This window comes from Pistacia vera, unplaced genomic scaffold (assembly GCF_008641045.1).
Source record: "Pistacia vera cultivar Batoury unplaced genomic scaffold, PisVer_v2 Contig341, whole genome shotgun sequence".
Lineage (NCBI taxonomy): Eukaryota > Viridiplantae > Streptophyta > Magnoliopsida > Sapindales > Anacardiaceae > Pistacia > Pistacia vera.
In genome coordinates, this window is record NW_022196159.1 from 114,560 (window position 1) to 402,917 (window position 288,358).

The 288,358-nt window shown below is 36.9% G+C and overlaps 19 protein-coding genes and 3 pseudogenes across 21 annotated transcripts; 2 read left to right on the forward strand and 20 right to left on the reverse strand.

Annotated features, from left to right (window-relative positions):
- Positions 1-6,966: 6,966 nt before the first annotated feature.
- LOC116138530 (G-type lectin S-receptor-like serine/threonine-protein kinase SD1-1) lies at positions 6,967-9,422 on the reverse strand. Its single transcript, XM_031424237.1, has 7 exons — positions 9,100-9,422; positions 8,793-8,909; positions 8,398-8,549; positions 8,091-8,301; positions 7,720-7,957; positions 7,500-7,650; positions 6,967-7,412 (listed from the first exon to the last, which is right to left on the reverse strand). The coding sequence occupies exons 1-7, from the start codon at positions 9,395-9,397 to the stop codon at positions 7,107-7,109; spliced, it is 1,473 nt and encodes a 490-aa protein (XP_031280097.1). The 5' UTR covers positions 9,398-9,422; the 3' UTR covers positions 6,967-7,106.
- A 75-nt stretch (positions 9,423-9,497) lies between these two features.
- LOC116138532 (G-type lectin S-receptor-like serine/threonine-protein kinase At4g27290) lies at positions 9,498-10,364 on the reverse strand. Its single transcript, XM_031424239.1, has one exon. It carries the CDS (start codon positions 10,319-10,321, stop codon positions 9,524-9,526), a length of 798 nt encoding a protein of 265 aa, XP_031280099.1. The 5' UTR covers positions 10,322-10,364; the 3' UTR covers positions 9,498-9,523.
- A 20,668-nt stretch (positions 10,365-31,032) lies between these two features.
- LOC116138531 (G-type lectin S-receptor-like serine/threonine-protein kinase SD1-1) lies at positions 31,033-47,633 on the reverse strand. The gene is made up of 7 exons (XM_031424238.1): positions 47,504-47,633; positions 47,199-47,315; positions 32,578-32,729; positions 32,271-32,481; positions 31,900-32,137; positions 31,680-31,830; positions 31,033-31,592 (listed from the first exon to the last, which is right to left on the reverse strand). The coding sequence occupies exons 1-7, from the start codon at positions 47,595-47,597 to the stop codon at positions 31,287-31,289; spliced, it is 1,269 nt and encodes a 422-aa protein (XP_031280098.1). The 5' UTR covers positions 47,598-47,633; the 3' UTR covers positions 31,033-31,286.
- Positions 47,634-51,258: 3,625 nt separating this feature from the next.
- Positions 51,259-54,801, reverse strand: LOC116138528 (G-type lectin S-receptor-like serine/threonine-protein kinase At4g27290). The gene is made up of 7 exons (XM_031424236.1): positions 53,439-54,801; positions 53,048-53,158; positions 52,804-52,928; positions 52,470-52,680; positions 52,090-52,327; positions 51,869-52,019; positions 51,259-51,781 (listed from the first exon to the last, which is right to left on the reverse strand). Exons 1-7 carry the CDS (start codon positions 54,712-54,714, stop codon positions 51,473-51,475), a joined length of 2,421 nt encoding a protein of 806 aa, XP_031280096.1. The 5' UTR covers positions 54,715-54,801; the 3' UTR covers positions 51,259-51,472.
- Positions 54,802-84,909: 30,108 nt separating this feature from the next.
- Positions 84,910-86,753, reverse strand: LOC116138446 (G-type lectin S-receptor-like serine/threonine-protein kinase At1g67520). Of its 3 annotated transcripts, none has more exons than XM_031424161.1 (6): positions 86,630-86,753; positions 86,341-86,413; positions 86,042-86,252; positions 85,705-85,942; positions 85,424-85,571; positions 84,910-85,332 (listed from the first exon to the last, which is right to left on the reverse strand). In XM_031424161.1, the coding sequence occupies exons 1-6, from the start codon at positions 86,716-86,718 to the stop codon at positions 85,027-85,029; spliced, it is 1,065 nt and encodes a 354-aa protein (XP_031280021.1). In that variant the 5' UTR covers positions 86,719-86,753; the 3' UTR covers positions 84,910-85,026. The 3 variants fall into 3 exon arrangements, with proteins under 3 accessions (XP_031280021.1, XP_031280020.1, XP_031280022.1); XM_031424160.1 differs by having other exon boundaries at positions 86,341-86,540; XM_031424162.1 differs by having other exon boundaries at positions 85,270-85,359; positions 86,341-86,540.
- Positions 86,754-86,990: 237 nt separating this feature from the next.
- On the reverse strand, positions 86,991-88,605 carry LOC116138463 (G-type lectin S-receptor-like serine/threonine-protein kinase At4g27290). The gene has a single exon (XM_031424177.1). It carries the CDS (start codon positions 88,284-88,286, stop codon positions 86,991-86,993), a length of 1,296 nt encoding a protein of 431 aa, XP_031280037.1. The 5' UTR covers positions 88,287-88,605.
- A 1,170-nt stretch (positions 88,606-89,775) lies between these two features.
- On the reverse strand, positions 89,776-91,084 carry LOC116138464 (cysteine-rich receptor-like protein kinase 27). Its single transcript, XM_031424178.1, has 3 exons — positions 90,987-91,084; positions 90,202-90,256; positions 89,776-90,021 (listed from the first exon to the last, which is right to left on the reverse strand). Exons 1-3 carry the CDS (start codon positions 91,082-91,084, stop codon positions 89,776-89,778), a joined length of 399 nt encoding a protein of 132 aa, XP_031280038.1.
- Positions 91,085-95,552: 4,468 nt separating this feature from the next.
- LOC116138465 (uncharacterized mitochondrial protein AtMg00810-like) lies at positions 95,553-96,446 on the forward strand. Its single transcript, XM_031424179.1, has 3 exons — positions 95,553-95,630; positions 95,745-96,285; positions 96,340-96,446. The coding sequence occupies exons 1-3, from the start codon at positions 95,553-95,555 to the stop codon at positions 96,444-96,446; spliced, it is 726 nt and encodes a 241-aa protein (XP_031280039.1).
- A 3,531-nt stretch (positions 96,447-99,977) lies between these two features.
- On the reverse strand, positions 99,978-100,605 carry LOC116138466 (G-type lectin S-receptor-like serine/threonine-protein kinase At4g27290). The gene is made up of 2 exons (XM_031424180.1): positions 100,437-100,605; positions 99,978-100,378 (listed from the first exon to the last, which is right to left on the reverse strand). The coding sequence occupies exons 1-2, from the start codon at positions 100,603-100,605 to the stop codon at positions 99,978-99,980; spliced, it is 570 nt and encodes a 189-aa protein (XP_031280040.1).
- Positions 100,606-106,618: 6,013 nt separating this feature from the next.
- LOC116138447 (G-type lectin S-receptor-like serine/threonine-protein kinase At1g67520) lies at positions 106,619-108,324 on the reverse strand. The gene is made up of 6 exons (XM_031424163.1): positions 108,293-108,324; positions 107,989-108,203; positions 107,690-107,900; positions 107,328-107,565; positions 107,064-107,211; positions 106,619-106,909 (listed from the first exon to the last, which is right to left on the reverse strand). Exons 2-6 carry the CDS (start codon positions 108,178-108,180, stop codon positions 106,619-106,621), a joined length of 1,080 nt encoding a protein of 359 aa, XP_031280023.1. The 5' UTR covers positions 108,181-108,203; positions 108,293-108,324.
- On the reverse strand, positions 108,282-110,611 carry LOC116138468 (G-type lectin S-receptor-like serine/threonine-protein kinase At4g27290). The gene is made up of 2 exons (XM_031424181.1): positions 109,483-110,611; positions 108,282-108,397 (listed from the first exon to the last, which is right to left on the reverse strand). Exons 1-2 carry the CDS (start codon positions 110,609-110,611, stop codon positions 108,282-108,284), a joined length of 1,245 nt encoding a protein of 414 aa, XP_031280041.1.
- A 4,997-nt stretch (positions 110,612-115,608) lies between these two features.
- LOC116138469 lies at positions 115,609-122,790 on the reverse strand. The gene is made up of 14 exons (XM_031424182.1): positions 121,388-122,790; positions 121,022-121,171; positions 120,739-120,941; positions 120,423-120,633; positions 120,076-120,313; positions 119,804-119,951; positions 119,397-119,710; positions 117,695-118,932; positions 117,329-117,478; positions 117,046-117,248; positions 116,730-116,940; positions 116,383-116,620; positions 116,111-116,258; positions 115,609-116,017 (listed from the first exon to the last, which is right to left on the reverse strand). Exons 1-14 carry the CDS (start codon positions 122,661-122,663, stop codon positions 115,703-115,705), a joined length of 5,043 nt encoding a protein of 1,680 aa, XP_031280042.1. The 5' UTR covers positions 122,664-122,790; the 3' UTR covers positions 115,609-115,702.
- A 7,152-nt stretch (positions 122,791-129,942) lies between these two features.
- On the reverse strand, positions 129,943-137,468 carry LOC116138470 (annotated as a pseudogene).
- LOC116138471 lies at positions 137,305-158,975 on the reverse strand. Its single transcript, XM_031424184.1, has 14 exons — positions 157,703-158,975; positions 157,181-157,339; positions 156,897-157,096; positions 156,590-156,800; positions 156,239-156,476; positions 155,963-156,110; positions 155,572-155,875; positions 151,967-153,256; positions 151,497-151,643; positions 151,215-151,414; positions 150,907-151,117; positions 138,325-138,562; positions 138,058-138,205; positions 137,305-137,959 (listed from the first exon to the last, which is right to left on the reverse strand). The coding sequence occupies exons 1-14, from the start codon at positions 158,973-158,975 to the stop codon at positions 137,660-137,662; spliced, it is 5,067 nt and encodes a 1,688-aa protein (XP_031280044.1). The 3' UTR covers positions 137,305-137,659.
- A 9,480-nt stretch (positions 158,976-168,455) lies between these two features.
- LOC116138472 (L-type lectin-domain containing receptor kinase IV.2-like) lies at positions 168,456-175,268 on the reverse strand. The gene is made up of 6 exons (XM_031424185.1): positions 174,787-175,268; positions 174,322-174,634; positions 172,257-172,341; positions 172,066-172,169; positions 171,716-171,971; positions 168,456-168,553 (listed from the first exon to the last, which is right to left on the reverse strand). The coding sequence occupies exons 1-6, from the start codon at positions 175,266-175,268 to the stop codon at positions 168,456-168,458; spliced, it is 1,338 nt and encodes a 445-aa protein (XP_031280045.1).
- Positions 175,269-189,571: 14,303 nt separating this feature from the next.
- On the forward strand, positions 189,572-189,943 carry LOC116138473 (secreted RxLR effector protein 161-like). Its single transcript, XM_031424186.1, has one exon. The coding sequence runs from the start codon at positions 189,572-189,574 to the stop codon at positions 189,941-189,943; it is 372 nt and encodes a 123-aa protein (XP_031280046.1).
- A 651-nt stretch (positions 189,944-190,594) lies between these two features.
- On the reverse strand, positions 190,595-191,423 carry LOC116138474 (G-type lectin S-receptor-like serine/threonine-protein kinase CES101). The gene is made up of 3 exons (XM_031424187.1): positions 191,258-191,423; positions 191,067-191,170; positions 190,595-190,972 (listed from the first exon to the last, which is right to left on the reverse strand). Exons 1-3 carry the CDS (start codon positions 191,421-191,423, stop codon positions 190,595-190,597), a joined length of 648 nt encoding a protein of 215 aa, XP_031280047.1.
- Positions 191,424-194,117: 2,694 nt separating this feature from the next.
- On the reverse strand, positions 194,118-197,852 carry LOC116138475 (G-type lectin S-receptor-like serine/threonine-protein kinase SD1-13). The gene is given in 9 exon segments (XM_031424188.1): positions 194,118-194,191; positions 194,631-194,813; positions 194,816-194,957; positions 195,055-195,202; positions 195,333-195,570; positions 195,678-195,888; positions 195,964-196,163; positions 196,248-196,394; positions 196,613-197,852. Coding segments are annotated over 8 exon segments (2,490 nt in total). The 3' UTR covers positions 194,118-194,191; positions 194,631-194,649.
- Positions 197,853-206,192: 8,340 nt separating this feature from the next.
- LOC116138477 lies at positions 206,193-223,157 on the reverse strand (annotated as a pseudogene).
- Positions 223,158-224,797: 1,640 nt separating this feature from the next.
- LOC116138478 (G-type lectin S-receptor-like serine/threonine-protein kinase At4g27290) lies at positions 224,798-228,094 on the reverse strand. Its single transcript, XM_031424189.1, has 7 exons — positions 226,807-228,094; positions 226,215-226,444; positions 225,916-226,126; positions 225,571-225,808; positions 225,324-225,474; positions 224,951-225,229; positions 224,798-224,869 (listed from the first exon to the last, which is right to left on the reverse strand). The coding sequence occupies exons 1-7, from the start codon at positions 228,092-228,094 to the stop codon at positions 224,798-224,800; spliced, it is 2,469 nt and encodes an 822-aa protein (XP_031280049.1).
- Positions 228,095-243,494: 15,400 nt separating this feature from the next.
- LOC116138479 lies at positions 243,495-249,689 on the reverse strand (annotated as a pseudogene).
- Positions 249,690-261,482: 11,793 nt separating this feature from the next.
- On the reverse strand, positions 261,483-278,238 carry LOC116138480 (G-type lectin S-receptor-like serine/threonine-protein kinase B120). Its single transcript, XM_031424190.1, has 10 exons — positions 276,951-278,238; positions 276,359-276,588; positions 271,566-271,650; positions 268,916-268,930; positions 265,860-265,884; positions 262,827-262,935; positions 262,520-262,730; positions 262,187-262,424; positions 261,951-262,098; positions 261,483-261,791 (listed from the first exon to the last, which is right to left on the reverse strand). The coding sequence occupies exons 1-10, from the start codon at positions 278,236-278,238 to the stop codon at positions 261,483-261,485; spliced, it is 2,658 nt and encodes an 885-aa protein (XP_031280050.1).
- Between the last annotated feature and the right edge of the window lie 10,120 nt (positions 278,239-288,358).

Below are 288,358 nucleotides of genomic sequence, written 5' to 3' on the forward strand. Positions count from 1 at the left end.
TTCATCTCCAAGCCCCCTGAGCACGACCTCCTTATCCTTTGGATGATCGTCTACCTTCGGATCGTTTGCCCGATCTTTGGGAAAACTAGGCTGATCATTTCTGAAAAGAGGTTCTTGTTCCTCCTACTACTTGACCTCTTAAGCTTGAAGCATGGAAGCAAGGATGGACTAGTCTTCATCCAGAAGGTTGAAGATGTCCATCTCCGGGTTTCCCGACCGTAAGCTATAAATGGCCTATATTGCCTAATGAGCAACCATCATCTCTAACTCAAGGTTTTGTTGATTCATCTGTTTGATTAATGAAACAACTTGCTTTCGAGACAACTCGAGGTCCGCCTCTATTGTCCTCTTCTGCTTCTCATAGTTCTCCCACAACTGAGCCCAACTCTCCTCCGCCACCTTAGCATGATATGTGCTCACCTTCAACTTTTTCTCTCTCCTACTCAACTCCTTGATGAGTCTTGCCACCATCTATTGGAGATTCTTGTTGTCCTCCTCCCTCTTCTCGAGCTCGACCTTCTAAAAGTTCGTAGCCTAAAGTGCAGAATCTCTCTCTACCAAGTACTAATCCGGTTGGATGCGAGCTGCTTTAGCCTCTACATCCATGGCCGTGAGGTCTTGCTTCAGCTTGACATTCTCCTCTTTTAGCTTATGGAGATTGTCGGCAGGGTCCATATCGAACTTCTGCTAGGCCACGGTGAGAGCGAGCAAGGACTACATAGGAAAAGAGACAAAAGTCAATTTCCTTTCCTCAAAATCATAAAGAGCAAAAAAAGTTCTCAAAGAGAACAGGTCGTTTTACCTGACTATGCAATTGGAGCACCATAGCCACTAGGTCGGTAGGTCGGGAAGCTACGAACTCCTCGAAGACCTTGACAAGCTGGCATTCTAATAGGGTGTACATTACCATTTGTAAGTGTTTTGGTAGTTGCCCTAAAGAATCCAACACAGACTAGTTTAGCCCCGATGGAACAGGTATATCCTCAACCCGTTGCTTGCTCGCTCTCTTCTGAGTAGTCGTGGTCGCTCCCGCTCCCTTGCGTGAGCTCTTAGGGGTTGCCGACTTGTCAAAGGGGTCCATTAGGGGCACTCTTGAGCGAGTGATAGGGTAAGGCTAAGTTCCTTCCAATTACACCCCAAAGCCTTCTAGCTTTGACTCTGTTTCCTCCTTGATGGTCAACTGTTTCCTTTTCTTAGTCTTGTGGCCATGGTTTTCTGCTTCGTGGCACAAGCAACCATAGGCCAAGAAACTTATGCATGTCTCTCCGTGGGTGGTTGCCTTGCCATGTCAATCCATACCCTTCTTGCAGGGGTGACGTTGGGGTTGCCTCGACTGGCTCAGTCAATTGACCCGAGGGAATACCAATCCCTTAGCCTTTGTAGGTGGCTTCGAAACCCTTAGTGGCATGGTCAATGCACGCCATGATAATGTGTTGGCAAAAACGTCATCTTTGGTGCAAAGCGAAAAGTTCTTCTAGATATGAAGATACTTATGGGCTGGAGCTTCTAGAGATGCCTCGAGGCTAAAGAATCAGTACTTTCGCAGGTTGGCAGTAGTCACAAGTAGTTTTGCATCCGACCAAACACCTCGATTCGGCTGAAATCTGCTAGAGCCAACAACCTGGTTGTCTTGTTCTCTATGAAAAAGAAAAGTTCTATTACTCTTAACTACCAAAAGAGAAAGGAAAAGAAAGTCAGTTTGGAAAAAAAAGGGAAGAACCTACTCGACTCCTTAAATTTACAAACACCATCATACTTGAAGAAGAAATATTTGGTGTCATAAGCCCCAACATTGTTCGGGTAACCAAATATCCCTCCCTCGATCGTAGATCGTTTCGAGAGATAGAAGAAATCCTTGTCCTTGCTTTTCTTTAAGTAGTAAGCACATGCAAGTTTCAACGCTGTTAACTCGCCGAGTTCGTGTTTGCGGCATGCGATGCACATAGCAATCGCTATCATATATGTGTTGGGTGTCAGTTGAAATGACACAACCTTGAAGTGATCGATGATCGATCTGATGAAGGGGTGAAAAGGTATTATCACCTCGCATTTGAAGATTGACTCTGAGATCGCAGCCATTCCCTCTGGAGGGTCCTAAGTGGTGTGTAGCCTATGCTGATAGACATTTACATTGATCGCAACTGGTCTACCGCATTTTGAATCTCATCCACAGTGGCTACTGATAGCACCGCCTATGCAGGACCTGCCTAGGTGCTCGAGGGCTGTGAGCTAGTTCCAGCACCTACTCTCATCTCTGAAGAGTCCATTACTCTTGAAGTCTGAAAAGGTGCGACACAAAGAGATGACTCAGTCTCCATACGCAGTGTTTCGTACAATGCCTCAAAAGTGTAAGAAAAACCCTAATTTTCCCTCCTTAGTCCCTAAAAACCCTAAACATCCTTGAGAATGAGTTCCCAATGATTTGTTCCCTAGGTTTTTGATTTTTAAGAGTGTTCCTTTTTTAACACTACCAAAGGATGTGCATCATGAAAAATTTACCAGTCGTTCAACCTACCATTGCTGTGAGAAAATCGAGTTTTTAACAAGAATGAAAAGAAGAAAGGGAAGAGTATTCCTTACCTCTTGGTTGTTGGGGATGAACATTCTGTCGTAGAGGCGAGTGCGCATCAACTACTTTTTTTAGTGCAAAAAACTCTATATTTTCTCTCTGAAGATTTGAATTCTGTGAAAAACATGAAGTGGGGTTAGGTTTTTTTTAATAGGGAAGAAGGCGATGCTTAGTTTCCTCTGCAAGCGACGTTTGGACGAGACGCGTTCCTAGCCATTAGATGCGACCACATGTCACCAATCCTCGTGAAGAGTAACCTTCATGCTTCGTGAAGATCAATCAATATTTCCCTCCGTTGGAGAAACCAAACGTCGGCATGGTTATCTTGACTATATTGAATACACCCTCATTCGCATTTAATACTTTAAAAGAGAATGTCGTTTCAACATGACTTGCATTTAATGCTCATGGCTAACACTTATTACGCAAAGGCACGTTTTTCAGATAAAGATTACTTTATTGAACAGGCCTGCTATCAAACGCAATGGATAACATCTGAAAAGGTCATTCGAATGAAACACTCTTCTCCATGTACTGAGCTCGAGAACAAAGTGACCTCCAATTTTCAGAGAGAATTTTCCTAGTGTTTTTAGGTCGAGAGCGATCGGCAAAGTTCGAAGCATGTTGGTATAGCACTGAGCAGGATCTAACCCCAGGTCGTCGAACCTTTGGGGGATGATCATCTTAGGTCGCTTGTGAAGTTCGCCAAGCCCATGTCGTGACCTCCACTCAATTCGCTAGTCGAGTAAAATCGTGAACTTCTTGTTATTTCAACCGTCCTCCACCTGCAGCTCGAGCAAGCGATCCTCGGGATGAGCCAAATCATAGCATAATCATGAAGTTCTCAAAGTTCAAGCCTTGAACCTTAAGAATCGGGGGGCTTCTGTTATGCCTAAAAAATCATGGCTAACGCAAGCTTACATCAGCAAAGACTAATCAGAATCAGGAAGGCATTGTGTCATCTAGGTGTAGCCATGTCACCCAAGGATAGAAGGAGTAAGACTATCATCAGCTTGGCAGGTAAAGGTCTGGCGAGTGAGTGGTTGGGAGTCACCTACTTGCCCAAGCCTTGCGCGATTTAAGAATATCTTTCATGCAACCGACCAATGGGAAGTAGGGTAGGAATTGCACAGCACCTGCCCATTGGTAGACCGATAATCATTACCTAAAAACCTCTTACGATAAATAGAGGATTCCTCTCTATTTTTTGGGATTCTAGTTCTGATAACAAAAAACACTTTCTCCCCCTCTCTGTATTTCTGTTCTCTTAGATCCCTACATGTGACCTGATTGTACTCTTTCATAAATAAAAAGACAATGGACGTAGGATTCGCTTTAAGCATCTGAACTACTTTAAAAATCATCTTCCTTTTATTTGTTCCATTTTTCAGTTTATGTATAATTTACAAGTCTGCTTAGCACTTTGTACTTGCGAATAGTGGGTGTCATAATCTAGCATCAATAATATACGTTCCTGACTGTACTTTTAAGTTTTTACTGTGTTAAGAAAGAGCTCATAATTTTGCAGAATCTTTTCAAGGAGATAACCCGGTTCGTTAATTTATGTCCCTATCACAAACGTTACCTCAAGCCATTAAATGCTTAAGACTTTCATTGTCTCTTTTCTATGGCCTGCATAAAAAAATCTATCAATTATTGGGGATTAAATTCTTAAGACTTTCACTGTCTCTTATCTATGGCCTGCATACAAAAATCTAATTATTGGGGGACTTTCAGCGTCACATTTGTCACAATCCCTTAAACTTTCCAAACCGCGTAAGTCTTTGAATTACCTGTAAACACTGTCAATTGTGGTCCCCAAAGCCCAAACCATAATCTCGCTAGTTAAGTCAAGAACTTGGTCATCGGGCGCTCATGTTTTGAGTCCTTAGTTAAGACAATCCATCATGTACTCAATTCGGATTTTTTCTGCTTCTAGCTTAGATGTATTTGTTGTATCAGGGTGGACCATATTATTTCTATGTATAGAATGAGAGATTTATTTGTGATTTGACTGTTGGAAATTTGATATATGCAAACAACCATTAACTTAAGGCCCAAGAATTAGTTTAGGTACAGGTAATTTGGCCTACACACCCCGGTCAACAAAAAAATAAATAAATAAAATAATAAAACTTGCAAAAGTTATGAAGTTGAAGTTGTTACTTTTCCAATGTCTCCCTGTCTAACTATTTGATATTTAAGTTCTACATAATCTATTACCCTTGTAAAAGGGTGTCATCCATAATCATAAGAATCCAACGCAATCACTTCCTTTTTAGGAAACTATTGGCCGATGTGGAATTTTGACGCCTCGAGGGTAGACCGTGGGGGGATTGTATTTGATATCATTATGACGCACTGAGGGTTGACTACAAGTCGAGTATGGTTATCCAGTGATGTTTATACCATCTCAAGGGTAGACTATGGATGGTACCATCCCAAGGGTAGATTGCAAGTGGTTTAGCTTTATGTCTATATTTGGGACTGATTTGGAGAGTCATGACCTAGGTCCCTAGGTGCTAGTATGGTCGTGATGATTGATTTATTTAATATGATAGTGGTATGTGATTTCATAGCATCTGTGAATAATATATGATGATCGTTGCTTTATCATGTGAGTGCATTGGTGTTGTGTGTCATGCAATTAGATTTTCCATGTACGTTTTCAAAGTTAAAAAGTTATTTTCGTATAAAATGTATTATCCGCTCACTGGGCTTCCCAACTCACTTTTTTATGTCCCCCCACCCAAGGTTGTAGATCGGGTTCGTGTGGAGCATACTCTATGCTTTAGGTGGCATTGACATGATAATCTGCATGTTTTTTCAAACTTGTGTGGAGCATACTCTATGCTTTAGGTGGCATTGACATGATAATCTGCATGTTTTTTCAAACTTGAGTGGACTCTGATACTATGTTTTCTGCAACTGGATTTTTCAGCTCTTGCTTTCAAAGCATTTATGTTGTGTATTTCCGCTTTCAAAACTTTAAATATGTAGATGTACTACTTTTCATTTACTCTATAAACAGATTTGTTTTTATGAAATGTTTTCAAAATATTCACCTGCTTCTCAGAATCCTGAGTCTCTTGAAGCGTCCGGATCCGGTGGGATAGAGATACTAGGGAGGGGGCGTGACAACTAAACAACAACATGAACTTCTATCTGCCTTCCTGAATGTTTATACTAGTGCACTTTCCGTATGAATTTTCTATGCTTGATGTTGTATCAGTTCTGAAACCTCTCTCTTTGAAGAAACCTGATTGTCTAGGCTGAGGTAGCATAACTTCTTCATTTGCCAACATGAAAACTACAGATGACATTTCTGGCCTGTTTTGTGGGAACTTTTAATTACAAAATAAACCCACTTGAATACATGTTTTGAACTTGACATTCGATGAAAGAACCTTCTGACACCTGTCCAGTAGTTACAGGGCCCTTCTATTATTCGACAACATTTGGATCAGAAGACTTCTATCCGATCCAGAAGAAAATTTTAGAACCTTGACAGTCCCCAAATTAAAGCGTACATGACACCTGTAAATCTTGATGTACTGACCAGTCACTGATTGATGATTTCTATCTTATTTAGAGGACAGATATTTAGAAATGTCGCTTTTTGTAGGAATAGCATTCTTTCCTGTTTCATGCCCTTGGCAATCTATGAGTTGACATAATCAGCCAAAAATTATTAGTTCAATTTTAGAAAGGCCTGGTTAAACTAGTAATTCAGTGATCCAAATGTTGGTGAAACCATTCATGCTAGGAGTGGAAGTAGCATCTTTCATCAAGAAACAGTGATTAACTGGGGGAACCTAGATAGTTTGTCAAACTGCACTATGATGTTCCGACCATTAAATTACTTCCCCTTATTCTGAAATGTTGGAATGTGAACACCTTTTGGTAGAAATTGAAATTTTTGTGGTTGAAGAAAAGAGATGCTGTAGCAAAAAAGATGATGAAAGGCTGGAAAAAATTCCAGAATGCTTAATGCCTAGGCACGTTTTAGACAATTTAAGGCTTAGATAAAATCAAATAGAAGTTATTTTCAGAACTTCTTTGTAATGGTTGTATTTCAGTTATTGTCAGTTATCCCTTTAAACATATAGAAGGGAATGTATGGTGTATGCTTGATTTAGTGAAGAGAGTTTTAAGATGTTGTCTCTTCCTTAGTGAAGAGAGATATGAGACTGTTTCTCTTCCCCAGAAATAAAGAAGAGATTGTTAGTGTTTATGATGAATAAACGTTTTATCTTCTTTTACACAAGTTCTTCTCAATGCAATTTTATTGTTCAATTTCTATTTGTTACACTCCTCTGATTTCTAAAATGAAATTAAAGAACATAGGTTCTTTAGCTGGTTTCCTATCAAGAAATTTTTTTTCTTTTTCCACTCAATATAGCAATTTCTGGCTATTTTACAAACACATAAACAACGGTAGAAAGACATTAAAGTTTATGGCATCGATAAAGAAAAAAGCATCTGCATAATGACTGCATTCCCCAGCCGAAAAACACTACTAAACTGGCGCATGAAATTATCTGCCTTCCTCTATGGTTACGCTCAAATAATTTCCTGTAAGAGATTTATCTTTACTTGATGATGTATCTGTGCTGAAACCTCTTTCTGTGAAGAAACCTGGCTCTCTAGGTCGAGGAAGCACCACGTCTTCATTTGCTAACATGAAAACTACAGAAGAGATGTCTGGCCTGCTTTCTGGGAATTTTTGAGCGCATAATAAACCCACTTGAATACATCTTTTAACTTGAGATTCGATAAAAGAATCTTCTAAATACCTATCCATTAGTTCCAGGGCCCTTCCATCATTCCAAAGAAGCCAGGCCTGAGAATATTTTAACACGTGTACTTAATGTTTTCACCAAAATAGGTAGTGTGAAAAAAGGCAGCAGCATATAAGTTTTCTACTTACATGTCCAATAAGGTTATGATGGTGATCGAGGTGATGGAATCCTCTATTCCTTCTTCCACTTATTATCTCTAGCAGAAGCACACCCAAGCTAAAAACATCGGATTTCAAAGAAATTGTGCCATCAGTGGCATACTCAGGAGACATGTAGCCGCTGCATCAAAGGATCATATATAAGTTCTTTAAAATTGAAAATACATTTAATTATAGTAGTAGAACTTACTATGTTCCGACAACTCTCTTTGTGTTCACCTCTTTTGCATCATTTTTGAAAATTCTTGCCAACCCAAAATCTGAAATTTTAGGATTCAATTCACTGTCTAACAAGATATTACTGGTCTTCAGATCCCTGTGAACTATTTGCAATTTAGAATCTTGGTGGAGGTAGAGAAGTCCTCTTGCAATCCCAATAATAATTTCAAAGCGCTTTTTCCAGGACAAGAGCTTCCTTCTTTCACGATCTGCACATCATTGCCAACTTCAGTAATTGAAATTAAACTTGTCCTAGAATTTTCTATTTTGAATGTAAGATCGAACTTGAGTAACTAATAAATGTGTGACTAATTATATGGATATAGGGTTCAGAAATGCTACCAAAAATAAAATAATCCAAGCTTTTATTGGGCATATACTCATAGATCAGTATCCTTTCATCTCCTTCAGCGCAGCTTCCAATAAGAGCAACAAGATTCCTGTGTTGAAGCTTGCCGATTATAGCGACCTCGTTCTTGAATTCTTCAAGACCCTGTCCTGACTGTTTTGAAAGCCTCTTCACTGCAATTTCCTGTCCATCTGAAAGATTTCCCTGTGTATTGTCAAACAGATAAGAAAGTTTATCATTTGCTATGAAGAGGTTTAAGGCAACTTCTGGTGAGTGTTTCATAACATATAACCTTTTTACCTTGTAAACAGGACCAAATCCACCCTCACCAATCATGTTGGCTTTAGAGAAATTGTTAGTGGCAGTAGCTACCGTTGCTAAAGGAAATAAAGGTACTTCCGTGTCTTCCTTCTTGCTCTGCAGGACAATTAAAGTTTGAACCTCTTCGTCACCTGTTCATTTTAAATAGAGTGAATGTTAGTGACCTCAACTGAGATTTCATTAGCATACAAATTAATCTAGTTCTAGTTTTCCCCTCAGAACGGTTACTAATAAATTTCAGAAGTGTATGAATTGTTTTAATATATTTTGGAAACTAATTGAGTGTCATTATATCATAAACTGAATTTAAGATATTGCCAAATGAACTTCATGAAATCTAACAAAAAATGAGCAAGATGAGATGAATGTAGTACCTTTGTTCTTTCTTTTCTTCCAAACTTTCCAGAACGCAAGTCCGAATATAAGGATGCCAGAAGTAGTCGAGACCGATGCAATGATTTTTATTCTTTTCTTCTTGCTCGAATCATTAACTGATTTTAGAGTAGGCAGCATGAAAATACTTAATCAATTTGTTGAAATTTAATTCTTTTTCAGAGTAATAAAATGTACAAACAGAACAGATTGGTTTTCCTAACGTAGGTGGACCAAAGCCACGCCATTAGGAATGCAGCAGTTCTTTTGCATTTCCTTGTTCAACTGTAAATAAAATAACACCCTTACCTAGTTCTGAAGCGGGTACTCGTATAAAGATATCCTGTCCCCAAGTGAATCGGTCTGAGCATTCTTTCATATCAATCAGGTTAGTAAACCACATCATGCAGCCACTAATTCCTCCACCTTCATTTAAGTCTGCATAAGCCCTGCACGAGCAGTTCTTCAAGCACTCTGCATAACATTCCTTAATATTCATACTTTGGTTTAACCAATTAATATCGGGCAATTTCATTCGTGCAAGCTTTTGAAACCCTTCTCCATTTCTGCAATCTGATTCTGTTGGTGATTTCTTTACACATTTCATAGTGTCTGGTGTGTCCCATTCATCTTCTGAATTAATTTCAAACCCCTTCAAACATATACAATTAGGTGTCTTGCTAATTCTGCAGTAAGCATTAGCACCACACTGTGCATAATTATCACAAATGTCTTATGGCCAAGAGTACACAATACGCCATCCCCTAAACTTCTCATTCCATACAAGACGCTGCATATGACCTGTTGGATCCACCATTAATCTTGTGATAACTGTCTTGTCAAAAGGCTCATATGCGTAATACAACTCATCTTCTTTGTGCACCAACATTGGTTTGAAGACCTTGTTGTGCATCATGGGAATGCCACCGAACTGAAGACCATTCCATGGTCCACTACGAACTGATTTCCTTGATGGCGTACCAATGACTAGTTGAGGCACCCCACTAATGTCAAGTCTGAGGCTAGATTCTCCTGGGGCTGGATCATCTTCACTTTTCCATGGGGTCAATTGTCGCTCAAAACTAGTTTTTAAGTTCCATCCCAACTTCATGCCTTCTAACAATGTGTCTGATGGATAATCAAAACTCTGCCACATGTAGCTTTCAGGATTCCTGTCATTACTGTCCCTAAGAACAAGGTTTCCAGAATCTAGGAGTTGTACCACTGGATTTTCTGGCACCCTGGATGAGTTGGAAGACAAGATAATGCTCTTATTTTGGTTGATAAGTACAAGACTTCCGTTGTTGCTGATAATTAAAGCTCCTTGATGATCTGGAATCGGATCTTTTCTGTTTGCAACCCACATAACTATCTCAGGACTAATCTTGTACCAGATCCCCACGTACCTGTAGTTTGATTTTCCTGGAGAAAAGAAGCCTAGCTCAAAGTTTTGGGAGGACGAAATTAATGTCTCCCCATCTCTGATAAATTGTCTGGGAGTTATCATATTAGCTGCAGATGACAACTCCATGCTCAATAGCAAGATCAAAGAACAAAGGGTAGTGAAGAATGGAAGGTCCGAAAAATTTCCATATTGTGATCCTAAAAAATTAGGCTGATGTAGGCTTACGTCAGCGAGGACCAATTAGAATTCGAAGGCATTGTGCCATCTAGACACTGCCATGTCGCCTAAGGATAGAAGGAGTAAGGCTGTCATCAGCTTTGATAAGGCCTGGCGAGTGAACGATTGGGAGTCACCCACTTGCCCAAGCCCTACATATTTAGGTTATCTTCCATGCAATCAGCCAATGGAAGCAGGGTAGGAACTGCATGGCATTGCCTGCTGGCAACCATAATCATTCCCTAAAAACGTCTTACTATAATAGAGGGCTCCTCTCTATTTTTCGGGATTGTAGTTTTGATAACAAAACACTCTCTCCCTCCTTTCTTGTGTTTCGGTTCTCTTAGATCACTGCATACGACCTGATTGTATTCTTTCATAATAAAAAGTAGTGGACTTAGGATTTTCTTTGAGGTTCTGAACCACTTTAAAAATCGTCTCCCTTTTATTTGTTTTATTTCCCAGTTCACGTGCAATTTCTAAGTTCCTTAGCACTTGCATGTGCAAGTATTGGTGTCAAAATCAGCATCACAATTTAGCACTAAAGGAGCCTGATTTAGTATATCTCTCATCAGGAATCTCTGATCAATCGATGTTCCTTAGCAAATGGCCCGTGGTTTCGAAACCAAGCAAGCTAGCCCCGCAACGAGGAGGTCCCTAGGGTACGGATAACACTTCTCCCAAAGTGCCCCTGATTCAGTATAGTACCACAACGGACATTCCTTCGAGCTCATAGCTCGACCCAGTGGTGATGGATTACTTAGAGAGGTTCAACAATACTCTCCAAACTGTTAACTGAAGGTAGACCATTTTGATCAAATTGTACCACCTGAGTCTAATAAGGCGATGCTACCACAAAAACGCCTATAGGTCACGCTAAAGCAGAAAACGGGCGATAGCCCATGTCACGCACACTGTGCACGTGAAAGGAAAGGGAAATAGGGGGCAGATAATTACCGAAGGGCTCCAAAGGACCAACGATTACCGCCATGAAACATGTAGAATACCTATGGCTTTACACTTGGCTACATGTTGCATCATGAACCGTCCTACGCCATATTGCATGGCACCCCTTACAAGTGCAAGGCAAGGAACCCCTAGCAACTTGGGTCGGTTCTGACCACTGAGGGGTTGGGTTAACTCCTCTAACCTTCATTGCCTTCACATGGCTTCACTCAACGTGTGTCAAGATATGTCAAGCCTCTGACCGAGGAGAGGAAGAGTCCGATATGTGGTCTTTTCTCAACCGTAATCATGAGGTCGAACCCATGTTGCAAAAATATCACTAGACATCGTGTTGCCTCAGATTAAAGAGTTACAATGAGCTCTAGATCAGCTTAGAGCTCAACAAAATAGCACGAGGAGTCCTAGGCGTCTCCCTTCTCTAGTATGTTTAGCTGCTCTTCTCCTATTGAGGTTTAGAATGCTTGACATGCAAGAATTCGATGGAATTCTAATCTGCAAGACCACCTCTATGATTTTACGACCTCATGGAGCTTCAACAAGTTTCCAACTTGGCTAATGGCACTGTTTCGCAGTGATCCTGACTGCCCATGCCAAGAGCTGGTTTAGATCACTTCCACCAAGATCTATTAACTCCTGGCACAGATGAGCTCATTATTCTTGAGACACTTCCAGGTGAACAGGAAGTTCTCAATGCCGTTGAGATATCTAAGCAACATATGGCAGGAAAAGAATGAATCCCTCCAATCCTACATTGACAGGTTCCACAGGGAGTTGCACAAGGTGGCTAACACATCTGAAGAATCTGTTCAGACTCTCATTATTGTAGAAGTCCACCCGTAGACCAACCTGTGAAAAAGCTGCAATCCAAGGATGACTTTCCCTCACCCCGCTTCCACGACCTTACAGAGAATTATCTCCGAATAGAGAATTCCATGGCCGCTCCATTGCCATGACCCCAATACTTTGACCAATGCTCCTAACCAGTGGAGGTAGTAGAAGAGCTGATTGCAAGTGGCCAATGACGATCAGCGAAGGGAGAAAACAGTTGTTTAAGCCCTAATAATCCTATGCCCATTTCCTTATCGCAATAGCGACAAGAATTAGTATACTTTTCTAAACATGTTAGTATCGGCTATTCTATACAAGTCAAAGAGGTCGGCCTGCTTGGTGAGCTAGCGCTGATGAATAATCCTTCTTTAGCAAAAACAGAAAGGAATATTGCTGTTATCATCGAGATATAGGCACCACACACGATGAGTGTCGGACTCTCAAGCTAGCAATGAAGACCTCATCAAGCAGAGGCACTTCAAGGAGTATGTTAACGGTCCGACTCCCATTCGGGAGAAGGATCAAGAGCGACCCATTCGGGAGAGATCAAAAACTGGGGAAGAATGTCGTGGTTGCAAGGGTCTTTACTTTGTGAGATTATTTTGAAGGACCGCATCTCGAGGGAATTCTCGAGTGCCGAGGAAAGGTACACTCGAAAGCTCGCCATGACCTCTGTGATTGTATGACATGACATATGTGGCCTGTTAAGGTTCACAGAGAAGAAAAGATTACCTTCTTAGAGAAAGATGTGATGCGACTGCATCTCCCCATGAGGATGCACTTGTCATCGTGCCTGAAGTCGTCGTATGAAGTTCACAGGTTGTGTACTGGTAGCGTTTTGAATATCTATTTCAGCGACTTTTAAGGAGATGCAGTTAGACGAGGTAGTATAAGCCTGCCTCTATTCCTCTCTATGGTTTTACGAGGTATCATCTAATTCCCCAAGGAACATCGCACTTCTCGTCACTTTGTGATGGACCAACGAAGTGATCAGATGATGGAGTTTTTAGTATTACTATGAAGTTTTAAGGCCATCACCTCTATTTATCATCTGAAGATGAAGTTTCCCACTCCGACGGGGTGTGGGGAAATGAAAGGGTCTTAGAGCGAATCTCGCGACTATTATGTAAAGGCAGTGCAGATGCACTGCAAAGGGAAAGGGATGCCGATGCATTCCCAGTAAGCAATGGCGATCAGTAGATCGAGCCATAACTCGTCTAGTGGAAATTGCATAGATCCTCAAGTTCAAGAGGAGTATTCCCATGTGGGGTCGTTGAGTCTCTTTCAGACGTATCTATTGACAGAATGAGTCAACGCGAGCATTGAGAATCAGGAGTATCTTAGCCCACAGCTACTATATAGATTTAACAAGCTTGCTCAGACAAAATATCGATGTTTTTGCATAGACTCATGCTGATATGGTCGGGATCAGTTCAAAAATAATATGTCATGTACTTAACATCAACAGCGCAGTCAAGCTAGTTCCCAGAAAGAAAAGCCATGGACTCGGAGCGCTAGGTTGCCTTAAAGTTGAGGGAAAAACTCCTCTCAAACGGGTTCATTCGGGATCTCATTACTTGAGTTAGTCGCCAATCTGGTTTTGGTGAAGAAACCCAAGACAAGTTGCGAACTGGCGTTGATTTCTCTAACCTCAACATACCTATCCGAAGGATAGTTTCCCTTTGCCCAGGATCGTAAGCTCATCAATGCCACCTCTGGGCACAATTGTTGAGCTTCTGTGACACTATTTGAGGTAAATCAGATCCCATGTATAGCATGATAAGGAGTATACCCGTTCATCACAATCAAAGACTGTACTATTATAAGGTCATGCCCTTCGTTCTAAAGAACGCTTGGGCAACCTACCACGTTTTTAACTATATGTTTTCCAAGTAGATTGGAAAATCATGGAGATCTATATCGATGACATGCGGTTTCGCATTTCGCTTCAAATCACATAACACATCTTGTTGAAATGTTCGTCCTACTTCGAAGTAAGTGTTCGTTCAAAGTATCCTTTGGAATTCTCAGGGTATATGGTCACCCATCGAGGGATTGAAATCAACCTCGAAAATATCGCGCTCTATTAGATATACAAGTCCCGTAAACAAAAGCAAGTTTAAGCTTGAATGGGAAGATAATGGCTCCCAGTCGCTTCATATGAGAGCAACACGATCATTGCTTGCCGTTCTTTAATATACTCAAGGCTAACAAGAAGTTCGAATGGACTCCGAATGTGAAGCCTTCCAGCATAAAGGAATATCTGGAAAGCTGCCTCTTCTATCCAAGCCTCTTCCCAAGGAGAACTTATTATATCTACCTGTCCGTCTCCTAGTATGCGTTCAGTACAACTCTCATCTGAGAAGAGGGCAAAGTTTAGTGGCCAATGTATATAGGGGGCAAGCGGCTGCTGGATGTCGAGACACGATATCCAGAGATGGAACTATTGCCTATGCCCTACTGATTACTTCTAGGAAGTTACAACTTTACTTTCATGCCAAACCATCCATATTCTGACTAACTACCCATTAGACAAGTTCTTCAAGAGCTGGAGGCTTGGGGTAAGTTGCTTAAATGGGCTATGAAATTAAGCCAATTCAATCTGTATTACAACCGAGATAGTAGTCAAAGGGCAGGCGTTGCTGATTTTATTTTCGAGTTCTGTTATTAGCCAGATCAAGAACCCGAACAGACAGCCAGCGAATTTGTCTAGGAAACTTTTAGAACTTACCAACTGGGATCCTCTATGTAATGGTCTTTGAATAAGAAGAGCCGGAGCTGTTCTTCTACTCCTTAGTCTGAAGGGACTCGGATCCATGGAATTCTTAGGTTCATATTCAAAGCTATGAATAATCAGGTCGAATATGAAGTGTTATTTACTAGTCTACTACTAACAGAGAAATGTGGTCGAAAATAATTGACATCTATAGTGACTCCCAACTGGTTGTTAATCAGATCCCGGGAGAAAGTCAAAGAGAGAATATGATTAACTATCTGAGGAAAGCTGGCCGCGTTTAAGCCTTTCAAGCATTATATGATCAGTCAATTTTGAAAGAGAGTAACTTTGTCACGAATGCTTTGGCTAAAAAAACCTCATTGCTAGACTCCGATGTCCCAACAACTTCTTGTTCGTACATTGAGTTCCCAGCATTAGCTCCTTTGAGCACCATACTAGCACCGAGTCTACTTCCTAGATGACTCCAATTATTTAATATCTCCAAGATAGGACTCTGCCTAACGATAAACTGAGACAAGAATCCTGTAGACACAGAGCTGCTCTTTTACACACTTATTAGGAATTAGCTGTCAAGCGAGGGTTTAGCACTCCCCTCATCCAATCTCGCCAATAAGATTATCCATTAGGGATATTATTGACCCCTACTTCACGAGGACACCTTCAACTTTGTAAAGGTATGATAAGTGTCAGAAGTTCGCGAATGTTCTACGACGCTCTTCCCACAGCTAATGACAATGACCAGTCCCTAGCCATTCTCTATGAGAATTGATCTCATTGAGCCCATCAAATCGGTAAAGGGACGTCAGTATGCAGTGGTCATAGTGGATTATTTCACTAAATGGGTCAAAGCTGAGCCTTTGGCCGCGATCACTACCAAAAGCTCAAAGACTTTGTTTTCAAAAATATAGTATGCCGCTATGGATTCCTCATACACTCATCCTGATATGGGAAACAGGTCGACAATGAGGGATTCAAGCAGTTTTGCGACGAGTTGAGATTCATAAAAGTTTGCCTTAATGCAAGACCACAAGCCAATGGTCAGGTTGAAGCTATCAACAAGACTATATAGCATACATTGTGGCAAACTTGGCGCACCAAGGAATAGGTTGACGACCTCCCAGAAGTCCTATGGGCATATAGGACACTTTGATAACCTCTACTTAGAAACATCCTTCTCGCTAGCGTATGGTTGAGACAATGTCCCAGGGAGTAGAAATGGTTCACTTTGGAAGAATTTTTTAACGAGGCAGATAATGAAGCACTCTTGCGTGCGAATCTGGACTTGGCTGAAGAATACGCACAAAGCTCGGTTAGGATAACTTCCTACTATTAGTGGGCAAAAAGATTCTTCAACTCCAAAGTCAAGAGAAGGCCTTTCAAGTTGGCGACTTGGTTCTGAAAGAGTCCTTCTTAGACAAGGGAACCGAGTTGGTGTATTGGGACCCATCTAGGAGATCCATACCGTATTGCAAGATAATACAACCTGGTATGTATCACCTTAAAAGAATCAACAGTTCCGAAGTGTCGCAGTTTAGAATGTTGAACATCTTCGCCCCTAGTATCAGTATTCTTAACTCACTTACAGCTTTGATTATTTCTTTACTTGTAAAATTTTCCTTCTTGTGTATTATGAATAAGTGTTCTTTTTCTTCTCAAAGAAAAACTTGTGTCATGATCTTAAGTCTTTTGTTATAATTTTGTTCTTTATAACATTTTGTAAGTTCAATGGTTAGAATCATATTTGTCTTGCGAAGTGTTTAAATTAAAAAGTGTTATCGTGTGACCAAGAGTTCCTTTTATATATTAAAAAGTATGTATAGAAATAAAAAAGGAGTTACAAAGCTAAAAATCTAGGAGAACTACAAAGATGAAAAAAAGGGCAATCATTGTGCTTCATCTCCAAGCCCCCTGAGCACGACCTCCTTATCCTTTGGATATCCTACCTTCGGATCGTTTGCCGATCTTTGGGAAACTAGGCTGATCATTTCTGAAAAGAGGTTCTTGTTCCTCCTACTACTTGACCTCTTAAGCTTGAAGCATGGAAGCAAGGATGACTAGTCTTCATCCGAAGTTGAAGATGTCCATCTCCGGTTTCCCGCCGTAACTATAAATGGCCTATATTGCCTAATGAGCAACCATCATCTCAACTCAAGGTTTGTGATTCATCGTTTTGATTAATGAACAACTGCTTTCGAGACAACTCAGGTCCGCCTCTATTGTCCTCTTCTGCTTCTCATAGTTCCCCACAACTGGCCCAACTCTCCTCCGCCACCTTAGCATGATATGTGCTCACCTTCAACTTTTTCTCTCTCCTACTCAACTCCTTGATGAGTCTTGCCACCATCTATGGAGATTCTTGTTGTCCTCCTCCCTCTTCTCGAGCTCGACCTTCTAAAAGTTCGTAGCCTAAAGTGCAGAATCTCTCTCTACCAATACTAATCCGTGTATGCGAGCTGCTTTAGCCTCTACATCCATGCCGTGAGTCTTGCTTCAGCTTGACATTCTCCTCTTTTAGCTTAGAGATGTCGGCAGGGTCCATATCGAACTTCTGTAGGCCCGGTGAGAGCGAGCAAAGACTGCATGGGAAAAGAGAACAAAAGTCAATTTCCTTTCCTCAAAATCATAAAACAAAAAAGTTTCAAAGAGAACAGGTCGTTTTACCTGACTATGCATTGGACACCATAGCCACTAGGTCGGTAGGTCGGGAAGCTACGAACTCCTCGAAGACTTTGACAACTGACATTCTAATAGGGTGTACATTACCATTTGTAAGTGTTTTGGTAGTTGCCCTAAATAACCAACACAGACTAGTTTAGCCCCGATGGAACAGGTAATCCTCAACCCGTTGCTTGCTCGCTCTCTTCTGAGTAGTCGTGGTCGCTCCCGCTCCCTTGCGTGAGCTCTTAGGGTTGCCGACTTGTCAAAGGGGTCCATTAGGGGCACTCTTGAGCGAGTGATAGGGTAAGGCTAAGTTCCTTCCAATTACACCCAAAGCCTTCTAGCTTTGACTCTGTTTCCTCCTTGTGTCAACTGTTTCCTTTTCTTAGTCTTGTGGCCATGGTTTTCTGCTTCGTGGCACAAGCAACCATAGGCCAAACTTATGCATGTCTCGCCGTGGGTGGTTGCCTTGCCATGTCAATCCATACCCTTCTTGAGGGGTGACGTTGGGGTTGCCTCGCTGGCTCAGTCAATTGACCCGGGGAATACCATCCCTTAGCCTTTGTAGGTGCTTCGAAACCCTTAGTGGCATGGTCAATGCACGCCATGATAATGTGTTGGCAAAAACTCATCTTTGGTCAAAGCGAAAAGTTCTTCTAGATATGAAGATACTTATGGGCTGGAGCTTCTAGAATGCCTCGAGGCTAAAAATCAGTACTTTCGCAGTTGGCAGTAGTCCAAGCAGTTTTGCATCCGACCAAACACCTCGATACGGCTGAAATCTGCTAGAGCCAACCCTGGTTGTCTTGTTCTCTATGAAAAAGAAAAGTTCTATTACTCTTAACTCCAAAAGAGAAAGGAAAAGAAAGTCAGTTTGGAAAAAAAAGGGAAGAACCTACTCGACTCCTTAATTTACAAACACCATCATACTTGAAGAAGAAATATTTGGTGTCATAAGCCCCAACATTGTTCGGGTAACCAAATATCCCTCCCTCATCGTAGATCGTTTCGAGAGATAAAAAATCCTTGTCCTTGCTTTTCTTTAAGTAGTAAGCACAGGCAATTTCAACGCTGTTAACTCGCCGAGTTCGTGTTTGCGGCATGCGATGCACATAGCAATCGTATCATTATGTGTTGGTGCAGTTGAAATGACACAACCTTGAAGTGATCGATGATCGACTGATGAAGGGTGAAAAGGTATTATCACCTCGCATTTGAAGATTGACTCTAGATCGCAGCATTCCCTCTGGAGGGTCCTAATTGGTGTGTAGCCTATGCTGATAGACATTTACATGTCGCACTGGTCTACCGCATTTTGAACTCATCCACAGTGGCTACTGATAGCACCGCCTATGCAGGACCTGCCTAGGTGCTCGGGGCTGTGAGCTAGTTCCAGCACCTACTCTCATCTCTGAAGATTCCATTACTCTTGAAGTCTGAAAAGGTGCGACACAAAGAGATACTCAGTCTCCATACGCGTGTTTCGTACAATGCCTCAAAAGTGTAAGAAAAACCAAATTTTCCCTCCTTAGTCCCTAAAAACCCTAAACATCCTTGAGAATGAGTTCCCAATGATTTGTTCCCTAGGTTTTTGATTTTTAAGAGTGTTCCTTTTTTAACACTACCAAAGGATGTGCATCATAAAAATTTACCATCGTTCAACCTACCATTGCTGTGAGAAAATCGAGTTTTTAACAAGAATGAAAAGAAGGAAGAGTATTCCTTACCCTTGGTTGTTGGGATAAACTCTGTCGTAGAGGCGAGTGCGCATCAACTACTTTTTTAGTCAAAAAACTCTATATTTTCTCTCTGAGATTTGAATTCTGTGACCATGAAGTGGGGTTAGGTTTTTTTAATAGGAAGAAGGCATGCTTATTTCCTCTGCAAGCGACGTTTGGACGAGACGCGTTCCTAGCCATTAATGCGACCACATGTCACCAATCCTCGTGAAGAGTAACCTTCATGCTTCGTGAAGATCAATCAATATTTCCCTCCGTTGAGAAACAAACGTCGCATTTTATCTTGACTATATTGAATACACCCTCATTCGCATTTATCCTTAAAAGAGAATGCGTTTCAACATGACTTGCATTTAATGCTCATGCTAACACTTATTACGCAAAGGCACGTTTTTCAGATAAAGATTACTTTATTGACAGGCCTGCATCAAACGCAATGGATAACATCTGAAAAGGTCATTCGAATGAAACACTCTTCTCCATGTACTGAGCTCGAGAACAAAGTGACCTCCAATTTTCAGAGAGAATTTTCCTAGTGTTTAGGTCGAGAGCGATCGCAAAGTTCGAAGCATGTTGGTATAGCACTGAGCAGGATCTACCCCAGGTCGTCGAACCTTTGGGGAATGATCATCTTAGGTCGCTTGTGAAGTTCCCAAGCCCATGTCGTGACCTCCACTCAATTCGCTAGTCGAGTAAAATCGTGAACTTCTTGTTATTTCAACCGTCCTCCACCTGCGCTCGAGCAAGCGATCCTCGGGATGAGCCAAATCATAGCATAATCATAAGTTCTCAAAGTTCAAGCCTTGAACCTTAAGAATCGGGGCTTCTGTTTAGCCTAAAAAATCATGGCTAACGCAAGCTTACATCAGCAAAGACTAATCAATCAGGAAGCATTGTGTCATCTAGTGTAGCCATGTCACCCAGGATAGAAGGAGTAAGACTATCATCAGCTTGGCGGTAAAGGTCTGGCGAGTGAGTGGTTGGGAGTCACCTACCTTGCCCAAGCCTTGCGCGATTTAAGAATATCTCATGCAACCGACCAATGGGAAGTAGGGTAGGAATTGCACAGCACCTGCCCATTGGTAGACCGATAATCATTACCTAAAACCTCTTACGATAAATAGAGGATTCCTCTCTATTTTTTGGGATTCTAGTTCTGATAACAAAAAACACTTTCTCCCCCTCTCTGTATTTCTGTTCTCTTAGATCCCTACATGTGACCTGATTTACTCTTTCATAATAAAAAGACAATGGACTTAGGATTCGCTTAAAAGCATCTGAACTACTTTAAACACTCTTCCTTTTATTTTTTTCCATTTTTCAGTTATGTATAATTTAAGTCTGCTTAGCACTTTGTACTTGCGAATAGTGGGTGTCATAATCTAGCATCAATATATACGTTCCTGACTGTACTTTTAGTTTTTACTGTGTTAAGAAAGAGCTCATAATTTTGCAGAATCTTTTCAAGGAGATAACCCGGTTCGTTAATTTATGTCCCTATCAAACGTACCTCAAGCCATTAAATGCTAGACTTTCTTGTCTCTTTTCTATGGCCTGCATAAAAAAATCTATCAATTATTGGGGATTAAATTCTTAAGACTTTCACTGTCTCTTATCTATGGCCTGCTAACAAAAATCTAATTATTGGGGGACTTTCAGCGTCACATTTGTCACAATCCCTTAACTTTCCAAACCGCGTAAGTCTTTGAATTACCTGTAAACACTGTCATTGTGGTCCCCAAAGCCCAAACCATAATCTCGCTAGTTAAGTCAAGAACTTGGTCATCGGCGCTCATGTTTTGAGTCCTTAGTTAAGACAATCCATCATGTACTCAATTCGGATTTTTTTCTGCTTCTAGCTTAGATGTATTTGTTTTATCAGGGTGACCATATTATTTCTATGTATAGAATAGAAGTTTATTTGTGATTTGACTGTTGGAAATTTGATATAGCAAACAACCATAACTTAAGGCCCAGATTAGTTTAGGTACAGGTAATTTGGCCTACACACCCCGGTCAACAAAAAATAAATAAATAAAATAATAAAACTTGCAAAAGTTATGAAGTTGAAGTTTTTACTTTTCCAATGTCTCCCTGTCTAACTATTTGAATTAAGTTCTACATAATCTATTACCCTTGTAAAAGGTGCATCCATAATCATAAGAATCCAACGCAATCCTTCCTTTTTAGGAAACTATTGGCCGATGTGGAATTTTGACGCCTCGAGGTAGACCGTGGGGGGATTGTATTTGATATCATTATGACGCACTGAGGTGTTACTACATCGAGTATGGTTATCCGTATGTTTATACCATCTCAAGGTAGACTAGGGATGGTACCATCCCAAGGTAGATTCAAGTGGTTTAGCTTTATGTCTATATTTGGACTGATTTGGAGAGTCATGACCTAGGTCCCTAGGTGCTAGTATGGCGTGGATGATTGATTTTATAATATGTAGTGGTATGTGATTTCATAGCATCTGTGAATAATATATGATATCGTTGCTTTATCTGTGAGTGCATTGTGTTGTTGTGTCATGCAATTAGATTTTCCATGTACGTTTTCAAAGTTAAAAAGTTATTTCGTATAAAATGTATTATCCGCTCACTGGGCTCCCAACTCACTTTTTTATGTCCCCCACCCAAGGTTGTAGATCGGGTTCGTGTGGAGCATACTCTATGCTTTGGTGGCATTGACATGATAATCTGCATGTTTTTTCAAACTTGTGTGGAGCTACTCTATGCTTTAGGTGGCATTGACATGATAATCTGCATGTTTTTCAAACTTGAGTGGACTCTGATACTATTTTTCTGCAACTGGATTTTTCAGCTCTTGCTTTCAAAGCATTTATTTTGTGTATTTCCGCTTTCAAAACTAAATATGTAGATGTACTACTTTCATTTACTCTATAAACAGATTTGTTTTTATGAAATGTTTTCAAAATATTCACCTGCTTCTCAGAATCCTGAGTCTCTTGAAGCGTCCGATCCGGTGGGATAGAGATACTAGGGAGGGCTTGACAACTAAACAACACATGAACTCTATCTGCCTTCCTGAATGGTTATACTAGTGCACTTTCCGTATGAATTTTCTATGCTTGTGTTGTTGTATCAGTGCTGAAACCTCTCTCTTTGAAGAAACCTGATTGTCTAGGCTGAGGTACATAACTTCTTCATTTGCCAACATGAAACTACAGATGACATTTCTGGCCTGTTTTGTGGGAACTTTTAATTACAAAATAAACCCACTTGAATACATGTTTTGAACTTGACATTCGATGAAAGAACCTCTGACACCTGTCCAGTAGTTACAGGGCCTTTCTATTATTCGACAACATTGGATCAAAGACTTCTATCCGATCCAGAAGAAAATTTTAGAACCTTGACAGTCCCCAAATTAAAGCGTACATGACACCTGTATCTTGATGTACTGACCAGTCACTGATTGATGTTTTCTATCTTATTTAGAGGACATATTAGAAATTCGCTTTTTGTAGGATAGCATTCTTTCCTGTTTCATGCCCTTGGCAATCTATGAGTTGACATAATCAGCCAAAAATTATTAGTTCAATTTTAGAAAGGCCTGGTTAAACTAGTAATTCAGTGACCCAAATGTTGGTGAAACCATTCATGCTAGGAGTGGAAGTACCATCTTTCATCAAGAAACAGTGATTAACTGGGGGAACCTGATAGTTTGTCAAACTGCACTATGATTGTCCGACCATTAAATTACTTCCCCTTATTCTGAAATGTTGGAATGTGAACACCTTTTGGTAGAAATTGAAATTTTTGTGGTTGAAGAAAGAGATGCTGTAGCAAAAAAGATGATGAAAGGCTGGAAAAAATTCCAGAATGCTTAATGCCTAGCACGTTTTAGACAATTTAAGGCTTGATAAAATCAAATAGAAGTTTTTCAGAACTTCTTTGTAATGGTTGTATTTCAGTTATTGTCAGTTATCCCTTTAACATATAGAAGGGAATGTATGGTTATGCTTGATTTAGTGAAGAGTTTTAAGATGTTGTCTCTTCCTTAGTGAAGAGAGTATGACTGTTTCTCTTCCCCAGAAATAAGAAGAGATTGTTATGTGTTATGATGAATAAACGTTTATCTCTTTTACACAAGTTCTTCTCAATGCAATTTTTTGTTCAATTTCTATTTGTTACACTCCTCTGATTTCTAAATGAAATTAAGAACATAGGTTCTTTAGCTGGTTTCCTATCAAGAAATTTTTTTTCTTTTCCCACTCAAAAGCAATTTCTGGCTATTTTACAAACACATAACAACGGTAGAAAGACATTAAAGTTTATGGCATCGATAGAAAAAAAGCATCTGCATAATACTGCATTCCCCAGCCGAAAAACACTACTAAACTGGCGCAGAAATATCTGCCTTCCTCTATGTTTACGCTCAAATAATTCCTGTAAGAGATTTATCTTTACTTGATGATGTATCTGTGCTGAAACCTCTTTCTGTGAAGAAACCTGGCTCTCTAGGCGAGGAAGCACCACGTCTTCATTTGCTAACATGAAAACTACAGAAGAGATGTCTGGCCTGCTTTCTGGGAATTTTTGAGCGCATAATAAACCCACTTGAATACATCTTTTAACTTGAGATTCGATAAAGAATCTTCTAAATACCTATCCATTAGTTCCAGGGCCCTTCCATCATTCAAAGAAGCCAGGCCTGAGAATATTTTAACACGTGTACTTAATGTTTTCACCAAAATAGGTAGTGTGAAAAAAAGGCAGCAGCATATAAGTTTTCTACTTACATGTCCATAAGGTTATGATGGTGATCGAGGTGATGGAATCCTCTATTCCTTCTTCCACTTATATCTCTAGCAGAAGCCACCCAAGCTAAAAACATCGGATTCAAAGAAATTGTGCCATCATGGCATACTCAGGAGACATGTAGCCGCTGCATCAAAGGATCATATATAAGTTCTTTAAAATTGAAAATACATGTACTATAGTAGTAGAACTTACTATGTTCCGACAACTCTCTTTGTGTTCACCTCTTTTGCATCATTTTTGAAATTCTTGCCAACCCAAAATCTGAAATTTTAGGATTCAATTCACTGTCTAACAAGATATACTGGTCTTCAGATCCCTGTGAACTATTTGCAATTTAGAATCCTGTGGAGGTAGAGAAGTCCCTCAACAATGTATCTGATGGATAATCGAAACTCTGCCACATGTAGCTTTCAGGACTCCTGTCATTACTGTCCTTGAGAACAAGGTTTCCAGAATCTAGGAGTTGTACTACTGGATTTTCAGGCTCCTTGGATGAGTTTGAAGACAAGATAATGCTCTTCTTTTGGTTGATAAGTACAAGACGTCCGTTGTTGCTGATGGTTAAAGCTCCTTGACGATCTGGAATTGGATCTTTTCTTTTTGCAACCCACACAACTATCTCAGGACTAATCTTGTACCAGATCCCCACATACCTGTAGTTTGAGTTTCCTGGAGAAAAGAAGCCTAGCTCAAAGCTTTGGGAAGAGGAAATTAATTTGTCACCATCCCTGATAAATTGTCTGGGAGTTATCATATCAGCTGCAGATGACAACTCCATGCTCAATAGCAAGATCAAAGAACAAAGGGTAGTGAAGAATGGAAGGTACTCCATTCTTCTTGCTGACAGAAAAAATAAAATAAGATAAAATTGTTGTTATGCTAAAATTAGAACTCAATCTGCCAGAACAAACATCAAACACATTCCAAAGAATCTAAATCACACACCAAAGAAGCAAGAACACACAATCAAGAACACCAAGGATTTTACCGTGGTTCACTTATTCCAAAATTGGGAATAAGCTACATCCACGTTAAGCTCCATGGACTTTTGGGGCTCACTGCACTAAGAGATTAGAAGTTTATAGATTACAAGAACAAATCAACTCCAAATCTTTACACAATCAATCCCCAAATCCTAACTGTAACCTTTAATCACAAAAGAAACCAGAACATAGATTCTCTACCATTGAAGGAAGCTCGACCTTCAACCCAAGATTTACATAAATCTAAGACTGATTACAAGAACTTTGGACTCAATTGGAAACCCTTGCAGAGCACTATGTTGATTGTAAAGAGAGAGCTGGAGAAAGATGCAAATCTAGAATTTTTGCCTCTTTTATGGCTTTGACTTTCTTGGACAAATGGTAGCCATTTGATCTCTTTAACAAGCAATGGCCAAGATTAAAACTCCCACTTCCTCAAACACCACCGTTTTGAGCTTCATTTAACAATTGCAAATTGCATTCATAGGACTAAAGAATCTGTACGGTTCGATCAGTGATTTCAGTTCTTTCTGGAAAATTCTACAGGTTGATTATGTCACCTAAACATGTTCATATGNGCTAAAAGTTCTTCTAGATATGAAGATACTTATGGGCTGGAGCTTCTAGAGATGCCTCGAGGCTAAAGAATCAGTACTTTCGCAGGTTGGCAGTAGTCACAAGTAGTTTTGCATCCGACCAAACACCTCGATTCGGCTGAAATCTGCTAGAGCCAACAACCTGGTTGTCTTGTTCTCTATGAAAAAGAAAAGTTCTATTACTCTTAACTACCAAAAGAGAAAGGAAAAGAAAGTCAGTTTGGAAAAAAAAAGGAAGAACCTACTCGACTCCTTAAATTTACAAACACCATCATACTTGAAGAAGAAATATTTGGTGTCATAAGCCCCAACATTGTTTGGGTAACCAAATATCCCTCCCTCGATCGTAGATCGTTTTGAGAGATAGAAGAAATCCTTGTCCTTGCTTTTCTTTAAGTAGTAAGCACATGCAAGTTTCAATGCTGTTAACTCACCGAGTTCGTGTTTGCGGCATGCGATGCACATAGCAATCGCTATCATATATGCGTTGGGTGTCAGTTGAAATGACACGACCTTGAAGTGATCGATGATCGATCTGATGAAGGGGTGAAAATGTATTATCACCTCGCATTTGAAGATTGACTCTGAGATCGCAGCCATTCCCTCTGGAGGGTCCTGAGTGGTGTGTAGCCTATGTTGATAGACATTTACGTTGATCGCAACTGGTCTACCGCATTTTGAATCTCATCCACAGTGGCTGCTGATAGCACTGCCTATGCGGGACCTGCCTAGGTGCTCAGGGGTTGTGAGCTGGTTCCAGGACCTACTCTCATCTCTGAAGCGTCCATTACTCTTGAAGTCTGAAAAGGTGCGACACAAAGAGATGACTCAGTCTCCATACGTAATGTTTCGTACAATGCCTCAAAAGTGTAAGAATAACCCTAATTTTCCCTCCTTAGTCCCTAAAAACCCTAAACATCCTTGAGAATGAGTTCCCAATCATTTGTGCCCTAGGTTTTTGATTTTTAAGAGTGTTCCTTTTTTAACACTACCAAGGATGTGCATCATGAAAAATTTACCAGTCGTTCAACCTACCATTGCTGTGAAAAAATCGAGTTTTTAACAAGAATGAAAAGAAGAAAGGGAAGAGTATTCCTTACCTCTTGGTTGTTAGGGATGAACATTCTGTCGTAGAGGCGAGTGCGCATCAACTGCTTTTTTTAGTGCAAAAAACTCTATTTTTTCTCTCTGAAGATTTGAATTCTGTGAAAATCATGAAGTGGGGTTGGGTTTTTTTATAGGGAAGAAGGCGATGCTTAGTTTCCTCTGCAAGCGACGTTTGGGCGAGACGCGTTCCTAGCCATTAGATGCGACCACATGTCACCAATCCTCATGAAGAGTAACCTTCATGCTTCATGAAGATCATTCAATATTTCCCTCCGTTGGAGAAACCAAACGTCGACATGGTTATCTTGACTATATTGAATGCACCCTCATTCGCATTTAATGCTTTAAAAGAGAATGTCGTTTCAACATGACTTGCATTTAATGCTCATGACTGACACTTATTACGCAAAGGCATGTCTGTTAGATAAATATTACTTTATTGAATAGGCCTGCTATCAAACGCAATGGATAACATCTGAAAAGGTTATTCGAATGAAACACTCTTCTCTATGTACTGAGCTCGAGAACAAAGTGACCTCCAATTTTCAGAGAGAATTTTCCTAGTGTTTTTAGGTCAAGAGCGATCGGCAAAGTTCGAAGCATGTTGGTATAGCACTGAGCAGGATCTAACCCCAGGTCGCCGAACCTTTGGGGGATGATCATCTCAGGTCGCTTGTGAAGTTCGCCAAGCCCATGTCGTGACCTCCACTCAATTCGCAGGTCGAGTAAAATCGTGAACTTCTTGTTATTTCAGCCGTCCTCCACCTGTAGCTCGAGCAAGCGATCCTCGGGATGAGCCAAATCATAGCATAATCATGAAGTTCTCAAAGTTCAAGCCTTAAACCTTAAGAATGGGGGGGCTTCTATTATGCCTAAAAAATCATGGCTAATGCAAGCTTACATCAGCAAAGACTAATCAGAATCAGGAAGGCATTGTGCCATCTAGGTGTAGCCATGTCGCCCAAGGATAGAAGGAGTAAGACTATCATCAGCTTGGCAAGTAAAGGCCTGGCGAGTGAGTGGCTGGGAGTCACCCACTTGCCCAAGCCTTGCGCGATTTAAGAATATCTTTCATGCAACTGACCAATGGGAAGTAGGGTAGGAATTGCACAGCACCTGCCCATTGGTAGACCGATAATCATTACCTAAAAACCTCTTACTATAAATAAAGGATTCCTCTCTATTTTTCGGGATTCTAGTTCTGATAACAAAAAACACTCTCTCCCCCCTCTCTGTATTTCTGTTCTCTTAGATCCATGCATGCGACCTGATTGTACTCTTTCATAAATAAAAAGACAGTGGACGTAGGATTCGCTTTAAGCATCTAAACTACTTTAAAAATCATCTTCCTTTTATTTGTTCCATTTTTCAGTTTATGTATAATTTATAAGTCTGCTTAGCACTTTGTACTTGCGAATAGTGGGTGTCATAATCTAGCATCAATAATATACGTTCCTGACTGTACTTTTAAGTCTTTACTGTGTTAAGAAAGAGCTCATAATTTTGCAGAATCTTTTCAAGAAGATAACCCGGTTCGTTAATTTATGTCCCTATCACAAACGTTACCTCAAGCCATTAAATGCTTAAGACTTTCATTGTCTCTTTTCTATGGCCTGCATAAAAAAATCTATCAATTATTGGGGATTAAATTCTTAAGACTTTCACTGTCTCTTATCTATGGCCTGCATACAAAAATCTAATTATGGGGGGACTTTTAGCGTCACATTTGTCACAATCCCTTAAACTTTCCAAACCGCGTAAGTCTTTGAATTACCTGTAAACACTGCCAATTGTGGTCCCCAAAGCCCAAACCATAATCTCGCTAGTTAAGTCAAGAACTTGGTCATCGGGTGCTCATGTTTTGAGTGCTTAGTTAAGACAATCCATCATATACTCAATTCGGATTTTTTTTGCTTCTAGCTTAGATGTATTTGTTGTATCAGGGTGGACCATATTATTTCTATGTATAGAATGAGAGATTTATTTGTGATTTGACTGTTGGAAATTTGATATATGCAAACAACCATTAACTTAAGGCCCCAAGAATTAGTTTAGGTACACGTAAGTTGGCCTACACACCCCGGTCAACAAAAAAAAAAAAAAAAAAAAAAAATAATAATAAAACTTGCAAAAGTTATGAAGTTGAAGTTGTTACTTTTCCAATGTCTCCCTCTCTAACTATTTGATATTTAAGTTCTACATAATCTATTACCCTTGTAAAAGGGTGTCATCCATAATCATAAGAATCCAACGCAGTCACTTCCTTTTTAGGAAACTATTGGCCGATGTGGAATTTTGACGCCTCGAGGGTAGACCATGGGGGGATTGTATTTGATATCATTATGACGCACTAAGGGTTGACTACAAGTCGAGTATGGTTATCTAGTGATGTTTATACCATCTCAAGGGTAGACTATGGATGGTACCATCCCAAGGGTAGATTGCAAGTGGTTTAGCTTTATGTCTATATTTGGGACTGATTTGGAGAGTCATGACCTAGGTCCTTAGGTGCTAGTATGGTCGTGATGATTGATTTATTTAATATGATAGTGGTATGTGATTTCATAGCATCTGTGAATAATATATGATGATTGCTGCTTTATCATGTGAGTGCATTGGTGTTGTGTGTCATGCAATTAGATTTTCCATGTACGTTTTCAAAGTTAAAAAGTTATTTTCGTATAAAATGTATTATCCGCTCACTGAGCTTCCCAACTCACTTTTTTATGTCCCCTCACCCAAGGTTGTAGATCGGGTTCATGTGGAGCATACTCTATGCTTTAGGTGGCATTGACATGATAATCTGCATGTTTTTTGAAACTTGAGTGGACTCTGATACTATGTTTTCTGCAACTGGATTTTTTAGCTCTTGCTTTCAAAGCATTTATGTTGTGTATTTCCGCTTTCAAAACTTTAAATATGTAGATGTACTACTTTTCATTTACGTCTATAAACAGATTTGTTTTTATGAAATGTTTTCAAAATATTCACCTGCATCTCAGAATCCTGAGTCTCTTGAAGCGTCCGGATCCGGTGGGATAGAGATACTTGGGAGGGGGCGTGACAACTAAACAACAACATGAACTTCTATCTGCCTTCCTGAATGATTATACTAGTGCACTTTCCGTATGAATTTTCTATGCTTGATGTTGTATCAGTACTGAAACCTCTCTCTTTGAAGAAACCTGATTGTCTAGGCTGAGGTAGCATAACTTCTTCATTTGCCAACATGAAAACTACAGATGACATTTCTGGCCTGTTTTGTGGGAACTTTTAATTACAAAATAAACCCACTTGAATACATGTTTTGAACTTGACATTCGATGAAAGAACCTTCTGACACCTGTCCAGTAGTTACAGGGCCCTTCTATTATTCGACAACATCTGGATCAGAAGACTTCTATCCGATCCAGAAGAAAATTTTAGAACCTTGACAGTGCCCAAATTAAAGCGGACATGACACCTGTAAATCTTGATGTACTGACCAGTCACTGATTGATGATTTCTATCTCATTTAGAGGACAGATATGTAGAAATGTCACTTTTTGTAGGAATAACATTCTTTCCTGTTTCATGCCCTTGGCAATCTATGAGTTGACATAATCAGCCAAAAATTATTAGTTCAATTTTAGAAAGGCCTGGTTAAACTAGTAATTCAGTGATCCAAATGTTGGTGAAACCATTCGTGCTAGGAGTGGAAGTAGCATCTTTCATCAAGAAACAGTGATTAACTGGGGGAACCTAGATAGTTTGTCAAACTGCACTATGATGTTCCGACCATTAAATTACTTCCCCTTATTCTGAAATGTTGGAATGTGAACACCTTTTGGTAGAAATTGAAATTTTTGTGGTTGAAGAAAAGAGATGCTGTAGCAAAGAAGATGACGAAAGGCTGGAAAAATTCCAGAATGCTTAATGCCTAGGTACGATTTAGACAGTTTAAGGTTTAGATAAAATCAAATAGAAGTTATTTTCAGTTGAATTATTTTGTAACTTCTTTGTAATGGTTGTATTTCAGTTACTGGCAGTTATCCCTTTAAACATATAAAAGGGAATGTATGGTGTATGCTTGATTTAGTGAAGAGAGTTTTAAGATGGTGTCTCTTCCTTAGTGAAGAGAGATATGAGACTGTTTCTCTTCCTCAGAAATAAAGAAGAGATTGTTAGTGTTTATGATGAATAAACGTTTTCTCTTCTTTTACACAAGTTCTTCTCAATGCAATTTTATTGTTCAATTTCTACTTGTTACACTCCTCTGATTTCTAACATGAAATTAAAGAACATAGGTTCTTTAGCTAGTTTCCTATCAAGATTTTTTTTTCACTCAATATAGTAATTTCTGGCTACTTTACAAACACATAAGCAACGGTAGAAAGACATTAAAGTTTATGGCATCGATAAAGAAAAAAGCATCTGCATAATGACTGCATTCCCCAACCGAAAAACACTACTAAACTGGCGCATGAAATTATCTGCCTTCCTCTATGGTTACGCTCAAATAATTTCCTGTAAGAGATTTATCTTTACTTGATGATGTATCTGTGCTGAAACCTCTTTCTGTGAAGAAACCTGGCTCTCTAGGTTGAGGAAGCACCACATCTTCATTTGCTAACATGAAAACTACAGAAGAGATGTCTGGCCTGCTTTCTGGGAATTTTTGAGCACATAATAAACCCACTTGAGTACATCTTTTAACTTGAGATTCGATAAAAGAATCTTCTAAAAAAGTATCCATTAGTTCCAGGGCCCTTCCATCATTCCAAAGAAGCCAGGCCTGAGAATATTTTAACACGTGTACTTAATGTTTTCACCAAAATAGATAGTGTGACAAAAGGCAGCAGCATATAAGTTTTCTACTTACATGTCCAATAAGGTTATGATGGTGATCGAGGTGATGGAATCCTCTATTCCTTCTTCCACTTATTATCTCTAGCAGAAGCACACCCAAGCTAAAAACATCGGATTTCAAAGAAATTGTGCCATCAGTGGCATACTCAGGAGACATGTAGCCGCTGCATCAAAGGATCATATATAAGTTCTTTAAAATTGAAAATACATTTAATTATAGTAGTAGAACTTACTATGTTCCGACAACTCTCTTTGTGTTCACCTCTTTTGCATCATTTTTGAAAATTCTTGCCAACCCAAAATCTGAAATTTTAGGATTCAATTCACTGTCTAACAAGATATTACTGGTCTTCAGATCCCTGTGAACTATTTGCAATTTAGAATCTTGGTGGAGGTAGAGAAGTCCTTTTGCAATCCCAATAATAATTTCAAAGCAATTTTTCCAGGACAAGAGTTTCCTTCTTTCACGATCTGCACATCATTGCCAACTTCAGTAATTGAAATTAAACTTGTCCTAGAATTTTCTATTTTGAATGTAAGATCAAACTTGAGTAACTAATAAATGTGTAACTAATTATATGGATATAGGGTTCAGAAATGCTACCAAAAATAAAATAATCCAAGCTTTTATTGGGCATATACTCATAGATCAGTATCCTTTCATCTCCTTCAGCGCAGCTTCCAATAAGAGCAACAAGATTCCTGTGTTGAAGCTTGCCGATTATAGCGACCTCGTTCTTGAATTCTTCAAGACCCTGTCCTGACTGTTTTGAAAGCCTCTTCACTGCAATTTCCTGTCCATCTGAAAGATTTCCCTGTGTATTGTCAAACAGATAAGAAAATTTATCATTTGCTATGAAGAGGTTTAAGGCAACTTCTGGTGAGTGTTTCATAACATATAACCTTTTTACCTTGTAAACAGGACCAAATCCACCCTCACCAATCATGTTGGCTTTAGAAAAATTGTTAGTTGCAGTAGCTACCGTTGCTAAAGGAAATAAAGGTACTTCCGTGTCTTCCTTCTTGCTCTGCAGGACAATTAAAGTTTGAACCTCTTCGTCACCTGTTCATTTTAAATAGAGTGAATGTTAGTGACCTCAACTGAGATTTCATTAGCATACAAATTAATCTAGTTCTAGTTTTCCCCTCAGAACGGTTACTAATAAATTTCAGAAGTGTATGAATTGTTTTAATATATTTTGGAAACTAATTGAGTGTCATTATATTCCCCATCCAACAACGTTACCTCAGTCCATTATTTCTTTGAATTTCATTGGCCCTACTGCGGTCCATATACAAGATACATCAGTTTTGTGGGACTTTCACATCAGCTGTCACAATCCCTTGAACTTTCTAAACCCATTAATGTTCCATTTCCCTGTAAACATGCACTTGTGGTCCACATATCATAATCGCTAATTAGGACTTGATCTCACGCGCTCATCTTGCAATTTTCTAAAATGTATGCTGTGGTTGTTTTGCAGTGTCCTTTTAGCATTAAACAATCACTATATCTGAATAATGAGATTTATTTCTGATTTTTCAGTTGGAAATTTGATATCAAGCAAATTGAGCAGCGATACTTGAGTGCCTCAACTACCTTTTTTCAACCTGAAGTTTCAAGTTGAATTATTACCTATCCAGAATCATCCTGCCAACACTGAAGTCAAGGTCCACAGAGATTTTAGCCATTCAAAGGTCTCATACTTATAAGAATCACATGCAGTGACTTTTTTAATGAAACCATTCCATTATGAAATATCAATTTTCACAGTTGGTTCCAGCTTCTAGTGGAGCATGCATAAGTTAAAAATGACTAAGGAATCACACGAAGTCAAAGTCACATTGAATCTAACTCTATAGTCCATACATCCCGGCTTCAAGTTAATGCCAATCCTGGAAATTAGTTCTAACAGATTTCTCCTGGCAACAAAATTTAATCTTTCTACAGATAGAAATTGTAAGTAGCTTCTCAACTATTGATCAATATACTATCATGCTTTCATTTTCCACGTAGTTGTGACATGAAGTCATGATTCCCTGTATTCCAATCTTTGAACTCTGCAGGATGTAGCTATAGCATTAAAAATCCTAGTGGTTTAGAAGTTTTGATCTGGTTCCTCAAAGAAGCAAAGTCAGAAAATTTATGCTCAGCGGTGTTCGTAAAGTTAAACCACAATCAACTATATAGACTTCAAAAGAAACAAGTTTAGAGCGAAAACCTGAAAGACAACAAATATCAGACTTTTAGAAGATAATTAAGCTCTAAAGATAGAGGCAAACGACTAAGGTAGAATCCTTCTATGGATTTGGTTTTTTGTGGCATGTAACGAATTGATAGTCTCCTTGGACAGTTAATTTTTGGGTCATGTAAAAAAAATTGTCTTGTGTGGCTTGACTGTCTACTTCTTTTACAGGGTCCACAAGATCCTCCAGTTTGAACGAATCTCCTATCGCCAGGCTTCTCACACAGCGGTCCTATGATCTCTTAGTTTGAGCAAATCTGTAATTCTTGCCACTTTCATCATGCAGCATGTTTGCCGAGTTATTGTGCAAAGCAAATCTCATATCGCAGACTTCTGACGCAGCTGGTTTGCCCAGGTTATTTTCACACAACATCGACTATTTTCTTAGGCATCCATGGAGTTTAAAAACTTGACCATGAATTAATCACACCTCCATTGTTTCTTAAGGATGACTAATGTAATGCCCCGTCTTTCCTGTGTATTTATTTAATTTTTTTAGTGTTCTGTGGGTAATACGTAAGAATTGAAACTTTTTGAGGATGTTTTAGTAAGAAAAAGACCTGTTAGGACTATTAAGTTTGCAGAGGACTTGAGTGCAATTAGAAGTGTAAAAATATTTAAGGGCATTTTAAATTGATTAAGGTGAGGGTCTTACTGATTTTATGACATGCAAGGGCACATGCAAAGTTTTCTAGGGTGAGACCTTATAAACTGAACTTTGATTAAAGGATTTTGGGGTGCAAGATGTAAGAATCAGACACCAGGGATGCATGTAATCAGCCATTGCAAGATGTTAAAAAGCTGAATTTTGTAGAATGCCCCTGGTTCGGCACCTAGTTTTGGCCGACATTGGTTGAAGGATTCTATTATTTGAATGGAAGAGAAGAATAGAGAGTGGAGAAAGTATGCAGAGAGAGTGGAGAAAAAATAAGGTAGAAAGAGCGAAGATTATTTATTTTTTTGGTTTTGTCTTAGCTCCCTTTCATTCTTTTGTGTAAATTGAACAGAGAAAAACATATTTGAGTTTAAATGGAGGGGGTCGAGAGAGCTTTGTAAGAAGAATTTTCGAAGAAATTTTGAGGTAAACGCAATAGTGTTAGACTGATTTTCAATCCTTTATTGTATTTAATCATCTTTCTTTTTCTTTTTGATTAGATCCTAATTCTTATAACAATTTCGAACGATGAAATAAACAGAGGGACCGAGCACTTAAGTTGAAAGCAAAGAGAAAGTTGTGAGTGGACTAGTATTTGCATAAACAATTCATGTTTTCAGATTCATGCTTGAATGGGTTAATTCATAGACTATGGTTACTGTACCATATTGGTTTTTATGTAAATTTACCTATGGAAAATTGATTATATATTGGAAATAGGAAACCAAAATACTTTTGGCTAAGTCATGAAGTACGAATGGCATGCATGTGGTATTATATATATATATGGATTTGTTGTTACATGTAGTCGACCATCGGATATATTACACTTACAATCCATTACACAAATTTTTCTCACAATCGTAACGTGACAGTTCGCAGTTGGTCGTTTGCAATAAGTCCTACTGTGCCAACAATAGGTTACATGTCCATTGTAGCTGTCAATCAGAATTATAAGAAAAATTTATAAATTGGATATGAGCTAATTTTATTGTGAGTCAATTTGCTAGAAATTTTGGGAGATTATTGTTTGGGCTGGTTTATTATTATGGTGGGCTGGCCTATTAACTTATTAATAACGCCCTAGTATTTTGTTGGGTATTGGATTATCATATGGTGGACTGGTCTATTAACTTATTAATAAGGCCCAGCTCTTTTTGGGTAGTGGATTTTACTACTATCAGTGGGCTAGCCTATTATAATAATTAATATGGCCCAGTCTTTTGTAAACCCCTTTAATTCTTTGGTTTGGGCCTTAGGAAAGTTCCCCTTCTTGAATTAGACTCCTTTATTCTAAGGGGAGAAACTATAATGTCCTAAGGGTTTTAGGGGGTTGATTTAATTTCTAAAGTTTAGGGATTGAATAGGATTTCGAAGTCCATGGGGTTGACAAAAATAAAAGTAGGTGATGCATATTTTGAGTGATTTGTGGATGCATGGATTGGATATATTTTGACTGCCAGATTGAAACCACCTTGTTTTAGTACCCATCCCCTTCTAGACCATCGTTATATTTTAATTTATCTCATGCGTGCATTGAAATGGTTTGTCCTACCAAAGATTGAGAATATCCGATGTTGAGATATCCTACTGCACAATACGTATGCCTAACGAGCTCCAGGCGGGATTACATCAGTGTTATTGCCGATGTGGAATTTTGACGCCTTGAAGGTAACCGTGGGGGAATGTATTTGATATCATTTTGACGCCTTTAGTACCCATCCCCTTCTAGACATCAGTTAGTATTTTATATTTATCCTCATGCGTACATTGAAATGGTTTGTCCTACCGCAACGATTGAGATCTCCTACTGGACAATACGTATGCCTAACAGCTCCCGCGAATTACATCAAGCAGGTATTGGCCGATGTGGAATTTTGATGCCTTGAAGGTAGACCTGGGGGGATTGTATTTGATAACATTATGATGCACCGGGGTTGATTAGGTCGAGTATGGTTATCCAGTGATGTTTATACCATCTTGAGTAGAGTTATGGATGATATCACCCCAAGGTAGTATTGCAGGTGGTGTAGCTTCATGTCTGTATTCGGGACTGTTTGGAGAGTTATGACCTAGGTCCCTAGGTGCTAGTATGGTTGTGATGATTGTTTATTTTATATGTATGGTATGTGATTCCTGGCATCGAATAATGTATGATGATTGTTGTTTTATCATGTGAGTGCATTAGTGTTTGTGTGTCATGCAATTAGATTTTTCCATGTACGTTTTCAAAGTTAAAAGTTATTTTCGTATAAAAGATATTATCCGCTCACTAGCTTCCCAAACTTTATCCCCCCCCCCCCCCCCCCCCCCAACGACATCCAGTTGTAGATCGGTTAATTGGAGCACTCTCTGCTTAGGTTGGCATTGACACATGATATCTGCATTTCTTTTTAAAACTTGGTGGATTTTGATACTATGTTTTCTGCAACTGGATTTTTCAGCTCTTGCTTTCAAAGCATTATGTTGTGCATTTCCGCTTTCAAACTTTAAATATGCATTATACTACTTTTCATTACAGTCTATAAACAGATTTGTTTTTATGAAATGTTTTCAAATTTACCTTCCTCTAGATCGATTCTCTTCCAGAGTATCGGATCCGGTGGATAGGAATACTGTGGAGGGGCGTGACAACTAAACACACACATGACTCTATTTCCTTCCTGAATGGATTAACAGTGCACTTTCAGTATGATTTCTTGCTTATGTTGTATCAGTTCGTGCTGAAAACCTCTCTCTTTGAAGAAACTTGTTCTAGCTGAGTAGCATCACTTCGTCATTTGCTAACTTGAAAACTACAGATGACATTTCTGGCCTGTTTTGTGGAACTTTTAACACAATAAACCCACTTGAATACATTTTTGAACTTGCATTCGATGAAAACTTCTAACACCTGTCCATAGTTCAGGCCCTTCTTATTCGACCAACATCCGGATCAAAAGACTTCTATCCCATCCAGAAGAAATTTTAGAACCTTGACGTCCCAAATTAAAGCGTACCGACACCTGTAAATCTTGATGTACTGACCAGTCACTGATTGATGATTTCTTCTCATTTAGAGGACATATTAGAAATGTCCTTTTTGTAGAATAGCATTCTTCCTGTTTCATGCCAATCTATGACTATAGTTTAGTTCATTTTAGAAGGTCTCTGTTAACTAGTAATCAGCTCAAATGTGGTGTGAACCATTCTGCTAGGAGTGAAGTGCTCTTTCATCAAGAACAGTAATTACCTGGGGACCCAGGTAGTTGTCAAACTGCACTATATGTGTCTCCACCATTAATATTACTTCCCTTATTCTGACTTCTCCAGCACAATTAAAGTTTGAACCTCTTCATCACCTGTTGATTTTAAAATTGGTAAATGTTAGTGACCTCCACTAAGATTTAATTAGTATACAAACTAATCTAGTTATGACTTTCCCTTTACGAAGGTTACTAATACATGTTAGAAGTTTAAGATTTGTTTTAAAATAATTTGGAACATCATGTTTCAACCGAAGTAAAGAGGTTGCCAAATGAACTTCATGGCATCCACAAAAAATGAGCAAGATGAGATGAATGTATTACCTTTGTTCTTTGTTTTCTTCCAAACTTTCCAGAACACAAATCCCAGTATAAGAATGCCACAAACAGTTGAGACTGACACAAAGATCTTGATTCTTTTCTTCTTATTCAATTCCTTAGCTGATTTGAGAATAGTCAACATGAAGAAACTTATTCAATTCGTTGAAACTTATTCTATTGCAGAGAGGAAAAAAACAACTAAAAAAAGGTACAAAGAGAAAAGATTAGTTTTCCTAACGTAGGTGGACCAAAGCCAAGCCATTAGGAATGCAGAAGTTCTTTTACATTTCATTGTTCAACTGTAAATAAAATGACACCCTTACCTAGTTCTGAAGCGGGAACTCGAATAAAGATATCCTGTCCCCAGGTGAATCGTTTTGAGCATTGTTTCATATCAACCAGGTCATTAAACCACATCATGCAGCCACTACTTCCTCCACCCTCAATTAAGGCTGCATAAGCCCTGCACGAACAGTTCTTCGAGCACTCTGCATAACATTTCTTAGTATTCATACTTTGGTTTGACCAATTAACATCCGGCAATTTCATTTGCGAAAGCTTCTGAAACCCTTCTCCATTTTGGCAGTCTGATTCTATTGGAGATTTCTTTACACATTTCACAGTGTCTGGTGTGTCCCATTCATCTTGTGATTTTGATTCAAACCCCTTCAAACAGATACACTCAAGTGTCTTGCTAGTTCTGCAGTAAGCATTAGCACCACACTGAGCATAATTATCACACTTGTCATATGGCCAAGAGAACACAATACTCCATTCCCTGATCCTCTCATCCCATACATGACGCTGCATATGACCTGATGAATTCAATGACAATCGTGTGATAACTGTATCGTCGAAAGGCTCCCACGCATAATACAACTCATCTTCTTTTTGCACCAACATTGGCTTGAAGATTTTGTTGTCCATCAGGGGAATGCCACCAAACTGGAGACCATTCCATGGTCCACTACGTACCGATTTCCTTGATGGCGTACCGATGACTAATTGAGGCACCCCACGAATGTCAAGTCTGAGGCTAGATTCTCCAGGGGATGGATCATCTTCACTTTTCCATGGGGTCAATTGTCGCTCAAAACCAGTTTTTAAGTTCCATCCCAACTTCATGCCTTCTAACAATGTGTCTGATGGGTAATCAAAACTCTGCCAAATATAGCTTTCAGGACTCATGTCATTACTGTCCCTAAGAACAAGGTTTCCAGAATCTAGGAGTTNATTGTCGCTCAAAACCAGTTTTTAAGTTCCATCCCAACTTCATGCCTTCTAACAATGTGTCTGATGGGTAATCAAAACTCTGCCAAATATAGCTTTCAGGACTCATGTCATTACTGTCCCTAAGAACAAGGTTTCCAGAATCTAGGAGTTGAACCACTGGATTTTCTGGCACCCTGGATGAGCTTGAAGACAAGATAATGCTCTTATTTTTGTTGATAATTACAAGACTTCCATTATCACTGATGGTTAAAGCTCCTAGCTTATCTGGAATAGGATCTTTTCTGTTTGCAACCCACACAACTGTCTCAGGACTAATCTTGTACCAGATCCCCAAGTATCTGCTGTTTGATTTTCCTAGAGAAAAGAAGCCTAGCTCAAAGCTTCGGGATGAGGAAACTAATTTGTCCCCTTCTCTGATAAATTGTTTACGAGTTATCATATCAGCCGCAAATGAAAACTCCGTGATCAACAACAAGATGAAAGAACAAAACAAAGTAAAGAGTGGAAGGTACTCCATTCTTATTCGTGGCAGAAAAGAAAAGCAAAATTGCATTTTGCATTCATCTTGGAAAAGAATCTTTTTATCAAACCTTTTGAGAAGATTCTTCATGGTTGACCTGCGGTCAAGTATTTTTTTGACGTGACAGATAGGCTTTGCTGAAAACTCAATAATCAGAAGGAAAAGGAAAGGAACGTATCATTTTGAGTAAAAAAACTTGGAATCACTTTTATTAACCTTAATTTGTTCTCCAAGGAGTTATCTAAGCATGAAAGAAATCCAGAGGCACGGAAAGAAGAGCTTCACAAGTATTTAGTAGGATTTCTGTACAGTTCGAGTGAGTTTATTCAGTTCTAGCTGAAAAATTCTGCAGATTGGTTATGGGTCACCTAAACATGTCTGTATGCATTGCCAGCTCTACTTTTATGTTTTTACTGTGGTCAGAAAGAGATTATAATTTTGAAGGATTTTTTCAAGAAGATAACCCAGTTCGTTAAAGAATGTCACCATCCAACACGTTACCTCAGTCCATTAATTTCTTTGAATTTCATTGGCCCTACTCTGCGGTCCATATACGAAGATACATCAGTTATTGGGGGACTTTCAGCATCAGCTTGTCACAATCCCTTGAACTTTCTAAACACATTAATGTTCCAGTTCCCTGTAAACAATGCCACTTGTGGTCCACACATCATAATCGCTAATTAATGACTTGATCCTCACGCGCTCATCTTGCAATTTTCTAAAATGTATGCTTTGGGTTGTTTTGCAAGTGTCCTTTTAGCATTAAACAATCCACTATATCTAGAATTAATGAGATGTTTATTTCTGATTTTTCAGTTGGAAATTTGATATATGCAAGCAAATTGAGCAGCGATACTTGAGTGCCTCAACTACCTTTTTTTCAACCTGAAAGTTTGCAAGTTGAAGTTATTACCTATCCAGAATCATCCTGCCTAAGTCAAGGTCCACAGAGATTTTTAGCCATTCAAAGGGTCTCATACTTATAAGAATCACATGCAGTGACTTTTTTTAATGAAACCATTCCCATTATGAAATATCAATTTCACAGTTGGTTCCAGCTTCTAGTGGAGCATGCATAAGTTAAAAAAATGACTAAGGAATCACACGAAGTCAAAGTCACATTGAATCTAACTCTATAGTCATACATCCCAGCTTCAAGTTAATGCCAATCCTGGAAATTAGTTCTAACAGATGTTCTCCTGGCAACAAAATTTAATCTTTCTACCAGGATAGAAATTGTAAGTAGCTTCTCAACTATTATGATCAATATACTATCATGCTTTCATTTTTCTCACGTAGTTGTGACATGAAGTCATGGATTCCCTGTATTCCAATCTTTGAACTCTGCAGGATGTAGCTATAGCATTTAAAAATCCTAGTGGTTTAGAAGTTTTGATCTGGTTCCTCAAAGAAGCAAAGTCAGAAATTTTATGCTCAGCGGTGTTCTTTGAAAGTAAGACCACAATCAACTATATAGACTTCTAAAGAAAACATTTAGAGCGAAAACCTGAAAGACACAAAAATTCAGACGTTTTAGAAGATTATTAAGCTCTAAAAGATAAGAGGCTAACCGACTAGGTAAGAATCCTTCTATGGATTGTTTTTTGTGGCATGTACGAAATTGATAGTCTCCTGGACAGTTAATTTTGGGTGATCATGTAAAAAAAAATTGTCTTGTGTGTGGCTTGACTGTCTACTTCTTTTACAGGGTCCACAAGTCTCCTAGTTTGAACGAATCTCCTATCGCCAGGCTTCTCACACAGCGGTCCGTATGATCTCTTAGTTTGAGCAATCTGTAATACTTGGCACTTCTCTTGCCAGCATGTTTGCCAGGTTATTGTCAAGCAAATCTCATATCGAGACTTCTGACGCAGCGGTTTGCCCAGGTTATTTTCACACAAACATCGACTATTTCTTAGGCAACCATGGAGTTTAAAACTGACCATGAATATTAATCACCTCCATTGTTTATTAAGGATGACTAATGTAATGCCCCGTATTTCTGTGGATTTTATTAATTTTATTATGTATTCTGTGGGTATACGTAAGAATTGAAACTTTTTGAGATGTTTTAGTAAGAAAAAGACCTGTTGGACTATTATAGTTTGGGCAGGACTTGAGTGCAATAGAGTGTAAAAATATTTAAGGACTTTTAAATTGATTAAGGGTGAGGGTCTTACTGATTTTATGACATGCAAGGGCACATGCAAATTTTCTAGGGTGAGACCTTAATAAACTAGAACTTTGATTAAGGATTTTGGGGTGCAAGATGTAAGAATCAGAACCCAGGGGATGCAGTAATCGGCCATTGCAAGATGGATTAAAAAGCTGAATTTTGGAGAAATGACCCCCTGGTTTCGGCACCTAGTTTTGCGACATTGGTTGAAGGATTCTATTATTTTGAAATGAGAAAGAAGAATGAGAGAGTGGAGAAAGTAGTGCAGAGATGTGGAGAAAAAATAAAGGTGAGAAAGGCGAAGATTATTATTATTTTTTGGTTTTGTCTTAGCTCCCTTTCATTCTTTTGTGTAATTGAGAGAGAAAAACAATATTGAGTTAAAATGGAGGGGGGTCGAGAAGAGCTTTGTAGAGAAGAATTTTCAAGAAATTTTGAGGTAAACGAAAGTGTTAGACATGCATTTTCAATCCTTTATTGTATTTAATCCATCTTCATTTTCTTTTTGATTAGATCCTAATTCTTATAACAATTTCGAAACGAAAAAAAAGAAACAAGAGACCGGAGCACTTAGAGTTGAAAGCAAAGGAGAAAGTTGTGAGTGGACTAGTATTTGCATAAACAATTCATGTTTTCAGATTCATGCTTGAATGGTTTAATTCATAGACTATGGTTACTGTACCATATGGTTTTTATGATAATTTAACCTATGGAAATTGATTATATATTGGAAATAGAAACCAAATAAATTCTTGGCTAATCATGAAGTCGCAATGGCATGCATGTGGTAGTATTTATATATATAATGGAGTTGTTGTTACATGTAGTCGACATCGGATATATTACACTTACAATCCTAAACAAATTTTTTCTCACACTCGAACGTACAGTTCGCAGTTGGTCAGTTCCATAACCTACCTTGCCACAATGGTTTACATGTCCAATTGTGAGCTGTCAATCAGAATTATAAAAAAAATTATAAAATTGGATTATGAGCTAATTTTATTGTGAGTCATTTGCTAGAAATTTTGGGATAGTTTGTTTGGGCATTGGATTTATTATATATGGTGGGCTGGCCTATTAACTTATTAATAGCCCTAGTATTTTGTTGGTATTGGATTTTCATATATGGTGGACTGGTCTATTAACTTATTAATAAGGCCCAGTCTTATGTGGGTGTATGTATTTTACTATTCATGGGCTAGCCTATTATTATAATTAATATGGCCCATTCTTTTGTAAACCCCTTTAATTCTTTTGGTTTGGGCCTTAGGGAAAGTTCCCCTTCTTGAATAGACTCCTTTATTCTTAAGGGGAGAAACTATAATGTCCTAAGGGTTTTAGGGGGTTGATTTAAGTTTCTAAAGTTTGGGGTTTGATAGGATTTTTCGAGTACAGGGGGTTGACAAAAAAAAGTAGAGGCATATTTTGAGTGATTGTGGATGCATGGATTTGGATATTATTTTGACTGCCGATTGGAAACCCCCTTGTTTAGTACCCATCCCCTTCTAGACATCGTTAGTATTTTATATTTATTCATTGCGTGCATTGAAATGGTTTTGTCCTACCAAAGATTGAGATATCCGATGTTGGATATCCTACTGCACAATACGTATGCCTACACGAGCTCCAGGCGGGATTACATCAGAGTAATTGGCCGATGTGGAATTTTTGACGCCTTGAAGGTAACCGTGGGGGGAATGTATTTGATATCATTTTGACGCCTTTAGTACCCATCCCCTTCTAGACATCAGTTTAGTATTTTATTTTCCTCATGCGTACATTGAATGTTTTGTCCTCCGAACGATTGAGATATCCTACTGGACAATACGTATGCCTAACGAGCTCCAGGCGGATTACATCAAGCAGGTATTGGCCGTGTGGAATTTTGATGCCTTGAAGGTAGACCGGGGGATGTTTGAACTATGATTGACGAGCCGAGGTTTGATTGGTGCGATATGGTTATCCAGTGTGTTTATACCATCTTGAGGGTAGATTATGGATATATCACCCCAGGGTAGATTGCAGGTGGTGTGCTTCATGTCTGTATTCGGGACTGATTGGAGAGTTATGACCTAGGTCCCTAGGTGCTAGTATGGTTGTGATGATTGATTTATTTATATGAATGGTATGTGATTCCATGGCATCCGAGATATAATGTAGAGATTGTTGTTTTAATCATGGAGTGCATTGGTGTGTGTCATGCAATTAGATTTTTCCATGTACGTTTCAAAGTTAAGAAGTTATTTTGTATAAAATATATTATCCGCTCACTATAGCTTCCCAAACCAACAACCCCCCCCCCCCCCCCCCCCCCCCCCCGACACACACACACAAGGTTGTAGATCGGTTTATGGAGCATACTCTTCTTTAGGTTGGCATGTGACACATGATGATCTGCATTCTTTTTTTCAAACTTTGGTGATTTTGATACTATGTTTTCTGCAACTGGATTTTTCAGCTCTTGCTTTCAAAGCATTTAGGTTGGCATTTCCGCTTTCAAAACTTAAATATGCAGATGTACTACTTTTCATTACATCTATAAACAGATTGTTTTTATGAATGTTTCGAAATTTTACCTCTCCTCTTAGAATCGATTCTGAGTCTCCTGAGTATTCGTATCCGGTGGGATTGGATACTGTGAGGGGGCGTGACAACTAAACGACACATGACTCTATCTTCCTCCTGAATGGTTGACTCAGTGCACTTTCAGTATAATTTTCTTGGCTTGTGTTGTATCAGTTCAGTGCTGAAACCTCTCTCTTTGAAGAAACTTATTGTCTAGCTGAGGTGCTCACTTCGTCATTTGCATAACTTGAAAACTACAGATGACATTCTGGCCGTTTTTGTAGGAACTTTTGAACACAGAATAAAACCCTTGAATACTTTTTTGAACTTCAGATTCGATGAAAGAATCTTCTAAACACCTTCCATAGTTCCAGGCCCTTCTATCATTCGACAACATCCGGATCAAAAGACTTCTTCCCATCCAAAGAAAAATTTTAGAACCTTGACAGTCCCAAATTAAAGCGTACCGACACCTGTATCTTGATGTACTGACCATCACTGATTGATGATTTCTGTACTCATTTAGAGACAATAATGTGTGGTCACTTTTTGTAGAACACTCTTTCCTGTTTCATGCCAAAATTATTAGTGCAATTTTAGAAGGTCTTGTTAAACTAGTAATACAGCACCCAAATGTCGGTGGAACCATTCAGCTAGGAGGTAGAAGTTTGTATCTTTCATCAAGAACATAATTCCCTGGGGGACCCAGGTAGCTTCAAAACTGCACTATAATGTTCCCACCATTAACTTACTTCCCCCCTTATTCTGAATTAAAGCCACATGGGTTCTTTAGCTAGTTTTCCATCAAGTTTTTTTGTTCACTCAATATAGTATTTCTGGCTACTTTTACAAACACTAAACATGCAGAAATACATAAGTTTAGCATCGATAAGAAAAAGCATCTGCATAATGACTGCATTCCCAACCGAAAACACTACAATAAACTGGCCATGAATATCTACCTACCTCTATGTTTACGCTCAATTTTCCTGTAAGGATTTATCTTACTTGATGATTATCTGTGCTGAAACCTCTTTCTGTGAAGAAACTCGTCTCTAGGTCGGAAGCACCCGTCTTCATTTGCTAACATGAAAACTACAGAAGAGTCTGGCCTGCTTTCTGGGAATTTTTGAGCACATATAAACCCACTTGAGTTACATCTGTTAACTTGAGATTCGATAAAGAATCTTCTGAAACGTATCCATTAGTTCCGGGCCTTCCATTTCCAGAGCACCAGGCCTGGGAATCTTTTAACACATGTATTTAATGTATTCACCAAATATAGTATGTATTGGAAAAAAGGCTGCAGCATATATTTTTATACTTACATGTCCAATAGGTTTAGGTGGTGGTGACGTGTGTCTATGATCCTCTCTTCTTCCACTTATATCTCTAAACATAGCACGCCAAGCTAAAATACATCGGATTCAAAGAAAATGTGCCATCTGTGAGCGTACTCGGAGGGACATGTAGCCACTGCATCAAAGTATCATATATAGTTCTTTAAAATGAAAATACAGTAATTACAGTAGTAGAACTTACTATGTTCCACAACTCCTTTGTGTCACCTCTTTGCATCATTTTTGAAAATTCTTGCACACCCAAATCTGAAATTTTAGAGCGGCACTGTCTACAAGATATTACTGGCTTCAAGCCCTGTGAACTATTTGCAGTTTAGAATCTTGGTGGAGGTAGAGAAGTCCTTTGCAATCCCAATATAATTCAAAGCCTTTTCCAGGACAAGAGTTTCCTTCTTTCACGATCTGCACATCATTGCCAACTTCAGTAATTGAAATTAAACTTGTCCTAGATTTTCTATTTTGAATGTAAGAATCAAACTTGAGTACTAATAATGTGTAAATTGATGGATATAGGGTTCAGAAATGCTACCGAAAATAAATAATCCAAGCTTTTTTGGGCATACTCCATAGATCAGTATCCTTTCATCTCTTCAGGCAGCCTCCCATAAGAGCACAAGATTCCTGTTTAAGCTGCCAATATAGCGACCTCGTTCTTGATTTTCAAGACCCTGTCCTGACTGTTCGAAAGCCTCTTCACTGCAATTTCCTGTCCATCTGAGATTTCCCTGTATTGTCAAACGATAAGAAAGTTTACCATTTCTAGAGGTGTAGCGACTTCTGGTGAGTGTTTCATAACATAGCGTTTTAATACCTTTGTAACAGCACAATCCACCCTCACCAATCATGTTGGCTTTAGAGAAATTGTTAGTTGCAGTAGCTACCGTTGCTAAAGGAAATAAAGGTACTTCCGTGTCTTCCGTCTTGCTCTGCAGGGCGATTAAAGTTTGAACCTCTTCGTCACCTGTTCATTTTAAATAGAGTGAATGTTAGTGACCTCCACTGAGATTTCATTAGCATACAAATTAATCTGGTTCTAGTTTTCCCCTCTGAACGGTTACTAATAAATTTCAGAGGTGTATGATTTGTTTTAATATATTTTGGAAACTGATTGAGTTTCATTATATTTTAAACTAAATTTAAGATATTGCCAAATGAACTTCATGAAATCCAACAAAAAATAAGCAAGATGAGATGAATGTATTACCTTTGTTCTTTCTTTTCTTCCAAACTTTCCAGAACACAAGTCCCAATATAAGGATGCCAGAAGCAGTCGAGACCGATGCAATGATTTTTATTCTTTTCTTCTTACTCGAATCATTAACTGATTTTAGAGTAGACAACATGAAAAACTTAATAGATTTGTTGAAACTTATTCTTTTTCAGATTAATAAAATGTACAAAGAGAACAGATTGTTTTTCCTAACGTAGGTGGACCAAAGCCGCGCCATTAGGAATGCAGCAGTTCTTTTGCATTGCCTTGTTCAACTGTAAATAAAATAACACCCTTACCTAGTTCTGAAGCGGGTACTCGTATAAAGATATCCTGTCCCCAAGTGAATCGTTCTGAGCATTCTTTCATATCAATCAGGTCAGTAAACCACATCAAGCAGCCACTACTTCCTCCACCCTCATTTAAGTCTGCATAAGCCCTACACGAGCAGTTCTTCAAGCACTCTGCAGAACATTCCTTAATATTCATACTTTGGTTTGACCACATAATATCGGGCAATTTCATTCGTGCAAGCTTTTGAAACCCTTCTCCATTTCTGCAATCTGATTCTGTTGGTGATTTCTTTACACATTTCATGGTGTTTGGTGTGTCCCATTCATCTTCTGATTGGGTTTCAAACCCCTTCAAACATATACAATTAGGTGTCTTGCTAATTCTGCAGTAAGCATTAGCACCACACTGTGCATAATTATCACACATGTCATATGGCCAAGAGTACACAATACGCCATTCCCTAAACTTTTCATTCCATTCAAGACGCTGCATATGACCTGTTGGGTCCACCATTAATCTTGTGATTACTGTATTGTCAAAAGGCTCATATGCGTAATACAACTCTTCTTCTTTGTGTACCAACATTGGTTTGAAGACCTTGTTGTGCATCATGGGAATGCCACCAAACTGGAGACCATTCCATGGTCCACTACGAACCGATTTCCTNTTGAGTTGAAAGCAAAGGAGAAAGTTGTGAGTGGACTAGTATTTGCATAAACAATTCATGTTTTCAGATTCATGCTTGAATGGGTTAATTCATAGACTATGGTATTGGTTACTGTACCATATTGGTTTTTATGATAAATTTAACCTATGGAAGAATTGATTATATATTGGAAATAGGAAACCAAATAAATTCTTGGCTAAGTCATGAAGTACGAATGGCATGCATGTGGTATTATATATATATATATATATGGAGTTGTTGTTACATGTAGTCGACCATCGGATAATATTACACTTACAATCCAATTACACAAATTTTTTCTCACAATCGTAACGTGACAGTTCGCAGTTGGTCAGTTTGCAATAAGTCCTACCTTGCCAACAATAGGTTTTACATGTCCAATTGTGAGCTGTCAAATCAGAATTATAAGAAAAAATTTATAAAATTGGATTATGAGCTAATTTTATTGTGAGTCAATTTGCTAGAAATTTTGGGGAGATATGTTGTTTGGGCATTGGATTTATTATATATGGTGGGCTGGCCTATTAACTTATTAATAACGCCCTAGTATTTTGTTGGGTATTGGATTTATCATATATGGTGGACTGGTCTATTAACTTATTAATAAGGCCCAGTTCTTATGTTGGGTGTTGGATTTTACTATTCAGTGGGCTAGCCTATTATTAATAATTAATATGGCCCAGTTCTTTTGTAAACCCCTTTAATTCTTTTGGTTTGGGCCTTAGGGAAAGTTCCCCTTCTTGAATTAGACTCCTTTATTCTTAAGGGGAGAAACTATAATGTCCTAAGGGTTTTAGGGGGTTGATTTAAGTTCTAAAAGTTTAGGGGGTTGATTTAAGTTCTAAAAGAGTTCGAAGTACATGGGGTTGACAAAAATAAAAGTAGGTGATGCATATTTTGAGTGGATTTGTGGATGCATGGATTTGGATATATTTTGACTGCCAGATTGGAAACCACCTTGTTTAGTACCCATCCCCTTCTAGACATCNATAATAATGATTTACGCGATATAGAATAAAATGCCTTTTATTATTGATTAATGAACATTATTACAAAGAGTCAATTCTACAATAATTGATTGGCTCTAGGGCATCTACTCTAACAGGGAGGGAGAGACAAAAAAGAAAAACCACTTGGATGTGAATGAGAGGCTGATGAAGAGGAATCCATGAAGAAGGTCAAGTGTCTTAAAGCTGACAAAAAAGCAGAAGCTTACGCTCGTCGGAAAAACAGAACGCTTGTCGGAAAAACAGATCAAAGCAGAAGCTGATGGAAATACCTTGAAGGGTTTTGCCGGCGAGGTGGAGAGGAACAAGATGCCGGTGGCGGTGAGAGCTCACGCTCGCGCGAAAAACAGATCGGAGGAGAGGCTGCCGGAAAAATGATCGACGCGTGAGGGCGCATGCAACGGCAGCCGACAACGAAACCACTTGGGTTATGACGACGAGGAGAAGACAATCAGTCTGGTGTGATTAGACCAGATCCTGATCGTTCCTAGAGAATAGTCATCGAAAAAAAAAAATTCTAAGAATAAGAGAAGAAAAAAAAATTTGGAATTTCAGAAACCAAGCTTTGATACCATGTGAAGAAAAACTTTGTATTTACTTATATATTCACAATGAAACGTACAATGAATTTATGGCAAAAACAAAAGACTAATCTAGGAAATAAATTGTTAATAGCTTTGATTCTAACCTATTATAGAAGATAGTCTTTAATGAGAATAATCTTATTTCCTATTTTACACTTCAACATAAACTAAGAGAATTATCAGGTAGTGTAATGTTACGTTTCATTCTTTGCACTAATATACATGAGTTCTTCACTTTAGCCATAACTTCCTACAACTTTTAACTCTTAAAACTTCCCATGCTTCAGGAGCAAATATACTACATCTCTGACTAGTATGGTATCCAAATGGCATCTTAGGAATCCTTTTCTGTTTCATGACTTGGCTGTTTGTTGATTCTGGTTGACTTTGATTTGTGGGCACTTTGTGGAATTTTTGTTTCCCTAGACTCTATATCAGGAGGACGAGTTGAAACTTTGCATCAATTATAACAAACTCTTGTTCCAACGGCTGGGGGATCAGCTAATTAATTTGGAACTTATTAGGTATGTTTACAAACTAACTGTAATATCCAACAAAGGAAAGGAATGCATGAGGCTTGGAAGAAAATGTGATGGGAAGATCTATATAAGACACAGAATTAAAATCAAGATAAAAAGGGAAGATAAGAGATGATTTTTTTGAAGGGGTATTTCAACTTGTTTTTACTTGAAAATTTTATGGAAATTATTCTATATGTATATTTACTGAGGTAAGAATACCCCATGCATTTGTTTACTGAGGTAAGAATCCTTTTATGCATTTGTTTTTGTAGCATGTAAAGAAATTGACAGTCTCTGTGGACAGTAATTTTTATAGATCATTTAAAGTTTCTTGCATTTTGTGCGCTTGATTTTGTACTTCTGTTTGTTTAGCATCATATTGTTTGTTTAATACTTGTTTTTCTTCAATNTACATAGCCAACTCCACCATGTAAAGTTCATAACTTGAATCCGATCAATATACAGAGTTTATATTTTCTCTATACTTCTCTCTCGTTTATAAGCTTTTAGCCTGTGAGTTTGTGTGAGCGTTAGGTTGCTCAACTCATTTCAGACGAGTTAAGGCCGCACGAACTTAGCAAAGAAGTTAAGTGCGTGACACTAAGCTCTAAAAGATAAGAAGGCTAGACGATTGAGGTAAGAATCCTTCGATGCATTTGTTTTTGTCGCATGTAAAGAAATTGACCGTCTCTGAGGAGAGTAATTTTTTTAGATCATGTAAAGTTTCTTGTGTTTTGTGCGCTTCATTTTGTGCTTCTGTTTGTTTAGCATCATATTGTTTGGTTAATACTTGTTTTTCTTCAATTTATTGGAGTGAGACATTGGAGTTCGCCTGAATGAATTTGGCCGACCACATAACCAAGTGTTTGATTAAATGCCACAAGGAACATAAAACACAGCATGATAATTGTCAGTTTTTAAGTTGTCAGGACAATATGAAATTTCAATTTCATTCGAGTTTACTAATTTTTTTGTTTGTTTATTTATTTTACAGCAGAACAAATTGATTGCACATAGCTAGGATTCTTGTAGTTAATTGAGATGTTGCAGTGCATTAGCAAATACGGTTAAGATGCAGGAATAAGTAAGCTTTGCATGGATTAAAACAGTAATCATCTTTTATATACAGTCATCCTCAAGTTACTTTTCCCTTAATTGACATTGCTTTATTTATCTATCTACCTTCCATCATAGTTATGGTTACTGCATTTTCAGTGTGTGGTTCACTCTTCTTTGATACTGGTTCTGTATCGTCAGTGCTTCTTTCACTGAAGAAACCAGGCTGTCTTGGTTGAGGTAAAGTTGCTCCCTTGTTTGCCAGCATGAAAACTACAGATGACATATCTGGTCTGTCCTCCGGGGATTTTTGAACACATAATAAACCTACCTGAAAACATCTTAGTACTTGACATTTGACAAATGAATCCTCCAAACATGAATCCATAAGTTCCAAGATCCTGGTTTGGTTCCACAGTAACCATGCCTGCACAAATGAAATACATATTCCATAATCCATTGACTATGAGCGACACTTAGGAATAGATTACATCAGATTATTGTTTCCACTTACATGTCCCAGAAGGTTATGGTGGTGGGCAGGGTGAGAGAACCCTCTATTCTTTTGGCCACTTACTATCTCCAGCAGCAACACACCGAAGCTAAAAACATCTGATTTCACAGAAAAAGTCCCTTCCATTGCGTACTCTGGACACATATAGCCACTGCAAGACAGTATCACATGTAAGTTTTTTAACTGATATAAAACATGCAATTGTAGTTGATAGAACTTACAATGTTCCCATGACTCTATTTGTTTTTGCTTCTTCATCATCACTCATAAAGATTCTTGCCAATCCAAAGTCTGAAATTTTTGGGTTCAGGTCATTGTCTAGCAAAATGTTGCTGGCTTTTAAATCCCTGTGAATGATTTGAAGCTTAGAATCTTGATGGAGATAAAGAAGTCCTCTTGCAATCCCCTTTATAATGTTGAAGCGCCTTTCCCATGTCAATAATTGTCTTTTCTTCAGATCTGCACATCATTTCCACCCATCATTCATGTTGCAACCACATCTGTTACAGTGTTCTTTCAGCCAAAGGAAAAATCTTAATAGCATTAAGTGAACAAAATCTATGTGACCAACTAGATGCTTAAAGGGTAAAGCGGTACAAACCATAGATAAAATAATCCAAGCTGTTATTGGGCATGTACTCATATATCAACAGCCTTTCTTCTCCTTGAATACAGCTTCCCAAAAGTGCTACAAGATTCTTGTGTTGAAGTTTGGCAATTAAAATGGCTTCATTCCTAAACTGTTCAGTTCCGTGCACAGAATTCTCTGACAACCTTTTCACTGCCACTTCCTCTCCAGTGGGAAGATTGCCCTGCATATCATTGTAGAATATGCTTACATTTTCCATTTTAAGTACCTTTAGTTTTTGATAATAAGAGCCTGAAAGGACAGAAAGCTTTCTGCTGACTGCAAGAAAAATTATAAACAGTGTTACCTTGTAAACAGGGCCAAAGCCACCAGCTCCAATTAAGTTTTCCTCAGAGAAATTGTTAGTAGCTGTCACAATGATAGACAGCTCTATTAGAGGTACTTCACTATCTACTTTACTGCTTTCCTCGTCTGCTAAATGGGAAAGAAACAGAGTCAATTTTATAGTACACTGATATATGTGTTCCATGTCTGGATAAAGAGTTACTATAGTAGACAATCAGTCAGTAAGACCGGATGATTGCTATTACCTTTTTTCTTTGCTTTCTTCAAAGTTATGATGATAATCAGGACCAGGATGAACAGGCCAGAAAAAATCGAGAGTACTATTATGGTTTCCTGTCTTTTCTTCTCATCTAAATCTGAATCAAGAACAGTGACATAAAAAAATAAATTTGTTAAAAAAACTACTTTATCTCTGGTTAATCAATAGGGCATCTATTTCATGCTTCCCAAATATGTGAATCCCAACATAAACGGCTTTTTCTGGTAGACTAATCCTAAATGCTTTTCCAACACAAATTATTGATAATACATGTATCAGTTGGTATTAATTTCACTGTGCTAGTGGAGGTGTTGTGGATGAAATACCAAATAGCCTTAAAATGAATGTCACAGCAATACATCCAAGAATAGACATACCTAGTTCAGATGCTGGAACTCGAATAAAAATATCCTGTCCCCAGTCGAACTGTTTTGAGCACTCTCTGATATCTGTCAAGTCCTTGAACCACATCAAACAGCCAATACCTCCTCCAGTTAGTTCGGAATTCGCATAAGCTCTGCATGAACAGTTCTTGGTGCATGCTGCTTTACATTCTTTGAGATTCATACTTTTGTTGGACCAATCTATGTCAGGCAATTTCATTCGCGGAAGCTTTAGAAACCCTTCCCCACTTTGGCAATCTGATGGCAATTTCTTTACACATTGTCTTGTCTGAGTTGACTCCCATTCATCTTGTGGTTTCGGTACAAACCCCTTCAAACACTCACAAATAGGTGTCTTACTAATTCTGCAGTTGCCATTAGCACCACACTCTGCATAATTGTCACATACATCAAATGGCCAAGAGTACATGACACTCCATTCAGAACCTTCTGCATTCCGTACAAGACGCTGTACTTTACCTGATTGATTCATTAGTAATCGTGTGATAACCGTATTGTTGAAAGTCTCATATGTGAAATACAACTCCTCTTCGTTTTGCACAAACCTTGGAATGAAGATTGAGTTCCCCTTCGTGGGAATGCCACCAAACTTGAAACCATTCCATGGTCCACTGCGGGTCTCTATTCTTGTCCCCATCATAATAGCCAGTTGAGGTAACCCAGAAATGTCAAGTCTGAAACTAAAGTCCCCTGAAGATGGATCATTAGCACTTGTCCATGATGTGAGATGACGCTCAAAACCCGTTTTTAAGTTCCGTCCCAACTTCACTCCTGGTAACAATGTGTCTGATGGGTAATCAAAGCTTTGCCACATATAACTGCTGGAACTCGTGTCAGTACTTTCCCTAAGAACAACGTTTCCAGAATCTAGGAGTTGTACCACTGGATGTTCTGGCACCCTTGATGAATTTGAAGACCAGATAATGCTCTTATCTCGGTTGAGAAGTACAAGGTTTCCTTTATTGCTCACAGTTAAATTTCCATACTTATCATCAAGTGGATTGTTTCTGTTGGCAACCCACACAACTGTGCTAGGACTAATCTTGTACCATATCCCTAGGTACCTTTTGTTGGAGTCACCTGGAGAAAAGAAGCCTAACTCAAAGCTTTGAAATGAAGAAATTAATGTCTCTCCATCGCTGATTGATTGTCCTGGATTTATGATATCAGCTGCCAATGACAATTCCATGACTGATAAAAACATCAAAGAGCAAAAGAAGGTGAAGAATGAAAAGCACTCCAATTTCATTTTCAAGATATAAAATTGCAGATTGTATGCATATTGATCTAAGTTCTTTCAAGCAATTGTATAAACCTCCCCATGGTTGACCTTTTCTTAGAGGCTAGTTGAGTTTGATTTTGATATCTATTATACTTTACTTTTGATTATAAATAGTTCTACATGTCAAGTAGTGCAATCACTGATTTTTTAAGTGTTTCTTTGGCTTCTTAATCTCTTAAGGATTTTCCTTCTCTCTTCTCATAAAAAAACACTTTATAGGTATCCTGATTCCTGCATAGTTGCATCTAAAGTATTCAGAGTCAACAAAAATGAAGGTTTCACACAGTTGACCTCGTGGAGTGATTCATTTTTGGTTCAGACTTCGATTAGGTAGGCTTTAATCAAAATTAAATAATTACAGGAAAAGGTGAATGTCATTTCCTTATAGTAGAAATTGGATCATTTTTTAAACAAATTAACTATGAAATAATCTACCAGGCCAATCTTCTGGCAAGTTTTACAGGTTTTTGATTGGTCCATTGACTTTCTTTGGTGTCAAAATGTCAATACCCTCTATTATAATCTGGATACACAAACAAACCATTTCCATCTGTTGGTCAACGAACCCCATAGTCATTCCCAACTCTGCTTTGGGTTCATAGCACAAAACATGGTGAATGGTCATTATGTATTTTATAAATTTCTCATGAAAGTGACAAGATCTCAGTATTTCCAGAGAATTTGATTAATAAAGTGAAGAAAAACTTTGTATTTACTTGTATATTCACAATGAAATGTACAATGAATTTATAGCAAAAACAAAAGACTAATCTAGGAAGTAAATTGTTACATTCCTATTATAACTGATCTAATTCTTAATAGCTTTGATTTTAACCTAATATAAAAGATAGTCTTAATGAGAATAATCATATTTCCTATTTTACACTTCAACGCTCCCCCTCAAGTTGGAGCATATAAGTCATATGCACCAAGCTTGTTACAAATAAAATCAACACGAGAACCCTTGAGAGACTTAGTGAGGATGTCTGTTAACTAGTCGTTGGAACTGACATAACTAGTTGCAATACCCCCTGATAGAACTTTCTCTCAAACAAAGTGACAATCTATTTCTATGTGTTTAGTCCTCTCATGAAACATTGGATTTGACGCAATATAAAGGGCATCCTGATTATCACAGAGTAACTTCATTTGTGATACTTCGACAAATCTCAACTCTTGAATTAGTTGTTTTAACCAAACAAGCTCACAGGTGGCTAAGGCCATTGCATGATACTCTGCTTCAGCACTTGACCTTGCAACAACCGCTTGTTTATTACTTTTCTAAGAAACTAGGTTTCCTCCAACAAGGACACAAAAACTTGAGGTAGAACGTCTATCAGATGGAGAACCTGCCCAATCAGCATCTAAATATTCGACAATATGTGAATGACCCTTATTTTCATACAGCAAGCCTCTACCTGGTGCTCCCTTGATATACCTTAAAATCTGGACAACTGCATCCCAATGACTATCACATGGAGTTTGAAGGAACTAACTTACAACACTGACAGAAAAGGAAATATCAGGTCAGGTGATAGTAAGATAGTTAAGTTTTCCAACAAATCTTTGATACCTTCCAGGATCAGCAAGAGGCTCCCCCTGTCCAGGTGAAAGTTTTAAATTAGGATCCATAGGAGAGTCTATTGGTCTACAATCTGACACCCTTGCTTCCTCTAGAATATCTAGTGCATACTTCCTCTGAGATATAACAATACCAGATTTGGACTGAGCGACTTCTATGCCAAGAAAGTATTTGAGGAGCCCTAAGTCTTTTGTCTGAAAGTGTTTGAACAAGTGTTGCTTCAACTGTTCAATGCCATCTTGATCACTCCCTGTAATAACAATATCATCGACATAGACAACCAGATAGATACATTGCCCTGGTGATGTATGTCTATAGAAAATAGAGTGATCAGACTCACATCGAATCATACCAAACTCTTGGATAACTGTACTAAATTGTCCAAACCAAGCACGAAGAGACTGTTTTAGGCCATATAGAGAGCGACGAAGTTTACATACCAAACCAAACTCCCCCTGAGCAATAAAACCAGGAGGTTGCTCCATATAAATATCTTCCTGAAGTTCACCATGAAGAAAAACATTCTTAATAACCAATTGATGCATAGGCCAGTGTCGAATGACAGCCATAGCAAAGAACAACCGGACGACGGAAGACATCTTAGCAACAGAAGAAAAAGTGTCAAAATAATATGTCCCATAGATCTGAGTGTATCCCTTGGCCACCAAATGAGCTTTCAGCCGATCAACCTTACCATCTAGACCAACCTTGACAGTATAAATCCACTGACAACCAACAGTCGAATGGCCCGGAGGTAAAGAAACTAACTCCCAAGTATGATTATGATGCAAAGCCGACATTTCGTCAACCATTGCCTGATGCCACCTGGGGTGAGAAAGTGCCTCATGAACAGTGCAAGGAATAGAAACAGAAGAAAGGGTGGATACAAAGGCATAATATGAAGGATATAAACGATGATAACTCAAAAAATTGTAGATGGGATGAGGGTTGCGTGTAGACCGCATACCTTTATGAATAGCAATGGGAAATTGATCAGCTGGAGACAAGACCGTGGCATTGGAGGAATAGAGCATAGGACCTGCAGTGACAGAGATCTCAAGAACCGCAGCAGGAACATTAGGATCACCTGTAAAAGGAACAAGACTATTGTCGACAAGAAGAGTTGTATTAGTAGTAGACTGAGGTACCGAAACAGACGAAGATGGGAAAGCAATGTATGAAATTGGTAGAACATCTACTATCGGATCAGACTCTAATGTAGGATGAGGAAAAAATGGAGAAGACTCAAAGAATGTAACATCAACAGAGATGAAGTAGGGACGTGTGGCAGGAGAATAACACTTGTAGCCCTTCTGAAGACGTGAATACTCTAAGAAAATACATTTCGTAGACTTGGCTGACAGTTTATCCTGACCAGTAGAGAAAATGTGAACAAAATAAGTGCTTCCAAAGACACGTGGGGGAAGAGAAAATAATGGATGATCAGGGAATAATATGGAGTGTGGGACCTGGCCTTGCAAGACAGAAGAAGGCATGCGATTTATTAAGTAACAAGCGATTAGAATAGTGTCAGCCCAAAAACGAAAAAGGACGTGGCTATGTAAAAAAAGAGTGCGAGTAGTTTCAATGAGGTGTCTATTTTTATGCTCAGTAATGCCATTCTGTTGGAGACTATAAGCACAAGAAGATTGATGAAGAATTCCCTGAGATGACATGAATTTAGTAAAGGAATCAGAGAAATATTCACGAGCATTATCACTCCTTAATATACGAATGGTAGTATTATGTTGAGTCTTAATTTCAGCACAAAATGATGAAAATATGGAAAATAATTCAGAATGAGATCGCATAAGAAATAACCAAGTGCAACGAGAATAGTCATCAATAAAGGTAACAAAATATTTAAATCCCAAATTAGAGTTAACACGACAAGGACCCCACACATCTGAATGCACTAACTCCAAGNTAGATAAAATAATCCAAGCTTTTATTGGGCATGTACTCATATATCAACAGCCTTTCTTCTCCTTGAATACAGCTTCCCAAAAGTGCTACAAGATTCTTGTGTTGAAGTTTGGCAATTAAAATGGCTTCATTCCTAAACTGTTCAGTTCCCTGCACAGAATTCTCTGACAACCTTTTCACTGCCACTTCCTCTCCAGTGGGAAGATTGCCCTGCATATCATAGTAGAATATGCTTACTTTTTCCATTTTAAGTACCTTTAGTTTTTGTTAATAAGAGCCTGAAAGGAAAGAAACCTTTCTGCTGACTGCAAGAAAAGATATAAACAGTGTTACCTTGTAAACAGGGCCAAAGCCGCCAGCTCCAATTAAGTTTTCCTCAGAGAAATTGTTAGTAGCTGTCACAATGATAGACAGCTCAAACAGAGGTACTTCACTATTTACTTTACTGTTTTCCTTGGCTGTTAAATGGGAAAGAAACAGAGTCAATTTTATAGTACACTGATATATGTGTTCCATGTCTGCATAAAGAGTTATTACAGTAGACAATCAGTCAGTAAGACCGGATGATTGCTATTACCTTTTTTCTTTGTTTTCTTCAAAGTTACCATGATAATCAGGACCAGGATGAACATGCCAGAAAAAATCGAAAGTACTAGGATGGTTTCCTGTCTTTTCTTCTCATCTAAACCTGAATCAAGAACAGCGACATAAAGAAAATAAATTTGTTGAAAACTACTTTTTCTCTGGTTAAAAGAAAGGCATCTATTTCATGCTTCTCAAATATGTGAATCGCAACATAAGTGGCTGTTTTTAGTGGCCTCATCCTAAGCTTTTTCAACACAAATTATTGATAATACATGTATCAGTTGGTATTGATTTCACTGTGCTAGTAGAGGCGTTGTGGATGAAATATCAAATATCCTCAAAATGAATGTCACAGCAATACATCCAAGAACACACATACCTAGTTCAGATGCTGGAACTCGAATAAAAATATCCTGTCCCCAGCTGTATTGTTTTGAGCACTCTCTCATATCTGTCAAGTCCTTGAACCACATCAAACAGCCAATACCTCCTCCAGTTAGTTCGGAATTCGCATAAGCTCTGCATGAACAGTTATTGGTGCATGCTGCTTTACATTCTTTGAGATTCATACTTTTGTTGGACCAATCTATGTCAGGCAATTTCATTCGCAGAAGCTTTAGAAACCCTTCCTCACTTTGGCAATNGACAAGGACCCCACACATCTGAATGCACTAACTCCAAGAGGGATGCAGCCCGTTTATTGACACGCTTTGGAAAAGAACCACGAAGATGCTTTCCAAGCTGACACGACTCACAACTCAAGGACGATAATTTAGATAGATCTGGGATCATTTTCTGAAGTTTGGAAAGACTAGGATGGCCCAAACGATTATGAAGGAGATCCGGAGACTCGAAGACAATGCATGCTGTAGATGGGATATGGAGATGATAGAGACCCTGTGACTCACGTCATGTGCCAATCATCCGTCCCGTGTCACGGTCCTGTATAACAACAGAGTTAGTATCAAAACGAATAGAGTAATTTAAGGAGCGGGTAAGTTTACTGACAGACACGAGATTAAAGAGACATTTGGGAATATAAAGTACATAGTCTAATTCTAAGGAGGGGAGGGGTTTTGCACAACCAATAGCTTGAATATCGGCTTTAGACCCATTAGCTAAAGTAACAAGGGGTAAAGATATAGAATTTGTAAACTGAGTAAGTAAACGAGGGTTACCAGAAATATGATCCGAGGCACCTGAATCTAGGACCCAAGGTCCTAGAGCGGAAGACTGAGAAAGGCAGGCAACTGAATTACCCGTTTGAGCAACGGAGGCAATGGATGAAGAAGACTGCTTACTAGCCTGATACTGTAAGTATTCATCATAATCAGTACCTGTGAGAGTTAAGGAGGGCTAAGCCTGCACTGTAGAAGACTCAGAATGAAGACCAGAGTGATCAGCCTGAGCAATATTAGCAGCTCGGGTAGGTCGACCATGTAACTTAAAACATTTCTCTCTGGTATGCCCCTGCCAATGACAGTAACTACACTTGGGTCGATGTCCTTTACTACTTCGATCGCCCTGTTCTCTTTTAGTAAAAGTGTGGGACTGAGAAACAAGAACCGAAGAGTCACCAGGGGAATGCACTGTAGTAAGGGAGGAAACACGAAGTAATCTGGCAAACACTTCATCAAGGGAAGGCATAGTGGATCCAGAAAGGATTTGATCTCGAACAGGTGTAAGATCTGGACCTAGAGCTGCAAGTGTCAAGACCATAAAGAACTTGTCCCGTTGAGCCAAATCTTCTGCTGCAGATTTACTAGCCGGTAACAGCAGATTGAATTCTGTCTTAAGGGAGGCCGTCTTACCAANATAGTTGCAACCAAAGTGTTCAAGGTCAACAAAACTGAAGGTTTCGCACAGTTGACCTCGTGGAGTGATTCTTTTTTGGTTCAGTCTTCGATGATTAGGTAGGCTTTATTCAAAATTAAATAAGTACAGGAAAATGACATTACTTATCGTAGAAATTGGATAATTTTTTAAACAAATCAACTATGAAATGAACTAAGGGTCTCTACCAGGCCAATCTTCTGGCAAGTTTCACAGGTTTTTAATTGGTCCATTGACTTTTCTTCGGTGTCAAACTGTCAATGCCCTCTATTATAATCTGGATAGACAAACCATTTCCATCTGTTGGTCAACTAACCTCATAGTCATTCCCAGCTGTTCTTTTGGTTCATAGCATAAGACATGGGCGGATGAATGGTCATTATGTATTTTATAAATTTCTCATGAAAGTGACGAGATCTCAGTATTTGCAGAGAATTTGATTAATAAATTAAGAGAGTGTTCTGGTAAATAACTAAAGTTACATTTCATGTTTTGGACTAATATACATGAGTTCCGGACTTTAGTCATAACTTCCTACAACTTATAGGTAATGCAAATCCTGGAAAGTTTGGAACTAATGTAACCATAATTTTGTGTAAAATTAGTTGTGTAAAATTAGTTCTAAGTGTTGTTCTCCAGGAAACAGAATTTAATCTTTCTACCAGTTCCAATTTTGTATAATAGAATTTAAGTTATAGATAGGTATAACAAAAATTGTTACGCAGAAGTAGTTGGTCGTTTTCTTTTCCTTCTCCATTACCATCAATATATAATTTATTACCATGCTTTGATTTTATTCACAAAGTTGTGACACGAAGTCATGGATTCCTTGTATTCCCATCTTTGGACTCAACCGATTGTAATTAATTATTAAAAATCTTGGAACAGAGGCTGTCCAGTGAAGAGTCTGGCATGTGCACAGTAGATTTTAATTGAGTTTCCTATGTTTAATCTTCAGGATTATGATTTAAAGTTTTCATGGACTGTTAGAGGGTGTTTCTAAGAGTATGATTTGATATATCTGCGTTAATTTATGATTGCTAGGGCAGCGTTAAGGATAGTTGTGTTTCCTTGGACGTACAAAGGGGTAGTTTTAAACTGAAAACTGTTTTATAAGAGCATGATGTGATATATTTGAGTCAATAAAATTTTTATATGTTTTCCAAAGACAAATGTTTCCAAATGGTAAAAGTTGTATCAGAACTGTATCGTTGAAAGGCTCATACATTTAATATAGCTCATCTTCGTTGTGCACAACCTGGAGCTTTGGTTTCAAGTTGTAGTTATGCATCAAGGGAATACCACCAAACAGGAGGCCATCCCAAGGTGCGGTGCGGGCCACTTTTCTTGATGGGGTGCTAATAACTAATTGAGGTACCTTATTAGTCTGAAGTCTGAGACTGAAATCTCCTGCGAATGGATCAGCAGCACTTCTTCATGACGTCAGATATCGCTACAAACCAGTTTTTAAGTTCCACCTCAGCTTCATGCCTTTTAACAATGTGTCGGATGGGTAATCAATACTCCGCCACAAATAGCTTTCAGAAGCCCTGTCAGTACTGTCCCTGGGAACAAAGTTCCTAGAGTCTAGGAGTTGCGCCACTGGATTTTCTGGCGTCCTTGATGAATTAGAGGACGAGATGATGCTTTTATCTTCTTTTGAGAAGTACAAGGCTTCCATTGTTGAAAATTGTTAAAACTCACTGATTTATCAGCAAATGATTTGTTTCTGTTGGCAACCCACACAACAACCTTAGGACTCATCTTGTACCATATCCCCAGGTACCTGTCGTTTGAGTTTCCTAGAGAGAAGAAGCCTAGCTCAAATCTCTTGGATGAGGAAATTAATGTTCCACCATCTGTGGTAGATTTTTTTTTTTAATAACCGAAGTGACCGGGTCAGTTTGTGCACACCTCAACTAATCTTTGAGATCCATTGAACACCTCACAAACCCAAAAAACTATTTAACTCACAATCTGTGATAGATTGTCCAAGAGTTATTGTATCAGAGGTAAATGACAACTCCACAGTTGACAAAATGATCAAAGAGAAGAATGCAAGGCACTCCATTCTTAATGCCAAGAGACGAAATTGTAAATTGCATTCATTTCGGAAAAGAAACGTTTTTACTACACCCTTTCATGACTTTTTCATAGTTCACCACAAGGACTTGTTTTTTCCTCGACAGACCGATAGACTTTGTTTCTCTTTTCAACTAATTACATGGAAACCTAAAAGGATATCATCTGTCAAAGAAATATTGGAATAATTTCTCTTTTTCAACCTGTTCAAATTCGTTTCAGAGAGTAAAAATTCTGTTTCTATTATTCAACTTCAGTCTTGAGTACATAGGCTTATTACATTTGTTATATACAAACCTTATTAACCATGGTTAAGTCAACCACAGTTAAGTACACTCTAACTAATTATAACAAACTAATTACAACAATTAACAAGCACCCCCAACTTGGACAAGAGATGAAGATGAAGAGAAGTAGCAACAGCCTTAGTAAACAAATCAGCAGGCTGTTCTTGAGTGGGAACATGAATAGGATGTACCAATCTTTCCTTAATCTTAGTACGAACAATATGACAATTGATGTCAATATGCTTCATATGTTCATGGAACATTGGATTGAAAGCAATGTGATTGCGGACTGATTATCACAGCCAAGAGGAATGGGTAGCGGAAGTGTAAAGCCAAGATCAGTCAAGAACTGAGTGAGCCAAACAAGTTCACAAACCGTGGAGGTCATGGCATGATATTCAACTTCAGAGGAGGATTTGGAGACAGTGACCTGATGCTTAAATTTCCAGGACAGCAAAGAACTTCCCAAGAAAATGAAAAAACCAATCACAGACTTGCGAGTCACAAGGCAAGACAGGATCCTGCTGACCAGGAAAAGCATTATTATACTCCACATTAGTGAGCTTTAAATGAGGATCAATGGGAACTAAAGCCTGACTGGCAGTAGCAATCCGAAATCAACTATCAATTCCAAAGCATTTTTCGTTGGCACAGATTATATCTTTGGAGGACCTTGCAACTTGAACCTAAAAAATAATCTAAGAGAACCTAGGTCCTTTAAATAATCCTTAGTAGCCCGAATCAAAGAACTATCCACTACCAATGACACCAAATCATCAAAATATACAAGTAATATAACAATATGTGCGTTGTGTTTCTTAAAAAAGAAAAAATGGTTAGAAGGTGATTGTTGGAAACCACCTGTCAATAAGGCAGTAGTGAGTTTAGTATTCCAAGCCTAGAGGCCCGTTTCAAGCCATATAAAGACTTATGGGGCTTACAAACTAAGGGCTTTTCATGCCGGTTAGAAAAACCTTGTGGTAAGTGCATATATATTTCCTCTTCAAGGTCCCCTTGTAAAAAGGCATTGTCAACATCTAAATGATAAAGAGGCCAATCTTTCATGGAGCTATGCCAAGACTAACTCACTGTCACCAGCTTCATCAAGAGAAAGTCTCTTCATAATCATTCCAGCTTGCTAGGTAAATCCTTTGGCCACTAACCAGTCTTATTTCTCTAAAGCCTCATCAGCTTTATACTTGAGCTTGTAAACCACTGTGACAATTGGATGATTAAATGCTGAATTAGCGTCCGATTGGAGTGATCAAGATCACAATATTATTAGTAACAATATTGTTTCCTTATGTGTTGATTGTGTAGTTATTTTTATTTATTTGTTTCCTTACAGATTACATTTTTTGTATAAATTGTACGATTTGACATGAAAAGATATACAAAAAAAAAAACACTTTTACAGAAATTATTCTCCATTTACATTGCTTTATTTATGTTAGCGCTTCTCTGCAACTATTGCTACTCTTGCATAATTGTCTCTTCCCAAGTCTTAGGTAGTCCAACTATGCTTATGCTATTTCTTTTTCAGATTGTAACGTGGTATCAAAGTAGGTTGTCTAGCAATCTTTCCTTGGTCCAATCTCCTCCACTGTCGTTGCCTCACCTGCAAAACAAAATCAATTAGTTCTTCTTCTTTGCCAAACCAAAAATGGAACCCATCACACCAACTACAGCCTAAATTCAACCAACCCACTCAACACTTAACCCAACCAAATGCACAAATGGATCAAACAACCAAAAGACCCAACAGCCCACAAACCCAAACCTATCAATTCATCACACTAGATAGCCTCAAACCGATCCAACTCCTTTCAGATACGGGTTCTGGCCCAAACCCTTTCCCTACCAATTCCAGATCATCAGCAAATCATCGCCGGTTGGAGCCTGGAAATGCCTTTTTTCTTCTCCATTGACGGACCAATCTAGTTCTTATCAAACAACCACTCACTAGGTCAAAAATTACACGACATCGGCTCACAATTTCCATCAGCTTTAATCAGAAAAGTAAAGATGGATTTCTCATGGAACAGTGGCTTTTCTAGCAGAGCCTCATCTCCAAAAACACTAGATCAGGTGCAACATGCTGGTTTGTCATGATCAGCAACTCCCTGACCAAGAGGTTATGCGGCTTACCACCCATCAGATCACCAAGGAATTCTAGCCAAATATCAGGAAATGTATGACCAACTGATTTGGCCAAGTTTTTACTCTCTGGGAAAGTCTCTCCAAAGTCAAGTAGCAAATCATAGCGTCACCACCTACTACAATGGCTATCAGCTTTGTAGAATGAGCTGATGTTGTCACTACACTATTGCAATAGTCGTTGGAAACCTTATAGCAATTCCAGCACTCAGAGAAGATCGTTTAATAATTCTTGCTTGGATTAAATGAATCTTTTCTCCCTTTTAGGATGTAGATGCTGGCCAAGACATCACCATCATCCTTACGACGTATCAACTCGCCGTTTAGGATGAAAGCAATGAATGGTTTCAATTGATCATGAGGACTTTGTGTATTTGTCGCTAAAAAGGAGGAAGTGTGAAGGGAAATGATCGGGACTAGGGTTTGAGAAGAAAAAAAGGTTTTTTATATACATAATCCATGGCCCAGATACAGTCAAACCATCCAACAGCCAGAAATCCACCCTTTTGGTCAACCAAGTCAATAGTCAAAATCAAAGCCATCCATCCACTCATCCAACGGTCCATCTTTAGGGAATTATCAAAATGAATCCAACGGCTAAGCGTTTCGCTCTAGTAAGAAAATGCACTATGACTATGTAAACGGAGAAATCATAACTAGGATAGTGTTGGAAACTCCATGGTCATCCACAAGACAGAATTGGTAATTCCATAGCCAATAATGTTACTACCACAGGAAATGAAGCTACATCAAACATGATCAAACTTAATAGATTAGTTAGCTCATCCAAATGCCAACCAACTTCCACCACAATCTGCCAGTTATGCAGGTATTCTTTTTGTTTTAGCAATTGATTTCCCGTGATTTATGGATTATTGATTTAGGAGCTAGTGATCACCATACGACCTAAGTATTTATAGCACACACACACAATCTACGTCACCCTTTGTTAAATTGCCAAATGGGAATATTACCCCAACCACTCATACAGGGATATTAAATCTATCCATCATACTAAGAAATGTCCTATTTGTTCCCACATTCCAATTTAACCTTATATTAGGGTCCAAGTTTTGACTAATAACAATTGTTCCTTACAATTCCTTCCTAATGTTGGTACATTTCAGGACCCTTCGATGGCAGCAGATGGGCTTGGGTAAGGCCATCGTGGCCTTTACTACTGGGAGTCTTTCTGATGTTTCCCTGAGTTTCAATACCAAAAATAATAACAATTATTGTAATGCCAGTATTAATAATAAATCTCTTATTTCCATAATCGCTTGGGTCACAATGCTTCTATCCCTCAGCAAAATTGCCCAATTTGCCTATTGCTAAACAATCTAGAATAAGTTTTCCCACAAGCTCATCATCACAAAGAAACTTTCTCACTTGTTACCTTGATATCTGGGGCCCCTATACTCCCATCATGATGGATCCAAGTTCTTCCTCACCATAGTCGATGATTTCTCTCAAGAAACTTAGATCTTCCTCATGCAAACAAAAAACCAAACCTTCACCCATGAAAAATTTTCTCTCAATGGTCTATACACAATTCCAAAAACAAGTCCAAAGAGTTAGGACTAACAAAGATTTTTTCAATAAACAGTATTCGGATCTATTTATTCCTATGGGATTCTCCATGAAACTCTGTACTTATACCCCTCAACAAAATGGGGTTGTTGAAGAGAATATGTCACCCGTGAGTGGCCCGAGCCCTCAAACACCAAGCCCACATCCTTGCCACCTTTGGGGTAAATGTGTGATCATCTACTTATTTCATTATCGCATGCCTACATGGGTTCTTAGATGTAAAACTCCTTTTGAATTGTTATTTCAAAGAAACCTAAAACTCTGATTTACGAGTTTTTGGATGTCTTTGTTACTCAACTATTGTGGGGCCCCATGACGAATTTGCTGCTCATGCAACCAAATGTATCTTCATGGGCTACCCTATGCTACAGAAAGGGTGCCAATATATGATCCACAAACTAACAAACTTTTTGTCAGTAGAGATGTTATTTTTCATGAGGAAATTTTTTCTTTTCTGAAAGTGAGCCTCTCTCTAGCACTCCTGTCTCATCCCACGGATCATTTACCACCACCGACACTCCTCTCACCATAGTTCCAGTTCTTGTTGATCAGTCAAATCCTACTCCTTGGACAGTTCACAGTCTCCACTCAGTCGACATATAGAATCCAACACAGATCTCCTTCTCAGATGATTCTCCATCTCTATGTGGTACCACCACCCCATCCATTCCCTTCTAAAGTCTTCTCGGGTTACTCGACCCCCTGTTTGACTTCAGACTATATCTGTTCATCTGTGAAAGGTATCCCTTACCCCATCTTTGATTATGTAGTTTTGATCGGCTGTCTTTTGAGCAAAATCTTGTATGACCAATATATCTACGATCGGGATCGCCACCTTTTCTGATGTCATCTGACATGCTTGTTGGTGTAAGCCAATGGAAGCTGAACACAATGCCCTCATCATTAATCACACTTGGACCATGTTTCTCGTCCTCCCACCGAAAACCCATTGTTGTAATGGGTTTATAAAATCAAGCATCGGGCTATGGTCCATTGAGAGGTAGAAGGTCTATCTTGTTGCTAAAGGCTTCACCCAACAAGAGGTTTCCATATCAGGAAACCTTCTCCCTAGTCCCCAAACATGTTATCGTCCGAGCTTTTCTCGTTTGCTCCCACCAAGACTGGTGATTACATCGATGGACGTCCATAATACCTTCCTCCATGGAGACCTTGATGAGGAGATTTACATGGATCTACCACCTAGACTTCGCAATCAGGGGAGAATCTTGTATGTAGATTGCAAAGCCTTTATGGTTTAAAAAACATCACACCAATGGAATGCAAAGTTCACTGAAGCGCTCACAACTATTGGATTCATTCAATCCAAACATGATTACTCCTCTTCTCCTGACATCAAGGTGAGTCTTTCCTTAGCCTAATGTTTAGTTAATGACATCCTCATTACTAGAAACGATGAGAATGCAATCAAACTGCTAAAGGAGTAGCTTCAAGCATTCCATATCAAGGATTTAGGGCACCAAAGTACTTCCTTGGCATTAAAATTGCATGTTCTCCAAAAGGAATATCCCTCGTCAGTGAAAATAGTACTTGAACTCTAACAGACTGCATTAGCTGTATGCAAACCAAGTGTTATTCTTGTAAATAGAATGTTAAACTCACACACGTGAGTATGATGAAAAGATGTAGAAATCAGAGACAGATCATTTACTAGAAGACAGTCTAGTTACCAACGACTAGTTGGAAGACTCATATACCTCACAATGACCCGATAGACATCAGCTACATAGTTCAAATCTTAGCCAATTTATTCATGGTCCAAAGCAATCCCACATGGATGCAACATAAAAGTACTAAGTACTAAAAGGTTGTTCAGGGTTAGGACTTCTTCTACCAAGAAAATGAGATCTTAACATCACTGCATATTGTGATTTAGGTGGAGTTTATCCTATGACAAGAAGATTGCTCATAGGTTTCTACATCAAGCTTGGAAAGTCTCTCATCTCATGGAAAACCAAGAAACAAACCACAGTCTCTCTCTCATCAATAGAGGGAGATATAGGGCGATGGTTAAAACCACATGTGAGATGGATCCTGGTATTAAAAGATCTAAATTTCCAAGTGGAAACACCATAGGCTATATTGTGTATAATAAGCAGCAAATGACATTGCCGCCAATCCAGTCTTTCATGAAAGAACGAAGCATAAGAAATTGACAGTCATTTTGTCAGAGATAAAATGCAAGAAGGTGTGATCAAAACTAAACATGTTCGACCACATACCAACCAGCGAATCTTTACAAAGCCACTATGTCAAAGGCAGTATTCACATCTATTGGGCAAGCTCGGTGTTTATGACATTTTAAACCATAAGCTTAAGGGGGATGTTGACAATTGGATGATGGAATGCTGATAATCGAAGATTTGGAGTGATCAAGATCACAATATTATTAGTAACAAAATATTGTTTCCATTATGTGTTGATTGTGTGTTATTTGTATTTATTTGTTTCCTTACATATTACATTTTTTATGTATAAACTGTACCATGATACAAAAAAAAAAAAAAAAAAAAAAAAAAAAAAAAAACACTTTTATAGAAATATCTCCATTTACAATGCTTTATTTTTGTTGGGCATTCTCTGCAATATTGCTACTCTTGCCTTATTGTCTCTTCTAGGCAGTCTTAGGTGTCCAACTACTGCTTTTGTCATTTCTTCAAATTGTAACACCCACTTACACCCTATGGAACTTTCCAGAAGGAGGGAAACTAAAGACCAAGTCTCATTTCTTTCCAAAGCTGAATCTCTTGTTGCATAGCTGCAATCCAGTTGGGATCCTGTTACACCCGGTCGTCACGGTCACAAAATTAAACCTAAATACCGTAGTTAGCGGTAAGTAGGATCGAATCCACGGGAGCAAGACTAACAACTAATGTATTTTAAATAGCGAAATGAAATTAGCAATTGATTAAAGAAACTAAATAGACTAAATGCAAATAATGAATAGTGCAATTAAAACTAATAAAGACTTTATAATAAAAATGTTGCCGTTACGGTTGGTTCGACACGAGACCGACTCACACAATTCTCCTCCAACCTCTACGATCCCCTAAACCTACAAGGCAAGGTAAATCAATGAAATGACTTCCCGACACTCTAGGTATATCTATCATGTCTCACTCGAGCACTAACTTCGATTGGTTAAACAATATCATTGAACGTCGAAACGCTACAAGGCAAACCACTAGTTGGTACGATTAACAAATACAATTTGTCAACACATAATATCCAATCAACCAATTCACAATAAACGCAACAATAGTAGAAATTAAATTAAATCCGAACACAACCAATTACAATCGTGCGAAGGATGAAAAGCAATATTCATCATTCAATTATCCAAACACCGTTATCATCAGCAAGTTCTATGAAAACATTAAATCATAATGGACAACAATATTCATCACAAGTTATGCTCAATCATATTAAAGTATCGAAATCAAACATGAAACGAAAACAAATATAATCCGAAGCACAATACTACCAAATGTCCTATTATCGGGCTATCCAAGTAGTCGAGAGCTGATGAGGAGAGTCGTGGAGTCAATCCCGATCTCGCCTATGCTGTAATAGACAACCGGGAACTTAGCCGCTCATGGTGGTGATGACGGAGGCCAAAACGGTGGAAACGAAGCTGACCATGGCGGAGATGAGGTAACCGACAGCGATATGATGCGAAGAAGGGTGGTGAAACGACCAACGGACAGCCCAGAATACGAACAGCCACACTTCACCGGAAAACGTTAATTTCCGGTGAAGCTTCCGGAAAACGGTGGGAGAAATGGGATCCTAAGGTACCGATGGAAAGCTCTGGTGTGGGAATCAGATCAGGTCTGGGGAGGGTGAGAAGTCGGAAATGAGCAGGATTTGGCCTGGAAGATGAAGAGGCGCGACGGCCAAATCGCGGATTCCGACAGGTTTCGTGGCGGCTGAAGCTAGGGAAGTGTAGATTCAGCGTGGGGAAGGGAGATCGACCCTGGGGAGCTGAAACGTCATCGAAAAAGGGTCAAAACTGGCCTGGAAGACGAACAGTCACGTGGTGGAAGACGAAACGCCGCGGCTGCGTTCCGTGATCGCGGTGTGGGTCGGGACGATGGGACGACGACGATCTGCGCACGAGGAAGCCGAAGAGTCGTGGAGGTCGTCGAAAATGGAAGACGAAGGGTCGCGGAAAAGATGATGAACAGCCCCCCTATTCACGCGAACTGCAGTTTTCTTTTATAGAAAAAATTGCAAATATCAGTTTGGTCCCTACATAATTGAAAAGTGACAAAATCAACCCCTTAAAACAGACCTTTACCCCTAAATAGCATAAATGAGACAAAATCACCCTAATCCAAAAACCACAACCTAATATCAACTCATATACTTTTCAAAATCATTCCACAAACGTTAAATCTAAGAAAAATATTAGAAAGCGATTTTCGTGAATAAATTCATAATTCTTTATTGTCTCAATATACTTCAATTTAATACACATGGGGTATTTTATCACCAAAATAGAGGCACTTCATGACTCTAAACATTCCCCAACTTACTCTTTGCTGTCCTCGAGTAAAGTTAAAAGAACTCTTTCAACATTCTCACAAAATCATATACAACCTTATTCATCAACAACCAAGATATCATCAAAAGGTAAAGTGAAGAATTTGAACATACAAGCAAACAACCACAATCTAAATAATGAACTAAAGTTTCTGTCAAGATTGCCTATTCCATTAAGCTTCTCAAAACACACATTTCCTATTCATATCACAAAGTTAAATGCCATGCAAAGCTCCCCCACTTATGTACATGCAATATAATGCTCATTTTCCACACAAGATTTTGACATAAATTTTTTTCTTCATCACTTGTATTTTTTTTTTTTTTTTTTTTTAAATCTTAACTTCTTAAGCTTTTGGAAGGTCCATGTAACGGGCTTTAGGTTAGTGACTCCCAAACCAGATGGTTATAGGGCACTAAGTGTAGAACACTCCTCGAAATTATTCACCCGAACCAACTAGGCTACAAGTCAAGACTTTATTTCTTTATTTCTTTTTTATATAAAGCTCATGATCTATGTAATGATTTCTTAAGCTTTCTAGATGACCATGTAACGAGCTTTAGGCCAACCGCTCCCAAGCTAGTAGCTTTGGGGGATTAGGTGTAGAACACCCCTCGAGCGTACCACTCGAGTCAACTAGGCTACAAATCAAAATCAAATCATCAAACAACATTTAAGCACTTTTAACACACGCAAGATAATAAATGAAACTTGCTCAATGGGCATGTAAAGTATGTGGGAGACTTGCATAAACACTAAACACATGACATTTACACAAAACGGTGTCTAACCCACAATTATGGACAAACCTAGTGCAAAACAGAACCAATAGTTCAATGTTTAAAAAATGTTGCAACCAAAAAAAAAATTCACAAACCTCACAAACCTTTCAACTAGCACCTCAATTGCTTATAAATGGTGATTAGCATGAATTCATGAAAAAATTTAAAATAAACTCGCTTTAGTTCACTTTAACCACTTTTGGACTTACAAGAGTAGATTTAACATTTTTCAACAAAAAAAAAAAAAAAAAAAACATCATCATGCCACAAAATTTAAGCACATCTCACAAAAGTCTCATCAACAACACTTCACAAAGCTATCACAATCTCCACAAAAGCATCATCAACAACACTTCACAAAAATATCACAATCTCCACAAAAGCATCATCAACAACATTTCACAAAAATATAAAATCAAATCAACACTCCCCAACTTAAAATGGCATTGTCCTCAATGACCCACAACTAAATATTCCTCTCCAACTTAGCATCAATTATCTCAAATGGCATATGATAAATAACATTAAAATCGTCCAACATATTTGAGAAACAAGAAATCTAACAATAATCAGTGTAAGGTGGAGAGATACAACCTGAGGAACATGGTGGGGCTGTCATCAATAGAGTTTGTGGAGCATGCATAAGCGTAGCGTGGACTAGTTAATGAGATTCCAAACATGACAATCTGCGAAGACAAAACAACAAAAAAATAAAAGCAGTAAAAACATATTTACAAAGGTGGGTTGCCTCCCAAGAACGCTAAGTTTAAAGTCTTCAGCCAGACTCAGTGCACTGACATGGCTAATGTGGTTCTAATAAAGAACACTCTTCAATCACCTCTCTATCATTAATGCCATCGACATAAGGTTTAAGTCTTTGGCCATTACCTTAAAAACTTGTCCGTTTTGGGTTTCGGATTTCAACAGCTCCGTGAGGGAAAACATTAAGAACAATAAAAGGGTCATCCCATCGTGACAGAAGCTTCCTTGGAAAGAGACGAAGCTTAGAGTAAAGAGCCACACTTTTTGATTAGGAGAGAATGACTTCCTAACAATGTGTTTATCGTGAAAAGCTTTATTTTTCTCTTTAGAGATGCGAGAGTCCTCATAAGCTGTGTCTTAGCTCATCTAACTTCAAAAGTTGGAGTTTCCTATGTCACGGCCGTGGTATATCAAAGTTGAATTTCCTTGTGGCCCAATAGCTCATGTTCAAGTTCTACAGGTAAATGACACGCTTTCCAAAAACTAACTGATAGGGGGACATGCCAATAGGGGTACGTATGCGGTTCGATAGGCCCAAAGGCATCATTCAGACGCATTGACCAATCCTTACGATCGGGTGTACCTTTCTCTAAGATAGTCTAATTCTCTATTAGCACGTTCCACTTGTCCACTAGTTTGAGGGTGATAAGGTGTGGCAACTCGATGGGTGTGATTGAGTACTTTTCAATAGGAGCCAAAGTGCCTATTGATGAAATGTGAGCCACCATCACTGATGATGGCGAGCGGATGACCGAAATGGCTAAAGATGTGCGATGAACAAAGTTGACGACCACCTTATGATCATGCTCCTAGTGGCAAGGTCATCTCTACCCATTTAGACCATAATCTACTATAAGCAAGATATTCAAAGCCAAAGTAAGGAAATGGACCATGAAATCAATACCCCACCATCAACACTTCCACAATCAAAATAGGATTCAGGGGCATCCATTCTCGTCTACCAATATTCCCTACTTTTTGACATGAAGTACAAGCACGACAATAAAAGAATGCATCACGAAAAAGGAGGGCCAATAGAAACCACACTGGAGGACCTTTAAAGCAGTCCTCTTGCCACTATAATGACCACCACAAGCATAAGAATGACAAAATGCAAGTACACCACTAAACTCATGGTCGGGAAAAATCTCCTAACTATCTGGTCTGCACACACATGAAAAGGTCCGGGTCTTCCCAAAATAATGTTTGATGGTGCAAAGAAATGATCTTTCTGAGTTTTGGTCCACCCTAATGGTAATTGTCCTACGGCCAAGTAATTGACTATATGGGCATACCAAGGTGCTTTGGATTGGGATATCGCAAACAGTTGCTCATCTGGGAAAGATTCATTCAAACATTGACCAAGGACATACTTTGTAAAGAGTTAGACAAATGGTCGGTCACACATTATCACTACCTTTTTTATCTTTGATTTCTAGATCGAACTCTGCAACAACAAAATCCATCGAATTAGTATAGCGTTAGTGTCTTTCTTGGCTAACAAATACCTAACTGCAACGTGGTCTGTAAAGAAAACTATCCTAGACCCAGAAGATAAGATCGGAACTTATAAAGGAAAACACTACTGCAAGCAACTTTCTCCGTAGTGGTGTAATTACATTGAGCATCGGAGAGGGTCTGCTTGCATAGTAGATCACAACGGGTTTTATTCCCCGTTGGCCAAGGACTGCAGCAATGGAATGTCCGATGCGTCACACATCACTTCAAAAGGTAGGTTCCAATCAGGAGGTTGCATGATGGGTGCAGTGGTCAACGCTTCCTTCAAAATGGTAAAGGCAATCATACAAGAGTCATCAAAAACAAATGGCACATCTTTAGCAAGCAAATCACACAAAGGCGTGGAGATCTGCTAAAATTCGGATGAAACGCCTATAAAATCTGCATGGCCTAAGAAAGATCTAATTGTTTGACCGACGAAGGCGTTGGTAGTTGAGAAATCAACTCTACCTTTGCCTTATCCACCGATATCCCCTCCTTGGAAACTACATGACCTAAGACAATTCCCTCTTGAACCATGAAATGACTCTTTTCCCACTAAGAACAAGATTTGCTCTTTGCAACGTTTAACACCAACTCAAGTTTTTCGAGACAATCATCAAAAGATGTACCAAACACAGAAAAATCATCCATGAAGACTTTAAGGAATTGACCCACCATGTCAGAAAATATCGATAACATGCACATTTGAAACGTTGCCGGTGCATTGCACAACCCGAAGGGCATGCGACGAAAGGCAAACGTGCCAAAAGGACATATGAACGTGGTCTTTTCTTGGTCTTGGGGGCAACTGGTACTTGGTTATATCCAGAATAGCATCCAGAAAACAATAGAAAGCTTGCCTGCAAGTTTTTTCTAGGATTTGGTCAATAAATGGGAGCGGGAAATGATCTTTCCTAGTGGCTAGGTTGAGCTTCGTATAGTCAATGCAAACTCTCATCTGTGAGAGTACGGGTAGGAATTCGCTCACCTTTTTCATTCTTAACAAAGGTGAGGCCACTCTTCTTAGGTAAAATGGGTTGGACTCACCATTGGCTGTCGGATATAGGGTAAATGATACCCGCATCAAGCCATTTGATCACCTCTTTCTTCACCACCTCTTCATGTTCGGGTTTAACCTTCTTTGAGCTTCATGCACGGTTTAGCATTCTCCTCACAAAATATGCGATGCGCAAAAGAAGGGCTAATCCCTGATCGGCTACCGACCAACCGATTGCTTCCTTAGTGTTGTCAAGACCGCATTAATCTCTTCTTGCTCACTATCTAAGTTGGCGGCAATGATCACGGGTAAGGTCTTGTTGAGTCCTAGGAAAACATACTTTAGAGTATCAGGCAAAGCTTCAACTCTAAGACTGGTGGAGACTCAATTGACCTCGGTTTGTGTCGTTAGACAAAGGTGGTAAGGGTTCATACTTGCTGTTCCAAGGTCGACGCTCTAGAGTGGGCGACCTAGCTATATACGCACTAACCTCCTGAATCTCAAACACGACACTCAAGCTAGATATCTCTTCAACAAAGGATTCATAAGAGTGTAAATTGCATCATCACATAACATCTGTGGGGCGTGAGCCTCCTCTAGACTGTCAATAGTATCAACCATGAAACACTCGTTATCATCCTCACGCATTGGTCCTAAACCAGCATTAAACCATAAGTCTCGGTTTCCTATTCCAAAAGACACTTCCATCTCTCTTGATCTACGTTAATGCAAGCATTTGCCGTTGTTAGAAAAAGCTCTCTAAAATAATCGGTGGCATACTTCCGCTGCTCATATACCATGTCAAGACAAGAAAATCCACCGGAAAATTAATTCCTCAACCTTAACTAACACATCCTTAATAGGCCCCTAGGCATTTTGACTGATCGTCAGCTAACTGCAGTATGACTTCAAGACTTGAGCTCACCTAAGTTAAACTGTTCATACACAGGAAGTGGGTAATTAGTTCACGCTCGCCCCTAAGTTAAGAGTGCTCTATCAATCGTGACATTACCTATCATACAAGAAATAATAGGAGCTCCAGGATCCTCCACTTCGGGGGAATGGGTTTGAGACAACCGCACTTACATTTTCTGGTAAATGTACAGTTTTAGGTGTGTGAGATTTCATTTTCCTCTTTTGCGTGCACAAGCTTTGAGGAATTTGGCATAAGAGGTACTGTTAATGGCATCTAAGAGTGGAATGTTAATCTGCACCTGCTTAAACAATCAACATTTCATCCATCCTAGCGTTTTTCCTAGTAGTGGGAACATTTGGGGGCTCTAAGCACTGAGGAAATGGTGCTCTCGGTATGTATGATGCAAGGGATGGTTCATTCTCCCCAACTTTTTCCTTACCCGATCACGAACACTTGACTCTACAAGAGGCTCACTTTACTCTCTTTGGCTTGGTCCCTACCTAGATTCCTCTTCTCTACCTGACTTTTACTTCTCTCAGGCCTAATTAGCTCTCGACCGCTCGCCGAAGAGTCATCAGGCTTAGCTTGTTCGGAAAACCCTCTAGTTGAGAAGAACCATAGGGTTACCTATGATTGACTAGGCAATTGGCCTTGTTCCCTCCTATTGCTGCTTCGGCTATTTGACCAATGGGTCTCTAGTTACTAATGGATTGGGAATGGGAAGTGAGAAGTGGGTATTCTGCTCTAAATCCTGGAACCTAGCATTCATGTCGGCTTTTGTTCCTGCATGGTTTGGAGCATTTGAGCCATCATTGATTTCTAGTGAACTAGACACTGGAGTAGGCTGCTGAACGGGAGGTGGGAACTTAGGTGGATGGTGGTTGGATTGAAGGTTGCTCCCTATAATTGCCTTGTTGATTGGAAGGATTGTTCTGTGGCATATTATAGGGACATTTGAGGTGGTTGTGGCTTCCATGAAAAATTAGGGTGGTTACGCACCCAAGATTATATGTGTTCGAATACGGATCGTTCTGTCTCTGGAAGCCTTGTGAACTTACACTTGCTCCTCAAAAGAGTCAAGGGCAGGTTCCTCAACCCGGATGGTCAAGAGTAGAGTGCATGGCAAAAACATCCTGGTTCGCCTTCTAAGATTGTGTAGAGGGTTGCCCTTGTATAGATACTGGTCAAATCGGTGGGCCAACACCTCTAACTGGAACTAATGGTCATCTAACCGTGACACCTCTACACGCACCCTTCTTGGAGGGCGCCCTGAGAAGGCTTCTAGATGCAGAAATGTGGTGCATTGAATTTTCACTTAAGGTTTAAAGAGTTGCCATAACTCATTCCGTCCTGTGCATAAATGTTCCTCCACAAGAGACGTTACCATATTCCTATGCCTCTCGGTCAGTTCGTCATAAAAACTCGAACTAATTGCCGCATAAGGACTCGTGATGGGGACATTTCCTAAGCATTTCCTTCAAAGTTCCCAACTCTCATAAAATTCCTCGCCATCAAGTTGAGCGAAACTAGTAATGCTTCGTCGTATGCTGTTGGTTTTACCAATGGGATAATACTTTTTTAGGAATCCTTGTTGCATTTTGGGTCTAAGAGGTAATGGACCCTGCTGCCAAGAATGAGCCCTATTGGCTCGATCCTTAAGTGAAAATGGGACAAAATTAGAGCACGACATCTTCATTCACATGTTGAAGTCTAACTGTGGAGCAAACCTCTAAAAATTCATCTAAGTGTTTGTATGGCGCCTTATTTAAATCCCATAATAAATTGGCAACAATTGGATGACACAGTTTGACTCATAGTGTTGTGTTTGAACATTGGGGATACGGATACATGAGGCTGAAGTGTAGGGTGGTGGATGCGAAATGTTGGCTAGGGGACATGTGCGGGTTCACTGGTCAGCCATCCTACGTGCTTGTTTTCTATTTTTCTTACAAGTGCGTTCAATTTCAAGATTCAAAGGTATAACTCTTTGTACAAGACCTTCTAGTTTGCATTCACCAACCAAACACACAAAAGGCTCAACAAGCAGGTAGCAACAATGTCAAGGAAAATAACTAAATGAAAACCAAGAAACAAATTTACTAAGCACACGAAACAAAACTAAAACAAATCTAAAATCTAACAAAACTATACCCAACGAAATTTACACAACAAATATGTTTAATCAAAACTAAATTTATCAATGCAACCTAAAAGAATTTATACTAAGAAAAAATAAATCTAGGAATAAAAAAAAAAATCAAAGTTAGAGAATTTCACAGTCGAGACGTGCAGGATCTCAATGCCACGACACGCTGAAGCGTTTTCCCAATTGCAATTCCTGCAAAAACAAAACAAAAGCAAATGAAACTACCAATGCAAATAAAATAAACAACGTAAAAATGAAATTACGCAAACAACCTAAAAAGAAAATAATTAAATAACAATGCAAAGAGACAAACTAAACGGAACACAAAAATTAAACAATTCACCCAAAAAAAGTATCACTACAAAGAAAATAACACAAACAAACAACAAAAAGACTAAAAAAACCTAGACAAAAACTAATGACTACCTAAACACAAAGTCAAAAGACGTTGCTCCCCGGCAACGGCCGCAAAATTTTGTTAGACCGGTCGTCACGGTCACAAAATTAAATCTAAATACCATAGTTAGCGGTAAGCAGGATCAATCCACAGGGAGGAAGACTAACAACCTAATGTATTTTAAGTAGCGGAAATGAAATTAGCAATTGATTAAAGAAACTAAATAGACTAAATGCAAATAATGAAATAGTGCAATTAAAACTAATAAAGACTTTATAATAAAAAATGTTGCCGTTACGGTTTTGGTTCGACACGAGACCGACTCACACAATTCTCCTCAACCTCTACGATCCCCTAAACTACAAGGCAAGGTAAATCAATGAAATGGCTCCGACTCTAGGTATATCTATCATGTCTCACCCGATCACTCAACTTCGATTGGTTAAAGACATACATTGAACGTCGATAAACGTACAAGGCAAAACACTAGTTGGTACGCGATTAACAAATACAATTTGTCAACACATAATATCAATCAACCAACTTCACCTAAACGCAACAATAGTAGAAATTAAATTAAATCGAACACAACTCATACAATCGATGCGAAGTAATGAAAAGCAATATTCATCATTCAATTATTCCAAACCAACGTTTATCATTCAGCAAGTTCTATGAAAACATTAAATCATAATGGACAACAATATTCATCACAAAGTTATGCTCAAATCATATTAAAGTACGAAATCAAACATGAAACGAAAACAAATATAATCCGAAGCACAATACTACCAAATGTCCTATTATCGGGCTCATCCAAGTAGTCGAGAGCTGATGAGGAGGTCGTGGAGTCAACCCGATCTCGCCTATGCTGTAACAGACAACCGGGAACTTAGCCGCTCATGGTGGTGATGACGGAGGCCAAAACGGTGGAAACGAAGTGACCATGGCGGAGATGAGGTAACCGACAGCGATATGATGCGAAGAGGGGTGAAAAACGACCAACGGACAGCCCAGAATACGAACAGCCACACTTCACCCGGAAAACGTTAATTTTCCGGTGAAGCTCCGGAAAACGGTGGCAGAAATGGGATCCTAAGGTACCGATGGAAAGCTCTGGTGATGGGGTTCAGATCACGGTCTTGGGGAGGTGAGAAGTCGTCGGAAATGAGCAGGATTGGCCTGGAAGATGAAGAGGCGCGACGGCAAAATCGCGGATGACAGTTTTCGTGGGGCTGAAGCTAGGGAAGTGTAGATTCAGCCGTGGGGAAGGGAGATCGACCCTTGGGGAGCTGAAACGTCGTCGAAAAAGGGTCAAAACTGGCCTGGAAGACGAACAGTCAGGTGGTGGAAGACGAAACGCCGGGGCTGCGTTCCGTGATTGCGGGTGGTGGTCCGGGACGATGGGACAGACGACGATCTGCGCACGAGGAAGCCGAAGAGTCGTCGGAGGTCGCCGAAAATGGAAGACGAAGGGTGGCTGGAAAAGATGATGAACAGCCCCCCTGTTCACGCGAACTGCAGTTTCTTTTATTGAACAATTGCAAAATATCATTTGGTCCACACAATTGAAAAGTGACAAAATCAACCCCTTAAAACATGACATTTTACCCCCTAAACAGCATAAATGAGAGAAAATCACCCTTAATCCAAACCACAACCAATATCAAATCATATACTTTTCAAAATCATTCCAAACATGTTAAATTCATAAGAAAAATATTAGAAAGCGATTTTCCTGAAAATAAAATTAATCTTTAATTGTCTCAATATACTTCAATTTAATCACACATGGGGTATTTTTATCACCAAAATATGGTCACTTTCATGACTCTAACAGATCGTTGGATGCTTGGGTAAAAGATGTAGGCTAGCAAGGACAAAAGGCTGGACAAACACTTTTGGTAGGCAAAGAAAGATGGCTAGGAAATGTAATCATGGATAGATATTTAACAGTATAGGTCTAATTTGATCTAGGCAATGTAGGACATACAAAATCAGTGGTCCAAACAGGTGGTTTAGAGACTTACTAGACTTTCTAATTTGGTTGGGAGAAGGTAAGGGTGCATTAACTACAGAAGAGGGTGAATGTGAAGTGGAAGAACTAAGTACTGCTATTTCTATCTCATGAAGAAAATTTGTAAAATCAAAGGATGTAAAGGCTAACTCTTCTCCATGAAATGATCAAGTAGAAAAGGAGGTTTGCTGGTTGATGTAAAGAAAAAGGGAAAATATGTTCACGAAACAAGACATCCTGATTAATCAAAACTGTTTCAGATTTCAAATCATATAGAACAAAACCTTTTTTGGTAGAGGAATGCCAAGAAAGACACAAGGAGTGGATCTTGGGCAAACTTATCTTAGAGGATCAGAGTGGTAGCATATGTCAGACATCAAAAAACTTTCAAATGATCTAACTTAGGCTTATGACCAAAAAAAAATTTCAAAAGGTGAAAAGCCATTAAGAACTTTGGTAGGCAGTCTGTTAATAACATAAATAGCAGCCTTGACTGATAGCCCCATAAGTAATCTAGAATATGAGATTGAAACTTAAAGGCCCAGCTATATTAAGGATATGTCTATGCGTATGTTCTACTATCCATTTTGTTGTGAGTACAAACACAAGTGCTTTGATGTACAATTCCTAAGCTAGACATAAATTGTGGCATTGATGATTGAAGAACTTTGAATTGTCAGTTCTAAGATATTTAGGTGGTTTGATTGTATTGATTTTAACCATGTGAAGGGAATTTTTCAAGGTTTGATACACATCAGACTTAAATTGCATAAGGAAAAGCTAAGTTGTTAGAAAAGTCATCAACGCGGTAAGGAAAAACCTAGCATTACTGGGTTGGAATTCTGTATGGTCCTCAAAAATTAAATGCAACAAATCAAAAACATGTGATGTGGTTGTTCACAGCAAATGGCAATCTAGTTTGTTTGGCTAAAGGACAAACATCACAATGAAAGCCTTTTGTTCAAGAAGACTATGACATAATTTTTGAAGAATTGGAAAAGGTGCATGCCTTAACCTCTTGTGCAATAATTCAACATCAGTACTATGCAAATGTGTAGACAGAACTGAAGGTAAACTACTTTTATTGATGAATCAAAAAATACATTTTGAGAATCACAAACTAACCCTTTATTACAAGCGGACTTTTTGCTTAAAATTGGAACTAAAGTTGTAAAATATTTTTTTATTTTTGAAATATGTATAAAATGGTATAGTCCCTGACATTGCTACCAATCCCTTCAGTTTGCCACTCCAAAGATCCTAAATAACACAAAAATCAAGATAAATTGATAGAACAGTGCCAGTAGAAGTCAATTTGGATATTGACATCAAGTTATACTTAAAGTCGGGTAAATATAAGAACCTTTTCAAGTGACAAATTTTCTTGCAATTTGACATAACCACATGTTCAATTGGGGTTTGTTCGATTTGGAAGACCTAAATAACTAGCTATAAGGCTTGCTAGCAATAAGTGATTCAAAAATTCGAAAATTATGGGTCATATGGTCCTAGGCCCTAATCAAAACCAACCATCTCCGATATAATAATTTGAGTATAAAGAAACTATGTTATCTGCCAAATTTGCAGATGGTGCTCCCATATTCTCCTTGCTCAGCAATTGAAGCAATTGAGCATACTGTCTTGAGTCAAGACATTGCCGAGATTAGCTCCTCCTTGATGTTGTTAGAAGCAGATTCAGTGGCTTGTTCCTGACTAGAATGAGCTTGATTAGCTTTGACTTTGTCCCTAATTTTTCTTTAGGAACTGGAAATCTGCAGTGTAGTTTGTAACAAGTATCCCTCTTAGCCCACAATATGACAATAGTAACATTTTATGTAGAGTTTTTTTCCTTTACACTTTGAATTTTGATTCTGATCATTCCTTTGATTTCCTTATGAATACAGTGATGTAGTAACCTCGGTAGTTTGATTAGAGCTAGTCCAGACTTTTCTGACTCTCATCTGACGCACTATAGAATAAGCTTGTTTGACTGAGGGCAGAGGAATCATTAACAAGATCTGACTTCGCACCAAAGCATATGATTCATTAAGTCCCATTAGGAACTGTAATAGCTTTTATTGGTTGAGATGAGCAAATAAGCCTTGGCTGAGTCACTATCTGGTGGCGGCAAACTCACCAATGAACTCAGTTCATCCCATAAAGTTTTCAACTTATTGTAATAAACCACAATCGAACTTGTTCCTTGCACCAAATTAGCTATCTCCCTATGAATCCCAAAAACTTTTGTTCTATTGATCTTATTATCCGGTTCTTGAAGATCTTGCCAAACTTGATGTGCATTGTTTGAATACACAATGCTATTAAAAATGTCCTTCAAAACAGTATTGAAAATCCATGACAAAACTAAATAATTACAACGTTCCCACTGTTCATGCAAAGATTGATTGTACTTTGACTTCTCGCAAGAACCATCAACAAACCCTAATTTGATCTTTGCCCTTAGAGAGACTGTCATAGCACGACTCCATATCCCATAGTTCTCTGTTCCCGTGAGTTGTTATTAAATTAGAACTGAACCAGGGGTGTCTAACGGATGAATGTAGAGAGGTGAACCTGAATCTGTAACATTTGACATCTGTTGAAGAAATTAGCTCGATTTGATTTGGCGACGTGAGCAATTTTGAACGAATGAGAAGAGAAGCTTGATTAAAGACAATTGAAGACGAGTCGAATCAGATGAGAAGCTCAATTAAAGACGAGAAGCTTCAATCATAATAGCTTTTTAAGCCGCGAAGCTGAGAATCTTCCATTGAAGAAATTTTAAGCTACAGGAAGTTGGAAATCTTTGATTGAAGAAGCGAGAAGCCGGGGATCTTTGATTTAAGAAGTTTTGAGCTTGATTGAAGAAGCTAAAACTTTGGCTTGGATACCATGTTCAAATTTGTTTTAGAGAGAGTAAAACTTTGTTTCTATTATTCAACTTCAGTCTCGAGTACAGAGGCTTATTATATTTGTTATATAAAAACCTTATTCACCATGGTTAAGTCAACCACAGTTAAGTACAATCTAACTAATTAACTAATTACAACAAACTAACCATCTAATTATAACAAACTAATTTCAACAATTAATAACTGTACCATAAATCCAATACAACCATAAAAAACAAACAAGATCATCCAAGTTCGAAAAACTCCAATGATTAACTATAAAAAGAGGTTTTCAATTCACGTGGAAGTAATTAACCGTACAAGAAGTATTCATTTCACGTGGAAGTAATTAACTACAAAAAAAACAAGCCAATCAAAGAAGTTTTCTTTTCACATAGGAGTAATTGACTATAAAAGACAAACAAGGCCCTCCAAGGTTAACCCAGAGGCTAAAGAGTATGTACAGGTCTAATGAACAGTTTGGGTCAGTTCTTGCTGGAAAAAAAATTTGACAGGTTACCCTCTTTGTACCATTCCCTGCAACTTTCAAGTTTTTCTGCGTTTTAAAACTTTGAAGTCTCGAATAGTTGTTGTAGTCAGAAAGAAGTAATAATTTCCAGGGGTACAACAAAGTTATTTATTAATTTCTCCACCAAAACCATGTCCTCTTAACTTCTTAGAAAATCTATGTCGCTTGACTTTGGTCCATATACCGCTGTTATTTGATGACTTTCACCATCTAACTTGTCACAGTCCTTTAAAATGTCTGCCTTAGTCTATGAATTCCCAGTAACCATATGTTATTCGTGGTCCAGAATCATCCTCAGCTTCAGTCAAGGACTACTTTTTAATATATTCTCTGTAATGCTCATGTGGGAAGTCTATCAAAATGCTACACATATGTGATAAGTTTTGGTCATTGAATCCAATGCACTTCTCTGATGCGTACAGCAAAATTTACAAGGTGATTTGCAGCAGATAATCCAATAATCACTACAAGACAGGCTACAGAAATATAAACTTAATTTGCATAAAGTAGGAATACTAAATCTGATTGGGATCAGATTAGCATTTGTTATAATGACCATATGCAAAACCTTTTGCTTAAAATCATAATGTTAAAGGGAATTCTTATTACTTTGAGTGACTAAGTATTGATGTATCATTAATTTACAAACACGACACAGATTGCAACATGCAATACACATTTGAATTCAAAAGATATAGTTAGAATTATCCTCAGATCGTTAAACTGATCCTTTAAATTAACGAGCTTCCAAACTTGTAACAGTTACATCATTGACAGAATAGTTTTCTGGTCTGCCAGGAGGTGATCTTGAATTTGCTTTACTTAAATGTGAAAAAGCTGGTTGGTTTGAACAAGGTAGTGGTACAGTTTCGTTCTGAAGCATCGAGACAACATCAGACATGGAGGGTCTGTCTTCTGCATCTTCTTGAACACAAAGTAGTCCTATGTTAACATATCTTAGCAGTAAATGCTCGGAGGATGCATCTTCTAATACTGGATCTATCAGGTCCAATCCCCTGTTACTTGTCCACATATCCCATGCCTTAAAATCAACACGAAAAATTTACAACTGTGACAACCAGTTAGAAAGAACCCGAACCATGCAGAAAAAGTAGTCAGCTTTTATTACTTACATAACCAAGAAGATTGAGAGAGCCAGTTTGATAAAATCCAGTATTTTTCTTGCCACTGATAATCTCAAGCAACAATACTCCGAAGCTGAAGACATCAGATTTTATTGAGAAGATGCCTTCAATAGCATATTCTGGAGACATATATCCACTGCAAGGCAAAAATTATTGCAGGATTATACTTGAGTCCATGATTAGAAATGTCTGCTAGACAAATAAGATAAGAACCTACAGGCCATGCAGGAGTCTTAAATTTAGTTTTTTCGTTCACTTTATGCACTTACTAAGTCCCGACAATTCTATTAGTGTTTGCTTGCAACTCATTCCCACCAAAAATGCTGGCCAGTCCAAAATCAGATATTTTAGGATTCATGTCTTTATCTAATAAAATATTGCTAGCCTTCAAATCCCTATGAATAATTCGCAATCTAGAATATTGGTGTAGATAAAGAAGCCCTTGAGCAATTCTCTCAATGATAAGAAGACATATGCCCCAATCTAGATTCTTGCTTTTGGTTGGATCTGATTCACATCAAACGAAATTGAGAGTAAAATTCAGAAAGAAAAACCGTAAAAAAGATAACAGTCATAAATATATCTGAAACTGTCTGATATACAAACCAAAGAGGAATAAATCTAAGCTTTTATTTGGCATGTATTCATAGATCAGAATCTTTTCATCTCGCTCAATGCAACATCCCAGAAGTCTAACAAGATTTTTGTGCTGGAGCTTGGCAATAAGAACGGCTTCATTTCGTAACTCCTCCCATCTTTGTCCAGACCTTCTTGAAAGTCTTTTCACAGCTATTTCATCTCCTTTCAGTAGTATTCCCTGAAATGGAACTTTCTTAACCTGGTAAGGTTTTCTACCTGAAATTTCATAGAAGTAGGCCAATTGCTACTAGACAATAAAGTTTTACCTTGTAAACAGGCCCAAAACCACCCTCTCCCAGCTTGTTTGTGACTGAGAAATTGTTTGTTGCAGCAGAAACACTGGCAAAAGTGAACAAAGGCAATTTAACTTCCCTCCTGCTGTTTTTTCCAAGCTTATTTGCTTCAGGGAGTTCCGGATCATCAGATTTTAGACTCATACCCATATCAAATAGTAACAAATTCTCCCCTACAATGGTAAAAAGAAAGAAAAAGAAATCTATATTTTAAAGGATATTTTTACACTCAAAACCATATCATGCTATCAGAAAGTGTTACCTTTCCTTAAGAGCTTTCTCCTCGCATAAAGAATAATAGAACCCAAAGTGACCATTGTCAGAGAAGTGACAATAGTGACCATTATCCATAACTTCTTCCTGTTTCCTTTATTTGGCCTTTGTGCTGGATCTGTTGAAAATCCATTGTTAGTTTCGTTTCTATTAATTAACACTGAAGAAGCAGATTAAAAAAACATCATGCACAGCCACCACAACCAGAACAGATTGATTGAAAAGTTGTGACAGCCAAGAGTTGATAGTTTCCCAATTGAGAAAAGGCAAGTTCAAAAGTGAAAAAGAAATAAAAAAAAAATTTATCTGAGGGGTAAAGCTTATCATGTCTACCTATTCTATAGAATAAGTTAAAAGAGTAGCACTATGAAAATAAACATACCTACTTCTGAAGCTTTTACTCGTATGTATACATCCTGTCGCCCTTTGGTTTCGAGGAGCTTTCTGATATCAATCAGGTCACCAAACCACATCAAACAGCCACTGCCTCTGGTAACATTGAAATTGGCATAAGCTCTACAAGAACAGTTCTTCAAGCACTTGTTCTCACATTCCTGGAGATTCATACTCTCATTAAGTGAGACCTCTAGAAGGTCAGGCAATTTAATATCAGCAAGCTTTGTGAACCTGTCTCCACTAGTACAATCTAATGAGGAACTTGGCACGCATGTTATAGCTGAAGACTGATTCTGTTCTGACTTGGATATGAAACCCTTCAAACATTCACAAATAGGTGTTTTGTCAATGCTGCAAACACCATTAGCACCACACCTACCATAATTTTCACACAAATCTTCTGGAGCTGAGTACACGATATCCCATCCAGCGCTCCTCTCTTTCCATATTAGACGCTGCATCATTCCTGATTGGTTGATTTTTAATAGCATAATAATTGGATTGTTGAAACACTCATACCTGTAATAAATCTTATCCTGATTATGTACCAAAATTGGTACAAAAAGCAAATTTGGGTTTGCAGAAGTGCCTCCAAAGTAAACGCCATTCCAGGGTCCGGTTCGGGCCAATTTAATTGATCCCCTGTATATGGCCGTTTGAGGTAACACATGAATGTCAAGTCTGAACGTAAAGTCTCCAGAGGATGGATCATCACCACTTCTCCATGACGTTAAGTATAGCTCCAGACCAGCGTTTAAGTCCCAGCCCAACTTCATGCCTGGCAACAATGTGTCTGATGGATGATCAAAGCTTTGCCACAGATAGCTGTCAGAACTGGTGCTTAAATTGTCTCTGAGAATAAAGTTTCCGGAATCCAAGAGTTCTGCCACTGGATTCTTTACTTTTCTATATATGCTTGAAGACCAGACAATGCCCTTTCTTTGATCAAGAAGGACAAGGTTTCCATTATTGCTAATGGTTAAGGCTCCATGAGGATCTATAATAGGTCTGTTTCTGTTTGCAACCCACACAACCATCTCAGGGCTTTTCCTGTACCATATTCCGAGGTACCTGTTCTTTGAGCTTCCAGGAGAAAAGAAGCCTAGCTCAAACCTTTTGGCTGATGAAATTAACTTCTCACCATCATGGATGAATTGTGCCGGACTAATGGTATCAGCTGCTAATGACAATTTAATGCCAGATAAAACAATGAAAGAGCTAAAGATGTGGAAGAATAGAAAGCTCTTCATTCATACATCTGTTAGTAAAAATATCGGAATGTTGGGAGATGTAAGCCAGACATATTGATATTGCAAATATAAAGATACCACAGAGTACTGCATAAGTTCTCTTTTTTCCTGATTGAACATAAACATCCTCAAGAATATTGCATACAATTTTTTCCTGATTATGTTCATGCAAAATTTGATATATTGGTTCAGTGAGGAGACCACTAAATCTTGTCTCTTGCATAACAAGAGAAAGGACAGAACAGGCAGATGATTAGTTAAAAGAAGGGCAAAATCATAGTACCAGCAAAAATTCATTACCACAGTGTAAACTTAGGAGTAATTGTCATAAACGGCAAAGTGCAGAAATCTTGAATCCAATAGCAAAATCTATTAACATAAAGGAATTACATGGCATCTAAAAGCCAAAAAGTTAAGTCAATGCATTATTAAAAAAAATTCAAACATATCAATTAGCAATCAGTGGCTTCATAGAAAATATGAAATGCATATTATCCTCTTACTGTAGATAGTGATCACTCCTATTTGAGAAATCAATTTTTTCTAACCAAATGATGTAAGATTCCAAATTCCACTCTCACCTCATGAAAATTGGTCTCTATTTGTGTATGCTATAATAGTTGTGGAATTTGTGTGATATGGTTTCTTTGTCAACTTGAAATGGAGGACCTCTTACAAATGCAGGAGAAACTTTTCTGTTTGTGGCTATCAAAACTTTTGTTTTTGGTCATTCTTGACAGCTGAAGGCCCTCCACTTATTGGATTTGAAATTAGAACAATATGGAGACAACTACTAGTCGTAGACTTCATGGTAAATGCCTGCAATCTTAACTTCGGACTCCACCAAAGTTATATCCAAAAAACTGGCAAAAAATAGTCAAAAACTAAATGATGGAATGTAAGGAATTGAAATTACATACTGACTCCAAGGCTATTTGCTTCTTTTTCTTCTAAGCACTGAATATACAAAACAGTCTTGTTTTGTCTCATTCATTTTTTCTCCATCTTATGATATGTCTCCGGTTATGTTGAAATACGCTCTCCTGTCATAAAGAAAATTCAACGGTTCAACAGGTTCATTAATTTTCCTATTCTGGTTAGGAGAAACACACATGGAAAATCAAAAGATATAAGATATCCAAAATTCAATGCGTTGCATTTTCCTAATAGCAAGACAAAGAAAACAAAATCATCAAAACAACATATAAATGGTTTTATTAATAAGCATGCAGTTTTATTTTGCAATTTAGTAGTAATTAATGTAGACATTGTCATTTTAACTTTTACAACCGAGATGAACTCTGAATAGGAACTAACCATGAACTGAGGCCACGAAAGCTATCGAGCTTCCATTTCTGTATTTGTTATGTCATTCATTGGACAAGCTTCAGGCAAGCATGTAGGAGGATTTGATACAGGAGGAATTGGATTTTTTGAACTATTCATGTAACAAACAGCTGGCTGCTTTGGAGTAGGTAAAGCAAGAAGCTCATTTTGTAAGCATTGAGACTACTTCTGACATGGTTGGTCTATTGGTTGCGTTCTCTTGTACACAGAGGAGTGCCACTTCAATGTATCTTATAAGAATTGGATATGATGCTTCGTTTACCAATACAGGATCCATCAGGTCCAGACTCCAGAGCTTTATCATCTCTCCACAGTTTCCACACCCGAAGAAAAGCAAAACCTTTGAAGTGATCAAATTCTTAACCTTTCCATTATACTTATAGAAAGACTATGGACATCAAACAATTCAATAATATTCTTCTTGTAACTTAATACATTATAGAAAAAAGATAAAAAAATAAAAAATATTGTCACCTACATATCCTATAGATTATGAGAGTCCTTATGGTGGAAGCCTGTGTTCTTCTTGCTTATTAGTCTTCAGCAGCAGTATTCTGAAGCTATATACATCAGATTTTACTGAGAAGAGGCCTTGCAGGGCATACTCAGGTGACATATAACCACTGAACTTCATCATTCAAACAAACATTTTACCATCTTGAATTGATAATGAAGACAAAACAAGAAAATACTGTATGGGCAAGGATTAAAAATAGTTCAAAATTTCAAATTTACTTTACAGTGTTCCAACAATCCGTCAAGTATTTGCTTGTATCTCTTCGCCAACAAACATTCTTGCCAAGCCAAAGTCAGATATTTTGGGATTTATGTCACCATCTTGTTTGTGACCATTTGAATCCTACTTGTTATAGATGTATATGACTTCCTAGATTATAGGGATCACATTAAAATCCTTGATTATAGAGATCACTTCTATCCTTAAAATCCTTGATTATAGGGATCACTTCTATCCTAATTTAGATTGATAACAAGTGTATATAAATATGTATTCTTTTAAGCTATGAATGAGAAGAGTGAATATTCATTANAGCAGCTGTCGGATGGACGTCGAGGAGCGGAGAGTATTGGCACTACTGTCCACCAGTTATGATATTTTATATTAAGTAGAAAATTTTTAATATAGAGTACTTTGTATATGTAGAAAATTATATTTTATGAGTAAAGAAAAGTTTGAGCCCACTATCTTCCATACGCTATGTATGTCTATAATTTGCATAGTATGCATTATCTGAATAGTAGTACAGAGCAGGTGTTACAGTTGCATCCACCAATGATACTTCGGATTAGTCAGTTCTTATCTCTACAGATGAATTTGTCAAGTTTTCATTGTACCAGGAATCATTAAAGGCTTCACCTACTCCTGTCATGGCTATAGCTGACTCAGGTAAGCCAAATACATGTCTCCTTTCCTTATCCTCCAAATTCGTCATTGACTCTGGTGCAACAGATCACATGTCAAGTAATCCTAGTCTCTTTGCTACGTATCAATCAAAAACCCTTTCGAATGTGACTTTAGCAGATGGGTCACCATCCTACGTTCTTGGGTCTGGCACAGTTACCCCTATTCTTCAGCTTCCCTTGTCAAATGTCTTACATTTACCAGATTTTTCTTTCAATTTGATTTATGTTAGCCAACTTACTCGTGCTCTTAATTGTTGTATTTTATTCTTTTTTGATTATTGCTTGTTTCAGGATCTTACGACGAAGAAGATTATTGGTAAAGGACATGAATCTGGAGGTTTTGTAATGCCCCACTTGAGATATATAGCCATTGTTTATGGTATGGCCACAAGGTTTATTGAATTGCCCCTAAATGAGTTTGTATATTATTCATGTTGTTTGGTTGGCCCTTGGTTGAGTTTATGTTTTGGGTTAGGTTGAGTGTTTACCCTGAAATTGATCAAAACTTAACGGATTTTGGAGTTGTAGTCTTCACCGCGGCGGCGTTGGCTTTGTGTATGGCAATGTCGGTTCTATAATTCTTCGTCGGGGCGACAGAGAATCGTTCGCCGCGGTGAAGGGCCGACTGAGTTTTTGTTTGAGTTTCTAGAGAATTCTTTCCTAAGGGAAAAATTACCATTCTGCCCCTAATTAATAGGAAAAGTTGGGAGTAAAATGCAATGAAATTTCATGGAGAATAGGTTAGTGTGGGGGTGTGAGTGCAATGAATCAAAGGATAAAGGTGGAATTTTCAAGAAAGAGTAAGGGCAAAATGGGAAAGAGTGTTTATTATATGAGCTAATAAGAGTTTAGTTCTCTAAACCCCTTCATTTCACCCATTTCCACCGCCTCTTCATCTCCCATTTTCTCTNAGGGATCACATTAAAGTCCTTGATTATAGAGATCACTTCTATCCTTAAAATCCTTGATTATAGGGATCACTTCTATCCTAATTTAGATTGATAACAAGTGTATATAAATATGTATTCTTTTAAGCTATGAATGAGAAGAGTGAATATTCATTACGTTTATTTACATGGTATCAGAGCCTTAAAAGATAATTAGGGTTTGCGTCTCAAAATTGGGAAATTAGGGTTTGGGTTTCAAAATTGGGAAATTAGGGTTTGGGTTTCAAATTGGGAAAACCTGTTTAGGTTGAGATTTGTTCAACACCGCCACCCAAGGGAGATTCAGAAGCCGCTGATAGGCAAAACCCTAAGTTCTAGCCATCAGAATCGCCGCGCGTGAGCTCCACGCGCCACCTGAAACTTCGGTGAACAGTAACATGCGCCGGGGCGTGAGAGCATGTGCATAGCTGACTTCTCCTCTAATTCTCTTCGTCTGCTTCGTCGGTACTTGTACAGCACATTTTCGTGCTGGATTGGGTAATCTCTTACTGGTTCACTGCTGTCCTTTGTTTGGATATTTCTGAGGACTTAGTTGTGATCTTTCGGCACTTTGTTTTCGTTTGGTTATTGGTTTTTTGCTTGCTGTGGCCTCTGGTTGGTGGTGACTATTGATTGATTTGGTCTGTCACTGAATTTAGTTGGTTTGCTTTGTTTTAACTGTTTGTTGGTGTGCATTGGGATTATCATCTATTTAAAACATGTCTGATACAAAGCCAGTGATGGAAATGATACCAACGATGTCGAAAATTACATAACATAAGCTCATTGGTATAACTAATTACCATGATTGGCGTAAAACCATTATACTGTATTTGCGGAGTATTGATAAAGATGATCATATGACTGATGATCCACCTGAGGATGATTTGAAAAAGACATGGCTCCAGGATGATGCTCGGTTGATTCTACAAATACGGAACTCTATTGACGGTGAGGTACTTGGCCTAATTAATCATTGTGAGTTTATTAAAGAGCTGATGAATTATTTGGAGTTTCTGTATTCTAGAAAAGGGAATGTTTATCATATTTATGAAGTGTGTAAGGCATTCTACCATGAAGAGAAACAAGATAAGTCTCTTACAGCCTATTTTATGGAGTTTAAGAAGACTTATGAAGTGTTGAACATGTTGTTACCCTTCAGTGCTGATGTCAAAGTTCAACAAAAACAACGGGAGCAAATGGCAATCATGANAAGAGAGACAGAAAGAGAATCAGTAGAAGTCACGTAGAGCGAGAGAAGTCCTGGCCGGGCCTCCGATACGACAGGGCTGTGACATTCAAAGAGCAAGTTAGTAGAAATGAATTATGAGAAATGAGAATGAGATAATAGAGAGAATTAAAGAATGAGAAAGCTTGAGAAAGAATGAGATAGAAAGAGAGAGAGTATGAGAAAGAATGAGAGAGTTTGAGCTAGTAAGAATAGAGAGTAAAAGAAAGAAACATGTATTTCTTTTGCATTAGTTGCATGTACATCTCATACATGCATGCACCATGATTTCTTCCATGGTTAGTGAAAGTATGACGAGAATAAGAGAGAGAAAACCATGATTTTCCTTCATGGTGAGTATGATGAGAACAAGAGAGAACCATGATTTTCCTTCATGGTGAGTATGAATAAGAGAATAAGAACAGAGAGAAAGAAAGAATAAAAAGAGCAGAACAGAGTTAAAGGAGAATAAAAGTATTAGAAAGAAAGAGAAAAACAGTGAGAATTAGAAATAGAAGAACGATAGAGTAAGAAAAGAACCAAAGAGTGAGTTACGGGGACAGGTAGTAGAGGAATTACTTACTGAGCATTGTTGGGCTCACCCTATTGTTCTTCCCTGTTTTGCAGGAAATAGGAGCAGCGGTCGGATGAACGTCGAGGAGCGGAGAGTATTGGCACTACTGTCCACCAGTTATGATATTTTGTATTAAGTAGAAAGTTTTTAATACATAGTATTTTGTATTGGTAAAGAATTATATTTTATGAGTAAAGAAAAATTTGAGCTCACTATTTTTCATACGCTATGTATCTCTATAATTTACATAGTATGAACTTTAAGAATAGTAGTAAAGAGCAGGTGTTACAGGTTTATACATTCTCGACAGACCAAAATCTACACTTGTCGCTTGTTCTAGTGTTGCATCCCCGTTTTAAGCACATTGTCGTTGGGCCATCCATCTCTTCCTTCACTGAAGAGATTGTGTCCTCAGTTTAATAAAGTGTCTATAGTATAGTGTGAGTCATGTCAGTTTGCTAAACATCATCGTGTTAGTTTTAGTCCTAGAGTCAATAAAATAGTTAATTCTCCCTTTGAGTTAGCTCACTCTGATGTGATTTGTTTTCTTATTTCTGTGCTTTTTGTACTGAGATTAAAACTCAATTCAATGTTTCTATTCATACATTGCGCAGTGATAATGCAAAAGAATATCTATCAGTTTCTTTTCAAAATTACATGACCCAGAATCGCATTCTTCATCAAACTTCATGTGTTGATACTCCATCTCAAAACGGAATAGCAGAACGGAAAAACAGACATCTTCTTGAAACTGCCAAAGCGTTATTATTCCAAATGAATGTTCATATACCATTCTAGGCTAATGCTGTTTCCACTGCCTGCTTTTTGATTAACCGTATGCCGTCTTCTGTCCTTCATGGTGAGACCCCGTACAGTATTCTTTTTCCTAACAAAGCATTATTTCCTCTTGAACCTAGGGTAGTTGGTAGCACTTGCTTTGTTCGGGATGTTCGACCATCAGTCACTAAATTAGAACCCAAGTCATTAAAATGTGTCTTTCTTGGTTATTCTCGACTTCAGAAAGGATATCGGTGTTATTGTCTAAGTCTTAAGTATCTTGTTTCCATTGATGTTACATTTCTAGAAGAAACACCATACTTTCCCTCTTCTCCTGCAGATCGTCTGAAGGATGATGATAATGATGATTTGTTAGTTTATACCTTCACTTCCCTTGCACCAATATCTAAATCGGCATCTTCTCCGACCTTGTCACTATTCCTACACTTCCTACATCGGCTCTTATCTCTGATCCTGCTCCTGCTCCTGCTCCTGTCAAAGTTTACTCTCGTCGTCCAGCTCCTCCTGTTTCATGTTCGGCACCAACTTTTTCATCATCCGATCCAGTTTCAAGTGATGATCTTCCTATTGCATTTCGAAAAGGTAAACGACAGTGTACTTATCCTGTTTCTTCTTGTGTTTCTTATGATCATTTGTCACATTCATCATGTTCCTTTATTGCTTCCCTTGATTCTATTACTATCCCTAAAACTGTTCATGAAGCCCTTTCTCATCCTGGTTGGTGTAATGCAATGAGAGAGGAAATGAATGCCTTAAATGACAATGGTACTTGGAAATTGGTAGATTTACCTTCAGGGAAACAGATAATTGGATGCAAATGGGTGTTTACAGTTAAAGTTAATCCAGATGGGTCAGTTGCTTGACTAAAAGCTCGTCTGGTTGCTAAAGGATATGCTCAGACTTACGGAGTTGATTATTTTGATACTTTTTCCCCTGTGGCTAAGTTTACCTCTATTCGGCTGTTTATCTCTATGGCAGCTACTTATGATTGGCCTTTGCATCAGCTAGACATCAAGAATGCTTTTCTTCACGGCGATCTTCAGGAAGAGGTATATATGGAGCAACCTCCTGGGTTTGTTACTTAGGGGCAGTATGGGAAAGTATGTTATCTTTGCAAATCTCTGTATGGTTTAAAACAAAGTCCTCGTGCTTGGTTTGGAAAGTTTAGTCAGGCTGTTGAGAGATTTGGTATGCTGAAATGTAAAACTGACCATTCTGTTTTCTACAAACAATCTGAAACTAGCATCATTCTTCTAGTTGTGTATGTGGATGATATTGTCATTACTGGGAGTGACAATCTGGGTATCACATCTCTTAAGTCTTTTCTCCATACCCAGTTCCACACAAAAGACATAGGGATATTGAAGTATTTCTTAGGGGTTGAAGTTACAAGGAGCAAACGAGGTATATTCCTCTCTCAGAGGAAATATGTGCTCGACTTATTAACTGAGACAGGGAAATTGGGGGCAAAGCCATGTAGTGTTCCGATGGTTCCTAATGTGCAGCTTACGAAAGATGGTGAACTATTTGGAGATCCTAAGAAATATAGAAGATTGGTCGGGAAGTTAAACTATCTTACGGTGACTCGTCCAGATACTGCATATTCAGTAAATGTTGTCAGTCAGTTTATGGCCTCCCCAACAGTTCATCATTGGGAAACTTTGGAGCAGATCTTATGTTATTTGAAAAGAGCCCTTGGACGCGGTATATTATATGCCAATCATAGTCACTCTGATATTGAATGTTTCTGATATGCAGATTGGGCAGGTTCCAAGGTAGATAGAAGATCCACATCAGGCTATTATGTCTTTGTTGGAGGAAATTTAATATCATGGAAGAGCAAGAAGCAGAATGTCGTGTCATGATCAAGTGCAGAGTTGGAATATAGGGCTATGGCACAAGCTGTTTGTGAAATAATGTGGATATATCAGTTCCTGACTGAAATAGGCCTTGAAACTTCAGTACCAGCGAAATTACGGTGTGATAACCAAGCGGCTCTTCATATTGCATCTAATCCAGTGTTCCATGAACAAACAAAACACATTGAGATTGATTGCCATTTTGTCCGTGAGAAACTACAACAAGGTCTGATTTCCACTGGGTATGTGAAGACTGGAGAACAACTGGGAGATATCTTCACAAAGGCTTTAACTGGGATTCGAGTTGATTATCTTTGTAACAAGCTAGGTATGATTGATATCTATACTCCAGCTTGAGGGGGGGTGTTATAGATGTATATGACTTCCTAGATGATGGGGATCACATTAAAATCCTTGATTACAGGGATCACTTCTATCCTAATTTAGATTGATCACCTACCTAGTTTAGAATATTACAAGTGTATATAAATATGTATCCTTTTAAGCTATGAATAAGAAGTGTGAATATTCATTACGTTTATTTTACAGTTTGCTTCCAAATCTAAATGATGTTAAAATTTATATTTATATGTTCAGCTTGAGCGCTGAAGTTAGTTGATTTTGACAACTATTGTTACTGCTTTTCACATGCAAATAGGACTCTTTGGAGTTACGAAGTATTCCAACGATCGTCTTGATGGATGAATTTCGGTTGAGCAACATTTTGCTTCTATAAAATATTTCAAAGCTTCATCATTTACCAGGACACTTAATTCTGAAGCTCATGGAAATATTACTTTTACTTTTATGATCTCTACAAGAGTTGGGGAAGTGCTTTTGATTTTCATGGTTGTTGATACTATGAGCTCTATGAAATTCTCTACTAACCAATTTTTCACTCTTCACACTAATGGAATTTTTACTGTTGGGCTTCGAATTTTTTTCTTAACCTAACGTTGTGAGAAAGTTGTTGATCTTTTTCTTTTAATCTTATATGGGGTTTTACTAATTTCAAACTTGAGGCTGTAGGAAAGAAGGCAGAAGAGTAGAAATTGGTTAATTAGGATGTTTATGGATACCATTCGTTGTCTGTTGTTGATTCAGATGCCCAAAATATGGTTAGAATCATGTTATGTTCGTCTCATAAGTTTTTCATTCATCCCTCTGCTGTTGTGTTCATGTTATTTTTTCTTGCTTTCAAGAAGTTTAGTGGTAGTATTTCTTTGTCTTGTATTTTGTTCTTGTAATTATTTTCTCTTTTTATATTTCACTTGTTGATGCTTCGTTTTCTCAATGCTTTAGTATAATTTTTCGTCGAAATATAAGCATGAAGCCATTTTTCAAGCAACAATGAAAGCTCATGACTTTTCTTCTTATAATGCTTAGAATATCTTATTATGTTTTACCTTGTAGATTTTTATTGTAATTTGTAATCTGGGAAGCTGCTGGAGGACAAGAATTCTTAGATTAGTATGAAAGCTGAATTAAAAATTTTAAGTTAAAAACTTCATANTAAGGATATTGAAGTATTTCTTGGGGGTTGAAGTTACAAGGAGCAAACGAGATATATTCCTCTCTCAGAGGAAATATGTGCTTAACTTATTAACTGAGACAAGGAAATTGGGGGCAAAGCCATGTAGTGTTCCGACGGTTCCTAATGTGCAACTTATGAAAGATGGTGAACTATTTGGAGATCCTGAGAAATATAGAAGATTGGTCGGGAAGTTGAATTATCTTACGGTGACTCATCCAGATATTGCATATTCAGTAAGTGTTGTCAGTCAATTTATGGCCTCCCCAACAGTTCATCATTGGGCGGCTTTGGAGCAGATCTTGTGTTATTTGAAAAGAGCCCCTGGACGCGATATATTATATGTCAATCATAGTCACTCTCATATTGAATGTTTCTCAGATGCAGATTAGGCAGGTTCCAAGGTAGATAGAAGATCCACATCAGGCTATTGTGTCTTTGTCGGAGGAAATTTAATATCATGGAAAAGCAAGAAGCAGAATGTCGTGTCACGATCAAGTGCAGAGTCGGAATATAGAGCTATGGCACAAGCTGTTTGTGAAATAATGTGGATATATCAGTTCCTGACTGAAATAGGCCTTGAAACTTCAGTACCAACAAAATTATGGTGTGATAACCAAGCGGCTCTTCATATTGCATCTAATCCAGTGTTCCATGAATGAACAAAACACATTGAGATCGATTGCCATTTCATCCGTGAGAAACTACAGCCAGGTCTAATTTCCACTGGGTACGTGAAGATTGGAGAACAATTGGGAGATATCTTCACAAAGGTTCTAACTAGGATTCGAGTTTATTATCTTTAATATATATATATATATATATATATATATATAAGCGACCACAATTATATTTCGACGTTGTAGACTTTTAGCTATGAAATACATTCTACGTTGAAAAGTTTTGTCGATGACTTTTACGTTTCATCGCTAATAGTTTCAAGTGATAAAATATAAAGTACCATCGTGTTATACTTTAAATGACACATACAGAGAATACGTTGCTATTAGCTTTAGGCGACAACAACACATATTTTATCGCACTACATGTTCGGCGACAAAACGTCACATTTCGTCACTGTATACGTTAAGCTATGCATACAATTATAATGTTGCTATTAACTTTATGCAACAAAAATGCACATTTCGTCGCGGTATATTGTAGGCGAGCAAAATTCACATTTCGTCGTGGTATACGTTAAGTGACACAAACACACATCTTGTCGCGGTATATGTTAAGCTACAAAAACACACATCTCGTCGCGGTATATGTTAAGCTACAAAAACACACATCTCGTCGCTATATATGTTAAGCTACAAAAACACACATCTCGTCGCAGTATAGAGTAGGCGACACAATAGAGAGTACGCTGCTATTAACTTTAGGCAACGACATTTAATATTTCACCGGTAATTAGTTTTAGCGACGAAAATGGTATAGGCGACAATTTTTTGGTTTGTCGCCAAATTTAGCGACGACTTTTAACAAATTGTCACCTAAAATCAAGCGCGACATGCTTACCGCGACGATCATGGCGATGATTTTTTTTCGTTGCTAAACATATACCGCAACAATTTCTAGGTTTTTAACAACAAAAAAATTTGTAGCTAAAAACCCTTTTTGTTGTAGTGTTTGTAACAAGCTGGGTATGATTGATATCTATACTCCAGCTTGAGGGGGAGTGTTATAGATGTATATGACTTCCTAGATTATAGGGATCACATTAAAATCCTTGACTATAGGGATCACCTCTATCCTTAAAATCCTTGATTATAGGGATCACTTCTATCCTAATTTAGATTGATAACAAGTGTATATAAATATATATTCTTTTAAGCTATGAATGAGAAGAGTGAATATTCATTACGTTTATTTACACTACTCAAGTCTGATTGAAAACACAGACCTCTCTCTAAAACTAGTAAGGCTAAAATGCATTTTGTTTCACTATGTAAACAAGAGCATGTACACTGCCTAATAAACTAAAACATACCTTATTCTGAAGCTCACATTCTTATGTATACATCCATTCCGTTTGTTATTTTCTTGATGTCAATCAAGTCCCCAAACCACATCAAATAGCCGCTGCCTCCTCCAGTTACATCAGAAATAGCATAATTTCTACAAGAACAGTTCTTCAAACACTTGGCGTCACTATCTCTAAGATTCATACTTTCGTTTGGTGAGACCTCTAGAAAGTCAGGCAATTTAATCCCAGAAAGCTTCATAAACTTGCCTTCACTTTTGCAATCAAATCGATAACTTGTCACAAATGTTTTAGGCCAAGTCTGGTTGTGCTGTGATTTGAGCTTAAACCCCTTCAAACACTCGCAAAGATGTGTCTTGTTATTGCTGCAATCGGTATTAGTACCACAATTCCCATAATGTCCACAGGGATCAGATGGCCCTGAGTACACAGCATTCACTGAGAGCTCCTATCTTTCATATTAGCCGCTGCATAGTACCTGGTTTGTTTAGTTTTAATAACATGATAGTTGGGTTGTTGTAAGACTTGTATGTGTAACAAATCTCATCCTGATTATCAACCAGAATTGGTTCAATACTCATGTCTGGATCCGATGAAATCAATCCAAAGTAAATTCCATTCCATGGTCCACTACGAGCCAGTCTCATTAATCTCCTGTATATAGACAATGTTGGGTATAAATGTCACACAATATAGAGATATAGAAATTGGAGAATTGAAAACTCAATCTCACAACACAAGAATTAAGTGGAAACTCCAAAACCGAGAAAAACCATTGTCGTTCAAGAAGATTACAATCACTCACATTCTCAATAATTTTCTCATAAATAATTACACCNGAATTATTTGAATAAAAGATTGTTGTGTATAATCCGAGGCATAAACTCCTCAGAGTGATATATATATCTTTCTTGATCTGTAATGTTGATTCTAGTTGTCGTTGGAACCTAGTTTTATATGATTTGAGTTGAATATGTTTTAATTTTTAATGACAGATTAGGTGGCCTAGTTTCTTCATGTTATGAGAACCAAACTAGAGTCTTGGTTTTAATATTTTTTCTTAATGTTTAACTTTTACTTATAGTTAGATTCACACCGAATGTCTCATTTCCTTTTAGGCTATTTAAGTAATTATATGACAACGTTTAATCCATTTCTGTTTAAATCTACAAGTAACTAATTACAAGATCTCTAGTTTCACTAGACTTGATATGATATGTCTTTTCTTCTACAATAATTGTTAATTTAATATTTGTAAAAGAGGCTTCTTTATCGCCTTATGTTGTGGTATATCTTCCCTTCTTTGTAAAGTACACCTTTTTAATTTTTGAGTACAGTGCAGAAGATGAGCCACTTAGAGGAACAAGATAGACTCAGCAGTTAGGTTGTTCAAACTTTTAGTAGCCAGACTTTACAGAATTTTACTCGATTTAGAGAGTCAAACTATTTATCAACAAAATTTTAATTTGCTAAATTATTTTGCTCATGTGGCTCACTCCTTTATTATAACTCTTGGTGTTCTTATGTTTTGAATTGTCATCATTTTAACCCTATGATTGAAATGAGTGGTGGAATGATGGTAGAACTATAGTTTAGAAACCACTTGCGACGACATATGAAATAGGATGCTTCAAGTTGGTTGATGGAAATTTTTCACTGTAAGTTAACCATTGAAATGATTCGTTTCCCCTTNATGTTCGACCATCAGTCACTAAATTAGATCCCAAGTCATTAAAATGTGTCTTTCTTGGTTATTCTCGACTTCAAAAAGGATATCGACGTTATTGTCTAAGTCTTAATAAGTATCTTGTTTCCATTGATGTTACCTTTCTAGAAGAAACACCATACTTTCCCTTTTCTCCTACAGATTGTCTGAAGGATGATGATAATGATGATTTGTTAGTTTATACCTTCACTTCCCCTGCACCAATATCTGAACCGGCTCCTGTCTCTGACCCTATCACTATTCCTACGCTTCCTACATCAGCTCCTATCTTTGATCCTGCTCCTGTCAGAGTCTACTCTCGTTGTCCACCTCCTCCTGTTTCATGTCCGGCACTAACTTCTTCGTCATCCGATCCAGTTTCAAGTGATGATCTTCCTATTGCATTGCGAAAAGGTAAATGACAGTATACTTATCCTGTTTCTTCTTGTGTTTCTTATGATCATTTGTCACATTCATCATACTCCTTTATTGCTTCCCTTAATTCTATTACTATTCCTAAAATTGGTCATGAAGCCATTTCTCATCTTGATTGGCGTAATGCAATGATAGAGGAAATGAATGCCTTAGATGACAATGGTACTTGGAAATTGGTAGATTTGCCTTTAGGGAAACAAGCAATTGGATGCAAATGGGTGTTTACAGTTAAAGTTAATCCAGATGAGTCAGTTGCTCGACTAAAAGCTCGTATGGTTGCTAAAGGATATGCTCAGACTTACGGAGTTGATTATTCTAATACTTTTTCCCCTGTGGCTAAGTTTACCTCTATTCGGCTGTTTATCTCTATGGCAGCGACTTATGATTAGCCTTTGCATCAGCTAGACATCAAGAGTGCTTTTCTTCACGGTGATCTTTAGGAAGAGGTATATATGGAGCAACCTCATGGGTTTGTTGCTGAGGGGGAGTATGGGAAAGTATGTTATCTTCGCAAATCTCTGTATGGTTTAAAACAGAGTCCTCGTGCTTGGTTTGGAAAGTTTAGTCAGGCTGTTGAGAGATTTGGTATGCTGAAATGCAAAACTAACCATTCTGTTTTCTACAAACGGTCTGAAATTGGCATCATTCTTCTAGTTGTGTATATGGATGATATTGTTATTACTGGGAGTGACAGTGTGGGCATCACATCTCTTAAGTCTTTTCTCCATACCCAGTTCCACACAAAAGACTTAGGGATATTGAAGGATTTTTTAGGGGTTGAAGTTACAAGGAGCGAACGAGGTATATTCCTCTCTCAGAGGAAATATGTGCTCGACTTATTAACCGAGACAGGGAAATTGGGGGCAAAGCCATGTAGTATTCCGATGGTTCCTAATGTACAGCTTACGAAAGATGGTGAACTATTTGGAGATCCTGAGAAATATAGAAGATTGGTCGGGAAGTTGAACTATCTTACGGTGACTCGTCCAGATATTGCATATTTAGCAAGTGTTGTCAGTCAATTTATGGCCTCCCCAATAGTTCATCATTGGGCGACTTTGGAGCAGATCTTGTGTTATTTGAAAAGAGCCCCTAGACGCGGTATATTATATGCCAATCATAGTCACTCTCATATTGAATGTTTCTCAGATGCAGATTGGGCAAGTTCCAAGGTAGATAGAAGATCCACATCAGGCTATTGTGTCTTTGTCAGAGGAAATTTAATATCATGGAAGATTAAGAAGTAGAATGTTGTGTCATGATCATGTGCAGAGTCGGAATATAGGGCTATGGCACAAGCTGTTTGTGAAATAATGTGGATATATCAGTTCCTGACTGAAATAGGCCTTGAAACTTCAGTACCAGCGAAATTATGGTGTGATAACCAAGCGGCTCTTCATATTGCATATAATCCAGTGTTCCATGAACGAACAAAACACATTGAGATCGATTGCCATTTCATCCATGAGAAACTACAACAAGGTCTGATTTCCACTGGGTACGAGAAGATTGGAGAACAATTGGGAGATATCTTCACAAAGGCTCTAACTGGGATTCGAGTTGATTATCTTTGTAACAAGCTGGGTATGATTGATATCTATACTCCAGCTTGAGGGGGAGTGTTATAGATGTATATGACTTCCTAGATTATAGGGATCACATTAAAATCCTTGATTATAGGGATCACTTTTATCCTAATTTAGATTGATAACAAGTGTATATAAATATGTATTCTTTTAAGCTATGAATGAGAAGAGTGAATATTCATTACGTTTATTTACACTACTCAAGTCTGATTGAAAACGCAGACCTCTCTCTAAAACTAGTAAGGCTAAAATGCATTTTGTTTCACTATGTCAACAAGAGCATGTACACTGCCTAATAAAATAAAACATACCTTATTCTGAAGCTCTCACATTCTTATGTATACATCCATTCCGTTTGTTATTTTCTTGATGTCAATCAAGTCCCCAAACCACATCAAATAGCCACTGCCTCCTCCAGTTACATTAGAAATAGCATAATTTCTACAAGAACGGTTCTTCAAACACTTGGCGTCACTATCTCTAAGATTCATACTTTCGTTTAGTGAGACCTCTAGAAAGTCAGGCAATTTAATCCCAGAAAGCTTCATAAACTTGCCTTCACTTTCGTAATCAAATCGAGAACTTGTCACAAATGTTTTAGGCCAAGTCTGGTTGTGCTGTGATTTGAGCTTAAACCCCTTCAAACACTCGCAAAGATGTGTCTTGTTATTGCTGCAATCGGTATTAGTACCACAATTCCCATAATGTCCACAGGGATCAGATGGCCCTGAGTACACAGCATTCACTGAGAGCTTCTCTCTTTCATATTAGCCGCTGCACAGTACCTGATTTGTTTAGTTTTAATAGCATGATAGTTGGGTTGTTGTAAGACTTGTATGTGTAATAAATCTCATCCTGACTATCAACCAGAATTGGTTCAATACTCATGTCTGGATCCGATGAAATCAATCCAAAGTAAATTCCATTCCATGGTCCACTACGAGCCAGTCTCATTGATCTCCTGTATATAGACAATGTTGGGTATAAATGTCACACAATATAGAGATAGAGAAATTGGAGAATTGAAAACTCAATCTCACAACACAAGAATTAAGTGGAAACTCCAAAACCGAGAAAAACCATTGTCGTTCAAGAAGATTACAATCACTCACATTCTCAATAATTTTCTCATAAATAATTACACCCAAGAGAATTTCCCACACAGCTTTCTAATTCTCACTTTCTTCTTGGGATACTTAAAAAACCATAATGAAATCCCCCTATTTATAGCCTTCAAGAGTAAACCCTTGCCACCCATTTCACTTGGCCATAAAGTGATTGCTTGCCGAACCATGACCACATACTTGCTTGGCTACCACTTAGCCGCTCGGCTAAATCTCCACCACTCTTTAAAAAGCTTTGGCTAACTCACTTCTATGGTCATACTTGGGCTTAGATAATAGTCTAATTCAACAATATTTTAATTAACCAACATGTGCAATTTGCACAACAAATAATTGAGGTAAGATGTTAATGCCAAATCTGAAAGTATAACCTCCAAGGGATGGATCATCAGCACTCTTCCATGATGTTAAGTATATCTCCAGACCAGTCTTTAAGTCCGAACCCAACTTCATTCCTGGTAATAGATTGTCTGATGGATAGTCAAAGCTCTGCCACCTCATAACTTTCAGAAATATCCACGCTGAAATTATCCCAAAGAACAAGGTTTCCAGTGTCTAAGAGTTGTGCCACTAGATGTTCAACTCTTCCATGTTAAAAGTTGAATTTGTCCCACATTACTTGGTTGGTGGATTGTTATTAGAAATTCAATTTGTCCCACCATCAAGTTGGTTGACTGTTATAGAGTATATATGTGATTAAATTCACTCTTCTCTCTAGTTAGCTTTTGGGGTGAATTCTATCTAAGTATATTCTGATGTCACATTAACCCTCATTATTCTCAAAGTCCAATGAAATATATATACAGTAGAACCTCTTTAAAATGATATTTTATATAGGAATAATCTCTATATAGTCATGAAGAATTTCACATTGTAATAAGTTATCATTTTTCTAGGTCTCGTTTTAAGGAACTTATCTCTACATAGTTATAATTATATGTATATTACAAAAAATATATACTATCTTACATTAAAGATTTAAGATGAAATAAAATATTTATCTAAAGTTGTTTGGGACAATGATTTATGCTTTAGAGTTGTTACCATATCTTGTGGGTTCATAATAAGTCACTAACATGGATACCTTCTTGTTAAAGCTAAAATATTCCTAGCTTCTCAAGCATATTTAAAACTCCTTGACAAGAATCTTTTGGTATTTCCATATTATCATCTTCAGGATTATCTCCTTCCTTAACTTGTCTAATTTCAGTAATGATTTCTTCTTCAGTTAAAATATACCCGACTTATTGCTCATTTAGATGATTAAGAAAGACATTAATATCCATTTGATTAATGTAGTGAAATTGTCGAATTTGATCACTCTATTCTACAATGACTCTTTGATATTTATTCCCATACTATCCTAATGCTACTAAAACAATGAATTGAAATCCTAATATTACTAAAACATGAATTGAAATCCTAATACTACTAAAACATGAATTATAAAATTAAAAATTAAAATAATAATTTTTTAATCAAAAAAATAATTATTATAATTATACATCTATCAAGTTATAACATCTTCATAATAATAAATTAATTACATTGGTCCCAACATTATAACTACGTAGAATTTTTGGAGGCTAAATCATGTAATTCTAGATAATCCCTGTTACATGTCCACTTGTCCCTTGCCCTAACCAAACAAATACACAACAGAATGATGGAAGTTATGAAATTGAAAATTATATTCTTGACTCCTAGTCCTAGTTATCTGTTTCTTTTCTTCTTTGAATTATTAATTTTTACATCAACTTCAAGCCTTCTAAGCACCGAATATACAAATCAGGAACTGCGGTGAAGCCTTCTATCGAGCTTCCATTTCTGTGATTGTTATGTCATTCATTGAACAAGCTTGGATTAAATTTTGAGAAATTCCCACATGAAAAAAAGCTGGCTGCTTGGGAGAAGGTAAAACAAGAAGCTCATTGGTAAGCATTGAGACTACTTCTGACATGGTTGGTCTATCGGCTGCTTTCTCTTGCACACACAGAAGTGCAACATTAATGTATCTCAGAAGACTTGGATATGATGCTTTGTTTTCCAGTACAGGATCCATCAGATCCAAAGCCTTGTCATCTCTCCATAGTTTCCACGCCTGAAAAAAAAAAAAACCACGCCTGAAAAAAAAAAAAAAAAAAAAAAATAGAACCTTTGAGGTGATCAAATTCTTAACATTTCCAATCCAATTATGCACTTCTTATAACTCAATATGTTTGGAGGAAAATAAATGAAACACAATTGTCACCTACATATCCAAGAAGATTATGAGAGCCACTGTGGTAGAAGCCTGTATTCTTCTTGCTGCTTACTATCTCCAAAAGCAATACTCCAAAGCTATACACATCAGATTTTATGGAGAAGAGGCCTTGTAGTGCATACTCAGGGGGCATATAACCACTGAAATTCACCAGTTAATCAAATATTTTACTATCTTGAATACATAATGAAAACACTGGTAGAAAATTAAATCTTGCAAGGATTAGAAGTAGTTTCAATAATAATAATTTGCTTACAATGTTCCAACAACCCGTTGAGTATTTGCTTGTATCTCATCACCAGCAAACATTCTTGCCAAGCCAAAGTCAGATATTTTGGGGTTCATGTCATTATCTAAAAGTATATTACTAGTCTTCAAATCTCTATGAATAATTCGAAGCCTGGAATATTGATGAAGATACAAGAGTCCTTGAGCTATCCCGTCTATAATCCTAACCCTTATTGTCCAATCTAATACACCCTTTTTTCTTGGATCTGTTGCAATTTATCAAAAGATCAAACATATGATGTTACTATGAAAGAAATATTCTCATCATAAAATTTTATATCATATAGTAAGGTAGGGAACATGTGTTCTATTATGACAAAAAATACTCACCGAAAAGGAATGAATCCAAGCTTTTGTTAGGCATGTATTCATAGATTAAAATGTTTTCTCCTTCCTCCATACAGCAACCCAAGACTCTAACAAGGTTCCTGTGTTGGAGCTTGGCTATAAGCAAGGTCTCATTTTTCAACTCTTCTAGTCCTTGCCCTGAATACCTTGAAAGCCTTTTCACAGCAACTTCCTGTCCATTAAGTAGTTTTCCCTGCAATGGAACATCCATAATCTCAAGAATCCGCTTTAATATTGCAATTAATTCAAGAGTACTTTGTTTAAAGTGATGAGAGTACTACCTTGTAGACAGGTCCAAAGCCACCTTCTCCTAGCTTATTTTCTGGGGAAAAGTTATTCGTAGCAGCGGATACACTTGCAAAGCTGAACAATGGCAACCAAAGATCCTTACTCTTACCTTTTCCAGTACTGTCTCCATCACAGAGTTCATTAGCACCAGTCCTCATGGTCATACTTGTATCAAATAGTAGCATATCCTCGCTTTTCTTAGTCTCCTCTGTTTTTGCAAGACCAAACTTGAAATGTGAGTGCTAATGCTTGTTTCATATGCATATGTATAAGAGATTGGTGCAAATTAGAAGTTACCTTTCTTCTTCAGTTTTCTCCTCCTATAACAAAGGAAGTAAAATGCAGGAAGAAGCACCATCAGAGAAACAACTATTACAACTGCCAAAAGCAGCTTCTTCTTTCCTATATCCAAAATATGTCATTGTAATCAAAGGAAGTCATTCGAAAGAAAATAAAATTCCTTGCTTTTTTTGCCCGCAAAAGTATACACGGACCTCTTTCCTGATACAAGGAGGCTAAAGTGCATTGTGATTCACTATCTCAACTCGAGTTATTTTGGATAAAACTTTAGCATAACATAGAAGTGAAATAATAATAATAATAATAATAATAATAACACTGCATAATAAAAGAAAGCATACACTACCACATTATGCATTTCTAGCTATGGTGTTCATTGTATATAAAAATATGAATTTGTTTAACTAAATGGTTTAGCTATAAATGCAATTTTTTGTAGCTTATCATAGCTAAAAGTGACACAGCTAAAAGTGCTTACGTAGCTAACAATTTATATTTTTTGCTATGGATGAGATTAATATGTAATTAAAAACTTAGAGTCTATTTGTTTTATTATTCTTATCATGTACTCCTACCCAAAATACATATTTGTTTTCCTATTCTTAAAATCCACTTCTATTATATTCAACTATTTTTAAACCCCCTAGATTTGTTAATTTAACTAAATACTCCCAACAAAAAAAGTTTATAAATTGACAAAAAAACATCCCCACTCACCCACATTTGCCAGGTTCCGACCACCATTGCCGGAAGATGGTCGAAATATGGCATAATGACACATTATCGGCTGAATCTGGTCAGTAGTGCGTCAATCTAGCCTTTTTTTACCAGATCCACAGCCAAAGATCTAACCATTGACGGTCAAATCTTTGGCCACATCTGGTCGTAGATCTGGTCTTTTCCAGCCGGTTGTGTGCCATTACGGTGACTTTTGGCCACCCTTCAGCTGTGGCAGTTGGTTGTCGGCATTTAATGGGTGGGTAGGGGTATTTCTGTTAATTTTTAATGTTTTATTATAGGGGGTATTTAGTAAATTAACAAACTTAGGAGGTTTTTTTGAAGTTTAAATCCTATCTCGTAATAACATCCAACTCATCTTTTTCAACAATACTACTCAAAATAATAAACCAAACACTACCTTAAGCCAAACAAAAATAACACTGCATAATAAAACAAAACATATATACCTGGTTTACAAGCTGGCATTCTTATGTATATATCCATTCCGTCGGTAATTCTCTTGATGTCAATCAAGTCCCCAAACCACATCAAACAGCCACTGCCTCCTCCAGTGACATTGGAATTTGCATAAGCTCTACAAGAACAGCTCCTCAAGCACTCAGCCTCACATTCCTTCAGATTCATACTCTTGTTTAATGAAACCTTGAGCAAGTCAGGCAATTCAATCCCAGAAAGGTTCACAAACCTATCTTCACTTTTGCAATCTAATGCAGAATTTGTCACACATGTTGTAGGCCATGTCCCATTGTACTGTGATTTGGGCTTAAACCCCTTCAAACACTTACAAATAGGTGTCTTGTTAATGCTGCAAACGGTATTAGCACCACACTTCATATAATATTCACAGGAATCCTCAGCTGGCTTTGAGAACTCAACTTTCCACTCAGAACTCCTCTCTTTCCATATTAGCCGCTGCATCTTACCTGAATAGTTGAGTTTTAATAACATAACGGTTGGGTTGTTGTAGGACTCGTACATGTAATAAATCTCATCCTGATTATCTTCCAGAATTGGATCAAAACTGAAGTTTGGATCCGAAGGAATTGACATAAAGTTAACTCCATTCCATGGTCCACGACGGCTAAGTTTCACTGATCTCCTGTATAAAGATAATTGAGGTAAAATACTAATGTCAAGTCTGAAAGTATATTCTCCAGGGGATGGATCATCAGCACTCCTCCATGATGTTAAGTGTCTCTCCAGACCGGTCTTCAAGTCCCAGCCCAACTTCATACCTGGTAATAGAGTGTCTGATGGATAATCAAAGCTCTGCCATACATAACTTTCAGAAGTATTCATGCTAAAGTTGTTCCTAACAACAAGGTTTCCAGTGTCTAAGAGCTGTGCCACTGGATTTTCCATTCTTCTGGATGTGTTTGAAGACCAGATAATGCCCTCTGTTTTGTTAAGAATAACAAGGCTTCCATCGTTGCAAATGGTTAAGACTCCATGTGGCTCGATAATTGGGTTGTTTCTATTAGCGACCCACACAACCGTCTCGGCGCTCTTCTTGTACCATATTCCCAGGTACCTATTCTTTGATTTCCCTGGAGAGAAGAAGCCTAGCTCAAACATTTGGGATTGTGAAACCAAGGTCTCACCATCTTGAATGAATTTGCCTGGAGTAATGGTATCAACTGCTAATAACAACTTAATGCTTGAGAAACAAATGAAAAAGGTAAAGAAGCAGAAGAAGGGTACACTCTCCATTAACATGTACAAAGGAAAATGCCTGAAAAGATGGCATATATTCCCCGAATGGATTATGTGAACGCAACCTTTGACATGAGTAGCAAAAGAAAAGGACAAGCAGATATCTTAGAAAATATGACATCTTTGTCCATTGAAGTGTTTAATGTTTCTATGCGGAAAAAATCCTGATGGCATTCACCATCGGAAAAGAGATTCTGCAATGAGACTTAATTTTCAACGTTGTACTCAAAAGTAAAACTGATCCCCTATATTTAGAAGTGTTTTTCCGCGTCCACTAACATGGCTATGCACCTAAAGTTGTTTCGTATCTCGTAAATTTAGAAGCAGTGCACGTACACACTTTCCTTCATCTATTCCATGTTTTTTCTAGCTTAGATTTTCAACATTCCATTTCATTAACTGTTGCTCAGCGTGTAACTGCTTGCTTTTCCAAGTCTTATTTTTCTTTTTCTCTTTCTAAATCTACTCACAAGTCTTCAAGATTTGTGAGGCACGACAGGATAGGCTTCGACTAAGTTTTTGGGACAGAATTTAACTCAATTATGATACAATTTGGACACAAAAATATTTATTATCATTCAACATAATATTCATAACTTTAAATATATACAAAATTAATTAAAATATTTTTAAAAACATTTATCCCAATCCCATTCTTTAAAAACTAGCCACAAACAAAGGATTGGACTAATTTTTTTAAACACAGTCTAATCCCATCATTTATATCTAGCCCTACAGGTACACTTGTGTATAAAATTTCAAATTTCATAATAAACAATCCATCACTATTTAGCAGTTAGCACTACTATATTTGTAAGAACCAGTTGTAAATTTGCAAACCTGTTTCTCAGTTCCCTTTTCTAGATTGAAGTTTAAACGCTAGAATGTGGGTTGTGGATCACGTATTGACTCAGGTCTTCCAAAATGATTAGCTAACGAATTTTACAAATTCTGGCTACCATGCTGGTCAGTGGGATGGGCACGTTCCCCGCCCTGACCCAGCCCAAACGGTGTAGAGATTCCCCTGATTGGGGACCAGACAGGCTCAAGCCCAAAAGCAATCCCTGAAATCGAGGCTGGGCCGGGTACAAAAATTCCCTTGTCCTGGCCCAACCCACTCTGGTCCCAAATTGGCCCTGCCCCCACCCACCCCAGTAAATTGTATTATGTAACAAGACACAATTTAGTAATTTACTATTGTAAAAAAAAAAAAAACACATTTATCAAGAAATTACCACTTTAATAATTAATTGTTTCACATTTTTAATTGATCAAATTTAAATGTGATTATAATAATAATTATAATTGTGAGAACATTGAGTGAAACTATATACAAATGGGTAATAAATAATAATAGAGATTTTGTCTATATTAAATATGCATATATAAATTACTTAATATATATGCAAATGATTAAATGTTAATATATATGTTATATTATTGAAATAACTTGTAAATGTCATATATATATGGGATTTGGAGTTAGTAATCAAACAAGCCCATGGCACCTACATTGTCAAGAGGTGAACTTTTGTGCCCTACTAGGCGAAGTATTTAATAATAATAAGGCAAGAGATCAAGCTAACACACGTACGACGGGGGTTGAATGCACACCGAAGGTTTACACTGAAATTTTGTACTGAAAGATGTGTCACCTAAGTCAAACGCAACCACGTAGCACATTACCAACTATTCTCCGAATGAACAGTGGTTCATCAAATATGGATGATTATTGGACGACCGTTCATTTTGAATAGACTCTCGTCCATTCGAAAATAACAATGGACTTCCGTCCATATAATATAGACAGGAGTCCATTTACTATGAACTGGCGTCCACCTATAATGGACGTCCGTCCACAGTTTAAATTAAAACAAAAATCATGGATGCCTGTCAGGCTTCTCTATTGCACAAAAAAAATTTTAAAATCTTTTCTTCAAACTCCTCTTCCTCATCTAGCTCTTCAATGTCATCCTGCTTTAAGTTTGGTTTTTCAGTAATAGGATTCTTTGAAATTACTTCGCCGTATACCTTTAAAAGATTTACAAGGCCTTAAANAGGAACCTTTTCAAAATACGGTCCGGATTGCTCTCTTATACACATAGATGTGTAATAAGTCCATGCTGTGTCTCAGGAACCTTTTCAATACGGTCCGGATTGCTAGCTTCCGTTCATAGTTTTGCTACAGATGATACACGAGGAATCTTTTTATGGTGGTTCTTCCTTCTAATGACCGGCATATCTATGATTCTTTTCTTCCAGATGAAGCAGCAGGCATCGGTCCGTAGAACGTATAAAAAAGAAATGGTTGTGGCGCGAAGTACTCTTGTGCATCTACGTCACTCGGCTCGCGCGCAACCCCGCCCCGTTATGTTATGGAAGAATTGAACTTCTTGCTGGGCTGGTTATTCAGAGCCAGCAATTGGCTGCCGGATTTCGTCCTGCAATGAGGCAGATCGCTTCGGGGGGTCACTGTGGCGTGGCTGAATGTAGAGCAGTCCGCCCCTACAGCTTTTGATCAGTAGATTATTTAGAACTTCGGAAGATGGTCAAGGTACGAAGTGACAAGCCACTGCGCTAGATGCGCATGTGGTCGTAGTAGTCGGCTCGTCGCTACTTTTATCCAAAGAATAAGGCCTATGAGCTCTCTGTTTGGAGACAGAACAACGTGAGAAGTTCTGAGTCGTATGAGAAAACTAGCGGTTTGGGGGAAATAGCGATTTATCAATAACATAGAATAAACAAGCTTGCTTGGCAGACTGGAAGATAAAGGCAAGCAGCAACATAGAGTACCTTGACCTGCTCGCTGGGGACATAAGGATTGACATGTGCCGAGACAGCTGTCCCGCGGATTAAGGAATCCGCAAAGGCTAATGCCATAAGACGAGCAAGACTAAAGAAAGAGAAGATCGGTCCTCGTCCACTCGGAAAGCTTTTTCTCATCATAGGGGGACGGAGACGGTTAGTCAGCATTCCACTACCAACGAGCAGCAAACTCCTTGCGACTCTAATTGAGAAAAACCCAACAACGGCCACCCTCCCTAGGTGTAAGATAATAGGGCTTGATGCCTAGCGGCTTCCTTTTACGGGTTGTCTACCGATCTCACAGGTTTACACCTTTTAGGAATGAATGCTCCACGAGTCGTGATGCTTTGATTGTCGTCTTTCGAATTAAGGATTTGTCTGGCTAATAAACATCATCCTTCAGTCCGCGCCGGCATTCCAGAACGAATTCTTATCGCTTAGCACAAGCGCTAACCCTGACAAGGCCCTACATCGCATATGCAGTTGGAGTGGTTAGTCGATTCATGCAAAATCCAAAGAAACCTCACTTTCGACGAATATTGAGGTACATGAAAGGGGTTCCTCCTTGACTATGGTCTTCTGTATAAGAAAGGAGAACAGTGTAAGATAGTTGGCTATTGTGACGCCGACTATGCTGGTGATCACGACACGCGTNTTTTTTTTAATAGGGATGCTGGTGCAGCTGGTCTATATATTATCGACAGGCATCCATGATTTTTGTTTTAATTTTAACTATGGATGGGCATTCATTCTAGGTGGACGTTCGTCCATAGTAGATGAACCTCCGTCCATATAAAATGGATGGGACTCCATTGTTATTTTCGTATGGACAAGAGTCTATTTAAAATGAACAACCGTCCAATAATCATGGACGCTCGTCTATATTTGATGGACGGTCGTTCATTCACGAAATAACTGTTAATATGCTACGTGGTTGCGTCTGACTCAGCTGACATGTCGTTCGGTGCAAAATTTCAGTATAAAACTTCGGTGTCCATAGCATTATTATTATTATTATATTAATTAATAATAAATTATGATAGTTATTTATTTAGAATTTATCTTAAATTCTCTTTAATAATTTGATAAGAGATTTCAAAAACAATTATATCTTAAATAAACATAATCTATCATTTATCAAATAGACATAGTGTATCATTTCATAAAAGACATTTTTTGATAATTTGATAAGACTTAAGGGACTTTATAAAAAACAAAAAAATAAAATAAAAATTTGGATATAAAAAAATTTGGATTTTTTTTTAATATTTTTTGCAGGGAGTTTGGGGATTCCCCAAAACCCCCGTTTGAAGATTGGGTCGAGTTCTGGGATTCCTATCGGGCCAGATTTGGAGAATCCCCTTAAGCCTTCAAAGCTGACCTCGGGACAATGGTCCCTGGCCCATGCCATCCCTATCAGCTAGTGCTAATAACTTAATTAGATCTAGGAAGTGAAATATTAAGTATGACCAATGAAATGGTCTCTGAGCAAGTGGTTAGGTGCCATGTTTATGTGATTTATATTTTCTTGTGCTTGAGATGCTATGTGTTAATAATATGTAAAAGAGCACACGAAAAGATAAGCAACAAGAGATATTCATAGGCATTATATTTCATCATGCTAGAGATGTATTTCACATTGTGTACAGGATTTGGAGTCACTTTGGATCATCTTTGTCCAGAGAAGCACAGTTTGACATTCTGCAATGATGTTATCAGTGACAGTGTCAACTAAACTGTAGACCAAAGAAAGAAAACCAGCAACCAAACAAATAAATAAAGACATATCATTAAATAGTACAAGGTTGGCCTTGGCCCATGATGTTAAATTTCAAATGGAAGTTCTTTTCAGCTGCGACCTTTTCAGCACAATAGTGTTGACTACTGACTATGCACTCTTGGATCATTATTGACCATACAATTCAATCCTAGGAATAAATATTTTAGTATTCAATGTTCATGATGAGAAAGATCAAAGACAAACACACAGAGTCAAGCACCCAAAACACATTTGAGTTCAAAAGATATTTCTATATATCAATGTGGTATCCGTATTTCTCTTAAACTGAACTGTATGTATAAATTTAACTCAAAACACATACACAGCAAAATATATACACTCTCTATCGATCATGAAAGTACTAAATGCTAACGGGCTTCCATAATAGTAACAGTTATATCGTTGATAGAACAATTCTCTGGCCTACCGCCATCGGGGGACAACTTTGAATCGGCATTACTTCTTATGTGCGCAAAAGCAGGTTGTTTTGGAGAAGATAGTGTTGCAGTTTCATTCATAAGCATGGAGACTACATCAGACATAGAGGGTCTATTTTCTGCATTTTCCTGAACACAAAGCAGCCCAATGTTAACATATCTTAGTAATATATGTCTGGAGGCTGCTTCTTCTAATACTGGATCCATCAAGTCCAATCCCCCGTCACTTGTCCACTTATCCCATGCCTTACATCCACAAATGAGAAATTACATCAGTAAAAATCAGTTGAAAAGAAAATAATTTGACATAACAAAACTGAGTCTGCTTTTGTTACTTACAAAACCCAGAAGATTGAGGCAGTCAGCCTGATAAAAACCAGAATTCTTCTTGCCGCTAATAATCTCCAGTAACAACACCCCAAAGCTAAAGACATCAGATTTTATTGAGAAGACACCTTCAAGGGCATATTCTGGAGACATATATCCACTGCAGTTCAAAAATCATTGGGATAATTAGTAAATTCATTATAATAATTTCATGCATAACTTAAGTAAAGTGGATTTTAATGTTGCACATAGGAGTCTTAAATTCAGTTGCACCATTTACTTACTAAGTTCCAACGATCCTCTGTGTGTTCGCTTGTAACTCATCCACTCCAAATATTCTTGCCATTCCAAAATCAGAAATTTTAGGATTCATGTCTTTGTCCAACAAAATATTACTAGCTTTCAAATCCCTATGAATAATTCGCAATCTAGAATATTCATGAAGGTAGAGAAGTCCTTGAGCAATCCCTTCAATAATTCGAACACGTGTAGTCCAATCTAACAACTTACGTTTCTCAGGATCTGATAAGCAAATGAAAAAGATATGAGCCAAGAAGTAAGTAGACCCCAAAAAGGAAAACACCAATTATGTACAATCAAATATAAATACAAAACTGTGAGATTTACAAACCAAAGAGAAAGATATCCAAGCTCTTATTTGGCATGTACTCATAGATCAGTATCTTTTCATCTTGTTCGATACAGCAGCCCAAAAGTCTAACAAGATTTTTGTGTTGGAGCTTGGCTATGAGAACTGCTTCATTTTTTAATTCCTCCCATCCTTGTCCAGATCTTTTTGAGAGCCTTTTCACAGCTATTTGATCCCCTTTCAACAGTTTTCCCTGAAACATTACTTTCTTCATTAACTTGACAAAGTTTTACTTTGAAACTCTGGCACCAATTACTAATCAGCTTTAGTATTGCTGCTGAGGACAAAAAAATCTTACTTTGTAAACAGGTCCGAAACCCCCTTCACCAAGCATGTTTGTGAATGAGAAATTATCTGTTGCAGCAGAAACACTTGCAAAACTGAATAATGGCAATTTAACGTCCTTTCTACTACTACTTTCTCCAAGCTTCTTTACTTCAGTAAGCTCCGCATGATCATCATCTAGCCCCATGCCAACATCAAATGACAAAAGATCCTCCCCTGAACGTGTGAAGAAATCAATATTATGGCATTAAAGAAATAACCATATACAGCTTAAACCATTCTGTGAGAAGTTTTACCTTTGCTTCTGATGTTTCTCCTCATATAAGGAATCATGATACCTACAATGACCATTGCCAGAGACAGGATAGGTATGACAATTATCCATATATGCTTACTGCTTCCTTTATTCTCATTTTCTGTAGAAGTCCCACTGCTTGAGTTTGTGCCTATAAAAGAAAAACAAAGAAGCACATCAAAAAAGACAGTCTAGAAGAATTCACCACATAAAAGGCACAGATTCATTGACAGGAGTTGAGTCCTCAAAAGATGTATTAAAATAATAAGGAAACAGAAAAACAAAAAGAACCATTAATTCAAGAACAACTTAAGTACTCCAGCTTCAAAGTGAAAGAATAGCACTATGAATTATAAAATACACATACCCAGTTCTGAAGCAGGCACTCGTATAAAGATATCCTGTGTCCCCCTGTTCTCAACGAGCTTTCTGATATCAACCAAATCCCCAAACCACACCAAACAGCCACTGCCTCCACCAGTTACATTGGAATTAATATAAGCTTGGCAAGAACAGTTATTCAAGCATTTGGCCTTACATTCCACAAGACTCATACTCTCATTCAGAGAAACATCTATCAAGTCAGCCAATTTAATCCCATCAAGCTTTATAAACCCATCTCCGCCTTTACAATCCAAGGGCGAACCTCTCACACACCCGTTAAATGAAGTGTGGTTAGACTGTGAATTGGGCACAAATCCCTTCAAACACTCACAAATTGGAGTCTCGTCAATGTTGCAAACACTGTTAGGCCCACAATGCCCATAATGTCCACACACATCTTCAGGCGCAAAGTACACACTATCCCATCCAGTACTTCTCTCGTTCCATATTTGCCATTGTATCATACCAGAATTATTTACTTTTAATAGCATGACAATGGGATTGTTAAAAGACTCGTACCTGTAAGTATACTCATCTTGATTAGTCACCACAATTGGTTCAAACAGCAAGTTTGGCTTCGTAGGAATGCCTCCAAAGAAAGCTCCATTCCATGGTCCAGTCCGAGCAAACTTCTCTGATCGATTGTAGATTACCATTTCAGGTAACAAATCAATTTCGAGTTTGAAAGTATAGTCTCCAAGAGATGGATCATCAGCGCTTCTCCATGCAGTTAAATAACGATCAAAACCCGCCTTCAAGTTCCAACCCAACTTCATTTCAGGTAACAATATGTCTGTTGGGAAGTCAAAGCTTTGCCAAAGATAGCTTTCAGAAGCATTGGAGCTAAAATTATCCTTAACAATAAAGTTTCCATTGTCCAAAAGCTGAGCCACTGGATTTTCTAATTTGCTAGAAATGTTTGAAGACCAGACAGTCCCCTTTGATTTATTGAGAAGAACAAGGTTTCCATCATCACTAATAACTAAACTTCCATTGGTATCAAGAATCGGATTGTTTCTATTCGCAACCCACACAACTGTCTCAGGGCTCTGCTTGTACCATATTCCCAAATACCTGTTCTTTGATTTTCCAGGAGAGAAGAAGCCAAGCTCAAACCTTTGGGCTGAAGAAACCAATGTGTCACCATCCTGGATGGACCCTTCTGGAGTTATGGTATCAGCTGCTAAAAACAAGTTGATTATTGTGAAAAAGATGAAAATGCTAAAGCAGTAGTGGAAGAAATGAAGGTTCCTCTCCATTGTTGAACTAACTTGATCTGCCAAAGAAAGAAAACCAGCAACCAAACAAATAAATAAAGACATATCATTAAATAGTACAAGGTTGGCCTTGGCCCATGATGTTAAATTTCAAATGGAAGTTCTTTTCAGCTGCGACCTTTTCAGCACAATAGTGTTGACTACTGACTATGCACTCTTGGATCATTATTGACCATACAATTCAATCCTAGGAATAAATATTTTAGTATTCAATGTTCATGATGAGAAAGATCAAAGACAAACACACAGAGTCAAGCACCCAAAACACATTTGAGTTCAAAAGATATTTCTATATATCAATGTGGTATCCGTATTTCTCTTAAACTGAACTGTATGTATAAATTTAACTCAAAACACATACACAGCAAAATATATACACTCTCTATCGATCATGAAAGTACTAAATGCTAACGGGCTTCCATAATAGTAACAGTTATATCGTTGATAGAACAATTCTCTGGCCTACCGCCATCGGGGGACAACTTTGAATCGGCATTACTTCTTATGTGCGCAAAAGCAGGTTGTTTTGGAGAAGATAGTGTTGCAGTTTCATTCATAAGCATGGAGACTACATCAGACATAGAGGGTCTATTTTCTGCATTTTCCTGAACACAAAGCAGCCCAATGTTAACATATCTTAGTAATATATGTCTGGAGGCTGCTTCTTCTAATACTGGATCCATCAAGTCCAATCCCCCGTCACTTGTCCACTTATCCCATGCCTTACATCCACAAATGAGAAATTACATCAGTAAAAATCAGTTGAAAAGAAAATAATTTGACATAACAAAACTGAGTCTGCTTTTGTTACTTACAAAACCCAGAAGATTGAGGCAGTCAGCCTGATAAAAACCAGAATTCTTCTTGCCGCTAATAATCTCCAGTAACAACACCCCAAAGCTAAAGACATCAGATTTTATTGAGAAGACACCTTCAAGGGCATATTCTGGAGACATATATCCACTGCAGTTCAAAAATCATTGGGATAATTAGTAAATTCATTATAATAATTTCATGCATAACTTAAGTAAAGTGGATTTTAATGTTGCACATAGGAGTCTTAAATTCAGTTGCACCATTTACTTACTAAGTTCCAACGATCCTCTGTGTGTTCGCTTGTAACTCATCCACTCCAAATATTCTTGCCATTCCAAAATCAGAAATTTTAGGATTCATGTCTTTGTCCAACAAAATATTACTAGCTTTCAAATCCCTATGAATAATTCGCAATCTAGAATATTCATGAAGGTAGAGAAGTCCTTGAGCAATCCCTTCAATAATTCGAACACGTGTAGTCCAATCTAACAACTTACGTTTCTCAGGATCTGATAAGCAAATGAAAAAGATATGAGCCAAGAAGTAAGTAGACCCCAAAAAGGAAAACACCAATTATGTACAATCAAATATAAATACAAAACTGTGAGATTTACAAACCAAAGAGAAAGATATCCAAGCTCTTATTTGGCATGTACTCATAGATCAGTATCTTTTCATCTTGTTCGATACAGCAGCCCAAAAGTCTAACAAGATTTTTGTGTTGGAGCTTGGCTATGAGAACTGCTTCATTTTTTAATTCCTCCCATCCTTGTCCAGATCTTTTTGAGAGCCTTTTCACAGCTATTTGATCCCCTTTCAACAGTTTTCCCTGAAACATTACTTTCTTCATTAACTTGACAAAGTTTTACTTTGAAACTCTGGCACCAATTACTAATCAGCTTTAGTATTGCTGCTGAGGACAAAAAAATCTTACTTTGTAAACAGGTCCGAAACCCCCTTCACCAAGCATGTTTGTGAATGAGAAATTATCTGTTGCAGCAGAAACACTTGCAAAACTGAATAATGGCAATTTAACGTCCTTTCTACTACTACTTTCTCCAAGCTTCTTTACTTCAGTAAGCTCCGCATGATCATCATCTAGCCCCATGCCAACATCAAATGACAAAAGATCCTCCCCTGAACGTGTGAAGAAATCAATATTATGGCATTAAAGAAATAACCATATACAGCTTAAACCATTCTGTGAGAAGTTTTACCTTTGCTTCTGATGTTTCTCCTCATATAAGGAATCATGATACCTACAATGACCATTGCCAGAGACAGGATAGGTATGACAATTATCCATATATGCTTACTGCTTCCTTTATTCTCATTTTCTGTAGAAGTCCCACTGCTTGAGTTTGTGCCTATAAAAGAAAAACAAAGAAGCACATCAAAAAAGACAGTCTAGAAGAATTCACCACATAAAAGGCACAGATTCATTGACAGGAGTTGAGTCCTCAAAAGATGTATTAAAATAATAAGGAAACAGAAAAACAAAAAGAACCATTAATTCAAGAACAACTTAAGTACTCCAGCTTCAAAGTGAAAGAATAGCACTATGAATTATAAAATACACATACCCAGTTCTGAAGCAGGCACTCGTATAAAGATATCCTGTGTCCCCCTGTTCTCAACGAGCTTTCTGATATCAACCAAATCCCCAAACCACACCAAACAGCCACTGCCTCCACCAGTTACATTGGAATTAATATAAGCTTGGCAAGAACAGTTATTCAAGCATTTGGCCTTACATTCCACAAGACTCATACTCTCATTCAGAGAAACATCTATCAAGTCAGCCAATTTAATCCCATCAAGCTTTATAAACCCATCTCCGCCTTTACAATCCAAGGGCGAACCTCTCACACACCCGTTAAATGAAGTGTGGTTAGACTGTGAATTGGGCACAAATCCCTTCAAACACTCACAAATTGGAGTCTCGTCAATGTTGCAAACACTGTTAGGCCCACAATGCCCATAATGTCCACACACATCTTCAGGCGCAAAGTACACACTATCCCATCCAGTACTTCTCTCGTTCCATATTTGCCATTGTATCATACCAGAATTATTTACTTTTAATAGCATGACAATGGGATTGTTAAAAGACTCGTACCTGTAAGTATACTCATCTTGATTAGTCACCACAATTGGTTCAAACAGCAAGTTTGGCTTCGTAGGAATGCCTCCAAAGAAAGCTCCATTCCATGGTCCAGTCCGAGCAAACTTCTCTGATCGATTGTAGATTACCATTTCAGGTAACAAATCAATTTCGAGTTTGAAAGTATAGTCTCCAAGAGATGGATCATCAGCGCTTCTCCATGCAGTTAAATAACGATCAAAACCCGCCTTCAAGTTCCAACCCAACTTCATTTCAGGTAACAATATGTCTGTTGGGAAGTCAAAGCTTTGCCAAAGATAGCTTTCAGAAGCATTGGAGCTAAAATTATCCTTAACAATAAAGTTTCCATTGTCCAAAAGCTGAGCCACTGGATTTTCTAATTTGCTAGAAATGTTTGAAGACCAGACAGTCCCCTTTGATTTATTGAGAAGAACAAGGTTTCCATCATCACTAATAACTAAACTTCCATTAGTATCAAGAATCGGATTGTTTCTATTCGCAACCCACACAACTGTCTCGGGGCTCTGCTTGTACCATATTCCCAAATACCTGTTCTTTGATTTTCCAGGATAGAAGAAGCCAAGCTCAAACCTTTGGGCTGAAGAAACCAATGTGTCACCATCCTGCAAGGACCCCTCTGGAGTTATGGTATCAGCTGCTAAAAACAAGTTGATTCTTGTGAAAAAGATGAAAATGCTAAAGCAGTAGTGGAAGATATGAAGGTTCCTCTCCATTGTTGAACTAACTTGATGGTCTCGCAAAATATTGCATGAAATTTTGTTTGTTAGTTATTCAGAGAAGAAGGTTTGGCTGCAACTTGTTATATAGAGAAGACTTCTCACTGTGATGAGATCTGATACAAGATCTTGGAGAAGGGAAAGTGAAGAAAATAGGCAGACTACCGTGGAACACATCATTACTGTGGATAACTTTTAGATACCCCTAAACTATTGCCTAATCAGTTTACATCTTTAGTTTAAAAATTTATCAGAAATACCCTTTTCTTAGGAATCCAAAATTCTAAAGATAATCCCAATTCAATATGCATACAAAACCATCATATTGTCATTCTCCTATTCAACAATTCATCAAAATCCTCGTCATATTTCTTCCAACTCAATGATTCAACAATATTTGAATATGACATCGTAAAGATAAAAATCACGAAGATCAGCACAAACTAAATTTCAAAATGACTAGTCCCTCCCATCAAGGTCAAATCTATACTACGAAAAGTTTATGAATTTCAATTATGCTATACTTGTTTACAAAGTTGTAAGCCTCTCGGTTAATTGAACGATTTGACAATGATAAGAGGAGCATTGTTGATACATTTTCAAGCTAAGGGTATAACAATCAAACAAATACATAGTTCAGGGGTGTCCATGATATTGCAAGAACAGCAAAGATTAGGGCATTCGTCAAATTTGAACCGCACGTGGGATATTAACAATATATTGATTCAAAGAAAAGTGCCACATAATTCAACTTCCCCCATTGTGAATTAAAATAACATTTATATACTAAATTGATAACTTAATTTACACTTAATACATAGTTTATGTTGGATAGCGCTGTCAATCTTACCTCATCACAAACTTTCCTCAAACTCGGAAGATTCTTTATTTCTTCTGTGGGCTCCAAGGCCTCTGGCTCTGGTCAGAATTGACGTCCCAGTGCCAAATATTTTAAGCCGGATAAGGTTGACGCCTGGCTGCTGCGGGGCCACTTCCGCACTTTTCAATTGCGCTTGGCACGCCATATGATTTAAAAATAGCAAAAAAAAAAAAAAAACGACCCCGTTTTGACTTGAATATCCTTAAGTGAAACGGCTCCGTTTTTGGCTTCACAATACTTTCAAGTTCAAAGCAGGTGCCTGGACAGTTTTATGATATGAATTAAATAATGGGTGGGTTATTTATTTTCCCTTCTATTTGATCTTCTGCTTTTATTGTAAACTATAAATCACATATTTATATTGTATAAACAAAGTATAATTCCAGTTTAATTGGACTGTCATCTATCTTCTTGGATTATAACTTACCCTACTTCAAATACATAGGAATTTTGACAAAAGAGATCAAAACTTGATAGAGCGCACTAAAATGACCCTAAAAGGATGTGGGCTGTCATTTATCTTCTTGGATTATAACTTACCCTACTTCAAGTCGGTCGGATTGTTGACAGAAGAGATGAAAACTTTCTGAAGCGCACTAAAATGACCCAAAAGGATGTGGGGGCCAAATAACAACAGTGCCTCTTTTTACCAGTTACATAAAAATAATACTTCAACTTTCTTTGCTCCATGAAGTAACATTTGATTGTTTAATTAGTTGGCCAGATACATCCAACTGTCTGAGAAATTGTGAAAGTGTTATGACAACCAACCCAAATAGAAAAATGATAGAAACTGGAAAGAAGGATCTTTTCTATCTTTGGATTTTGGGTGACCGAGTGATTGAATAAAAGACTCTTAAGTGTATTACTTAAGATATCATGAATTCAAGTTTCTCCTCAGTTGCTAATAAGGGTAATCACTGAAACTTTTATCCGGTCGATAGTTCTAGAATCTCGAAGAATTAGTTGAAATGCACGTAAATTAGTTTAGACACCTCCGGTCATTATAAAAAAAAAAAAAAAAAAAAAAAAAAAAAAAAAAAAAAAAGAGCTTTCCTTTTACCTGAAATATTAACGTTTTGGAATCTGTTTCATTTTGTATCTTAATTTGTTAATTATTATTTTTATTTTTTATTTTTTTGTTGTTGTTTTAAAGATTTAAACAGCTAAGCAATTAGCTAATTATCAGTATGATCAGTGAGAAGGGGACAGGATGAAGAGGAAGACAGATCTGTCTAAACTCTAAAGGCAGGGCATGCGGGCAGAGCACTCTGTTAAAAATAACCCAGTTGCGATGTAAATTGACCAATTCAGAGTTCCTATATTATAACACTCTTATTACATTCATATACAGTCATTTTAGCCCTAATTTTCAAAGAAAAACAGAATTTATTTCATTGATCTAAGAATTGTTCTAATCATTTGTAAAGTCTTAAGTCAATATCTACCCTGCATCCGGAAAACTAACAAGCAGAGTAATCACATATTTTTCTCTCGAATTTCTGAATTTTTTTTTTGCATTTTACTTAACTGGCCCCAGTTTTTGTTCTTGCTCTTCAGACTTCAGTGTTGCTGACTAATTCCCAATGGGGCCTCGGGTAACTTCTCCTGACCACAAGCTATTTCCAATGAGATTCAAACCTCTAAACATTGCAGGTAAAGTTTGCCCAATGGGAGACCAATTATCAGCTGGACCACAGCTTGGTTTGTTTATTTCTTTTCTAATTAAGTGGCTGCACATGGCGGAGACTGATTTTAGAAAACTGCCATGTTGGAAATATTTGTTTTAGTGGGCGGATTTGTCAAGATTGACTTGAGTGGACTTATTTGAGAAGGCTGACCTGGCCATTTACCTTCCACTGCCTCAACAGAGAAGGGCTGAAGAAAAACAGAACATGACAACATGTACTGTTAAAACATCTGATATATAAATTTTAAAGTTTAATCATCTGCAGCTGTGTACACATTAAAACAAATTTTTAGGTGTAATATGTTATACTCTCTCTTTCTTTATAATTGACGTTTTAACGCTTTGTATACTTTTTAATAAATAAATTTTATTTCTCCTTTGACTTACTTCTTCCTCTGATTCTACAGGTGGAAAAATTTTGTTTTCCCCGTTACATACACAATGTGTGAAATACTGAAATAATTTAATATGTATATATGGGCCATAGAAAAAGTGGAGAGAGGAGATGAGAGACAGAGTAGAGAAAGAGAGAAAGGAGATATGCGTCAGAGAAACAGTGGAAGAGAAAAGACAAGAGCAAATGTCGAGTAAGAGAGAGATGGTTTAGTTAACAACGTCAATTATAAAGAAATGGAGGGAGTAGTATATTTCTTTTATAGAACGTCTGTATTTCTTAAAAATATGGATATCATAAAATGATGTTAATGAAAATAAAAGTTAAAAAATTCAGACAAATTTTCTCATGTTGAAAACCGTAGAATTTTGTATTAAAATGACCATCTAACAAGAGTAGATTTCCAGAAGGGTGAAAATGTCCCAACCTTAAGAATTTTCATAATTTGATATAATATTAAACGGTGGTGAAAACAAAAGATAATGTAATAAACAATAAGATAAAGATAGTGTTTGACTGCAGAACACAATTGAAGATGTAAAGGATAAAAGCAGAAATGAAAGTCAGAAGAGTATTTGAAAAGCAGGCAAAGCTCTGCTAGAAAACTGCTACATTTTCTAAGCTCATGATTGCTTTCGAAGGAGTAAATATTGTAGTATCTAATGTCTGGTTGCTGTGAATAACAGTTAATCCTTTAGTGATATACATAAGCCATAAGCCACAATGTAAACAGATTCAGAAATTTCCAATCCAATGCACATTTCAACAAAAATTTTAACTTATGAATGAATGCGAAAGATAATATGTCTCCCAAATAGGGGTAAAAGTAAACATATGATACATATACCATCCTTATTGGAACAGGGAAGTCCATAGCACTAACGGGCTTCCAAATTTGTAACAGTTACATTTCTCACAGAGCAGCCTCTGCCCCATGGTGTATGACTTCAAATTTTTGGATCTTCTTACATGTAAAAATGCAGGTTGTTTTGGCGAAGGCAATGGTGCAGTTTGGTTCATGAGCATCGAGACGACTTCAGACATCGTGGGTTTATCTTCCACACTTTCTTGAACACAAAGCAATCCTATGTTAACATATCTTAGCACTATAAGCTCTAAGGATTTATCTTCTAGTTCCGAATAGGAATGAGCGGTTCCGGATATCCAACATTTTTCGGGAGAATCGAAACAGGAATTGCACAGAGCAAGTTCCCAAAAAAAGGAACCGAAACCAGAACTACATAGTATAGGTTCTTAAATTCAAGGAACCGAAACCTAAAGTGTAGGCTCTGGGTCCTTTCCCGGGTATCCTGTAAAAAATCAATTACCCCCTATTAGTTTAAAAAATGACAAAAATACCTAAAACATTTACAAATACACCCCTAACAAATTTTGATTACTCATTCATTTGTGTCCAATATAACTCATAAATCCTCTAATCTCTAGGCAACATTTGAATTCAATCAATTCATCACAATTCACATAAAAATCCCCAATCAAAACCAAAACACAAACAATTAATTAAATTAATTAAACAATCATACTATAAATCTATAATTTAATATTATAATTAATTAAATTTTTAATCATTTAATTAAGTATTGTACTAATGTTTATAATGGAATATTATAATTAATTAAGTAATCATACTATAAATCTATAATATAATATTATAATTAATTAAATTTTTAATCATTTAATTAAGTAATATACTAATGTAGTAAATTACTAATGTTTATAATGTAATATTATAAATTTATAATTAATTAAGTAATCATTTAACTATGTACTGTTATAATTAATTAAGTGATTATAATATAATGTAATGTTATTATTAATTAAGTAATTATTTAATTATAATGTAATGTTTAAATTAATTAAATTTCTAATCATTTAATTAAGTATTGTACTAATGTTTATAATAGAATATTATAATTAATTAAGTAATCAAATTATAAATTTATAATGTAATACTATAATTAATTAAATTTCTAATCGTTCAATTAGATATTGTGCTAATGTAGTAAGTTACTAATGTTTATAAAATAATGTCATAATTAGTTAAGTAATCATTTCATTATATAATGTAATAATTAATTATGTGATCATACGGTAATATAATGTTATAATGAATTAAGTAATCATACTATAAATCTTTAATATAATATTATAATCAATTAAATTTTTAATAATTTAATTAAGTATTGTACTAATATTCATAATGGAATGTTATAATTAATTAACTAATCATTTAATTAAATGATCAATTTTTTATAAAGTAATGTTATAATTAATTAAGTAATCATACTATAAATTTATAATGTAGTGTTATAATTAATTAAATTTCTAATCATTTAATTAAGTATCCTGCTAATGTAGTAAATTACTCATGTTTATAATATATGTCATAATTAATTAAGTAATGTTATAATTAATTATGTGATCATACTATAATGTAGTGTTATAATGAATTAAGTAATCATATCTTAAATCTTTAATGTAATATTATACTTGATTAAATTTTTAATCATTTAATTAAGTATTGTACTAATGTTTATAATAGAATGTTATAATTAATTAACTAATCATTTAATTAAATAATCATTTTTTTATAATGTATAATTAATTAAATTTCTAATTATTCAATTAAGTAATGTACTAAATTACTAATGTAATGTTATAAACTTATAATTAATTAACTAATCATTTAACTATAATAGGCAGAACGACTTACACCTACCCAAGGTTTGGAGAAACAACAGATTGGTACCCAAAAGGTTTCAAAAAGGCAAACAGGTACCTTTCGTTAGGGTAAAGACTAGAATGCCCTTTGAGAAATATTAGTCTATTTTTTAATTACTTTTAGACCCCTTAAGTTTATTAATTCCATCAAATACCCCCAGAAAAAAGTTTAAAAATTAACAAAAACACCCCCACCCACCCATACTTGCCACATTCTCGCGGCCACCGTCGGTGATAGCCAGAATCTATCACAACAGTCTACACCACCACCGAAAATGGCCGGTAGTTCACCGATCTGGCCTTTTTCAGCCAGATCCACTGTAGATCTGGCCGGAAAAGGCCAGATCGGTGAATTAATGGCCATTTACGATGGTGGCCGCCAGAATCTGGCAAGTATGGGTGAGTAGGGGTGTTTTTGTTAATTTTTAAACTTTTTTCTGGAGGTATTTAATGGAATTAATAAACTTAAGGGGACTAAAAGTAATTAAAAAAATAGACTAATATTTCTCAAAGGGCATTCTAGTCTTTTCCCTAATGGAAGGTACCTATTTGTCTTTTTGAAACCTTTTGGGTACCAATCTGTCGTTTCTCCAAACCTTGGGTAGGTGTAAGTCGTTTCCCGTTATAATTGATTAAGTAATCATTTAACTAATAATGTATTAGAGTAATGCTATATGCACTAACCAATGTGTACTAATCCAAGTACTAACATTGGAAATTTGAATTTTTTTTTTTTTTTTTTGAGGGAATTTCAAATTTTCAATGTTAATACTTGGATTAGTACACATTAGTTAGTGCACATAGTTTTATTCAATGTATTAATGTTTATCAATTTATTTTATACAATTAATTAATTACTAATTTACTATAGATATACTTAGAACTTGATAATTGAAATAAATAACTAAATATTATATTATTATTCAATCAAATATACTATTTTATTCAAAAATAATTCTTTTAATAACATTAAATTAATTTTAATTGGTCATAATTCCAATTATACACTTAATTAATCAAAACTTTAATATTAATATATTAAAATTTTCTATATGGTATAGTTTATATATAATAAGTATAATTGTATATTTATTTAATTAGGTTATTGTAAAAATTTAACTTTTTTCCATTTTAATTTTTTTATATGTAAAATTACAAGAGACCCCCCCATTCTTCACAGATATTTATTTCAGCCCGGTTCCAAAACAGGGTACCTGCTGCATGTTCTTTTTTTAGGTTCCGGTTCTGGTTCCTCCACATGTAGGAATTGAAATCGGAACCGCACAGTATCAGTTCCAAAAAAATGGAACCGGAACCTACCTGCATAGTATCGGTTCCGGTTCTGATTCTACTCGCAGGTTTCAGTTCTACCCGCTACCCATGCTCACCCCTAGTTTTGGATTCATAAAGTTCAGTCCCTTCCCACTAGTCCACATATCCAATGACTTACATCCACACACAAGAAATCGCATCAGTTAAAAAAAAAAAATTTATTCAAATTACTAATTGGGTACAGCACAATAAATGCGGGACCCAATGAGAATTTAGAAATCCGATGCTTTGACCCCGCTCAGGTTTTGGTAGTCACATAACCTAGAAGATTGAGAGAGTCAGTTTGATAAAAACCAGTATTTATCTTGCCATTAACAATCTCAAGTAACAATACTCCAAAGCTAAAGACATCATATTTTATCGAGAAGACACTATCAAAGAGCATATTCCAGTGACATATATCCACTATCATTCAGTAATCAATATGAGTTAATTAGTTTATTCACAATAACAGATAGGTGCATCATGCATGCATAAGTTAGGTAAGGATGCTTTATATGGAATGTAGGAGTGTTAAATTTAGATGCATCATTTACTTTACTTACTAAGTTCCAACAATCCGCCTGGTGCTTGCTTGTAGTTCATTTTCTCCAAATATTCTTGCCATTCCGAAATCAGAAATTTTAAGATCCATATTTTTATCCAACAAAATATTGACAGCCTTCAAATCCCTATGAATGATTCACATTATGGAGTATTCATGAAGATAGAGAAGCCCTTGAGCAATCCCTTCAATGATCCGAACACGAGTCCTCCGGCCTACTAACCTGCTTTTCATAGGATCTGATTTAGCGGAAGTGAATTAGATATAAGCGAAGAAACAAGTCAACCCTAATAAAGGGGAACATCAATAATGTGCAATCAAATATATATATTTGAAACCAAAGAGGAAGAAATCCAAGCTCTTATTCGGAGTGTACTCATAGATGAGTATCTTTTCATCTAGTTCAATGCACCAGCCCCGCAGTCTAACCAGATTCTTGATACAATGTCAAACTAACACCCAGAATTGCATAAACTTTTTTCTTGATGGTTCACACATGCAATTAGTTTATCTACTGAAGACTGTTTTTTCTTGTTAAGATGTTAAATTTTGCACTTGAGTACTAGGAAAGAAAATGGCCAGACTAATTCGGAAAACATATAGACCTCTTTATAACAGTTATTTACTGTGGATGCTGTCAAAGATGCCTATGAACTATCATCAACTAAATTTTTACCCTGTGGTTTGAGAAATCATCAACACCATCCTTCTTGTTAATGAGAAGTTGTTAAGTTACATTTGAATAATCTAAGAAGTGGATTTGTCATCTGATGAGCACTATTGACAAAATATTAACTTAAGAAAAACAAAAGTTTCATAGAAAATCCCCCGAATTTTCAAGTAACAAATAATATTGCCCATAACATTTATATACTGAATGGTATTAGTTTGTAGTTTTATTAATGCCGAATTACATTTCCCATCCTAGGTTTACCGGATTGACTTTTTCCACCCCTTAGTTTATAAAACAATAATAATTCCACCAATACTTAGGCTTTGTTTATCAAACTTCCACAGGTCAATTACTCTCCGTTTAAAGTTGGCCCACTTTAAAACTAAACCTATTTCTTTTAGACCCTTAAGTTTATTATTCCATCAAATACCCCCAAAAAAAGTTTAAAATTAACAAAAACACCCCCACCCACCCATACTTGCCACATTCTCGCGGCCACCGTCGGTGATAGCCAAATCTATCACAACAGTCTACACCACCACCGAAAATGGCCGGTAGTTCACCGATCTGGCCTTTTTCACCAGACCCCACACGATCTGGCCGAAAAGGCCAGATCTAACGTGAGAAGGCTAGATCTGGCCGGAAAGTGACTGCCAAAGGTGGCCGTCGTTGTCTGTCAATGATCCAAGATTTGGCCATCTTTGACAGTCAACGACGGTTACATTTTGGCAGTCACTTTTCGACAGATCTGGCCTCTTACGTCAGATCTGGCCTTTCCGGCCAGATCCACTGTAGATCTGGCCGAAAGGCCAGATCGGTGATAATGGCCATTACGATGTGGCCGCCAGAATCTGCAAGTAGGGGTGAGTAGGGGTGTTTTTGTTAATTTTTAAACTTTTTCTGGAGTTCAGAAATTTCCAATCCAATGCACATTTCAACAAAAATTTTAACTTATGAATGAATGCGAAAGATAATATGTCTCCCAAATAGCGGTAAAAGTAAACACATGATACATATACCATCCTTATTGGAACAGGGAAGTCCATAGCACTAACGGGCTTCCAAATTTGTAACAGTTACATTTCTCACAGAGCAGCCTCTGCCCCATGGTGTATGACTTCAAATTTTTGGATCTTCTTACATGTGAAAATGCAGGTTGTTTTGGCGAAGGCAATGGTGCAGTTTGGTTCATGAGCATCGAGACGACTTCAGACATCGTGGGTCTATCTTCCACACTTTCTTGAACACAAAGCAATCCTATGTTAACATATCTTAGCACTATAAGCTCTAAGGATTTATCTTCTAGTTTCGGATAGGAGTGAACGGCTCCAGATATCCTGGTTCTCAAAAAAAAGGAATCGGAACCAAAACCGCATAGTGCATGTTCTTAAATTCAAGAAACTGAAACCTAAAATGTAGGCTCTGGTTCCTTTCTCGGGTATCCTATAAAAAATAAATGACCCCCCTATTAATTTAAAAAATGACAAAAATACCTTAAACGTTTACAAATATACCCCTAACAAATTTTGATTACTCATTCATTGGTGTCCAATGTGACTCATAAATCCTCTAATCTCTAGGCAACATTTGAATTCAATCAATTCATCACAATTCACATAAAATTCCTCAATCAAAACCAAGATACAAACAATTAATTAAACAATCGTACTATAAATCTATAATTTAATATTATAATTAATTAAATTTCTAATCAATTAATTAAATTTATTGTACTAATATTTATAATGGAATATTATAATTAATTAAGTAGTCATACTATAAATCTATAATGTAATGTTATAATTAATTAAATTTTTAATCATTTAATTAAGCAATGTACTAATGTAGTAAATTACTAATATTTATAATGTAATATTATAAATTTATAATTAATTAAGTAATTATTTACCTATGTAATATTATAATTAATTAAGTGCTTATAATATAATGTAATGTTATTATTAATTAAGTAATTATTTAATTATAATATAATGTTTAAATTAATTAAATTTCTAATCATTTAATTAAGTATTATACTAATGTTTATAATAGAATATTATAATTAATTAAGTAATCATATTATAAATTTATAATATAATGTTGTAATTAATTAAATTTCTAATCATTTAATTAGATATTGTGTTAATGTAGTAAATTATTAATGTTTATAAAATAATATCATAATTAGTTAAGTAATCATTTCATTATATAATGTAATAATTAATTATGTGATCATACGGTAATATAATGTTATAATGAATTAAATAATCATACTATAAATCTTTAATATAATATTATAATCAATTAAATTTCTAATCATTTAATTAAGTATTGTACTAATGTTCAGAATGAAATGTTATAATTAATTAACTAATCATTTAATTAAATAATTAATTTTTTATAAAGTAATGTTATAATTAATTAAGTAATCATATTATAAATTTATAATGTAATGTTATAATTAATTAAATTTCTAATCATTTAATTGAGTATTATGATAATGTAACAAATTACTCATGTTTATAATATGTGTCATAATTAATTAAGTAATGTTATAATTAATTATGTGATCATACTATAATGAATTAAGTAATCATATCTTAAATCTTTAATATAATATTATACTTAATTAATTTTTTAATCATTTAGTTAAGTATTGTACTAATGTTTATAATAGAATGTTATAATTAATTAACTAATCATTTAACTATAATATAATTTTATAATTGATTAAGTAATCATTTAACTAGTAATGTATTAACGTTTATTAATTTATTTTATACAATTAATTAATTACTAATTTATTACAGATATACTTAGAACTTGATAATTGAAATAAATAACTAAATATTATATTATTATTCAATCAAATATACTATTTTATTCAAAAATAATTCTTTTAATAACATTAAAATACTTTTAATTGGTCATAATCCCAATTATACACTTAATTAATCAAAACTTTAATAGTAATATATTATAATATATTAAAATTTTCTATATGGTATAGTTTATATGTAATAAGTATAATTGTATATTTATTTAATTACGTTATTGTAAAAATTTAACTTTTTTCCATTTTAATTTTTTTATATGTAAAATTACAAGAGAACCCCCATTCTTCACAGATATTTTTTCAACCCGGTTCCAAAACAGGGTACCCGCTGCATGTTCTTTTTTCAGGTTCCAGTTCCGGTTTCTTCACATGTAGAAATCAGAATCGGAACCGAACAATATCGATTCCAAAAAAAGGGAACCGAAACCTACCTACACAGTGTCGGTTCCGATTTCGATTCCGGTTCTACCTGCAGGTTTCAATTCTACCCGCTACTCGTGCTCACCCCTAGTTCTAAATCATTTTACCCTCATAAATCATTTTAAAATAATTTATTTCGAAATAACTTAAAAAAAAAAAAAAGCCTCTAAATTAGTATCAAATTAATTCAAATTGTGTTTATTAATCCAAATCCAAAAAATCCACCCAGCAGAAGTCCAGCGAAACTCAATAAAATATCAGCAGAAATTTATTTTTCACCAGAACAAAACATGTTAATCCACCACAATAAAATTTATTAACCTTTTTCATCAAACTCCATACACCACCATCTCACAACCACATTCAACACCAAATTAAATGTCAATAACTAAAGCAAATTTTATTAAAAAGAAAAAATAAAGTCACAAACCTAAAAGAAAATTCACGACTAAAAGGTAGGGATCGCCGGTGAAGGAAGTCAAATCGCAGGCAAGTCGAGTGGAAACAGCTGTTGAAGGGCGCCACCAAGCCATGATAAGGGTCGTTGGTCTCTGCCAGGCCGAGATGTGGTGTCGTCGGCCACCGTAATGTCGAGATCTGTGTCGCCGGTCTGATTTAGCGTGGCTGGACTTGATGAGTTGTGCGGCTACATTTTATTATATATCTTTTAATAAGTTTTAATAAAGAGATTAGGATTCGAATTAGTGCTAAATATAGAGTGATGCTATGGGTTCTAATGGATGGGTACTAATCTGTGTACTAACTAAGGCATAGTACCTGTACTATGCGCATAGTACGGGTACTATGCCTTAGTTAGTACACAGATTAGTACCCATCCATTAGTACCCAAAGTATTATTCCTAAATATATGTATCACAGTAAAATGACAAAAATATCCTTTGGCCTTGAAAGTTAATCTTCAAATTTGAGTATGGAAAACGAAAAACACTATGCTTACTCACCACTTATACTAACTGCCATACAACCTTTGTTAAAATTTTACATGGTACCCGTACTATGCATATAGTACCAGTACTATGCGTTATATTTATAAAGGATAGTAAGATGGTTAGTAAGATGGTGAGTAAGTATAGTATGGTTCATGGAAAACATTGAAGATAGTTTCCGGGGTGGAAAATTTAATTCGCTAAACATAGAGTAGGAAAATGTATTTTAACCATTTCTGGAGACAAGTTTAATTAAATAGACATAAAGATGGCCCGCCGCCCGGTATATGTATTTTATCTCTAATATGCTTTTACGTATTTATACTTTAAATATATCTTTATGAATAATATTACACTTACAAATATTATATAAAAAATTTCATACTTTTTTTTTTTTTTAATGATCGAGAGTGTCCAAACCAGCTTACGCGTACTTCAACTAATCTTCGAGACTTTGAAATTACAGGTCGAATAAGAATTCCAGTAGTTATCTGTATTAGCACCCGAAAAGGGACTCGAACTCAAGACTATCTTCTTTCCTTTGTCCCCTCCAAGACCTCCGTTTTTGCTCATTCTTGAAGTCTCCACTCATAAATCATAATAGTTTAAGATTAGATCGAAATGGAGATGGCTGATACTAAGCTGTAACTGGCAAATTGCACAAATTTTTAATGGCAAATTTGGCGCTGTATCTGAAATAGCATCAAAAAATATTGCTCAAAACTCAAAAGCTGTATTAAATAATCCCACACAAATATTTGCCGAATTTCATGTAAGAGATACAGTGTGGAGAGTTTTATCATTATGAATAAAGAAAGAAGCAAAATTCAATGTGTTCCCATCTACTTGCTTTATCATTCTTGTCCTTCTTTTGTTTATCATTTCTAATGACTTTACACTCACTTCATCTAGATATAAAGACTCTTCACTGTGGAGTAAAGACAGTAGTCTCTTTAATTAAGGCTTAGAGTAGCAAAAGATAATAACAAATACTGACAAGTATATTTAACTAAGAAGAATATTCTTAGATAGTATATTTAATGAGTGTGCAATGTGAAGATGGAGGAGCAAGTATATGTAAATCATATAACAGTATCATTCAACAATCAGTCAATCACATATGGCTAAGCATGGAGACGACTGCAGACATGGTAGGTCTGTCGTCTGCACTCTCTTGAACACAAAGCAGCTATCCTTATGTTAACATATCTTGGTAGCATAATATCGGATGATTCATCTTCTAATTCTAGATCCATCAAGTTCAATCAACTTTCACTTGTCCATATAATCCATGCCTTTGATACACACACAAGAAATTGCATCAGTGAAAAAGAAAATAGAATTAATTATTGGCTATTTTGTTGCATAACAAAAGCAAGTTCGTTTCTGTTACTCACATAACCCAGAAGATTGAGAGAGTCAAATTGATGAAAACCAGTATTCATCATGACAATAACAATATCAAGCAACAACACTCCAAAGCTAAAAACATCAGATTTTATCAAGAAGACACCTTCAAGGGCATATTCAGGAGACATGAAGCCAATGTCATTCAGTTCAATAATCAACATGGGTTCGTTTATTCATGAATCATGCTAACAAATACATGCATTTTTTTAAGGTATGTAGCTTTTATGTGACATGCAAGAGTCTTAATCCGCTTACTTACTAGGTTCCAACTATCTGCTTTGTGTCTACCTTCAAATCCCTATGAATAATCCGTAATCTAGAATATTCGTGAAGATAGAGAAGCCCTTGAGCAATCTCTTCAATGATTCGAACTGAGTCCACAATCTAACAACATGCCTTTTGTTTGATCTGGCGTACAGCCAGTGAAAAATAACAGCTAAGAAATGAGTAGACCCCAGGGAAGGACATCAATAATCAAATAAAAATTCGAAATTGTGATAAATACAAATCAAAAAGGAAAAAATCCAAGCTCTTATTTGGCATGTACTCATTGATCAGTATCCTTTCATCTTTTTTAATGCAGTATCCCAACAGTCTAACAAGATTCTTGTGTTGGAGCTTGGCTATGAGAACTGTTTCATGTTTTAACTCCTCCCATCCTTGTCCAGATCTTCTGGAAAGACTTTTCACAGCTACTTCATCCCCTTTCAGTAGTGTTCCCTGAAATGTTACTTTAATAATTTCTTGATTCAACAATTTGTAAAATGATGCAATCACTAATAAAATGGTGCAAAAAGGGCAGGATATGGTGAAAACTGGAAAGTTAGGTTCAGATTTATTATCCAACTATTTAAGGCTGTCAAGGATTAGAACCAAGGCCAAAATCTGTGTCTATTTGCAGAAGGAGATGAATGGCAGAACTCTCTATTACCATGTAGGTGATATACTGTCAAATGTGACTCAATCATAGTCCTTTCCTATAAAGCCATTTCTACCTTGCCATTAGAAAATTTATGAGCAGAGTCAACAAATTGAAGAGGAAATGCATTTGCACTTATCTGTAAATTTATATGTATAGCAATTTCATTTAATTACAAGTATACAATCACAAAGCAATCCATTAAATTAACGAGCTTCCAAAGTTGTAAGAGTTACATTATTCATCTCTGACCCACTAGTATATGATTTTACACTTCTGCAACTTCTTACATATGAGAATGCAGGTTGTTTTGGAGAAGACAAAACTGCACTTTGGTTCATAAGCATTGAGACGACTTCACGCATGGTAGGTCTATCTTTTGCACTCTCTTGAACGCAAAGCAGCCCAATGTTAACATACCTTAGTAGCACAATCACGGAGGATTCGTCTTCTAATTCTGGATCCATCAACTTGAATCCCCTGTCACTGGTCCACATATCCCATGCCTTACATCCACACAGAAAAAATTACATCAGTTAAAAAGAAAATAAAATTCATTATTGGCTATTGCTGCATAAAAAGCAATTCAGTTTTTGTTACTCACATAACTTAGAAGATTGAGAGTGTCAGTCTGATAAAAACCAGTATTCTTCTTGCCAGTAACAATCTCTAGTAACAGCACTCCGAAGCTAAAGACATCAGATTTTATCGAGAAGATGCCTTGAAGGGCATATTCAGGGGACATATATCCACTGTAGACGAAGAACCAGTACGGTATAATTACTTCATCTATGATAATAGATTCATCCATAACTCATTTAAGGAGGCATGTACTAGTTTTAAATTTAGATGCATCATTTACTATACTTACTAAGTTCCAACAATTTGTCTTGTAATTGCTTGTAACTCATTCCCTCGAAATATTCTTGCAATTCCAAAGTCAGAAATTTTAGGATTCATGTCTTTATCCAACAAAATATTGCTAACCTTCAAATCCCTATGAATAATTCGCATTATAGAGTATTCGTGAAGATAAAGAAGTCCTTGTGCAATCCCTTCAATGATCCGAACACGTGTCTTCCAGTCTAGTAGCTTCCGTTTCACTGGATCTAATGTACAGCAAGTAAACAAGATATGAGTGAAGAAATACGTAAACCCCAATGAAGGAGAACATCAATAATCAAACAAATATTTGAAAACCGTGAGATTTACAAACCAAAGAGGAAGAAATCCAAGCTTTTATTTGGCATGTACTACCCACATAAAAGGCACCAGTTCATTGACAGGAGTTGAGGTCCTCAACATGTATTAAAATAATAATGAAACAAAAACAAAAGACCATTAATTCAAGAACAACTTAAGTCCTCCAGCTTCAAAGTGAAGAATCCACTATGAATTAAAAACACATACCCCCAGTTCTGAAGCAGGCACTCGTAAAAGATATCCTGTCCCTCTGTTCTCAACAGCTTTCTGATATCAACCAAATCCCCAAACCACACCAAACGCCCTGCCTCCACCTTTCATTGGAAATTAATATAGCTTGCAAGAACAGTTATTCAAGCACTTGGCCTTACATTCCTCAGACTCATACTCTCATTCGAAGAAACATCTATCAGTCAGGCCAATAATCCCATCAAGCTTTATAAACCCCTCCGCCTTTACAATCCAATGGCGAACCCTCTCACACTCCGTTAAATGAAGGTGGTTAGACTGTGAATTGGGCACAAATCCTTCAAACACTCAAAATTGGAGTCTCGTCAATGTGCAAACACTGTTACCCCAATGCCCATAATGTCCCACAACATCTTCAGGGCGCAAAGTACACACTATCCCATCCAGTACTTCTCTCTCTCGTTCCATTTTGCCATTGTATCATACCAGAATTATTTACTTTTATAGCATGACAATGGGATTGTTAAAGACTCGTACCTGTAAGTATACTCATCTTGATTAGTCCACACAATTGGTTCAAACAGCAAGTTTGGCTTCGTAAGAATGCCTCCAAAGAAGCTCCATTCCATGGTCCAGTCCGAGCAAACTTCTCTGATCGATTGTAGATTACCATTTCAGTAACAAAATCAATTTCGAGTTTGAAGTATAGTCTCCAAGAGATGGATCTCAGCGCTTCTCCATGCAGTTAAATAACGATCAAAACCCCCCTTCAAGTCCAACCCAACTTCATTTCATGTAACAATATGTCTGTTGGGAAGTCAAAGCTCTGCCAAAGAGCTTTCAGAAGCTTGGAGCTAAATTATTCCTTAACAAATAAGTTTCCATTGTCCAAAAGCTGAGCCACTGGATTTTCTAATTTCCACCAGAAATGTTTAAAGTCCAGACGGTCCCCTTTATTCATTTGAGAAGACCAAGGTTTCCATCATCACTAATAACTAACTTCCATTGGTATCAAGAATCGATGTTTCTATTCGCAACCCACACAACTGTCTCAGGGCTCTGCTTGTACCATATTCCCAAATCCTGTTCTTTGATTTTCCAGGAGAGAAGAAGCCAAGCTCAACCTTTGGGCTGAAACACCAATGTGTCACCATCCTGGATGGACCCTTCTGGATTTATGGTATCACTCTCTAAAAACAAGTTGATTATTGTGAAAAAGATGAAAATGCTAAAGCGTAGTGGAAAAATGAAGGTTCCTCTCCATTGTTGAACTACTAACCTTGATGATCTCGCAAAAATTGCACGAAATTTTTGTTTGTTGGTTGTTCAGAGAAGAATGTTTGCCGCAACACCTGTTATCTAGAAAAGACTTCTCATTGTTGTGAGATCTGATATAAGATCCTAGAGAAGGGAAATGAAAAAATAGCAGACTGCTTTGGATTTTGGAAAAATCATTACTGTGGATAATTTTTAGATACCCCTAACTATTGCCTAATCAGTTTACATCTTTAGTTTAAAAAATTATCAGAAATACCCTTTTCTTAGGAATCCAAAATTCTAAGATAATCCCAATTCAATATGCATACAAAACAATCTATTTCATTCTCCTATTCAACAATTCTCAAATCTCGTCATTTTCTTCCAACTCAATATCAACAATATTTGAATATGCATCGTAAGATAAAAATCACAGAGATCAGCACAAACTAAATTTCAAAATGACTAGTCCTCCCCATCAAGGTCAAATCTATACTACAAAAATTTATTAATTTCAATTATGCTATACTTTACTGTTAAAATTAAGCCTCTCGTTAATTGAACGATTTGGACAATGATAAGAGGAGCATTGTTTGTACATTTTCAAGCTAAGGGTATAACAATCAAACAAAAATACATAGTTCAGGTGTGCCATGATATTGCAGAACAGCAAAGATTAGGGCATTCGTCAAATTTGACCGCACGTGGGATATTAACAATAATTGATTCAAAGAAAAGTGCCACATAATTCACTTCCCCATTTTGTAATTAAAATAACATTTATATACTAATTGATAACTTAATTTACACTTAATACAATAGTTTATGTGGATAGCGCTGTCAATCTTACCTCATCACAAACTTTCCTCAACCAGGAAGATTCTTTATTTTTCTCTGTGGCTCCAAGGCCTCTGGCTCTGGTCAGAATTGACGTCCCCAGTGCCAAATATTTTAAGCCGATAAGGTGACGCCTGGCTGCTGCGGGCCACTTCCGCAAATTTTAATAGCGCATTTGGCACGCCATATGATTAAAAATAGCAAAAAAAAAAAAAAAAAAGACTCGATGAAAGAATTTTCTAGATGAATCAGAAAGTCCACAATCTCATCCTGGGCATTATCAGTACTAGAAATACTTCAAAGCAGGTGCCTGGACAGTTTTATGATATGAATTAAATAATGGTGGGTTATTTATTTTCCCTTCTATTGATCTTCTGCTTTTATTGTAAACTATTAATCTCTATTTATATTGTATAAACAAATTAATTCCAATTTAATTGGACTGTCATCTATCTTCTTGGATTTACTTACCCTACTTCAAATCATAGGAATTTGACAAAGAGATGAAAACTTGATGGCGCACTAAAATGACCCTAAAAGAGTGGGGCTGTCAATTATCTTCTGGATTATAACTTACCCTACTCCAAGCGGTCGGATTGTTGACAGAAGAGATGAAACTTCTGAACGGCACTAAAATGACCCAAAAGGATGTGGGGGCCAAATAACAACGGTGCCTCTTTTACCAGTTACAATAAAATAATACTTCAACTTTCTTTGCTCCATGAAGTACATTGATTGTTTAATTAGTTGGCCAGATACTCCAACTGTCTGAGAAATTGTGAAAGTGATATGACAACCAACCCAAATAGAAAATGATAGAAACTGGAAAGAAGGATCTTTTCTATCTTTGGATTTTGGGTGACCGAGTGATTGAATAAAGACTCTTAAGTTTTTACTTAAGATATCATGAATTCAAGTTTCTCCTCAGTTGCTAATAGGGTAATCACTGAAACTTTTATCCGGTCGATAGTTCTAGAATCTCGAAGAATTAGTTGATGATGCACGTAAATTAGTTTAGACACCTCCGTTCATTAAAAAAAAAAAAAAAAAAAAAAAAAAAAAAAAAAAAAAAAAAAGAGCTTTCCTTTTACCTGAAATATTAACGTTTTGGAATCTGTTTCATTTTGTATCTTAATTTGTTAATTATTATTTTATTTTTTTATTTTTTTGTTTGTGTTTTAAGATTTAAACAGCTAAGCAATTAGCTAATTATCAGTATGATCAGTGAGAAGGGACAGGATGAAGAGGAAGACAGATCTGTCTAAACTCTAAAGGCAGGGCATGCGGGCAGAGCACTCTGTTAAAAACCCGTTGCGATGTAAATTGACCATTCAGATTTCCTATATTATAACACTCTTATTACATTCATATACAGTCATTTTAGCCCTAATTTTCAAAGAAAAACAGAATTTATTTCATTGATCTAAGAATTGTTCTAATCTTTGTAAAGTCTTAAGTCAATATCTACCTGCATCCGGAAAACTAACACAGAGTAATCACATATTTTCTCTCGAATTTCTGAATTTTTTTTTTTCATTTTACTTAACTGGCCCCTTTTTTTGTTCTTGCTCTTCAGACTTCAGTGTGCTGACTAATTCCCAATGGGGCCTCGGGTAACTTCTCCTGACCACAAGCTATTTCCAATGAGATTCAAACCTCTAACATTGCAGTAAGTTTGCCCATGGGAGACCAATTATCAGCTGGACCACAGCTTGGTTTGTTTATTTCTTTTCTAATTAGTGGCTGCACATGGCGGAGCTGATTTTAGAAAACTGCCATGTGGAAATATTTGTTTTAGTGGGCGGTTTGTTGATTGACTTGGGATTATTTGAGAAGCTGACCTGGCCATTTACCTTCCACTGCCTCAACAGAGAAGGCTGAAGAAAAACAGAAATGACACATGTCATGTTAAAACATCTGATTATAATTTTAAAGTTTAATCATCTGCAGCTGTGTACACATTAAAACAATTTTTTAGGTGTAATATGTTATACTCTCTCTTTTTTTTATAATTGACGTTTTAACGCTTTGTATACTTTTAATAAATAATATTTTATTTCTCCTTGACTTACTTCTTCCTCTGATTCACAGGTGGAAAAATTTGTTTTCCCCGTTACATACACAATGTGTGAAATACTGAATAAATTTAATATGTATATAGGGCCATAGAAAAGTGAGAGAGGAGATGAGAGACAGTAGAGAAAAGAGAAAGGAGATATGCGTCAAGAAACATGGAAGAGAAAAGACAAGAGCAAATGTCGAGTAAGAGAGAGATGGTTTAGTTAAAAACGTCAATTATAAAGAAATGAGGGAGTAGTATATTTCTTTTATAGACGTCTGTATTTCTTAAAAATATTGATATCATAAAATGATGCAAAGAACTAAAAGTTAAAAAATTCAGACAAATTTTCTCATGTTGAAAACCGTAGAATTTTGTATTAAAATACCATCTAACAAGAGTAGATTTCCAAAGGTGAAAAGGTCCCAACCTTAAGAATTTTCATAATTTTATAATATTAAAAACGGTAGTGTAAAACATAAGATAAAGATAGTGTTTGACTGCAGAACACAATTGAAGATGTAAATAAAAGCAAAATGAAAGTCAGAAGAGTAATTGAAAAGCAGGCAAAGCTCTGCTAGAAAACTGCTACATTTTCTAAGCTCATGATTGCTTTCGAGGAGTAAATATTGTAGTATCAATGTCTGGTTGCTGTGAATAACAGTTAATCCTTTATGATATACATAAGCCATAAGCACAAGTAAACAATTCAGAAATTTCCAATCCAATGCACATTTCAACAAAATTTTAACTTATGAATGAATGCGAAGATAATATGTCTCCCAAATAGGGGTAAAAGTAAACATAACATATACCATCCTTATTGGAACAGGGAAGTCCATAGCACTAACGGCTCGCTCCAAATTTGTAACAGTTACATCTCACGAGACAGCCTCTGCCCCATGGTGTATACTTCAAATTTTTGGATCTTCTTATGTAAAATGCAGGTTGTTTTGGGGCGAAGGCATGGTGCAGTTTGGTTCATGAGCATCGAGACGACTTCAGACATCGTGGGTTTATCTTCCACACTTTCTTGAACACAAGCATCCTATTTAACATATCTTAGCACTATAAGCTCTAAGGATTTATCTTCTAGTTCCGAATAGGAAGAGCGGTTCCGGATATCCAACATTTTCGGGAGAATCGAACAGAATTGCACAGAGCAGTTCCCAAAAAAGGAACCGAAACCAGAACTACTAGTAATAGGTTCTTAAATTCAAGGAACCGAAACCTAAAGTGTAGGCTCTGGGTCCTTTCCCGGGTATCCTGTAAAAAATCAATTACCCCCTATTAGTTTAAAAATGACAAAAATACCTAAAACATTTACAAATAACCCCTAACAATTTGATTACTCTCATTTTTGTGTCCTATAACTCATAAATCCTCTAATCTCTAGCAACATTTGAATTCAATCAATTCATCACAATTCACATAAAATATCCCCAATCAAAACCAAAACAAAACATTAATTAAATTAATTAACAATCATACTATAAATCTATAATTTAATATTATAATTAATTAAATTTTTAATCATTTAATTAAGTATTGTACTAATGTTTATATAATGGAATATTAATTAATTAAGTAATCATACTATAAATCTATAATATAATATTATAATTAATTAAATTTTTAATCATTTAATTAATAATATACTAATGTAGTAAATTACTAATGTTTATAATGTAATATTATAATTTTATAATTTAAGTAATCATTTAACTATGTACTGTTATAATTAATTAAGTTATTAATTATAATGTAATTTTTTATTAATAAGTAATTATTTAATTTAATGTAATGTTTAAATTAATTAAATTTTCACATTTAATTAAGTATTACTAAGTTTATATAGAATATTATAATTAATTAAGTAATCAAATTTAAATTTATAATTAATATATAATTATAATTTCTAATCGTTCAATTAGATATTGTGCTAATGTAGTAAGTTCTAATTTTTATAAATAATGTCATAATTAGTAAGTAATCATTTCATTATATTGTAATAATTAATTATGTGATCATACGGTAATATAATGTTAATAATGAATTAAATCATACTATAATCTTTAATTAATATTATATCAATTAAATTTTTATAATTTAATTAGTATTGTACTAATATTCATATGGAATGTTATTAATTAACTAATCATTTAATTAAATGATCAATTTTTATAAAGTAATGTTATAATTAATTAAGTAATCATACTATAAATTTATAATGTAGTGTTATAATTAATTAAATTTCTAATCATTTAATTAAGTATCCTGCTAATGTAGTAAATTACTCATGTTTATAATTATGTCATAATTAATTAAGTAATGTTATAATTAATTATTATGATCATACTATAATGTAGTGTTATAATGAATTAAGTATCATATCTTAATCTTTAATGTAATATTATACTTGATTAAATTTTAATCATTTAATTAAGTATTGTACTAATGTTTATAATAGAATGTTATATTATTAACTAATCATTTATTAAATAACATTTTTTTTATAATGTTAATTAATTAAATTTCTAATTATTCAATTAAGTAATGTACTAATTACTAATGTATTTTATAAACTATAATTAATTAACTAATCATTTAACTATAATAGGCAGAACGACTTCACCTACCCAAGGTTTGGAGAAACAGATTGGTACCCAAAAGGTTTCAAAAAGGCAAACAGTACCTTTCTTAGTAAAGACTAGAATGCCCTTTGAGAATATTAGTCTATTTTTTAATTACTTTTACCCCTTAAGTTTTTTAATTCCATCAAATACCCCCAAAAAAAGTTTAAAAATTAACAAAAACACACACCCACCCACCATACTTGCCACATCCTCGCGCCACCGTCGGTGATAGCCAGAATCTATCACAACAGTCTACACCACCACCGAAAATGCCGGTAGTTCACCGATCTGGCCTTTTTCAGCAGATCCACCACGATCTGCCGGAAAGGCCATCAACTTGAGAAGGCTAGATCTGGCCGAAAGAATGATCAAAGTGGCCGTCGTTGTCTGTCAATGATGGCCAAGATTTGGCCATCGTTGACAGTCAACGACGGTTACATTTTGGCAGTCACTTTTCGACCAATCTGGCCTTCTTACGTCAGATCTGGCCTTTTCCGGCCAGATCCACTGTAGATCTGGCCGAAAAGCCAGATCGGTGAATTAATGGCCATTTACGATGGTGCCCCGCCAGAATCTGGCAAGTATGGGTGAGTAGGGGTGTTTTTGTTATTTTTAAACTTTTTTCTGGAGGTATTTAATGGAATTATAACTTAGGGGCTAAAAGTATTAAAAAATAGACTAATATTTCTCAAAGGCATTCTAGTCTTTTCCCTAATGGAAGGTACCTATTTGTCTTTTTGAAACCTTTTGGGTACCAATCTGTCGTTTCTCCAAACCTTGGGTAGGTGTAAGTCGTTTCCCGTTTATAATTGATTAAGTATCATTTAACTAATAATGTATTAGAGTAATGCTATATGCACTAACCAATGTGTACTAATCCAGTACTACACATTGGAAATTGAATTTTTTTTTTTTTTTTTGTTGAGGGAATTTCAAATTTTCAAGTTAATACTCTTGGATTAGTACACATTAGTTAGTGCACATATGTTATTCAATGTATTAATGTTTATCATTTTATTTTATACAATTAATTAATTACTATTTACTATAGATATACTTAGAACTTGTATTTGAAATAAATAACTAAATATATATTATATTCAATCATATCAATACTTTTTTTCAAAAATAATTCTTTTAATAACATTAAATTAATTTTATTGGTCATATTCCAATTATACACTTAATTAATCAAAACTTTAATATTAATATATTAAAATTTTTCTATATGGTATAGTTATATATAATAAGTATAATTGTATATTTATTTAATTAGGTTATTGTAAAAATTTAACTTTTTTCCATTTTAATTTTTTTATGTAAAATTACAAGAGACCCCCCCACTTCTTCACAGATATTTTTTCATGCGCCCGTTCCAAAACAGGGTACCTGCTGCATGTTCTTTTTTTAGGTTCCGGTTCTGGTTCCTCCACATTAGAATTGAAATCGGAACCGCACAGTATCAGTTCCAAAAAAATGGACCGGAACCTACCTGCATAGTATCTGTTCCGGTTCTGTATTCTACTCGCAGTTCAGTTCATTCCCCGCTACCCATGCTCACCCCTAGTTTTGATTCATAAAGTTCAGGTCCCTTCCACTATCCACATATCCAATGACTTACATCCACACACAAGAAATCGCATACAGTTAAAAAAAAAAATTTATTCAAATTACTAATTGGGTACAGCACATAAATGCGGAACCCAATGAGAATTTAGAAATCCAGATGCTTTGACCCCGCTCAGGTTTTGGTAGTCAAATAACCTAGAAATGAGAGAGTCAGTTTGATAAAAACCAGTATTTATCTTGCCATTAACAATCTCAAGTAACAATACTCCAAAGCTAAAGACATCATATTTATCGAGAAGACACTATCAAGAGCATATTCCATGACATTATATCCCTATCATTCAGTAATCAATATGAGTTAATTAGTTTATTCAATAACAGATAGGTGCATCATGCATGCATAAGTTAGGTAAGGATGCTTTATATGGAATGTAGGAGTGTTAAATTTAGATGCATCATTTACTTACTACTTAAGTTCCAACAATCCGCGGTGCTTGCTTGTAGTTCATTTTCTCCAAATATTCTTGCCATTCCGAAATCAGAATTTTAAGATCCATATTTTTATCCAACAAAATATTGACAGCCTTCAATCCCATGAATGATTCACATTATGAGTATTCATGAAGATGGAGAAGCCCTTGACAATCCCTTCAATGATCCGAACACGAGTCCTCCGGCCTACTAACCTGCTTTCATAGGATCTGATTTAGCGAAGTGAATTAGATATAAGCAAGAAACAAGTCAACCCTAATAAAGGGGAACATCAATAATGTGCAATCAAATATATATATTTGAAACCAAGAGGAAGAAATCCAAGCTCTATTCGGAGTGTACTCATAGAGGATATCTTTTCATCTAGTTCAATGCACCAGCCCCGCGAGTCTAACCAGATTCTTGATACAATGTCAACTAACACCCAGAATGCATAAACTTTTTTCTTGATGGTTCACACATGCAATTAGTTTATCTACTGAAGACTGTTTTTTTCTTGTTAGATGTTAATTTTGCACTTGAGTACTAGGAAAGAAAATGGCCAGACTAATTCGGAAAATATAGACCTCTTTATAACAGTTATTTACTGTGGATGCTGTCAAAGATGCCTATGACTACATCAACTAAATTTTTACCCTGTGGTTTGAGAAATCATCAACACCATCCTCTTGTTAATGAAGTTGTTAAGTTACATTTGAATAATCTAAGAAGTGGATTTGTCATCTGATGGCACTATTGACAAAATATTAACTTAGAAAAACAAAAGTTTCATAGAAAATCCCCCGATTTTCAAGTAACAAAAATATTGCCCATAACATTTATATACTGTTTTAGTAGTTTGTAGTTTTATTAATGCCGAATTACATTTCCCATCCTAGGTTTCCGATTGACTTTTTCCACCCCTTAGTTTAAAAACATAATAATTCCACCATACTTAGGCTTTGTTTTATCAAACTTCCACAGGTCAATTACTCTCCGTTTAAAGTTGGCCCACTTTAAAACTAAACCTATTTTAACCCTCATAAATCATTTTAAAATAATTTATTTCAAAATAACTTAAAAAAAAAAAAAAAAACCCTCTAAATTTGTATCAAATTAATTCAAATTGTGTTATTATCCAAATCCAAAAATTCCACCCAGCAGAATTCCAGCGAAACTCAATAAATATCAGCAGAATTTATTATCACAGAACAAACATGTTAATCCACCACAATAAAATTTATTAACCTTTTTCATCAAACTCCATACACCACCATCTCACAACCACATTCAACACCAAATTAAATGTCAAAACTAAAGCAATTTTATTAAAAAAGAAAAAATAAAGTCACAAACCTAAAGAAAATTCACGACTAAAAGGTAGGGATCGCCGGTGAAGGAATTCAAATCGCAGGCAAGTGAGTGGAAACGCTGTTGAAGCGCCACCAACCATGATAAGGGTCGTTGGTCTCTGCCAGGCCGAGATGTGGTGTCGTCGGCCACCGTAATGTCGAGATCTGTGTCGCCGGTCTGATTTAGCGTGCTGGACTTGATGAGTTGTGGCGCTACATTTTATTATATATCTTTTAATAAGTTTTAATAAAGAGATTAGGATTCGAATTAGTGCTAAATTAGAGTGATGCTATGGGTTCTAATGGTGGGTACTAATCTGTGTACTACCTAGGCATAGTACCTGTACTTGCGCATAGTACGTACTATATGCCTTAGTTAGTACACAGATTAGTACCCATCCATTAGTAACCCATATTATTCCTAATATGTATCACGTAAAATGACAAAAATATCCTTGGCCTTGAAAGTTAATCTTCAAATTTGAGTATGGAAACGAAAAACACTATGCTTACCTCCCACTTATACTAACTGCCATACAACCTTTGTTAAAATTTTACATGGTACCCGTATTTGCATATAGTACCATACTATGCGTTATATTTATAAAGGATAGTAAGATGGTTAGTAAAGATGTGAGTAATATAGTATGGTTCATGGAAAACATTGAAGATAGTTTCCGGGGTGGAAAATTTAATTCGCTAAACATAGAGTAGAAAATGTATTTTAACCATTCTGGAGACAAGTTTAATTAATAGCATAAAGTGGCCCGCCGCCCGGTAATGTATTTTATCTCAAATGCTTTTACGTATTTATACTTTAAATATATCTTTATGAATAATATTACACTTATAAATATTACAAAAATAATTTCCTCTTTTTTTTTTTTTTTTTTTTTTTTTTGTATGATCGAGAGTGGTCCAAACCAGCTTACGCGTACTTAAACTAATCATCGGACTTTGAAATTACAGGTCGAGTAAAAATTCTATAATTACTCTATTAGCATCCGAGAAGGGACTCGAACTTAAGACTGTCTTCTTTCCTTTGTCCCCTCCAAGACCTCCGTTTTTGCTCATTCTTGAAGTCTCCATCATAAATCATAATAGTTTAAGATTAGATCGAAATGGAGATGGCTGATACTAAGCTGTAACTGGCAAATTGCACAAATTTTTAATGGCAAATTTGGCGCGGTATCTGAAATAGCATCAAAAAATATTGCTCAAAACTCAAAAGCTGTATAAATAATCCCACACAATATTTGCCGAATTTCATGTAAGAGATACAGTGTGGAGAGTTTTTATCGTATGATAAGAAAAAGCAAAATTCATCTGTTCCCATCACTTATTGCTTTACATTCTTGTCCTTCTTTTGTTTATCATTCTAATGTTTACACTCACTTCATCTAGATATAAGACTCTTCACTGTGGAGTAAAGACAGTAGTCTCTTTAATTAAGCTTAGTAGCAAAAGATTACAAATACGGACAAGTATATTTAACTAAAAGATATTCTTAGATATTATATTTAATGAGTGTGCAATGTGAGATGGAGGAGCAAGTATATGAAAATCATATAACAGTATCATTCCACACTCGGTCCATTCCAAAGTCAGAAATTTTAGGATTCATGTCTTTATCCAACAAAATATTGCTAACCTTCAAATCCCTATGAATAATTCGCATTATAGAGTATTCGTGAAGATAAAGAAGTCCTTGAGCAATCCCTTCAATGATCCGAACACGTGTCTTCCAGTCTAGTAGCTTCCGTTTCACTGGATCTAATGTACAGCAAGTAAACAAGATATGAGTGAAGAAATACGTAAACCCCAATGAAGGAGAACATCAATAATCAAACAAATATTTGAAAACTGTGAGATTTACAAACCAAAGAGGAAGAAATCCAAGCTTTTATTTGGCATGTACTCATAGATCAGTATCTTTTCATCTTGTTCAATGCAGCAGCCCAGAACTTTAACAAGATTCTTGTGTTGGAGCTTGGCTATGAGCATTGCTTCATTTTTTAATTCCTCCCATCCTTGTCCAGATCTTCTTGAAAGCCTTTTCACAGCTATTTGATCCCCTTTCAGTAGTGTTCCCTGAAATATGACTTTTCTTATTTACCTTGGCAAAAGTTTTATTCTGAAATTCTGGCACCAATTTGCTTAAGCAGCTGCTAAGGACATAAACTCTTACCTTGTAAACAGTTCCGAAACCACCCTCACCAAGCTTATTTGTGGCTGAGAAATTATCTGTTGCAGCAGAAACACTGGCAAAGCTGAATAATGGCAATTTAACTTCTTTTCTACTATTTTTTCCAAGCTTCTTTACTTCAGTAAGCTCCAAATCATCAGATTTTTGGCCTGAATGCATATCAAATAGCAACAGATCCTCCCCTGGATGTATCAAGAAAAATTTAATTATGGCATTGAGGATATTATTAAATACTACTAAAATCATGCTGCGCCAGAGTTCTACCTTTCCTTCTATGCTTTCTCCTTACATAATGAATAATGAAGCCTAAAATGACCATTGTCATGGACAATATTGGTATGACAATCATCCATACTGGCTTTCTGTTTCCTTTATTCTTGTTATCTTCTATATCCGTTGAAGAGTTTGTCTCTACGAAGAAAAATAAAAGAAGAAGATTAAAAAGACATTCTACACAAATTCACAATAGAAAAGACATAGATTGAATGCTAAGTTGGAAATGAAAGGACTTTGAGTCCTAACAAGAATTAAAGGAACCAGGTATTCAACCCAGCCTTAACCATCTTATAGGAGACTCTTGAGTCTCCCTTGAAGACTCTGGCTTCAGTGTACTCAGCCATAACCCAAAAACCAAACATTATGACTCAACAACTATAGCCTAAGATATTCAGATGGCTATAATGATTAGAACTGAATATAGTAATCCAATTAATTAAATCACAAAATTAACATACTCAGTTCTGAAGCAGGCACTCGTAAGTAGAAGTCCTGTGACTCTCTGTTCTGAACAAGCTTTCTGATATCAATTAGGTCCCCAAACCACATCAAACAGCCACTGCCTCCTCCTGTTGCATTTGAATTGGTATAAGCTTTACAGGAACAATTACTCAAGCACTTGGTCTCACATTCCTTTAGACTCATACTCTCATTCAGTGAAACATCTATCAAGTCAGGCAATTTAATATTATCAACCTTTATAAACCCGTCTCCGCCTTCACAATCCAATGGCAGACTTCTCACGCATCCTTGAGAAGTCTGGTCGTATTGTGAATTGGGTTTGAACCCCTTCAAACACTCGCAAATAGGTGTCTTGTTAATGCTACAAACAGTATTAGCACCACAATGCTCGTAATGTCCACACACATCTTCTGGGGCTGAGTACGCGAGATCCCATCCATTACTTTTCTCGTTCCACATTTGCCACTGTTTCATTCCAGACTGATTTAGTTTTACTAGCATGACGAGCGGATTGTTGAAAGGCTCGTACCAGTAAGAGTACTCACTCTCATTATGCACCATAATTATCTCAAAGACCAAATTTGGATTTGTGGGAATGCCTCCAAAGTAAACTCCATTCCATGGTCCACTCCGGGCAATCTTGCTTGATCCCCTGTAGATCACCAATTCAGGTAACAAATAATTAATGTCAAATCTGAAAGTAAAGTCTCCGGTTGATGGATCATCAGCACTTTTCCATGAAGTTAGATAACGTTCTAGACCAGTCTTTAAATTCCACCCCAACTTCATGCCAGGTAACTGTATATCTGATGGGTAGTCAAAGCTCTGCCATTGATAGTTTTGAGAACCATTCCCGGTAAAGTTATCCATAATAACAAAGTTTCCAGTATCTAAGAGCCGTGCCACTGGATGTTCTACATTTACAGAAATGTTTGAAGACAAGACGATTCTCTTATTTTTGCTGAGAAGAACAAGGTTTCCGCTTTCACTAATGGATAAAACTCCATTGCTTTCGAGAATAGGGTTGTTCCTGTTTGCAACCCAGACAACTGTTTCAGGACTCTTTTTGTACCATATTCCCAGGTACCTGTTTTTCGAATTTCCAGGAGAGAAGAAGCCAAGCTCAAACCTTTGAGCTGAGGAAATCAATGTCTCACCATCCTGGATGGATACTTCTGGAGTGATGTTATCAGCTGCTAATAACAAGTTAATGCTCGCGAAAAAGATGAAAGAGCTAAAGCAGTAGGAGAAAGGAAAGCTCTTCATTGATACACTGCTGAACCAACACAATTACACACAAAAAAATTATCTACTAAAGTCTTGTTATTGTTGTTAGATCTTGAACGACAAAGGGGAAGGAACCAAAGGGGCAGACAGCAGACTAATTTGGAAAAGTCTATCAATAAACATTCTTTGACTCGCAGAAATTTTTATATAGCCTCTAAAGTATTTCCCTACTACACCCATAGTGTGAGAATTTATCAACAATACCCTTGTTGTAAACAAATAGGATTAACCCCATCAGAAAGACATCCTTTTTACACCACATATCTCAATAGTCTTAAATGTATGTTTATTTACCAAACTATTGTTGTCGGTTTATTAATAACAAAGGAATATTAAGGACTAATTTTCAAATTGTAGGTATTAAAATAATAGTAAACTATGGTTCAGGGGTATCCTTGATATTATCCCTTATGAATCTTTCCGCCAAAGGCAACGCGAGGCAGGTTCCTCTTCGTCAAAATAATCAGAAAGTCTTCCCCACGTACGTCAGTTCAATTATTATAAGCCAAGTGGCTTTATAATATATTTTTTAATATTCCACTTCATAATCTTACCCTAACATTTTGTTTACAGACCTTCTTCTACACTCTTAACTCAACTCTTTCGTTCTCTCATGCCATTGACAACCTCTCAACTCTTCCTGTCGCTGATGCTGAAGAAATAAATGATTTGACATGAATGCTAAGGTGAAAATAAAAGAAATAAGAAAGAATTGCAGAGAAACCAAAGAAAGAAAAAGGTTAAATATATGTTAGGTGTCATATAATGATCGGACTGACTTTTGAGAGAGGGAGAGAAAAGTATGTTACATATATAGTTAGATTCCGAAAAATCGGCTAAATGACACATAATAATTAGACTAATGCAACAAGTCAGCATTCTGACCCGGCACATAAGGTCGACAAAAACTTTCTCCAGCGTCATTACCGACACAAGACTGAGAATATATTAAATTAAGCCGGCTAATGACTTTTTTCTACTTTCTACTCTCAACGAAACTTTTCTACCCGTTTATTTTTAAAATACCATTCTATTACTCAAAAAAACAAACTCGATTCAAATTATTGAAATTTTTAAAGATAAGGGATTAATAAGTCTTTTAGTGATTAAAGGTTAGATTTTTATGATTGTGATCAATATTTTAATCTTGACCTAGCTCGATCAGTTTAATTGGTTCAACCAGGACCCAAAAGCTTCAATAGGTCAGATTTATATTTTTTCTATTCACCCAAAACCCTAGGATTTAGGGAGATAATCGACGAACAATTGACAGTCATGATGTTAGGGTTTTTGAAGAGAAAGTGCCAGTGAATGCAATGGTGGTGACGGAGTTGATTTCCGATGAGTAAATCGACCGAAAATCGAACAAAACTGACAGTAGCAACAACTGACTTTTGTTGGTGATTGGTGAGGCTAATGGGCGTGGGGTGAGGTGGGTTCTGGTCGGGAGGAAAAGGGGAGTAATTTCCAGGTGATGAGGAGGGTTGTCGACGCCGGCGTCGATGAGATCTGACCTGGAATGCCGACACCGGCGTCGGTGAGATCTGACCCAAATCGAACCTATTTCGACCATATATTATGTATATTTTAAGGGGAATGGGCTCAAGGGACGATTGGGGTTGCATCTTGAGTGTCGCCACCACCAACCAAGCGTTGGCGGATTTGTATTTGGGGTGTGTTTGCCAAATTTCAAACCTATAGAGACTTAACAGGGATGTATTTGTTGAATTTTAGAAGTTTTGTCAACCGATTTGACAGTTGGTCAAACCTGTTAAACCGGTCAACCTAGGACCCGGCAACTTTGCTGGGTTTCACTCCGGGTTGGGTTTTAAAACATTGGTTGGGATATATCAGAATTTAACTTGGGAGGGGCGACTGCATAAACTCTAATCGCTCAATTGCCAACGACTGGCGGAGTCGACGGGAGTAAGGTTTGAGAAGTTTTGGTGAGTGATGATTGGAGAAGAGAATGGTAGTGGTACAGGGTTACAACGATGCTAAAATCAGAAACGAAGTATAAATTTGAGTAATAAAATGGTATTTAATTTAAAAGTACATGGGTGGGAAAAAGTGATTTACTCTAAATTAAACCTCCTTATTCTGCCCTTTAAAGTAATAAAAATATTGAAACCTCCAATGTGACAAGGAGATACATTGCACTTATCTGAGAATTTATAGGTCATGTAACTGTCTTGGTGAAAACACCGACAAGTTCATAATTCCTTTGCTATATTGATCTAAAACAACAGAGATAAGTCCACAAAAATGATACATATACAATCATAATTGGAGTATGGAAGTCCATAGCATTAACGAGCTTCCATAACTGTAACAGTTAGATTATTCACAGAGTATTTCTCTGACTCAATGCTATATGACTCTAAACTTTTGGAACTTCTTACATTTGAAAATGCAGGTTCTTTTGGAGAATGCAATACTGCACTTTGGTTCGTAAGCATTGAGACGACTTGAGACATGGTAGGCCTATCTTCTGCTCTTTCTTGAACACAAAGCAGCCCTATGTTTACATATCTTGCCACTATAAGCTCTGAGGATTCATCTTCTAATTCTGGATCCATCAGGTTCAGTCCCCTGCCACTAGTCCAAATATCCCATGCCTTGCATCCACACATAAGTTAAAACAAATTAATTGAAGTTCTAATTGACCATTGCTTAACAAATGTGATTCAGGTTTTGTTACTCACATAACTTAGAAGATTGAGAGAATCAGTCTGATAAAAGCCAGTATTCTTCTTGCTACTAATAATTTCAAGCAACAACACTCCAAAGCTGAAGACATCAGATTTTATGGAGAAGACACCTTCAAGGGCATACTCTGGGGACATATATCCACTGCAAGTCCATAATCAATATGATATAATTAGTTCATTCATGATAATAGTAAATGCATAACTCCAGTAAGGAGCAACTATGTTGCATGCATGATTTTTAAACTTAGATGCATCATTTAGTTTACATACTATGTTCCAACAATCCGTCTTGTTTTTGCTTGTAACTCATCCTCTCCAAATATTCTTGCCATGCCAAAATCAGAGATTTTAGGATTCATGTCTTTGTCCAACAAAATATTGCTAGCCTTCAAATCCCTATGAATGATTCGCATGATAGAGTATTCATGAAGATAGAGAAGCCCTTGAGCAATCCCTTCAATGATCTGAACACGTGTCCTCCAGTCTAATAACCTGCTTTTTGTAGGATCTTATTTAGCTTAAGTGAATCAGATACGAGTGAAGAAACGAGTCAACCTTAATGAAGGGGAACATCAATAATGTGCAATCAAATATATATTTTTGAAACTGAGAATTACAAACCAAAGAGGAAGAAATCCAAGCTCTTATTCGGCATGTACTCATAGATGAGTATCTTTTCATCTAGTTCAATCCAGCAGCCCCACAGTCTAACAAGATTCTTGTGCTGGAGCTTGGCTATCAGAACTGCTTCATTTTTTAATTCCTCCCATCCTTGTCCCGATGCTTTTGAAAGCCTTTTCACAGCTACTTTATCCCCTTTCAGTAGGGTTCCCTGACATATTACTTCTTTTATTAACCTTTGCAAGGTTTTATTCTTGAGTTCCAGTAACAATTAGCCTAAGATGCTGCTAATGACATAAAATCTTACCTTATAAACAGGTCCAAAACCTCCCTCACCAAGTTTATTGGTGACTGAGAAATTATCAGTTGCAGCAGAAACACTAACAAAGCTGAATAATGGCAATTCAACTTCTTTTCTCCTATTGTTTCCAAGCTTTTTTACTTCAGTGAGCTCCAAATCATCAGATTTTTTGCCCAAACCTGTATCAAATAGCAACAGATCCTCCTCTGGATATGTGAAAAAAAAATTATAATTATGACATTGAGGGTGTTATTATATGCTGCTCAAATCATGCTGAGCCAAAGTTTTACCTTTCCTTCTACGATTTCTCGACCAGTAATGAATAATGATGACAAGAATAGCGATTGTTAGAGACGCTATTGGTATGACAATTTTGCATAGTTGCTTACTGTTTCCTTTATTCTTGTTAACTTCTTGATCTGCTGAAGTCCTGCTGCTTGTCTTTGTCTCTACGAAGAAATATAACTAAGATTATTATTATGACAATCTGCGCAAATTTACCATAAAATAGACACATTGATTGCTAAGTTGGGAACGAAAGGTCTTGAGTCCTTAAAATAATCCTCCTTGAAGACATCGATCTTCTATGTACATATCCTGTATATAAACTTATTACCATTGTTAAGTGAAACCATATATTCAAACCCCAACTTAAATATCAAATGCGAAACTCTTGAGACTCAATTAAGAATCGAATTTGGGACTCAACAACTATAGCCTAAAATATTCAGAACAGAACCTTAGCGTTAGTCCTTTCTATAGACTAGAAGATAAAATAGTAACCCTGTTTAATAAGTGCAGAATATATATACCTAGCTCAGAAGCAAGCACTCTTAAATAGATATCTTGTGTCCCTCTGTTTTCAGCCACCGTTCTGATATCAATCAGATCCCCAAACCACATCAAGCAGCCACTGCCTCCTCCAGTTGCATTGGAATTAGTATAAGCTGTACAAGAACAGTTACTAAAGCATTTGGCCTGACATTCCTTAAGACTCATACTCTCATTCAGTGAAACATCTATCAAGTCAGGCAATTTAATCCCTTCAACCTTTGTAAACCTGTCTCCGCCTTCACAATCCAATGAGGAACTTCTCACGCATCCTTTAGAAGAAGTCTGGTTGTATTGTGAATTGGGTTTGAACCCCTTCAAACACTCGCAGATAGGTGTCTTTTTAACGCAACAAACAGTATTAGCACCACAATGCCCATAATGTCCACACTCATCTTCTGGGGCTGAGTACACGAGATCCCATTTATGGCTCCTCTCGTTCCATATTTGCCACTGCTTCATTCCAGATTGATTTAGTTTTGCAAGCATGACGACCGGATTGTTGAAAGACTCATACCAGTAAGAATACTCATCCTGATTATGCACCATAACTAGCTGAAAGATCAAACTTGGACTTGAAGGAACGCCTCCAAAGAAAACTCCATTCCATGGTCCACTACGGGCCATCTTCATTGATCCCCTGTAGATTACTAATTCAGGTAAAAAATAATTGATATCAAATCTGAAAGTAAAGTCTCCGGAGGATGGATCATCGGCACTTTTCCAAGAAGTTAGATAGCGTTCTAGACCAGTCTTTAAGTTCCATCCCAACTTCATGCCAGGTAATTGTATATCCGATGGGTAGTCAAAGCTCTGCCATAGATAGTTTTCAGAAGAGTTTCTGGAAAAATTGTCCATAAGAACAAAGTTTCCAGTATCTAAGAGCTGTGCCACTGGATTTTCTACATTCACAGAAATGTTTGAAGACCAGACAATGCTCTTTGTGTTGCTGAGCAGAACAAGATTTCCATTTTCACTAATGGATAAAACTCCATTGCTATCGAGGATAGGATTGTTTCTATTGGCAACCCAGACAACTGTTTCAGGACTCTTCTTGTACCATATTCCCAGGTACCTGTTTTTCGATTTTCCAGGAGAGAAGAAGCCAAGTTCAAACCTTTGGGCTGAAGAAATCAATGTCTCACCATCCTGGATGGATACATCAGGAGTGATGTTATCAGCTGCTAATAACAAGTTAATGCTTGCAAAAAAGATGAAAGAGATAAAGCAGTAGGAGAAAGGAAGACTCTTCATTGATACAATGCTGAACCAACACAAAACTCTGGCAAAATATTTGCATAATTTTGTTTCTTAATTCTTCACAGGTGCAATTTTTTATCTACTGAAGTCTTGTCATTGTTGTTAGATCTTGAATCTTACACTTGACAAGAGGAAGGAACAAAATTGGAAGACAGCTGACTAATTTAGAAAACTTTCTGCAACAATAAAAAATCATTGACTAAGGATAATCCATCCTCTAGGTGCCTCTAAACTATTATCTAATATCATCTCTTACCTTTGGTTTGAGAATTTATCAACAATATCCTTCACGTTAACAAATAGCATTAACTTCCCTCACGTGTTAAAATGACCACTTACGTGAAGAAATTCTTTTACTCTACACTCTACAGAACTTAATAGTCTTCATTTCAACGGTTTGTTCAAAACAAAAGGAGTATTATGGATGAATTCTCAAACCATAGGTATAAAAATTATTTTACAATAATTCAGGATCCTTGATATTATCCCTTGTGATGAAGGGCAGGGCAGGTAAGATTCCTGACAAAACCTTATTAATTAAATAAGTTTAACATAATTAAACCTCGTTCTGTCTTATAAATAAGAATTAATATTGACCACATACTATTTAAAGACTAACGATATTAGTTTATGCTGACTAAATAGTTTATGTTTTTTTTTTTTTTTTTTTTTTTTTGGGTAACTGGAGTGTTTGAACCAGTTTATGCGCATCTTAATTAATCTATAGGTCCATTGCATTATTTTAAAACCCGGATAAGAGGACAACCCGTTTTACTGCCCGAGTTACTGATCAACCGATGACATCAACAATAATTTAATTTTAAAAAAAATTACTATTAATCCCTTAAATTTTAGTATATTACAGAAAAAACCCTAAAATTTTAAATTAGTCCCTAAAATTTTTATTTATTTCAAAAATACCCCAAATAAATTTGAAATATTACAATACCCCCTTAAACCCTGAACCAGACCGAAAATACTACCGAGTCTCGATCGAACCGATCCGACCGATCAATCCGATCTGGTTTTTAATACAGGGATCCGTTGAAGACCGTACAAGTTTAAAAGACCAAATAAGTCATAATATTGTTGTAAGTGATATCCAAGTTTGAACTTAGTAATTTAAGGAACAAAGTAACCCTCCTTAACCCAACCTCAACTTTCAAGGGTTTGTGCACATAAAATAATGTATTATATGATTATATCNGAGGACAGACGTTCCCAGAATTTCATGTAATGGATACATGAAATTAATTTAAAAAAAAAGAAAAAAAACTAATAAGCAATAATTAATTTTTAATCTTCTGCTGACAGTGCATAAGGGCAGAGCACTCTGTTTCTAATTGACACTGAAACTGTAGTTTCTATGTACATATGTATATGTATCTTGCATTCTCAAAACAAAACTGACGCAATTCTAATTCAGTAATCTCTACCCTAAATCCGGGATATATATATATACAATAATGCTACGGACACTGGCATTTTTACACCAAAATCTTGTACCGACCTATATGTCCCATGATTCATACTAACAAATCAGACAAGTTTCACGTTATTACATTTTTTTCTAGTGAACGGCCGTTCATCAAATATGGATGGCAGTTCACTTATATGGACTCTCGTCCATATTATATGGATGGGGGTCCATTTACTACGGATGGATATCCCTATTTAAAAGACATCCGTCCATCAGTAAAATGGAATAAAATTTATTTATAAAAATTAGGGACGGCCGTTTATAGGTTATGAACGGCCTATAAACGGCCTAAATATTGGACGAACGTTCATATTTTAATGGACGTCCATCCATTAACAATTCTTTTACAAAAAAATTAAAAAACATTAATTTTGGACGGACGCCCTCAAATAAGGGACGCCCGTGCATAATGTAAATATAAAATTTTAAAAAAAAAACTTTGGACGCCCGTCCATAACTTGTGGATGGGAGTCACTTTGTTTTCTTTTATTATTAACTGAAACAATTAATTTTGTGAAGAATTTTCAAGGCAATTGTGATTAATTAAAACCGAGCAACACTGCACAACCAGCTTCCGGCCCACCTGAAAAGTTGTTCAATTGCACTTTAACCAGATGAAAATGAGATTGTTCGAGTTTCGATCGTAGTTACTGTCCCAGGCAAGCATTATAACAAGCTTGTACCTTCAAGATATTATGGAAACACAACTGCAATCTCAGTTTTATGTTGAAAGGCTAAAGATTTGTGCAAGAATCCATTAGGATATGCAGTATAGTTAGTGAAAGCCAAAATGAATGAAGAGTATTTAAGATCTATAGCTGATCTTATGGTGATCAAGGAAAGGCCTAAAGGTGTGGCAGAAGGGAACTTTATTTTTTTTCGATATAAGCCGTCCAGGATTTGAAGAGGTACATTTAGGGTAGAGGAAAGCTTTGTATGCTGGATCAATTGAAGCTGCATCATTAATCGGCTACTATGTGAAGTACCGAAAGAGACATGGCGAGAATGGAAACTGATAGATCAGTATATGAAGAAGGTTGAGAGCATCTACAAACTTATGGCACATGAGGGACAACCGTCTATTCCTTGTGGACTGCTGTCCAATTTTATTTTATTTTTTAAACAAATTGTTAATGGACGGGCGTCCATTACCATATGAACGCCCGTCCATTAATTTTGTTTAATAAAATTTTATTATTAAAATATTGGATAGGCGTCCATTATATGTGGACGCCTGTCCATTTTTTGGGATGACCGTCCCCAAGTTATGGATGGCCATCCCTTAATTTTGTTTATATTTTTTATTCCATTTACTAATGAACGAGCATCCTTTAAATGGGGACGCCCGTCCATAGTACATGGACTCCGGTCTATATAATATGGACGGGTGTCCATATAAGTGAACGACTGTCCATAGTTGATGAACGACCGTTCACTAGAAAAAAAAAATTTGAACGTGAAACGTGTTTGGTTTGCTGGTGTGAATCACGAGACACGTAGGCCGGTACAAGATTTCAGTGTAAAAATACTGGTGTCCGTAACATTATATATATAGAACTATGAAATGGACGTAACCTTATTATTGCAGTTCATTCTAAAATTTAGTTCAAGTGTAGTAGTCCATATTTCATATAAATTTACAAGCAAATTTTGACCATACAGTTCTTCTCATAATATTGATATCACTGATGTTTTAGACTTCCCTTTCGAGTCAATATTAGCACCTCCATAATTCTGATCTGAAATTAGAACAAAGTGAAGCTGTTGCATGTTTTAGCCATTATGTCGTTATTATGGTTCAGTTTTTAAGGTATCTTGGCCTGTTTCCATCTGCTCTACTTTCTTTTCTTGTACGATAATTGGAAATATGAATGTAAATGTTCATAAGTGTTGTAAACTAGGTCTAATTGAACAATCCTAAGCACTAATTGCTCAAACACAAACTGAAAGTAAAGAATCAAGAACAACACACCAATATACCATGGTTCACTTGTTCAAGATCGAACAAGCTACATCCATGTTGAGCTCCAGAATATGGAGACTCGCTACACTATGATTAAAGCCTCAAGATTACATATTACAACCAAATCTCACTCTCAAGATTCACCTCAATCGCTCACTCACATTTGCCTCTTTTTACACGCAAACCTAAAATCCCTAGAGAACTCTCTACCCTTGAAGGAACAGACAACCCTCAACAAGACTCTAGGCAGTTTTACACAAGGAGAACAACTTGAATGAAAAACCTCTAACACACCAGGTTACAATCGCAACTCATAGAGAGAAAGATCGAGAGAGAGCTCACAAATGCAAAAGGTCTTCTTTTATATCGTTGACCTGTTAGGTGGGTTTTGAGCCATTAGATCATGCATCCATCAAAGGGCCAAGATTTATTGAAGCTCCTCAAAACGACAGCGCATCACTTGACTTCAAAAATGGCGTCGCAGACTTCACCATTTAACAATCTCTACCTTGAAGTCCGTGGTTACTTCTCTGGCAGGATCCTCTTTAGTGTAGCAAGTATTTTCCATATTCCTTCTTAGCTTTAATTGGTTATTCCACATGCAATAAGTTCAAGCAATGCTTGAACTTTGCAAGTGTCACAACCTTGGTTCCCATGTCCGCTGGGTTATTTTCAGTGGGGATCTTCATAAGGTTCAACTCCCTTCTTGAGATCATATCCCTTACAAAATGGTACCTTACATCTACATGTTTAGTCCTCTCATGATATACAGGATTCTTTCCCAAGTGAATGGAACTCTGACTGTCTGAATAGACAGTTACTAGTCCATTCAGTAGCTTGACCTCTCTTAAGAATCCTTGAAGCCATATGGCTTCTTTGAATGCATCGGTTACAGCCACATATTCTGCTTCAGTTGTGGACAATGCCACCAATGGGTGTAATTGAAACTTCCAGCTGACATAATTACTTCCCAAGGTGAAATAGTAGGCTGTTGTGGACTTCCTTGAATTCCTATCACGTGCAAAATCAGAGTCTACATACCTAACCAGATCAAGTGAGGAGTTTCTTTTACAAAAGTTCAAACTAACATGCACAATGCTTCTAATATATCTAAGTAGCCATTTTAAAGCATTCCAGTGTTCACATACAGGGTTTGACATGAATCTACTTAGTAGGGATATTGAATAGGATAAATCAGGCCTTGAACTAATCATAGCATACATGACAGAACCTATGGCATTAGCGTACAGTATAAATTCCTTCTTTAACATTTCAGCTTCTGTTTTTGGGCTTTGTACATTACTAAGAATGAAATGGCTAGCTAGGGGCATGGTGGCACACTTAGAGTCATTCATTCCAAACTTTTAGCACTAGTTTTTATAGGTAAGGCAACTGATGGAGTTTTAAGCTATAATTTTTTCTATTTCTATCTATTAGCGTTCCTAATATCTTCTTTGCACAACCTAAATCCTTCATGTCAAATTCAACATTCAATTTTCCCTTCAATTCATCAATATGGGCATTGGATTTACTAATTAATAACATGTCATCTATATACAAGAGCAAATATATATGATTGTTATCAACATATGCAAAGTAGAAACATTTATCATAATCACTCCTAGTGAAGTCTATACCCACTATGAAAGAGTCAAATCTCTTATATCATTGCCTAGGGGATTGTTTCAGTCCATACAACGATTTATGCAACAAACATACATGGTTAGGCACGTGTTTATCCCTAAAACCCGTAGGTTGACTCATATAAATCTGCTCTTCTAATTCCCCATGCAAAATTTCAGTTTTTACATCTAACTGCTCTAACTCTAGATCATAATGTGTTTCTATAGATAACATCAGCCTTATAGTTTTAAATTTAACTATAGGTGAGAAAATTTCAGTAAAATCGATACCTGCCCTTTGTGTTAGCCTTTGGCCACTAACCTGGCCTTGTATCTTGGCGGGTCGAACTTGTTGATGCCCTCCTCTAGCTTATACAACCATTTATATTCCACCAGCTTCTTGTCTTTGGGTTTTGGGACCAAAGTCCAAGTCTTGTTCTGCATTAGGGAATCCATCTCCTCATTCATGGCAGTAAGCCATATCTTGCTATCTTTTGAGTTGATGGTATCCTTATAAGAGTCAGGTTCAGTCCTCTAAATCTCTACACCAGCAAGCAGTGATGTGTAGATGAGATCAACATAGTTGAACCTTGTAGGGGGTCTTATTTCCCTCCTTGCTTTATCTCTAGCTAATTAGTATAGTGTCAAGTCCTCTTGTTGGGCATCCTCAATATTATCCACATGTTCACCTTCCCCATCATGGTCAATATCAATAGGTGGGTGCTCAGGTTTAGGTTCTGGTCCATCAATAGTGGCTTCTTGTTCTTGTTGGTTGGTTGACTCCACCTCAAACTGAGTACTCTCGATTTAATAAGAGTTTTCCAATTGGTGGCTTGAGGTACTTGTATTAGTGTTAGTAACCCTGCAAGGAAACACACACTCATTAAAGATCACATTCCTACTGATGATGACCTTGATCCGTTGAGCATCTCTCTCCCACAACCTATATCCCTTGGTCCCATCTTGATACCCTAAAACACACATTTGAGGGACCTAGGTTCCAATTTCCCATCTATGGTGTGTGCATAAGCTGCACATCCAAAGACTCTTAGGTGGTTTAGGGATGGTTTTCTTCCTAACGATTTTTTTTTAGGGCATTTAGAACCTATTGCACCAGAAGGAGACCTATTTACTAAATAAGTAGTAATGGTTAAAGCCTCCCCCCAAAATGACTTAGGCAGACTAGCAGTGAATAAAAGACACTTGACCTTCTCTAACAAGGTCCTATTCATCCTCTCAGCAACTCTATTTTGTTGGGGAGTCCTTCTAACTATCTTGTGTCCTAAAATTCCCTGGTCTCTACAGTATGTATCAAACTCAATATTACAAAACTCCAAACCATTATCTGTTCTAAGAGCTTTTACTTTTTTCTCCACTTGGTTTTCTACCAAAATTTCCAGCCCTTGAACTTACTTAGGGCCTCATCCTTAGATCTAAGGAGGTATACCCATACCTTCCTACTGTAATCATCTATAATGGATAGGAAATAACTATTTCCTCCATGTGATTTAACTCTCTCTGGACACCATAGATCAGCATGTAAATACTCAAGACAATTTATAGGCATGTGAGTTCCTTTTGGGAAATTCAGCCTGTGTTGTTTACCTATGACACATGTTTCACAGAAACTAAGATTTGACACATTATCATTGCCCAAGTACTCCTGCTGTTTAAGGGAATTCATACTTGTTTGGTCTATATGGCCCATCCTTAGGTGCCACTTCTCTGCAGGAGAGATGTTAGTAGATATAAAGTAGAATTAACAGTTATTGGATAATACTGACCATACAGAATATACAAACCATGCCTCTTAACCCCTTCAAGCAATATTTGATCATTCTTGTAAACAGAAATGCATCCATTTTTAGCCCTATAGCTACAGCCAGCTTCATCTAGGGTGTCCAATGAAATTAGGTTACGCTTAAGCTCAGGTATATATCTTACTCTTGTTAACATTATGAATTTATGACTACTTAGTCTAATGGTGATATTTCCTACACCTTGAACCCTACAGAAGTGGTTATTGCCCATAAAAACAGTTTCAGGTTCTCCATTTATCAAATTTTGAAACCAACTTTTATTTGGACTCATATGGAAGGAACACCCTAAATCTAACACCCATTCATTAGCAATTTTAGAACTTGATACAGTGAGTGTTTCAGTGATTTCAATGCTATTACTAGAGGATGCTATGTTACTCTCAGTATTAGGCCGTTTTTGCTTCTTAATCTAATCATAATAGTTCTTTTTAATGTGTCCAGCCTTATTACAATGAAAACATTTTTTTTTGTCTCTGATTTAGGTTTATTATTATTAGCCTTTCCCTTCTTCGTATTCCTTAAACCTAAATGTTGTTGGATATTTTTGCCACTTTGTTTTCCTAAATGTGTAGCATTAGGTCTGCCCTTCACAAACAAGTTATTCCCATTTCTTTTCAGGATTTTCAACTCAAGTTCTCTAGATTTCAACCCAGCTATTATCAAATCAACACTGGGAACAGATCCAATGTAGTGCAAACCATTCTTTACCACTAAGTATTCATCAGGCAATGAATTTAATAAGATCACTGCAAGACTCGAATCCCCTAATTCTTGATCGGTTCCTTTTAGTATCAATGTCATTTTTAAGAATTCCTCTAGGTTTTCTTCTAGTGACTTAGAAACATCCATTTTGTTGGAAAACAGGGCACCCTTTAAAAATGCTAAATTAGGAGCAGACTGTAATGCATATAAAGTTTCGAGTTTACCCCAAAGTTCGATTGGTGTGTCCAGACCATCCACCTTTTGCAGCACGTTGTCAGATAAATTCATAATGATCAAGTTGTAGGCTTCTTTGTCTATCTCCGCCTTCTTTTTCAACTTTTCTTCAGACCATTTGGTAACATCCTTCTCTAGTGCTACTCCTACCTTGTTGTGGGATAGAAGAGCCTTCATCTTCTTCTTCTAAGTATTGAAATTCATCTTCTCATCATACTGGGAGATTTATACATGTGTGGTAGTGCTCATAATTTGGTTAAAAAACAAACCCTAAAGATTCACTACCTGATCTTGATTGACTTCCTTTGATTTGACCTTTTGAGATCGAAATTGATCTTTGGTGTTCAAGAATTGAACAAAAGACTTAAGATTCAAGACCCTGGAGGTCAAGAACTTCCCTAAATAAAAAACCCCCAAATTTGACAAAAAAACCCTAAATTGTGACTCTGCCAATTTTTGGACCAATTTCAAGAATAGATAAACCCTAGGGTACTGGCTTTGATACCACTGTTGTAAACTAGGTCTAATTGAATAATCCTAAACACTAATTACTCAAACACAAACTGAAAATAAAGAATCAAGAACAACACACCAATATACTGTGATTCACTTGTTCAAGATCAAACAAGCTACATCCACGTTAAGCTCCAGAATATGGAGACTCGCTGCACTACGGTTAAAACCTCAAGATTACAAATTACAACCAAATCTCACTCTCAAGATTCATCTCCATCGCTCACTCACCTTTGCCCTTTTTTACACCGCAAACCTGAAATCCCTAGAAAACTCTCTACCCTTAAAGGAACACATAACCCTCAACAAGACTCTAGACAGATTTACACAAGGAGAACAACTTGAATGAAAAACCTTTAACACACCAGGTTGCAATCGCAACTCATAGAGAGAAAGATTGAGAGAGAGCTCACAAATGCAAAAGGTCTTCTTTTATACCGTTGACCTGCTGGGTGGGTTTTGAGCCATTAGATCATGCATCCATCAAAGGACCAAGATTTATTGAAGCTTCTCAAAACAACAGCGCATCACTTGACTTCAAAAATGGCATCGCAGACTTCACCATTTAACAATAAGCTTACAGATACAAACTTCATGTTTACAACTCAAACACAAGTACGTGTACATACTCACACAATAGAGTGATGACGTGAAAATAGTTACCTTGCTCTTTGAGTTTTCTCCTCCATTTAGGAAAGATGTAAGCAACAGGCAGCAGAACAACAAAAATTATGAGTATCCATAGTAGCTTTATATTTCTATGTTGGAAAATATATTTATCATCAAAGAAAGTCATTACAGAAGAAATTATAATAATACTTGATAATTTGAACAAATTATCTCTAGGTTTTTGAAGCTTTAGGAAGCATCCAATTTGATATATATTGTCTGTCCTCAGGATCGAGTTTTGAAAGTTTTTTTAGATTCAATATCTCTTCATACCATAGCAAACTCACACAACTACTGTTATAAGCAACCCCAGTGCAGGAACAGTTATTTGAGCAAGCCAATTTACATTCCTTTACATTCAGACCAGTTGATTCTTTGGTCTTAAGGGAAATCTTACATCATTCATCCTCCAGAACATGTCTTTTTTACCATTAGAAGAACTGCTATCCTTACATTGTAATGGTGTTCTTCTCAAACAACCACCTGATATATCTTGCTCTTTCTAGCTTTCTGAGGGTACAAAACCATGTAGGCACTGATAGCTGCATATAAATATCTCAGGGCAGATACTGAAAAGACCAACGAAACAGCACATTCAACTCGTTCAACCCAGTAATCAAACCAACAATCAATACTTTTCAACCATACCTTTAGTCTGAGGCGTCCATACTTACTATCAATTTGATATCTCATGATAGAAGATTCCTTTGGAGAAGAGTCGAAGGATGTCTCATTTTCAGTGTTGTAAAAACTTAAAATGATGAAATCAATTACTCCCTTTTTAGACACTAAGGAGAATCCACCTTCGTGCCAAACCCTAGTCCTCCATAGCATTTCAATGTAATACTCCGTATTTTCTTTGCGGATTTTATTTAATTTTATTTATGTGAATCTAGGGGGTAATGTGTAAGAATTGAAACTTTTTAGAGATGTTTGAGTAAGAAATAAGGCCTGGTGGGTCTATTAAATAGTTTTGCAGGAGCACTTGTGTGAAATTGGAAGTGTGAAAATCTTTCAACGACATTATAAAATTGATTAAAGATGAGGGGTCTTACCAATATTGTGTCATGCAAGGACACATACATAATTTTCCAGGGGTGACATCGTGATAAAACATAACTTTAATTAAAGGATTTTGGGGTGCAAGATGTAAGAATCAGAGACTAAGGGATGCATGATAATTGGCCATTGCAAGATGGATTAAAGGAATTTTTTTTTTTTTTTGGAGAATCAGCCCCCGATTTTGGCACCTTGTTTTGCCAATGTTGGTTGTAGATTTCTATTAAATTGAAATGAGGAGAAGAAGAATGGGGGAGTGGAGAAAGAGAGAGCCGAGAGAGTGAAAGGAAAAAGGGTGAGAGAGGTAGAAGTTTGTTTGTTTTTTTTTTTTTTTCCTCATTTTGCCTTCACTCTCCTGTGTAAATTGAAAGAGAGAAAAACAATTTTGGGTTGAAGTAGAAGAGGGCCGAGAGGTGATTTGTAGGGGAAGAATTTTCAGAAAAAAAAAAAATGTTTGGGTAAAGTACTAACTGTTAGGCATGCATTTTCAATCCTTCATCGTATTTATTCAATCTTTCATTCCCTCATTGTTTAGATCCCAATTCTTATTTCAATTTTGAATCAAATAGGTGAAGAAGATAGGAGGAACGAACACTAGAGTTGAAAGCAAAGGAGAAAGTGGTGAGTGGAATAGTATTGCATGAAACTGCATGTTTTCATATTTATCTGTGGTTGTGGACAATTCGGTTGTTATGTCGTTCTTTAATATTTTGTTGTGCTTGTTTATGGGAATGCTAAGCAATGAATTATGATGAGGAGAAGACATGAAATTGATAATAGATTGGTTAAGGTGGTTGGGCATAATGAAATTTAAGAATGGGCAGCATATGAGTTTTGGTACTTTCGTAATGATGATTTATTGTTATGGGTTCAGTTTATGAATTTTGCAAATTGGAGTTGCTGGAAGTTACCTTGAGTGTTCATAAATTTACTGTTTCGATGTTGTAATGTCAGTTGGGATTGTTTCTTAAAAAGAAATATTGGTATGAAAACGTGAACTGAACTTGGTATGTATAGAATTGCTAAATTATTTTTCATTTTGTTGGCTGGAAATTCATTTCGCTTTGTGCTCAATGTCATTTGGTAGAAACATTTTTGTTTAGCTGCTGGGAAATTTTGGAGAAAAGATAATTGTTTTGAGTTATTGAGTTTGATTGTAATAGTGGCGGACCTAATATAATAAGGCCCAAATTTTGTTGGTTGGGTTTTAATTCCATAAATGAATGAATGGACATGGGCTTTTGAAGCCTTATTTGGTTGTAAAATAAAACTAAGGCCCAATTATTGTTTGGGGTTTTAGATAAATTTGGTTGGATTGGTGGGCTTACTTATTGTTAATGTTAAGGCCCAATATAGTAAGTTTTTGGGTATTGAATTTGTTTATATTAGTGAGATGGCTTGTTATTAATGATAAGGCCCAATTTTTATTATTTTGTTGAGTTTATGCTTTGATGATAATTGGTAGGGAGGATAATGTGAGAAAAGAAAATTTTGTGAGGCAGTGTGTTCTCGGTTATGGGCGTGTAATTGTCAGGGTCGAAAGTTAGTTTGGGGGTTAACTACAAAGATTAAAAGTTTTGGGATTTTGAAAATTGATGATAAATATAAGGGGTGTAAATAGAATTTTACACTTTTGTACTTTTAGCATGGTAAGCATTGCATTCAAGATCACATGCCTTTTTATTGAAATTTTATATCATATTATACTTTATATATGCATAAGGCATGCATGATGTATATTTGGAATGAAATTGTGGATGCATGATTATTAATATGTTTAACTCCCGGATTGGAAATCACCCTTGTTTAGTACCCATCCCCCTCCAGACATCGGCTAGTATTTGATATTTATTCTCATGCATGCATTGAGATGGTCCGTCCTACCAAACGATTGGGATATCCTACTAGGACAAGACAGACGCTTGACGAGCTCCAGGCGGGATTACACCAGGCAGGTATTGGCAGGTATGGGATTTTGGACGCCCCGAGGGTAGACCGTGGGCGAGATTATATTTGATACCATATCATGACGCCCCGATGGTAGACTGTGGGTCAAGCATGGTTATCCAGTGATGTTCATACCATCTTGAGGGTAGACTGCGGATGGTGCCACCTCGAGGGTAGATTGCGGGTGGTGTAGCTTCATGTTTGAGTTAGGGACTAATTCAAAGAGTTATGATCTAGGTCCCTAAGTGCTAGTAGGGATAATTGATTTATTTTATATGATAGTAGTGTGTGATTTCATGGCATCCGAGAAAAATATATGGTGATTGTTGCCTTATCATGTAAGTGCATTAGTGTTGTGTGGCATGCAATTGGATTATTCATGCATGTTTTCAAAGTTAAAGTTATTTTCGTATAAAATATATTATCCGCTCACTGGGCTTCCTAGCTCACTGTTTTATGTTTCCTCCCCTAGGATTGTAGATCGGGTTTGTGTGGAGCATACTCTATGCTCTAGATTGGCATTGACACATGATGATCTGCATGTTTTACAAACTTTAGTGGACTCTGATACTACGTTTTTTTTTTTGTAACCGGATTTTCAGTTCTTGTTTTTAGAATATTTATTTTGTGTATTTCCACTTCTAAACCTTAAATATGTAAATGCACTACTTTTCACTTTCGTCTATAAATGGAATTGTTTTTATGAATATTTTTAGAATATTCACCTTCCTTTTGAGATCCTGAGTCTCCTGGAGCGCCCGGATTTGGTGGGATAGGGATACTCGGGAGGGGGTGTGACATTTTAGAGCCCCTTATAAGATAAAGCTCCTTCGGTTGCTTTGGATCCATTTTCATTACAGCAACGGCAACACTAGGGTCTTCTTCATCTTTCCATGATGTTAATGACCATACTTTTCCTGTTTTTCGGCAATAACCAATCTCCATTCCAAGAAGAAAGGCATCCAAAGTATAATCAAAACTCTGCCACAATATGTCTGTTCCAATTTCTTAAAATAAAATTCCCTGAATCTGAGAGAATAGCACTTGCATTTTGGCCTGAGACTCTGTCACTCACCCTGTAACTGATCTTGTCATCCACAATGACAAGGCTTCCGTCACTGTTGATGGTAAGTATGGTTGACTTACCAGTTAAGGGCTGATCTCGATTGGCAACCCATACTATAGTTTTTTCCGTAGTATTCTTGTACCATATTCCCACATATTTAAAAATATCTCAAGGAAAAAAGCCCAACTCAAAAATTTTACCTGCAGATAGTATGGTCTCTGGGCATTTTAGCCCTTGTCCTCGTGTGATGCTATCAGAAACTGCAGCATCCACCACAACGGTGAACTGGGTGACAAAGAAAGAGAATTTCAGCAAGCCATTGGTTAAAGAAACTCTCCTTCTTGACATATTCTTTGTATTGACCATTAACAATTTGTGCGGACACCAGTCACAGTCACAGAAGACTAAAAATAAAATGAGTGCTTATAATAGATCACCAACTATACAAGGCAACCTTAAATAGTTACTTCCAAATGTAATATTTTTTTATCTGTGCCGTAATTAAATGTGTTCCTTCACGGCCAGGGGCGGATTCAGCCCATTTGACCCTCAAGTTTAAAAAAAAAATATTAATATATAGACCCACAAAAGTTGTTATTAACATATATGCCCAAGTCTATCACTAGATTTTAAAAAAATGAGAATTATTAGACATATATTTAGCCCACCAAAAACTTATTATTAATATATATATTCTAAGTCCACATCATATTAAAAGTTTAAAACTCTCTTAACTTTCTTCCGCCTCCACCTATTTTTTATGATTTTATCCTCAAAATTCTTGACTCTCATTCTCTCATTCTCTTCCTCATGCTATTCAATCTTAAAACTTTTAAGACTAAAATTGTTGAAGCTTTCACTACTCAAGATATCACAATTAGCTCTGTTTTCTGTTTTATCAGTTTATGTATGTACATTGCTCATTTCAATTTAGTTTATTTTAGGGTTGAATCATACTTTCTTTTTTGGAGGTTTTTTATTCTAATTTGAGGGGAAAAGACATAGATCTTGTGAGTTTATTTTGTATTTTGTGTCTAAGAATGAACTTGCTTTCCCAAATTAAAACTTTAACTATATTTTAAAAGATGTTATTCTTCACTTTTCACCCACCAATTTTATACATTTCAATCGTCACAATTCTGCTACTCAAAATAAATAAATAAATTTGAATTACTATCTTTGTTTATATCAAGAAAATTCTTTTTTTATTTTATTTTATTAATTCATATTAATAGTCAACACAATGTTGACTTGATTTAAGTTTTGGTTGACTTTAACTTAGGTTAGGTCTGGTCAAAGTCATGAAAATTTATATTATAATCTTTAGAAGCAAAAAAAAAAAAAAAACAAAAAAAAAAAAAAAATTAAAAGAAGGTTTTGCTCAAGGTTTAATTAACACATTTGCTCAAAATTTTGCTTCTCATGAATTTATTCAAATATGAAAGTATTGTGTTATTACATTCTTTTTTCTCAGGTTCTTGATATTGTATTATTTTCTTTGCTTAAAGTTTCATAGTTTTTTAAAGTTTTTACTAGTTGTTTAGCAAACAATGACGAAGTCGCAGAGGCCCCACTCAACAAAAATCCTGGATCTGTCACTGTTCACGGCTTATGGGACTAGGAAATCTATGTTATATTGCCGCTAAAGCATAATTACTCACCTGTAACACCTTTTCTAATTGTTAAAGTAAATGATATTTTGCTGGAAACTATTTTGCAAATTAGTTTTGAATCGTTGGCGCCAGTTTTGAGCTAAAAAAAGGGTTGTCTATCAAGTGCAATTTTTGTCTAATTTGGAAATGTAATGTGTGATGTTTTAAGTGAAGACAGCCGGTGATTAAGGTCAAATATCTCAATGCAATTTGTGTTAGTTAAGAGTAGTTTAGATTGTATTATATTTAAAGATTATTCTCACTGAAAAGTTGTTGTAACAGTGATGCAATATGACCATATATCTCCCTGTTTTGTGAATGAAAATACAGCCTTTTTTTTAAAGTAGTTTTATTATACTCTTATTGTTTTCAGCTCTCTCATCCACGAAAAACCTTTCTTTCTCTTAGCTAATTGAACTCTGAAAAACCAATACTAATGCAGCAATAGCTGGAAAGATATTTTGGGTGCAACAAGTTGTCTGTTTCACATCACTGGTGTCAGAATTTTCATTTTGTAATTAATATTCATTAATTTTATATAGCACATGTTAGTTTNGGTATTGATGATAGCTCCTCTTTTCCAGCAATTGATTACGCATTCAACCAAATATACCACTCCATAACCTTGTTGCTCTATAGGCCTCCTTCCACAAGCCACCTCAAGCATGAAAGCCCCAAAAGCAAATACATCTGTGCTGGTAGTTGCCTTTCCAGTTCTAATGAGCTTTGGAGCCAAATAACCTACAGTTCCCACAAGGTTAGTGGTTTGCGGATTGCTATAGTGGTCATATAGTTTAGCTAGGCCAAAATCACCTAACCTCCCATTTAGTTCGGCATCCAGTAGAACATTACCCAGTTTTATATCTCTATGTAGGACAACTTGTTCCCATTCTTCATGGAGGTAAAGAAGGCCAGAAGCTATTCCTCTAATGATCGAAATCGCTAAAACCAATTAAGATTTGGCTCTGTATTGCTGTGTAATAATTTGTCCAGGCTTCCATTTGGCATATAATCATAGACCAAAATAAATTCTCCCTTTCGCCTGCAATAGCCGCGGAGTTGCACCAAGTTCCTATGCCTTAGCCTTCCCATGCTAACAATCTCAGCCACAAATTCCTTCATCCCTTGTTTCAAATCGTGAGAGACTCTCTTGACTACGATTTGTTCATTAGAAGGAAGGACGCCTCTATAAACCTTTCCAAAACCTCCTTTTCCAATAAGTTCTTTGTCCTTGAAACCTTTGGTTGCTTTATAGAGATTCTTGTAGGGGAACCTTTGAGGACCATATTCCCTTTCCCAGTCTTCACATACTTCTTCATATTTTTTTTTCCATACAATATAAGCAGCTATAATGCCTACTATCAACAACACAGCCACTGCTACTACAATCAAAACAATCATTAGTAGTCCACGTTTCTTACTTGCTTTCCCGTGTGCAGGAACAGGAGGAAGCTTGGAGAAATCAAGGTTTTGTGCTTGTCCGCTTCTGTTAAAGCTCCATCCTAGAATATGATGGTCACTTGTAATTGTGCCAGTTGTTGCTGAGAAACCGACATACATAGACTGATATGACCCGCCTCGACCCTCCCTACCCCATAAGCTCCAGACGCACCTCTGAGACTCGGGCGGCCGAGACGTGCCGTGTGAGAATCTAAAAACCTGTATTCTAAATACTTTTTTCATTAAAACATTCGTTTGGATTCGTTTTGAAAGCATAAACACATAAGATATGTATATGTATACATTTGAAAATCTGAAAGCTAACTTGTACGTTCATAAAATCCAAAAACGGATGGTATCAGATATTCATATCTTTTATAATCAACACAGGNAAGTCCCCTAGTTTTTAAGGTTTGAGAATCGAACCTTGAGAACTTCACAATTATGTCTTGATCTGATATGTCCCGAATGACACCTGGTCGATCTGACCTGGCTACAAGGAGGTCGTAACATATTTTCGTAAGAGCGACCTAATATGGTCTCCTTCCACAAGGTCGGCGACTTGGATTAGACCATATTCTGTGTGTGCCTCTTATCTTAACCGAGGTCCGCGACCTGGTTATACTTAGCATATTTCTACTGAAGGCAAGCAATCACATCGCTCTGCAACTGACATGCGACAAAGAGTGTTCTTTTCCAACGACCTCTTCAGATGTTATCCGTTGCGCTTTGCAGCTAATCCATTAATGAAGTACCCTTTATTCTGACAAACGTGCCCTGTGCGCAATAAGTGTCATCCATGCGCATTAAATGTAAGCCATGCTAAAATGACATTCTTTATCAAGTCAATTAATGAGAGTGCATTAAATGTGGAGGAGGGAAACGAACGGTCGCTCGATTATTTCAATGGAGTGAAGCAACGATTGAATTTCTCAAAGCGTGGCGATTACTCCTTCTCGCTGATTGATGACACATGGTCGCGATCAACAGCGAGAGATGATATCCGCCCACATGTCGCTTAGCCTCAGGAAGGCCAATCGCCACTTTCTCCACTATAAAATCCCAGGCTTGCCTTAAGCAATGTCACCACACTCATTCTTTTAGAAAAAGCAAGAAGCTTTCGCGAGACCAGATTATCCATCCTTTGAGTTGGTGCGTATCTGACGTTCATAGCAGAAAGTTCAATCCTCACACCCAAGAGGTAAGGAAGATCCTTCCATTACTTTCCTTTTTCTGTTTTGTAGATAACCATGCGATAACAATGGGTGTTTATGGGCGGTCGAATGAAGAATGAGCTTTTTTCATGAATCTTTGGAGGTGGTCCCCAAGGATTCTTAGGTTTTTTCTAGGGTTTAAGGAAGACACATTGTGTTTTTCTGTTCTTCCACGTCATCATATGAAACTTTGTACGAAGACTGAGTAATCCCTACATGTCGCTCTTTTTCAGACCGTAGAAGAGATGGACCCTTCAGCGACCAAGATAGACAAGGGGACAAGCTCACCAGTGTAGGATGCCCTAGCCAGTCCCTTGCAAGAAATTATGTCAGTGGCCACAGGAGAGGAAATACAAAAAGCAGTTGACCAATACGCACTTAGCGTAGACGTCTACCAATACAGGACGCATATAGCTCGGAATCCGCCGGAGGAAATGGTTGCGATCTCCGAGAATATCTTCAAATATGGAGAATTGATTCCCTTCCATCCCTTTATAAGGTCGATCCTCGATCACTTTGGGGTCGCAACTTTACAACTGACGCCCAACACGTATATGATAGTCGTGGCTATGTATATCACGTGTGGCGAGAATCGTCTCGGTGAGTTAACTGTGCTAGAGCTCGCTTGCTCATATTATCTGAAAAAGAGCAAGGACAAGGACTTTTATTACCTCTCGAAGCGATCTACGATTGAGGGAAGCATATTCAATTACCCCAGCAATGTCGAGGCATATGAAACGAAGTTTTTCTTTTTTTAATTACGATGGCATTTGCCAATTTAGGGAGTCGAGTAGGTCTTCCCTTCTTTTGCTTGGTGAATTTTTCTTTTCTTTAAATCTTTGCTAACGAACTCTTTCGTTTCTTCGCAGTAAACAAGACAACCAGGTTGACGGCTCTCATTGACTTTAACAAAATAACAGCTTTTGGTCTTCTAGTTGATTAGAGTCGCGATGCAAAACTGCTCCTGACGACCTCTAACCTGAGGAAGTATGGCTTTTTTTAATTCCAAAGCAACCTTGGAATCCTTGCCGAGTAAGTGTTTGTAGCCTTAGCCAATCTTATTTTTTGCATGCAGCGAATTGTTTTGCTAACGATATTCACATGCAGTGATCATGCCACCCAAAGTGCCCAAGTTGTTGAGAGCCAGGGGATTCACCTTTCCTCAGGTCGGTGCCACAAGACCAGCCGTGGTGAGCCCCAATGGCACCTCTATCGAAGGAACGTTGGTGGGAGCACCAACTCCCGTCGAATAGCCAGCGAACGCTCCTTCGCCTATAGCTACTCGTCCTAAGCAGAAGATTATGGCCTAAAACTCCAAGAAATAGAAGCAGTTGCAAGTTGAGGAATCAAAGTCCAAGCCAGAGGGTTTAGGCATTTAGCTTGGGAGGTCGCAGTCTTACTAGGCCTTTTGCTCATGAGGGCAGCCCAGGCACGTAACCAGTATTACACTTGCCCCTGAGGGTTCACGCAGGGGGCAAGGGGAGACCACAGCTCTTGAGAAGAGAGCAGGAAAAGAGACGGTGGGCGAGACGCCACCTGTTGCGGGAGCTGGCACACTTGTGTTGGACTCCAAGGGGCAATTCCCGGAGCACTTGTAGTCGGTGATGTTCACCCTCTTAAAGTGTCAGCTCGTCGAGGCTTTTGAACAGTTCGTGGCCTCCAACCCTATGGACCTGATGACCATTGCGTTCCAGCTGCAAAGCTAGGTAAGAGGGTTCGTCCTTATTGAGGACTTTCTTATACTTGTTTTTTCTATGAAATGGAACTTACCCCCTTGTTCCCTTTGCTATGCAGTCTCTGCTCGCTATGCACTTGGCCCAGCAAAAGACTCAACTGGGAGCTGCTGAGGGGTAGTGAGCTTTTTGGTAGTGATCACGGCTAAGAGTTTGGCCTCGGCCCACTTGGTGAAGTAATCCACCGCGACCATCGCATACTTGACCCCTCCCTTTCTAGTTGGCATGGGTCCAATAAGATCAATTTCCCATATGGAGAATGGTCAGGGGCTGGTCATGGTTATCAGCTGGTAGGAAAGAGCTCACAGTATGTTTGCGAACCGCTGGCATTTGTCACACTTTTTTACAAGTTGAAGGTATCCTCTTGGAGTAGGGGCTACTAGTATCCTTGACGAACAACTTTGTTAGCGAGGGATCGCGCGATGGTGTGGTTACCGCAAATCCCTTCATGTATCTCCCTCATGATATAGTCTGCTTCCTCATCAGTTACACATTGAAAGAGAGAGCCGCTAAACCCTCACTTGTATAATTGATCTCCTATAAGTATGTAAAAATCAGCTCTAGTCCGCATGGTTCTTGCCTCGATCTTGTCATTGGGCAAGGTCCCATCTCGGAGATATTGAATAATTGGGGTCATCCAGGACACTAATTTTGTCACATTCAATGCCTGTTCGGGCAAGTTGATGCTAGGGATCTCTATGAACCGAATAGGAATACTCTCTGGTTCATCTGAGTCTAGCGACTTAGCTATTTTTGCCAAGGTATCTATGACAGAATTACTGTCTCTAGGAATCTGCATGATCGTGAAGTGCTTGAATGGCTCGAGCGCAACCTTAGCTTTCTTCAGATAACTAACCATGTTTTCTTCCTTGGCCTAATATTCACTCAAGATTTAGTTAACAACCAGCATGGAGTCGCTGTGAATACTGATCGCGGTCGACCCCATTTCTTTGGCCAACCGTAAACCAGCGAGCAATGTTTCGTACTCGGCTTTGTTGTTGCTTGCTTTGAACCCAAATCGAAGAATACCGTGGATGCAAGTCCTTTCGGGACTAAGGAGGAGAAGGCCCACCCCGGCCCTTTTCCTGGTTGAGGATCCATCGACATAGGGGCTCCAGGTCGATAGATTCTGAATGGTTTCCTGGGTGAATTTGCTAGCCTGTTGCTCGGATTTTTTAACCAATTGGTGTGAGAACCCCGAAATGAAATTGGCAATAACCTGCCCTTTAATGGTTGCTTTCAGTATGTACTGCAGATCAAACTAACTTAGTTCCATCGCCCACTTGAGCAACTTACCTGAAGCCTCTGGTTTTTGGAGAACTTACTTGAGCGGATAGTTGGTCAATACATGGATTGTGTGGGTGTGGAAATAAATTTGCAACTTCTTGGAGGAGATCAGCAGGGCATAAGCTAATCGCTCCATTTCTGGATACCATATTTTGGCATCTAGCAGACATCTGCTTATATAATATATCGGCCATTGGACCTTGTCTTTTTCCCGAATTAGAGCTGCATTGACCACAAGCTGAGAGACGGACAAATGCAAAAGAAGAATTTCTTGAAGGAGAGCCTTGGACAGAAGAGGTGGCTTTCCAAGGTACTCTTTAAAGCTCTAGAAAGCCTGTTCGCATTCGGGAGTCCATTCGAACTTCTTGTTGGCCCTAAGTATATTAAAAAAATGGTAAGTAGCGATATGTTGCCTTTGATATGAAACGACTGAGAGCCGCTATTCGACCATTGAGACTCTGAACCTGTTTTCGATTGGTCAGGCTTCTCATATCAAGGAGAGCTTGGACCTTTTTGAGGTTGATTTCTATTCCCCTCTGGTTAACCATATGCCCCAGGAATTTTTCCGAGGATACACCAAACAAACATTTGAGAGGATTGAGCTTCATTCTGTACCTCCGAAGTATACCAAACATCTCGGCGAGATGTGTTATGTGATCTGAAGCAACATGTGATTTGACCAACATGTCATCAATATAGACTTCCATTGATTTTTTGATCCGCTTGGAAAACATTCGGTTCACCAGTCGTTGATAAGTCGCCCCAATGTTCTTTAGTCCGAAGGGCATAACCTTATAGCAATACAACCCCCGATCTATAACAAAAGAGGCATGCTCTTCGTCCGATGTGTACATCAGAATCTAATTATATCCCGAGTAGGTGTCCATAAAACTCAGCAGCTCGTGCCCGGAGGTGGCATCAACAAGCTAGTCAATTCTTGCCAAGGGAAAGTTGTCCTTCGGACAGGCTTTGTTGAGGTCGGTGAAGTCAATGTAGGTCCTCCATTTTCCGTTAGGCTTCTTTACCAAGACTAGGTTGGTAACACAACTTAGGTAGAGTACCTTTCGGATGGATCCATTTAAGAGGAGATCATCTACCTCAACTTTCAAGGTAGCATATTGCTCGGGATCCATTACTCTTCTCTTCTGGCGGACCGACCTGACCTCACCATCAATATTCAAGGCATGGCATATAATATTCGGGCTAATCCCGACCATGTCAACATGAGTCCATGCAAATACATTGGTATTTTCCTTGAGGAAGCTAGCAGTTCATTGGCGAGCTGGGGGTTAAGATTACTTCTGATTCTCAACACTCGGCTTGGCTCGGGTCGGCTCGCTTTGATCGACCGATACCTCAGATAGGTCCTCGACTAGCCCACTGTAAGGGTATTCCTAGATGTAAGAATCCATGTTATCCTCAATTGGGCTAGGCTGTGACTCGATCCTACCGATCACCATTGCCTACTCAGGGATGCCGATTGGAGTTCCTCTTCCCCTGCATGCCATCTATACTGCCCTTACATAGCAATCACGACATGTGTGTTAAGATCCACTTACTTCCCCTATCCTTGTCAGGGTGGGGAACTTCATCATTAGATGATAGATTGAAGTGACTGCTTTGAAGCTTCGTAGTAGAGGTCGTCCTAAGATGCCATTGAAAGCGGATGGATAGTCAACTACTAAGAACTCAGTCATTTTGGTCATCTCATTGGTCTCTCCTAACGTGACCTGGAGCAAGATCGTCCCTTTGGGAATCAAATGATCCCTAGTGAAACCATATAGAGGGATATAGGAAGGTTCAGATCTGCCTCGTCCAGTTTCATCTTCTCAAAGACTCATTGGAACAAGATGTTCATGGTGCTTCCATTTTCCACTAGCATTATGTGGACCTCGCACTGACCTATTTTAAGCGCAATGACGAGCGCGTCATCGTAGGGATGATGCAATTGCACTGCGTCTTTCTTAAAGAAGGTGATTTCCTCCTCCCTGTGAACCTTGGCGGGTCACAGCATCATGCTCATCACACTTATGGGGTCATGATGGACTGCACAAGCATACCTTTCTTGAGCACCTCGAGAGTTCTGTGTGAGGTGCGGCCTCCAAAGATGATCCCTACTCAATAAAGACCTTTGCGACCACGACACTTCTTTCTTGGTTGCTCTTGATTTTTCTCCCGAATAGGAGCAGAGTCATCGACATACTCTTTATAGTGCCCCTGCTTAATGAAGTCCTCAATTGCTTGCTTGAGGGCCCCACACTCAGCGGTGTGGTGCCTATTATCCTGATGATAATGGTAGTGCTTTTTACTGTTTCTAGCCGACGTGGGATTCTTCATGGCTTGGGCTCTCCAACAAATCGGCCTCCTCTGATTTATCCAGAATAGTCTAATATTGAGGCATTCAGAGGATTGTATTGACTTTTGTCGCTATCTTGACGAGGAACTAGGGCATAGGTTTTCTTGGGCTAGTACCAGCTTCTTTCCTTTTTGCTGATTGTCGTTAGCCCATCTGCAATCAACCCTCTTGTTCTCCCCCCCCCCCCCCCCCCCCCCCCCCCCCCCCGGTTGGGAGCACTACCCAAAGGACCGAGGTCATGGCGGTTGAGCGCAGCCATGGAGTTTTCAATCCAGGGGTACTTTTCAGTAAGGTTATAGAAGCGAGTGAGGGAAACATCATCCTCAGATTGTAGCTCCTTCCACAAGTCTGTTTTTGGGTGAACTCCTGTGATAATGAGAGTCCAAACGGACTCTTAAAGAGTGTGAGCCACTTTCTGGAGCTCCTTATAGAACCTATCTATATAAAATTAGAGGGATTCATCCCTCTCTTGTCATATGTTGCTCAGGTAGTTCAGCGATATTGAGAACTTCCTGTTCGCCTGGAAGTACCTCAGGAATGTCGAGCTCATTTGAGGCCACGAGCTGACTGATCCTATTGGGAGCAACCTAAACCATTGCTTGGCATGGGCGGTAAGGGTTACTACTAAGCAACGGCATTTTGCCAAGTCAGAGACTTGGTAGAGTTCCATACGGTTGTTGAACTCATAGAAATGATCCTGCAGATTAGAATTCCCATCGAATGCTCGCATGTTAGGTATTTTGAATCTTGACAAGAGAGGGGTAGCTAATACTATCGGAGAAAAGGGAGACAGCTCTACGACCTGCCCTTGCTTATTTTGTTGAGCCTTAAGCTGATTCAGAGCTTATTGTAGCTCCTCAATCTGAGGCAGTGGAGCTATCTGGGGACCACTTTCCACAATGTGGGTTCGATCCTCATGGTTGCGGTTAAGGACAGATTACAAATCGTACTCCTCCTCACCTCAGTCGGGAGCTCCGGCCAATCTCGACACACGCTGGCTAGAGCCGTGTGATGGCATTGAGTGGTTCGAGGAATCTTCTTGACCTCTACGGTGGTACGAACCGACCCGCGGATGATGGGAATCCCCTGCACAATGACGATCAAAGTCATCACTTTGGCGATAATAGGAATCTCCCCACCTTGCACTTTTGTGGGAGTGCCCATGTGAGTGCGCGGGACGGCTCATGCTGCAACATGTCACCGAGTCGCAACGCCACGAGTATTCTACCCTAGGTGTAATCGGTGTTCGTTAGTCCCTCGGAGCCTTTGGGTCTATTGGCCGCCACTTGCTTTCTGTTTCGCTAACGCGCTGCAGTGTATATGGCATGGGTTTTTGCACTCTTCCGAATTTTCACGTGACCCGTAGGCGTCTTTGGTGGTGGCACCACCTCATTGGATTCGGGTGGCACGACCCGATCCAATCAGTCTAGCCTTTGGCTGACCGTTTGGAAAGTATTATTGAACCTCTCCAGGTAACTCATGATGGCCAGATCAAGCCGCAAGCTTGAAGGGATATCCCCCATGATATTCTGCTAGACTGGAGGCACTTCGGGAGAAGTGTCCTCCTGTAGCTAGGGGATCTCTTCACTGCCATAGTTGGTTCGCTCAGATTCGAAACTACGATTTGCTGTGGTGGGACCGATTAGTCAGAGATTTTTTTGATAAAAAGCAGGTACTAAATCAAGCCCTCCTTCTAGTGCCAAACTGTTGATGCTTGATTTTGACACTAACTATTTGCACGTGAGAAATGCTAAGCAGACTTAAAAGTCACACGTAATACGAGAATATTTAGTTAGATAAAAAGTGAAAGGCAATGTTTAAAGTGGTTCAAATGCTCAAAAGCAAATCCTACATCCACTGATATTATATTAATGAAAGTAAGGTCAGGTTGCATTCAGCAAGTTGAATTACAGTTTAATGAATACAAGAGAGAGAGAGAGAGAGAGTAAGCTATTCTAGAGTGAAATTAGCTAATCCCGCAAATGAGAGGGGAGGCTTGTATCTATAGTGGGATAAACCAAGGTAATGATTACTAAATCTGCAAGTGGGTAGGTACCGTGCAAATCCTTCTCTGCGTCCTATTGCTTATCTGCCCGAGTGATTTCCTCGACTCTCGCAGGGATTGGACACGTGGACAATTTCCAACCATCCGCTAACTTGGCACTCATCCACTGCACTGGTAGAATGCCACTTGTGTCATTATGCGACGTGGCCATGTCTGAACGGTCACAGAACCTTCCCAAGTTCTGACCACCCATGCTGACAAGACTCCGCGTTAGCCCTACTTTTTCAGGCATAACAAAATGCTAACAAATTTTCATCCTTTCTCAATGTTAAATATGTGTATATGCTTAGACACATTTTAGTTAAAGATAATTCTTTTCTAGATAAATATTAGGTTACATGAAATTTGTCTCTGAGTACATTGAAAAGCAAAATTCAGGCATTCAATTGACCACAAAAATGATGGAAGAAGTTTCCATTTGATATTCACAAAATTGGATAAAGTATTGTACATCAAATCTATCAGCTAATGTACCATTATCTCTTCAGCAGCTACAAATAAGTGTTTGTTGATGGCTTTGTCCTAGAGCAAATGAAGTTGACGTTGAGTAATAATATGTTTCCAGGTGAGTAAGCAGAGCTTTCTCAAGATCCTTAGGAATACATCTTTTGAGCAATGACATGACATACTCCAGGAAGGCACTTTCACAAGGCAATGTGATAGGTCCATCAGTTGGAAGTCCAAACTATTGATCAAGATGATATTATGCTGGAAACTCATGAAGGTGGTTACATTTTTGGAATCTAGAGCTGCATACTTTGGCAGCAAAATTTGAACTTCTATTGTTGTTTTTGTTCTGCTATAACACAATGGAACTGAATTTCTTTAATTAATATAATGTACACCTTAGGTAAATTCAGCTATAAATCTGTTATTGATTAGGTGTTTGTGTAATGTGATGTGTTTGTAGTTGTTAGCAAAGTATGGCTGATGATTTTTTATTGTAAAACCTACTGCAGAGTAGGTGCAACAGTATTGAAAACCATGTATATTTTTGCCTTGCTGCTTAATGAATTCAAACCATTAACAAATTATGTTGTTGTGAGTTAACTTTATTGTAGTTTTCCTTAGAATTCTCTAGCTAAAAACCTTCATTTGGTATCAGAGCCACCATGAGCCTCAAGACCAAAACATAACTCAATGCAACTCCTTAAAGATCTTCTTCATGGCAACAAGTCCAACACCTCTTTCTCCACCTATCTTCAATGGTGAGGAGTACCATGTTTAGGCTATCAAAATGAAGGCTTACTTGAAAGGCCATTCCTTATGGCAGTATGTGGAGGAAGAGAGACAAATCCCTTAGCTTGGAGCAAACCTAACACTAAATCAGATAAGGATTCGTGAATAAGAGGTAGCCAAGGCTCCAAGAGCACTCTCTTACATCCATTCAACAATAACTGACCAGGTTTTCTCCAGGATAATGGCATGTGATACTCCTAAAGAAGCTTGGGATAAGCTGAATGAGGAGCCCAAGCTTTTTTAGGAGTTTGGGGGAAGTAGTCAAACCAGAAACATGCAGGTCTTAATCTTGATAAGAGAGTTTGAAATGCTCAAAATGCAAGAAACTAAAAATGTCAAAGAGTATGTGGATAGATTAATGAATGTGGTGAACAAGATTAAGCTACTTGGTGAAGAGTTGACTGATCAGAGGATTGTGGAGAAGGTTTTGGTTGGCCTACCCAAGAGATTTGAAGCAAAAATCTCTTCACTTGAAGACTCCAAAGACTTGTCCTAGATTAGCCTAGCCGAATTTGTGCATTCCTTTCAAGTACAACAGCAAAGGAGGCTGCTGAGGTAGGAAGATTTAAGTGAGGGATCTATGTTTGTAAGCCAAAAAAAGAAGGGATTTCAAGTTGAAAGTAGGAGGTATGTTGGAGAGAAGAACGAAAAAGGGAAAGTTAACAACCAAGGAAGAAAGAATGCAGGTACAAGAACTTTCTCTCCTTGTCTTCATTGCAAGAAAAAGAACCACTCTGAAAACAGATGTTGGTTCAGGCCTGGCATACAATACAGGTCTTGTAAACAATTTGGGCACATTGAAAGAGTGTGCAAGAATAAGAGGAACCAACAGGATCAACAAGCTCAAGCAGTGGAGAATTCCCAACAAACACAAGAGAGTTTTGAGTAGCTGTTTGTGGTCTCGGAATGCATGGTTGCAAGTAGCCCTGATGTGTGGTTGATTGATAGTGGCTACACCAACCATACGACGCCAAATGCCAGCAATTTTGTGAACTTGGATCAGGGCTATCAATCCAAAGTGAAGGTGGGAAATGGTGAGCTGCTGGAGGTGAAAGGCAAAGGTGACATAGTTGTCCAAACCAAGACAGGTATTAAACATATAGCATATGTTTTGTTTGTGCCTAAAATTAGTTTAAGCCTACTTAGTGTAGGACAAATGCTAGAGAAAAATTGTTCTCTGCATTTCAAGGACTTTACTTGTGTTATCTTAGAGGGTGATGGGATTGAATTGATAAAGGTTAAGATGCAAGGAAAAAGTTTCTCTCTAGAATGGGGAAAAGTTGTCTTTCAAAACCACTCAGCTAGGATAGATGATTCAGAGTTGTGGCATAGGAGATTTGGACGTTTCCATTATCATGCCCTCCAGGAACTCAAACACAAAAACCTTGTCCATAACTTACCCGAAATTGACCAAGGTGAAGGATTGTGCAAAACCTGTCAATGGGCGATATCTATGATCGCTTAAGCGACCCTGTGTAAACGAAGTTCCTTTTATTACGATCGTTTAATAGACCAACAAAAGATTTAAAAATTTGATAAATACACCCCTACCTACCTAACCTCCCAGATCTCGGCCACCATCGTCGGAAACCTGCTGGGAAAGGGCGTTACGACGCATTGCGGCTGGATCAGGCTGATAGGGCATCGATATGGCCTTTTTAGGCCACTGTAGATACAAAAAATCTACCGTCATGAAAATAGGGTGTGATCCCGTGAGGTTGAGGTCANATACCCAGTGCAGGAACAGTTATTTGAGCAAGCCAATTTACATTCCTTTGCATTCAGACCAGTTGATTCTTCTAGTCTTAAGGGAAATCTTACATCATTCATCCTCCAGAACATGTCTTTTTTACCATTAGAAGAATTGCTATCCTTACACTGTAATGGTGTTCTTCTCAAACAACCACCTGATATATCTTGCTTTTTCCAGTTTTTTTAGGGTATAAAACCATGTAGGCACTGACAGCTGCATAAAAATATCTCAGGACAGATACTAAAGGGACCAACGAAGCAGCACATTCAGTTGGTTCAACCTAGTAATCAAACTAGCCATCAATACTTTTCAACCATACCTTTAGTCTGAGGCTCCATACTTACTATCAATTTGATATCTCATGATAGAAGATGTTGATCATGATGATATTATGCTGGAAACTCATGAAGGTGGTCACATTTTGGAATCTGGAGCTGCAAGCTTGGCGGTAAAATTTGAAGTTCTGCTCCTGTTTTGGTTCTACTATAACACAATGGAACTGAATTTCTTTAATTAATGTAATGTACAACTTAGGTAAATTTAACTATAAATCTATTGTTGATTAGGTGTTTATGCAATGTGATGTGTTAGTAGTTGTTAGGAAATTATGGTTGATGATTTTTTATTGTAAAACCTACTGCAGGGTTGGTGCAACAGTATTGTAAACTATGTATATTTTTTTGCCTTGCTGCTTAATGAAATTAGACTATTCATGTATTATGTTTTGTGAGTTAACTTCACTACAATTTCCTTAGAATTCTCCAGCTCAAAACCAACATTTGGTATCAAAGCCACCGTGAGTCTCAAGACCAAAACACAACCTCATGACTGAGCTCAACTCCCCTAAAGGTCTTCTTCATGGCAACAAACCCAACTCCTCTTTCTCCACCTATCTTCAATGGTGAGCAATACTATGTTTGGGCTGTTAAAATGAAGACTTACTTGAGAGGCCATGCCTTATGGCAATATGTGGAGGAAGAGAGACAAATCCCTCAGCTTGGAGCAAACCCAACACTGAATCAGATAAGGATTCATGAAGAAGAGGTAGCAAAGGCTCCAAGATCACTCTCTTGCATCCATTCAGCAGTAACTGACCAGGTTTTCTCCAGGATTATGGCATGTGATACTCTTAAAGAAGCTTGGGATAAGCTCAAGGAGGAGTTTGGGGGAAGCAGTCAAACAAAAAACATGCAGGTCTTAAACTTGAGAAGAGAGTTTCAAATGCTCAAAATGCAAGAAACTGAAAATGTCAAGGAGTATGTGGATAGACTAATGAATGTGGTGAATAAGATTAAGCTACTTGGTGAGGAGTTGACTGATCAGAGGATTGTGGAGAAGGTTTTGGTCAGCCTACCCAAGAGATTTGAAGCAAAGATCTCCTCACTTAAAAACTCCAAAGACCTATCCCAAATCAGCCTAGTTGAACTTGTGCATTCCCTTCAAGCACAAGAGCAAAGGAGGCTGCTGAGGCAGGAAGATTTAAGTAAGGGAGCTAATTTAGCAAGCCAAAAAAAAGGGGATTTCAAGGTGAAAACAGGAGGTATGCTGAAGAGAAGAAGGGAAAAGAGAAAGTTAACAACCAAGGAGGAAAGAATGCAGGTACAAGAACCTTTTCTTCTTGTCCTCATTGCAAGAAAAAGAACCACTCTGAAAACAGATGTTGGTTCAGTCCTAGCATACAATGTAGGTCTTGTAAACAATTTGGGCACATTGAAAGAATGTGCAAGAACATGGGGAACCAGCAGGATCAGCAAGTTCAATCAATGGAGAATTCCCAACAGACACAAAAGAGTACTGAGCAGCAGTTTGTGGTCTCAAAATGCATGGTTGTAAGCAGTCTAGTCCAAGGCCTACATAATCTACAATCCAAGCACCAAAAGGATTGTGATTAGTAGGGATATCAAAGTAGATAAAGGAGCTACATGGAATTGGGAGAGAAAGCAAGTTGAGAGAAGGACAAGCATCCAGCATGACAAAGATCCATAGAACCAGAATGGAGAATTGAATCCAGACGAAGTGGATGAAATACTTGTCTGGGGCACCAGGTCTCTGCATGACATATATGAACAAGAAAGTAATACAAGTAAAATGGATATTTAAAAAGAGGCTAAACTCTGATGGATGTGAATAAACTCAAAGCTAGACTTGTTGTCAAAGGCTTTGCACAACAATTTGGGATTGATTTTTCAGAAACTTTTGCACCTGTGGCAAGACATGACACCATTAGGCTTCTCCTTGCATTGGTAGCTCAATTTAAGTGGAAAATCTTCCAATTTGATGTGAAGTCTGCATTCCTCAATGGATGGCTTGATGAGGAAATCTACATTGAGCAACCAGAGGGGTATGAATTTAAGGGAAAGGAGGAGAAGGTTTATTTGCTCAAGAAGGCCCTGTATGGCCTCAAACAGGCCGCTAGAGCCTGGTACAACAGAATCAATGACCATTTGTGTAAGCTAGGATATGTTAAAAGCCCAAATGAGCACACCCTTTATGTAAGAGAACAAAATGGTGAAGTGATAATAGTCTCCCTATATGTTGATGACCTCCTGGTCACTGGAAGCAACCTTAATCAGTTGGGAGAATTTAAAAGGGCAATGGAGATGGAATTTAATATGATTGATTTGGGTGAAATGAGCTACTTTCTTGGCATGGAAATATACCAAGGCTTAAATGGTATATTTGTGTGTCAAAAGAAGTATGCTAATGAAGTTCAATATGAATAATTGTAAACCAGTTGATATCCTTCTGATTCCTAGCCAAAGGCTGAGCAAGGAAGATGGTGCCAAGAAGGTGGAGGAAGGTGTCTATAGAAGCAGCAACCAAGCCTAATATGATGTATACCACCAACCTCCTATCCAGATTTATGAGCAAGCCAAGTGAGGTGCATTACAAGGCTGCAAAGAGGGTGCTACAGTACATTAAGGGCACTGCTAAGTTGGGAATCTGGTTTAGAAGGGCTGAAAATTTTAGTTTAGTTGGCTATTCAGACAATGATTGGGCAGACTCAGTTGACGACATGAGAAGTACTTTTGGGTATGTTTTCTTTGTCAATCATGGTGCCTTCAGTTGGCTTTCCAAAAAACAAGAGACAATAGCCCTATCTACTGCTGAGGCAAAATACATTTCTACCGCTGTTGCTACAAACTAGGCAATCTGGTTGAGAAAGATTTTGGGGGACTTGAGATTGAACCAAGGTGAGCCTACTACTATCTATTGTGATAACATGTCAGCTATTGCAAAAGCTAGGAATCCTATTCCCCATGGTCGAACTAAACACACCAAGATTAAATACCATGCTGTGAGAGAGGCTGAGCAAAACAGAGAAATTAGTTTGGTTCATTGCTTGGGAGAGAACCAAGTTGCTGATATTATGACCAAGGGATTGAATAAGTCCAAGTTTGAAGAATTCAGACTTAAACTTGGAGTTTCCAGCATAAATATCAAGGAGGAGTGTTGATCATGATGATACTATGCTGGAAACTCATGAAGGTGGTCACATTTTGGAATCTGGAGCTGCAAGCTTGGCGGCAAAATTTGAAGTTCTGCTGCTGTTTTGGTTCTACTGTAACACAATGGAACTGAATTTCTTTAATTAATGTAATGTACAACTTAGGTAAATTCAGCTGTAAATCTGATGTTGATTGGGTGTTTATGTTGTAATGTGATGTCTTAGTAGTTGTTAGCAAAGTATGGCTGATGATTTTTTATTGTAAAACCTGTTGCAGAGTAGGTGCAACAGTATTGTGAACCATGTATATTTTTTTGCCTTGCTGCTTAATGAAATTAGACTATTCACGTATTATGTTTTGTGATTTAACTTCACTGCAGTTTCCTTAGAATTCTCCAGCTCAAAACCAACAGAAGATTCATTTGGAGAAGAGCCGAAGTATGTCTCATTTTCAGTGTTGTAAAAACTTAAAATGATGAAATCAATTACTCCCGTTTCAGACATTGTGGAGAATCCACCTTCGTGCCAAACCCCCGTCCTCCACAGCATTTCAGAGCCCCTCATAAGATAAAGCTCCTTCGGTTGCTTTGGATCCATTTTCACTACAGCAACGGCAACACTAGGGTCTTCTTCATCTTTCCATGATGTTAATGACCATACTTTTCCTGTTTTTCGGCAATAACCAATCTCCATTCCAAGAAGAAAGGCATCCAAAGTATAATCAAAACTCTGCCACAATATGTCTTTTCCAATTTCTTAAAATAAAATTCCCTGAATCTGAGAGAATAGCACTTGCATTTTGGCCTGAGACTCTGTCACTCACCCTGTAACTGATCTTGTCATCCACAATGACAAGGCTTCCGTCACTGTTGATGGTAAGTATGGTTGACTTACCAGTTAAGGGCTGATCTCGATTGGCAACCCATACTATAGTTTTTTCCGTAGTATTCTTGTACCATATTCCCACATATTTAAAAATATCTCAAGGAAAAAAGCCCAACTCAAAAATTTTACCTGCAGATAGTATGGTCTCTGGGCTTTTTAGCCCTTGTCCTCGTGTGATGCTATCAGAAACTGCAGCATCCACCACAACGGTGAACTGGGTGACAAAGAAAGAGAATTTCAGCAAGCCATTGGTTACAGAAACTCTCCTTCTTGACATATTCTTTGTATTGACCATTAACAATTTGTGCGGACACCAGTCACAGTCACAGAAGACTAAAAATAAAATGAGTGCTTATAACGGATCACCAACTATACAAGGCAACCATAACTAGTTACTTCCAAATGTAATATTTATTTTATCTGTGGCGTAATTGAATGTGTTCCTTCACGGCTTATGGGACTAGGAAATCTATTTTATATTGCCGCCAAAGCATAATTACTCACCAGTAACGACTTTTCTAATGCATCAATAACAGGAAAGATACTTTGGGTGCAACAAGTTGTCTGTTTCACATTACTGGTGTCAGAATTTTCATTTTGTAATTAATATTCATTAATTTTATATAGCACATGTTAGTTTTAACCTTGATGTGTTGTTATTGTTGAAAAATGGCGTTTAGCAAAATCACATGGGGCATAAATAATAATGGAGAAAGGTTTAGGGACTTATATGTAATAGGTCAAGAAAAGGTTGTTTGTCCCACATTGATTAGGATTGAAAAGTGAGAAACTTTTGGGGCCTATATATAAGGACTCATATCATTGTTATTAGGCATCCCAAATTGTAATTCCATTATACTTCTTTTGTTTAGGGTTCTTTCTTTAAGGATCCTTTAGTTTGTAAGTTTTATTGTATCTCCCATTTGTTTTGGGTATTTGTTGTATTGCCCAAAAGTTTGTAATGTTTTGGAGATAGTGGAGTTTTCTTTTGCAGCACCCGAGGACATAGGTTTTAATACCGAACCTCGTTAATTCCTGGTATTCTTTATTTTTGCATTTAATTTTGACAATTTATTTATGCTTTATTACTTGTATTATTATATTCAATAAGCTAGCGTTAGAGTTTATGTTTCCGTTGCATAACAGTTATATTTTAGTCGCAAATCCCGACAATTATTTGTGTTTGATTATAACTTTGTCCCTTATAGCTTTTTTTTTTTTTTTTTTTTTATGTGGTGTCTAAACTAATTTATGCATACTTTAACTAATCTCTATCATCCTAAAGTTAACAACCGAGTACGCCTTACAACATTTTTCTCCATTCTAAAATATGTTCCCCTTTCTAGCGCTTAGTGCGTCCCACATGTTAAGCCAAACTAGAATAAATAAAATAAAGTCAAGTGGGTTGGTGGGTGAGTTACACCCAAAAGCAAAAAATAAATTAAGGAAGAGGAGAGTGGAGAGAGGGCAAGACAATGACGAGAAGAAAAAAAAAAGAGGCTCAGGGATTAGCTAAAAACTGATGTGCTGCCTTGATCGTTCGAAGCCAGGATGATTAAATGAACTCTTTAGGGAATCGTAACCCGTGAATGTGATAATCATTTATACATCCAAAAGATTAGGCCAGGCCTTTGCATTGCTTATATATATGAAGCTGCATGAATTCCTTCATATGCTTCATACTTGCATGGCTACAATCAGAGACCTTAACAGCTAAATTACTTTTCAATAGTCTACATTCACTTACTAAGTTCCAACAATCTGATTAGTATTTGCTTGTAAACCTAACATTCTTGCCATGCCAAAATCAAGTATTTTGGGGATCATGTCAGATACAACCAACAATACAGAAAAGTATACAACATTATAAGCAGACAAACAACCCGACAATTATAATCTCTTGTGCTTCAGAAATGTTATCTGTGACTGCATCCACCACAAACAAAATGGTGAACTGCATGACAAATAAACAGTATATCAGCAAGCAAACGGTTAAAGAACAAACTCTCCTACTTGGCATATTCTTTGCATTAGCCATTAAAGATTTGTGCAGACACCTCAAAGGTGACTATAACGAAAGGAAATTATTTTCGGCTGTGATTTTTAAGGCTATCAAGACATTCTTGGAGGCTGAAGCATAGTTGAACAAGGTCCTTCACGGCACACGCTATCCCCTTACTGCCCTTACAGTTCGTTTTGAAATTGATCTAGCTAAAGCAGAAAAATTGGCATGAAAAGTGATTTCTCATGGTCAACAATACGAACGAAACTTTTGCTTTGTGGGTGCCACAAGTTGTCTGTTACACATTACTGGTATGAGAATTTTGTTTTGGTCAATGTTGGAATATACACTAATATTTATTTTGAAAAAGTAAAAGGACAGAGCTGCAGCTTCTAGTGAGCTTCCATAGACGTAATACTAACCGAGAATACCAAAATAATGATATGCTCTGGTTTGATTTGATTTTCCTAATCAACAAACAAAAGGAGCAGATTGTGTGTCTGGGCAAAATTAATGGTTTTTGGTGGCACATCTGCAAGTCAATAACCAAGATGTGTCCTTTGTTTTAGTTTCTAGTGCGCTCGGGACAATGCACATTGAAACAGAGCTGGCTACTCGTACTTTATAATGTTATGTACAAGGAATATCATTAATGTGATTCGTCAAACATATGGACTCAATTCATTTCAGTTAAATCATGGAGGATTATCCTTGATCTCAGAGGAACACCTTGTGCATCAAGGTAAAAAACAAATAAAAAAAAATTCTTATCAACTCGTGACCACACACATTGTTACACCATTTGCTGAACAATTTCTACAGTTACCTGTCTCTCTTCGAATTCTTCCTAATCAAAAGGTGGGTTTTTTTAGTATATTCAATGGAATTCAGAGATTCAAAGAGAAGTGTGAAAGAGAGACTAGCGTTTTCACATTGCAATTGACAAAAGACTGAATACAAAAGAGTAAAGAGAAAGCAAAATACCCTTAAGTTATAAAAGTAATGTACATATTACTCCTAACAGGTTTCTGGGGTGCAGGAACTGCAGACGATTCAACGCCCTGCATGAATATGATAGAGTCTATAGTTAGTCGATCTGCTGCATTATTTTCAATACAAAGTAATATATGCATCTATGCATATCGTGTTTTACAAATGAATTCTGTATAGGTTATCCAGCAGTTCAAGCATTTTGTCTTTCCTTTGCCAGGTCGCAGACCTAAACGTTTAAAATCTAAATTTTACAGTTCATCTAATACTTAGTTCAAGATTACACGGCACACTATTATATAACCTGAAACAGAACGAAAGGAGTTTTGGATTAATAAGTGAAGTATTCAATATGAAACTTAGTTTGGTATTCTTTTATGGAAGAATGGCTAGTAACTTGGGAATTGGAAGTGTGAATGTGAGATGTCCCAAATTCAACCTGTTGACTGTTGTCCCATTCCCAATAGCCAGTTACACAAAATATACTCAGGAGATGAAATTAATTACTACCTTGAGAAGTCCTCAGACGTTAACGGGCTTCCAAAATCGAAACAGTTACATCATTGACTGAACATTTTTCTCTTTTGCCGAAAACTGGCTTTAAATTTGCCCCGCTTCTTATATGTGAAAAAGCAGGTTGTTTTGGAAAAGGTAGCACTGTATTTTCGTTAATAAGCATTGAGACAACATCAGAATGGAGGGTCTATCTTCTGCACTTTCTTGAACACAAAGCAGCCCAATGTTAACATATCTTAGCAGAATATGCTTGGAGGCAGCATCCTCTAATACTGGATCCATTAAGTCCAATCCCCTGTCACTTGTCCACATATCCCATGCCTTAAACATCCACAGACACAAATTTACAATAGTATCAGTTCAAAGGGAAAATCAAATCACATGATTAACAAAAGTTTGTGATTGGATGTTTACTCACATAACCCAGTAGATTGAGTGAGTCAGTCTGATAAAAACCAGTGTTCTTCTTGCCACTCACAATCTCAAGCAACAATACTCCAAAGCTGAAGACATCAGATTTTATCGAGAATAAGCCTTCCAGCGCATATTCTGGGGACATGTATCCACTGCAATTGAAATATTGTTTCAAGATAATTAGTAGACCCATGGTCATGAAATTTATGCATAGCATATATTAGGTGGCTTTTATGTGGCATATATTTGAGAGTTTTCACTTTAGATGCTTCATTTACTTACTAAGTCCCAACTATCCGATTAGTGTTTGCTTGTAGCATGTTCCCTCCAAAAATTCTTGCCATCCCAAAATCTGATATTTTAGGATTCATATCTATGTCCAACAAAATATTACTAGCCTTCAAATCTCTGTGGATAATTCTCAATCTGGAATATTGATGAAGATAAAGAAGTCCTTGAGCTATCCCTTCGATGATATAAACATGTGTCTCCCAATCTAATAACTTGCTTTTTGGTGGATCTGATATATATATCAAATGTAGAAGACGTTAGTAAAAAAATCAATGCAGCCCTTGAAAAGGGAACCAGAAAATCAAATATATGTTTCGAGCTGAGAGATTTACAAACCAAAGAGGAAGAAGTCCAAGCTTTTATTAGGCATGTACTCATAGACTAGTATCTTCTCATCTTGCTCAATGCAGCAGCCCAAGAGTCTAACAAGATTGTTGTGTTGGAGCTTGGCTATAAGTTGTGCTTCATTTTTTAACTCTTCCCATCCTTGTCCAGAACTTCTTGAAAGCCTTTTCACAGCTATTTCATCTCCTTTCAATAATTTCCCCTGACATAGTAGTTCTTGTTATAAGATAGTCTAATAATTGGCCTAATGTTATTGCTGTGACGATATAAATCTTACCTTGTAAACAGGTCCAAAACCACCCTCCCCAAGCTTATTTCTGGCAGAGAAATTCTCTGTTGCTGCAGAAACACTCGCAAAACTAAATAATGGCAATTGAACTGCCTTTTTACTACTTTTTCCAAGCTTATTTGCTTCTGTAAGCTCCAAATTATCAGCTTTTAGGCCCGCACTCGAATCAAAAAGCATCAGATCCTCCCCTAAAGAGTGAAGAAAAATGAAAATAAGGCTTTAAGGTAGTTCTGGCAGTTCACTGCTCGAATCATGCTTTGGGAAAGTCTTACCTTTCTTTTTGAACTTACACCTCAAATAAAGAATAACCAGCAAAGTGACCATTATCAGAGGTATGATCAATGCAACAGTTATCCATAATTGCCTCTTTGTTTCCTTATTCATCGTCGGCCCTGAACTTCCATTGCTCGAGTTTTTGTCTACAAAATCAGAAGTAAAAAGGCAGATTAGAACAAACATTGTATACATATTTGCCATAAAAGATACAGATTGATTGACAAATTGGTGAAAAGTCGGCAGTGGCAGGTGTTGCTTTCCAGAAAAACTGAAAAATATAATACTAAACGAGAGAAAGAAAACACTACAAAAGCAAGTACACAAATAAATAATAACCGATGATAGTTTACATTGTCCTTACCCTTGGCAATCAACTCAGAAGCAGCAAGTTTGATATAAAAAGTTCTTCTATTACTATTACCATCTAAAAGTTTCGTCAGATCAAAGAAATCATCCCACACCAAGCACCCACGTTCATCAAAAGCGTAGGCATTCCAAGAACAATTGCCCAAGCTGGCTGATTTACACTCCTCGGCACTCCGAAAATCTAAAGTCTTTGCATTACTAGGAAACTCAACGTTAGAGATATTTATAAAGCCATCCTTCTCTGAAAGACTATTGTCCCTGCACTGCAATTTAGTTTTTCTCTTGCAGCCTTCAGTGGCCAGCATCCCTTCCATAGATTCCTGCGTCCAAGAACCTTGTTCAGATTCGAAACCTCGCAAACAGCGACATGGTATATCGGCACTTTCATTGCAGATACTAAAAGCTCCACATCCACCATCATAACCACACTTGGAAGAATAATCAGAAAACCATCGTTGAGCTTCTGGTGTCCATGACTGCAGTTTAAGCTGCCCTGATTCGTCTAACAATATATGGGAAATTGTAGAAGTGTTGATTTCACTGAAAACTGCATACTCCGGCCACTCACGACGTAGTGAGACATTCTGTAAGCTAAAATGCTGTCTACTACCCTCCCAGTATATCTTAGAATCTTGCTTGATAATCAATTGCCCGGCATTCAGTTCCAGACGGAAATCACCGGGAGCAGGATCGTGTACACCTCGCCAAGATAATAAGGACCACGTTTTTTTACTCGCTGGATCATGTCCAAGCTTCATTCCTGGTAAAAGAGTGTCAGTTGGATTGTCAAAACTTTGCCAAAGTACCTCCAAGTTGTTGCCTCCCAGTATAAGATTCCCCGTATCCAATAGCCTTGCAGTGGAATCATTATTGCCACCTGAAATGTTTGTCACACTGTAAGACAATCTGCCATCCAAAATCACAATGTTTCCATCAGAGATGATGCTCAGGCTAGAAGAGTTTAACATTGCGTAGTCTCTATTTGCAACCCATACAACCCTACGGGGAGAAACTTCTTTATACCATATTCCTAAGTGGTAATTGGAATTGTTTTTCGGAGAGAAGAATCCAAGTTCAAATATTCCACCAGCAGAAACGATAGTCTCAGGGTGTTTCACAGGTCGGCTTGTAGTTATGGTATCACCTGCAGTAGATGATTTCAAGAAGATTGAGAGAGATAGTAAAGCAAGGAAGAAAATGGGCAATAAAGACTGCTCCAATGAGATCAAATGCATAGTTCAAAAGAGTTGATTACCTACTTGTGTTTAAGCAATCCTTAGCGTTCAGAATTTTCCAATGTCTTTCATGTTGACCCGTGATGTGGGGTATTTCAGTATTTGTGATTACCTTCAATCATTACTGAAAAACATTATCATAAAATTGACTGCAACTTCGTTTCTAACAAGTGAATTTGAAGATTACCCATGGGCTTCGTTTGGTTCGCAATTGCGTGTTTTTGAGAAAAGTTTGTTGAAAAAAGTTAAATTGGGCAGGTATTACGATGTAGGATTTATAAATTAGAAAAAAGACCCCATATATTTGCTTATTTACAAAACACCCCCTATAATAAAACATTAAAAGTTAACAAAAACACCCCCAACCCAATCTCAAATACGGACAGCCGGCCACCACCGCCGGAGGGTGGCCGGATTCGTCGTATCGGCGCATGACCAGCTGGATCTTACCGGTCGTGCACCTATATGACCTTTTTCGGCCGGATCCACGGTGGATCTGGCCGGCAAAGGCCAGATCTACGGCCAGATCTGGCCGTATTTGCTCGTCAATGACGGCCAACAAACGGTTGTTGTTGACCATCAATGACGACCGTTTGTTGGCCGTCGTTACCGACTGTTACGGCCAAAGATCTGACTGTCTTTGGTCTTAGATATGGCCTTTTCTAGCCAGATCTGGCTGTATTTACTCGTCATCGACGGCCAACAAATGGTCGTTGTTGACCATCAACGACGACCGTTTGTTGGCCGTCGTTACCGACTATTACGACCAGATCTTTGGCCTTAGATCTGGCCTTTTCCGGCTAGATCCACCGTGGATCTGACCGGAAAAGGCTAGATCGGCGCACTACTGGCCAGCTTCAGCCGGTAGTGCATCATCCTAACAGATTCCGACCATTTTCCGGCAGTGGTGGCCGGAATCTGGTAAATATGGATTATTGGGGTGTTTTTGCAATTTTTAGAAAAATATTTAAGGGTATTTAATTAAATTATCAAATTTAAGGGATTTAAAAAAAGTTGAATAATATTGAGAGTAGTATTCCCAAAAATCAGGGCTTCGTTTGGTTCAAAATTGGGAATACTACTTTTAGTATTCCCAAAAAAGTTAAACAGTAAAATACCCAAAAACTCTCATTTTTGGGAATACTACTTTCAATATTATTCAATTTTTTTTAAACCCTCTAAATTTGTTAATTTAATTAAATACCCCTAAACGTTTTTTAAAAAATTACAAAAACACCCCAACAATCCACATTTACCAGATTCCGATCACCACCGCCGGAAAATGGCTAGAATCTAGTGCGCCGATCTAGCCTTTTTCGGCCAGATCCACGGTGGCTTTGGTCGGAAAAGGCTAGATCTAAGGACAAAGATCTGACCGTTGACGGCCAGATCTTTGGCCGTAACAGTCGGTCATGACGACCAACAAACGGTCGTCGTTGACCATCAACGACGATCATTTGTTAGCCGTTGTTGAGAGCAAATACAGCCAGATCTGGCCTTTACAGGCCAGATCCACCATGGATATGGCCGGAAAAGGCCATATCGGCGCATGACTGGCAAGATCCAGTCGGTTATACGCCGATAAGGCGACTCCAGCCACCTCCGGTGGTGGTGGCCGGCTGGGGGTATTTGAGGGTGGATTGGGGGTGTTTTTGTTAACTTTTAATGTTTTATTATAGGGGGTATTTTGTAAAAAAAAAACATAGGAGACATTTTATTAATTTATAAATCCTACATCGTAATACCCGCCCAATTCAACTTTTTTTTAACTTTTTTCAAAAAACTTTTCCCAAAACCCCCAAATTTTGAACCAAACGAAGCCCAAAGTTTTTGGGTATTTTACTGTTTAACTTTTTTGGGAATACTAAAAGTAGTATTCCCAATTGGCAACCAAACGAAGCCCATGTTATCCCCCTGTTACATTCATTTATCATTTTGAAATCTAGTTACTGCACAAAACCCACCATGCCATTCTTCTGATACTTTTCCTTTGTTAAGGGTTACAAGTTTTATGGTTTCCAATTTTCCATCACTGAAGCGTTAGAGACTTTTCTTTTGGTCAATTTTGACGCCTCCAATGAATTTAATTTTGAAAAAGAAATGTGGAGACTATCGCAGTTACCAGTCGACTCCAATATACTTTGTGTAAAGTTCACGTTGGGCTTTGGTTCCCTCATGTGGAAGGTGGCCCAAGCATCATTGAAAAGGCACGTTCTTGTTGAAGCCCAAGTTTGTTGTCTTAGTGTTAGGGTATCAACAAAGGAATATTCTGAATCCCGCCCCAAAAAAAAAAAAAAAAGGTGATGAGAAAAAAGCTGAGAGCTGCTGCCGAAAAAGAGACGAAAGAAAAGGTGGAAAAGAGAGAAAATTTCAGTTTCACTCTACTCCGACCAGTCTTCATGAAGCACTCCGATGGAAGGTCATTAGTGGTCCGATTGAGCTGAAACTTTGAAGACAGGTTCACGACTCAAAAGTATCTCAAATCTGAAGGGTGGAGATCGGATTTGGTTGACAGTGTCGGGAAATATGGGTCCGTGAACAATTACCTTGTTTTGGTGAGATTTCTCCGTTATCTTGAGATTGTTGTTAGTTTTAGGGACAATTTAACTACCTAGACAACGAAGAAAATGGGCGCGAAAATATTTTTGGGTTTAATATTCTTATCCATATTCTCAATCATATTTTCAGAATATTTGTTTGTTTAATTATTTAGGAAATATTAGTATGTTTTTTTAATTACTTTTAGACCTTTTAAGTTTATTAATTTCATTAAATATTCCTAAAAAAAGTTTAAAAATTAATAAAAACACCCCCACCCACCCATAGTTGAAAGATTCTGGCAACCACCGTCAGTGGTAGCCAGAATCTGTCACAACAGCCTACAAACGATCAAAACTGGCCAATAATTTACCGATCTGGTCTTTTCTGACCATCTGGCTGTCAGAACAACCAAAGAAATAGACATCGTTGACCAAAAACGACGGCCAGATCTGGACTTTTGCGACCATCAACGGCCAGATTGACCGTAGATCTAGCCTTTTCTAGTCAGATTCGTGGTGGATCTGGCCGGAAAAGGTCATATTGATGCCCTACCCACCAGATCCAATCGGTCTACATCGTAACTCTATTTTTTGGCCAAATTTCGACGGTAGCGGCCGAAATCTAGCATTATGGGTGGGTGGGGGTGTTTTTGTCATTTTACAAAAAATTTATATATTGGGGTATTTAGTTAAATTAGCAAACCTAGGGGGTTTTTTTGTTAATTTTTAAATTTTACCTTGTAATACTCACTCTATTCAACTATCCAATATTATTTCCAAAATAACAAAACAAACGGGCCCTTTGATTTTTTCTTTCAGTTTGAATTTCTGACGTGGCATACTTAATTTCAACTACAACAGCAAAAATGGGTTAAATGTTATAGAATTAGAAGTTTAGGGTTAAAATTAACAACCAAAATATTAATATGTTTTTGTTGTTATTTTTTTTGTATTATATGTGTTTTAAATCTAATATGGATTGTTTTTTTACAAATTCTTGATTGGAGTTGTTGTAGGGAGAATCTGCACCAAGCCCTCGCCCAATAGCCAAACAACATTATCTAATGCATTTGCTTCACATTCAAGATGCAGTATACCCCTTTTACCTTTGCCCAACTATTGTCATATTTTAGCCTCTCCCCCCTGACATACTAAAACATCCTGTCATCAAACAGATAATCTGCAATGACACCTTTAAAATCCTCTGCGCTCTGGCCGAAAGACACATCAGATATGGCACATTACTAATCATAGATATCAGCATAAATAGTTTGTCTCATCATTATAAGTGTCAACACATCATCAATGTGCTACATCAATCAATCAATCTTGTTCTCTACAAGCGATCTGTTTAGAAAAAATAGATTGCTTAAGCGATAACAGGATACGTTATGGGAAAAATAAGTCACCGAGTCGTGAACCCGGCAACCCATTCTTAGCATCTTATCAAACCATTTCCGAGGATAATCTTCGATCTTGCACTTGATCCATATGTAAATTATTTCCTTATTGTAATACGCATAAAATGATTTCTTCTTTTTCTCGTCTATTGGCTTGAATAAATCGACCTTTAACCCCTTTATTTTTTTCACCACTTCCACCTACTTCCTCACTTCGATCAACTTTCTCCTTATCATCCTCTCCAACTCCCTCTTTGTCTTTCCTAGTTTTCCTTCTCTTATTATACCTTATTTTGGTGAACGGAGATTTGACATGCTTGCTTTTCCGACTCTCTCTTTTCTTTGGTTTTACTTCAACCATTCCCGTAACTAGATCAAGTTTCTTCTCAACTCTCTACATCCTCTCTTCCATTTTCTCAACTTTTTCACAAACAGTATTCAAAATGTCAAACTTATAAAGGCTGTTTAGAAGGTCCACCACTTCAAACTACGTGTGCCTTGGCAAATTGATAGTTAGTGTACGGGTTTGAAAATTGGAAGGAGGCGTACGGATCAGATCATCTATATCTTCATCCTCAACGGCAAAATCAGTTGTCTCAGGTGCTACACCTTCAGCCTCAAAAACATGCTCCACATGCGACCCTTCAATTGTAGTCAGATGCGGTACTCCTTCTAGGTCCCGAGTCAGGTCGTCTATACTCTCATCCTAAACATTGTCTAGTGGTACGAAGGACATAACGTAATCCATCTGGAATTCACCTCTAGTAGGAGTGACAAACGGATGGACCACTCCTTGTAATAAGAAAAAAAATTTACAAAATCATTTAATCTTTTAATCAACAGATCCCATACCATCATTCCACTGAAGTAAAGCTTAAACGATTCAGCAAATCTCTTAAACGATATCTAAATACAAGTAAATATTCAAAATACAAATCCTTCAATCTTACTTGAGCCTCTTGAATTTCCAGTTCTATTTTATTATAGTCCCAATGGCTGTTCTTCTCGGTGTGCCACTGCAATATCATAGGAAATGGGATCGATGCCTCCTTCTGCCCCTCGGCCTTACCAAAGACAGGGATAGTCTCGTACAACCAAACCTATATTGTAAAAAATCAATCCATATCATATTTAAAACATATATAATAGAAAATAAAAATAACAAAAACCCATTAATATTTTGGTTATTTTTTTAACCCTAAACTCCTAATTCTATAACATTTAAACCCCTTTTGCTGTTTTAGTTGAAGTTAAGTATGCCACGTCAAGAAATTCCAACTAAAAGATAAATAAAAAATATTTTCATGTCCATTTTCTCAATTGCAAACTTGAAATGTTTCGGTAGTTAAATTGTCTCGATTTCTTTAGTGCAGGAATTACCGATGGCATAAAGATAACAAAGTCCATTTGTTGATCACTCTACTGCATTGTCCTAAATAAAAATTAACCCTAATTATATGCATCTTGGCATTTCAGTTTTTACACATGAATTCCGCAAAGGTTTATCCAGAAATTTAAAGCATTTTATCTTCCATCCATAGTTCCTAGGCCTAATGTTTAAGAAAATGTAAATGCTATAATACATCAAGTTCTAGATTATAAAGCCTACTGTAAAATAACCTGAAAAAGATGAAAAGAAGTTTTCTAATTTGTTGAGTAAATTATTAGGTTTGAACATTAAGGAGAAAGGATTTGAAGAGTATATCGCAACTAACGATATTACTGTTGAGATTGTGCCTTGAATCCCATATTGTTGGGGAAAGGGAGTTGCAAGGGGATCCTCCCCTTTAAATAAACTAATAGATTGGACTTTTAAAGTATCTCAAAAAGTGTAAAATAGACACTAAAATAATAGTCATTGTGTGCTGTTATTAAGGGTGTAATTGGGTTTTTTGGGATAGTGTAAGGAGTTTGCAATTTTTCTCTTCTAAAAATTGCATAGTTGTAAGCTTTTGCTTAGTGTATTGTTTGAGTAAATAGTGGATGTAGGCTAAATTGAATGAGCCGAACCACTTTAAAATTCTTGTATTTGGTTTGCTTTAATTTTGCATTTGAGTTGTGGGAATTCTTTTTCAACAAGTGGTATCAAAGCCCACGGTTCGTGATCTGGGAGAAGGCAACCTCTAGAGGAGGTTGGATTTAAGAGTAGATTGGCGACTTTTTTTTGGTGGTATGTCTAATTTTGAGGTTCCTTTATTTAATGGTAAAATTAATTTTATGTTATGGAAAAGTACAATACAAGACCTTTTGATACAACAAGGTCTTGATCAGGCACTAGAAGAGAGTAAGCCAGAGAGGATGTCTGATAGAGAATGGAATAGAATTCAAATGAGAGCTGTCAGTACAATCAGATTGGCTTTAGCTCCAGAGATAAAGTACAACGTGTTGACTGAGTCTACACCAAAGGGCTTGTGGGAAAAATTGAAGGGTATTTATGCGTCGAAATCGTTGACTAACAGTTTGTGTTTGAAGATGGATCTGTATTCTCTGAAGATGGATGAAGGTAAGAGTCTCCATGATCATTTAAATGAATTTAATAGGCTAGTATCTCAATTGTTGGCTATTTCTGAGAGGTAAATGACGAAGAAAAAGCATTGATATTGTTGTCATCTTTGTCTAAATATTATAGACCTTTAGTTCAAACTTTGTTGGTAGGCAAATCTACTTTAAAATTAGATGACGTGACTGTCTTATTACGTGAGAATGAAAGGTTTATGGGATCAAATAACTCATCACTTAGAGGAGATCTACTAGTTGCAGAAGGTTCTAATCGAAGGATGACTCAAGAAAGAGGTGATAAATCAAACGTCAAAGATTACAGTAATAAGGAGTGTTATTATTGTGGAAAGAATGGACATATCCAACCACGTTGCAAGAAATTAAGGGAGGATATGCTTGCTTTCAAGAAGGCTCAACAAATGAAGGATTTGAAGGATGATGCTTGGGTCCTTGATAATGAAGGTGAATTTCTAGTAACATGTCAAGATGAATCTCAAATTTCAAAGGGTGAAAAAGGCTGGGTTTTATACTCTGCTGCATCTATGCATGTTTGTAATGAAAAAATTGTTTTGTTAAATTGAAAGAAGACGGAAATTATGGAAATATTGTTGTTAGTAATAACGAGAAAGTGAAGATTGAAGGCGTTGGTAGCATTCGTTTCAAGCTTCACAATGGTGTTTTCAAGAAGCTTCGTCATGTGAGGTATGTACTGAGTTGTAGTCACAATTTGATTTCTTTGGGTGAGTTGGCTTCTCGTGGATATACCTACATTGGTCAAATAGATGGATGCGAAGTGTGTAAAGATGATGTTTTGATTTTGCAAGGCAAAAGGAATGAAAAACAACTATATTTGTTTGATAAAGGTGTGTCTCTTAAGAAATCAAGAGATAATGTTGTTCAAGTTCTTGTTGTTAAAGCAAAGAAGACTGTGAAGCGAGTAAGATTTTCAGATGCTACTGTGGTGTTTGGGGATTCAAGTCAATGGAGGAATTATTGGGATTGTGCCTTGAATCCCATATTGCTTGAGAAAGGGAGTTGCAAGAGGACTCTCCCCTTTAAATAGATTAGTAGTTGGACTTTTAAAGTATCTCAAAAAGTGTAAAATAGACACCAAAATAATAGTCATTGTGGGCTCTTATTAAGGGTCTAATTAGGCCTTTTGGGATAGTGTAAGGAGTTTGCAATTTTTCTCTTTTAAAAATTATACAACTCTAAGTTTTTGCTTAGTGGATTGTTTGAGTGGATGGTGGACATAGACTAAATTGAATGGATTCAACCACTTTAAAATCTTGTGTTTGGTTTGCTTTATTTTTTGTTGTTTGCTTTAATTTTCGTTTGAGTTGTAGGAATTCTTTTTCAACACTCACTTGTTACTACCTTAACTTTCAAACTTTTTTCCAGAAATCAAACCCGGCTTTAATTGATAGCAACTTCATGTTATTTTCATGGTGAAAACACCAATAGATGTATCAAGCTCATTAGTTTGGTATTCTTGGGAATCAGAAATGTGAATGTGAGATGTCCAAAAATCAACCTGCTGTTTCATCCCAATAGCCATATACCTTATTTGAAATCATCAAAATAACATATAAATGATGTGAACATTCCCAAAAAAATTTACAACAGTAGGCACCAAAAAAGGATTGGAGATAATATCATGAACTTCAGGGCAGATAGCTAACGAGCTTTCAACAAAGAAATTGTTACTTCATTCACCGAACAGGCTTGTGGCCTTCTTTCAGGTGAGTTTGAATTTTGCATACTTCCCATAAGAGAAAGCAGGCTGTTTGGGAGAAGGTAAGCAACAAGTTCATTTGTAAGCATTGAGACTACTACTGACATAGTAGGTCTATCCGCTGCATTCTCTTGAACACAGAGAAGGGCGACATTAATGTATCTCATCAGCATGGGATATGTGCGCCATTTTCCAATTCTGGATCCATTAGTTCCTGAGCTCTATCATCTTTCCATAGATCCAACGCCTGCAGAAATAACAGACATTGGTAGATTAATAAAGGTCAAAAGTAGTTGACAATGTTAGTCCTAGTGAATGGATTTCCTGAAATAGATATATAATATATATATAATAATCATCTTAATTCAACCTTTCTGAAAAACTGAAGAGAAAAAACATTTTCACTTACAAGTCCAAGAAGATTAAGAGAGTCACTGTGGTGAAAACTGTGTTCTTTTTGCTGCTCACATCTCCAACAGCAGCACTCCAAAGCTAAACACATCAGATTTTATGGGAAGAGGCCTTTAGGGCATACTCAGGCGACTATATAACCACTGAATTCATTATTTCATCGAATTGTCAAGAAAACAAATGCATTTACAAAGGATTTAAAATTCATTCAATATTCCAGATTTACTTACTAAGTTCCCACATCCGTTTAGTATTTGCTTGTAACTCATTGCACAAACATTCTTGCCATGCCAAAATCAGATATTTAGGGTTCATGTCACTGTCTAACAGAATATTACTAACTTTTAGACTCTATGAATAATTCTTAGTCTAGAATATTCATGAAGATACAAATCCTTGAGCAATCCCTTCATGACTTTAACACGTATTCCCCAACTTAAAGACCTTTCTTAGTTGGATCTGTTTCAAAATCGTAAGGTAAATATATAAAGAATTGACACCCTAGTAAGGTACTGCACATATTAATTTGTGAAGAATGAATAATCACAGACCAAAAAGGAATGAATCTAAGCTTTTGTTAGGCATGACTCATAGCACAATCTTTTCGCCTTGTTCAATACAGCAACCCAAGAGTCTTACAAGGTTCCTGTGTTGGAGCTTAGCAATAAGCATCGTCTCATTTTCAACTCTTCTAGTCCTTGCCCTGACTGCCTCGAGAGCCTTTTCACTGCAACTTCTTGTCCATAAGTAGTTTCCCCTGCAATTGAACTTCATGAATTCAAGAACATGAAAAGCAAAAGATAAACTCATCGATCGCCTTGCATAAGTGGTGGAAAGTTTAGGAATGCTACCTTATAGACGGTCCAAGCCACCTTGTCCTAGTTTGTTTTCTGCAGAGAAATATCTGTAGCAGTTGATACACTTGAAAAGCTGAACAGCGGCAAAAGCACCTTTACTTTTACGTGTGCCAGATTTATCTACATTGGAGAGTTCATCCGCACTTGTTTCAGACTCATATTTACATCAAATAGTAACATATCCTGGCTTGTTTCTGCTCTTCTGTTTTGGTAAGATAAAACTTAAAAATAAATGCAAATGTGTAGACATACATGACATGGGAGGGTGAGGAGATAAGAGAATTACCTTTCTCTTTTAGTTTTTGCCTCCGTTGATAAAAGATGTAAGAAGCAAGGAGGGCCACAGGAAATACTAGTACAATTATCCATAGTAGCTTTTTATTCTATAGATCCGAAAATATATATTCGGTCAAAAGAATTCCTTAATGAAGAAGTATGGAGATTACAATAAAATTACCTCCGGATTTTTGAAGCTCTGAGCAGCAAGGTTGATATATTTGTCCCATAGGATCTCTTTTGAAAGTTGTTCTAGATTCAATGTCTCCATCCCATAGAAGACACACACCACTGCTATTGTGAGCTATGCAGTACAAGAACATTCATTAAAGCAAGCGGATTCACATTGCTTTACAGCTGAAGCTTTCAATCTTTAGGTCTAATGGAAACTTTATAGCATCCATCCTCAAGAATCTGTCTTTATCGCGCTTAAGAGAAGTGCTATCCTCGCAATACAATGGTGTGCTTCTCACACACCCAGAAGAAGTATCTTGCACTCCCTATTGTTTGAGGCTCTAAAACCACGCAGGCACGGCATAACGACTCATATAATTCTGCAGATGCCGAACGGGCCACAAAGCGAATAAATACCACAATTTCTTGGTTGAGACCAGAAATAAACCACGCCTGACTTTTCTGCTCCCATGAAAGTTGTTATCCCTCCTGAAAATATATTGAAATCGACTAATATAGAATCTTTTAGAATAAGTGAAATATGTCTCATTTTCATCACTATGAAAAATATAATTGAAGATATAGTTTAATGTCATTTCAGGCATTTGACTGAAATGATCCCCATTCCAAACTCCACTCCTCCAAAGAAATCCAGAGCCCCTAGTAAGGAACACTTCATTGATTGTTGGGATCCATTTCAGCTCAGCCTCTCGAGGTTAGGATCTTGTGCATCTTTCCATGGTTAATGACCACACTTTTCCAGACTTTGTGCTATAACCGAATTTCATTCCGGAAGAAGAGTATCTGAAGGGTAGTCAAACTCTGCCACACTATACCAAAGTTCCCATTTCTTAAAACAAAATTCCTGAATCTCAAGAATGGCACTGGTATCTCGCTTGTGAATTTTCAGTCACCTGTAAGTAATTTTTCCATCCACGATTACATATTTCCCTCATTGTTAATGGTAAGTACTGGTGAGCCACCAGTTAATGGAAGATCTCTGTGGCAACCCATACTACAGTTTTTTGAGAAATTTTCTTGTACCATATTCCCACATAATAATTTGTTGAATTCCCCAATGAGAAAAATCCCAACTCAAAGATGTTACCTGAAGATACTATAGTTTCTGAGCGAGTAATTACTTCTCCTTGTGAAATGTCATCAGTGACTGCATCCACCTCAATGGTGAACTGCATGGCAAAGAAGGAGAATATCAGCGAGAAATAATTAAAGAAACTTTCCTGCTTAACATATTCTGATGTTACCCATGACATCATCCACAATACAAAGCGGCCTTAATTAACAGTTGTCTAGATCAAAGTTCTTGCAGCTGTGACTTCATGGCTTCATGTAGTATGCCATGGCTTCGCTTTTGGTCAATCTTACAGCTTCACTAATTTAATTTTGAAAGAAAATGAACAATACTGTGATTTTTAGTCTGCTTCTCATAGATTTAACAACACCAACAAAATGATGTGATCTGGTTTGATTTTTCCATAGTCAAAACTAAGAAATGAAACAGATTATGCAGCCATGCCTAAGCTTCGGGGAAATTGTTAATAGTTTTTCGTGTTGACCCGTGAATCAAGGGTATTCCGACCACCTTCAATCATTACTAAGAAACTTATCAGGTCATATCGTAAAATTGACTGTAACTTCGTTCTTTTTATTCCAAAAAGTAACTTTGAAGAATCATGTTTTGGAATCTAGTTACTACACAAACGACCATGCCATTTTCTGATACTTTTTCTTGTTAAGTGTCACAAAGTTGTATGGTTTCCATTACTGAGCTTTAGAGACTTTTCTTTGTTCAATTTTGACGCCTCCAATGAATTAATTTTGAAAACAAAAGTAGTACATTTAGAATCATTTCTCACAAACTTTCTCTCGCAACCCTGACATGGTAACTCGTAATTGATCATTCACAATGGGTCTATCTGATAAATTACAACTGACCAATTGTAAACTGTCTTATCGGATGTGTGAGAAAATTTTGTGGTGAAGAGATAGAGGTGTAATGTTACTCTTTTCAAAAAGAAAGGAGACTATCGTAGTTTCTGGACATTTTAAAAAGGCCATTTGAAGTAAAATTTAATTAAAAGGCTATATAGTTTGTAAGTGTTACTAAATAGCCTTGTTTTTTATTAAGGTTAATTAAACATGATGGGGTTAATTAGGATTAATGAAGTATTGTGTAATCTTTTAAAAATTATAATATGTCCCCAAAGAGCTGAAATTCTTGCAAACAAACCCAAACACCTTCTTCTTCTTCCTCCCACCACATTAACGCATTCCTCCATGGTTGTTGTTCCTTGTAAGCTTCGTCTACATCCTTCTTTTCTTCTCGTCTACATCTTCTTTTCCTGTACATCTTTTCTTCCTCTATCCTATACATCTTCTTCTTCCGCCATTAACACTATCTTCTTCCTCCGCCACAGATCTCTCTTCCTCCTCCTCTCGACATTTCGTCCAGTATGTGTATCTCCCCTTTCCATTTATATTTCAATTTACAAAGTTTTAATGATGGATTGGGTTTAGGTTATGATTTTGATTAGTTGTTAGGTTGTTGGGTTGTGTTTGATGTAATGGAAGTTGAAATGAGTGAAATTTGTTGAATATTTTCTTGCATTGTGGGTAGCTGGGGTGGTAGCACCAATTGTATGTGGGAGATGACTGAAATGTGTTATAGATATGATGGATCGCTTAAGCGATCTGGTCTCTTGGTATAATGCAGCAGTGTAGATCGCTTAAGCGATCAGGTAATGGTAGAAGATCGCTTAAGCGATCTGTTATAAGTCTGGTGTATAGCAGCAGATCGCTTAACGATCAGGTAAATGGCATAAGATCGCTTAAGCGATCCATTATATCTCAAGCGATCTAGTAAACAATATTCCAGATCGTCAAGCGACTCTGCAGATGCTTTTTTAAATCTTTCAACCCTTAATACATCAGTTAATAATATATTTTTTTTTCTTGCATTATAGGTACTGACTATTATTAGACATGGGACAAGTTATTTTGGGTGTTGAAATTTTGGTGAGTGGGTGGAGGAAGAAAGTTGTTGGAAGGGATTGGGAAGAGTAAAGAAGTTATACCAATTGTTGTGAGCACAGAGGTTAGTTTTGATGAGTTTAATTGATGAATAATTAGAAGAGGTGATTTGAATTGCCACGTAGTGATATAGTTGTGAAGTATGTTTTAAGCAGAGTTCCTGAACATTTAAGGTACCTCCTACTATATTAAAGTCGGATGAAGGTGTGAAGTTATATGATTGATGTGGGCAAAAATGGTTCGAGGCCGATTTTAAGGGTTTTTTTGTAGATAAACGTTGGAAGTTGGTTCAAGGAAGGGGATAACGAAGAAGTTGGCAAAGATTTGGCTGGTTTTAATTTGAACTATGAGGGCATTGATTTGTTAGTTGAAAAATCAAGAGTAAGCGGTGATTTGGGCGGTGAGGAGGACACTGTAGAAGAGGTTGGTCATGTACGGCAGAATGAAAATGTTGAGGAGGAGGACCCCGTACATGTTCCTGCGGATGTAAGATTCCTTTAAATACAGATTATGCAAAAGGTGTAGTTTGTGGAGAGAAACACTATGGTCCTTTATGCAGTTTTAGAGGGGGGCAATTACAGGTAAATGAATCAGCTCATTTTTACGGATAGATCAGAGTTTTACATAGGATATTTATTGACAATAAGAGGAAGTGGTGAGAAAGCTAAAACTTGTTGTCATGAGAGGTAATTTGAGTTCATCACCAAAAAGTCTAATTCATCGGTTGTGACGGTTGCATGTCGTGACCGAAAGTGCAAGTGATAGGTTTATTGTAGAAGGTTGGCGGAGTCCTAAAAATTTTCCTAGCCATATACCCGTGAGCACACCATGTGGTTTGGGATATATTTTAGGTGAGCATCGACAACCATCGCTAATGTTATTAGACAATTTATCAAAAGTCAGTTCGTTGAAGGGAAATGTCCATCTCCTAAAGACATTCAGAGACTTGTGTGCATAGAGTTGTGGATGTGCTATTAGTTACTGGAAATGCTGGAAAGGGAAACAACATGCAAGATTTTGTGAGGGACACGTCGAAGCATGGGTACGCAATATTAGAAGCATACCATTATATGCTTGAATTGACAAACCAAGGTAGCAAGACGGCTTTGAAGTGGGACAAGAATATGATGTTTAAATTTTATTTTATTTTATTTTATTTTATTTTTTTTGTTGCTTATGGTTCTGCTATAAGGGGTTTTGTAAACATGAGAAAGGTGTTGGCTGTTGATAATTTCTTTTTACTGGAAAGTATGGAGGTACATTGTTGGTGACCACTGCATGGGACAACGAGAATCACACATATCCCGTTGCATGGTGTGTGGTTGACTCTGAGAATGACAAGTCGTGGACTTGATTTTTTCAGCAATTACGTACGATAATGTCTGACAATGATGAGTTATGCAAATATCTTATGGCACAACTCTATAAAGAAGGGGATTACCACTATTACCCTCAAGCACATCACAGATTATGTAGAGGCACCTTCGTGAGTAAAAACAAAAGTTTAAGTGTACTGGCCTCCTTCAAACATACTACACGGCAGCAAAGACTTATCAAGTTATGAGTTCGAGGAGCACTTCCGACAAATCCGAACAAGGATGATAGAATGCTAAGTATCTTGAGCATGATGTTGGTTCGAGCGATGGAGTAGAGCTTACTTTCTTGGAAGAAGGCTTGATTTCATGACCGCGAACACAGTCAAGTCATAAATTCGAAGGTTGTTATAGAAGAGAGAGTTTCTAATAGTTGCCCTTTTTGATGCAATCCAGAGGACATTGTCACAGTGGTTCCATGAGCGTTGTACGGAGTCAGATAATTTACTACAAACCCTTGTTCTGTCAGCTGAAAAATTATTGCGAGAACATATAGAACTGTTAAATACACTGTTTGCCTATCTCTTAATGCTCAGAAGTTCACCATGCACGCCATGGTCTGGATGCCCTAGTTAACCTTGTAGTAAAACTTGAGTGTGTAAAGTGCCTGACATTTAACGTTTCCTTGTCCTCATGCACCAGCATTGAAACACAAACGAAAGCCGGATTTTGGTTCGAATTTACATGGAACTTTGCTCCCCTCTCTATATGGCAAACACTACATGCTGGCTATTCAGAAACAATATATTCGGTTCCTCCATAAGAGCAGTGGGAAGTGCTGCCAGAGTTGGCTAACATTATCATCCATCCGCCATTCAAGAAGACAAAAAATGGAGAAAAAGAGTAAGCATATTCCATAGCCTTTGAGGTTCCTCGGAGGATGAATAAGTGCTCAATTGCAAGCAACTTGGCCACAAGAGAAGCAATTGCCAGATCAATCAATGCATATCCAGAAAATTAGGTTCGATGAAGGATGAAATCGAGAGAGTTTCCAAGGCCAACCGTTGAAGAGTTGTTGTTTTCAATTTTTTATGTTTAAATTTTATTGTTACCTAAAAATCATCCTTTATATTTAGTATTCTTGTTACTGGTCTTGAGTGTTAATGCAATAGGTGTGTCAAATTTATGAGAAAGTATGGAATCAATATATGTTGGTGATTTTAGTTGTCAAGATTCAGGAGAAAATCTGGAAAAAAAAAAAAAAAAAAAAAAAAAAAAAAAACGTATTGCCCATGAACGCTTAAGCAGACATATAAGCGGTTAGTATAGTTAAGGCCAGAGGGTTTACATAGGATTGCATGACATAAATAGTCAAAAGATTGATTACCACTTGTGTTTAAGTATCCTTAGCGTTCGAATTTTCCAAGTTTCATCTGACCCGTGAATGGGGGTATTTCAGTATTTGTGATTACCTCAATCATTACTAAAAAACATTATCAGGTCATTATCATAAAATTGACTGCATCTTTGTTTCTAACAAGTGAATTGAGTCATGTTATCCCCCTGTTCATCATTATATACATTGAACTATTACTGCACACCAAACCACCCACCATGCCTCTTTGATACTTTCCTTGTTAAGGGTACAGTTGTAGGTTTCCCATTTCCATCACTGAAGCGTTAGAGACTTTTCTTTTGGTCAATTTTGACGCCTCCAATGAATTTAATTTTGAAAAGAAATGTGGAGACTATCGCAGTTACCAGTCGACTCCAATATACTTTGTGTAAAGTTCACGTTGGGCTTGGTTCCCTCATGTGGAAGGTGGCCCAAGCATCATTGAAAAGGCACGTTTTGTTGAAGCCCAAGTTTGTTTGTCTTAGTGTTAGGGTATCATCAAATATGGACAATCGTTCATTTACATGGACTCTCTTCCATATTACATGGACGGGGGTCCATTTACTACAGACGGACGTTCCCATTTAAGGATGTCCGTCCATAAGTAAAATGAATAAAATTTTTTTTTTATAAAAATTAGGGACGATCGTTCATAGGGTTAGGACGGTTGTCCCTAATATTGGACGGCCGTTCATATTTTAATGGACGCTTGTCCCTAACGATTCTTTTAAAAAAATTAAGAATCATTTAGGGACGGCCGTTCATCCGTTATATGACGTCCATTCATGTTTGGTGATGGGCCCGCAATAAGGGACGTCCTACCCAATATGAAAATTAAAAAAAAAAAAAAAAATTTAGGGACGGCCGTCCACAATTTACTTTTGGACGGCTTGGTTTTACAAACTAAAGAAAAACTTTGCCATATTCATTGTAAATCATTTTCTTCATGAACAAGAGCAAAAGGAAGGCAAGTGAAATAATGACCATCTTCTTCCAAATTGAAAAATTGGAGAAGAAGCGAAGCCGGTGCAGGGGTAGCCAGCACAGTCATAACACTCGTTCTCATAGGTGCAGATGAAGCTTGTCTATGTATTTGTTCTTCACCACCAACAACATACCACTTGAAGTACCAAATTCATGGGACCTTTTAGTAGAGGCTGGCGGAGACAGAGAACAAAATAAATAAAATTTACAATCCACAAATCCGACCAACCAGAAACAAAAATGAAATGTAAAAATCAGCAACCAAATCTAGAAGAATAATCTCTTCCACCTCTCTACCTAATTGAGCTTTTCTAGGCACCGACACACCAATCATCTCATCGGAGCTTTCAAGTAGACTTGGTGGTGAGCTGTCGTAGCCGTCAACACGGTTCTAAAAACTTTCACTGGCGGTGGAAAAATTTTTCGACTGCTATGATTATTATTATTATTATTACTATGGCTATTACTATTATGATTGTGATGATGATGTTGGTGATGATGATTCAACATCGACGATGATGTGTTGAGGATTAGGTGGGAGCATCCTCATAGAAGAATTTCCACCTCACCTCCATGTCATCATCGTCTTCTCATCATCATTTACACTCTCCTCTGAACTGCATCCCCTCTGTCATCTCTATTCGTTCCGAGCATAAATTATCGCTTTCTCCTTCTTTTGCTATCCTACTCATTACTTCTGGTAGACCCGTCCACACTTAATGGACGGCCGTCCAAATTTTTACTTTGTTTTTTAAACACACAAAAAGGGACGGGGTCATTCTTACGAGCGTTTGTCCAAACTAAGAGATGCCCGTCCACAATTTATGGATGGGCGTACAAATTTTTTATTTGTTTTTAAACTATAAGGGAATCGTCCAAACATAATGAACAGGAGTCCCTTATTTGCGAGTGCCCGTCAAATGAAGGGACGACCGTCCATAATTGATGAAGGTCGTCCCTAAATTTTTTAATGTTTTAAAAGAATTGTTAATGGACGGGCGTCTATTAAAATGAACGCCCCGTCAATATTTGGGACAGCCGTCCATAACCTATGAACGCCCGTCTCTATTTTTATATAGAATTTTTTATTCCATTTTACTGTGGATGGGCATCCTTTAAAAAGGACGTCTGTCTGTAGTAAATGGACCCCATCCATATAACATGAACGGGAGTCCATGTAGTGAACAATCGTCCATATTTGATGAACGGTGTTCTAGAAAATAATAAAATAAAACGTGAAACGTGTCTAGTTTGCTGGTGTGAATCGAGGGACGTAGGCGGTACAACATTTTGGTGCAAAAATCCGGTGTTTGTAGCTTTTTGTTTAACTAACGCAAAAAGGGCTTAAATGTTATAGTTAGAAGTTTAGGTTAAAATTATAACCAAACTATTATATGTTTTGTTCTTATTTTTTTGTATTATATGTGTTTTAAATCTAATATGGAGATTGTTTTTACGTTTCTTGATTGCAATGAGTCGTTGTAGGGAGAATCTGCACCAAGCCCTCGCCCAATAGCTAAACAACATTATCAATGCATTTGCTTCACATCAGGCATACTATACCCCTTTCACCTTTGCCCAACTATTGCCATATTGGGCCCCTCCCCCTGACATACTGAAAAATCTGTCATCAAACAGATAATCTGCAATGACACCTTTAAAATCCTCTGCGGCATTCTTTTCGTTTCACTCCTCTTTTTGCTACTTCATCATTTGCTGTTTCATTAGGCATGATATGGCTTCTAGGCTCTGGTCGAAAGACACATCCAGTTATGGCACATTACTAATCATAGATATCAGCATAAATAGTTTGTCTCGTCATTATAAGTGTCAACACATCATCAATGTGCTGCATCAATCAATCAATCTTGTTCTCTACAAGCGATATGTTTAGAAAAAATAGATTGCTTAAGCGATAACAGGATACGTTATGGGAAAAATAAGTCATCGAGTCGTGAACCCGGCAACCCATTCTTAGCATGTCATCAAACCATTTTAGGATAATCTCTGATCTTGCACTTGATCCATATGAATTATTTCCTATTGTAAATGCATAAAATGATTTTTCTTTTTCTACTCTATTGGCTTGAATAAATCGCCTTTAACCCTTTATTTTTTCACCACTCCACCAACTTCTCACTCCATCACTTTCTCTTATATCCTCTCAACTCCCTCTTTATCTTTCCTAGTTTCCTTCTCTATTATACCTTATTTGGTGAACGGAATTTGACATGCTGCTTTTCCGACTCTCTCTTTTCTTCGGTTCTTCAACCATTCCCATAACTAGATCAAGTTCTTTCTCAACTCTCTGCATCCTCTTCCATTTTCCAACTTTTTCACAAAAGTATTCAAAATGTCAAACTTATAAAGGTTGTTCTAAGGTCCACCACTTCAAACTACGTGTGCCTGGCAAACGGTAGTTGGTGTACGGGTTTTCAAATTGGAAGGAGGCATACGGTCTGACCATCTATATCTTCACCTCAGCAAACTCATCTGTCTCAGTGACACCTTCAGCCTCAAACATGCTCCACATGCGGCCCTTCAATTGTAGTCAAATGTGTCACTCCTTCTAGGTCCGAGTCAGGGTCTCATCTCTCATCTAAAATTGTCTAGTGGTACGAAGGACATAAGTAATCCATTAGAATTCACCTCTAGTAGGAGGACAAGGATGACACCATCCTTGTAATAAGAAAAAAAATTTACAAAATCATTTAATCTTTAATCACAGAGCCCATCCAACATTCCCATAAAGTATCGCTTAAACGATTTGGCAATCTCTAAACGATATTTAAATACAATACATATTCAAATACAAATCCTTCAATCTTACTGAGCCTCTTGAATTTCCACTTCTATTTTATTATAGTCCCAATGGTTGTTCTTCTCGGTTTGTCACCGCAACATCATAGGAAATGGGTCATCGCCTCCTTCCGCCCCGGCCTTACCAAAGACAGGGATAATCTCATACAACCAAACCAATATGTAAAAAATCAATCCATATCATATTTAAAACACATATAATACAAAATAAAAATAACAAAAACCCATAATATTTTGGTCATTATTTAACCCTAAACTTCTAATTCTATAACATAAGCCCTTTTGCTGTTTAGTTGAAGTTAAGTATGCCACGTCAGATTCCAACTAAAAGATAAATAAAATATTTTCATGTTCATTTTCTCAATTGCAAACTTGAAATGTCTCGGTAGTTAAATTGTCTCGTTCTTTTTGGCAGGAATTATAGATGGCATCAAGATAAAAACAGTCCATTGTTGATCACTCTATTGCATTGTCCTAAACAAAAATTAACCCTAATTATATGCATCTTGTATTTCAGTTTTTACACATGAATTCCACAAAGGTTTATCCAAAAATTTAAAGCATTTTATCCTCCATCCATAGTTCCTAGGCCTAATGTTTAAGAAAATGTAAATGCTATAATACATCAAGTTCTAGATATAAGCTACTGTATAAATAACCTGAAAAGATGAAAAGAAGTTTCTATTGTTAAGTAAATTATTAAGTTTGAACATAAGGAGAAAGGATTTGAAGATATATTGCAACTAACGAATCACTGTTGGATTGTACCTCGAATCCTATATTGTTGGAGAAAGGGAGTTGCAAGGGATTCCCCTTTAAATAGACAATAGATTGGACTTTTAAAGTATCTCAAAAATGTAAAATAGACACAAAATAATAGTCATGTGGGCTATTATAAGGTGTAATTGGGCTTTTTGGGATGGTGTAAGGAGTTTGCAATTTTTCTCTTCTAAAAATTGCACAGTTGTAAGCTTTTGCTTAGTGGATTGTTGAGTGAAAGTGGATGTAGGCTAAATGAAGAGGCCGAACCACTTTAAAATTTGTGTATTTGGTTTGCTTTAATTTTGCATTTGAGTTGTGGGAATTCTTTTCAACAAGTGTATCAAAGCCCACGGTTCGGTTGGGAGAAGGCAACCTCTAAAGGAGGTTGGATTTAAGAGTAGATTGACGACTTTTTTTTGGAGGTATGTTTGTTTTGAGGTTCCTTTTTTTATGGTAAATTAATTATGTTATGGCAAAGTACATACAAGACCTTTGATACAACAAGGTAGAGAGTAAGCCAGAGAAGATGTCTGATGAGAGAGGATAGAATTCAAAGAGAGCTGTCAGTACAATCAGATTGGCTTTAGCTCCAGAGATAAGTCAACATGCTGACTGAGTCTACACCAAAGGGCTTGTGGGAAAATTGAGGGTATTTATGTCGAAATCGTTGACTATAGATTGTGTTTGAAGATGGATGTATTCTCTGAGAGGATGAAGGTAAGAGTCTCCATGATCATTTAAATGAATAATGGCTAGTATATCAATTGTTGGCTATTTCTGAGAGTTAAATGACAAGAAAAAAGCATTGATATTGTTGTCATTTTGTCTAATATTATAGACCTTTAGTTCAAACTTTGTGGTAGGCAAATCTACTAAAAATTAGATGATGTGATTGCCTTATTACTGAGAATGAAAGGTTTATGGATCAATAACTCATCACTTAGGGAGATCTACTAGTTGCAGAAGGTCTAATCGAGGGATGACTCAAGAGTGGTGATAAATCAAACGTCAAGATTACAGTAATAGGAGTGTTATTATTGTGGGAGAGGGATATATCCAACCACATTGCAAGAAATAAGGGAGGATATGATTGCTTTCAAGAAGGCTCAACAATGAAGGATTTGAAGGATGATGCTTGGGTCCTTGAAATGAAGGTGAATTTCTAGTAACATGTCAGAGGACATCAAATTCAAGGTGAAAGTGGGTTTTATCTTGCTTAATGTTCATGTTTGTAATGAATGTTTTGTTAAAGAGAGGGAAATTATGGAAATAGTTGTGTTGTAATAACGAGAAAGTGAAGATTGAAGGCTGTGGTAGCATCTCTTAAGCTTCACAATGGTGTTTTCAAGAAGCTTGTCATGTGAGGTATGTTCTGAGTTGTAGTCACAATTTGATTTCTTTGGGTGAGTTGGCTTCTCATGAATATCCTACATTGGTCAAATAGATGGATACGAGTGTAAAAGATGATGTTCTGATTTGCAAGGCAAAGGAATGAAAAACAACCATTTTGTTGATAGGGTGTGTCTTAGAAATCAAGAGATCAAGTTGTTCAGTCTGTTGTTGAGAAAAGAAGATTGTGAATCGAGTAAGATTTTCGAATGCTACGTGCGATGTTTGGGGATTCAATCATGGAGGAATTGTGGATTGTGCCTTGAATCCCATATTGCTTGGAAAGGGAGTTGCAAGAGATTCCCCTTCAAATGATTAGCAGATTGGACTTTTAAAGTTCTAAAAAGTGTAAATGACCAAAATAATAGTATTGTGGGCTCTTATTAAGGTTGTAATTAGGCTTTGGGATGTGTAAGGAGTTTGCAATTTTTCTCTTTTAAAAATTATACAACTGTAAGTTTTGCTTAGTGGATTTTTGAGTGGATAGTGGACATAGACTAAATTGAATTGCTGAACCACTTTAAAATCTTGTGTTTGGTTTGCTTTATTTTTGTTGTTTGCTATTTTTGTTTGAGTTGTGGAATCTTTTTCAACATCACTTGTTACTACCTTAACTTTCAAACTTTTTCCAGAAATCAAACCCGGCTTTAATTGATAGCAACTTCATGTTATTTTCATGGTGAAAACACAAATAGATGTATCAAGCTCATTAGTTGGTATTCTTGGAATCAGAAATGTGAGTGGAGATGTCCAAAATCAACCGCTGTTTCATCCCAATAGCCATATACCTTATTTGAAATCATCAAAATAACATATAAATGATGTGAACACTTCAAAAAAATTACAACAGTAGGCCAAAAAGGATTGGAGAATAATATCATGAACTTCAGGGCAGATAGCTACGAGCTTTCAACAAAGAAATTGTTACTCATTCACGAACAGGCTTGTGGCCTTCTTTCAGGTGAGTTTGAATTTTGCATACTTCTCACATAAGAGAAAGCAGGCTGTTTGGGAGAAGGAAGAACAAGTTCATTTGTAAGCATTGAGACTACTTCTGACATAGTAGGTCTATCGCTGCATTTCTTTGAACACAGAGAAGGCGACATTAATGTATCTCATCAGCAGGGATATGATGCTTCATTCCAATTCTGGATCCATTAGTTCCTGAGCTCTATCGCTTTCCATAGTCCCACGCCTGCAGAAAATAACAGAACATTGGTAGATTAAATAAAGGTCAAAAGTAGTTGACAATGTTAGCCTAGTGACGGATTTCCTGAAAAAAAATATATATAATAAATCATATTTAATTCAACCTTTCTGAAAACTGAAGAGAAAAACATTTTCACTTACAAGTCCAAGAAGATTAAGAGAGTCACCGTAGTAGAAACCAGTGTTCTTTTTGCTGCTCACTATCTCCAACAGCAGCACTCCGAGCTAAAACATCAGATTTTATGGAGAAGAGGCTTCCAGGGCATACTACGGCGACATATAATCACTGAATTCAATCATTTCATCAATTATCAGAAGAACAATGCATTTACAAAGGATTTAAAATTCATTCAATATTCAAATTTACTTCTAAGTTCCCAAATCGTTTATATTTGCTTGTAACTCATTCACAAAATTCTTGCCATGCCAAATCAGATATTTTAGGGTTCATGTCACTGTCTATAGAATATACTAGCTTTTAGATCTCTATGAATAATTTAGTCTAGAATATTCATGAAGATACAAATCCTTAGCAATCCGCATGACATACAATGTCATCATGATTTAAACCGTATTCCCCAACTTAAAAGACCTTTCTTAGTTGATCTGTTTCAAAATCGTAAGGTAATATATAAAGAAATTAGACACCATAGATAAGGTACTGCACATATTAATTTGTGAAGAATGACCAATCACAGACCAAAAAGGAATCAATCAAGCTTTTGTTGGCATGTACTCATAGACCCAAATCTTTTCGCCTTGTCAATAAAGCAACCCAAGAGTCTTACAAGGTTCCTGTGTTGGAGCTTGTAGCAATAAGCATGTTTTTTCAACTCTTCTAGTCCTTGCCCTGACTGCGTCGAGAGCCTTTTCACTGCAACTGTGCCATTAAGTAGTTTCCCCTGAATTGAACTTTATGAATTCAAGAACATGAAAAGCAAAAGATAAACTCAATCGATCGCCTTGTATAATGTGGTGGAAAGTAGGATGCTACCTTATAGACAGGTCCAAAGCCACCTTGTCCTATTTGGTTTCTGCAGAGAAATATCTGTAGCAGTTGATCTTGAAAAGCTGAACAGCGGCAGCCAAGCACTTTACTTTTACGTGTGCCAGATTTATCTACATTGGAGAGTTCATCCGCACTTGTTCCATTAATATTACATCAAATAGAAAATATCCTGGCTTGTTTGTCTTCTGTTTTGGAAGACAACACTTAAAATATAAATGCATAGTGTAGACATACATGAAATGGGAGGGTGATGAGATAAAGATTACCTTTCTCTTTTAGTTTTTGCCTCGTGATAAAAGAGTAAGAAGCAAGAAGGGCCACAGGAAATACTAGCACAATTATCCATAGTAGCTTTTTATTTCATAGATCCGAAAATAATATCGGTCAAAAGAATTCCTTAATGAAGAAGTATGGAGATTACAAATAAAATTACCTCCGGATTTTGAAGCTCTGAAGCAGCAAGTTGATGATATTTTGTTCGTCCATCAGGATCTCTTTTTGAAAGTTGTTCTAGATTCAATAGGTCTCCATCCCATAGAAGACACACACCACTGCTATTGGGAGCATATGCAGTACAAGAACATTCATTAAAGCAAGCGGATCACATTGCTTTACAGCTGAAGCTTTCAATTCTTTAGGTCCTAAAGGAAACTTTACGCATCCATCTCAAGAATCTGTCTTTAGCGCTTAGAGAGTGCTATCCTCACAATACAATGGTGTTTCTTCACACACCCAGAAGAAGTATCTAGCACTCCCTATTGTTTGAGGCTCTAAAACCACGCAGGCACTGGCATAACGATTCATTATCATTTCTGCAGATGCCGAACGGGCCACAATAAGCATAAATACTACAATCTCTGGTTGAGACCAGAAAATAAACCAGCCCCTGACTTTTTGATCATGAAAGTTGTCATCCCTCTGAAACATCAATTTGAAATCGACTAATAGTGAATCTTTCATAGAATAAGTGAAGTATGTCTCATTTTCATCACTATGAAAACTATAATGAAGATATAGTTTAATGTCATTTCAGGCATTTGACTGAATGATCCCCATTCCAAACTCCACTCCTCCAAAGAAATCCAGAACCCCTAGTAAGGAACACTTCATTTGATTGCTTGGGATCCTTTTCAGTCGCATCTCCGACGTTAGGATCTTGGCCTCTTCTATGATTTAATGACCACACTTTTCCAGACTTTGTGCTATCCGAATTTCATTCCCGGAAGAAGAAGTATCTGAAGGGTTGTCAAAAAATCTGCCACAAATATACCAAAGTTCCCATTTCTAAAACAAATTCCTGAATCTAACAGAATGGCACTTGTATTCGGCTTAGTGAATTTTCAGTCACCCTGTAAGTAATTTTTTCCATCTCGATTACAATATTCCTCATTGTTAATGGTAAGTGCTGGTGAGCACCAGTTAATGGAAGAATCTCTGTTGGCAACCCATACTCAGTTTTTGAGAAATTTTCTTGTACCATATCCCACAAAAATTGTTGAATTCCCCATGAGAAAAACCCCAACTCAAAGGTGTTACATGAGATACTATAGTTTCTGAGCGAGTAATTACTTCTCCTTGTGAAATGCTATCAGTGACTGCATCCACCTCAATGGTGAACTGCATGGCAAAGAAGGAGAATATCAGCGAGAAAATAATTAAAGAAACTTTCCTACTTAACATATTCTTGATGTTACCCATTGACATCATCCACAATACAAAGCGGCCTTAATTAACAGTTGGCTTCCAGATCAAAGTTTCTTGCAGCTGTGACTTCATGGCTTCATGTAAGTATGTGATAGGCTTCCCTTTTGGTCAATCTTGACACCTTCGAATTTTAATTTTGAAAGAAAATGAACAAAACTGTGGTTTCTAGTCTGCTTCTCATAGATTTAGTAACACCAACAAAATGATGTGATCTGGTTTGATTTTTCCATAGTCAATAACTTAGAAATTAAACAGATTGTGCAGCCATGCCTAAGCTTAGAGGAAATTAATTAATAGCTTTGTGGGGCACATGTTTGATTTTTCTAACCTAGATATGTAAATTATTTTACTCTCTAATCCCAGAAATCCTAAATTCTTTTCACTTCAGCTCTCTTCCTCGCAACTGCAATAATCATTACATTCCCTTCACAGAAGTCGAAACTCAACTGGGTCAAATGATTAATTTATCCAATCAGTCTGATTTTGTGGAGACATTAATGAATAAAAGGGATTGTTTATTGGCTGATTAGTCATAAATACATCATATAATATGAAATATTTAATATCTTCTTACAATGACACAAAATGCTTAACTAGTGAAGGCTCTTCTTGATGGATGCTGACAAAAACCAATATTATAACTTGAAAGCTTTTTCTTTGATCGATGTAAATAATATGTGGGAAATGGAAAAGTTTGTCACTTAGCTATCCAAAAGATTATAGACTGAATTTGGACAAGTCAGTAAGATCTAGAAAGTTAAATTGAGTGGCTTAATTTATTTCTTTTGTTTTTTGAACCTTGAACCCTTCCGCAAAAGTGAAACTAAACCCACCAAACCTTCAGAAAATTATTGAAGTTGAATTTGTCTTATATCGTCAAATTGGTAGGTTATTATGATGTATATATGTAGTTGGACTTAGCTTTTGGGAGTGATTTCTATCCAACCCACTTTATCATGATATAAAAACCACGTTTATTTAAAGCAATGATAGGTTTGGACCCAATATTGCACGCTAAGCGTAAAGAAGGGTATTGAAGTTAAATTTGTCCTACATCGCCAAGTTAGTGGGCTGTTGCTCACGCCCACTTTATCAATCTACAACCACAAAATAACTTAGCAGTAAAGTAATTGCCACCCACAATTAACTGAAAAAACAATTTTTCTTTTTTTCCTCTGTTCTCATGGCAAGAAAAGGAAGTCTCACTGTTACAAGATCGTTGCAGAATTTAATATCCAGTTGACTGTATTTTTGAAGAACAAACAGCACAATAAGGTCCATAAAATGCTAACTTGCAGATTGAACATCAACAGCCTGAACTTGTATCAAATAATACTTTGTACAATATATCCTTAATGTAATTTATCAAATCTGTGGACCCAATTCATTTGTAACATGATGTGTAGATATTCTTCGTTAAAATTCCACAATAGTTGTGTACTGATCAGAGGACTTGCTGAAGCCTAAAGGCAGAACATTTGCCGATGCCTATCAAAGAAATGGAGTGAAGACTAGTAATAACACAAAATTAAAAAGGTATTATCGTCCCATGACCACGGACATTGTTACCCCATTTGCAGAACAATGTCCAGAGCTACTTCCACAGACATCTGATTCTCTTGGAGTTCTTGTTAATGAAAATGTCGGTTTCTGCGGTGATGGAATTACGGCTGATTCGTTGCCCAACATGAACACAACAGAGTCCATGGTGGGTCGGTCTGCTGCATTATCCTGAACACAAAGCAAACCCACTTGTATGCATCTGTGAACTTCGTTTTCCACATGTGAACTCTGTAAAGGTTTATCCAGCAATTCAAGCATTCTGTCTTCCTTCCATAGTTCCCAAGCCTATATGTTTTTGAAAACATGCATGTTATGATTCATTAAAGGTGAAGTTTAGAACCTGAAGGGACAAATGAATTTTTTAGTTTTCGAAACTTACATGTCCCAGAAGGTTTACATTCTGGTCCAGGAGGCAGAATCCAGCATTTCTTTTGCCACTCACAATCTCAAGCAACAAAACTCCGAAGCTGAAGACGTCTGATTTAACTGAAAAGAAACCTTCCATGGCATACTCTGGGGACATATAGCCGCTGCATTTCAAAATGATAATCATGTAGACATCAATGCATTTTGTCGTACACTTGTTTCTCAGAAACGAAACAACTGATTAACTCATATATACTTACTAGGTGCCAACCACTCTCCTAGTATTTTCCTGGTTTTCTTTTCCTCCGAATATTCTTGCCATGCCGAAGTCTGAGATTTTCGGATTCATCTCTGCATCTAGTAAAATATTGCTAGCTTTTAGGTCGCGATGTATAATTCTTAATCGAGAATCTCGATGAAGATAAAGAAGTCCACGAGCTATCCCTTCAATGATGTCAAACCGGTTTTTCCAGTCTAATTTTTCTCCTTTTGTAGAATCTGCAGGAAATTAAAATTTAGTAAACTAGAATTTGATTTTAAAAAAAAAATGTTCAGGAAAAAATAAATTAAATTCACATGAAGAGACAAGATGGTGCTAAGCTAACCAAAAAGAAATGAATCCAGGCTTTTGTTGGGCATGTACTCGTATAACAGAAGTTTCTCATCTCCTTGAATGCAGCAACCCAAAAGTCTGACAAGATTTCTATGCTGTAGTTTTGCAATAAGAATGACTTCGTTTTCGAACTCTTGCAGCCCTTGTCCTGAACCTTTAGAGAGTCTTTTCACAGCAATCTCCTGTCCACTTGGCAACTTTCCCTGTAACATAAATTCTCTGTATCAAAAGAAGTTTATTTCTGAAACCTGTTTAATGTAAACAGGATTAGCCAAATCAAGAAATTATTACCTTGTAAACAGGACCAAACCCTCCTTCTCCAAGCTTATTTGCGAATGAGAAATCATCCGTGGCAGTTCTCACAACACCCAAGGCAAATATTGGTAAGTCTGGTCCTTTTCCTGGATTTTTTGGACTGACAAGAGCATCATCAAACTTGTCTAACAAATGCCTGTTTGAATTCATGGGAGTTTCCCACTGCGGCAACTGCAAGTCCCCATGTTTGTGGCCTTTTTTAGTACCTATAATACAAACATTCAATTTAATATGAACCCCATATGCCACATAAAGTAAAAGTATGACTTCAGAAATCACTTTTATAAATAAGAATACCTTTCTTTCTTCGGATCCTTATCATCATGCATGTGAAGATGACAAAGAGCAGAGTCAAAATGACTACTGATGCAACCACCGATATGATGAAAATCAACTTCCTTTTGCTCTTACTACCTTCACCAAAAAATCATATATACTTTGTCATCTAAATTATTTTCACTCAAAAATAATCATGCAAGTACGTAGAATGTTCTTGTCGATCTATTGTCATGATTCTATATTATATGAAGGAAGAAATACAGAATTTGTAACAAAGATAAAAGCATGCCTTTCAAATCGGACTTGGAAAGACGCAAGTACAAGTCCTGTCCGCCCTCGTCAAATATCTGAATATCCTGCAAACTGTCCCGCCATGTCAAGCAACCCAATCCTCTCTCATATGCAAAAGCAATACAACTGCAGTTTTTTCTGCACATGTCTTCACATTCATTTGTTTCCTGAGCAACCTCCAATATAGATCTATCCGGCAACTTCACATTAGATAACTTTAAAAAGCCATCTGTAGTGCTTCCGTCCTCGCATTCCAATGCTCTTTTCCTCACACACCCACCACTCCAATTTCCTAGTTTCCATTCCTCAGCAGAATTAGGCTCAAACCCTTTTAAGCAGCTGCAAATATCAGGACTCTTTTTCCAATTACAGCTCCCATTTGGACCACATTTCCCATACAATTGGCATTCATTGTTCGGTTGTGACCAAACAATGTCCCATGAGTTCGTCTCATTTCTCCAGTATGATCTCTCCAGCTTCCCAGAGGAACTCAACACAAACCTTGAAGGGGCAGACACATTTACGCTAGAATATGTACTGTATAACTTCCCGTTATCATTATCTTTAATAATGTTGAAGTTATAAAGATGAAAAGATGTCATTTCCGGTACACCTGAAAATGTCTGCCCATTCCAAATCCCACTTCTCCAATACGTAGTGGAACGGTTCCATATTATAATCTGCGCAATTCCACTGGGATCAAAACCTAGTGAGAACTTTCCAGGAGCTGGATTATTGTCACTCCTCCAATCTGTAAGGAGCTGGTTCTCACCCGTCATCAAATTCAATCCAAATTTCATATCAGCTAGGAAATTGTCAGTGGGATGATCAAAGCTTTGCCACAAAATATTATCATCACTATCACTTTCACTTCCATTTCTCAGTACTAGATTTCCAGTCTTCAGGAGCTCAAAAACTGAAGTGTTCGTTGTAAATGTAGCATTTGATGACCAATGTATGTTCGAATTACCATCAAGAACCACCAAGTTTCCATCTTCCCATATCCTGAAAATTCCTGAGAAGTACTTCACGGGATCTTCCCTATTTGCCACCCAAACAGCAGTCTGCTCTTCGACATCGCCAAACCATATCCCAAAATATCTGTAAGTAGAATTCCTTGGACTAAAGAAACCAAGTTTAAAACTTCCATCATCTGAAACAATCACCTCGCCATCTCTGATATTCCTGGTTGAATTCATAGTTTCTGCACGAACTGCATGGCGAAGAGACAATGATAGAAGCAAGACAAAAAGGAAGCGTACATGGAACTCTACTTTCACGTCCATTTGGTAGCAAAGAAGCAACCGCAATTCCACGTTGTAACTTGTTATAGTAAGGTAGGGAACTATAATGTATATATCGTAATTTTGCACCAATAAAAGAAGGAGATGATAAATTGTTGGAATTGTCGACTATTTCAATATTAATGGGTCATGCAGACGCATTCGGGGGTCATGTTGAAGGATTTTTTTTTAAGTTATTAATTATTTATTAGGTTTGGACTTAAGAATAGAAATCCTACTAGGTCTTAGTCTTTTAAACCTTGTATATAAACACATTTTTCTCTTATAACGAGTAATAGCAATCATAGGATAAATTATTTTATTGTAAACCAGAGAGGTGATGTAGTATTGAAATAATATTGACTCTATTAGACATAGTCTGTTAATTGAGTGAACCAAGATAACTCACGCGTACTTCTTCTTTCTTTTACTATTTGTGGTTTGTGTGTTTTTTATTTTGGTTTGCGTATCATATCTCTATTTCATTCATAAATCACATAAGGTTACCTTAGTCTTAATATTCTATTGAGTATATATTTTTGGTTATATCGATGAAATTCAGAGTCAATTGGCGGCAAATTTTTGTCGATGATTGTTTAGTTGGAGACCGATATCAACTGAGATAGTGTTTGATTGAACATGAACGTCTTGTGGCTTATGTTTTCACTTCTACTTTGATAAAAATGACTCAAATTTTGTTTCTAATATTTTGTTCCCGCCGTCTGTGGCGGCAATCAATTTCTTATATATATAAAGGGAAAAATAATTGGCTGAGGCCTGAAGGAGGAAAAACTGTATAGGCTGCAACTTGAGATTTTGATATTAACGTGCATGGAAAGGACTAACACTCACAGACGGGGGAACAAGAGAGGTGAAAAGAATGAGTCAAGGCTATAGGCATAAGAGTCAAAAATCCTGAATTAATTAGGTTAATTTGTTTAACCACTTTAGCCGCATGGAGAGATGGTTGCAAATTAACTATAATATTTTGAACAAAGTTATGTAGGAAGCCCTATAGGAGCTTGATGGGTGGCAAACCTTGATTAATAGATCATGTAAGGTTGAATCCTCAAAAAGAAGTCTTACAATATTTTAGTGTCGGAGTGTTTCTCGTACTAACATTAAAAGCATCTATCAAATGTTTTTCATGGTATCTAAAATCATGTTATAAATCACATTTGTTAAGTTGGGATTTCAAAGAAAATCAGTCAATGAGAATAAAAGATGGAAAAATTTTATTCTAAAAATAGTTTTTAACTTAGTTTACCTTCAGGAAATTAGGACTTTTATTTTATTTGTTTCACAGTACTGTCAATGATAATTTTCAAAACATTAAAACGCGTCAAAAATAAATTATAATTATATTGAATAAAATAAATTATCGATTATCATTATGTTAAAAATTATAAATTATATCATTTTTTTTTTTTTAAATCTCCCTCTCTTCCCTTGAATTCTTGGCTCTGCCACTACTTACGCTGAATCAAATAAATAGTTGCAAGACAAATTCAAACCAGTTAAACTTGTTTCTTTAGCCTTCTTTCTTCTTGTTCTTGGAGATACTTTTTAACATTGACTATGATATAGATTTATATCCTGACAAATTTTTTAACCGGCCGATTCCAAGCTACAAAGAACTTGTCAATTGTGATCTGTTATTAAACATTTATGTGTATTTAATTTGTTTCAAAAAGACCCATAATTATAAAACTCAAAAAAAATGATATCGATCAATAATTAAATATAGATTTATTAACAATTAATTAGTAGAATCTATACAAGATCCATTGTGAACTGATCAATTATAAATTTTCGTATCAGAATTGTGAAAAAAAGTTATTAATATAATATTATTCTTTAATTAAATGAATAGACTTTCAAGTTATAAACGGCGGAATGTGAATGATTCCATAGAAGAAAAATAAAACAAAATCAAAATTCTGTTTTCCCGCTCCCTCCAACAACTAGGTCCTGTTTCTAGAATAAAGAGTACTATTATTAATTAAATTTCAAATATTTAATATTTTTTGCCACTGTCCGGCTGAAACTGAAATGTTAGAGTTTCCTAAAAAAAATAAAAAATACAAATAAAAAAACTTTAGAAATTGAAAAAATATTATATTAAATAAGATTTAAGCTATTTAACCTTTTTTTTTTTTACACTACATCAAAATCTCCAAGATAGCTTTATAGCTCTTCAAAAAATAAATTGTTTTTTTTTTTTTTTAACGACCAAGGGTATTGATCAGTTTGCACGTATCTTAACTAATTTTTCAAAATCCTAAAAGTACTGGTCGAAAAAGAGTTTCAACGACTATCCATATTAACTAACAGAGCAAATCCCTTACCCCCGGGTTGTTGTCCTTGTAAGCTTCGACATCTTCTCTTCTTCTTCGTTCTACATCTTCTTTTTCCTGTACATTTCTTCTTCCTCTATCCTATACATTTTTCTTCCGCATTAACACTATCTTCTCCTCCGCCACAGATCCTCTCCTCCTCCTCCTCCTGACATTTCGTCAGGTATGTGTATCTCCCCTTCCCTTTATATTTCAATTTACAAAGTTTTAATGATGGATTGGGTTTAGGTGATTTTGATATTTAGTTGTTAGGGTGTTGGGTGTGTTGATGTAATGGAAGTTGAAATGAGTGAAATTTGTTGAATATTTTCTTGCATTGTGGGGTAGCTGGGGGTGGTAGCACCAATTGTAGTGGAGATGACTGAAAATGTGTTATAGATATGATGGATCGCTTAAGCGATCTGGTCTCTCTGGGAAATGCAGCAGTTCGTAGATCGCTTAAGCGATCAGGTTTATGGGAGAAGATCGCTTAAGCGATTGTTATAAGTCTGGGTGTATAGCAGCAGATCGCTTAAGCGATCAGGTAAATGGCATAAGATCGCTTAAGCGATCCATTATATCTCTTAAGCGATCTAGTAAACAATATTCCAGATCGCTCAAGCGACTCTGCAGATGCTTTTTTTAAATCTTTCAACCCTTAATACATCAGTTAATAATATATTTTTTTTTCTTGCATTATAGGTACTTGACTATTATTAGACATGGGACAAGTTATTTTGGGTGTTGAAATTTTTTGGGTGAGTGGGTGGAGGAAGAAATGTTGGAAGTGGATTGGGAAGAGTAAAGAAGTTATACCAATTGTGTGAGCACAAGGTTAGTTTTGATGAGTTTAATTGATGAAATAATTAGAAGAGGTGATTTGATGCCCACGTAGTGATATAGTGTGAGGAGTAGTTTTAAGCAGAGTTCCTGAACATTTAAAGGTAACTCCTACTATATTAAAGTCGGTGAAGGTGTGAAGTTATATTGATTGATGTGGGCAAAAATGGTCGAGGCCGATTTTAAGGGTTTCTTTGTGATAAACCGTTGGAAGTTGGTTCAAAGGAAGGGATAACGAAGAAGTTGGCAAAGATTTGGCTGGTTTTAATTTGAACTATGAGGGCATTGATTTGTTAGTTGAAAAATCAAGAGTAAGCGGTGATTTGGGCGGTGAGGAGGACACTGTAGAAGAGGTTGGTCATGTACGGCAGAATGAAAAAGTTGAGGAGGAGGACCCCGTACATGTTCCTGCGGATGTAAAGATTCCTTTAAATACAGATTAGCAAAAGGTGTAGTTTGTGAGGAAGAGAACACTATGGTCCTTTATGCAGTTTTAGAGGGGGCAATTCAGGTTAGTAATGAATCAGCTCATATTTTTACGGATAGATCAGAGTTTTACATAGGTATTTATTTGACAATAAAGAGGAAGTGGTGAGAAAGCTAAAACTTGTTGTCATGAGAGGTAATTTGAGTTCATCACCAAAAAGTCTAATTCATGTTGTGACGGTTGCAGGCGTGACCGAAGTGCAAGTGATAGGTTTATTTGTAGAAGGTTGGCGGAGTCCTAAAAATTTATCCTAGCACATATACCCGTGAGCACACATGTGGTTTGGGAATATATTTTAGGTGAGCATCGACAACCATCGCTAATGTTATTAGACAATTTATCAAAAGTCAGTTCGTTGAAGGGAAATGTCCATCTCCTAAAGACATTCAGAGGACTTGTGTGCATAGAGGTGGGATGTGCTATTAGTTACTGGAAATGCTGGAAAGGGAAAAAACATGCACAAGATTTTGTGAGGGACACGTCGAAGCATGGGTACGCAATATTAGAAGCATACCATTATATGCTTGAATTGACAAACCAAGGTAGCAGACGGCTTTGAAGGGGGACAAGAATATGATGTTTAAATTTTATTTATATTTTATTTTATTTTATTTTTTTGTTGCTTATGGTTCTGCTATAAGGGGTTTGTAAACATGAGAAGGTGTTGGCTGTTGATAATTTCTTTTTTACTGGAAAGTATGGAGGTACATTGTTGGTGACCACTGCATGGGACAACGAGAATCACACATATCCCGTTGCATGGTGTGTGGTTGACTCTGAGAATGACAGTCGTGGACTTGATTTTTTCAGCAATTACGTACGATAATGTCTGACAATGATGAGTTATGCATAATATCTTATAGGCAAAACTTATAAAGAAGGGGATATTCCACTATTTACCCTCAAGCACATCACAGATTATGTATGAGGCAACTTGTGAGAATATAAACAAAAGTTTAAGTGTACTGGCCTCCTCAAACATACTACACGCACAGCAAAGCTTATCAAGTGATGAGTTCGAGGGCACTTCGACAAATCCGAATCAAGGATGATAGAATTGCAGTATCTTGAGCATGATGTTGGTTTCGAGCGATGAGTAGAGCTTACTTTCTTGGAGAAGGCTTGATTTCATGACCGCGAACACAGTCAAGCATAAATTCGAAGTTGTTAATAGAAAGAGAGTTTCTAATAGTTGCCCTTTTTGATGCAATCCAGAGGACAGTCACAGTGGTTCATGAGCGTTGTACGGAGTAGATAATTTACTACAAACCCTTGTTCTGTCAGCTGAAAAATTATTGCGAGAACAATAGAACTGTTAAATACACTGTTTGCCTATCCTCTAATGCTCAAGAGTTCACCATGCACGGCCGGTCTGGATGCCTAGTTAACCTTGTTAGTAAAACTTGATGTGTAAAGTGCCTGACATTTAACGTTTCTGTCCTCATGCACCAGCATGAAACACAAACGAAAGCCGGATTTTGGTTCAAGAATTTACATGGAACTTTGCTCCCCTCTCTAATGGCAAACACTACATGCTGGCTATTCAGAAACAATATATTCGGTTCCTCCATAGAGCAGTGGGAAGTGCTGCCAGAGTTGGCTAACATTATCATCCATCGCCATTCAAGAAGACAAAAAAATGGAGAAAAGAGTTAAGCATATTCCATAGCCTTTGAGGTTCTCGGAGGAGAATAAGTGCTCAATTTGCAAGCAACTTGGCCACAAGAGAAGCAATTGCCAGAATCAATCACATGCATATCCCGAAAATTAGGTTCGATGAAGGATGAAATCGAGAGAGTTTCCAAGGCCAACCGTTGAAGAGTTGTTGTTTTCAATTTTTTTTATGTTTTAAATTTTATTGTTACCTAAATAATACATCCTTTTATTTAGTATTCTTGTTACATGGTCTGATGTGTGTTAATGCAATTAGGTTGTCAAATTTATGAGAAAGTATGGAATCAATATATGTGGTGATTTTAGTTTGTCAAGATTCAGGAGAAAATTGGAAAAAAAAAAAAAAAAAAAAAAAAAAAAAACGTATTGCCCATGATCGCTAAGCGACATATAAGCGGTTAGATTATTGCTTAAGGCGCAGAGGGTTTTTCCATAGGATTGCCCATGAGATCAAAGTCATAGTCAAAAGATTTGATTACCAACTTGGTTTAAGTAATCCTTAGCGTTCAGAATTTTCCAAGTCTTCATGCTGACCCGTGAATGTGGGGTATTCAGTATTTGTGATTACCTTCAATCATTACTAAAAAACATTATCAGGTCATATCATAAAATTGACTGCATCTTCGTTTTAACAAGTGAATTGAAGATCATGTTATCCCCCCTGTTACATTCATTTAAACATTTGGAATCTAGTTACTGCACAAAACCCACCATGCCATTCTTCTGATACTTTCCTTTTAAGGGTTACATTGTATGGTTTCCAATTTCATCACTGAAGCGTTAGAGACTTTTCTTTTGGTCAATTTTGACCCTCCAATGAATTTAATTTTGAAAAAGAATGTGGAGACTATCGCAGTTACCAGTCGACTCCAATATACTTTGTGTAAAGTTCACGTTGGGCTTTGGTTCCCTCATGTGGAAGGTGGCCAAGCATCATTGAAAAGGCACGTTCTTGTTGAAGCCAAGTTTGTTGTCTTAGTGTTAGGGTATCATCAAATATGGACAATCGTCATTTACATGGACTCCTTCCATATTACATGGACGGGGGTCCATTACTACAGACGGACGTTCCCATTTAAAGGATGTCCGTCCATAAGTAAAATGGAATAAATTTTTTTTATAAAAAATTAGGGACGATCGTCATAGGTTATGGACGGTTGTCCCTAAATATTGGACGGCCGTTCATATTTTAAGGACGCTTGTCCATTAACGATTCTTTTAAAAAATTAAGAATTATTAGGGACGGCCGTTCATCCGTTATTGATGACCGTCCATTCATTGGATGGGCGCCGAAATAAGGGACGTCCGTCCTTAACCAAAATATGAAAATTAAAAAAAAAAAAAATTTAGGGACGGCCGTCCACAATTTACTTTTGGACTGGCTTGGTTTACAAAACTAAAGAAAACTTTAGCATATTCATTGTAAATCATTTTTTCATGAACAAGAGCAAAAGGAAGGCATATGTGAAATAATGACCATCTTCTTCCAAATTGAAAAATTGGAGGAAGAGGGAAGCGGTGCAGGGGTAGCCAGCACAGCATAACACTCGTATATGGTGCAGATGAAGTTGTTATGTATTTGTTCTCACCACACAAAACTCACCACTTGAAGTCAAATTCATGGACCTTTTAGTAGAGCTGCGGAGACAGAGAACAAAATAAATAAAATTTACAATCACAAATCCGACCAACCAGAAACAAAAATGAAATGTAAAAATCAGCAACCAAATCTAGAAGAAAATCTCTTCCACCTCTCTACCAATTGAGCTTTTCAGGCACCGACACACCAATCATTCATCGGCAGCTTTCCAAGTAGACTTGGTGGTCGAGGCGTCGTAGCCCAACACGGTCTAAAAACTTTCACTGGCGGTGGAAAAATTTTCGACTGCTATGATTATTATATTATTATTACTATGGCTATTACTATTATGATTGTGATGATGATGTTGGTGATGATGATTCAACATGACGATGATGATGTTGATGGATTAGGTGGGAGCATCCTACAAGAAGAATTCCACCTCCACCTCCATCGTCATCATCGTCTTCTTCATCATCATTTACACTCTCTCTGAACTGTCATCCCTTGTCACTCTATTCGTTCCGAGCATAAATTTATCGCTTCTCCTTCTTTGCATTCCTACTCATTACTTACGGGAGACCCGTCCACACTTAATGGACGGCCGTCCAAATTTTTTACTTTGTTTTTTAAACACACAAAAAGGGACGGGCGTCCATTCCTTACGGAGTTTGTTCAAACTTAAGAGATGCCCGTCCACAATTTATGGATGGGCGTACAAATTTTTTATTTGTTTTTTAAACTAGATAAGGGGATCGTCCAAACATAATGAACAGGAGTCCCTTATTTGCGAGTGCCCGTCCAAAATGAAGGGACGACCGTCCATAATTGATGAACGGTGTCCCTAAATTTTTTAATGTTTAAAAAGAATTGTTAATGGACGGGGTCATTAAAACATGAACGCCCGTCAATATTTAGGGACAGCCGTCCATAACCTGAACGCCCGTCTCTAATTTTTATAAGAATTTTTTATTCCATTTTAATGTGGATGGGCATCCTTTAAATAAGGACGTCTGTCTGTAGTAAATGGACCCCATCCATATAACATGAACGGGAGTCCATGTAAGTGAACAATCGTCCATATTTGATGAACGGTTGTTCACTAGAAAATAATAAAATAACGTGAAACGTGTCTAGTTTGCTGGTGTGAATCGAGGGACGTAGGCCGGTACAACATTTTGGTGCAAAAATCCCGGTGTTTGTAGCATTTTGTTTCAACTAAAACAGCAAAAGGGCTTAAAGTGATAGAATTAGAAGTTTAGGTTAAAATTAATAACCAAACTATTAATATGTTTTTGTTCTTATTTTTTGTATTATATGTTTTTAAACTAATATGGATTGTTTTTTACAGTTCTTGATTGCATGGAGTCGTTGTAGGGAGAATCTGCACCAAGCCCTCGCCCAATAGCTAAACAACATTATCCAATGCATTTGCTTCACATTCAGGATACAATAACCCCTTTCACCTTTGCCCAACTATTGCCATATTGGGCCCTCCCCCTGACATACTGAAAATCTTGTCATCAAACAGAAATCTGCAATGACACCTTTAAAATCCTCTGCGGCATCTTTTCCGTTCATCCTTTTTTGCTACTCATCATTTGCCTGTTTCATTAAGGCATGATATTGCTTCTAGGCTCTGGTCGAAAGACACATCAGATGGCACATTATAATCATAGATATCAGCATAAAAGTTTGTCTCGTCATTATAAGTGTCAACACATCATCAATGTGCTGCATCAATCAATCAATCTTGTTCTCTACAAGCGATAGTTTAGAAAAAATAGATGCTTAGCGATAACAGGATACGTTATGGGAAAAATAAGTCATCGAGTGTGAACCGGCAACCCATTCTTAGCATGTCATCAAACCATTTTCGAGGATAATCTTGATCTTGCATTGATCATATGTGAATTATTTCCTATTGTAATAGCATAAAATGATTTTTCTTTTTACTCTATTGCTTGAATAAATCGACCTTTAAACCTATTTTTTCACCACTTCCACCAACTTCCTCACTTCCATCAACTTTCTCTTTATCATCCTCTCCAACTCCCTCTTTATCTTTCTAGTTTTCCTTCTTTATTATACCTTATTTTGGTGAACGGATATTTGACATGCTTGCTTTTCCGACTCTCTCTTTTCTTCGGTTCTTCAACCATTCCCATAACTAGATCAAGTTTCTTCTCAACTCTCTCTCCTCTCTTCCATTTTCAACTTTTTCACAAATAGTTCAAAATGTCAAACTTATAAAGGTGTTCTAAGGTCCACCACTTCAAACTACGTGTGCCTTGGCAAATCGGTAGGTGGTGTACGGGTTTTCAAATTGGAAGGAGGCATACGGGTCTGCCATCTATATCTTCATCCAGCAAAATATCTGTCTCAGGTGCTACACCTTCAGCCTCAAAAAAATGCTCCACCTGCGGCCCTTCAATGTAGTCAAATGTGTCACTCCTTCTAGGTCCTGAGTCAGGTGTCTATACTATCACCTAAACATTGTCTAGTGGTACAGAAGGAAACTAGTAATCCATCTAGAATTCACCTCTAGTAGGAGTGACGAACGGATGAACCACTCCTTGTAATAAGAAAAAAAATTTACAAAATCATTTAATCTTTTAATCAACAGAGCCCATACCAACATTCCACTAAGTATCGCTTAAACGATTTGCAAATCTCTTAAACGATATTTAATACAAACATATTCAAATACAAATCCTTCAATCTTACTGAGCCTCTTGAATTTCCACTCTATTTTATTTAGTCCCAATGGTGTTCTTCTCGGTTGTCACGCAACATCATAGGAAATGGGATCGAGCCTCCTTCCGCCCCCCGGCCTTACCAAAGCAGAGGAGATATCTCATACAACCAAACCATATTGTAAAAAATCAATCCATATCATATTTAAAAACATATAATACAAAATAAAAAAACAAAAACCCATTAATATTTGGTCATTATTTTAACCCTAAACTTCTAATTCTAAACAGTTAAGCCTTTTGCTGTTTTAGTTGAAGTTAAGTAGCCACGTCAAGAAATTCCAACTAAAAGATAAATAAAAAATATTTCATGTTCATTTTCTCAATTGCAAACTTGAAATGTCTCGGTAGGTAAATTGTCTCGGTTTCTTTGGTGCAGGAATATAGATGGCATCAAGATAACAAAGTCCATGGTTGATCACTCTATTGCATTGTCCTAAACAAAAATTAACCCTAATATATGCATCTTGGTATTTCAGTTTTTACACATGAATTCCACAAAGGTTTATCCAAAAATTTAAAGCATTTATCCTCATCCATAGTTCCTAGGCCTAATGTTTAAGAAAATGTAAATGCTATAATACATCAAGTTCTGATATAAAGCCTACTGTAAAATAACCTGAAAAGATGAAAAGAAGTTTTCTATTGTTAAGTAAATTATAAGTTTGAACAATAAGGAGAAAGGATTTGAAGATTAATTGCACAAATAACGAATCACTGTTGGGATGTACCCGAATCCTATATTGTTGGGGAAAGGGAGGTTGCAATGGGATTCCCCTTTAAAAACTAGTAGATTGGACTTTAAAGTATCTCAAAAATGTAAATAGACACCAAATAATAGTCATTGTGGCTATTTTAAGGATGTAATTGGGCTTTTTGGGATGGTGTAAGGAGTTTGCAATTTTTCTCTTCTAAAAATTGCACAGTTGTAAGCTTTTGCTTAGTGGATTGTTTGAGTGAAAAGTGGAGTAGGCTAAATTGAATGGGGCCGAACCACTTTAAAATTCTGTGTATTGGTTTGCTTTATTTTGCATTTGAGTTGTGGGAATTCTTGTTCAACAAGTGGTATCAAAGCCCACGGTTTCGTGATTGGGAGAAGGCAACCTCTAAAGGAGGTTGGATTTAAGAGTAGATTGACGACTTTTTTTTGGGGGTATGTCTAGTTTGAGGTTCCTTTTTTTTATGGTAAAATAATTTTAGTTATGGCAAAGTACGATACAAGACCTTTTGATACAACAAGGTAGAGAGTAGACCAGAGAAGATGTCTGATAGAGAATGGATAGAATTCAAAGAGAGTGTCAGTACAATCAGATTGGCTCTTACTCCAGAGATAAAGTACAACATGCTGACTGGTCTACACCAAAGGGCTTGTGGGAAAAATTGAGGGTATTTATGGTCGAAATCTTGACTAATAGATTGTGTTTGAAGATGGATCGTATTCTCTGAAGACGGATGAAGGTAAGAGTCTCCATGATCATTTAAATGAATTAATAGGCGTATATCAATTGTTGGCTATTTCTGAGAGTTAAATGACAAAGAAAAAGCATTGATATTGTTTCATTTTGTCTAAATATTATAGACCTTTAGTTCAAACTTTGTTGGTAGGCAAATCTACTTAAAAATGATGATGTGATTGCCATTACGTGAGAATGAAAGGTTATGGATCAGATAACTCATCACTTAGAGGAGTCTACTAGTGCAGAAGGTTCTAATCGAGGGAGACTCAAGAGAGTGGTGATAAATCAAAAGTCAGAGATTACAGTAATAAGGGTGTTTTATGTGGAGAGAAGGGATATCCAACCACATTGCAAGAATTAAGGGAGGATATGATTGCTTTCAAGAAGGCTCAACCAATGAAGGATTTGAAGGATGATGCTGGGTCCTTGACAATGAAGGTGAATTTCTAGTAACATGTCAAGATGAATCTCAAACTCAAAGCTGAAAAGGTTGGGTTTATATTCTGCACATGTAGGATGTTTGTAATGAAAAAAATGTTTGTTAAATTGAAAGAAGATGGAAATTGGAAATATTGTTGTCGGTAATAACGAGAAAGTGAAGATTGAAGGCGTTGGTAGCATCATCTAAGCTTCACAATGGTGTTTCAAGAAGCTTCGTCATGTGAGGTATGTTCTGAGTTGTAGTCACAATTTGATTTTGGGTGAGTTGGCTTCTCAGATATACCTACATTGGTCAAATAGATGGATACGGAGTGTATAAAGATGATGTTCTGATTTTGCAAGGCAAAGGAATGAAAAAAACCATCTTGCTTGATAAAGGTGTGTGTCTTAAGAAATCAAGAGTCAAGTTGTTCAAGTTCCGTTGTGTGAAGAAAAGAAGATGTGAATCGAGTAAGATTTCGAATGCTACTGCGTGTTTGAGGATTCAAGTCAAGGAGGAATTGTTGGATGTGCCTTGAATCCCATATTGCTTGAGAAAGGGAGTTGCAAGAGGATCTCCCCTTCAATGATTAGCAGTTGGACTTTTAAAGTATCTCAAAAGTGTAAAATAGACACTAAATAATAGTCATTGTGGGCTCTTATTAAGGGTGTAATTAGGCTTTTTGGGATAGTGTAAGGAGTTTGCAATTTTTCTCTTTTAAAAATTATACAACTGTAAGTTTTTGCTTAGTGATTTTTTGGTGGATAGTGGACATAGACTAAATTGAATTGCTGAAACACTTTAAAAATCTTGTGTTTGGTTTGCTTTATTTTCTGTTGTTTGCTTTAATTTTGTTTGAGTTGTGGGGATTCTTTTTCAACAACACTTGTTACTACCTTAACTTTCAAACTTTTTTCCAGAAATCAAACCCGGCTTTAATTGATAGCAACTTCATGTTATTTTCATGGTGAAAACACAAATAGATGTCAAGCTCATTAGTTGGTATTTTGGGAATCAGAAATGTGAATGTGAGATGTCCAAAAATCAACCTGCTGTTTATCCCAATAGCCATATACCTTATTTGAAATCATCAAAAACATATAAATGATGTGAACATTCCCAAAAAAATTTACAACAGTAGGCCAAAAAAGGATTGGAGATAAATATCATGAACTTCAGGGCAGATAGCTAACGAGCTTTCAACAAAGAAATTGTTACTTCATTCACCGAACAGGCTTGTGGCCTTCTTTCAGGTGAGTTTGAATTTTGCATACTTCTCACATAAGAGAAAGCAGGCTGTTTGGGGAAGGTAAAGCAACAAGTTCATTTGTAAGCATTGAGACTACTTCTGACATAGGAGGTCTATCCGCTGGATTCTCTTGAACACAGAGAAAGGCGACATTAATGTATCTCATCAGCATGGGATATGATGCTCATTTTCCAATTCTGGATCCCTAGTTCCTGAGCTCTATCAGCTTTTCATAGATCCCACGCCTGCAGAAAATAACAGACATTGGTAGATTAAATAAAGGTCAAAGTAGTTGACAATGTTAGCCTAGTGACAGGAATTTCCTGAAAAAATATATATATATAAATCATCTTATCAACCTTTCTGAAAAACTGAAGAGAAAAACATTTTTCACTACAGTCCAAGAAGATTAGAGAGTCACCGTAGTAGAAACCAGTGTTCTTTTTGCTGCTCACTATCTCAACAGCAGCACTCGAAGCTAACACATCAGATTTTATGGAGAAGAGGCCTTCCAGGGCATACTCAGGCGACATATAATCACTGAATTCAATATTTCATCAATTATCAGAAGAACAAATGCATTTACAAAGGATTTAAAATTCATTCAATATTCCAAATTTACTTACTAAGTTCCACACATCCGTTTATATTTGCTTGTAACTCATTTCCACCAAACATTCTTGCCATGCCAAAATCAGATATTTTAGGGTTCATGTCACTTCTATAGAATATTACTAGCTTTTAGATCTCTATGAATAATTCTTAGTTAGAATATCATGAAGATACAAAATCCCTGAGCAATCCCTTCATGACTTTAACACCGTATTCCCAACTAAAGACCTTTCTGTTGGATCTGTCAAAATCGTAAGGTAAATATATAAAGAAATTAGACACCATAGTAAGGTACTGACACTATTAAATTTGTGAAGAATGACAATCACAGACCAAAAAAGAATCAATCAAGCTTTTGTTAGGCATGTACTCATAGACCAAAATCTTTTCGCTTGTTCAATAAAGCAACCCAAGAGTCTTACAGGTTCCTGTGTTGGAGCTTAGCAATAAGCATGTCTCATTTTTCAACTCTTCTAGTCCTTGCCCTGACTGCGTCGAGAGCCTTTTCACTGCAACTCTTGTCCATTAAGTAGTTTCCCCTGCAATTGAACTTTATGAATTCAAGAACATGAAAAGCAAAAGATAACTCAATCGATCGCCTTGATAATGTGGTGGAAAGTTAGGAATGCTACCTTATAGACAGGTCCAAAGCCACCTTGTCCTATTTGGTTTTCTGCAGAGAAATTATCTGTAGCAGTTGATACACTTGAAAAGCTGAACAGCGGCACCAAGCACCTTTACTTTTACGTGTGCCAGATTTATCTACATTGGAGAGTTCATCCGCACTTGTTCCAATACTCATATTTACATCAAATAGAACATACCTGGCTTGTTTCTGCCTCTTCTGTTTTGGTAAGAAACAATTAAAATATAAATGCATGTGTACATACCTGAAATGGGAGGGTGATGGAGAAAAGAATTACCTTTCTCTTTTGTTTTTGCCTCCGTGATAAAGATGTAAGAAGCAAGAAGGGCCACAGGAACTACTAGACAATTATCCATAGAAGCTTTTTATTTCTATAGATCCGAAAAATATATTCGGTCAAAGAATTCCTTAATGAAGAAAGTATGGAGATTACAAATAAAATTACCTCCGGATTTTTGAAGCTCTGAAGCAGCAAGTTGATATATATTGTTCGTCCATCAGGATCTCTTTTTGAAAGTTGTTCTAGATTCAATAGCTCTCCATCCCATAGAAGACACCCCACCATGCATTGTGAGCATATGCAGTACAAGAACATTCATAAAGCAAGCGGATTCACATTGCTTTACAGCTGAAGCTTTCAATTCTTAGGTCCTAAAGGAAACTTTACAGCATCCACCTCAAGAATCTGTCTTTATCGCGCTTAGAGAAGTGCTATCCTCACAATACAATGGTGTTCTTCTCACACACCCAGAAGAAGTATCTAGCACTTCCCTATTGTTTGAGGCTCTAAAACCACGCAGGCACTGGCATAACGATCATTATATTTCTGCAGATGCCGAACGGGCCACAAACGCATAAATACTACAATCTCTTGGTTGAGACCAGAAAATAAACCACGCCTGACTTTTCTGCACCCATGAAAGTGTTTATCCCTCCTGAAACATCTATTTGAAATCGACTAATAGTAGAATCTTTCATAGAATAAGTGAAGTATGTCTCATTTTCATCACTATGAAAACTATAATTGAAGATATAGTTTAATGTCATTTCAGGCATTTGACTGAAATGATCCCCATTAAACTCCACTCCTCCAAAGAAATCCAGAACCCTAGTAAGGAACACTTCATTTGATTGTTGGGATCCATTTTCAGTCAGCATCTCCGACGTTAGGACTTGTGCATCTTTCATGATTTAATGACCACACTTTTCCAGACTTTGTGCTTAACCGAATTTCATTCCCGGAAGAGAGTATCTGAAGGGTTGTCAAAACTCTGCCACACTATCCAAAGTTCCCATTTCTTAAAACAAAAATCCCTGAATCTAACAGAATGCACTTGTATTCTGGCTTAGTGAATTTCAGTCACCCTGTAAGTAATTTTTCCATCCTCGATTACAATATTTCCCTCATTGTTAATGGTAAGTGCTGGTGAGCCACCAGTTAATGGAAGATCTCTGTTGGCAACCATACTACAGTTTTGAGAAATTTCTTGTACCATATCCCACATATAATTTGTTGAATCCCAATGAGAAAAACCCAACTCAAAGGGTTACCTGAAGATACTATAGTTTCTGAGCGAGGAATTACTTCTCCTGTGAAATGCTATCAGTGACTGCATCACCTTAATGGTGAACTGCATGGCAAAGAAGGAGAATATCAGCGAGAAAATAATTAAAGAAACTTTCTACTTAACTATTCTTGATGACCCATTGACATCATCACAATACAAAGCGGCCTTAATTAACAGTTGGTCTTCCAGATCAAAGTTTCTGCAGCTGTGACTTCATGGCTTCAGTAAGTATGATAGGCTTCCTTTTGGTCAATCTTGACACCTTCGAATTTTAATTGAAAGAAAATGAACAAACTGTGGTTTCTAGTCTGCTTCTCATAGATTTAGTAACACCAACAAAATGATGTGATCTGGTTTGATTTTTCCATAGTCATAACTTAGAAATAAACAGATTGTGCAGCCATGCCTAAGCTTAGAGGAAATTAATAATAGCTTGTGGGGCACATGTTTGATTTTTCTAACCTAGATATGTAAATTATTTTACTCTCTAATCCCAGAAATCCTAAATCTTTTCACTTCAGCTCTCTTCTCGCAACTGCAATAATCATATAATTCCCTTCACAGAAGTCGAAACTCAACTGGGTCAAATGATTAATTTATCCAATCAGTCGATTTTGTGGAGACATTAATGAATAAAGGGATTGTTATTGGCTGATTAGTCATAAATACATCATAATATGAAATATTTAATATCTTCTTACAATGACACAAAATGCTAACTAGTGAAGGCTCTCTGATGGATGCTGACAAAAACCAATATTATAACTTGAAAGCTTTTTCTTTGATCGATGTAAATATTAAATAATATGTGGGAAATGGAAAAGTTTGTCAATTAGCTATCCAAAAGATTATAGACTGAATTTGGACAAGTCAGTAAAGATCTAGAAAGTAAATGAGTGGCTAATTTATTTTTTGTTTTTTGAACCTTGAAACCTTCCGCAAAAGTGAAACTAAACCCACCAAACCTCAGAAAATTTGAAGTTGAATTTGTCTTATATCGTCAAATTGGTAGGTTATTTGATGTATATAGTAGTTGGACTTAGCTTTTGGGAGTGATTTCTATCCAACCACTTTATCATGATATAAAAACCACGTTTATTTAAAGCAAGATAGGTTTGGACCCAATATTGCACGCTAAGCGTAAAGAAGGGTATTGAAGTTAAATTTGTCCACATCGCCAAGTTGTGGCGGTGTTGCCACGCCCACTTTATCAATCTACAAACACAAAAATAACTTAGCAGTAAAGTAATGGCCACCACAATTAAATGAAAAACATTTTTCTTTTTTTCCTTGTTCTCATGGCAAGAAAAGGAAGTCTCACTGTTACAAGATCGTTGCAGAATTTAATATCCAGTTGACTGTATTTTTGAAGAACAAACAGCACAATAAGGTCCATAAATGCAACTTGCAGATTGAACATCAACAGCCTGAACATGTATCAAATAATACTTTGACATATATCCTTAATGTAATTATCAAATCTGTGGACCCAATTATTTGTAACATGATGTGTCGAATTCTTCGTTAAAATTCCACAATAGTTGTGTACTGATCAGAGGGACTTGCTGAAGCCTAAAGGCAAGAACATTTGCCGATGCCTATCAAGAAAGGAGTGAAGACTAGTAATAACACAAATTAAAAAGGTGATTATCGTCCCATGACCACGGACATTGTTACCCCATTTGCAGAACAATGTCCAGAGCTACTTCCACAGACAATCTGATTCTTTGGAGTTCTTGTTATGAAAATGTCGGTTTCTGTGGTGCCGGAATTACGGCTGATTCATTGCCAACATGAACACAACAGAGTCCATGTGTGGGTCGGTCTGCTGCATTATCCTGAACACAAAGCAAAACCCACTTGTATGCATTATGAACTTCGGTTTCCACATGTGAACTCTGTAAAGGTTTATCCAGCAATTAAAGCATTCTGTCTTCCTCATAGTTCCCAAGCCTATATGTTTTTGAAAACATGCATGTTATGATTCATTAAAGGTGAAGTTTAGAACCTGAAGGGACAAAATGAATTTTTAGTTTTCGAAATTACATGTCCCAGAAGGTTTAATTCTGGTCCAGGAGGCAGAATCCAGCATTTCTTTTGCACCCACAATCTCAAGCAAAAAACCGAAGCTGAAGACGTCTGATTAACTGAAAAAGAAACCTTCCATGGCATACTCTGGGGACATATAGCCGCTGCATTTCAAAATGATAATCAAGAGACATCAATGCATTTGTCGTACACTTGTTTTCAGAAACGAAACAAAACTGATTAACTATCTATACTTACTAGGTGCCAACCACTCTCCTAGTATTTCCTGGTTTTTTTCCTCGAATATCTTGCCATGCGAAGTCTGAGATTTTCGGATTCATCTCTGCATCTAGTAAAATTTGCTAGCTTTTAGGTCGCGATGTAAATTCTTAATCGAGAATCGATGAAGATAAAGAAGTCCACGAGTTCCTTCAATGATGTCAAACCGGTTTTTCCAATATAATTTTTCTCCTTTGTAGAATCTGCAGGAAATTAAAATTTAATAACTAGAATTTGATTGAAAAAAGATGTTCAGGAAAAAATAAATTAAATTCACATGAAGAGACAAGATGGTGCTAAGCTAACCAAAAGAAATGAATCCCGGCTTTGTGCGGCATGGTACTCGTAAACAGAAGTGTTCTCATCTCCTTGAATGCAGCAACCAAAAGTCTGACAAGATTTCTATGCTGTAGTTTTGCAATAAGAATGACTTCGTTTCGAACTTTGCAGCCCTTGTCCGAACCTTAGAGAGTCTTTTCACAGCAATCTCCTGTCCACTTGGCAACTTTCCTGTAACATAAATTCTCTGTATCAAAAGAAGTTTATTTCTGAAACTGTTTAATGTAAACAGGATTAGCCAAATCAAGAAATTATTACCTTGTAAACAGGACCAAACCCTCTTCTCCAAGCTTATTTGCGAATGAGAAATCATCCGTGGAGTTCTCACAACACCAAGGCAAATATTGGTAAGTCTGGTCCTTTTCCTTGATTTTTTGGACGACAAGAGCAATCAAACTTGTCTAAACAAATGCCTGTTTGAATTCATGGGAGTTTCCCACTGCGGCAACTGCAAGTCCCCATGTTTGTGGCCTTTTTAGTAATAATACAAAAATTCAATTAATATGAACCCCATATGCCACATAAAGTAAAAGTATGACTTCAGAAATCACTTTTATAATTAAGAATACCTCTTTCTGCATTTCTCATCATGCATGTGAAGATGACAAAGAGCAGAGTCAAAGACTACTGATGCAACCACCGATATGATGAAAATCAACTTCCTTTGCTTACTACCTTCACCAAAAAATCATATATACTTTGTCATCTAAATTATTTTCACTCAAAATAATCATGCAAGTACGTAGAATGTTCTTGTCGATCTTGTCATGATCTATTATATGAAGGAAGAAATACAGAATTTGTAACAAAGATAAAAGCATACCTTCAAATCGGACTTGGAAAGACGCAATACAAGTCCGTCGCCCTGTCAAATATCTGGATACTGCAAACTGTCCCGCCATGTCAAGCAACCCAATCCTCTCATATGCAAAAGCAATACAACTGCAGTTCTTTCTGCACATGTCTTCACATTCATTTGTTTCCTGAGCAACCTCCAATATAGATTTATCCGGCAACTTCACGTTAGATAAGTTAAAAATCATCTGTAGTGCTTCCGTCCTCGCACTCCAATGCTCTTTCCTCACCACACCCACCACTCCAATTCCTAGTTTCCATTCTCAGCAGAATTAGGCTCAAACCCTTTTAAGCAGCTGCAAATATCAGGACTCTTTTTCCAATTACAGCTCCCATTTGGACCACATTTCCCATACAATTGGCATTCATTATTCGGTTGTGACCAAACAATGTCCCATGAGTTCGTCTCATTTCTCCAGTTGATCTCTCCAGCTTCCCAGAGGAACTCAACACAAAGCTTGAAGGGGCAGACACATTTACGCTAGAATATGTACTGTATAACTTCCGTGTATCATTATCTTAATAATGTTGAAGTTATAAAGATGAAAAGATGTCATTTCGGTACACCTGAAAATGTCTGCCCATTCCAAATCCCACTTCCAATACGTAGTGGAACGGTTCCATATTATAATCTGCGCAATTCCACTGGGATCAAAACCTAGTGAGAACTTTCCAGGAGCTGGATATTGTCACTCCTCCAATCTGTAAGGAGCTGGTTCTCACCCGTCATCAAATTCAATCCAAATTTATATCAGCTAGGAAATTGTCAGTGGATGATCAAAGCTTTGCCACAAAATTTATCACACATCACTTTCACTTCCATTTCTCAGTACTAGATTTCCAGTCTTCAGGAGCTCAAAAACTGAAGTGTGTGTTCGTTGTAAATGTAGCATTTGATGACCATGTAGTTCGAATTACCATCAAGAACCACCAAGTTTCCATTTCCAATCCTGAAAATTCCTGAGAAGTACTTCACGGGATCTTCCTATTTGCCACCCAACAGCAGTCTGCTCTTCGACATCGCCAAACCATATCCCAAAATATCTGTAAGTAGAATTCTTGGACTAAAGAAACCAAGTTAATTTCCTATAGATCCGAAAATATATATTCGGTCAAAAGAATTCCTTAATGAAGAAAGTACGGAAGATTACAAATAAAGTTACCTCCGGATTTTTGAAGCTCTGAAGCAGCAAGTTTGATATATATTGTTCGTCCATCAGGATCTCTTTTTGAAAGTTGTTCTAGATTCAATAGCTCTCCATCCCATAGAAGACACACACCACTGCTATTGTGAGCATATGCAGTACAAGAACATTCATTAAAGCAAGCGGATTCATATTGCTTTACAGCTGAAGCTTTCAATTCTTTAGGTCCTAAAGGAAACTTTACAGCATCCATCCTCAAGAATCTGTCTTTATCGCGCTTAAGAGAAGTGCTATCCTCACAATACAATGGTGTTCTTCTCACACACCCAGAAGAAGTATCTAGCACTTCCCTATTGTTTGAGGCTCTAAAACCACGCAGGCACTGGCATAACGATTCATTATCATTTCTGCAGATGCCGAACGGGCCACAATACGCATAAATACTACAATCTCTTGGTTGAGACCAGAAAATAAACCACGCCTGACTTTTCTGCTCCCATGAAAGTTGTCTTATCCCTCCTGAAACATCTATTTGAAATCGACTAATAGTACTAGTAGAATCTTTCATAGAATAAGTGAAGTATGTCTCATTTTCATCACTATGAAAACTATAATTGAAGATATAGTTTAATGTCATTTCAGGCATTTGACTGAAATGATCCCCATTCCAAACTCCACTCCTCCAAAGAAATCCAGAGCCCCTAGTAAGGAACACTTCATTTGATTGTTTGGGATCCATTTTCAGTTCAGCATCTCCGAGGTTAGGATCTTGTGCATCTTTCCATGATTTTAATGACCACACTTTTCCAGACTTTGTGCTATAACCGAATTTCATTCCCGGAAGAAGAGTATCTGAAGGGTTGTCAAAACTCTGCCACACTATACCAAAGTTCCCATTTCTTAAAACAAAATTCCCTGAATCTAACAGAATGGCACTTGTATTCTTGCTTAGTGAATTTTCAGTCACCCTGTAAGTAATTTTTCCATCCTCGATTACAATATTTCCCTCATTGTTAATGGTAAGTTCTGGTGAGCCACCAGTTAATGGAAGATCTCTGTTGGCAACCCATACTACAGTTTTTTGAGAAATTTTCTTGTACCATATTCCCACATAATAATTTGTTGAATTCCCCAATGAGAAAAATCCCAACTCAAAGATGTTACCTGAAGATACTATAGTTTCTGAGCGAGTAATTACTTCTCCTTGTGAAATGCTATCAGTGACTGCATCCACCTTAATGGTGAACTGCATGGCAAAGAAGGAGAATATCAGCGAGAAAATAATTAAAGAAACTTTCCTGCTTAACATATTCTTGATGTTACCCATTGACATCATCCACAATACAAAGCGGCCTTAATTAACAGTTGTCTTCCAGATCAAAGTTTCTTGCAGCTGTGACTTCATGGCTTCATGTAAGTATGTGATAGGCTTCCCTTTTGGTCAATCTTGACACCTTCGAATTTTAATTTTGAAAGAAAATGAACAAAACTGTGGTTTCTAGTCTGCTTCTCATAGATTTAGTAACACCAACAAAATGATGTGATCTGGTTTGATTTTTCCATAGTCAATAACTAAGAAATGAAACAGATTATGCAGCCATGCCTAAGCTTCGGGGAAATTGATTAATAGTTTTTCGTGTTGACCCGTGAATCAAGGGTATTTCCGACCACCTTCAATCATTACTAAGAAACTTTATCAGGTCATTATCGTAAAATTGACTGTAACTTCGTTTCTTTTTATTACCAAAAAGTAACTTTGAAGAATCATGTTTTGGAATCTAGTTACTACACAAAACCGACCATGCCATTCTTCTGATACTTTTTCTTTGTTAAGTGTCACAAAGTTGTATGGTTTCCATTACTGAAGCTTTAGAGACTTTTCTTTTGTTCAATTTTGACGCCTCCAATGAATTAATTTTGAAAACAAAAGTAGTACATTTAGAATCATTTCTCACAAACTTTCTCTCGCAACCCTGACATGGTAACTCGTAATTGATCAATTCACAATGGGTCATATCTGATAAATTACAACTGACCAATTGTAAACTGTCTTATCAGGATTGTGAGAAAATATTTGTGTGAAGAGATTAGAGGTGTAATGTTACTCTTTTCAAAAAGAAAAGGAGACTATCGTAGTTTCTGGAGCATTTTATTAAAAGGCCATTTGAAGTTAAAATTTAATTAAAAGGCTATATAGTTTGTAAGTGTTAACTAAATAGCCTTGTTTTTTATTAAGGTTAATTAAACATGATTAGGGGTTAATTAGGATTAATGAAGTATTGTGTAATCTTTTAAAAATTATAATATGTCCCCAAAGAGCTGAAATTCTTGCAAACAAACCCAAACACCTTCTTCTTCTTCCTCCCACCACATTAACGCATTCCTCCCATGGTTGTTGTTCCTTGTAAGCTTCGTCTACATCTTCTTCTTCTTCTTCGTCTACATCTTCTTTTTCCTGTACATCTTCTTCTTCCTCTATCCTATACATCTTCTTCTTCCCGCCATTAACACTATCTTCTTCCTCCGCCACAGATCCTCTTCCTCCTCCTCCTCCTGACATTTCGTCCAGGTATGTGTATCTCCCCTTTCCATTTTATATTTCAATTTACAAAGTTTTAATGATGGATTGGGTTTAGGTTATGATTTTGATTTAGTTGTTTAGGTTGTTGGGTTGTGTTTGATGTAATGGAAGTTGAAATGAGTGAAATTTGTTGAATATTTTCTTGCATTGTGGGTAGCTGGGGGTGGTAGCACCAATTGTATGTGGAGATGACTGAAAATGTGTTATAGATATGATGGATCGCTTAAGCGATCTGGTCTCTCTGGTATAATGCAGCAGTTCGTAGATCGCTTAAGCGATCAGGTATATGGTAGAAGATCGCTTAAGCGATCTGTTATAAGTCTGGTGTATAGCAGCAGATCGCTTAAGCGATCAGGTAAATGGCATAAGATCGCTTAAGCGATCCATTATATCTCTTAAGCGATCTAGTAAACAATATTCCAGATCGCTCAAGCGACTCTGCAGATGCTTTTTTAAATCTTTCAACCCTTAATACATCAGTTAATAATATATTTTTTTTTTCTTGCATTATAGGTACTTGACTATTATTAGACATGGGACAAGTTATTTTGGGTGTTGAATATTTTGGTGAGTGGGTGGAGGAAGAAAGTTGTTGGAAGTGGATTGGGAAGAGTAAAGAAGTTATACCAATTGTTGTGAGCACAGAGGTTAGTTTTGATGAGTTTAATTGATGAAATAATTAGAAGAGGTGATTTGAATTGCCCACGTAGTGATATAGTTGTGAAGTATGTTTTAAGCAGAGTTCCTGAACATTATAAGGTACCTCCTACTATATTAAAGTCGGATGAAGGTGTGAAGTTATATATGATTGATGTGGTCTATAATGGTTCGAGGCCGATTTTAAGGGTTTCTTTTGTAGATAAACCGTTGGAAGTTGGTTCAAAGGAAGGGGATAACGAAGAAGTTGGCAAAGATTTGGCTGGTTTTAATTTGAACTATGAGGGCATTGATTTGTTAGTTGAAAAATCAAGAGTAAGCGGTGATTTGGGCGGTGAGGAGGACACTGTAGAAGAGGTTGGTCATGTACGGCAGAATGAAAATGTTGAGGAGGAGGACCCCGTACATGTTCCTGCGGATGTAAAGATTCCTTTAAATACAGATTATGCAAAAGGTGTAGTTTGTGAGGAAGAGAACACTATGGTCCTTTATGCAGTTTTAGAGGGGGCAATTACAGGTAGTAATGAATCAGCTCATATTTTTACGGATAGATCAGAGTTTTACATAGGATATTTATTTGACAATAAAGAGGAAGTGGTGAGAAAGCTAAAACTTGTTGTCATGAGAGGTAATTTTGAGTTCATCACCAAAAAGTCTAATTCATCGGTTGTGACGGTTGCATGTCGTGACCGAAAGTGCAAGTGATAGGTTTATTGTAGAAGGTTGGCGGAGTCCTAAAAATTTATTCCTAGCACATATACCCGTGAGCACACATGTGGTTTGGGATATATTTTAGGTGAGCATCGACAAACCATCGCTAATGTTATTAGACAATTTATCAAAAGTCAGTTCGTTGAAGGGAAATGTCCATCTCCTAAAGACATTCAGAGACTTGTGTGCATAGAGTTGGGATGTGCTATTAGTTACTGGAAATGCTGGAAAGGGAAACAACATGCACAAGATTTTGTGAGGGACACGTCGAAGCATGGGTACGCAATATTAGAAGCATACCATTATATGCTTGAATTGACAAACCAAGGTAGCAAGACGGCTTTGAAGTGGGACAAGAATATGATGTTTAAATTTTATTTTATTTTATTTTATTTTATTTTTTTTGTTGCTTATGGTTCTGCTATAAGGGGTTTTGTAAACATGAGAAAGGTGTTGGCTGTTGATAATTTCTTTTTTACTGGAAAGTATGGAGGTACATTGTTGGTGACCACTGCATGGGACAACGAGAATCACACATATCCCGTTGCATGGTGTGTGGTTGACTCTGAGAATGACAAGTCGTGGACTTGATTTTTTCAGCAATTACGTACGATAATGTCTGACAATGATGAGTTATGCATAATATCTTATAGGCACAACTCTATAAAGAAGGGGATTACCACTATTTACCCTCAAGCACATCACAGATTATGTATGAGGCACCTTCGTGAGAATATAAAACAAAAGTTTAAGTGTACTGGCCTCCTTCAAACATACTACACGGCAGCAAAAGCTTATCAAGTTGATGAGTTCGAGGAGCACTTCCGACAAATCCGAATCAAGGATGATAGAATTGCTAAGTATCTTGAGCATGATGTTGGTTTCGAGCGATGGAGTAGAGCTTACTTTCTTGGAAGAAGGCTTGATTTCATGACCGCGAACACAGTCAAGTCCATAAATTCGAAGTTGTTAATAGAAAGAGAGTTTCTAATAGTTGCCCTTTTTGATGCAATCCAGAGGACATTGTCACAGTGGTTCCATGAGCGTTGTACGGAGTCAGATAATTTTACTACAACCCTTGTTCTGTCAGCTGAAAAATTATTGCGAGAACATATAGAACTGTTAAATACACTGTTTGCCTATCCTCTTAATGCTCAAGAGTTCACCATGCACGGCCATGGTCTGGATGCCCTAGTTAACCTTGTTAGTAAAACTTGATGTTGTAAAGTGCCTGACATTTAACGTTTACCTTGTCCTCATGCACCAGCATTGAAACACAAACGAAAGCCGGATTTTGGTTCAAGAATTTACATGGAACTTTGCTCCCCTCTCTATATGGCAAACACTACATGCTGGCTTATTCAGAAACAATATATTCGGTTCCTCCATAAGAGCAGTGGGAAGTGCTGCCAGAGTTGGCTAACATTATCATCCATCCGCCATTCAAGAAGACAAAAAAATGGAGAAAAAGAGTTAAGCATATTCCATAGCCTTTGAGGTTCCTCGGAGGATGAATAAGTGCTCAATTTGCAAGCAACTTGGCCACAAGAGAAGCAATTGCCAGAATCAATCACATGCATATCCAGAAAATTAGGTTCGATGAAGGATGAAATCGAGAGAGTTTCCAAGGCCAACCGTTGAAGAGTTGTTGTTTTCAATTTTTTTATGTTTTAAATTTTATTGTTACCTTAAATAAATCATCCTTTATATTTAGTATTCTTGTTACATGGTCTTGATGTGTTAATGCAATTAGGTTGTCAAATTTATGAGAAAGTATGGAATCAATATATGTTGGTGATTTTAGTTTGTCAAGATTCAGGAGAAAATCTGGAAAAAAAAAAAAAAAAAAAAAAAAAAAACGTATTGCCCATGATCGCTTAAGCGACATATAAGCGGTTAGATATATTGCTTAAGGCGCAGAGGGTTTTTCACATAGGATTGCCCATTGAGATCAAAGTCATAGTCAAAAGATTTGATTACCAACTTGTGTTTAAGTAATCCTTAGCGTTCAGAATTTTCCAAGTCTTTCATGCTGACCCGTGAATGTGGGGTATTTCAGTATTTGTGATTACCTTCAATCATTACTAAAAAACATTATCAGGTCATTATCATAAAATTGACTGCATCTTCGTTTCTAACAAGTGAATTTGAAGATCATGTTATCCCCCTGTTACATTCATTTATCATTTTGGAATCTAGTTACTGCACAAAACCCACCATGCCATTCTTCTGATACTTTTCCTTTGTTAAGGGTTACAAGTTGTATGGTTTCCAATTTTCCATCACTGAAGCGTTAGAGACTTTTCTTTTGGTCAATTTTGACGCCTCCAATGAATTTAATTTTGAAAAAGAAATGTGGAGACTATCGCAGTTACCAGTCGACTCCAATATACTTTGTGTAAAGTTCACGTTGGGCTTTGGTTCCCTCATGTGGAAGGTGGCCCAAGCATCATTGAAAAGGCACGTTCTTGTTGAAGCCCAAGTTTGTTGTCTTAGTGTTAGGGTATCATCAAATATGGACAATCGTTCATTTACATGGACTCTCTTCCATATTACATGGACGGGGGTCCATTTACTACAGACGGACGTTCCCATTTAAAGGATGTCCGTCCATAAGTAAAATGGAATAAATTTTTTTTATAAAAATTAGGGACGATCGTTCATAGGTTATGGACGGTTGTCCCTAAATATTGGACGGCCGTTCATATTTTAATGGACGCTTGTCCATTAACGATTCTTTTAAAAAAATTAAGAATCATTTAGGGACGGCCGTTCATCCGTTATTGATGACCGTCCATTCATTTTGGATGGGCGCCCGCAAATAAGGGACGTCCGTCCTTAACCAAAATATGAAAATTAAAAAAAAAAAAAATTTAGGGACGGCCGTCCACAATTTACTTTTGGACTGGCTTGGTTTTACAAAACTAAAGAAAAACTTTAGCCATATTCATTGTAAATCATTTTCTTCATGAACAAGAGCAAAAGGAAGGCATATGTGAAATAATTGACCATCTTCTTCCAAATTGAAAAATTGGAGGAAGAAGGCGAAGCCGGTGCAGGGGTAGCCAGCACAGTCATAACACTCGTTCTCATAGGTGCAGATGAAGCTTGTCTATGTATTTGTTCTTCACCACCAACAACATCACCACTTGAAGTCCAACATTCATGGGACCTTTTAGTAGAGGCTGCGGAGACAGAGAACAAAATAAATAAAATTTACAATCACAAATCCGACCAACCAGAAACAAAAATGAAATGTAAAAATCAGCAACCAAATCTAGAAGAATAATCTCTTCCACCTCTCTACCTGACCGAGCTTTTCTAGGCACCGACACACCAATCATCTCATCGGCGGCTTTCCAAGTAGACGGGGTGGTCGAGGCTGTCGTAGCCGTCGGCGCGGTTCTAAAAACTTTCGCCGGCGGTGGAAAACTTTTCCGACTGTTGTGATTATTGTTATTATGATTATGATTATTATTACTGTGGCTATTACTATTATGATTGTGATGATGATGGTGGTGATGATGATTCAACATCGACGATGATGATGTTGATGGATTAGGTGGGAGCATCCTCATAGAAGAATTTCCACCTCCACCTCCACCTCCATCGTCATCATCGTCTTCTTCATCATCATTTACACTCTCCTCTGAACTGTCATCCCCTCTGTCATCTCTATTCGTTCCGAGCATAAATTTATCGCTTCTCCTTCTTTTGCTATTCCTACTCATTACTTACGGATGACCCGTCCACACTTAATGGACGGCCGTCCAAATTTTTTACTTTGTTTTTTAAACACACAAAAAGGGACGGGCGTCCATTCCTTACGGACGTTTGTCCAAACTTAAGAGATGCCCGTCCACAATTTATGGATGGGCGTACAAATTTTTTATTTTGTTTTTTAAACTAGATAAGGGAATCGTCCAAACATAATGAACAGGAGTCCCTTATTTGCGAGTGCCCGTCCAAAATGAAGGGACGACCGTCCATAATTGATGAACGGTCGTCCCTAAATTTTTTTAATGTTTTAAAAAGAATTGTTAATGGACGGGCGTCTATTAAAACATGAACGCCCGTCCAATATTTAGGGACAGCCGTCCATAACCTATGAACGCCCGTCTCTAATTTTTATAAGAATTTTTTATTCCATTTTACTGATGGATGGGCATCCTTTAAATAAGGACGTCTGTCTGTAGTAAATGGACCCCATCCATATAACATGAACGGGAGTCCATGTAAGTGAACAATCGTCCATATTTGATGAACGGTTGTTCACTAGAAAATAATAAAAATAACGTGAAACGTGTCTAGTTTGCTGGTGTGAATCGAGGGACACGTAGGCCGGTACAACATTTTGGTGCAAAAATCCCGGTGTTTGTAGCATTTTTGTTTCAACTAAAACAGCAAAAAGGGCTTAAATGTTATAGAATTAGAAGTTTAGGTTAAAATTAATAACCAAACTATTAATATGTTTTTGTTCTTATTTTTTTGTATTATATGTGTTTTAAATCTAATATGGATTGTTTTTTACAGTTTCTTGATTGCAATTGGAGTCGTTGTAGGGAGAATCTGCACCAAGCCCTCGCCCAATAGCTAAACAACATTATCCAATGCATTTGCTTCACATTCAGGATACAATATACCCCTTTCACCTTTGCCCAACTATTGCCATATTGGGCCCCTCCCCCCTGACATACTGAAAAATCTTGTCATCAAACAGATAATCTGCAATGACACCTTTAAAATCCTCTGCGGCATTCTTTTCCGTTTCACTCCTCTTTTTGCTACTTCATCATTTGCCTGTTTCATTAAGGCATGATATTGGCTTCTAGGCTCTGGTCGAAAGACACATCAGTTATGGCACATTACTAATCATAGATATCAGCATAAATAGTTTGTCTCGTCATTATAAGTGTCAACACATCATCAATGTGCTGCATCAATCAATCAATCTTGTTCTCTACAAGCGATATGTTTAGAAAAAATAGATTGCTTAAGCGATAACAGGATACGTTATGGGAAAAATAAGTCATCGAGTCGTGAACCCGGCAACCCATTCTTAGCATGTCATCAAACCATTTTCGAGGATAATCTCTGATCTTGCACTTGATCCATATGTGAATTATTTCCCTATTGTAATATGCATAAAATGATTTTTTCTTTTTCTACTCTATTGGCTTGAATAAATCGACCTTTAACCCCTTTATTTTTTCACCACTTCCACCAACTTCCTCACTTCCATCAACTTTCTCTTTATCATCCTCTCCAACTCCCTCTTTATCTTTCCTAGTTTTCCTTCTCTTATTATACCTTATTTTGGTGAACGGATATTTGACATGCTTGCTTTTCCGACTCTCTCTTTTCTTCGGTTCTTCAACCATTCCCATAACTAGATCAAGTTTCTTCTCAACTCTCTGCATCCTCTCTTCCATTTTTTCAACTTTTTCACAAATAGTATTCAAAATGTCAAACTTATAAAGGTTGTTTCTAAGGTCCACCACTTCAAACTACGTGTGCCTTGGCAAATCGGTAGTTGGTGTACGGGTTTTCAAATTGGAAGGAGGCATACGGGTCTGACCATCTATATCTTCATCCAGCAAACTCATCTGTCTCAGGTGCTACACCTTCAGCCTCAAAAACATGCTCCACATGCGGCCCTTCAATTGTAGTCAAATGTGTCACTCCTTCTAGGTCCTGAGTCAGGTGTTCTATACTCTCATCCTAAACATTGTCTAGTGGTACGAAGGACATAACGTAATCCATCTAGAATTCACCTCTAGTAGGAGTGACGAACGGATGAACCACTCCTTGTAATAAGAAAAAAAATTTACAAAATCATTTAATCTTTTAATCAACAGAGCCCATACCAACATTCCACTAAAGTATCGCTTAAACGATTTGGCAAATCTCTTAAACGATATTTAAATACAAATACATATTCAAAATACAAATCCTTCAATCTTACCTGAGCCTCTTGAATTTCCACTTCTATTTTATTATAGTCCCAATGGTTGTTCTTCTCGGTTTGTCACCGCAACATCATAGGAAATGGGATCGACGCCTCCTTCCGCCCCCCGGCCTTACCAAAGACAGGGATAATCTCATACAACCAAACCAATATTGTAAAAAATCAATCCATATCATATTTAAAACACATATAATACAAAATAAAAATAACAAAAACCCATTAATATTTTGGTCATTATTTTAACCCTAAACTTCTAATTCTATAACAGTTAAGCCCTTTTTGCTGTTTTAGTTGAAGTTAAGTATGCCACGTCAAGAAATTCCAACTAAAAGATAAATAAAAAATATTTTCATGTTCATTTTCTCAATTGCAAACTTGAAATGTCTCGGTAGTTAAATTGTCTCGGTTTCTTTGGTGCAGGAATTATAGATGGCATCAAGATAACAAAGTCCATGGTTGATCACTCTATTGCATTGTCCTAAACAAAAATTAACCCTAATTATATGCATCTTGGTATTTCAGTTTTTACACATGAATTCCACAAAGGTTTATCCAAAAATTTAAAGCATTTTATCCTCCATCCATAGTTCCTAGGCCTAATGTTTAAGAAAATGTAAATGCTATAATACATCAAGTTCTAGATATAAAGCCTACTGTAAAATAACCTGAAAAAGATGAAAAGAAGTTTTCTATTGTTAAGTAAATTATTAAGTTTGAACAATAAGGAGAAAGGATTTGAAGATTATATTGCAACTAACGAAATCACTGTTGGGATTGTACCTCGAATCCTATATTGTTGGAGAAAGGGAGTTGCAATGGGACTTTCCCCTTTAAATAGACTAGTAGATTGGACTTTTAAAGTATCTCAAAAAATGTAAAATAGACACCAAAATAATAGTCATTGTGGGCTATTATTAAGGATGTAATTGGGCTTTTTGGGATGGTGTAAGGAGTTTGCAATTTTTCTCTTCTAAAAATTGCACAGTTGTAAGCTTTTGCTTAGTGGATTGTTTGAGTGAACAGTGGACGTAGGCTAAATTGAATGGGCCGAACCACTTTAAAATTCGTGTATTTGGTTTGCTTTAATTTTGCATTTGAGTTGTGGGAATTCTTGTTCAACAAGTGGTATCAAAGCCCACGGTTTCGTGATTTGGGAGAAGGCAACCTCTAAAGGAGGTTGGATTTAAGAGTAGATTGACGACTTTTTTTTGGAGGTATGTCTAGTTTTGAGGTTCCTTTTTTTAATGGTAAAATTAATTTTATGTTATGGCAAAGTACGATACAAGACCTTTTGATACAACAAGGTAGAGAGTAAGCCAGAGAAGATGTCTGATAGAGAATGGAATAGAATTCAAAAGAGAGCTGTCAGTACAATCAGATTGGCTTTAGCTCCAGAGATAAAGTACAACATGCTGACTGAGTCTACACCAAAGGGCTTGTGGGAAAAATTTGAGGGTATTTATGCGTCGAAATCGTTGACTAATAGATTGTGTTTGAAGATGGATCTGTATTCTCTGAAGACGGATGAAGGTAAGAGTCTCCATGATCATTTAAATGAACTTAATAGGCTAGTATATCAATTGTTGGCTATTTCTGAGAGTTAAATGACAAAGAAAAAGCATTGATATTGTTGTCATATTTGTCTAAATATTATAGACCTTTAGTTCAAACTTTGTTGGTAGGCAAATCTACTTAAAAATTAGATGATGTGATTGCCTTATTACGTGAGAATGAAAGGTTTATGAGATCAGATAACTCATCACTTAGAGGAGATCTACTAGTTGCAGAAGGTTCTAATCGAGGGATGACTCAAGAGAGTGGTGATAAATCAAAAGTCAGAGATTACAGTAATAAGGAGTGTTATTATTGTGGAGAGAAGGGATATATCCAACCACATTGCAAGAAATTAAGGGAGGATATGATTGCTTTCAAGAAGGCTCAACAAATGAAGGATTTGAAGGATGATGCTTGGGTCCTTGACAATGAAGGTGAATTTCTAGTAACATGTCAAGATGAATCTCAAACTTCAAAGGCTGAAAAAGGTTGGGTTTTATATTCTGCTACATGTATGCATGTTTGTAATGAAAAAAATGTTTTGTTAAATTGAAAGAAGATGGAAATTATGGAAATATTGTTGTCGGTAATAACGAGAAAGTGAAGATTGAAGGCGTTGGTAGCATTCATCTTAAGCTTCACAATGGTGTTTTCAAGAAGCTTCGTCATGTGAGGTATGTTCTGAGTTGTAGTCACAATTTGATTTCTTTGGGTGAGTTGGCTTCTCATGAATATACCTACATTGGTCAAATAGATGGATACGAAGTGTATAAAGATGATGTTCTGATTTTGCAAGGCAAAAGGAATGAAAAACAACCATCTTTGCTTGATAAAGGTGTGTGTCTTAAGAAATCAAGAGATCAAGTTGTTCAAGTTCCTGTTGTTGAAGAAAAGAAGATTGTGAATCGAGTAAGATTTTCGAATGCTACTGCGATGTTTGAGGATTCAAGTCAATGGAGGAATTGTTGGGATTGTGCCTTGAATCCCATATTGCTTGAGAAAGGGAGTTGCAAGAGGATCTCCCCTTCAAATTGATTAGCAGATTGGACTTTTAAAGTATCTCAAAAAGTGTAAAATAGACACTAAAATAATAGTCATTGTGGGCTCTTATTAAGGGTGTAATTAGGCTTTTTGGGATAGTGTAAGGAGTTTGCAATTTTTCTCTTTTAAAAATTATACAACTGTAAGTTTTTGCTTAGTGGATTTTTTGAGTGGATAGTGGACATAGACTAAATTGAATTAGCTGAACCACTTTAAAAATCTTGTGTTTGGTTTGCTTTATTTTCTGTTGTTTGCTTTAATTTTTGTTTGAGTTGTGGGAATTCTTTTTCAACAATCACTTGTTACTACCTTAACTTTCAAACTTTTTTCCAGAAATCAAACCCGGCTTTAATTGATAGCAACTTCATGTTATTTTCATGGTGAAAACACAAATAGATGTATCAAGCTCATTAGTTTGGTATTCTTGGGAATCAGAAATGTGAATGTGAGATGTCCAAAAATCAACCTGCTGTTTCATCCCAATAGCCATATACCTTATTTGAAATCATCAAAATAACATATAAATGATGTGAACATTCCCAAATAAATTTACAACAGTAGGCCAAAAAAGGATTGGAGATAAATATCATGAACTTCAGGGCAGATAGCTAACGAGCTTTCAACAAAGAAATTGTTACTTCATTCACCGAACAGGCTTGTGGCCTTCTTTCAGGTGAGTTTGAATTTTGCATACTTCTCACATAAGAGAAAGCAGGCTGTTTGGGAGAAGGTAAAGCAACAAGTTCATTTGTAAGCATTGAGACTACTTCTGACATAGTAGGTCTATCCGCTGCATTCTCTTGAACACAGAGAAGGGCGACATTAATGTATCTCATCAGCATGGGATATGATGCTTCATTTTCCAATTCTGGATCCATTAGTTCCTGAGCTCTATCAGCTTTCCATAGATCCCACGCCTGCAGAAAATAACAGAACATTGGTAGATTAAATAAAGGTCAAAAGTAGTTGACAATGTTAGTCCTAGTGACAGGAATTTCCTGAAAAAAAAAATATATAATAAATCATCTTAATTCAACCTTTCTGAAAAACTGAAGAGAAAAACATTTTTCACTTACAAGTCCAAGAAGATTAAGAGAGTCACTGTGGTAGAAACCAGTGTTCTTTTTGCTGCTCACTATCTCCAACAGCAGCACTCCGAAGCTAAACACATCAGATTTTATGGAGAAGAGGCCTTCCAGGGCATACTCAGGCGACATATAACCACTGAATTCAATCATTTCATCAAATTATCAGAAGAACAAATGCATTTACAAAGGATTTAAAATTCATTCAATATTCCAGATTTACTTACTAAGTTCCCACAATCCGTTTAGTATTTGCTTGTAACTCATTGCCACCAAACATTCTTGCCATGCCAAAATCAGATATTTTAGGGTTCATGTCACTGTCTAACAGAATATTACTAACTTTTAGATCTCTATGAATAATTCTTAGTCTAGAATATTCATGAAGATACAAAATCCCTTGAGCAATCCCTTCAATGACTTTAACACGTATTCCCCAACTTAAAAGACCTTTCTTAGTTGGATCTGTTTCAAAATCGTAAGGTAAATATATAAAGAAATTAGACACCATAGTAAGGTACTGCACATATTAAATTTGTGAAGAATGAATAATCACAGACCAAAAAGGAATGAATCTAAGCTTTTGTTAGGCATGTACTCATAGACCAAAATCTTTTCGCCTTGTTCAATACAGCAACCCAAGAGTCTTACAAGGTTCCTGTGTTGGAGCTTAGCAATAAGCATCGTCTCATTTTTCAACTCTTCTAGTCCTTGCCCTGACTGCCTCGAGAGCCTTTTCACTGCAACTTCTTGTCCATTAAGTAGTTTCCCCTGCAATTGAACTTCATGAATTCAAGAACATGAAAAGCAAAAGATAAACTCAATCGATCGCCTTGCATAATGTGGTGGAAAGTTTAGGAATGCTACCTTATAGACAGGTCCAAAGCCACCTTGTCCTAGTTTGTTTTCTGCAGAGAAATTATCTGTAGCAGTTGATACACTTGAAAAGCTGAACAGCGGCAACCAAGCACCTTTACTTTTACGTGTGCCAGATTTATCTACATTGGAGAGTTCATCCGCACTTGTTCCAGTACTCATATTTACATCAAATAGTAACATATCCTGGCTTGTTTCTGCTTCTTCTGTTTTGGTAAGATAACACTTAAAATATAAATGCAAATGTGTAGACATACATGACATGGGAGGGTGAAGAGATAAGAGAATTACCTTTCTCTTTTAGTTTTTGCCTCCGTTGATAAAAGATGTAAGAAGCAAGGAGAGCCACAGGAACTACTAGTACAATTATCCATAGAAGCTTTTTATTTCCTATAGATCCGAAAATATATATTCGGTCAAAAGAATTCCTTAATGAAGAAAGTACGGAAGATTACAAATAAAGTTACCTCCGGATTTTTGAAGCTCTGAAGCAGCAAGTTTGATATATATTGTTCGTCCATCAGGATCTCTTTTTGAAAGTTGTTCTAGATTCAATAGCTCTCCATCCCATAGAAGACACACACCACTGCTATTGTGAGCATATGCAGTACAAGAACATTCATTAAAGCAAGCGGATTCACATTGCTTTACAGCTGAAGCTTTCAATTCTTTAGGTCCTAAAGGAAACTTTAAACAGCATCCATCCTCAAGAATCTGTCTTTATCGCGCTTAAGAGAAGTGCTATCCTCCAATACAATGGTGTTCTTCTCACACACCCAGAAGAAGTATCTCACTCCCTATTGTTTGAGGCCTAAAACCACGCAGGCAAGGCATAACGATCATTTCATTTGCAATGCCAACGGCCACAATACGCATAAATACTACAATCTCTTGGTTGAGACCAGAAAATAAACCACGCCTGACTTTTCTGCACCCATGAAAGTTGTCTATCCCTCCTGAAACACATTTGAAATCGACTAATAGTAGAATCTTTCATAGAATAAGTGAAGTATGTCTCATTTTCATCACTATGAAAACTATAATTGAAGATATAGTTTAATGTCATTTCAGGCATTTGACTGAAATGATCCCCATCCAAACTCCACTCCTCCAAGAAATCCAGAACCCTAGTAAGGAACACCTTCATTTGATTGTGGGATCCATTTTCAGTCAGCCATCCGAGTTAGGATCTTGGCATCTTTCCATGATTTTAATGACCACACTTTTCCAGACTTTGTGCTATAACCGAATTTCATTCCGGAAGAAGAGTATCTGAAGGGTTGTCAAAACTCTGCCACACTATACCAAATTCCCATTTCTTAAAACAAAATTCCCTGAATCTAACAGAATGGCCAGTTATTCTGCTTAGTGAATTTTCAGTCACCTGTAAGTAATTTTTCCATCCTCGATTACAATATTTCCCTCATTGTTAATGGTAAGTGCTGGTGAGCCACCAGTTAAGGAAGATTCTGTTGGCAACCCATACTACAGTTTTTTGAGAAATTTTCTTGTACCATATTCCCACATAATAATTTGTTGAATTCCCCAATGAGAAAAACCCCAACTCAAAGGTGTTACCTGAAGATACTATAGTTTCTGAGCGAGTAATTACTTCTCCTTGTGAATGCTATCGTGACTGCATCCACCTTAATGGTGAACTGCATGGCAAAGAAGGAGAATATCAGCGAGAAAATAATTAAAGAAACTTTCCACTTAAATATTCTTGATGTTACCCATTGACATCATCCACAATACAAAGCGGCCTTAATTAACAGTTGGCTTCCAGATCAAAGTTTTGCAGCTGTGACTTCATGGCTTCATGTATATGTGATAGGCTTCCTTTTGTCAATCTGACACCTTCGAATTTTATTTTGAAAGAAAAGAACAAAACTGTGGTTTTAGTCTGCTTCTCATAGATTTAGTAACACCAACAAAATGATGTGATCTGGTTTATTTTTCATAGTCAATAACTTGAAATTAAACAGATTTGCAGCCATGCCTAAGCTTAGGGAAATTAATTAATAGCTTGTGGGGCACATGTTTGATTTTTCTAACCTAGATATGTAAATTATTTACTTCTAATCCCAGAACCTAAATCTTCACTTCAGCTCTCTTCCTCGCAACTGCAATAATATTACTTCCCTTCACAGAAGTCAAACTCAACTGGGTCAAATGATAATTTATCCAATCCGTCTGATTTTGTGGAGACATTAATGAATAAAAGGGATTGTTTATTGGCTGATTAGTCATAAATACATATATAATATGAAATATTTAATATCTTCTTACAATGACACAAAATGCTTAACTAGTGAAGGCTCTTCTTGATGGAGCTGACAAAAACAATATTTAACTTGAAAGCTTTTCTTTGATCGATGTAATATAAATAATATGTGGAAATGGAAAAGTTGTCACTTAGCTATAAAGATTATAGACTGAATTTGGACAAGTCATAAGATCTAGAAAGTTAAATGAGTGGCTTGATTTATTTCTTTTGTTTTTTGACCTTGAACCCTTCCGCAAAAGTTGAAACTAAACCCACCAAACCTTAGAAAATTATTGAAGTTGAATTTGTCTATATCGTCAAATTGGTGGTTATTATGATGTTATAATGTAGTTGGATTAGCTTTTGGGAGTGATTCTATCCAACATTTATCATGATATAAAACCCGTTTATTTAAGCAATGAGAGGTTGGACCCAATATGCACCTAAGCGTAAAGGAGGGTATTGAAGTTAAATTTGTCCTACACCAAGTTAGTGGCTGTTGCTCACGCCCACTATCAATCTACAACCACAAAATAACTTAGCAGTAAAAGTAATGGCCACCACAATTAACTGAAAAAACATTTTTCTTTTTTTCCTCTGTTCTCATGGCAAGAAAAGAAGTCTCACTGTTACAAGATCGTTGCAGAATTTAATATCCAGTTGACTGTATTTGAAGAACAAACAGCACAATAGGTCCATAAAGCTAACTTGCAGATTGAACATCAACAGCCTGAACTGTATCAAATAATACTTTGTACAATATATCCTTAATAATTTTCAAATCTGTGGACCCAATTCATTGTGAACATGTGTGTGATATCTTCGTTAAAATTCCACAAAAGTTGTGTACTGATCAGAGGACTTGCTGAAGCCTAAAGGCAGAACATTTGCCGATGCATCAAAGAAATGGAGGAAGACTAGTAATAACACAAAATTAAAAAGGTATTATCGTCATGACCACGGACATTGTTACCCCATGCAGAACAATGTCCAGAGCTACTTCCACAGACATCTGATTCTCTTGGAGTCTTGTTAATGAAAATGTCGGTTTCTGTGGTGCCGGAATTACTCGTTCATTGCCCAAAATGAACACAACAGAGTCCATGGTGGGTCGGTCTGCTGCATATCCTGAAACAAAGAAAACCCACTTGTATGCATCTTGAACTTCGTTTTCCACATGTGAACTCTGGAAAGGTTTATCCAGCAATTCAAGCATTCTGTCTTCTCCATAGTTCCCAAGCCTATATGTTTTTGAAAACTGCATGTTATGATTCATTAAAGGTGAAGTTTAGAACCTGAAGGGACAAAGAATTTTTAGTTTTCGAAACTTACATGTCCCAGAAGGTTTACATTCGGTCCAGGAGGCAGAATCCAGCATTTCTTTTCACTCACAATCTCAAGCAACAAAACTCCGAAGCTGAAGACGTCTGATTTAACTGAAAAGAAACCTTCCATGGCATACTCTGGGGACATATAGCCGCTGCATTTCAAAATGAAATCATGTAGACATCAATGCATTTTGTCGTACACTTGTTTCTCAGAAACGAAACAACTGATTAACTCAATATACTTACTAGGTGCCAACCACTCTCCTAGTATTTTCCTGGTTTTCTTTCCTCCGATATTCTTGCCATGCCGAAGTCTGAGATTTTCGGATTCATCTCTGCATCTAGTAAAATATGCTGCTTTTAGGTCGCGTGTATAATTCTTAATCGAGATCTCGATGAAGATAAAGAAGTCCGAGCTATCCCTTCAATGATGTCAAACCGGTTTTCCAGATAATTTTTCTCCTTTTGTAGAATCTGCAGGAAATTAAAATTTAATAAACTAGAATTTGATTGAAAAAAAGATGTTCAGGAAAAAATAAATAAATTCACATGAGAGACAAGATGGTGCTAAGCTAACCAAAAAGAAATGAATCCAGGCTTTTGTTGGCATGTATGTATAACAGAAGTTTCTCATTCCTGAATGCAGCAACCAAAAGTCTGACAAGATTTCTATGCGTAGTTTGCAATAAGAATGACTTCGTTTTCGAACTCTTGCAGCCCTTGTCCTGAACCTTTAGAGAGTCTTTTCACAGCAATCTCCTGTCCATGGCAACTTCCCTGTAACATAAATCTCTGTATCAAAAGAAGTTTATTTCTGAAACCTGTTTAAGTAAAACAGGATTGCCAAATCAAGAAATTTTACCTTGTAAACAGGACCAAACCCTCCTTCTCCAAGCTTATTTGCGAATGAGAAATCATCGTGGCAGTTCTCACAACACCCAAGGAAATATTGGTAGTCTGGTCCTTTCCTGGATTTTTTGGTGACAATAGCATCATCAAACTTGTCTAACAAATGCTGTTTGAATTCATGGGAGTTTCCCACTGCGGCAACTGCAAGTCCCCGTGTCTGTGGCCTTTTTTAGTACCTATAATACAAACATCAATTAATATGAACCCATATGCCACATAAAGTAAAAGTAGACTTCAGAAATCACTTTTATAATAAGAATACCTTTCTTTTTTTGATCATTCTCATCATGCATGTGAAGATGACAAAGAGCAGAGTCAAAATGACTACTGATGCAACCACCGATATGATGAAAATCAACTTCCTTTTGCTCTTACTACCTTCACAAAAAATCATATATACTTTGTCATCTAATTATTTCACTCAAAAATAATCATGCAAGTACGTAGAATGTTTTGTCGACTATTGTCATGATCTATATATATTGAAGGAAGAAATACAGAATTTGTAACAAAGATAAAAGCATCCTTTCAATCGGACTTGGAAAGACGCAAGTACAAGTCCTGTCCGCCTCGTCAATATCTGATATCCTCAAACTGTCCCGCCATGTCAAGCAACCCAATCCTCCTCATATGCAAAAGCAATACAACTGCAGTTTTTCTGACATGTCTTCACATTCATTGTTTCCTGAGCAACCTCCAATATAGATTTATCCGGCAACTTCACGTTAGATAATTTAAAAACCATCTGTAGTGCTTCCGTCCTCGCACTCAAAGTCTTCCTCACACACCCACCACTCCAATTTCCTAGTTTCCATTCCTCAGCAGAATTAGGCTCAAACCCTTTTAAGCAGCTGCAAATATCAGGACCTTTTTCCAATTACAGCTCCCATTTGGACCACATTTCCCATACCATTGGCATTCATTTTCGGTTGTGACCAAACAATGTCCCATGAGTTCGTCTCATTTCTCCAGTATGATCTTCCAGCTTCCCAGAGGAACTCAACACAAAACTTGAAGGGGCAGACACATTTACGCTAGAATATGTACTGTTAACTTCCCGTTATCATTACTTTAATAAGTTGAAGTTATAAAGATGAAAAGATGTCATTTCCGGTACACTGAAAATGTCTGCCCATTCAAATCCCACTTTCCAATACGTAGTGAACGTTCCATATTATAATCTGCGCATTCCACTGGGATCAAAACCTAGTGAGAACTTTCCGGAGCTGGATTATTGTCACTCCTCCAATCTGTAAGGAGCTGGTTCTCACCCGTCATCAAATCAATCCAAATTCATATCAGCTAGGAAATTGTCAGTGGGATGATCAAAGCTTTGCCACAAAATATTATCATCACTATCACTTTCACTTCCATTTCTCAGTACAGATTTCCAGTCTTCAGGAGCTCAAAAACTGAGTGTTCGTTGTTAATGTAGCATTTGATGACCAATGTATGTTCGAATTACCATCAAGAACCACCAAGTTTCCATCTTCCATATCCTGAAAATTCTGAGAAGTACTTCACGGGATCTTCCTATTTGCCACCCAAACAGCAGTCTGCTCTTCACATCGCCAAACCATATCCCAAAATATCTGTAAGTAGAATTCCTTGGACTAAAGAAACCAAGTTTAAAACTTCCATCATCTGAAACATCACCTCGCCATCTCTGATATTCCTGGTTGAATTCATAGTTTCGCACGAACTGCATGGCGAAGAGACAATGATAGAGCAAGACAAAAGGAGCGTACATGGAACTCTACTTTCACGTCCATTTGGTAGCAAAGAAGCAACCGCAATTCCACGTTGTAACTGTATAGTAAGGTAGGGAACATAATGTATATATCGTAATTTTGCACCAATAAAAGAAGGAGATGATAAATTGTTGGAATTGTGACTATTTCAATATTAATGGTCAGCAGACGCATTCGGGGGTCTGTTGAAGATTTTTTTTTAAGTTATTAATTCTTATTAGGTTTGACTTAAGAATAGAAATCTACTAGGTCTTATCTTTTAAACATTGTAATAAAAACATTTTTCTCTTATAAGGTAATAGCAATCATAGGATAAATTATTTATTGTAAACCAGAGAGGTGATGTAGATTGAAATAATATTGACTCTATTAGACATAGTGTTAATTGAGTGAACCAAGATAATCCCCGTACTTCTTCTTCTTTACTATTGTGGTTGTGTGTGTTTTTATTTTGGTTTGCGTATCATTCTTATTTCATTCATAAATCATAAGTTACCTTAGTCTATATTCTATCATTCTATGTGAGTATATTTTTGGTTATAAGATGAAACTCAGAGTCAATTGGCGGCAAATTTTTGTCGATGATTGTTTAGTTGGAGACGATATCAACTGAGATAGTGTTTGATTGAACATGAACGTCTTGTGGCTTATGTTTCACTTCTACTTTGATAAAATGACTCAAATTTGTTTCTAATATTTTGTTCCCGCCGTCTGTGGCGGCAATCAATTTCTATATATATAAAGGGAAAAATAATTGGCTGAGGCCTGAAGGAGGAAAAACTGTATAGGCTGCAACTTGAGATTTTGATATTAACGTGATGGAAAGGACTAACACTCACAGACGGGGGAACAAGAGAGGTGAAAGAATGAGTCAAGGCTATAGGCATAAGAGTCAAAAATCGAATAATTAGGTTAATTTGTTTACCACTTTAGCCGCATGGAGAGATGGTTGCAAATTAACTATAATATTTTTGAACAAAGTTAGTAGGAAGCCCTATGGAGCTTGATGGGTGGCAACCTTGATTAATTAGATCATGTAAGGTGAATCCTCAAAAAGAAGTCTTACAATATTTAGTGTCGGAGTGTTTCTCGTACTAACATTAAAAGCATCTATCAAATGTTTTTCATGGTATCTAAAATCATGTTATAAAATCACATTTGTTAAGTTGGGATTTCAAAGAAAATCAGTCAATGAGAATAAAAGATGGAAAATTTTATTCTAAAAATAGTTTTTACTAGTTTACCTTCAGGAAATTAGGCTTTTATTTTATTTGTTTCACAGTACTGTCAATGATAATTTTCAAAACATTAAAACGCGTCAAAAATAAATTATAATTATATGAATAAAATAAATTATCGATTATCATTATGTTAAAAATTATAAATTATATCATTTTTTTTTTTTTTTAAATCTCCCTCTCTTCCCTTGAATTCTTGGCTCTGCCACACTTACGCTGAATCAAATAAATAGTTGCAAGACAAATTCAAAACCAGTTAAACTTGTTCTTTAGCCTTCTTTCTTCTTGTTTTGGAGATACTTTTTAACATGACTATGATATAGATTTATATCTGACAAATTTTTTAAAGGCCGATTCCAAGCTACAAAGAACTTGTCAATTGTGATCTGTTATTAAACATTTATGTGTATTTAATTTGTTTCAAAAAGACCCATAATTATAAAACTCAAAAAAAATGATATCGATCATAATTAAATATAGATTTATTAACAATTAATTAGTAGAATCTATACAAGACCATTGTGAACTGATCAATTATAAATTTTCGTATCAGAATTGTGAAAAAAAGTTATTAATATAATATATTCTTTAATAAATGAATAGATTTCAAGTTATAAACGGCGGAATGTGAATGATTCCATAGAAGAAAAATAAACAAAATCAAAATTCTGTTTTCCCGCTCCCTCCACAAACTAGGTCCTGTTTCTAGAATAAAGAGTACTATTATTAATTAAATTTCAAAAATTTAATATTTTTTGCCACTGTCCGGCTGAAACTGAAATGTTAGAGTTTCCTAAAAAAATAAAAAATACAAATAAAAAAACTTTAGAAATTGAAAAAAATATAATTAAATAAGATTTAAGCTATTTAACCTTTTTTTTTTTTACACTACATCAAAATCCAAGATAGCTTTTAGCTCTTCAAAAAATAAATTGTTTTTTTTTTTTTAACGACCAAGGGTATTGATCAGTTGCACGTATCTTAACAATTTTCAAAATCCTAAAGAAATACTGGTCGAAAAAGAGGTTCAACGACTATCCATATTAACTAACAGAGCAAATCCCTTATTTGCTGATTTAGTTGTAACTGGATTTTAAATCTTTTGAATATTCTATCTGACTTGTATAAGTTGTTTCTACTGTTACCTACAACTAGGAGTTAGTTTTGCTGATTTAGTTTACAAGTTTAAACACTTTTGTATCTATAAATACTCAATTACATCAATAGAACAAATATACCATTATTCCTCCCAATCTCCTTCTCTGTTATGGTATCAGGCTTTAGATGTTTTTTTTTTTTTTTCTCTTCTCTTTTAACCTGTTGCTATGACAACCGAGACTACCAACAACTCCTCTGCTACAGCAATTTCCAATACCAATGATCCACAAAATACTCTGATTAACATTAACATTGCAGCTCAAGCCCCTCTCAAACTCACCACTAAGAACTATATCTCCTGGAAATTACAATTTCAGACACTCTTCATCGGATATGACCTCCTTGGGTATGTTGACGGATCAAAAGCATGCCCGACTGCAACTATCCCTCATAATGAAGTTGTAATACCAATTCTAACCCACATAATATGGATTCGGCAGGATCAACTCATACTCAATGCAATAGTTGGTTCCCTTTCTCCTACCCTTATTCCCTTTATCGCTCGAGCCAAAACTTCACGACAAGCTTGGACTACATTAGCCAATACTTATGCTCAGCCTTCTCGTTGACGGATCAAGAAGGTTAAAAGTCAACTCAAAAATCTCACAAAGGGCTCACAAACTATTACTAAATTTCTACATATAGTTAAAACCCAAGCTGATGAACTCGCAATCCTTGGAGCACCACTTGATGATGAAGATCTAACCGAGACAATACTTGATAAACTTGGTGATGATTGTAAAGAACTTGTTCGTGCAATTCAGGCCAGAGATGATCCGATTGGATTCGATGAACTACATAAAAAGCTACTGTGTTTCGAAGCATCTCTACAAGGTACCCAATTTGAACCATCTTATTTTCCTGCCTCTGCTAACCCAACAAGTCGAACCTATACTGGTTCTCGCTCACTAGGCAACAATGGCTGGAAACCACCACCAAACAATGTTATCAACAACACCACTTGGTGCCCATCACCCACCTATGGTGCTCGCCCTACCACTCCAAACACTGCTGGAACCAATCCTGGTGCTCGGCTCCTCCACGGCCTTACCTTGGCTATTGTCAAATTTGCAAAATCCAAGGACACACTGCCAAGCGATGTCCTTCATTCCGCTTAGTCCCAGTTGAACAATTCAATAGCACTACTACAATAGCAGTACCACCTTCACAATGGCAGGCAAGAGCTCATTTTGCTTCCAACAATTCCAACACTCCAGCATGGTTTATGGACAGTGGTGCTTCTCACCATGTCACTTCCGACTTGAGCAATCTTTCCCTTCACTCTCTTTACACAGGTTCTGATGACATAATGATTGGAGATGGCACAAGTTTTCCCATTACTCATACTGGTTTCACCTCTCTCAAAACTCATACTATTAAATTTTCCTTAAATAATGTTTTGTATGTACCTAGTATGAAAAAAAACTTAATATCTATCTCTCAATTTTGCACTTCCAATAATGTTTCCATTGAATTCTTACCCTCTTCTTTTTTAGTGAAGGAACTTCACACGGGAACAACACTTTTGAAAGGTCTAACTAAAGATGGTGTGTATGAGTGGTTGATCTCCTCCCCATTATTTGCATTTTCTAGTGTCAAGACCACTTCGTCCGAGTGGCATCACAGATTGGGACATCCAGCATTTCCTATTTTGAAGCAAATAATTTCCAAATTTCAATTGGATTTATCATCTTCTATTTCTTCTCATTTTTCATGTAATGCCTGCCATTGCAATCAAAGTTATAAACTTTCTTTTTCTAACTCAACTCTTGTTTCTACTCAACCTCTTCAAATAATATTTTTGTAACAACTACTGTAAACTAATACAATGCATGCATAATAACGATAGAAAATTGGGCCCCAAAAAAACTTTCTTTTCATTATAAGTCATATGTCTTTTATACACAAAGAACGTCATTTACAAAAATGCCATTTTAAAAGACAAAACAGGGGAAACAGTGTAGCTATTGCTCCTCGCTTGCCGACGCCCCTCCGACTGCATCATCACCTAGATCCTGCATCCACAAAGGAAAATAACGGGGTGAGCACAAAATAATGCTCAGTAAGTAAAACCCTTTATCTGTCTATCCCCGTATGTATTACTCTTAATTCTTTCCTCACACTTTCTGTTGTTTCCTACTAAACGTCATGCCCTCATCTTACCGGAGGTACGGCCAGATGGCGTTCACACAGCACCATCCCACTCTTCATGACTATCGGGTGGAGTTCACATAGCACCAACCCTATCCTAGTGACTACCGAATGGAGATCACAAAGCACCTACTCGATTTTCGTAGCTATCGGGTGGGGACCACATAGCACCTACCCGTTCCTCATTACTTTCGGGTAACGATCACCAAGCATTAACCCGTTCCTAATCACTGTCGGGTGATGATCACAAAACATCAACCCACTTCTAATAAATATCGGGTGATGATCACAAAGCATCAACCCCTTTCTAATAACTAATCGGGTGATGATCACAAAGCATTCACCCGTTTCTACTACTTATCGGGTGATGATCACAAAGCATCGACCCATTTCTAATGGCTACTCGAGTGATGATCACAAAGCATCCACCCGATTCTCATAACTGTCGGATGATGATCACAAAGCATCAACCCATTTCTAATACTCTTCTCATTCACTCTATTCTAGCACTTCTCATTCTCTCTACCCTTAGAGTAGTTGCATCCACCTATTTATCATCTATGTGAGTTATATGTGGTATATAGATGAAACTCAGAGTCAATTGGCGGCAAATTTTTGTCGATGATTGTTAGTTGGAGACCGATATCAACTGAGATAGTGTTTGATTGAACAGAACGTCTTGTGGCTTATGTTTTCACTTCTACTTTGATAAAAATGACTCAATTTTGTTTCTAATATTTGTTCCCGCCGTCTGTGGCGGCAATCAATTTCTTATATATATAAAGGGAAAAATAATTGGCTGAGGCCTGAAGGAGGAAAAACTGTATAGGCTGCAACTTGAGATTTTGATATTAACGTGCATGGAAAGGATAACACTCACAGACGGGGGAACAAGAGAGGTGAAAGAATGAGTCAAGGCTATAGGCATAAGAGTCAAAAATCCTGAATTAATTAGGTTAATTTGTTTAACCACTTTAGCCGCATGGAGAGATGGTTGCAAATTAACTATATATTTTGAACAAAGTTATGTAGGAAGCCCTATAGGAGCTTGATGGGTGGCAAACCTTGATTAATAGATCATGTAAGGCTGAATCCTCAAAAAGAAGTCTTACAATATTTTAGTGTCGGAGTGTTTCTTCGTACTAACATTAAAAGCATCTATCAAATGTTTTTCATGGTATCTAAAATCATGTTATAAATCACATTTGTTAAGTTGGGATTTCAAAGAAAATCAGTCAATGAGAATAAAGATGGAAAATTTTATTCTAAAAATAGTTTTTAACTAGTTTACCTTCAGGAAATTAGGACTTTATTTTATTTGTTTCACGTACTGTCAATGATAATTTTCAAAACATTAAAACGCGTCAAAAATAATTTAATTATATTGAATAAAAAATTATCGATTTCATTATGTTAAAAATTATAAATTATATCATTTTTTTTTTTTTAAATCCCCTCTCTCCCTGAATTCTTGGCTCTGCCACTACTTACGCTGAATCAATAAAATAGTTGCAAGACAAATTCAAACAGTTAACTTGTTTCTTAGCCTTCTTTTTTCTGTTCTTGGAGATACTTTTTAACATTGACTATGATATAGATTTATATCCTGACAAATTTTTTAACCGGCCGATTCCAAGCTACAAAGAACTTGTCAATTGTGATCTGTTATTAAACATTTATGTGTATAATTTGTTCAAAAAGACCCATAATTATAAAACTCAAAAAAAAAGATATCGATCAATAATTAAATATAGATTTATTAACAATTAATTGTAGAAATATACAAGATCCATGTGAATGATCAATTATAAATTTTCGTATCAGAATTGTGAAAAAAGTTATTAATATATATTATTCTTTAATTAAATGAATAGACTTTCAAGTTATAAAACGGCGGAATGTGAATGATTCATAGAAGAAAATAAAACAAATCAAAATTCTGTTTTCCCGCTCCCTCCAACAACTAGGTCCTGTTTCTAGAATAAAGAGTACTATTATTAATTAAATTTCAAATATTAATATTTTTTGCACTGTCCGGCTGAAACTGAAATGTTAGAGTTTCCTAAAAAAATAAAAAATACAAATAAAAAACTTTAGAAATTGAAAAAAATATTATTATAAATAAGATTTAAGCTATTAACCTTTTTTTTTTTACACTACATCAAAATCTCCAAGATAGCTTTAAGTCTTCAAAAATAAATTGTTTTTTTTTTTTTTAACGACCAAGGGTATTGATCAGTTTGCACGTATCTTAACTAATTTTTCAAAATCCTAAAGTAATGGTCGAAAAAGAGTTTCAACGACTATCCATATAACTAACAGAGCAAATCCCTTATTTGTTGATTTAGTTGTAACTGGATTTTAAATCTTTTGAATATTTCTTTATCTGAATTGTATAAGTTGTTTTCACTGTTACTACAATCTAGGAGTTAGTTTTGCTGATTTAGTTTACAAGTTTAAACACTTTGTATCTATAAATACTCAATTACATCAATAGAACAAATATACCATTTCCTCCCAATTCTTCTTTGTTATGGTATCAGAGCTTTAAGATTTTTTTTTTTTGTTTTTCTTCTTCTCTTTTAACCTGTTGCTAGACAACGAGACTACCAACAACTCCCGTGGCAACTTTCCCTGTAACATAAATTCTCTGTATCAAAAGAAGTTTATTTCTGAAACCTGTTTAATGTAAACAGGATTGGCCAAATCAAGAAATTATTACCTTGTAAACAGGACCAAACCCTCCTTCTCCAAGCTTATTTGCGAATGAGAAATCATCCGTGGCAGTTCTCACAACACCCAAGGCAAATATTGGTAAGTCTGGTCCTTTTCCTGGATTTGTTGGGCTGACAATAGCATCATCAAACTTGTCTAACAAATGCCTGTTTGAATTCATGGGAGTTTCCCACTGCGGCAACTGCAAGTCCTCGTGTCTGTGGCCTTTTTTAGTACCTATAATACAAACATTCAATTTAATATGAACCCCATATGCCACATAAAGTAAAAGTATGACTTCAGAAATCACTTTTATAAATAAGAATACCTTTCTTTCTTCGGATCCTTATCATCATGCATGTGAAGATGACAAAGAGCAGAGTCAAAATGACTACTGATGCAACCACCGATATGATGAAAATCAACTTCCTTTTGCTCTTACTACCTTCACCAAAAAATCATATATACTTTGTCATCTAAATTATTTTCACTCAAAAATAATCATGCAAGTACGTAGAATGTTCTTGTCGATCTATTGTCATGATTCTATATTATATGAAGGAAGAAATACAGAATTTGTAACAAAGATAAAAGCATGCCTTTCAAATCGGACTTGGAAAGACGCAAGTACAAGTCCTGTCCGCCCTCGTCAAATATCTGAATATCCTGCAAACTGTCCCGCCATGTCAAGCAACCCAATCCTCTCTCATATGCAAAAGCAATACAACTGCAGTTTTTTCTGCACATGTCTTCACATTCATTTGTTTCCTGAGCAACCTCCAATATAGATCTATCCGGCAACTTCACATTAGATAACTTTAAAAAGCCATCTGTAGTGCTTCCGTCCTCGCATTCCAATGCTCTTTTCCTCACACACCCACCACTCCAATTTCCTAGTTTCCATTCCTCAGCAGAATTAGGCTCAAACCCTTTTAAGCAGCTGCAAATATCAGGACTCTTTTTCCAATTACAGCTCCCATTTGGACCACATTTCCCATACAATTGGCATTCATTGTTCGGTTGTGACCAAACAATGTCCCATGAGTTCGTCTCATTTCTCCAGTATGATCTCTCCAGCTTCCCAGAGGAACTCAACACAAACCTTGAAGGGGCAGACACATTTACGCTAGAATATGTACTGTATAACTTCCCGTTATCATTATCTTTAATAATGTTGAAGTTATAAAGATGAAAAGATGTCATTTCCGGTACACCTGAAAATGTCTGCCCATTCCAAATCCCACTTCTCCAATACGTAGTCAAACCGTTCCATATTATAATCTGCGCGATTCCACTGGGATCAAAACCTAGTGAGAACTTTCCCGGAGCTGGATTATTGTCACTCCTCCAATCTGTAAGGAGCTGGTTCTCACCCGTCATCAAATTCAATCCAAATTCCATATCAGCTAGGAAATTGTCAGTGGGATGATCAAAGCTTTGCCACAAAATATTATCATCACTATCACTTTCACTTCCATTTCTCAGTACAAGATTTCCAGTCTTCAGGAGCTCAAAAACTGTAGTGTTCGTTGTAAATGTAGCATTTGATGACCAATGTATGTTCGAATTACCATCAAGAACCACCAAGTTTCCATCTTCCCATATCCTGAAAATTCCTGAGAAGTCCTTCACGGGATCTTCCCTATTTGCCACCCAAACAGCAGTCTGCTCTTCAACATCGCCAAACCATATCCCAAAATATCTGTAAGTAGAATTCCTTGGACTAAAGAAACCAAGTTTAAAACTTCCATCATCTGAAACAATCACCTCGCCATCTCTGATATTCCTGGTTGAATTCATAGTTTCTGCATGAACTGCATGGCGAAGAGACAATGATAGAAGCAAGACAAAAAGGGAGCGTACATGGAACTCTACTTTCACGTCCATTTGGTAGCAAAGAAGCAACCGCAATTCCACGTTGTAACTTGTGATAGTAAGGTAGGGAACTATAATGTATATATCGTAATTTTGCACCAATAAAAGAAGGAGATGATAAATTGTTAGAGATATAGACTATTTCAACATTAATAGGTCACGCAGGCGCATTCGGGGGTCCTGTTGAATGATTTTTTTTTAAGTTATTAATTCCTTATTAGGTTTAGACTTAAGAATAAGAATCTTACTAGGTCTTAATCTTTTAAATCTAGTATATAAATACACTTTTCTCTTGTAATGAGTGATAACAATCATAAGACAAATTACTTTATTGTAAATCAGAGAGGTGAGATAATATTGACTCTGTTTGATGTAGTTTGTTAATTGAGTGAACCAAGATAACTCACGTGTAATTCTTCTTTCTTTTACTAGTGGTTTGTGTGTTTGTTATTTTGATTTCGTATCATATCTCTATTTCATTCATATATCACTTAAGGTTACCTTAGTCTTAATATTCTATTGAGTATATATTTTTGGTTATATCGATGAAATTCAGAGTCAATTGGAGGCAAATTTTTGTCAATGATTGTTTAGTTGGAGACAGATATCAACTGAGATAGTGTTTGATTGAACATGAACGTCTTGTGGCTTATGTTTTCACTTCTACTTTGATAAAAATGACTCAAATTTTGTTTCTAATATTTTGTTCCCGCCGTCTGTGGCGGCAATCAATTTCTTATATATATAAAGGGAAAATAATTGGCTGAGGAAGGAGGTAAAACTGTATAGGCTGCAACTTGAGATTTTGATATTAACGTGCATGGAAAGGACTAACACTCACAGACGGGGGAACAAGAGAGGTGAAAGAACGAGTCAAGGCTATACGCATAAGAGTCCAAAATCCTGAATTAATTAGGTTAATTTGTTTAACCACTTTAGCCGCATGGAGAGATGGTTGCAAATTAACTATAATATTTTTGAACAAAGTTATGTAGGAAGCCCTATAGGAGCATTAAGTGGCCCGGGTTGTGACACTTGGTGCTGCTTGATGGGTGGCAAACCTTGATTAATAGATCATGTAAGGCTGATTCCTCAAAAAGAAGTCTTACAATATTTTAGTGTAGGAGTGTTTCTCGTAGTAACATTAAAAGCATCTATCAAATGTTTTTCATAGTATCTAAAATCATGTTATAAATCACATTTGTTAAGTTGGGGTTTCAAAGAAAATCAGTCAATAAGAATAAAAGATGGAAAAATAAACCCCAAGGACTTAGTCTGGTTGGCAAGAAGGTTTGTTCCCTTCATTAAGCTTCTGATTTTAAACCTTAGAGTCACTTACTAGTTATCACTTTGTAACTTATATAATCCTTTGAGCTTGTAGAATATTCAATGGATCCCGGAGATTAGATGAGGTGCACACAAACTGGCTAGAACACCCCAATTACCCCAAAAATGGAAAAATAAAGAGTTTAGTACACAAGCTAGTTGTGGATGGTGGGGATCTAAATAACTGATCATATTGATGAGTCGACTGTGTAAGAACAGGGAAGATCAGGTTTTTGGTTTTGATCCTTAACAGAATTAAGGAATAAGAAAAGGATGTATTTAAAATTTGAAAAATGTATACATCCTATAACTCATAAGAGTACATTTGAGAGTTTCAATTTGTGTCGAATGCTGAGACATCTTACTTAAAATTTAGGGATATTATCAATTACAGTGCAAGCTTTTTTTACTTTATTATGGGAGAACAGAAGTTACAATTTGTTCAATTAAGAGACATCTAAAGATTATTTGTGGTTAATTTTAATGATAAAATGACTTAAATACTCTTGATTTTTTTTCTTTTTTCTTTTTTAAGTGAATTTAGTTCTTAAAACTTAAATTTTGAAAAACTAAAAAAAGACCAAATGCAATTTTTTGGTCAAAGGAAATAGGAAAAACAAAAATTAAAAATTAAGATATTTAAAACTTAATAAAAACTAAAAAAATATTATATATTTTATAAAAAGGGATAATTTAAATCTTTTATTTAGTTTTTTAATTTTTAATTATTTATTTTGTAAAAAGACTAATTTAAATTTGTTCAATTACATTTTTACCCTTCTATAAAGTTAATTCTAATCCTAAGTAACCGTTCATTGTCCCCTAATAGAATAAATTGTAACTTTTGTCAACAAAATCTGAAAATTTTGTACCCTAATTGATAGTATCCCTAAAATTTTAATATATATAAAGAGACAAACAAACAGTATAAAATGTAGTATAAGCTTTCTAATGAAAAACAAACAAAATATACAGTAGCACATCGGTCAGCTATATGTCAGTTGCAGAACCAGTTAAATCGCAACCCTTTTTCTTCAGTGGCGGAGCCGTCTCCGAAATTTTCAGAGAAACCCATAAGATTTTGTAAACCTATAATTACACCCTATATAAATTGCACAATGCAATAATAATTTCTAAAAACAAAATAAAAATGGTAATTAGATTATAGATAGTTAAGGCCCACATTGTAGAAATTTAACTGAACTCATTACATGAAAAAAAATTGTAAATCAATATCTTTTTAAACTTAATGAAATATAGTTTTGTTGTAGGACGAATCTTTTATTATCTTAAAAATTATATTCTAAAAATAGTTTTTAATTTAGTTTACCTTCAGGAAATTAGGACTTTTATTTTATTTGTTTCACAGTATTGTCAATGATAATTTTCAAAACATTAAAATACGTCAAAAACAAATTGTAATTATATCGAATAAAAAAATTATCAATAATTATTAAAATTTCAATAATTATCATTACGTCAAAAATTATAAATTATATTTTTTTTTTTTTTTAATTTCCCCCTCTTCACTTGAATTCTTGGCTCCGCCACTACTTACGCTGAATGAAATATATAGTTGTAAGACAAATTCAAACGAGTTTAACTTGTTTCTTTAGCATTCTTTCTTCTTGTTCTTGGAGATACTTTTTAACCTTGACTATGAGATAAATTTATATCCTGACAAATTTTTTAACCGACGGATTCCAAGCTACAAAGAACTTGTCAATTGCGATCTGTTATTAAACATTTATGTGCATTAATTTGTTTCAAAAAGACCCATAATTATAAAATTAAAAAAAAATGATATCGATAAATAATTAAATATAGATTTACTAACAATCAATTAGTCGGATCCATGTAAGATTCGTTATGAATTAATTAATTATGAATTATTATATCAAGATTGTAAAATAAAATTTGTAAAAAAAGGTTATTAGTATAATATTAATCTTTAATTAAACTAATAGACTCTTCCAAGTTATAAAACGGCGGAATGTGAACGATTCCATACAAGAAAAATAAAACAAAATCAAAATTCTGTTTTCCCGCTCCCTCCAACAACTGGGTCCTATTTCTAGAATAAAGAGGACTATTATTAATTAAATTACATATATTTAATATTTTTTGCGACTCTCTGGCTGAAACTGAAATGTGAGAGTTTCCTAAAAAAATAAAAAATACAAATAAAAAGACTTTTTAGAAATTGAAAAAATATTTTATTAAATAAGATTTAAGCTATTTAACTTCTTTTTTTTTTTTACACTACATCAAAATCTCCAAGATAGCCTTATAGCTCTTCAAAAAATAAATTGTTTTTTTTTTTTTAACGACCAAGGATATTGGTCAGTTTGTACGAACTTCAACTAATTTTTTAAAATCTTAAAAGTACTAGTTGAAAAAGAATTTCAACAACTATCCCTATTATCTAACAGAGCAAATCCTTTATTTGTTGATTTAGTTGTAATTGGATTTTGAATCTTTTTGAATATTTCTTTATCTAACTTTGTATAAGTTGTTTCTGCCGTTGCCTACAATCTAGGAGTTAGTTTTGTTGATTTAGTTTACAAGTTTAAACACTTTTGTATTATATAAATACTCAATTACATCAATAGAACAAATATACCATTATTCCTCCCAATCTCCTTCTCTTGTTATGGTATTAGAGCTTTAAGACTTTTTTTCTTTTTTTGTTTCCCTTCTCTTTTAACCTGTTGCTATGACAACCGAGACTACCAACAACTCCTCTGCTACAACAATTTCCAATACCAATGATCCACACAATACTCTGATAAGCATTAAAATTGCAGCTCAAGCCCCTCTCAAACTCACCACTAAGAACTATATCTCCTTGAAATTACAATTTCAAACACTCTTCATCGGATATGACCTCCTTAGGTACGTTGACGGATCAAAAGCATACCCGACTACAACTATCACTCAGAATGAAGCTGTAATACTAAATCCAGCGCACATAATATGGATTCAGCAGGATCAACTCATACTCAATGCAATAGTTGGTTCCATTTCTCCTACCCTTATTCCTTTTATCGCTCGAGCCAAAACTTCACGGCAAGCTTGGACTACATTAGCCAATACTTATGCCTAACCTTCTCGTGGACGGATCAAGCAGGTTAAAAGTCAACTCAAAAATCTCACAAAGGGCTTACAAACTATTACTGAATTTCTACAGATAGTTAAAACCTGAGCTGATGAACTCACAATCATTGGAGCACCACTTGATGATGAAGATCCAACCGAGACAATACTTGATAAACTTGGTGATGATTACAAAGAACTTGTTCGTGCAATTCAGGCCAGAGATAATCCGATTGGATTCGATAAACTACATGAAAAGCTACTGTGTTTCGAAGCATCTCTATAAGGTACCATACCTAAACCATCTTATTTTCCTGCCTCTGCTAACCTAACAAGTCGAACCTATATTGGTTCTAGCTCACTAGGCAACAATGGCTGGAAACCACTACCAAACAATGGTATCAACAACACCACTTAGTGCCCATCGCCCACCTATGGTGCTCGCCCTCCCACTCCAAACACTGCTGTAACCAATCCTGGTGCTCGGCCTCCTCCACGGCCTTACATTGGCTATTGTCAAATTTGCAGAATCCAAGAATACACTGCCAAGCGATGTCCTTCATTCCGCTTAGTCCTAGTTGAACAATTCAATAGCACAACTACAGCAGCAGTACCACCTTCACAATGGCAGCCAAGAGCTCATTTTGCTTCCAACAATTCCAACACTCCAGCATGGCTTCTGGACAATGGTGCTTCTCACCATGTCACTTCCGACTTGAGCAATCTTTCCCTTCACTCTCCTTACACAGGTTCTGATGACATAATGATTGGAGATGGCACGAGTTCTTCCCATTACTCATACTGGTTTCACCTCTCTCAAAACTCCTACTATTAAATTTTCCTTAAATAATGTTTTGTGTGTACCTAGCATGAAAAAACACTTAATATCTATCTCTCAATTTTGCACTTCCAATACTGTTTCCATTGAATTCTTACCCTCTTCTTTTTTAGTGAAGGAACTTCACACGGGAACAACACTTTTGAAAGGTCCAACTAAAGATGGTGTGTATGAGTGGCTGATCTCCTCCCCATTATTTGCATTTTCTAGTGTCAAGACCACTTCGTGCGAGTGGCATCACATATTGGGACATCTAGCATTTCTTATTTTGAAGCAAATAATTTCCAAATATCAATTGGATTTATCATCTTCTATTTCTTCTCATTTTTCATGTAATGCTTGCCATTGCAATAAAAGTCATAAACTTTCTTTTTCTAACTCAACTGTTGTCTCTACTCAACCTCTTCAAATAATATTTTCTGATGTATGGACTTCACCAATTCTTTCTCATGATGGCTTCAAATATTATGTGATTTTTTCTGATCATTTTACCAAATATATTTGGTTTTATCCATTCTAACAAAAGTCTGAAGTAAAAGAGGTGTTTATTCGATTTAAATCCATTGTGGAAAAACATTTTAATCTCACCATTAACACACTCTATTCCGATAATGGTGGTGAATATATAGCTCTTGATAGTTTTCTTGCTACTCATGGTATCTCTCATTTAACTACTCCCCTTCACACACCTAAGCATAATGGCTTTTCCGAGAGACGACATCTTCATATAGTTGAGACAGGACTTACCTTACTTTCTCATGCTTTCATTCCTTTAAGTTATTGGTCTCATGCTTTTGCTATTGCAGTATATTTAATTAATCACATGCCAACTTCGACATTATATTTTTTTTTTCTCCCTATGAAAAGATTTTTGGTGCCTCTCCAAATTATTTGAAACTCAAAGTATTTGGTTGTCTGTGCTATCCTAGGCTTAGACCATATAATTCTCATAAACTTAATTCGCGTTCTAAACCATGTGTATTTCTTGGGTATTCTCTAACTCAAAGTGCTTACTTATGTTATGATCCTACAACATCAAAAATTTATGTTTCTAGACATGTAAAGTTCATTAAGTCTATTTTTCCTTTTGCATCTCTATCCATTTCGTCTCCATGTCCAGAGTCTAACACCATCTCTACATGGGTTCCACCCAATAATAAAAGTCAACACCAACACTTGCTCTTCATCACGACTCATGCAACCATCTCACATGGATATTCAAAGGCATTCCAATTGTGAGGCTCCGACACAAACCATCACCCCTGAAATCATATCATCATCTGACTCTACATCCTCTACAAATGACCTTTCAAACCAACCAACACCATCAAATCAACCAACACTCAATCCACCACCAAGACAATCCTCTCGTATCCCTTCCCATCCAACACACTTAGTGATCACTCGAGCCAAAGACAACATTCACAAACCTGTCAAGAAGCTTAATCTTCATACCCAATTATCCAAATCCACCCATATTGAACCCACAACCGTAACCCAAGCTCTCAAAGATCCAAAATGGTGTCATGCCATGTCGGAAGAATATGATGCTCTAGTTCAGAATGGGACATGGGAATTAGTACCTTCTGATCCTAATCATAATTGTTGGTTGTAAATGGAGTGTTAGGATCAAACGTAACTCTGATGGGTCCATTGACAGGTTTAAGGCCCACTTGATTGCAAAAGGTTTTCATCAACGCCCGGGAGTTGATTATCATGATACTTTCAGTCTCGTGGTTAAACTCACCATCATTTGCCTAGTTTTAAGCCTAGTTGTGAGTTGCAGCTAGCCTCTTCGTCAACTTGATATCAATAATGCATTCTTGCAGGGTCACCTCTCTGAGACTGTTTACATGGCTCAACCACAAGGCTTCATTGATCAAGATTATCCATCTCATGTTTGCAAACTCAAAAAAGCATTTATGGTCTCAACCAAGCTCCCCGAGGTTAGTATCAAGAACATCATACATTTCTCCTTAACTCTGGTTTTAAGAACTCTTATGCTAATACATCTTTATATGTACTTACCTCGAATGGCCATCTACTTTATCTACTTGTTTATGTTGACGACCTGATTATAACAGGGGATAATAATTCTTTGGTGGAAAGGTTTGTTACTCTTTTAGCTGATCGTTTCTCTTTAAAGGATCTTGGTCTGTTGACATATTTTCTTGGTATGGAGGTTGTCCCAAACAACCATGGTATTTTACTCTCTTAGCGTCATTATCTAATGGATATTCTAGCAAGAACTCACATGACTAATGCTAAACCAGTGGCAACTCCTCTTCCAACTAGTTCATCTTCTCTTACATTGCATTGTGGGTCTATTCTTTTTGATCCAACAGAGTTTCGGGCAGTACTAGAAAGTCTTCAATATCTTCTTCTTACTCGCCTTGATATTGCTTTTGCGAGTAATAAGCTTTCACAATTCATGCATAGACCTACAACTAAGCATTGGGCTCTTGTTAAACGACTACTTCGTTATCTTTGTGGCACTATAAATGATGGCCTTCAGCTGTTTAAGGACTCTCCTTTATCCTTACATGCCTTCTCTGATGTTGATTGGGCTGGCAATCCGAAAGACTTTTCCTCTACTAGAGCCTATATTGTTTATCTTGGCCAAAATGCTATCTCTTGGAGTTCAAAGAAGCAGAGGACGATAGCTCGTTCCTCCACCAAAGCTAAATACCGGTCAGTTGCTACCACAACAACAGAACATAATTGGGCATGTTGTGTATGGTGATATTGTTGGGGCTACTCAACTCTGCTCTAATCTCGTTTTCCACTCACGAATGAAACATGTAGTTATTGATTCTCTTTTCATTCGTGATCAAGTTCAAGGTGGTTCTCTTCGGATTGCACATGTTTCCTCTACTGATCAACTTGCTGATGATCTAACCAAACCACCTCCCCGAGCCAGATTTCTTCTTCTCAAAGACAAGATTGGACTCTACTCTTGAGCTCCATCTTGAGGGGGCATAACAGAGCAAATCCCTTATTTGATGATTTAGTTGTAACTGAGTTTTGAATCTCTTTGAATATTTCTTTATTTGACTTTGACTAAGTTATATCTACTATTACCTACCATCTATGAGTTAGTTTTGCTGATTTAGTTTACAAGTTTAAACTTTTGTATTCTATAAATGCTCAATTACATCAATAGAACAAATATACCATTATTCCTCCCAATCTCCTTCTCTTTTTATTAACAATCGAGGTGAATCAAACTTAAGATGTCTTAAATTATAAATTATTTTATTTAAATTTTTAAAATATTCAAAACGCTGAGTACAAGAAAATAACTATATAATATATGTTATATAGTACTTACTGCACGAAAAGCCATAGAGACAAACTTCATTCGTTTTTCTAGTTGCAAAGAAAGTTACAAAAGTGAAGGAAACTAGTCATACCAACAACAAAACAAATTAATATTTTAAGCAAGATTTCCCTTTTCAAACAATTTAAACTAAGGGAATCACAATTCACGTGTAAATAAAAATTTTGAACCCAAAAAAAAAAAAAAAAAATGTCCCATTTTCATTAAGAGACAAAGCTAAGAGTTGGTTGACCTCATTACTAGCAAGCTCGATTATAACCTGGGAGCAAATGACACAAAAATTCCTGAGTAGGTATTTCCCTCCTGCAAAGACTACATAATGCGTAATGATATTACTATGTTTGTGCAGGTGGGTACAGAGTCACTATACAAAGCATGGAAAGGTTCAAGGACATGTTTGGGATGTTCCCACCATGATTACCGGTTTGGTTGTAAGTCCAGACGTTCTAAATGATCTTAATAGTGAGTTCAAATATGATCAATGCTGCTATAGGTGGTACTTTAGGTAAGAAGACACCAAACAAGCTTATGAATCACTGGAGGAAATGGCTTCAAACTTTATCAATGGCCGATAGAGAGGTTGCCTATAAGAAGAACGTCGAGTGTTCATAACATAGATGCTATCACGGCTTTGGTAGCACAATGCAGGTGTTAAATAAGAAGATTGATGGACTTCAAATGCAAAAACCTGCAATAGTTGCTTCTATGTGTGATTTTTGAGGCGAAGATCACCCTAACCATGAGTGTCAATCAGATAACATGTTTGCTGGTAATCTATTGCCTGAAGGCCTAATAATAATCATATAGTGAAACATATAATCTGGGGTGGAGGAATCAACAAATTTCTCTTGGAGTAACAACAATCAAGTGAAACCTCCACCGCCAGGTTTTCAATCTCAAGAGAAGAAATTAAATTTAGAGGAGATGATGGCGAAGTTCTTGGTACTACAGAGACAAGAATTCAGAATCAGAGGCTTCCATCAAGAATTTAGAAGCTCAAATGGCCAGTTGGCCAATATCATTTCGGGTAGACAGCAAGGGCATTTACCGAGTGACACAGAAAAGAACCCGAAGGAGCAATGTAAGGCCATACCTTGAGGGATGGAAAGGTGATTGGTGAAGAAGAGTAGCAAAAAAAGTGGAAAGTGAAGCTGAGTTACCGGTCTCTATTTAAGAAAGAAAGTGAATTCAAAAAAAGAGATAGATACTAGGTATATGAACTAAAATTGCAACATGTAGTAGAAAGTCAAATTATGATATCTATGTTGTTTGAAAAAGTAGTATTAAATTCTTCGAAGAGTTAGAAAGGATAAACTATCAACATTTAAAGTTTTTAGAGGTCTTTAAGAATTGCAAATAAATATTCCATTGCTGAAGCTTTAGCACAGATGCCTAGTTATGCAAAGTTCTTAAAAGACATCTTTTCTAACAAGCGGAAGATCGAGGAGCATGGGACAGTTATGCTCACTGAAGAAGCGTGCTATACTGCAAAATAAATTACCTCCTAAACTAGAATCCAGGGAGTTTTACTA

Coding starts and splice junctions, on each gene's coding strand:
- LOC116138530 (XM_031424237.1), bottom strand. CDS start 9,397: ATGAAATGTGTAAAGAAATCACCAACAGAATCAGATTGCAGAAATGGA. Junction 8,910..9,099: donor AGTACCCGCTTCAGAACTAG/GTAAGGGTGTTA, acceptor CTCTAAAATCAG/TTAATGATTCGAGCAAGAAG. Junction 8,302..8,397: donor GATTTGGTCCTGTTTACAAG/GTAAAAAGGTTA, acceptor GACAATACACAG/GGAAATCTTTCAGATGGACA.
- LOC116138532 (XM_031424239.1), bottom strand. CDS start 10,321: ATGGAGTTGTCATCTGCAGCTAATATGATAACTCCCAGACAATTTATC.
- LOC116138531 (XM_031424238.1), bottom strand. CDS start 47,597: ATGTGGTTTACTGACCTGATTGATATGAAAGAATGCTCAGAACGATTC. Junction 32,730..47,198: donor GAAGAAAAGAAAGAACAAAG/GTAATACATTCA, acceptor TAAAATGAACAG/GTGACGAAGAGGTTCAAACT. Junction 31,593..31,679: donor ATCATAACCTTATTGGACAT/GTAAGTAGAAAA, acceptor AAATATTCTCAG/GCCTGGCTTCTTTGGAATGA.
- LOC116138528 (XM_031424236.1), bottom strand. CDS start 54,714: ATGAAATTGGAGTGCTTTTCATTCTTCACCTTCTTTTGCTCTTTGATG. Junction 52,020..52,089: donor AATAGAGTCATGGGAACATT/GTAAGTTCTATC, acceptor ACTGTCTTGCAG/TGGCTATATGTGTCCAGAGT. Junction 51,782..51,868: donor ACCATAACCTTCTGGGACAT/GTAAGTGGAAAC, acceptor TCATTTGTGCAG/GCATGGTTACTGTGGAACCA.
- LOC116138446 (XM_031424160.1), bottom strand. CDS start 86,711: ATGGTCACTATTGTCACTTCTCTGACAATGGTCACTTTGGGTTCTATT. Junction 86,541..86,629: donor GAGAAAGCTCTTAAGGAAAG/GTAACACTTTCT, acceptor TTACCATTGTAG/GGGAGAATTTGTTACTATTT. Junction 86,253..86,340: donor GTTTTGGGCCTGTTTACAAG/GTAAAACTTTAT, acceptor GTTCCATTTCAG/GGAATACTACTGAAAGGAGA.
- LOC116138463 (XM_031424177.1), bottom strand. CDS start 88,286: ATGAAGAGCTTTCTATTCTTCCACATCTTTAGCTCTTTCATTGTTTTA.
- LOC116138464 (XM_031424178.1), bottom strand. CDS start 91,084: ATGACGAATTTGGAGGATAAGGAAAGGAGACATGTATTTGGCTTACCT. Junction 90,257..90,986: donor GAAGCCTTTAATGATTCCTG/GTACAATGAAAA, acceptor GATGAAGTTCAG/TGGTTATATGTCACCTGAGT. Junction 90,022..90,201: donor TCTTCTCAGTAAAATCTGAT/GTATATAGCTTC, acceptor TGATGTCCATAG/TCTTTCTATAAGTATAATGG.
- LOC116138465 (XM_031424179.1), top strand. CDS start 95,553: ATGGCAGCTACTTATGATTGGCCTTTGCATCAGCTAGACATCAAGAAT. Junction 95,631..95,744: donor ACGGCGATCTTCAGGAAGAG/GTATATATGGAG, acceptor TGGTTTGGAAAG/TTTAGTCAGGCTGTTGAGAG. Junction 96,286..96,339: donor GAAAAGAGCCCTTGGACGCG/GTATATTATATG, acceptor TCTGATATGCAG/ATTGGGCAGGTTCCAAGGTA.
- LOC116138466 (XM_031424180.1), bottom strand. CDS start 100,605: ATGAGACTGGCTCGTAGTGGACCATGGAATGGAATTTACTTTGGATTG. Junction 100,379..100,436: donor ATTAAAACTAAACAAACCAG/GTACTATGCAGC, acceptor CTGTGTACTCAG/GGCCATCTGATCCCTGTGGA.
- LOC116138447 (XM_031424163.1), bottom strand. CDS start 108,180: ATGCTACTATTTGATACAAGTATGACCATGAGGACTGGTGCTAATGAA. Junction 107,566..107,689: donor CTTGGATTCATTCCTTTTCG/GTGAGTATTTTT, acceptor AAATTGCAACAG/ATCCAAGAAAAAAGGGTGTA. Junction 107,212..107,327: donor CAACGGGTTGTTGGAACATT/GTAAGCAAATTA, acceptor GGTGAATTTCAG/TGGTTATATGCCCCCTGAGT.
- LOC116138468 (XM_031424181.1), bottom strand. CDS start 110,611: ATGTTTGAGCTAGGCTTCTTCTCTCCAGGGAAATCAAAGAATAGGTAC. Junction 108,398..109,482: donor AATGCCAGCTTGTAAACCAG/GTATATATGTTT, acceptor TTTTGGATATAG/GAAAGAAGAAGCTGCTTTTG.
- LOC116138469 (XM_031424182.1), bottom strand. CDS start 122,663: ATGGAGAGGAACCTTCATATCTTCCACTACTGCTTTAGCATTTTCATC. Junction 117,479..117,694: donor AGTGCCTGCTTCAGAACTGG/GTATGTGTATTT, acceptor TTTCTTTTATAG/GCACAAACTCAAGCAGTGGG. Junction 116,941..117,045: donor GTTTCGGACCTGTTTACAAA/GTAAGATTTTTT, acceptor GTAATGTTTCAG/GGAAAACTGTTGAAAGGGGA.
- LOC116138471 (XM_031424184.1), bottom strand. CDS start 158,975: ATGAAGAGTCTTCCTTTCTCCTACTGCTTTATCTCTTTCATCTTTTTT. Junction 157,340..157,702: donor AGTGCTTGCTTCTGAGCTAG/GTATATATATTC, acceptor ATTTCTTCGTAG/AGACAAAGACAAGCAGCAGG. Junction 157,097..157,180: donor GAGAAATCGTAGAAGGAAAG/GTAAAACTTTGG, acceptor TCACATATCCAG/AGGAGGATCTGTTGCTATTT.
- LOC116138472 (XM_031424185.1), bottom strand. CDS start 175,268: ATGTATGTCGGTTTCTCAGCAACAACTGGCACAATTACAAGTGACCAT. Junction 174,635..174,786: donor GTTAGCATGGGAAGGCTAAG/GCATAGGAACTT, acceptor TTCGATCATTAG/AGGAATAGCTTCTGGCCTTC. Junction 168,554..171,715: donor CTCAGGATCTCAAAAGGAAG/GTGAATATTCTA, acceptor TGGTCTTTTCAG/TATCTGCCCTGAGATATTTA.
- LOC116138473 (XM_031424186.1), top strand. CDS start 189,572: ATGGTGCCAAGAAGGTGGAGGAAGGTGTCTATAGAAGCAGCAACCAAG.
- LOC116138474 (XM_031424187.1), bottom strand. CDS start 191,423: ATGGTCAATACAAAGAATATGTCAAGAAGGAGAGTTTCTGTAACCAAT. Junction 191,171..191,257: donor AGAGACCATACTATCTGCAG/GTAAAATTTTTG, acceptor AAAAAACTATAG/TATGGGTTGCCAATCGAGAT. Junction 190,973..191,066: donor ATGACAAGATCAGTTACAGG/GTGAGTGACAGA, acceptor ATATTGTGGCAG/AGTTTTGATTATACTTTGGA.
- LOC116138478 (XM_031424189.1), bottom strand. CDS start 228,094: ATGGACGTGAAAGTAGAGTTCCATGTACGCTTCCTTTTTGTCTTGCTT. Junction 226,445..226,806: donor TTCCAAGTCCGATTTGAAAG/GCATGCTTTTAT, acceptor TTTGTATTATAG/GTACTAAAAAAGGCCACAAA. Junction 225,230..225,323: donor ATGTAAACCTTCTGGGACAT/GTAAGTTTCGAA, acceptor AAAAACATATAG/GCTTGGGAACTATGGAAGGA.
- LOC116138480 (XM_031424190.1), bottom strand. CDS start 278,238: ATGGACGTGAAAGTAGAGTTCCATGTACGCTCCCTTTTTGTCTTGCTT. Junction 262,425..262,519: donor CTTAGATTCATTCCTTTTTG/GTCTGTGATTAT, acceptor ATTTTGAAACAG/ATCCAACTAAGAAAGGTCTT. Junction 262,099..262,186: donor AAACGGATTGTGGGAACTTA/GTAAGTAAATCT, acceptor GATTGAATTCAG/TGGTTATATGTCGCCTGAGT.